At 36.1% G+C, this 288,358-nt stretch overlaps 1 protein-coding gene and 1 non-coding gene across 6 annotated transcripts; one reads left to right on the top strand and one right to left on the bottom strand.

The window, feature by feature from the left end:
* Positions 1-62,491: 62,491 nt before the first annotated feature.
* Positions 62,492-280,750, bottom strand: BRWD3 (bromodomain and WD repeat domain containing 3). 5 transcript variants are annotated; one of them, XM_027608730.2, is made up of 41 exons: positions 280,481-280,750; positions 280,299-280,357; positions 280,077-280,106; positions 279,611-279,670; positions 267,973-268,123; positions 266,330-266,428; positions 221,255-221,415; positions 217,448-217,669; positions 213,280-213,380; positions 212,665-212,735; positions 211,441-211,541; positions 178,763-178,803; positions 176,027-176,131; positions 174,856-175,009; positions 170,819-170,953; positions 169,658-169,786; positions 168,523-168,748; positions 158,774-158,941; positions 156,349-156,532; positions 154,773-154,866; positions 140,833-140,982; positions 139,240-139,319; positions 138,486-138,654; positions 136,922-137,035; positions 119,653-119,760; positions 117,877-118,001; positions 116,470-116,552; positions 115,246-115,357; positions 114,203-114,264; positions 113,945-114,100; positions 113,163-113,283; positions 111,815-111,940; positions 111,647-111,725; positions 106,171-106,227; positions 104,864-105,004; positions 103,861-103,932; positions 102,093-102,245; positions 100,946-101,109; positions 100,481-100,578; positions 99,542-99,700; positions 62,492-62,600 (listed from the first exon to the last, which is right to left on the bottom strand). In XM_027608730.2, the coding sequence occupies exons 1-41, from the start codon at positions 280,509-280,511 to the stop codon at positions 62,572-62,574; spliced, it is 4,680 nt and encodes a 1,559-aa protein (XP_027464531.1). In that variant the 5' UTR covers positions 280,512-280,750; the 3' UTR covers positions 62,492-62,571. The 5 variants fall into 5 exon arrangements, with proteins under 5 accessions (XP_027464531.1, XP_027464527.1, XP_027464528.1 ...); XM_027608726.2 differs by lacking the exon at positions 62,492-62,600 and adding an exon at positions 76,472-82,160; XM_027608727.2 differs by lacking the exon at positions 62,492-62,600 and adding an exon at positions 76,472-82,160 and having other exon boundaries at positions 139,243-139,319.
* LOC113931640 lies at positions 157,631-157,732 on the top strand. Its single transcript, XR_003522802.1, has one exon. It is a non-coding gene; the product is annotated as a U6 spliceosomal RNA (small nuclear RNA).
* Positions 280,751-288,358: the final 7,608 nt, after the last annotated feature.

Here is a 288,358-nt window from a genome sequence, read left to right as displayed (position 1 = left end):
TGCAATGACATGGATGGAGCTAGAAAATATTATGCTAATGAAAATAAGTCTGTCAAAGAAAGACAAATACCATATTATTTCACTCATATGTGGAATTTAAGACACAACACAAATGAGCATAAGGGGGAAAGAGAGGGAGGAAAAGCATAAAAGACTCTTAACTATGGAAAAGAAACTGAGGGTTGCTGGAGGTGATGTGGGTGAGGGGATGGGCTAAATGGATGAATGGTATTAAGGAGGGCATTTGTTGTGATGAGCACTGTGTGTTATATATACGTGAAAATCACTAAATTCCACTCCTGTACCTAATATTACACTATATGTTATTAAGTCTTTAGTATTTAAATAAAAACTTATTTTAAAAATCCACTTCATTGAGAGTTTTTTTTTCAGAAACAGATGTTGAATTCTGTCAAACCCCTTTTCTATATCTACTGAGATGATTATATGATTTTTATTTTTTATTTTGTTGATGTGGTATATCACATTGATTGAGCTGCAGATAGTAAACCATCCTTGCATTCTCAGAATAAATCTCACTTTATTGTGATGAATGATCTTTTAATATATTGATGAATATGTTTTGCTAATATTTTGTTGATGATTTTTGCATGTATGTTCACCAGGGTTATTGGCCTGAAGTTTTCTTTTTTTGGTATATTTGTCTCATTTTGGTATCATGATAATGCTGACCTCATACATTAATTTGGACATTTTCTTTCCTCTTCTATTTTTTAAAACTGTTTGAGAAAAATAGGTAATAACCCTTCTTCAAATGTTTGGTAGTGTTCATCTGTGAAACCATCTGGTCATGGACTCTTTTTTTGTAGTTTTTAAATTACTGATTCAATTTTGTTACTAGTAATCAGTCTGTTCCAATTTTCTATTTCTTCCTGATTAGGTTCAGAAGATTATATTCTTCTAAGAATTTATCCATTTCTCCTAGGTTGTCCAATTTGTTGACATATAATTTATTACAGTATTATTTTGTAATCCTTTGTATTTCTGTGGTGTCATTTGTTCTATTTCATTTCTGATTTTATTTGAGCCCTTTTTCTTTTCCTTTTTTATTAGTTTTGTTAAAAGTTTATCAATTTTTTTATCTTTTCAAAAAACAAGCTCTTAGTTTCATTGATTTTTTTCTATTTCTTTATTAGTCTCTATGTCATTTATTTCTGCCCTGATAGTTATTAATTCCTTGCTTCTACTTAACTTTGGCTTTGTTTGTTCTACTTTTCCTACCTCCTTTTGGTGTAAGCTTAGGATGTTTATTTAAGCTTCTTTCTTTAATTTTTTTATTTATTTATCTTTTGGGGGGTCTTTATTTATTTTTTTAATTTTATTTTATTATGTTATGTTAGTCACCATACAATACATCATTAGTTTTTGATGTGGTGATCCATGATCCATTGTTTTCGTATAACACCCAATGCTCCATGCAGTACGTGCCCTCCTTAATACCCATCACCGGGCTAACCTACCCCCCCCAAAACCCTCAGTTGGTTTCTCAGAGTCCATAGTCTCCCATGGTTCATCTCTCCCTCCAATTTCCCACCCTTCATTTTTCCCTTCCTTCTCCTAATGTTCTCCATGCTATTCCTTATGTTCCACAAGTAAGTGAAACCATATGATAATTTACTTTCCCTGCTTGACTTAGTTCACTTAGCATAATCTCCTCCAGTCCCATCCATGTTGATGTAAAAGTTGGGTATTCATCCTTTCTGATGGCTGAGTCATATTCCATTGTATATATGGACCACATCGTCTTTATCCATTCATCTGTTGAAGGGCATCTCGGCTCTTTCCACAGTTTGGCTATTGCGGACATTGCTGCTATGAACGTTGGGGTCCATATGGCCTTTCTTTTCACTACATCTGTGTCTTTGGGGTAAATACTCTGAAGTGCAATTGCTGGGTCATAGGGTAACTCTATATTTAATTTTTTGAGGCACCTCCACACTGTTTTCCAAAGTGGCTGTACCAACTTACATTCCCATCAACAGTGTAAGAGGGTTCCCCTTTTTCCACAACCTCTCCAACATTTGTTGTTTCTTGCCTTGTCAATTTTTGCCATTCTAACTGGTGTAAGGTGGTATCTCAATGTGATTTTGATTTGAATTTCCCTGATGGCTAATGATGATGAACATTTTTTCATGTGTCTGTTTTGGAGAAGTATCTGTTCATGCCTTCTGCCCATTTTTGGGCTTATTTTTTTTTGGGTGTTGAGTTTGAGAAGTTCTTTATAAATCTTGGATACCAGCCCTTTATCTGTAGTGTCATTTGCAAATATCTTCTCCCATTCTGTGGGTTGCCTCTTTGTTTTCTTGACTGTCTCCTTTACTGTGCAGAAGCTTTTTATCTTGATGAAGTCCCAAAAGTTCATTTTTGCTTTTGTTTCACTAGTTTTTAGAGATATATCTTGAAAGAAGTTGCTGTGGCGGATGTCAAAGAGGTTATTGCCTATGTTCTCCTCTAGGATTTTGGTGGATTCATGTGTCACATTGAGCTTCTTTTTTTTTTTTTAATTTCTTGAGTTAGGCCTGTATTGCTATATGTTTTCCTCTTAGAGATAATTTTGCTGAGCATCAAAATTTGTGGACCATTATGTTTTCATTTCCACTTGTCTCCATGTATTATTTTATTTCTTCTTTTATTTCCTCATTGACTCATTGGTTGTTTAGACTTTCTCTGCTTTTTTTGTTGTTGTTTGCTTTCCAGATCTTTTTTAATTTGTGATTGATTTATAATTTCATAGCTTTGTGGTTGGAAAAGATATCTGATATTATTTCAATCTTCATAAATATATTGAGATTTGTTTCATGGCCTGTGATCTATCCTGGAGGATGTTCCATGTGGACTTTAAAAGAAAGTGTATTCTGTTGTTTTGGGGTGGCATATATGCTATAAATATCTGTGATGTCCATCTGGTCTAATGTGGCATTCAAGAACACTGTTTCCTTATTGATTTTCTGCCTGGATGATCTATCTGTTGTTGTAAGTGGGGGTATTAGTCCCCTAGTATTATTGTATTACCATCAATTTCTCCTTTTATGTCCATTAATATTTGCTTTATATATTTAGGAGCTCAAATATTTGGGGCATAGACATTTGCAATTATTATATTCTCTTGTTGGATTGATTCTTTATCATTATTTATTGCCCTTATCTCTTGCTACAGTCTTTCTTTTAAAGTATATTTCTTCTGTTCTATTGCTGCCCCTGCCTTTTTTTTTTATTGCTTCCATTTGCATGGTTAGTACTTTTCCATCCTTTCATTTTCAGTCTGTATGTGTCATTATGTCTGAGATGAGACTCCTGTAGGCAGCATATAGATGGGTGCTGTTTTTTTAATCCATTCCTCCACTCTATATCTTTTGATTCAAACATTAAACCATGGACATTTAAAGTAATTTTTAATATGTATGTCTTTTTGTTAATTGCCTTCCCTCCCATAGTTCTTTTTTATTCTTTTCTTCTTTTCTTGCTTTATTTCACTGTGATTGATCAGTTTCTGTAGTGTTATGTTTGGCTTTCGTCTCTTAATTTTTTCTGTATCTATTATAGTTTTGTGGCTTGTTACCATGAGGTTTATATATAACATCCTATGTATATAGCTTGCTATAATAAGTTGATGATTATACAAATTCAAACATATTCTAAAAAATATTTTTAAACACCCTCCAACACACTTTATGTGCGTGTTTTCATATTTTATATCTTTTTATTCATGATTTTCTTATGTCTAATTTTGACCTTTCCTTTTCTACTTAAGGAAGTCCCATTAACATTACTTTTCAAATGGTTTTGTGGTGATAAAATCCTTTTTTTTTTTTGTATAGGAAAATATTTATCTGTACTTCAATTCTAAGTGATAATCTTGCTAAATAGAATAATCTTTCCTTTCAGTATGTTATAAATATGTCACTCTCATCTGACATGTGAAGTTTCTGTGGAATAATTAGTTGATAGCCTTATAAGTTTCCCTTGTAGGTGATATTTTGCTTCTGTGTTGCTGTTTTAAAACTATTTCTCTTTAACTTTGACATTTTAATTATTATGTGTTGTGGTGAGGAACTTATTGGGCTTATCTTGTTGAAACTCTGTGTTTCCTAAACTTGGACATCTATTTCCTTCCCAAATTAAGGAAGTTTTCACGTATTATTTCTTCAAATAAGTTTTCTGCTCTTTTCTCAATGTTCTTCTTCTAAGATCACTATAATGCAAATGTTTGTTTGCTTGATATTGTCTAAGAGTTCCCTTAAACTATCCTCATTTAAAAAAAAGTTATTTTCTTTTTCTAGCTCTGATTGGTTGCTTTGCATTATCTTGTCTTCCTGATCAGTATGTTTTTCTACATCCTCTAATCTGTTGATTCCCTCGAGTGTTTTCTGTCATTTAATTTATTGAATTCTTCTGTTCTGATTTTTAAAATATCTTCTATATCTTTATAAAACTGTAACCGAGTTCTTCCACTCTCCCCTCCAGACCAGTGAGCATCTTCACAATCATTACTTTAAACTCTTTATTAGAACTATTGCTTATCATTGTTTTATTTAGTTCTTTTTCTGAGGTATGGTCTTATATTTTTATTTAGAGTATATAATTTTCTCTCCTCATCTTGCTTGAATTTTTGTGTTCATTTCTTTTGTTTCTTTTTTCAAGTTTTTATTTAAATTCCAGTTACTTAGTATACAGTGTAATATTGGTTATAGGTGTAGAAATTAGTGATTCATCAGTTACATACAACACCCAGTGCTCATCACAACAAGTGTCCTCCTTAATACCCATCACCCATTTAACCAATACCCACACCCACTTCCCCCTAGCAACCCTCTGTTATCTATAGTTAAGAGTCTTTTTTCTGCATTACCTCTTTCCCCCAATCTTCAGCTGTTTTGTTTCTTAAATTCCATATATGAATGAAATAATATGGTATTTCTCTTTCCCTGACTGACTGACTTATTTTGCTTAGCATCATACTCTCTAGTTCAATCCATTGTTGCAAATGGCAAGGTTTCATTAATTTTATGGCTAAGTAACATTCCATTGTGTGTATATATATGTATCCATTCATCAGTGAAAAGACATTTGGGCCGTCTTCCATGATATGGTTATTGTTGGTAATGCTGCTATAAACATCAGGGTGCATGTAGCCTTTTGAATCAGTACTTTTGTATCCTTTGGGTAAATACCTAGAAGTGCAAATGTTGGATCATAGGGTAGTTCTGTTTTTAACTTTTTTAGGAACCTCCATGCTGTTTTCCAGAATGGCTGCAACAGTTTGCATTCCCACCAACACTGTAAGTGTGTTCCCCTTTCTCTTCATCCTTCCAACATTTGTTGTTTCCTGTATCATTAATCTTAACCATTCTGATAGGTGTGAGGTGATATCTCATTGTAATTTTGATTTGTATTTTCCTGAGGATGAGTGAGGTTGAGCATCTTTACATGTGTCTGTTGGTCGTCTGTATGTTTTCTTTGGAAAAATGTCTATTCATGTTTTCTGCCCATGTCTTAACTGGATTATTTGTCTTTTGGGTGTTGAGTTTGATAAATCCTTTATAGATTTTGGATACTTACCCTTTATCAGCTCTGTCATTTGCAAATATCTTCTCCCATTCCAAAGGTTGCCATTTAGTTTTATTGATTGTTTCCTTCACTGTGCAGAAGATTTCTATCTTGATGAAGTCTGAATAGTTCATTGTTGCTTTTGTATCCCTTGCCTCAGGAGATATATCTACTAAGAAGTTGCTAGGGCCATTGTCAGAGAGGTTACCACCTGTGTTTTCCTCTAGAATTTTGATGGCTTCCTGTCTTCCATTTAGGTCTTTCATCCATTTTGAATTTATTTTGTTTGGTGTAAGAAAGTGGTCTAGTTTCATTCTTTTGTACATTGCTGTCCAACACCATTTATCGAAGAGACTCTCTTTTTTCCATTAGATATTCTTTCCTGCTTTGTCAGAGATTAATTGACCATGTAGTTGTGGGCTCATTTCTGGGTTTTCTATGCTCTTTCTTTGATCAATGTGCCTGCTTCTGTGCCAGTACCACACTATTTTGATGACTGAAGCTTTGTAATATGACTTGGAGTCCAAAATTGTTGTGCCTCCAGCTTTGCTTTTCTCTTTCAGGATTTTTTTTTTGCATTTCAAGGTCTTTTGTGGTTCCATACAAGTTTTAAGATTGTTTGTTCTAGCTCTGTGAAAAACACTGGTGGTGTTTTGATGTTTGAATTAAATATGTATATTGCTTTAAATACTATACTCCATGTATTTTAACAATATATGTTCTTCCAGTCCCTGTGCATGGAATAGTTTTCCAATGTTTTATGTCATTTTCAATTTCTTTCATCAGTGTTTTATACTTTTCAGAGTACAGATCTTCTAGCTCTTAGATTAGGTTTATTCCTAGGTATCCTATAGTTTTTGTGCAGTTGTAAATGGGGATGATTCCTTGATTTCTCTTTTTTGATGTTTCATTATAGTGTATAGAAATGCAGCAGAGTTCTGTACATTCATTTTCTATCCTACAATATTACTGAATTCGTGTAGCTGTTCTAACAATTTTGGGGTTGTGTCTTTCAAGTTTTCTATATAGAGTATCATGTCATCTCTAAATAGTGGAAGTTTTACTTCTTCCTTGCTAATTTGAGAATATTGAACCACACTTGGAACCCAGAAATAAATCCCACTTGATTGTGGTGAATGCCTCTTTTAATGTCCTGTTGGATTTGATTTGCTAGTATTTTGTTAAGAATTTTTGCATCCATGTTCATCAGGGATATTGACCTATCACTTTTTTTTTTTTTTTTTAGTAGGGTCTTTGCCTGGTTTTGGAATCAGGGTAATGTTGGCCTCATAGAATGAGTTTGGAAGTATTCCTTCCATTTCTATTTTTTGGAAGATTTTGGGAGGAATAGGCACTAACTCTTCTTCAAATGTTCAGTAGAATTCCCCTGTGAAGTCATCTGGCCCAGGACGTTTATTTGTTGGGAGATTTTTAATTACTGATTCAATTCCTTTGCTGGTTATCAGCCTGTTCAAGTTTCCTATTTCTTCTTGTTTCAATTTCAGTTCAATTCACACATATAATATGTTTCCAAGAATTTATCCATTTCTTCCAGAATGTCCAATTTGATGATATATATTTTTTCATAATATTCTCTTAAATTGTTTGTGTTTCTGTGGTGTAGATTTTTATTTCTCCTCTCTCATTTGTGATTTTATTTGGGGTCTTTCTCTTTTCATTTTGATAAATCTGGCTAGCCGTTCATCAATTTTATTAATTTTTTTAGAAACCCAGCTCCTGGTTTCATTTATCTGTTCTACTCTACTGTTTTTTTAGTTTCTACACCATTTATTTCTACTCTAATCTTTATTATTTCCCTTCTTCTGCTGGCTTAGGCTTCATTTGTTGTTCTTTTTCTAGCTCCTTTTGGTGTAAGGTCAGGTTGATTATTTGAGGTTTTTCTTGCCTCTTGAGTTAGGCCTGTATTGCTATATATTTCCCTTTTAGGCCCACTTTTGCTGCATCCCAAAGATTTTGGACCATTGTGTTTTCAGGTTTGTTTGTTTCTGTGTATTTTTTTATTACTTCTTTAATTTCTTGCTTGGCCCATTCATTTCTTAGCAGAATGTTCTTTACCCTCCATGTGTTTGTGGTCTTTCCATTTTTTTTTTTCTTGTGGTTGACTTGAAGTCTTATAGCATTGTGTTCAGAAAAGGTGCATTGTATGATCTCAACTTTTTGTACTTGTTGAGGCCTGATTTGTGACCTATGATGTTATATATTCTGGAGAATGTCTCATGTGCACTCAAAAAGAATGTGTATTCTGCTGTTTTAGGATGAAATATTCTGAATATATGTTAAGTCCATTTGGTCCAGTTTGTCATTCAAAGCCACTGTTTCCTTTTTATTTTCTGTTTAGGTGATCTATTGGTGTAAATGGGGTGATAAAGTCCCCTAATATTATTGTATTATAATCAGTGAGTTCTTTTGTGAGTGTTATTAATTGTTTTATATATTTGCTCACAATTTGGGGGCATAAATATTTACAATTGTTAGATCTTGATGAATAGTCCACTTTATTATGACATAGTGCCTTTCTTCATCTCTTCTTACAATTTTTGGTTTAAAATCTAGGTTGTCTGATATAAGGATGGCTACTCCTGCTTTCTTTTGACATCTATTTGCATAATAAATATTTCTACATCCTCTCACTATCAATCTGCTCATGTTTTAAAGTGTAAAATGAGTCTCTTGTAGGCAACATACGGATAGGTGTTTTTTTTTTTTTTAATCCATTCTGATACCCTATGTCTTGATTGGAAAATTTAGTCCATTTACATTCAGATTAATTATTGATAGATATGTATTTGTTGCCATTTAATTACTTGTTTTGTCATTGATTCTGGAAATTTTTCCTGATCCTTTGTTATTTTTGTTGCCTTTGATCTTTTGTTTTTTCCCACTCAATGAGTCCCCTTTAATACTTCTTGCAGGACTTGTTTAGTACTCATGAACTCCTTTAGTTTTCGTCTTGGAATCTTTTTATCTCTTGTCTTCTGAGTGATAGCCTTGCTGAATAGAGTATTCTTGGCTGCATAGTTTTACCATTCAGCATGTTGAATATATCATGCCACCCTCTTCTGGCTTGCCACCTTTCTCTGGAGAAATCTGCTGCTAAACATTTTGTTCTTCCCTTGTAAGTTAGGGACTTCTTTTGTCTTGTTGTTTTTAGGAATTTTTTCTCTATCAGTAAATTTTGCAGATTTAACTACAATATGTCCTGGTGTTGGCCTCCTTTTGTTGATTTTGTTGGGTGTTCTCTGTGTGTCATGGATTTGTATATCTGTTTCCTTCCCTAGATTAGGGAAGTTTTTAGCCATAATTTCCTAAAAAAAACCTTATGCTGCCTTTTCTCTCTCTTCTTTTTCTGGGACACCTATGATACCAGTGTTATTAGGTTTGATGGAGTCACTGAATTCTCTGACTCTACTCTCCTGATCCAAAATTTTGCTTTCTTTTTTTGTTCAGGTTCATTATTTTCCATAATTCTATCTTTTATGTCACTTATTTTTTCCTTTGCTTTTTCCATCCTTGTGCTCATTATATCCAGTTAGTTTTTCGTTTTGGCCTGATTGCTTTTTTAGCTCTTTTATCTCTATGGAAGTGGTCCCCTTGATGTCTTCCATCCTTTTCTCATGTCTACATAGTTTCATTATGATTGTTACTTTAAATTCTCCATCAGGCATATTGCTTATAACTGTTTTAATTAGATCTCTGCCTGTGACCTTTTCTTGTTTGTTCTTTTGGGATGAATTCTTCCATCTTCACATTTTGTGTAGGTCTTTATCTTCTTATGTGTGTTGTGAAAGTGTCTTATGTTTCCTGCTCTTGGTGGCATAATGAAAAAAAGGTCATATAATGTCCAAGGACTGTCACTTCAGGTAGTGTCTCTGGTGTGTGATATGTGCACTCTGCTGCTGTGTTTTGGCTGCTCTATCCCTCAGGTCAGTCATCTGCAGAGGCTCTCCTTGTCTGCAGTGGGAATTGTTTGGACCTTCGCCAGAGTGTGTTTATTTTAATTAGATGTACTCTGATCTGCTTGTCTAAAGAGACCTAATGGTATTTCCATTAGAACTGATGTTTTGCAGAACTTTATGATCAGTAGACATGGTGCATGTGGGGGTTTGTGCTTGTCTTCTGGGGCAGGGGCCCCCTGTGCTGGTCCTAAGGCACACTTGCCTGAGAAAAGCAGTACCAATAGAGAGTAGGGGGGTGGGACTTGTTATAAGCAATTAGGTAGCCAGTTTTGGTGCTGTTCTGTTTACTGAATTGGGTTTATGCTGAGGGGTGGGGAGGGATATGGTGCCAGTCTGCTCCTTTGTCCCCAAAGAAGGGAGTCTGTGCCTGCTGTTCTCAGAGAAGCACTTTCAGAAGAGCAAATAATTTCCCCTTGTGTGTCACAGGCATCTCTCAGATTGCTGATTTCTCATTGTCTCTGGGTCACTTCACAGCCTGGAGAAGTGCAACACACCTTGAGTTCTACCCTAGTCAGGTCTTGCTGACTTTTAAAATTCCAAATTTCAGAGTCACTTGGGTGGCTCAGTCAGTTAAGTGTCTGCTTTCAGCTCAGGTCATAATCCTAGGGCCTTGGGATGGAGCCCTGCCTCAGGTTCCCTGCTTATCGAGGAGTCTGCTTCTCCCTCTGCCCTTCCTCCTCTTTATGCTCTCTCTATCTCTCTCAAATAAATAAATAAAATCTTTTAAAAAATTCCAAACTTCAGGAAATTGGTGTGGCTGGGATATACCCTGGTCTTCTGGGAAAGGATGTCACCGAGCTGGGACTGATGCAGTTTTGACCCAGAAGGGCAGTCATGCCAGAGCACAGGAACATGGGGTTTGGAGAAAGCAGACTTAACAGCCAGTGTCTGGATTAGCCACCCTCAGCAGGCATCTGTGCACCTATGCTGAGGGGTAGGGGAGCTGGTTCTTTTGTCCCTAGAGAGGCAATGCCACCTTTCACAGATGTGCTCCAAAATGTACAAAATGCCTCTCCCCATGCCCCTTAGGGAATCCCCAGATCTCACAGTCTACCCCAGGGTTTCTTGTCTGCCTATGCTCTAAGAGTAGGGCAGCAGCCTCAAGTGTCTATCCGTCAAGTCTGAACCTCTAAAAGTCCAGTCTGAGTCCTGCTGGATGCAAAAACTCAGGAAATTAAATCCCTCTCATTTTCTTAGCTAATGGCTTTGGGGAATTATTCTTTTTGTGTGTATCCCTGTGCACTCCACTCTCTCTCACTTCTTTCCACAACGAGGGCTCCCTTCCCTCCACAGCACCTGTGATCTGTTTCTCCCCAAAACCATGTCTCTACATTTCCTACCTTCCTTGAAGTAGCCTCTTTTCTCCCTCTAGTTGTGCAGTTTGTTCTGTCAATCCTCAGGTCGATTTCTTGAGTATTCAGAATGATTTGATAGTTATCTAGCTGTGTTTAAGGGATGATGCAAGCCTAGAAGCCTCCTACTGTGGCACCATCTTAGCTACCCCCCTTTCCCTTTATTTTTGATCATTTTTACTATAATGTGTCTAGTGTGGCATTCTTTGAATTTAATCTGCTTCGTGTTTTTATTTATTTTTTTATTTAAATTCGATTAACATACTGTATTGTTAGTTTCAGAGGTATAATCTAGTTATTCATCAGTTGCATACAACACCCAGTGCTCATTACTTCAAGTGCTCTCCTCAATGCTCATCATCCAATTACCCCATCCCCCCACCCACCACCCCTCCAGCAACCCTCAGTTCATTTTCTATAGTTAAGAGTCTTTTTTGGGCACCTGGGTGGCTCAGATGGTTAAGCGTCTGCCTTCAGCTCAGGTCATGATCCCAGGGTCCTGTGATCGAGTCCCGCATTGGGCTCCCTCCTCCCTGGGAGCCTGCTTCTCTCTCTCTCTCTCTCCCTCTCTCTCTACCTCTGTCTCTCATGAATAAATAAATAAAGTCTTTAAAAAAATTGTCTCTTTTGATTTGCCTCCTTCTCTGCTTTCATCTTATTTTCTTTTTCTTTCCCTTCCCCTATGTTCATCTTATGTTTTGCTTGATGTTTTTAGACTATCATGATTCTAGAGCTTCCTGACATTCATCAGTTCTGTTAAATTTTTGCCAGATCTCTTCGAATATATTCTCGTTCCCTGTTTTTTCCCTCTCTTTACAGGATTCCAATTGCATATGCTAGATCTTTTTCATATGTACCCTATGTCTTATGCTCTTTTTCTTATTTTCATCCTCTTTTCCCTTATGCCATCCATTCATATGACCTATTTTCCAATCTACTAATCCTTTTTGTTGTTTCTAATGTATTGTTAAAACTGTATATTAAGATATTGATTTCAAATATTTTATTGTTTGGTTCTATAATATTCATTATATTATTTATATATATTCCAATTTTCTTTTTTGTGTGTATGAGTAAAACAGTAGAAGTTTATTAAGTGAAGATATAGAAAAAGTTCTCAAGAGTGAGAGGGGTCCCAACAGGTTGCCCATAGATTCCAATTTTCTATTGAGATTTTACATATTAGGCATTGCATATAAAAACCTGTTGGGGATCTGGATATTATCTTATTATAGACAGGATTTAAGTTTCTTCTGGACTGTACTAATGGTAGGGACAGAACACCTTGATTCAATAAGAAACTGAGATAGTTCTAGGTTTGTTTTCAGTCATTTTGAATGCTGGTCTATTTCTGTTTTGCCCTTACTCATATAGTGCAGTTCTTCAAGAATTTTAACTACAATTCAAGGAGTTTTTCAGGGCCCCTCAACTTGGAAAGCCCTGAATTTTAATTTTTATTTCTCTTGTTTTGTCAATAGTCTGAAAGTTATGCTTAATTTTTTAGCATATGTTTTTCACTTGATTTCTTGGGCATGTGTCATTTTCCATTCCCATCTCACTGGCTGCACAGCTTAGGTCTCTGCAGTTCATTCTTCTCAAATATTTAACTCTGATTTTTGTCTTTCCATAGTCTCCTTATGGGACCATGGAAAACCTTATGTTACCAATTTCTGTTCAACTTCCATGCACCACACCAGGTAAAAGCAAATTGTTAAAAAAAAAAAAAAAGATCAGATCTGGTTTGCTTCACTTAAATACGTTTCCCTCTCTCTAGGATTTTGGCTTCTCAAGTCCTAAATGCCTCTATTGTTATATGACACTTTCAAATAAGCAAGGGTTTTAAAAATTTTATCAAGTCTTTATAAGTGTTCCTACAGGGAGGTTTAATCTGATACAAATTATATCATCATAGCCAGAAGTGGAAGTCCTTGGCTATTTTTTCTTCTGCCATCTTAATTTGACTTTTCTTCCATGTTTATTTAATTATCCATGTGATGACAAAGTTCAAGATGTGACCATGGCAATGAATAAAATCAGGAGGTCTAATCTGGACATGTAACATTAACAAAAACCATTGCACTTTTTCATTTTGCATTCTAGAGTCCTGGCTCCATGCAAGGGTATGAGTAAAATCATTTGCCCATTATTTGGACTAACTAGTAGTTGGTTCGGAATTTTTTAAGTGTATTTACCCAAAGGATTTCATTGTTTTTTCTTCCCCAGTTTCACAAGCATTGCTGAAGAAGATGTTAAAAGAGGTTCTTAATAGGAAAAGTGGGACTCTGGTTTCTCACATCATATTGTAGTACTTGAGAATATGGGTTCTGGAGTCAGACTGCCTAATTTAGAATCTAAGTTTTTGGTTTTTGGTTTTTGTTTTGTTTGTTTGTTTTAAATCTAAGAATTTCAACGTGCTGGTTGTATGACCTTGGCAAAGTTACTTAGCCCTGTGTCTCATTTTCCTTACTCCTCATCTATAAAATGGGGATAATAATCATACCAACCTCTTTGAGGATTACATGAGTAAGTGTATTTAAATTACTTGGAACTGTACCCAGCTCATTGAAAAAGGTGAACAAATATTAATTATTATCATTTTGTATTCTGCAGTCCCAATGGAATGGAATAATGTATATACTGCTTATCTGTTCCGTTTTTATTCTTCAACTTGTTTTTCCTTCTCAATTTCTGACATCTTATGCTTATTTCCATTCTTTTACTCAAATAGAGTTTTCTTCCTTTTCTGGAACAATTTTTGACATAATTTATTTTTATATATTCTTTCACCATCTTACTCATATACACAGACGTTCAAGCTGTGACTAATTTGTGCTCACAGGTCCTGCAACAGCAACAAAAAATACTACCATAATATTAAAAAAAAATTGTAGACAGAGATACTCCAAGTAATTTTTCAGATCAATAGGTCACATATTCTTTTTCTCTGTAAAATTTGTGTTTTGTGGTGCCTGGCTGGCTCAGTCAGTGGAGTGTGACTCTTGATCTCAGGGTTGTGAGTTCAAACTCCACACTGGGTGTAGAAATTACTTAAAAATAAAATCTTTAAAAATTTTTATTTTGATAAAATCATGCACATTCATTTTTTTCTATAAATGCAGAAAATTCATGGACACGTCCCCTTCCCTCTATGCTTACAGTGTAATTAAATAAAAATAAATTACAAATAAAACTGACTCTGGCCCCAAAATGTCAATCCCAAAGGAAAACTATCGTTATTTTATCCATACCAAGCCACTAATCTCCCATTCGGCATGAGGGTTGGATAGGTATCAGTCAGATCCTTCAGAAATAAGACAAATGAACTAGTGTACTCCAATGCCCTGGGTTGAATTTGTTCGTGGACTCACAGCAGGGGGCATAGAAAAGTGTTAATGACACAAAGACAATTTTGGAGTTCCTTTTGTGTTAGTGAGCACAAAATGAAAGGCATGCCATATTTGCAATCTGCTTCTGCTTAACCTCCAAACGGGCACTGGCCATGACTAGATAAACCAATCTGTTCAAAAGCTCTTTTAGTCTGTTAGTGGTAGGTATGACATGCTTTTCAAATGGTGCATGACAATGATCACTTCTGTTATTTGGGAATAGGTTTACCTTTTACATTTTCTTTTAGGTCCACACTTTAGCATAAATGTTTCAACCATGACTTTCACCCTGAAGTCAGCCTCAGAAGGACTCTAACTTTCCATGCTTTCTTTTCCCTTTTGTGACCTAACTTTGGGCAGACTCTTGTTAAGCCTCCAAGAAATCTAGGAAGGTTAGAGAAAGTAGGTCAAACACCAAGCAAGGCACTTGCTTATTTTAGCCATTTTGGAACAAAAGCTCAACTGGGGAAAAGTTCTGGATTAACTATACCTTACATGTAGCCATATTTGCTTTGTTCCTTGTTACTGTGATAATTTAAAGTTAGTGGTTAAGTACCACTAACTGTAGGCACTGTATGCTAAGCAAAATAAGTCAGTCAGAGAAAGACAAATACCATATGATTTCACTCATATGTGGAATTTAAGACACAAAACAAATGAGCATAGGGGGAATAAAAGAGAGAATGAGGCAAACCAAGAAAAAGACTCAACTATAGAGAACAAACTGATTGTTACCAGAAGGGAGGTGAGTGAGGGCTTGGGTTAAATTGGTGATGGAGATTAAGGAGAGCATTTGTGATGAGCACCGGGTGCTTTATGTAAGTGGTGAATCACTAAATTATACACCTGAAACTAATATTACACTGTATGTTAACTGGAATTTAAATAAAAACTTAAAAAGCAGTTAGTGGTACTTCACTTTTTTTTAAAATTCCATTTTGAGTTTTAAAGAAAACATCAAATACAACTAAGTGGTAATTAGAAGAAAACTTTATGAGAAAATTTTGAAATTTTTGAAGGTTATAAGTTCACATATCAAGTTTTGTCTCAGGCAAGCAATGCAAAATCATCAACACTACATAAAGATTAAGAAGGAGATAAAATGATGATCCTTGACTATTATACAAGAGATTTAAGTCTTCAAGATAAATATAGCTTAAGTGGGGAACACAACTGAATGTTTTTTCACCATGTCCTAACTTTGCCTAATACCCATCTTATATTTCTTATATCAATTGAAAACATGTTAGTACATTTTTATTAATTATGGGAAGGTGTACGTTTTTGCTTTGGCATCTAGTAAAAAAGGAGAGGCTTCCATAGAAACAAATCTTTTAAAAATTTAATTTAATTTTATTATGTTATGTTAGTTACCATATATAACATCATTAGTTTTTGATGTGGTGATCCACGATCCACTGTTTTCATATAACACCCAGTGCTCCATGCAGGACGTGCCCTCCTTAATACCCATCACCAGGCTAACCAATCCCCCATCCCCCCTCACCTCTAAAACCCTGTTTGTTTCTCAGAGTCCATAGTCTCCCATGATTCATCTCGCCCTCCGATTTCTCCACCCTTCATTTTTCCCTTCCTTCCCCTAATGTCTTCCATGCTATTCTTTATTTTCCACAAATAAGTGAAACCATATGATAATTGACTTTCTCTGCTTGACTATTTCACTTAGCATAATCTCCTCCAGTCCCATTCATGTTGATGTAAAAGTTGGGCATTCATCCTTTCTGATGGCTGAGTCATATTCCATTGTATATATGGACCACATCTTCTTTATCCATTCATCTGTTGAAGGGCATCTCGGCTCTTTCCACAGTTTGGCTATTGCAGACATTGCGGCTATGAACATTGGGGTGCATATGACCCTTTTTTCACTACATCTGTGTCTTTGGGGTAAATACCCGGGAATGCAATTGCCGGATCATAGGGTATCTCGATTTTTAATTATTTGAGGAACTTCCACACTGTTTTCCAAAGTGGCTGTAACAACTTGCATTCCCATCAACAGTGTAAGAGAGTTCCCCTTTATCCACAACCTCTCCAAAATTTGTTGTTTCTTACCTTGTCAATTTTTGCCATTCTAACTGGTGTAAGGTGCTATCTCAATATGGTCTTGATTTGAATTTCCCTGATGGTTAAAGATGATGAGCATTTTTTCATGTGTCTGTTAGCCATTTGTATGTCTTCTTAAGAGAAGTGTCTGTTCATATCTAATGCCCATTTTTGGACTTGATTGTTTGTTTTTTGGGTGTTGAGTTTGGAAAGTTCTTTATAGATCTTGGATACCAGCCCTTTATCTGTAGTGTCATTTGAAAAGATCTTCTCCCATTCTGTGGGTTGCCTCTTTGTTTTGTTGACTGTTTCCTAGGCTGTGCAGAAGGTTTTATCTTGATGAAGTCTCAGAAGTTCATTTTTGCTTTTGTTTCACTAGCTTTTGGAGATGTATCTTGAAAGAAGTTGCTGTGGCCGATGCCAAAGTGATTACTGTCTATGTTCTCCTCTAAGATTTTGATGGATTCCTGCCCTCATATTGAGGTATTTCATCCATTTTGAGTTTATCTTTGTGTATGGTGTTAGAGAACGGTCGAGTTTCATTCTTCTGCATGTGGCTGTCCAATGTTCCCAGCACTATTTTTTGAAGAGACTGTCTTTTTTCCATTGCATATTACTTCCTGCTTTGTCGAAGATTATTTGACTATAGAGTTGAGGGTCCATATCTGGGATCTCTGTTCTGTTCCATTGGTCTATATGTCTGTTTTTGTACCAGTAACCATACTGTCTTGGTGATCACTGCTCTGTAATATAGCTTGAAATCGGGCAATGTGATGCCCCCAGCTTTGTTTTTCTTTTTCAACATTTCCTTGGCTATTCAAGGTCTTTCCTGATTCCATACAAATTTTAGGATTGTTTGTCCCAGCACTTTGAAAAGTGTCTTTGGAATTTTGATCGGGATGACATTGAAGATATAGATTGCTCTGTGTAGCATAGACATTTTAACAATGTTTATTCTTCCGATCCATGAACATGAAATGTTTTTCCATCTTTTTGGGTCTTCCTCAATTTCTTTCATGAGTGTTTTGTAGTTCCTAGAGTATAGATCCTTTACCTCTTTGGTTAGGTTTATTCTGAGGTATCTTATGGTTTTTGGTGATATTGTAAATGGAATCATTTCTCTAATTTCTCTATCTACAGTTGCATTGTTAGTGTATAAGAAAGCAAATGATTTCTGTGCATTGATTTTGTATCCTGCCACATTACTGAATTGCTGTATGAGTTCTAGTAATTTGGGGGTGGAGTCTTTTGGGTTTTCCACATAAAATATGTCATCTGTGAAAAGAGAGAGTTTGACTTCTTCTTTGCCAATTTGAGTACCTTTCATTTCTTTTTGTTGTCTGATTGCTGTTTCTAGGACTTCTAGTACTATGTGAACAACAGTGGTGAGAGTGGGCATCCTTGACATGTTCCTGATCTTAAGGGAAATGCTCTCAGTTTTTCCCCATTGAGGATGATATTTGCTGTGAGTTTTTCATAGATGGATTTTAGGAACTTGAGGAATGTTCCCTCTATCCCTATATTCTGAAGAGTTTTAATCAGGAAAGGATGCTGGATTTTCTCAAATGCTTTTTCTGCATCAAATTAGAGGACCATATGATTCTTCTCTCTCCTCTTATTAATGGGTTATATCACATTGATTGATTTGCGAATGTTGAACCACCCTTGCATCTCAGTGATAAATCCCACTTGGTCGTGGTAGATGATCCTTTTAATGTATTGTTGGATCCTATTAGCTAGGATTTTGTTGAGGATTTTGGAATCCATATTCATCAGGGATATCGGTCTGAAATTCTCCTTTTTGATGGGGTCTTTGTCTGGTTTGGGGATTAAGATAATCCTGGCCTCATAGAATGAGTCTGGAAGCTTTCCCTCTGTTTCTATTTTTTGAAACAGCTTCAGGGGAATAGGTATTATTTCTTCCTTGAATGTTTGGTAGAATTCCTCAGGGAATCCATCAGGCCCTGGACTCTTGTTTTTTGGGAGGATTTGATCACTGCTTCAATCTCATTACTGGTTATTGGCCTATTCAGGTTGTCAAGTTCTTCCTGTTTTAGTCTTTGCAGCTTATAGGTTTCCAGGAAGGCCTCCATTTCATCCAGATTGCTCAGTTTATTGGCATATAGTTATTGATAATAATTGCTTCTATTTCCTTGGTGTTAGTCGTGATCTCTCCCCTTTCATTCATAATTTAATTAATTTGGGTCCTTTCTCTTTTCTTTTGGATAAGTCTCGCCAGTGGTTTATCGATCTTATTAATTTTTTCAAAGAACCAGCTTCTAGGTTCGTTGATCTAATCTGTGTTTTTGGTTTCTACTTAATTGACCTCTGCTCTAATATTAATTATTTCTCTTCTAATGAGTGGCTTAGACATCATTTGTTGCTTTTTCTCTAGTTCTTTAAGGTGCAGAGTTAGTTGGTGAATTCAGGATTTTTCTTTTTTTCTTTTTTTTTTTTTTTTGAGTGAGGCTTGGATGGCTATGTATTTCCCCCTTAGGACCGCCTTTGCCATATCCCATAGGCTTTGGATCCATGTGTTTTCATTCTCATTGGTTTGCATTAATTGTTTAAGGTCTTCTTTGATTTCGTGGTTGACAAAAACATTCTTGAGCAGAGTGGTCTTTAGCTTCCAAGTGTTTGAATTTCTTCCAAATTTTTTCTTGTGATTGAGTTCCAGTTTTAAAACATTATGGTCTGAGAAGATGCAGAGAATAATCTCAATCTTTTGTTATTGGTTGAGTCCTAATTTATGACCCAGTATGTGGTCTATTCTGGAGAAAGTTCCATGTGCGCTTGAGAAGAATGAGTATTCTGTTCTTTTAGGTTGTAATGTTCTGTATATATCTATGAGGTCCATCTGGTCCAGTGTGTCATTCAAGGCTCTTGTTTCTTTTTTGATTTTTCTGCTTAGATGATCTGTCTATTGCTGAGAGTGGATTATTGAGGTCTCCTACAATTAACGTATTGTTATCAATATGCCTCTTTATTTTGGTTAACAGTTGGCTTATGTAGATGGCTGCTCCCATGTTGGGGGCATAGATATTTACAATTGTTAGATCTTCTTATTGGATAGACCCTTTAAGAATGATATAGTGTCCTTCTGTGTCTCTAACTACAGTCTTTAGTTTAAAATCTAATTTGTCTGATATATGAATTGCTATCCCAGCTTTCTTTTGAGGTCCGCTGGCATGGAAGATGGATCTCCATCCCTTCATTTTCAGTCTGGATATATCTTTAGGTTCAAAATGAGTCTCTTGTAGACAGCATATGGATGGGTCCTGCCTTTTTATCCAATCCAGAACCCTGTGCCACTTTATGGGAGCATTTAAGTCATTCACGTTGAGAGTGATTATTGAAAGATATGAACTATTTGTCATCATATTGCCTGTGAAGGCCTTGTTTTTATAGATTGTCCTTGTAAATTTATGTTGTATATCACTCTTGGGGACTTTCTCCTTTTATAGAACCCCCTTAATATTTCTTGCAGGGCCAGCTTAGTGGTTACATATTCATTTAGTTTTTGCCAGTTGTGGAAGCTCTGCATCTCTCCATCCATTCTAAATGACAGCCTTGCTGGGTAAAGTATTCTTGGCTGCATGTTCTCCTTGTTTAGTACCCTGAATATGTCTTGGCAGCGCTTTCTGGCTTGCCAGGTCTCTGTGGATAGGTGTGACGTTATTCTGATGTTCCTCTCTATACGGAAGTAATCCCTTCCCCTTAACTGCCCTTAAAATGGTTTCCTTTGTTCTAAGATTTGCGAGTTTTACTATTACATGCTGTGGTGTTGGCCTGTTTTCCTTGTTCTTGGGATGGGTCCTCTCTGCCTCTAGGACACGGATGTTTGTTTCATTCCCCAGATTAGGGAAGTTCTCAGCTACAATTTGCTCAAATATATCTTCTAGTCCTCTCTCGCTCTCCACCCCCTCCGGGATTCCAATAATTCTGACATTGGAACACTTCATGGTGTCACTTATTTCTCTGATTCTATTTTCATGGATTCTGAGTTGTTTTTCCCTGGCCTCCTCTTTTCCCTTTTTATCTATTAAATTGTCTTCCAGGTCACTAATTCATTCTTCTGTTTCACTTACCCTAGCTGTTTGATTATCTAGATTGGATTGGATCTCATTGATAGCATTTTTAAGTTCTGCTAATTCAGCTTTCATTTCTGCCTTAGAGACTCTATGTTGTCATTAATTGATTTCTCCATTCTAGCTATTGTCTTCACAATTGCTAGCCTGAATTCCATCTCCGACATCTTGGTTATATCTGCATTCATTTGTAAATCTGTAGTGTAAGTCATAATCTCTGAGTCTTTCCTATTTTGGGGTTTTCTCCTCCTAGTCATTTTGTAGAGAGGTGTTTGAGGGAATATATAGAGTCCAAATTATTGACTAGAACCCAAGCAAGATGCATCTGTTTTCTAGGGACCTTAGGGTTGCTGGCCTCTTGTTTTCCCATTCTGTCTTCTGGGGGAGGGGTCTGCTGTGATGTTACTCAGGCCACCCTGTTTGGGCAGAGTTGCCCTGCTGCCCTGTGGTGGGGGATGGGCTCAGTGAGAACTGTTTTTTTGGAGCTTTGTTCTCTGGTGGCTTTCTCTGTCAGCTTTCTGCGTCTTTTCCGAGAGTCAGAGCAGAAGTGACCGTTTCCAACCCTCTCCCTCGGAGCAGAGAAATTGCAGTCTGTTCTTCAGTGAGCTCTCCAGGCCACACTGTCTCCATTTCTGTCTGTGCTGGTATAAACTGCAGCCTCCTGGGTTGTATGCCCCTCCACAGCGCTCCCAGTCCTTGCCTCCAGGTCAGAGCACGTCTCTGCCCTTTGTGCTTCTAAACCCACTAACCACCCCCAGTTCGCATGCATGACCCCACAGCTCCAGGTTTCCATTCAAGGGGCTGCCTTAAAGTCCTTTCCCTGCTGCTACTGGTCTTTGAGCCTGTGCCCGTCCCCAACGGGAGGCTATTGCTCACCAGTGGTATAGGATCCCCTTGGCCAGGCTCCCTCACACTGCTGTTTATCCTCTGATATCTGCCTGCAGATTCATGGCTCCCTGCTTCATACCTGGAAACCAACCACCTGCAATCTTTTGTTTGTACAGATCCAGATCTTCTTACATCTCAGGCTAATTTCGTGGGTGCTCTTAGTGGTCTGGTAGATATCCAGCTCAATTCCAGAGACCAGTTGGAATAGGGTCCCCTACTCCTCCATCACCTTTTCCCAATCCCCTAGAAAAAAATTGTTAAAATATTTTCCCTTCAGCCTAAGAACAATATATTTCTTCTCATTGTTCATTAAATTATTCTCAGAAAACAAGTAAGGAGTTAAAGTTATTTCTCTACCCCTAAAAATATATATGGATTCAGCAGCAGAGAGCATGAACACTTGCTGGAACACCTTTGCTCTTGTAGGAACCATCAGAAAAGATTTACTATCTTTTACTTTCCTTTCATCTTCCCTGTCTAGCCCATTCCATTCTCTGGAATAAATGCAATTTCTACTCCCATGTGAAGAAGATTATATTCACAGGTCAAATTATACATATACAGAAACTGTAACTAACTTCAGGTAAGTTTGGAGCTCTCATATGAATTTTGTACCAAATATCTCATTTGCACCCTCCGATATAATGCTTGGAGTTACTTCTTTCCATATTCATTCCTTTGCGTTTATATTCTCCATTATTGGAATGCTCCTGTTAAACTACAACTCCCTTTTTCTCTCTTCTCCCTCTAGAGAACACACTAAGCTATCTTTAGTCACTAACACTCTTGTCATGACTCAGTACTTAAGATTAGTCAGTTATTTGCTGGAATTGAGATAATGGACTACAAAAGGATAGGCTTTGAGGGGAGAGTGACAGGTTCAGAAATATGAAGCTTTGGAAACAAGGCTGGCCTGGGTGGATAATGGATACTTAGATCCTGACAAAAGGGATGGAAGGTGATATAGGCAATTTCAAAATATTTTCAAAGGCTGGGACTGGGGATATGCAACCTATTCTTGATCAATCACAAAATTCTAATTTAACTGGTCTGGAGAAGGGCTTGGCCACTTGTAGATTTTAACACTCTCCAGGTGATTCAAAGTGCAGTCAGGTTTAAGAATCATTGATCTAAATAGGACTGCAGAGGAAGCAGAGGTGAATCTCAGGATACTAGAGTGCAAGCATCTCTTTTTCTTTTTTAGAGCATTAATGAATTAATGTGAAGGTAGTCTGTAGAACTCTGCAGTTATGTTCCACATACAGCTTAATTTTGCAGGATACTATTCTTATTCACCCAGGTCTAAGAGGTTATATAAAACCAGCATCAGGGAATTGATGGTTATCTAGACATTCCAAAACAGCATCACCCCTAGAACTGAAGTTAGATTTTTTTCTTTTTCTTTTAGGTCTACAGCATTAGTGCATTACTTAAATCTATTATATCTATTGAAGAATCAAAAAAGATCCAATGGCACTTTATTATTTGTAAACTAGAAAGTCTTAGTGACAGCTACATTGACCTGGAAGTGTTCACAAATGTTCAGGGTTCTAAGTTTCTGGAGTCCAATAACTTACTTTTCTGTCACTTACTTTAAAATATATAAACTCTATTTTTATTATATACCCTTGAAATTTTACTATGTGTACATAATTTTAAATACCTAAAAATAATATCTTAACCTACTTCTCAAAAAAGTTAAACATTTTTACTTAAAACACCTTTACTTCAATTGCACAACTTCTAAATTATTGATTTTCTGTCATTTAAAATCCCATAGACGTTGTTTTTAATTTTTAAAAAATGGTCACTTAGATTTATCTACATATTTGCCAAATTCTTTGGTCCTCATTCTTTCTATCATTACCGACCCACCTTCTGGTATTACCTTTTTTCCTACCTGTATTATACTTTAGAAGTTATTTTAGTGAAGGTCCATTAGGATATATTATCCAGAGATCTTTATTTTACACTTGTCCTTAAAGGATAAATTTGTTGGCTACACAATCCTATGTTAAAAATTATCTTCTGTCAACACTTTGAACATATAACTTATCTTCTATCTTCCCTGTTGCTCTAAGATGTTGGTTATTAGTTTAGTTGCTTTCTATTGTATATGACCTATCTTTCCTCTCTGATTTCTTTTAGAAATTTACCCTTGTTTTGAGAATGTCATTAGATGTCTGGATATACATTTTCTCGATTGACATATAATATTATATTAGTTTCAGGTGTAAAACATAATTCAGTATTTGTATGTATTGCAAGATAAACACCATTGTAAGTCTAGTTAACATATCACCACATATAGTTACAAAATATATTTTCTTATGATGAGAACTTCTAACTTATCAGCTCATATTAACTTTGAAATATGCAATACAGTATTATTAACTACAGTCACTAGACTGTATATTATATCCTAATGACTTATTTTATAACTGGAAATTTGTAAATTTTGAGCCTATTCACCCATTTCATACATCATCTACCCCACATCTCTGGTAACCGTGATTTTTTTCTCTGAATTTTTGAGCTCACCTGTGTTTTTTCCTCTTAAATTCCACATATAAGTGATATCATATGGCACCTGTCTTTCTCTATTTCACTTAGCATAATACCCTCAAGGAGGTCCATCTGTATCACAAATGGCAAGATTTCATTCTTTTTAATGGCAGAATAATATTACACTGTTATGTAGAGATCTATCTACCAGCTATCTATCATCTATCTACCTATTTTTTCTTCCAAGTATTTATTTAAATTCCAGTTATTAAGGGTGGTTGAGTGGCTCAGTCTGTTGAGCGTCTGCCTTTGGCTCAGGTCATGATCTTAGGGTCCAGGGATGGAGTCCTGCATTGGGGAACCTGCTCAGCAAGGAGTCTGCTTGTCCCTCTCCCTCTGCCACTCTCCCCTGCTCAAGCCTCTCTCTCACTCTCTTTTTTCCAAATACATAAATAAAATATTTTTTAAAAATCCAGTTAGTTAAGAGTGTAATATTAGTTTCAGGTGTAGAATTCAGTGATTCAAACCTTCCATAGAACACCTGGTGCTCATCACAAGTACCCTCCTTAATCCCCATCACCTATTTAACCCATCCCCCCACCAACCTCCCCTCTGGTAACCATCAGTTTGTTCTCTATAGGTAAGAGTCTATTTCTTGGGGGCACCTGAGTGGTTCAGTCTGTTAAGCGCCCAACTCTTGGTTTTGGCTCAGGCCATGATCTCTCTGTCCTGGGATGGAGCCACACATCAAGCTCTGCCCTCAGTGCAGAGTCTGCTTCAGATTCTCGCTTCCTGTCCCTCCTGTTTGTGTACTCTCTCTCTCTCAAATAAATAAATAAAATCTAAAAAAAGAGAGTATATTTCTTGGTTTTCCTCTCTTTTTCCCCTGTTATGTTCATTTGTTTTGTTTCTTAAATTCCACATATGAGTGAAATGATTTGGCATGTGTCTTTCTCTAACTGACTTATTTCACCTAGCATAATAGCATAATATTCTGTAGCTCCATTTACATCATTGTATATATATATTCACTCATCAGCATATACTTGGCTGTTTCCATGTCATGGCTATTGTAAAAAATGCTGCAATAAACATGATGGTGTATATATCTTTGTGGATTAATTTTTTTGTTTGTTTGTTTTCCTTGGATAAAAACCCAAAAGTGGAACTGCTGGATCATATGTTTATCGTATTTTTAGTTTTCCATAAAGGTTGCACCAATTTACATTTCCACCAACAGTGCACAAAGGTTCCCTTTTCTCCACATCCTTGCCAACATCTGTAATTTTGACTTTTGGATAACAGCTATTTTAACAGGTGTGAGGTGATATCCCATTGTGGTTTTGATTTGCAGTTTCCTGATAATTAGTAATGTTGAGCATCTTTCTACATGCCATCTTTATGGCCATCTTTATGTCTTCTTTGGAACAATATACATTCATATCCTTTGCTTATGTTTTAATCAGTTTTGTTTTTGCTATTGAATTGTATGAATTCTTTGCATATTTTGAATATTAACCCTCTATCAGATATATGATTCATAAATATTTTCTCCATTTCTGCAGGTTGCCTTTTTACATTGTTGCTGATTTCCTTTCCTGTGCCAAAGCTTTTTAGTTTTATGTAATCCTACTAGTTTATTTTGACTTTTGGTGCCTTTACTTTTGGTGTCAAATCCAAATAATCATTACTAAGAACAGTGTCAAGACACTTAGCAGCTATGTTTTCTTCTAGGAGTCTTATGGTTTTAGGCCTTACATTCAAGACTTAATTCATTTTGAGTGAATTTTCTGTGTGATGTAAAATAGTGGTCTAATTTCATTATTTTGCATGTGGCTGCCCCATTTTCCCAACATATCATTTATTGAAGCGACTATCTTTTCCCCACTGATATTCTCAGCTCCTTTTTTGGAAATTAATTGACCATATATGTGTGAGTTTATTTCTGGACTCTCAATTCTATTCCACTGATCTATGTGCCTGTTTTTTATGCCAATATCATACTGTTCTAATTATTCTAGTTTGTAATATAGTTTGAATAATCAGGAAATATGGTGCCTCCAGCTTTGTTCTTTTTTCTCAAGATTACTTTGGTTTTTCATGGTTATTTGTGGTGCCATACAAATTGTAGGATTTTTTGTTCAATTTCTGTAAAAAATACTATTGGAATTTTGATAGATCTTGCATTAAATCTGTAGATTGCTTTGCATAGCATGGAAACTTTAAAAATATTAATTCTTCTAATCCATTCGCATGAAATATCTTTCCATTTATTTGTCTTTTCAAACTTGTTTCACCAGTGTCTTATAGATTAGTTTATGGATCATTTACCCTCCTGTTTAAATTTATTCATCAGTATTTTTTTTCCTTTTGATGCACTTATAAATGGAATTGTTTTCTAAATTTCTTTTTCTGATAGCTTGTTATTAGTGTATATAAATGAAACAGATTTTTGTATATATTAATTTTATATCCTGCAACTCTACTGAATTGTTTATTAGTTCTCATGGGGTTTCTGTGGTGGCCTCTTTAGGGTTTTCTAATATAATATATCATCTATAAATAGTGACAGCTTTATGTCTTCCTTTCCAACTCCAATACCTTCTACTTATTTTTCTTGCCTAATTGCTCTGACTAGGACCCCCAATACCATATTGAATACAAGTAGTGAGAATTTCCTTTCCTTATTCCTGATCTTACAGGAAAATCTTTCAGCTTTTTACCATTCAGTATAATGTTAGCTGTGGGCTTGTCATATTTAGGTTTTATTGTGTTAAGTTACATTTCCTCCATACCCAGTTTGCTCAGTTTTTATCAACTAGATGTTCAATTTTGTCAAATGATTTTACTGCATCTATTGAGATGATCATATAATTTTTATTCTTCATTTTGTTAATATGGTGCATCACATCGATTGATTTGTAGATGTTGAATCATCTTTGCATCTATGGACTAAATCACATTTGATCATGATGTATGGACTTTTTAATGTATTGTTGAATTCAGTTTGTTAATATTTTGCTGAGGATTTCTGCATCTATTTTCATCAGGGACATTGGCTTGTAGTTTTTTTTTTTTTTTTTTGTGGCATCATTGCCTGATTTTGGTGTTAGGGTAATTTTGCTCTCATGAAATGAATTTGAAAGTGTTTCCTACTCTTTTATTTGTTGGAAGAATTGAGAAGGATTAGATTAATTCTTGTTTGAATGTTTGGTTGAATTCCAAGAGAAGCCATCTGATAATGAACTTTTGTTTGTTAGGGTGTTTTTTATTACTGGTTCAATCTCCTTATTAGTAATTGATTTGTTCAGATTTTCTATTTCTTTTTTTAAAGAGTTATTTATTTGAGAAAGAAAGAGAGAGAGAGAGAGCACAGTGGGAGGGTCAGAGGGAGAGAGAATCTCAAGCAGACTCCACACCGAGTGTGGGGCCCAATGTAGGGCTCTGTGTCACAACCCTGAGATCATGACATGAGCCAAAAACCAAGAGTTGGACGTTCAACAGACTGTGTCATCCAGGTGCCCCCAGATTTTCTATTTCTTTATGATTCACTCTTGGCAGATTATATGTTTCTATGAACTTATCCATTTCTTCTAGTTTGTCCGATTTGTTGGCATTTAATTGTTCACAGTGTTCTCTTATGATCCTTTATATTCTAAGGTGTCAGATGTAACACTCCTTCTTTAATTTCTGATTTTGAGTCAGCTTTTTTTCTTGGTGAGTCTAGCTAAGGATTTCTCAATTTTGGTTATATTTTGAAGAATCAGCTCTTGGTTTCAATGATTTTTTTCTATTGTTTTTTTTTTTTTTTAGTCTCTAATTTATTTCCACTGTGATCTTTTTTCTTTCTTTTTTCTTTCCTTTTTTTCTCTCTTTCTTTCTTCTTTTTTCTATTAACTTTGGGCTTTGTTTGTTCTTCTAGTTATAATAGGAGTAAAGTTGTTTATTTTAGATTTTTTTCTTCATGTAGGCATTTATTGCTATGAATTTCCCTCAAACTTCTTGGAACTGCTACTACTGCATCCTGTAAGTTTTGATATGTTATATTTCCATTTTATTTTGTCAGGTATTTTTATTTCTTCTTTGATTTCTTCTCTGAACCATCAGTTACTCAGTAGTATGTTGTTTAATCTCCATATACTGGATAATTTTCCAGGTTTTTTGGATTTTTTTTTTTTTTTTTGGTAATTGAGCTATAGTTTAATGCCATTATGGTTGGAAAAATGCTTAATAAGATTTCAGTTTTTTTAAATTATTAAAGCTTGTTTTGTGTCCAAGTACATGATTTATCCTGGAGAATGTTCCATGGGAACTTGAGAAGAATGTGTATTCTACTGCTTTTGGTTGGAGTGTTTTGTATATATCTAAGTCTGTCTGGTCTAACGTGTAGTTTAAGGCTGATCTTCCCTATTGATTTTCTTTCTGGATGACGTATCTATTGGTGTAAGATTTAAAACTTTCTACTATTATTGTATGGCTGTTTACTTTTCCCTTTAGGCTTATTAATATTTGTTTTATATATTGGTGCTCCTATATTGAGTGTATAAATACTTACAAATGCTATATCCATTTTTTGGACTCAGCCTTTTATCATTATGTAATGACCTTCTCTGTCACTTATTACAGTCTATGTTTTAAAGTCTACTTTAGCTGATATGAGTATAATTACCTCTGATTTCTTTTATTGTCTGTTTGCATGGAATATCTCTTTCTATATCTTCACTTTAAGTATGTGGGTCCTTTCATCTGAGATGAGTCTCTTGTAGGCATATAGTTTGGTCTTGTGGTTTTTTTTTAAATCTATTCAGTCACTGTATTACTTTAGATTGAAGGTATTAGTCCAGTTAGTCCATATACATGTATTAAAACATTTATTTCGATTGTAGTCAGTTCTAACCATTGAAAAAAAATTTTTTTCCAAAGGTTCTTTTTTCACAAACTTTCTACAACTTTCTTTTTCATTTAGATTTTTGTCCTGTTTTCCTTCTCTATAAATGAGTCTCGTTTTAGGACAAAATTATTTTATTTTTCCTCAACAAAAATGTATTCCCATTCCTCATACCTTTCTTACCAAAAATACCCACCTTACTTTCCTTTCATATAGAGTTATTTCCTTTATTATTTCCAGTAGTCTTAATTACATTTTGGAATTCTCATTGCTTAGAAACCTTAATTTCTAGTAAAAACTAAGTAGAAAGCAATTGTGAATAATATATCAGCATTTTTAATTGCAAATTTGTGAATATATTTAAACATTTTTTAAAAATGTGTTTTTTCATACTATATTCTTTCAATAAAGCATAAAACATGTTGTTTACTAACAGATCCACAGTTATCTTTAGTTTGTCTGTAAGACAAAAGTAGATAAACCTACGTTTAGTAATCAAAATTTCAGTATTCTTATTAGGAAAAGAATTAGATATACAATAAATTCAACCCAATTTATCATTTAACCTAGGAAAACTTCAAAGTTTTAGATTACCAAAGACTTTGAAAGCTATTTAATAGCTTACCTACAAATGTTTTTTTTTATCTATTCAACCTACTTGTTCTTAGTAATTATCCATGAAAACTTCACGAGACAGACAAAATCAGCTATCATTTTAAGTCATGTTTTCTGACAAATTGCAAAAGATACAAGAGTTTAATAAACTCAGGTAGAATAAAAGTTGATTATTTGTATTATATTTGGTGTTGGTAACTCCAAAAGACATGTTTATTTTAATGAAACTATCAATTTCTTTTTTTTTTAGATTTATTTATTTATTTTGAGAGAGTGAGAATGAGAGAGAGAGAGAGAGTACATGAGAGGGGGAGGGTTAGAGGGAGAAGCAGACTCCTCACTGAGCAGGGAGCCCAATGCGGGACTTGATCCCAGGACTCCAGGATCATGACCTGAGCCGAAGGCAGTCGCTTAACCAACTGAGCCACCCAGGTGCCCAGAAACTATCAATTTCAAAGTAGCTTTTGTATCAAATATTTTTTAAGACCATGTAAACTTGAAAAGCTTCTGGGTTGGTTTTTCTCTCTTTGAGTTTTAGAATGCCCAATCCTTACAAGTACTTGCCTTTAAACCAACTTAAAAAAGCTCTTTTATAAATCAGTTTTAGCAGTGTCATCCAGAGGTAAAAACACATTTACAACACATATATAAACACACATGTCAACATACAGATACATGCAGACCTTATACCTTCCATTTTAATATTACTGCCATGAAATGCATACAAAATTTACTAGTTATAAAAACTGGATATGATTTTTTTTTCTGGTAGATGCAATAAATTAAGGTTATTGGTCTAGATGACCAAAGCTTTCTTTTAATATTTGTGGAGAGCACACTTAAGAATTATTTTTGTCCTTGACAAGTCAAGTTTTATATATCTTTCCCCCATTGTTTTTACTTGATAAGAATTATATCACTGGAAGTTGCATTTTAAAAAGATGGGCTAGGGGCAAAAAAAAAATAGGCTAGGGGCATCTGGCCCCTATTTTAGGTTAAATTCAGTAGTTAAGCATCTGACTCTTGTTTTAGGCTCAGGTCATGATCTCTGGGTTACGAGATCAAGCCCTGTATCTGACTCTGTGTTGGGTGTGGAGTCTGCTTAAGATTCTGGAGAGGAGAAAGGTGGGGGGATGGGGTAACTGGGTGATGGACCTTAAGGAGGGCACGTGATGTAATGAGCACTGGGTATTATATAAGACTGATGAATCACTGACCTCTACCTCTGAAACCAATAATACATTATATGTTAATTGAATTTAAATTAAAATAAATTAATTAAAAAAAGATTCTCCCTCTCCATCTGCCTCTGGCCCTCCCCCTCTCTGTCTAAAAAGAAATAATTTAAAAATTTAAAAAAATAAAAAAGATGGGCTAGATGAAGAATTCCTGGAGAACACCAGACAGAACACAGTATGTTTACATTGTAAAGGCACAGGTGAAAAATGCAAACACTTTCTAGAAGGACTTTTGTTCTCTAAAGGCTATAATTTTTACAGTACTTATAAACCTTTTGAGATAGATAAGGGGAGTTTTGGAACTGGCAAAAACAATTGGTCTTTGAATTGTTTTTGGAAACACACCTCTGGTCCTTTAAAGATTAGATTTATAAAATAAGGACAACAGTTTTTAATTTCTCAAAGAATGGGTTGCTGCCTAGATAACATCAAAGGACTGACACATCCATCCACCTATGAGAAAGTCTTCTTTTCCTCTGGGTATATTTAACTTGGAGGAAAAGACCTAAACAAATTTTATCAGGATTTGAATATCAGCTTTTAATTTGGCCAAATGGTCAATTTCTGATTGCTGAGGTGTTAAATCTTCTAAAAATATCTTGCTAGATTTTAGCCAAGTAAAACACTAAAGATTTCTGTCAGTATTAAACAGCCTCATGTACCCAAGAGGCATCCTCAAAATAGGTGTAAAAGATGCTATTTTTACAGAATTTAAGAGCCACTCCCAAAGACAGTCAAAAAAAGAACTAACAATATGCATGTCATAGGCAGGCAGAAAGCCAAGCCATGTTCTTAGGATTTAAAATAAAATACACAAGAAAAAAATAGTTATTCCCAGGAGAAAAAAGATTAACAACCAATGGGCCTGGATTTGGAAAGGAAGTGATAACATGAATTTTTATTTCCCTCTCTTAACTAGCTCAGGAGGTATTCTATTTTTTTTAATAACATACAATGTATTATTTGTTTCAGGAGTAGAGGTCTGTGATTCATCAGTCTTACACAATTCACAGTGCTCACCATAACATATACCCTCCCCAATGTCCATCACCCAGCCACCCCATCCCTCCCACCCCCACCACTCCAACAACCCTGTTTGTTCTCTGAGATAAAAGTCTCTTATGCTTTGTCTCCCTCTCTGCTATGGTCCTGTTTCATTTTTTCCTCTCTTCTCCCATGATCCTCTGACTTTATTCTCAAATTCCACATATCAGAGAGATCATATGATAATTGTCTTTCTCTGCTTGACTTATTTCACTTAGCATAATCTCCTCCAGTTCCATACATGTTGATGCAAATGGTGGGTATTCATCATTTCTGAGGGCTGAGTAATATTCCATTTTATACATGGACCACATCTTCTTTATCCATTCATCTATTGAAGGGCATTTTGGCTCCTTCCACAGTTTGGCTATTGTGGAAAGTGCTGCTATGAACATTGGGGGTGCATGTGCCCCTTCTTTTCACTATATCTGTATTTTGGGGGTAAATACCCAGTAGTGCAATTCCTGGGTCATAAGGTGGCTCTATTTTTAACTTTTGGAGGAACCTCCATACTGTTTTCCAGAGTGGCTGCTCCAGCTTACATTCCCACCAACACTGTAGGAGGGTTCGCCTTTCTCCACATCCTGACCAACATTTGTCGTTTCCTGACTTGTTAATTGTAGCCATTCTGACTGGTGTGAGATGATATCTCTTGGTGGTTTTGATTTGTATTTCCCTGATGCCAAGTGATGTTGAGCACTTTTTCAAGTGTCTGTTGGCCATTTGGATGTCTTCTTTGCAGAAATATCTGTTCATGTCTTCTGCTCATTTCTTGATTGCATTATTTGTTTTTGGGTGCTGAGTTTCATAAGTTCTTTATAGATTTTGGATACTAGCCCTTTATCTGATATTTCATTTGCAAATATCTTCTCCAATTCTATCAGTTGTCTTTTGGTTTTATTGAATGTTTCCTTTGCTGTGTAAAATCTTTTTATTTTGATGAAGTCCCAAAAGTTCATTTTTGCTGATGCCTCCCTTGATTTTGGTGATGTGTCTAGGAAGAAGTTGCTGTGGCTGAGGTAGAAGAGGTTGCTGCTTGTGTTCTCCTTAGGATTTTGATGGATTCCTGTCTCACATTTAGGTCGTTCATCCATTTTGAGTTTACTTTTGTGTATAGTGTAAGGAAATGGTCCAGTTTCATTCTTCTGCATGTGGCTGTCCAATTTTCCCAACATCCTTTGTTGAAGTTGAAGACTAGTTGGCCATAGAGTTGAGGGTCCATTTCTGGGCCCTCTATTCTGTTCCATTGATCTCTGTGTCTGTTTTTGTGCCAGTACCATACTGTCTTGATGATTATAGCTTTGTAATAGAGCTTGAAGTCTGGAATTGTGATGCCACCAGCTTTGTTTTTCTTTTTCAACATTCCTTTGGCTATTTGGGGTCTTTTCTGGTTCCATACAAATTTTAGGATTATTTGTTCCAGTTCTGTAAAAAATGTTGATGGTATTTTGATAAGAATTGCATTAAATATGTAGATTGCTCTAGGTAGCATAAACATTTTAACAATATTCTTCCAATTCATGAGCATGGAACTTTTTCCATTTCTTTGTCTTCCTCAGTTTTTTTCATGAGTGTTCTACAGTTTTCCGAGTACTAGTCCTTTGCCTCTTGGGCTAAGTTTATTCCTTGGTATCTTATGGTTTTGGGTGCAGTTGTAAATGGAATCAATTCCTTAATTTATCTTTCTTCTGTCTCATTGTTAGGGTATAGAAATGGAACTGATTTCTACGCATTGATTTTATATTCTGCCACATTGCTGAATTCCTGTATGAGTTCTAGCAATTTTGGGGTGGAGTCTTTTGGGTTTTCCATATAGAGTATAAAGTCATTTGCAAAGAGTGAGTTTGACTTTTTCTTTGCTAATTTCGGTGCCTTTTATTTCTTGTTGTTGTCTGATTGCTGAGGCTAGGATCTCTAGTACTATGTTGAACAGCAGTGGTGATAGAGGACATCCCTGCCGTGTTCCTGAACTTAGGGGAAAAGCTCTCAGTTCTTCCCCGATTGAGAGTGATATTCGCTGTGTGCTTTTCACATATGCCTTTTATGATATTGAAGTGTGTACCTTCTATCCCTACACTGTGAAGGGTTTTACTCAAGAAAGCATGCTGTACTTTGTCAATTGATTTTTCTGCAACTATTGAGAAGATCATATGGTTTATGTCCTTTCTTTTATTAATTTGATGTATCACATTGATTGATTTGTGGATGTTGAGCCACCCTTGCAGCCCAGGAATAAATCCCACATGGTTGTGGTGAATAGTCCTTTTAATGTACTGTTGGATCCTATTGGCTAGTATCTTGGTGAGAATTTTGGCATCCATATTCATCAGGGATGTTGGTCTATAAATACTGCATTTTGGCGGGGCCTTTGGTTTTGGGATCAAGGTAATGCTGACCTCATAGAAAGGTTGAAAGTTTTCCTTCCATTTTGATTTTTTGAAACAGCTTCAGAGGGATAGGTATTAGTTCTTCTTTAAATGTTTGGTAGAATTCCCCTGGGAAGTCATCCGGCCTGGACTCTTGTTTTGGGGGAGAATTTTTATTATTTCTTCAATTTCCTTGCTGGTTATGGGTCTGTTTGCGTTTTCTATTTCTTCCTGGTTCAGTTTTGGTAGGTTATACGTTTCTAGGAATGCATCCATTTCTTTCTGATTGCCTAATTTGTTGGCATATAGTTGCTCATAATATGTTCTGAAAATTGTTTGTATTTCTTTGGTGTTGTGATCTCTCCTCCCTGATTCATGATTTTATTTATTTGGGTCCTTTCTTTTTTCTTTTTGATAAGTCTGGCCAGGGGTTTATCAATCTTATTAATTCTTTCAAAGAACCAGCTCCTAGTTTCATTGATCTGTTCTACTGTTCTTTTGGTTTCTATTTCATTGATTTCTGCTCTGATCTTCATCATTTCTCTTCTCCTGCTGGGTTTAGGCTTTACTTGATGTTCTTCCTCCAGCTCCTTAAGTGTAGGGTTAGATTGTGTATTTGAGACCTTTCTTGTTTCTTGAGAAAGGCTTGCATTGTTATATACATTCCTTTTAGGACCACCTTTGCTGCATCCCACAGATGTTGAAGAGTTGTGTTTTCATTTTCATTTGTTTCCATGAAAATTTTTAAATTCTTCTTTAATTTCCTGGTTGACTCATTCATTCTTTAGTAGGATGCTTTTTAGCCTCCATGTATTTGAGTTCTTTCCAAATTTTTCTTTTGTGATTGAGTTCCAGTTTAAAGCATTGTGGTCTGAAAAGATGCAGGGAATGATCCCAAACTTTTGGTACCAGTTGAGATCTGATTTGTGACCTAGGATGTGATCTATTCTGGATAATGTTTCATGGGAGCTAGAGAAGAATGTGTATTCTGTTGCTTTGGGATGGAATGTTCTGAATATATTTGTGAAGTCCATTTGGTCCAGTGTGTCATTTAAAGCCCTTATTTCCTTTTTGATCTTTTGCTTAGATGATCTGTCCATTGTGTTGAGGGGCGTGTTAAAGTCCCCTACTATTACTGTATTATAGTTTATGTGTTTCTTTGATTTTGTTATTACTTGGCTTATATAATTGGCTGTTCCTATGTTGGGGGCAAAAATATTTACAATTGTTTGTTAGACTCTGTAAGTATGATATACTGTCCTTCTTCAACTCTTATATAATCTTTGGTTTAAAATTTAATTTGTCTGATATAAGGATTGCCACCCCAGCTTTCTTTTGATGTCCATTATCATGGTAAATCATTTCCCACCCCTTCACTTTAAATCTGGAGGTGTCTTTGGGTCTAAAATGAATCTCTTGCAGATAGCATATCGGTGGGTCTTGCTTTTTTATCCAGTCTGATATCCTGTGTCTTTGATTGGGGCATTTAGCCCATTTACATTCACAGTAACTGTTGAAAATATGAATTTAGTTCCATTGTATTGCTTGTAAGGTGACTGTTACTGTATATTGTCTCCGTTCCTTTCTGGTTTATGTTACTTTTAGTCTCTCTCTTTGCTTAGAGGACCCTTTTCAATATTTCTTGTAGGGCTGGTTTGGTGATTGCAAATTCTTTTAGTTTCTGTTGGTCCTGGAAGTTTTTTATCTCTCTTTCTATTTTCAGTGACAGCTTAGCTGGATATAGTACTCTTGGCTGCATATTTTTCTCTCATTTAGTACCCTGAGATAATCTATGTTTTTAAAAAATTTTGAGGATTCCCCCTCGATTTGAGAATTTTCTTTTACTGTGGACCATAATCTTTAACCTAGGAGTAAAAATACCTGAGGAAGATCACCTATAATCTCAGTCAGTTTTATTTAACTGTCTTTTCACTATGGAAATTCAATTTAGACATAAAATCAGTAGACTGTGAGTACTCAGATAAAGAAAGTTAAGGGGAGCAGTGGGATTCGCATCAGTCTTATAGTCTTCTTTCTCAGGCACCTCTTGTATTTTTAATTAGCCTTGCAACAAATCTCTCAATGAGAATATTTTGGAAACTTGAAGCTTTTTGGAAACTTCTGCATTCCAGTTAATATAGGCATTCAATTCTGTTTAGTTAATTTGGGAACTCTTACTTTCAAGTGAATTTCTTAAGCGAAAAATATTGTCTAATTGGAGCATTCCCATACCGACCACAATTTTAGGTTATTTAAAAAAATTATCCAGATATCTGTGACTTCATGGACTATTGTTGTTAGACATAAAATAAGCATGTGTGCCAAAAGATAGTCTACTTGACTCTTTAGAATTTAAGGATCTCATTAGCTAAAACTCTGGGTTTCTGGGAACCAAACTAATACCTAAAAGGGATGTTTGGAAATGTTAGGAATTGTGCATGTTTTACAGTGTACCTCATTAAACAGAAATCTTCTTGAGGTTGGTGGGTGACCTAAGATCAAAACCTGTTCTGTGACCAACTTATCCTATTATTAGAGTCTTCCTGAGGTGTTGAGTCCTTCAACAGTCTTTAAATAATTGACCCACACTTATCTGAGATCCCCACCACCAATAGCCTTTATTTATACAAAACAAGACAAACTTTTAATTTAATATATCAGCAGTACTGCATGCTGGCCATAAGACCATTTGTGTCCCACTACTAATTCCTGTGAAACTTTACCTGGGGACTGTGGTCTGAAAGGTTTGAGCAGATTTTTCTGCCAGCTCAGTTGGGCTCCAAGCAAAACTTCCAGCTTAACTGGGCTCCAGGAAGAACAACCCACCAGCTCAGGCAGGTTCTGGACAAAATGCCAGTTCAATTGGGCTTTGGGCAAACATAGGAGCACAACGGGGTTCTGGACATAACAATCTACCAAATCAAGCCAACATGCCCTGTAAAAGAAAACTAATTAAATTGGGACCTCAATCATATTGTGCCTCTTTTCCAACAACAACAGTATAAAACTAGAAGTTAGTCACAAGAAAAAAATCAGGAAAGAACACAAATACATGGAGGCTAAGCAGCATGCTACTACTAAACAATGAACGGTCCGACCAAGAAAACAAAGAAGAAATTTAAAAATACATTTGGACAAATTAAAATAAAAAAAATAATAGTCCAAAATCTTTGGGAGGCAGCAAAAGCTGTTCTAAAAGGAAAGTTTGTAGCAATACAGGCTTGCCTCAAGAAACAAGAAAAATCTCAATCTAAAATTACATGTAAAGGAACTAGAAAAAGAAGAACAAAGCCCAAAGTCAGCAGAAGGAAGGAAATAGTAAAGATTAGAGCAGAAAAAAATGAAATATATACGTATATATATTCCAATCTAATATAGATATCCCATTATATATATACATTTACATATATATATGTATATATATATAAGATGAATAAAATCAGGAGCTATTTTATTTCAAAAGATTGATAAAATTGATAAACCTTTAGCAAGACCAAAAAAAATAAAAAGAGAAAGAGAGAAAGGAAAGAAAGAAAGAAAGAAAGAAAGAGAAAAAAAGAAAGAAGACTAAAATAAAATCAGAAGTGAAGGAGGAGAATAACAACTGATGCCACAGAAATACATGAGTTTAGAAGATAATATTATGAAAAAGTATATGCCAACAAATTGGACAACTTGGAAGAAATGGATAAATCCCTAGAAACATAGCCTTCCAAAGCTGAAGCAGGAAGAAATAGAAAATTTGAATAGACCAATTACTAACAATGAAATGAATCAGTAGTCAAAAAACTCCCAACAAGCAAAAGTCCAGGATCAGATGGTTTCACAGTTGAATTTTACATACACCTGAAGAAGAGTATATACCAAACCTCCTCAAATAATTCCAAAAAATAGAAGAGGAAGAAAAGCTTCCAAATTCATCCTACGAGGCCAGCATTACCCTAATACCAAAACCAGACAAAAACACTTCTAAAAGAGAGAACTATGAGCAAATATTTCTGATGAACATAGATCAGAAATCCTCAACAAAATACTAGGAAAACTAATTCAATATTAGAAAAAAAGTCATTCACTACACGGAAGTTGAGTTTATTCCAGGAATGCAAGGGTAGTTCAATAATCACAAATCAATCAACATGATATATCACATAAACAAGAGAAAGGATAAAAACAATATGACTTTCTCAATAAATTCTCAGCAAAGTAAAACCTGCATTAATGATAAAGTCTCAACAAATTAAGCTAGAGGGAACATACCTCAACATAATAAAGGCCATATAAAAAATAAGCAGAGCTAATATACCTGACACTGAAAGACAGAGCTTATTCTCTAAATCAGGAACAAGACAAGGATGTCCACTCTCACCACTTTTATTCAACATAGTACTGGAAGTCCTAGCTGTAGCAATCAGAAAGGAAAAGGAAATAAAAAGCATTCATATTGATAAGGAAGAAGTAAAACTGTCACTATTTGCAGAAGGCATACTACATATATAAAAAAAAATCCAAATATTCCACTGAGAAACTACTAGAACTGATAAATGAATTCAGTAAAATCACAGGATACAAAATTAATATGCAGAAATTGATTGCATTACTATACACTAAGAAAGAAGTAGCAAAAAGAAAAACTAAGAAAGCAACCTCAGTTAGAATTGCACCAAAAATAATAAAATACCTAGGAATAAATTTAACAAAGGTGGTGGAAAATCTGTACTCTGAAAACAATAAAACATTGATAAAAGAAATTGAAGATGACACAAATAAATGGAAAGATATCCCATGCTCATAAATTGAGAGAACAAATACTTTTAAAATGTCCATACTACTTAAAGCAATCTACACATTTAATGCAATACCTATGAAAATACCAACAGCATGTTTTCACAAAATTAGAATAAATAATCCTAAAATTTGCATGGAATCACAAAAGACCCTAAATAGCCAAAGCAATCTTGAGAAAGAACAACAAATATGGAGGTATCACAATCCCAGATTTCAAGATATACTACAAAGCTGTAGTCATCAAAATAGAATGGTACTGGCACAAAAGTAGATACATAGATAAATAGAACAACATAGAGAGCCCAGAAATAAACTCACACTTATGTGGTCAATTAATCTATGACAAAGGAGGCAAGAATATACAGTGGAAAAAAGACAGTCTCTTCAACCAATGGTGCTAGGAAAACTGGACAGCTACAAGCAAATGAATGAAACCAGACCACTTTCTTATACCATACACAAAAATAAGCTCAAAATGGATTAAAGACTTAATGTGAGACCTGAAACCATAAAACTCCCAGAAAAAAAAAAAAAAACATAGGCAGTAATTTCTTTGACATTAGCTTTAGAAATAACTTTCTAGATATGTTTCCTCAGGCAAGGAAAAGCAGAGCAAAAGTAAACTATTGGGACTGCACTTAAATAAAAATCTTTTGCACAGTGAAAGAAATCAGCAACAAAATGGAAAGGCAACCTAGTAAATGAGAGAAGATATTTGCAAATGATATATCCAAAAAGGAGTTAATATCCAAAATGTATATAGAATGTATGCAACTTAACAAAAAAAAATATCTGATTTAAAAAATGGGCAGAAACTTCGACAAAGCAGGAAAAAACATGCAATGGAAAAAGACAGTCTCTTCAATAAATGGTGCTGGGAAAATTAGACAGCCACATGCAGAAGAATGAAACCTGACCATTCTATAACACCATACACAAAGATAAACTCAAAATGGATGAAAGACCTCAATGGGAGACAGGAATCCATCAAAATCTTAGAGGAGAACATAGGCAGTAACCTCTTTGACATCGGCCACAGCAACTTCTTTCAAGATACATCTCCAAAAGCTAGTGAAACAAAAGCAAAAATGAACTTCTGAGACTTCATCAAGATAAAAAGCTTCTGCACAGCAAAGGAAACAGTTAACAAAACAAAGAGGCAACCCACAGAATGGGAGAAGATCTTTGCAAATGACACTACAGATAAAGGGCTGGTATCCAAGATCTATAAAGAACTTTCCAAACTCAACACCCAAAAAACAAATAATCAAGTCCAAAAATGGGCAGAAAATATGAAAAGACACTTCTCTGAAGAAGACATACAAATGGCTAACAGACGCATGAAAAAATGTTCATCATCATTAGCCGTCAGGTAAATTCAAATCAAAACCACATTGAGATACCACCTTACACCAGTTAGAACGGCAAAAATTGACAGGGCAAGAAAAAACAAATGTTGGAGAGGTTGTGGAGAAAGGCGAACCCTCTTACACTGTTGGTGGGAATGCAAGCTGGTACAGCCACTTTGGAAAACAGTGTGGAGGTGCCCCAAAAAATTAAAAATAGAGTTACCCTAAGACCCAGCAATTGCATTCCTGAGTATTTACCCCAAAGACACAGATGTAGTGAAAAGAAGGGCCATATGCACCCCAATGTTCATAGCAGCAATGTCTGCAATAGCCAAACTGTGAAAAGAGCTGAGATGCCCTTCAACAGACGAATGGATAAAGAAGATGTGGTCCAACTATACAATGAAATATGACTCAGCCATCAGAAAGGATGAATACCCAACTTTTACATCCACATGGATGGGACTGGAGGAGATTATGCTAAATGAAATAAGTCAAGCAGAGAAAGTCAATTATCATGTGGTTTCAATTATTTGTGGAACATAAGGAATAGCATGGAGGACATCAGGAGAAGGAAGGGAAAAATGAAGAGGGAGAAATTGGAGGGAGAGATAAGAAACAAACGGTTTTAGAGGGGAAGGGGGAGATGGGTTAGCCTGGTGGTGGGTATTAAGGAGGCACGTACTTCATGGAGCACTGGGTGTTATATGAAAACAATGGATCGTGGATCACCACATCAAAAACTAATGATGTATTATATGGGAACTAACATAACATAATAAAATTAAAAAGTGTAAAAAAAATAAAAAATAAATAAAAAATGGGCAGAGACCTGAATAGATATTTTTCCAAAGAAGACATATAAATGGTCAACAGACATACGAAAATGCTCTACATGACTAATCATCAGGGAAATATAAATCAAAACCACAATGAGATATCACCTCATACCCGATGTCTAGAATCACAAAGACAAGAAATAACAAGTGTTGGCAAGGATGTGGAGAAACAGAAACCCTGGCACACTGTTGGTGGGAATGCAAACTGATGGAGCCACTGAGGATATGAGCATAGAGTTTCCTCAAAATATTAAAAATATAACTACCATATGATCCAGTAATTCCACTACTGGGTATTTACCCAAAGAAAGTGAAAACACTAATTTGAAAAGATATATATAGGAAACAAACTGAAGGTTGCTGGAGGGGAGGTAGGTGGGTGATGGGGTAACTGGGTGAAGGGCATTAAGGAGGGCAGGTGATGTGATGAGCACTGGGTGTTATATGCAAGTGATGAATTATTGAACACTGTATCTGAAACTTATGATGTACTATATGTTGGTTAATGGAATCTAAATCTTAAAAAGAGAAAGAAAAAATGAAAAGATATATGTATCCCTATATTTATTGCATCATTATTTACAATAGCCAAGATATGGAAGAAACTGAAGTATCCATCCATAGATGAATGGATTAAAAAAGTGGTGTATATATACTAAGGAATATTACCCAGCTATAAAAAAGAATGAGATCTTGCTATTTGCCAGTACATGGATGGACATAGATTGTATGTAAGTGAAGTAAATGAGATAGACAAAGACAAATATTATATTATTGTACTCATATGTTGAACTTAAGAACCAAACAAATGAATAAACAAGGGAAAAAAGGGACAAACAAACAAACAAACAAAAAACAGACTCTTATATAGAGAACAAACTGGTGGTTGCCAGAGGGAAGATAGTTAGGAGGATGGGTGAAATTGATAAAAGGGGATTAAGACTCCACTTGGGATGAGCACTGTATAATGTATAGAATTGTTGAATCATTATATTGTGCACTAGAGACTAATATAGCAATGTATATACTTCAATTATTAAAAAAAAACAACCCTCCTCTCTGGGAGTTACTGGCTGTCTGGAGCATGACAGAGAAGGAGCACAAAGATGGCTTCCACTGGATGGAGCAAGGAGGGGGAAAAATATAGAGATGGTGTCCACTGGGAAAGAAAAAGAAATAAAAGCATTTTTTTTTTTTTAAAGAAAGCTAATGCTTTCCAGCTGGAGCAAAAAAAGTGAGAGTGCAAAAATGGTGCCCAACAGTCACCATCCTGGAGAGAATACTAGCAGGTCCTTAAAATGGTGTCAAATATCTATTCTTTAGAGTCATGCTCAAAAGTAAACAAATGACCCTCTCCCACACAAAGTCCAGGAGTCCCTTGATCAGCCACTGCAGCACTGGGTCCTGGGGTGGGTGAGTATGAGAGTACAAAGCCTTTATTTTATTTTATTTTTTTTAAAGATTTTATTTATTTATTTGAGAGAGAGAATGAGATAGAGTATGAGAGGGGAGAGGGTCAGAGGGAGAAGCAGACTACCCGCTGAGCGGGGAGCCCGATGTGGGACTCGATCCCGGGACTCCAGGATCATGACCTGAGCCGAAGGCAGTCGCTTAACCAACTGAGCCACCCAGGCGCCCTTTTTTTTTTTTTTTTTTTTTTTTTTTTTTTAAAGATTTGAGTACAAAGCCTTTAATAGCCCTTTCTCAGATCACTATAGTCTTGTGGATATCATGCATATGAGCCCCACTTTTTAAAATTTCATTATGTTAATCACCATATATTACATCATTAGTTTTTGATGTAGTGTTCCATGATTCATTGCTTGCATATAACACCCAGTTCTCCATGCAGTACATGCCCTCTTTAATACCCATCACCAGGCTAACCCATCTCCCCAACCCCCTCCCTCTAGAACCCTCAGTTTGTTTCTCAGAGTCCATAGTCTCTCATGGTTCGTCCCCGCCTCCGATTTCTCCCACTCCATTCTTCCCTTCCTGCTATTTTCTTCTTTTTTTTTTTTTTTAACATATAATGTATTATTTGTTTCAGAGGTACAGGTCTGTGATTCAACAGTCTTACACAATTCACAGTGCTCACCATAGCACATAACCTCCCCAGTGTCTCTCACCCAGCCACCCCATCCCTCCCAACCCCCACCACACCAGCAACCCTCAATTTGTTTCCTGAGATTAAGAATTCCTCATATCAGTGAGGTCATATGATACATGTTTTTATCTGATTGACTTATTTCCTCAGCATAATACCCTCCAGTTCCATCCAAGTCGTTGCAAATGGCAAGATTTCATTCCTTTTGATGGCTGCATAATATTCCATTGTATATATAAACCACATCTTCTTTATCCATTCATCTATCAAAGGACATCTTGGCTCTTTCCATAGTTTAGCTATTGTGGACATTTCTGCTATAAACATCAGGGTGCACATACCCCTTCGGATCCCTACATTTGAATTTTTTGGGGAAATAACCAGTAGTGCAATAACTGGATCCTTTGGTAGCTCTATTTTCAACTTTTTGAGGAACCTCCATACTGTTTTCCAGAGTGGCTACACCAGCTTGCATTCCCACCAACAGCGTAGGAGGATTCACCTTTCTCCGCATCCCCGCCAACATCTGTCATTTCCTGACTTGTTAATTGTAGCCATTCTGACTGGTGTGAGGTGGTATCTCATTGAGGTTTTGATTTGAATTTCCCTGATGCCGAGTGATGTTGAGCACTTTTTCATGTGTCTGTTGGCCATTTGGATGTCTTTGCAGAAATGTCTGTTCATGTCTTCTGCCCATTTCTTGATTGGATCATTTGTTCTTTGGGTGTTGAGTTTAATAAGTTCTTTATAGATTTTGGATACTAGCCCTTTATCTGATATGTCTTTTGCAAATATTTTCTCCCATTCTGTCGGTTGTCTTTTGGTTTTGTTGACTGTTTCCTTTGCTGTGCAAAAGCTTTTTATCTTGATGAAGTCCCAATAGTTCATTTTTGCCCTTGCTTCCCTTGCCTTTGGTGATGTTTCTAGGAAGAAGTTGCTGCGGTTGAGTTCGAAGACGTTGCTGCCTGTGTTCTCCTTTAGGATTTTGATAGACTCCTGTTTCACATTTAGGTCTTTCAACCATTTGGAGTCTATTTTTGTGTGTGGTGTAAGGAAATGGTCCAGTTTCATTCTTCTGCATGTGGCTGTCCAATTTTCCCAACACCATTTGTTGAAGACTGTCTTTTTTCCATTGGACATTCTTTCCTGCTTTGTCAAAGATTAGTTGACTATAGAGTTCAGGGTCCATTTCTGGGCACTCTATTCTCGTCCATTGATCTTTGTGTCTGTTTTTGTGCCAGTACCATACTGTCTTGATGATGACAGCTTTGTAATAGAGATTGAAGTCCAGAATTGTGACGCCGCCAGCTCTGCTTTTCTTTTTCAACATTCCTCTGGCTATTCAGGGACTCTTCTGGTTCCATACAAATTTTAGGATTCTTTGTTCCATTTCTTTGAAAAAAGTGGATGGTATTTTGACAGGGATTGCTTTGAATGTGTAGATTGCTCTAGGCAGCATTGACATCTTCACAATATTTGTTCTTCCAATCCATGAGCAGGGAATGTTTTTCCATTTCTTTGTGTCTTCTCAATTTCTTTCATGAGTATTTTATAGTTTTCTGAGTACAGATTCTTTGCCTCTTTGGTTAGATTCATTCCTAGCTATCTTATGGTTTTGGGTGCAACTGTAAATGGGATCAACTCCTTAATTTCTCTTTCTTCTGTCTTGCTGTTGGTGTATAGGAATGCCACTGATTTCTGTGCATTGATTTTATGTACTGCCACTTTACTAAATTCCTGTATGAGTTCTAGCAGTTTTGGGGTGGAGTCTTTTGGGTTTTCCACATAAAGTATCCTATCATCTGCAAAGAGTGAGAGTTTGACTTCTTCTTTGCTGATTTGGATGCCTTTTACTTCTTTGTGTTGTCTTATTGCTGTGGCTAAGACTTCTAATACTATGTTGAATAGCAGTGGTGAGAGTGGACATCCCTGCCATGTTCCTGACCTTAGGGGAAAAACTCTAAGGTTTTTCCCCATTGAGAATAATATTCACTGTAAGTTTTTCATAGATGGCTTTTATGATATTGAGGTAGGTACCCTCTATCCCTATACTCTGAAGAGTTTTGATCAAGAAAGGATGCTGTACTTTGTCAAATGCTATTTCTGCATAGATTGAGAGGATCATATGTTTCTTGTTCTTTCTTTTATTAATGTATTGTATCATGTGGATTGATTTGCGAATGTTGAACCAACCTTGCAGCCCAGGGATAAATCCCACTTGGTCGTGGTGAATAATCCTTTTAATGTACTGTTGGATCCTATTGGCTAGTATTTTGGTGAGAATTTATGCATCCATATTCATCAAGGTTATGGGTCTGTAATTCTCCTTTTTGATGGGGTTTTTGTCTCATTTAGGGATCAAGGTAATGGTGGCCTCATAAAACGAGTTTGGAAGTTTTCTTTCATTCTATTTTTTGGAACAGTTTCAGAAGAATAGGTATTAATTATTTAAATGTTTGTTCGAATTCCCCTGGGAAGCCATCTGGCCCTGGGCTTTTGTTTGTTTGGAGATTTTTGATACTGCTTCAATTTCCTTAGTGGTTATAGGTCTGTTCAGGTTTTCTATTTCTTCCTGGTTCAGTTTTGGTAGTTGATACATCTCTAGGAATGCATCCATTTCTTCCAGGTTAACTAATTTGCTGGCATATAGTTGCTTATAATATGTTCTTATAGTTGTTTGTATTTCTTTGGTGTTGGTTGTGATCTCTCCTCTTTCATTCATGATTTTAGTTCTTTGGGTCATTTCTCTTTTCTTTTTGATAAGTCTGGCCCAGGGGTTTATCAATCTTGTTAATTCTTTCAAAGAACCAGCTCCTAGTTCCATTGATTTGTTCTACTGTTCTTTTGGCTTCTATTTCATTGACTTCTTTTAGGTATAGGGTTAGGTTGTGTATTTGAGACCTTTCTTGCTTCTTGAGAAAGGCTTGTATTGCTATATACATTCCTCTTAGGACCACCTTTGCTGCCTCCCAAAGATTTTGAACAGTGTGTTTTCATTTTCATTGGTTTCCATGAATTTTTTTAATTCTTCTTTAATTTCCTGGTTGATCCATTCATTCTTTAGTAAGATGCTCTTTAGCCTCCATGTATTTGAGTTCTTTCTGACTTTCCTCTTGTGATTGAGTTCCAGCTTCAAAGCATTGTTGTCTGAAAATATGCAGGGAATGATCCTAATCTTTTGGTACCGGTTGAGACCTGACTTGTGACCTAGGATGTGATCTATTCTGGAGAATGTTCCATGAGCACTAGAGAAGAATGTGTATTCTGTTGCTTTGGGATGGAATGTTCTGAATATATCTGTGAAGTCCATTTGGTCCGGTGTGTCATTGAAAGTCTTTATTTCCTTGATCTTTTGTTTAGATGATCTGTCCATTTCAGTGAGGGGGTGTTAAAGTCCCCCACTATTATTGTATTGTTGAGGTGTTTCTTTGCTTTTGTTATTAATTTGCTTATATAAGTGGCTACTCCTATGTTAGGGGCATAGATATTTACAACTGTTAGATCTTCTTGTTGGATAGACCCTTTAAGTATGACAGAGTGTCCTTTCTCATCTCTTATTCCACTCTTTGGTTTAAAATCTAATTTGTTTGATATAAGGATTGCCACCCCAGCTTTCTTTTGGTGTCCATTAGCATGATCAATAGTTTTCCACACCCTCACTTTCCATCTGGTTGTGTCTTTGGTTCTAAAATGAGTCTCTTGCAGACAGCATATCGATGAGTCTTGTGTTTTTTTTTTTTTTTTATCCAATCTGATAGCTTGTGTCTTTTGATTGTGGCATTTAGTCCATTTACATTCAGGGTAAGTATTGAAAGGTATGAATTTAGTGCCATTGTATTACCTGTAAAGTGATTGTTAATGTATATTGTCTGTGTTCCTTTCTGGTCTATGCTACTTTTAGGTTCTCTCTTTGCTTAGAGGACCCCTTTCAGTATTTCTTGTAGGGCTGTTTTCGTGTTTGCAAATTCCTTTAGTTTTTGTCCTGGAAGCTTTTTATCTCTCCTTCTATTTTTAATGATAGCCTAGCTGGATAGAGTATTCTTGGCTGCATATTTTTCTCATTTAGTGCTCTGAATCTATCATGCCAGTCCTTTCTGGCCTGCCAGGTCTCTGTGGATAAAACTGTTGCCAATCTTATGTTTCTACCATTACAGGTTACAGATCTCTTGTCCTGAGCTGCTTTCAGGATTTTCTCTTTGTCTCTGAGACTCATAAGTTTTACTATTAGATGTCCGGGTGTTGACCTATTTTTATTGATTTTGAGAGGGGTTCTCTGTGCCTCTTGGAATTTGATACCTGTTTCCTTCCCTAAATCAGGGAAGTTCTCTGCTATAATTAGCTCCAATATACCTTCTGCCCCTCTCTCTCTTTCTTCTTCTGGGATGCCAATTATTCTAATATTGTTTTGTCTTATGGTATCACTTATCTCTCGAATTCTGCCCTTGTGATCCAGTACTTGTTTATCTCTCTTTTTCTCAGCTTCTTTATTTTCCATCATTTGGTCTTCTATTTCACTAATTCTCTCTTCTGCTTCATTTATCCTAGCAGTTAGAGCCTCCATTTTTTATTTCTCCTCATTAATAGCCTTTTTGATTTCGACTTGCTTAGATTTTAGTTCTTTTTTTCTCCAGAAAGGGTTTCTCTAATATCTTCCATGCTTTTTTCAAGTCCAGCTAGAATCTTTAAAATCATTCTGAACTCTAGTTCCGACATCTTACTAATGTCCGTATTGATTAGGTCCCTGGCAGTTGGTACTGCCTCTTGTTCTTTTTTTGAGGTGATTTTTTCTGTCTTGTCATTTTGTCCAGAGGAGAATAGATGAATGAGAGAACAAAATACTAACGGGATAACAACGTCCCCAGAAAATATACACTAAACAAATCAGAAGAGACCTGAAACCGGGGAAAAAGAAAGGGAAAGAAAGAAAAAGGAAAAAAAAAAAAGAAAAAGATAAAGATAAAAACAAACAAAAACAAAACAAAACAAAAATACTAAATATGATCAAATATGATCAGGCTGGTACATAGATCAGTGCCACACACTAGATTTTGGGCATATTTTGGTCTGTTAGAGAAAATGCCTCCCAAAACTTTAAAGAACGAAAAACTTATATATGTACAAAAATAAGGGTTAATACGATGAAGGGATGGAATATGACTGTAAATATGAAAATTATGAAAGATTTTATAAAAGGAATTGATTATATAAGAAGTTGGTTGAAAAAAGAAGGAAGAGAAATTTAAAAAAAAAGGGGAGAGAATGTGATCAGGCAGGAGACTAGAACAAAGCCATACACTAGAGATTTAGGGTATATTTTTGTCTGTTAGAAGAAAGTGTATCCTGAAATTTTAAAGAGAGCACAACATATATATATATGCCAAAAATAAGGTTAACTACTATGAAGGCATAGAATATGACTTTAAAAATGAAAAATAAAAAAGATTTTTAAAAAAAGGGATTGATAAGATGGTTGAAAAAGGGAAAATGAAAAATTTAAAAAAAAAAAGAAAAAGAAAAAGAAAGTTAAAAAAATTAACTTTGAAAGACTAAAGAATCATGGGGAAAAAGCCATGAATTCTATGTGCAGTATTCCCCTAGCACTGGAGTTCTGCCATTCTCATTGATCGGTAAACTTGGTCTTGGCTGGCTGTTCTTGCTGATCTTCTGGGGAAGGGGCCTGTTGCAGTGGTTCTCAGATGTCTTTGATGGAGGCAGAATTGCCCCACCCTTGCCAGGGCCAGTCTAAGTAATCTGCTCGGGTTTGCTCTCGGTAGATTTTGTTCCCTGCAAGCTTTCCATATAGCTTTGGAAGACGAGAGTGAAATGGCAGCCTACCAATCTCCACCCTAGAGGACCTGAGAACTCGGTGCCCCACTCCTCAGTGAGCCCCCAGAGAAAAGCAGTCATTCACTCCCGTCTCCCTGGTCTCTGGTCGCACTCTGTGCTCACCCAGCCTGTGACCCAGCGTTTCTATCTCTGGCACCCAAACCTGTATGGAGTCTCCAATCCCAGCAGATCCCTGCAGTGCGCTCCCACACCACTCCTCTTGGGGGAGGAAGGGGAGTCTCCCTGGATCTGCCATTTGTTGGGTCCCTGCTGGAATAGCAGTGGCCTGACTGTGCTGCGGATCATGGTTTATGGCAACTCTGACCTGAGACCCCGCTCCTCAGCTCCATCTCTGCAGCCAGCTTCCCTGCTCTGATTCCTGGGAGCTCTGCCACACTCAGGCACCCCCTGACCCCGAGGGTCCCGAGACCACACTGTCCCAGCCAGGGTTCCACCCCCCGCTTAGTCACTGGAGCGACATCCCTCAGCTGAGCAGACTTCTAAAAGTTCCAATTTTGTGCTCTGTTGCTCTATCACTTGCCAGTAGTGGCTGACGGAGGCCCCCTCCCCCTCTGTCTATCTTCCCAAATATTGCCTCGGATTCACTTCTCCCCACCTCCTACCTTCCAGAAAGTGGTCACTTTTCTGTTCAGAGAGTTGCTGCAATTCTTTTCTTCCATCTCCTGTTGAGTTTGTAGGTGTTCAGAATGGTTTGATCCCTATCTAGCTGAATTCCTGGGACCAGACAAAATTTAGGTCTCCTACTTCTCCACCATCTTGCTCCTCCCCCACTTGTTTTTAAAGTTAGATGTTTTGGGTGTTCATCTCTCAGGCACAGGTCTTCAAAGTTGTGGTGTTCAATGTGTGATTCAAACTCTTTACTCCTTGGGGAGAAGGTCTAGGTTTTTGAGTGCCTTCTGACTGTGGATCACCATGCTGGGGGGGTGGTTTATGGCAAAATTGTGTCCGTCTCCTAAGTGCTTCATTGTGGGCCTTTTCTCATTTGCCCAATATGTAGGGGTCACTCAGCCAGTTTCTAAGGTGTTTTTCAGAGGAAGCCATTCTCTATATATCTGTAGATTTGGTATGTTCATGGGAGGAGATGAGTTCTGAATCCCCTTCACCATCTTGAACTGGAACAGCATTTCTTTCTTTTTTTTTTTTAATCTTGCTTTGTGTACTTTTCCCTTCTAATATCTGTAGACACAGATATTAGATACAGATATCTGTAGATACATTTCTCTCATGATGTTTGGAAAATTCTTATTCATTATCTATTCAAGTATTACCATTCTATTTTTGTTATTCTCTTCTGAGATATATACTAAAACTTCTCATTCATAATCAATAATTATAAACTTCCCCTTCATATTTTTCACTTTTCTTTCTCTATTGCATTATGTATAATTTCATTAGATTGAACTTCTAGTTTGCTAATATTTTAACTCTATCTTATCTGTTTTTCAGTACATACATTGTTTTCTTTAACATTTATTGTTTTTTAAAGATTTTTAAAATTTATTTGACAGAGAGATAGAGCACACAAGCAGGGGGAGGGGCAGGCAGAGGGAGAAGCAGACTCCCTGAGGAGATGGGAGCCTGATGTGGGATTCGATCCCAGGACCCTGAGATCATGACCTGAGCTGAAGGTAGATGCTTAACTGAGTTAGCCACCCAGGTGCCCCAACAATTTTTTTTTCAATGTTATAAGTTCTATTTAGTTGTTTTTCAAAGAATCTATGTATGTATGTATGTATGTATCTATCTATCTTGACATTTGGTATCAGCACATATATACATAATTTATATAGATATTTATATATTAGATATATAAATTATATTATATAATATATAATATATAGATTATATTATAATATATAAATATGTAGATATATAAATATATTTCTATAATTTTAAAATGTATATGTGTAATTTTGTTGCTTTCTCATTTTTGGATTTTATCTTGCATTTCATGAAACAGTCCATACACAGGTATTTTATAATTTATATCTGACTATTCTAATAACTAAAGGAAGTCTTTGGGAGTCTAAATCTGCTGTTTGCTTTTTTTCTGTTGACACGCATAATGGTTTTGTTCTTGTGTGTTTGTGACCTTCTGTTGTATGCTCATATTTTATTGGTCTTCATCTGTGGATCTCCAAGGAGTTTAAATTAAAGGCACTTTCCCTCAGAGAATATTTGCCTTTGTCTTTGTGTGTGCCAGAGTATACTACTAACCTGGAACAACTTTAGCTCCTTTTTGGGTAGGGGTCTTGGCTTAATGTCCACAGCCTCAAATTCAGCTTTCCTGCTTGATGCTGACCCAAAGTTAGTCTTCTGATCCATTTTAGTGATAATGACATTTGCCCTCGTATCTAAGCCATTTTCCTGCTTGCCTGTTGTTATCTGCTCGGTTTCAGGTTACCTTCATTCTAGTTAGCAGGGAGGGTGCCTCAAATTTATCTCTTATTTTCTAAGTCCAGCAGTACATTAAATATCTGTTCTATTCAGGATCTAGTGGACGCATTGTAAGAAAGCTTCTCAATGTACGTAGTCCACTATACTACTGGAAATTCTCTTTCCATTCTTTCTTTAACTCACTGGAATCTGGCTCTCTACATTTACCTTTTATCTGAAATTGCCACCACCAAGATTATCTAAAAGCTTCATAGAGCCAAATCTAACATGTTTATGTCCTTGTTAGCACTTTACTTTCTATCTACCTTTGACTCTCTATGAGTTTCCTTTTAAGTTTTTATATCACCCATTCCTTAAATGTGATGTTCCTTGGGGGTTTAACCTTAATCTCTTCCTTTTAAACCCACACACTTTCTATGATCAATCTAATCCATTCTTGCAATTTCAGCTATCACCTATATATTGATGACCCCCAACGCTGTGTCCCCATCACAGACAAAATCTGTTTAATCAACTACCTGCTCTACTTTTGTGTAGCTCTCTATTCTGTAGTTACCTTATATTTAACATTAAAAACTGAACTTATTATCCTCCTTTTATGTTCACAGTTACTTTTCTCTCTTGTATTCTCTATCCAAGCTTCACAAGTCAGAAACCAGGCCATCATTCACAATGCCTCTCTCTCAAAGCTTCCACATTCCATAAGTCACCAAGTCTGACTCTTTCTACATCTCTGAATCTATTTTTTCTCTAGCTTCAATGACACTGCTTTTATACAAACAAGTCCCTTTCATCTCTTGCTTGGAGTATAGTTACAGCCTCCTAACTTCTCTGCTTGTCCTCTTGAATCCTTGCCTCCCTACTGTAGTGAGTAATCTTTCTAAAATCTTACCATGTCATTATTTTGCTTAAGCAGTGACTAGCCATTGATTAGAAGATCAAGTTCAAAATCTTCCTCTGTCCTTCAACATATGGCCCTGCCTACTGTCCAGTCTCATCTCTCTGTCATATTACCTTCTCCTTCCCTGGCTGCCACGATTTTTGGGGAATATTGAATTACTTGCATTTTGTAAAACATGATCTCTTAACAGAAGTGTCTTTGTCCTCACTCTGCCTCTCCATATATAATTCCTTTACTTGCTGTTTCCCATTGCTTAGGTAAGGTGCTCCTATAACATTCTGTATTTACTCTTGGTAGTGTATATAGTATTGCACTGTACATACATTCTGTCCTTTTCATTAAAGTGTGAGCTCCTTGAGGATGTCTTTTTTATCACAGCACCTAAACATACTAGGCATTTAACAAATGTTTGCAGGAAGAAAGTGGAACAAGGCTAATCTGCAGACTTAGCTTTATTTGTCACATACTATTGCACACTATACTGAGAAAGGGGAAGAAAAAGGAATTTAGAAGCATTTCAGAGCCCCCTGGTCAATTATCAATTCTACTTCCAACCTAAATGCATATATGAGTGTGGTATATTAATCTCAGTCCATTGCTTCTCTCCAACTAGCTATAGAGAGTTCAATGAACATCATGCTGGGTTGTCAAGAATACTAAAGATATGGTGCTATAGACCTTATCCAGGTTTTATCATTACTGGAAAGTAGTAGCATTATGGCAACAGTTTACTTCAGGGGTTCTGGTCTTATCTTTTAGTTTTTGCTTTAAATTGTTTCTTTTGATTATAAAATGGAGAGGAGTTATTAGATTAAACTTGCTTAGATATGAACATTTTTAGATATAAAATTAATCTAATGAATTTTCTAATAATGAATTTTATTACAAAAGCAAGGTGAGAATTTATATCACAAGGAAAGGAATGGGTCAGAAGAGGCATTTACCCTTCTTTTTTCTGCATTTCAATCTTTCTACTGCTGCTATCTAGTGTTCTATCTGTACTGTGTTTTTTTAGCATTCATTGGTAACCCTCTATATTCCTCAATGCCACTATAGGAAGGGGTCTGGATATTCTGACTTCCCTATCCAATGTTGTTGTTGTTGTTTTTTTTTTTTCATTTCACCACATACAGGATCAAGTAGGACATAATCATAACAACTGTAGCTCCCATTTGTGATGGTCTTTGTGATTTACGAGGTGTTTCACACACTTTTCATCAAGGTTGCTCCTAATAGCATTTTAATGATCCAGACAGTACAAATTCTCTAAGACAAATAATCATAGAATGTCAGAGCTGGCAAGGCAATTAAAACAGCTATCCAAGGAATTTTCAAGCCATGTTATTCTCTGTTTTATGGTTCCAGGTAAGTGACTTGGAGGTAGGGGTAGGGGTAATAGAACATCTTCCTCCCAGCCCCACAAAATGTACTTACCTCCTTTATATATATCACTGCTTCACTGTTTCTATATGTTTTATTTATTTGGGTTCTAGGCAATATATTTTTCTGTCCACAGCAAACATTTTACTCGTTAAAAGTAAGAGTTGAATATACACTTTACAGATGAGAAAACTGAAGCTCAGAGAGGTTCAGTCATGAGCCAAGGATGACACAGCTAGTAAGTAGCAGAGCAAAGTCTGCCTGATTCCAAGGCCCAGGATGGCTTCTCAGGCTATGGAGTTGCTTATAATGAAATAGGTTAAATTCAAATACTTAAAACAAATGAATTATCAGGCAAGAAAACAGAGAGTTTTTAAAACTTTGTGGTAAAACATAAACAACATAAAATTTTCCATTTTAAGTGAAAAAAAATAGTGTCATTAAGTGCATTTGCAAAATGTATCCACATTGTATCCACCACTATTTCCAGAAATTATTCATTATCCCAAAGACAAATTTTGTATTCATTAAACAATAACTCCCCATTCTTCCCTCTATCCAGTCCTTTGGAAACCAATATTTATTCTGTGTCTATGAATTTGCACTACATACCTCATATAAGTGAAGTAATACAATGTCCTTTTGTGAATACTTTATTTCACTTAGCATAACGTCTTCATAGTTCAGTCATGTGGCATGTGTCAGAATTTTCTTCCTTTTTAAGGGTGAATAATATTACACTGCATATGTATATGTGTATATATACATGTATATATACACATATGTATATACAACACATACCACATTTTGTTTATCCACTCATCCAACAGTACACATTGGGTTGCTCCCACCTTTTGACTATGGTCAATAATGCTGCTATGAATATTGGTGTACAAATATCTGTGATTCTCTGCCTTCAATTCTTTTGGGTACAGACCTCAGAATGGAATTGTTGAATCATATGGTATTTCTATATTTAACATTTTGAGAAATCATCCAACTGATTTCCACATTGAAGTCTCTTTATTTTGATTTGTGTGTGTGTGTTTCTGCATTTAACTTTAATGCTGCTTACACCTTAATGAAACAAAGATGTTACCTGAAGGACAAATTCTACACAGTGAACTTTTTTTTAAAAAGATTTTATGTATTGATTTGAGAGAGAGAGAGAGCATGAGAGGGAAGGAGAAGTGGAGGGAGAGGGAGAAGTGGCCCTCAACAGGGAGCCTATCAGGACCCTGGGATCATGACTTGAGCCAAAGGCAGATGCTTAACTGATTGAGCCACCCAGGTGCCCCCACAGTGAAATTTTAAGACATTAAGCACATGGCTATTCTCATATTTTCCCACATATACCACCAAACCACTTAACATCATTTAAAACAATATTTTAATAGCAGTTTATTTTTATTTTTATTCAAGTTAGTTAACATGCAGTGTTATATTAGTTTCAGGTGTGCAATATAGGAATTCAGCATTTCCATGCATCACCCTGTGCTCATCATGACAAGTGCACTCCTTAAAACCCATCAACAATTTAACTCATCCCCCCAAACACCTACCCTCTGGTAACCATTAGTTTGTTCTCCGTAAGTAAGAGTCTGATTCTTGCTTTCTCTCTCTCACATATTTTCCTTTTGCTTGTTTGTCTTGTTTCTTTTATTCCAATGAGTGAAATCACATATTATTTGTCTTTCTCTGACTCATTTTGCTTAGCATTATACTTTCTAGTTCCATCCACGTCATTGCCAAGAGCAAGATTTCATTTTTTGTGGCTGAGTAATATTCCTCTGTGTGTGTGTGTGTGTGTGTGTGTGTGTGTGTATACATATATACACCCCTTCTTCATCCATTCATCAGTTGATGGATATTTGGGCTGTTTCAATAATTTGGCTATTGTAGATAATGCTGCTGGAAAGATAGGGGTGTGTATTCCTTTGAATTATTGTCCTTATATTCTTCCAGTAAATACCCCGTAGTCCAATCCTGTATCACAGGGTAGTTCTATTCTTAACCTTTTGAGGAACCTCCGTGATGTTTTCAACAGTGGCTGCTGCACCATTTCCCATTCCAACCAATGGTGCACAAGTGTTCCTTTTTCTACACATACTCACCAACACCCATTGTTTCTTGTGCTGTTGATTTTAGCCATTCTGACAGGTGTGAGGTGATACCTCACTGTAGTTTTGAACTGCATTTCCCTGATGATAAGATATGAGCATCTTTTCATGTGTCTGTTGGCCATCTGTGTATCTTCTTTGGAGAAATGTCTGTTCATGTCTTCTACCCATTATTTAATTGGATTATTCATTTTTGGTTGTTGAGTTGTGTAAGTTCTTTGTATATTTTGGATATGAACCCTTTATCAGATATGTCATTTGCAAATATCTCCTCCTATTCCATAGGTTGCCTTTTAGTTTTGTTGATTGTTTCCTTTGCTGTCCAAAAGCTTTTTATTCTGATGAAGTCCCAATAGTTTATTTTTGCTTTTGTTTCCCTTGCTTCAGGAGACATATATAGTAAGAAGTTGCTATGGCCAATGTCAAAGACGTTGCTGCTGTGTTCTCTTCTAGGATTATTATGGTTTCATCTCTCACATTATGTCTTTAATATATTTTTAATTTATTTTTGTGCATAAAGGAAAGTGGAAAGTGGCCCAGTTTCATTTTTTTGCATGTTGCTGTCCAGTTTTCCCAACACCATTTGTTGAAGAAACTGTCTTTTTTTCATTGGCTATTTTTTCCTGCTTTGTCAAATGTTAATTGACCATATAGTTGTGGGTTCATTTCTGGGTTTTTTGTTGTGTTCTGTTGACCTAAGTGTCTGTTTTTGTGCCAGACCATCTTGTCCTGACAACTACAACGTTAAAATGTAACTTGAAATCCAGAATTTTGATGCCTCCAGCTTTGCTTTTCTTTTCCAAGATTGCTTTGGCCATTCAGGGTCTTTTGTGCTTCTATACAAATTTTAGGTTTGTTTGTTCTAGCTCGGTGAAAAATGCTATTGGTATTTTGATAGGGATTACATTAAATCTGCAGATTACTTTGGGTAATATAGACATTTTAACAATAATTTGTTTTCCATTTCATGAGCATGGGATGTTTTTCCATTTCTTTGTGTCATCTTCAATTTCTTTCATCAGTGTTTTATAGTTTTCAGAGAACAGGTATTTCACCTCTCTGGGTAGGTTTATTCCTAGGTATCTTATAGTTTTGTTGCAATTGTAAATGGGATTGATTCCTTGATTTCTCATTCTGCTGTTTCATTATTGGTGCATAGAAATGCAACAGATTTCTGTACATTGATTTTGTACCCTGTGACTACTAATTCATGTATCAGTTCTAGCAATTTTTTGGTGGTGACTTTTGGGTTTTCTGTATCATGTCATCTGCAAATAGTGAAAGTTTCACTTCTTCCTTGTTGATTTGGATGCCTTTTATTTCTTTTTGTTTGTTTGTTTGTTTGTTTGCTATGGCTAGGAATTCCAGTATTATGTTAAATAAAAGCGGTGAGAGTGTCTTGTTCCTGTCCCTGTCTTGTTCCTGACCATAGAGGTAAAGCTCCGTTTTTCCCCATTGAGGATGATACTGCTGTGGGTTTTTTTGTATATGGCCTTTACGATGTTGAGTTATATTCCTTCTAACCCTACTTTGTTGAGCGTTTTTATCATTAATGGATGGTGTACTTTGTCAAATGCATTTTCTCCATCTATTGAAAGGATCATATGATTCTTATCCTTTCTTTTATTAATGTGGTGTTATCACATTGATTGATTTGTGAATATTGTACCACCCTTGCAGCCCAGGAATAAGTCTCATTTGATGATGTTGAACAATTCTTTTAATGTACAGTTAGATTTAATTTGCTATGTACAATTAGATTTAATTTGCTATTAAGAATTTTCACATCCATGTTCATTAGGAATGTTGGCTTATAATTCTTTTTTACTGAGGTCTTTGGTTTTGGAATCAGAGTATTTCTGGCCTCATAGAATAAATTTGGAAGTTTTCCTTACACTTCTATTTTGTGGAATAGTTTGAGATGAATGGGTATTAACTCTTCTTTAAATGTTTGATAGAATTCATCTGTGAAACCATCTGGCCCTGGACCCTTGTTTGTTGGGAAATTTTTGATTACTGACTCAGTTTGGTTGCTTGTTTGTTTGCTGCTTTTTGGTCTGTTAAAGTTTTGTATTTTTTACTGTTTCAGTTTTGGTAGTTTATATGTTTCTAGAAATGTATCCATTTCTTCCCCAGGTTGTCCAGTTTGTTGGCATACACTTTTTCATAGTATTCTCATAATTGTATTTCTGTGGTGTAATTGTTATTTCTACTCACTCATTTGTGATTTTATTTATTTGGGTCCTTTCTCCTTTCTTTTTGATATGTCTGGCTAGGGGGTTTATCAACTTTATTAATTTTTCAAAGAACCTACTCCTCGTTTCATTGATCTGTTTTACTGGTGTTCTTTTGTTTGTTTCTATATCATTTATTTCTGCTCTAATCTTTATTATTTCCATTCTCCTGTTGACTATAGGTTTTGTTTGTTCTTCTTTTTCTTACTCCTTATAGGTTTAAGGTTAGGTTGTTTGAGACTTTTCTTGCTCCTTGAGGTAGGCCTATAGTGCTTTATACTTGCCTCTTATGACCACATTTGCTGCATCCCAAAGGTTTTGAACCATTACATGTTCATTTTCATTTGCTTCCATGTATGTTTTAATTTCTTTGATTTCCTGGTTGACCCATTCATTGTTTAGTGGTATATTGTTTAACCTCCATGGGTCTGTGGTCTTTCCAAATTTTTTCTTCTGTGTGACTTCATGTCTCATTATGTTGTGGTTGGAAAAGATGCATAGTATGATCTCAGTCTTTTTGTACTTGTTGAGGCCTGATTTGTGACCCAGTATGTGATCTCTTCTGGAGAATGTCCCATGTGCCCTTTGAAAACAATGTGTATTTTGCTGCTTTAGGATGAAATGTTCTGAATATATCTGTGAAGTCCATCTGGTCTGGTATGTCATTGAAAGCCATTGTTTCCTTATTGATTTTCTGCTTAGATGATTTTTCCATTGATGTAAATGGGGTGTTAAATTCCCCAACTGTTGCTGTATTATTATTGATTAGTTCCTTTATGTTTGTTATTAATAGCTTTGTGTATTTGGGTGCTACTATGTTGAGTGCATAAATATTTACAATTGTATCTTCTTGTTGGATAGTCCCCCTTTTTATTTTTTTAAAGATTTTATTTATTCATTTGAGACACAGAGATACAGAGAGAGAGAGAGAGAGAGCACGAGCAGGGGAGAGGCAGGCAGAGGGAGAGGGAGAAGCAGGCTCCCTGCTGAGCCAGGAGCCCGATGTGGGGCTCAATCCCAGGACCCTGGGATCATGACCTGAGCCGAAGGCAGATGCTTTTTTTTTTAAGATTTTATTTCTTTTTATTTGACACAGAGACAGAGATAGTGAGAGAGAAGCACAAGCAGGGGGAGCAGCAGGCAGAGGGATAGGGAGAAGCAGACTTCCCACTGAGCAGGGAGCCCGATGCAGGGCTCGATCCCAGGACCCTGAGATCATGGCCTGAGCCAAAGGCAGCCGCTTAACCAACTGAGCCACCCAGGTGCTCCTGGATAGTACCCTTTTTAATAATATAATGCCCTTCTTTAACTCTTGTTATAGTCTTTGTTTTAAAGTATTTTGTCTGATTTAAAAATTGCTAGTCTGTCTTTCTTTTGACATCCATTTGCATGATAGATCACTGACCAGCCTCTGTCCTCTGTCCATCTGCAGTTATATTTAGGTCTAAAATGGGTCTCTTGTAGGAAGCATGTAGATGGTCTTTTTTTTTTTTTTTTTTAATCCATTCTGTTACCCTATGTCCTTAGATTGGAGTGTTTAGCCCATTTACTTTCTAAATAATTATTGATATATATGCATTTATTGTCATTTTATTACTTGTTTTGTTGTTGTTTCTGAAGATTTTCTCTGATTATTTTTAAGATTTATTTATTTATTTGAGAGAGAGAGAGAGCATGAGCAGGAGGGGCAGATGAGAGGGAGAGAGAATCTCAAGCAGACTCTACACTGGGCTCAGAGCCCAACATGGGGCTCAGCCCCACAATTCCGAGATCATGACCTGTGCCAAAACCAAGAGCGGGATGCTTAACTAACTGAGCCACCCAGATGCACATTCTTTGAACTTTTCTCATATTTCTCTCTTTCATGTTTTGGCTATTTTCTTTAGGGATATATTTGGATTTCTTTATCTATATTTTTTTCATATTTGTTATTGGTTTTTGATATATGGTTACCACTAGATTTGATTATAACATCTTCGCCATATAGCAGTCTATATTAAGTTGATGTTTGTTACATTAGCACCTATTTTTTTATATTTTCCCTCTCATGTTTTAGATATATGTTATTATATTTTATATCATTTTGGTGAGTTCCTTGACTGAATTTTTACAGAAATATTAATTTTTATTGCTTTTTTGTTACCTATATCTTCTGTTACTATTCTCTCCTTTCCACTCAGAGATTTCCCCCTTAGTATTTTTCACAGGACTGGTTTAGTGGTCATGAATTCCTTTAGTTTTATTTGGGAAACTCTTTATCTATCCTTCTATTCTGAATGATAGCCTTGCTGGTTAGAGGATTCTTGGCTGCAGATTTTTGCCATTTAATATGTTGAAGATATGCTACTTCCTTCTGGTTTGCAGTTTTTTTTTTTTTTTAAGATTTTATTTGTCAGAGAGACAGAGAGAGAGCACAAGCAGGGGGAACAGCAGGCAGAGGGAGAAGCAGGCTCCCTACTGAGCAAGGAGCCTGATTCAGGACTCAATCCCAGGACCCTGGGATCATGACCCAAGCCAAAGGCAGACTGAACCACCCAAGCGACCCTGGCTTGCAGTTTCTGTTGAGAAATCTCCTGCTACTCTTATGTGTTTTCTCTTAGAATTTAATGACTTCTTTTGTCTTGCTTTTAAAATTTTTTCTTTATCACTATATTTTACAAATTTAATTACAATATCTTGGTATGGATCTGCTTTTGTTGATTGTGTTGGGGGCTCTTGGTGTCTCTTGGATCTGGATATCTGCTTCCTTCCCCAGATTAGGGAAGTTTTCTGCTATTATTTCTTCAAATAAATTTTCTTTTTTTTTTTAAGATTTTATTTATTTGACAGAGAGAGACACATCGAGAGAGGGAACACAAGCAGGGGGATTGGGAGAGGGAGAAGCAAGCTTCCTGCGGAGCAGGGAGCCCAATGCAATGCAGGGCTTGATCTCAGGACCTGGGGATCATGACCTGGGCCGAAGGCAGACACTTAACGACTGAGCAACCCAGGCGCCCCTCACATACATTTTCTGCCCTCTTTTCTCTCTCTTCTTCTTCTGAGGCTTTTATAATACTTTGTAATACTAATATTAATAATGGAGTCAGTGAGTTCCTTAAGTCTATTCTCATTTTGCATAATTCTTTTTTCTGCTTTAATACTTTATATTACTCTGTCTTCTAGTTTACTAATTTGTTCCTCTTCTTCCATTGTTCTCTTCATTCCATCAAGAATGTTTCTCATTTTGTTTATTGTGCCCTTTCTCTCTACTACGTTCTTCCTTATCTCTGTGTGAAGGTTCTCATTCATGTATTCCACTTGTTTCTCAAGTCCAGTGAGTATCCTTATGATCATTGCTTTAAATTCTCTATCAGGCATATTATTTATATCTGTTTGGCTTAGGTTTCTGGCTGTGGCCTTGTCCTGTTCTTTTATTTGGGATAAATTCTTCTGCCTTCTCATTTGTCTACATTTCTGTGCCTGCTTCTCTGTGTTAGAAATGTGAGCTACATCTCATGGTCTTAAAGGTAAGGGCCTTTAAGAGACATCCTGGTGTACCCTGTAGTGCAGTGTCCCTTGTTCACCAGAACCTGACACTTCATGAGAGTATTCTTTGTGTGTTTATGCCCTGCTGTTGTGTTTGAGTCACTTTTCCTTTCAGTGTAGTCTTCACACTGACTCTCTGCCTGTTGTGGGCTGTGCTTGCTCTCTGTGGTGTTAATGGGATCCAGTCAGGCCAGCTCTGAAGGGGTGTGCCCACTGTGGAACTTGGGAGTAGGGCAGCAGTGTGAGCAAAATTTGCACTGGGCTACTAGTCCAATGCCAGATCCCTTGAAGCAATGCTTTGACTTAGAGCTGTGGACTAGTGTGGCCTAGGGTGCAGTATGGGGCAGGGTGCACAAGGATGGCTGGGTGTGTCTGGGTGTGGTGCACAGATGTGCATGGTGCATGCTGGTAACCCTGCACCCAGTAGCTGGGCAGGGCACATACATGGCTTTAACAAAATTTGCCCTGAGCCCAAGGCCCAGACTAGCAGGCTTGGAGTGGGCAATTCCTCAGGAGAACTTGGAGTGGGAAATTCCTCAGGAGAACATGGTGCACTGCTAGGAGGTTAGGTAGCAAGTGTCTGTGCAGCTCTGCCTCCTGCTTCTGTCTCTGTTTATGCTGGGAGGCAGAGGAGGAAAATGGCACCTATCAGATCCCTCATTTTTGGAGAAGTCCCTCAAAGGCTCAGAAATCGGTAGGAACAGATCTGCCACCCATTTGTCCCCAGCATTGTATAAACTACTGTTTTTATCCTGCCTCTCCACATAGGCTGCTGTCTCTTTAAGGGCAGCTACTCAGCTCTCACTGTCCTCACAGCTTGCCCAGTGCTGAGTCAAATGACTTTTAAAGCTTCAGGTTCCAAGTCCTTGGTTTTACAAACTCATGGAATTCAAACCCTCTGGTTTTTAAAGCCAAACATTATGGGGATTAGTCTTCCCCATCTGAGCTCCTTGGTGTGAGGGCCCATTTCTCTGCCCTCTCTTCACACATATCTCTGTCCTTCCTGTGGGCAGCCTCCCTCTGCCTTTCTGATCTTCCTAACTTTTCAGATGCAGCTTCTTTATATTTAGTTGTGGAGTTTGTTCTTCCAGTCTTTGGATCACTCTCATATATTGACTTGGATGTGGATGATATCTAGTTGAAAACATAGGACAGGGTGAGCTCAGGGTCCTCTTACTCCACCATCTTCCCAAGCTCCCCCGGAGTCCCTTTAAAAGCATTGGATTATAATTTCAGATATGTTTTCCAAACTATTTACCACTACCAAAAAAGATTTTCCTTCTAGTTAAAAATGTATTTTCATAGAACATTGTTGTTTATACTCAAGAACACCTTATGACATTTTATCATTGCTTATATTGAAGATTCTCTTGAGATATATATATATATATTTCAATGAAGTTTTTTTTTAAAGGTTTTATTTATTTGAGAGAGAGAAAATGAGAGAGAGAGAGCACATGAGAGGGGGGATGGTCAGAGGGCGAAGCAGACTCCCTGCCAAGCAGGGAGCCCAATGCAGGACTTGAATCAGAGACTCCAGGATCATGACCTGAGCTGAAGGCAGTCACTTAACCAACTGAGCCACCCAGGTGCCCTGAATTGAAATTATTTTTGACAGTTAATGCTAAGACTTAGATATTTTGTGTTATCTATAAGAGCACATTTCTTTGGAATCTCTTCCTTTTTGTCTACCTTCCCTAACTTATTTTGATGAGGCCCTAATCTAATAGCAATTCTGACATTTGTTTAGGCACTTCTATCTTAAAAAGTTGAAAGAATAAGGCTAATTTATCATGCTATTTTTTCGGGGGGGGGTGGGAACTACTCCTGATCAATTACATGCCCTCTTTTCAGTGTTAAGTCTTTCAGTTTCCTAAGGCATAATTTTCCACATCTGTATTTTTTCTTAATCAATTATTAAATTTGCTGAATGACCAACTTATAGCATCATGTCACAATTTCTCTCTCTTTTACTTGAAGTGACTTTGTGGTACAGATAAAATGTCCTGTTTATTTTTACCTCTGGTACAGAATGTGAAAAAGAACCAATAGATGCATAAAATGACATCAGAGTGACTAGGATTGTTCTATTATTATTGCTAAATATTGGTGAATGTGACAAAAATAAATGTGCTGGAAGGAAGTATCCTTAGATGTACTGGTTTCTAAAAGATAATGCTACCAACATATTGCCAGGTTCAAGAATTGAACCAAATATTTATCTGCAAACCTATGATATGCCAACTAATCTAGATTAACAGGAGAGAGAAGGTCCTTGTTTTCATGGAGCTTCCAGTCTTGTGCCATGAGACAAAACACAAGTAAACAAAAATAATTCCAAATAGTGATGATTACTAGATGGAAAAAGGCTATTCTTTAGATAGGATGGCTAGGGAAGACTTTTCTTGAAGAGATATTTGAGCTGACACCTGAATGACAAGTAGGAGGCAGCTTTGCAAAATATGATCCAGACAGAGGAAATAGAAAGTACAAAGGCCATGAGTTAAGAGAAAAGGTACACATATGCCAGATCATGTAGGGTCTTGTAAGTCACAGTAAGGCATGTAGATTTTATCCTGAGCTCAATTTATTTCAGTATAGTTAAAGTACCATGTATAATCTACCATGAAAAATTCTAAATCTTGATTCAGAATTTTACAGAATTAAGTGACAATTCCCTAACTCCTGTTATGGAGGACAAGTCATTGGAAGTAAATTCTATTACAAGTCCAATAAATGATCACATCACTGTATTTTTTTTTTTTTACTAGAAATTTATGTTTGGAATAATAACCTCAGACACTACTGATGAAAAGTCGGGAAATGCCTTAGTGATATAATTGCATTTTTGGAATGATTCATGTGAATTATGTTGTAATAGGAGAAAACTGGGAATTTGATTTTTATGTTTAAAAACCATATGGTTTTAGGGGTCAAGCCTGAGGTACTTTGGGCCAGGGGGAGGTAGTAAACCATTTATTAATTGCAATACAGACTTAAAGGCCTCATCATGTTCCAGCTTATCCCTATTCTTTAGAACAAATAAGTTTTGGAGTTAGAGAAAGGGAATTTGGACAGTCATTGGAGTTTTATGGTCACTTCCTTACCCTTCCATCCAATTCTGTTTCCTGTCCTGTTTCAGGAGAAAGAAAGGAACAGTGAGTTTTGGTAGGTTAAAATGTGACCTTAGTAAAGGACTAGATTTCTTAATAACCAGAGGGATGATGAAGTGTGTGGGCCTTTGAGAAATACCACTTCATCTGTTTGATGAGGCTCATTAGCAATCTCACATCACCACATTACATGATGGATGAGAACCCTCCCCCCAATATTTCCAAAGGGTGGGATATAGGAGCAACCTATCTAAGAAGGTCTTGACATTGCTGCAGGTGATGATCCTGCTGTATTTCCCAGGAAACTAGAAATGGAAATGGCTCTTGTCACAACTCAGGATAGCTTCCTAATTATGGGAATAAGCCTCATTCCTGCAAATAAATGATCATGATATCCTTAGGTTAATATCCCACTAATCAAGTCATTTTGGCTTGGATCTGAACATGCAGAGCAAATATCCTTCAGTAAACTTATTTGCATTAGCCAGGAACCCATTACTATTTTCCAGGTGGAAGATATGGGATTGGGATGATGGTGGTCAACTATTAGCAGGAAAGGGCATTCTTCTAATTTGTCACTTTTGTTTTGAAGTTTTTGATTGTGAGTAGAAGAAAAATATTAAGAAAAGGTTAGAAACATGATTTAAACCTATTAAATAAAAAACTTTGAATTTTCTAAAGTTTTTATTTAAATTGCAGTTAACATACAGCATAATATTAGTTTCAGGTGTACAATTTAGTGATTCAACACTTAACACACAACACCTGATGCTCATCACAAGTGCACTCTTTAATGCCTATCACCTATTTAACCCATCCCCCCAATGGCCTCCCCTCTGGTAACCATTAATTTGTTCTCTATAATTGGGAATCTGTTTCTTGGTATGACTTTCTCTTTTTCCCCCATGCTCATTTGTTGTTTCTTAAATTCCACATATGAGTGAAATCATTAGGTATTTGTCTAACTCTGGCTGACTTATTTTGCTTATCATAATACTCTTTAGCTCATCCACATTGTTGTAAATGGCAAGATTTCATTCTTTTTTATGGCTGAGTAATATTCTGTTGTATATATATACCACAACTTCTATATCCATTACTCAGTCAATGGACATTTGGGCTATTTCCATAATTTGGGTATTGTAGATAATGCTGCTATAAATATTGGTGTGCATGTATCCCTTCAAATTAGTAATTTTGTATTCTTTAGGTAAACACCTAGCAGTGCAATTGCTGGATCATAGGATAGTTCTATTTTTAATTTTTTGAGGAATCTCCATACTGTTTTCCACAGTGGCTGCACCAGTTTGAATTCCCACCAACAGTGTAAGAGGATTCCCCTTTCTCCACATCCTCACCTGACACCTATTTATTCTAGTGTTGATTTTAGCCATTCTGACAAGTGTGAAGTGGTATCTCATTGTAGTTATTTGTATTTCCTTGATGATGAGTAATGATGAGTATCTTTTTATGTGTCTGTTGGCCATCTGTATGTCTTCTTTAGAAAAGTGTTTATTCATGTCTTCTGTCCATTCTTAAATTGATTCATTCATGTTTTGGGTGTTGAGTTTTATAAGTACTTTATGTATTTCAGATACTAACCCTTTATCAGATATGTCATTTGCAAATATCTTCTTCCATTTCATAGGCTGCCTTTCAGTTTTTTTTTGATTGTTTCCTTTGCTGTGCAGAAGCTCTTTATTTTGATGAAGTCCCAATAGTTTATTTTTGCTTTTGTTTCCCTTGCCTCAGGAGATATAATTAGAAAGAAGTTGCTATGGCTGATGTCAAAGAGGTTCCTGCCTGTGTTCTCCTCTAGAATTTTAGTGGTTTTCTGTCTCATGTAGGTCTTTAATCCATTTTGATTATTTTTTTTGTATGGTGTAAGAAAGTGGTCCAGTTTCATTCTGGTTTCATTTTCTTCAGGAGACATCTACTAAGAAGTTCCTACAACCAATGTCAAAGAGGTTAATGGCTGTGTAACACTCTAGGATTTTTATGGCTTCAGGTCTTGCATTTAGGTCTTTAATCCATTTTGTATTTATTTTTGTGCATGCTGTAGGAAAGAGGTCCAGTTGCATTCTTTTGCATGTTGCTGTCCAGGTTTCCCAACACCATTTGTTGAAGAGACTATCTTTTTCCCATTGGATATTCTTCCCTGCTTTGTCAAAAATTAATTCACCATATATCTGTGGGTTCATTTCTGGGTTATCTCTTCTGTTCCATTGATCTATGTGTCTTTTTTGGTGCCAGTACCATACTGTCTTGATGACTACAGCTTTGTAATATAGCTTGAAGTCCGGAACTGTGATGCTTCCAAATTTGCTTTTCTTTTTCAAGATTACTTTCACTATTCAGAGTCTTTGTGGTTCCATACAAATTTTAGGATTTTTGTTCATTAGCTCTGTGAAAAAGGCTGTTGGTATTTTTATAGGGATGCACTAAAAATGTAGATTGCTTTGGATAGTATGACATTTTAACCATATTTGTTCTTCTGACCCATGAGCATAGAATGTCTTTCCATTTCTATGTGTCCTCAATTTCTTTCAGTGGTGTTTTATAGTTTTCAGAGTACGGGTCTTTCACCTGTTTGGTTAGATTTATTCCTAGGTATCTTACTGTTTTGGATACAATGGTAAATGGGGTTGATTCCTTATTTTCTTTTTCTGCTGCTTTATTATTGGTGTATAGAAATGCAACAGATTTCTGTATATTGAGTTTTTATCCTGCGACTTTACTGAATTTGTTTATTAGTTCTAGCAATATCTTGGTGGAGTTTTTGAGTTAATAGCTATTTTCAAACTATTCCAAAAATAGGAAAGGAAGGAAAACTTCCAAATTCATTCTATGAGGCCAGTATTATCCTGATACCAAAACCAGATAAAGATGTCACTAAAAAAGAGAACTATAGGTCAGTATCCCTGAAGAACATGGACACAGAAATTCTCAACCAAATATTGGCAAAGCAGATCCAACAATATATTAAAATAATCATTCATCCGAATCAAGTGAGATTTATTCTGGGGTTGCAAGGGTGGTTGAGTATTCACAAATCAATCAATGTGGTACACCACATTAATAAAAGAAAGGATAAGAACCATATAATACTGTTAACATGCAGAAAAGGCATTTAACAAAGTACAGTATCCATTCATGATAAAAACCCTCAAAAAAGTGGGGTTAGAGGGACTATACCTCAACATAATAAAGGCCATATATGAAAAACCCACAGCTAATATCATCCTCAAGGGAGAAAGACTGAGAGGTTGTCCTCTATGGTCAGGAACAAGACAGGGATATCCACTCTTCCATTATTTAACATAGTACTGGACCTCCTAGCCATAGTAATTGGACAACAAAAAGAAATAAAAGACATCCAAATCAGCAAGGAAGGAATAAAACTTTCACTATTTGCAGATGTCATGATACTCTATATAGAAAACCCAGAAGACTCCACCAAAAAAACCCTTTTATTTATTAGGTTATGGACCTCTTATCCTGAGCTGCTTTCAGGATTTTCTGTCTCTGAAATTTGCAAGGTTCACTATTACAGTTGGGGTATTGACCTATTTTTATTGATTTTGAGGGGGGTTCTCTGTGCCTCCTGGACTTGAATGCCCATTTCCTTCCCCAGATTAGGGAAGTTCTCCATTTTAATTTGCTCCAATATACCTTCCGCCCCCCCTTCTTCTGGGATCCCAATTATTCTAATGTTGTTTCTCCTTATGGTATCACTTATCTCTTGAATTCTCCCCTCATGATCCAGTAGTTGTTTATCTTCCTCTCAGCTTCTTTATTCTGCACTGTTTGGTCTCTATATCACTAATTCTCTCTTCTGCCTTATTTATCCTAATAGTTAGAGCCTCCATTTTTTATTGCATCTCATTAATAGCCTTTTTTATTTTGACCTGATTAGATTTTAGTTCTTTCATTTCTTCAGAAAAGGATTCTCTTGTGTCTTCTATGCTTTTCTTCAAGCACAGGGAGTATCTTTATAATCGTTATTCTGAACTCTACGTCTAACATCATACTTATATCCATACTGATTAGGTCTATGGCAGTCATTACTACCTCTTGTTCTCTCTTTGTTTAAGATTTTATTTATTTATTTGACAGAGAGAGGAAACACAAGCAGGGGGAATGGGAGAGGGAGAAGCAAGCCTCCCCCGGAGCAGGGAGCCTGACGTGGGACTTGATCCCAGGAGCCTAGGATCGTGACCTGAGCTGAAGGCAGATTCTTAATGACTGAGCCACCCAGCGCCCCAATCTTGTTCTCTTTTTTGAGGTGAGTTTTTCTGTGTTGTCATTCTGTCCAGAGGAGAATAGATGGATGAGAGAACAAAATACTAAAATACCAATGACCCTAGAGAAATATACACTAAACAAATCAGAAGAGATCTGAAACAGAAAATAAAAAAAAAAAAGAGAGAATATAATCATACAGGTGAACAGAAAAGAGAAATACCCTAGATTCTGGGTGTATTTTGGTTTGTTAGAAGAAACTACATCCCAAAATTGTAAAGAAAGAAAACAACATATATATACAAAAATAAAATTAAATACAATGAAAGGATAGAATGTAACTGTAAAAATGAGAATTAAAGACTTTAAAAAATAGTTGATAAAAATAAGAAATTGGTTGAAAAGGAAAAGGAAAAAAAATAAAATCAAGACTAAAGAATCCTGGGGTGGGGGGAACATGAATTGTATATACTATTTTCCCCTAGCATTGGAGTTTTGCAGTTCTGTGTGATCAGTAAACTTGGTATTAGCCAAATGTTCTTGCTGATCTTCTGGGGGATGGGCATGTTGCACTGATTCTCAGGTGTCTCTGCCTTGAGGAATTGCACCATCCTTGCCAGGGAAGCCAGGCTCAGTTAAGTGGTTCCAGATTGTTCTGTGTGGCTTTTGTTCCCTGAAGGAAATCCGTGTCACTTTAGAGGATGAGAATGAAAATGGTGGCCTCCCAGTCTCCAGCCCCAGAGCTGAAGGATTGGGCAACCACTCTTCAGTGGGCCCTCAGGTAAAAACAATCACTCTTGTCTCCCTTGTTTGTCTGCACTCTGCGTTTACCCAGGCTGTGACCAGCATTTTCATCTCAGGCATGCAATCCCGGTTTGAGTCTCCAAACTTAGCAGACTCCTGTGGCGAGAACCCGTGCCACTCCTCCCAGGGGAGGGAGGAGGGTCTCAGTGCTGTTCTGCCACTTGCTGGGCCCCTGTTTGAAGAGCAGTCACCAGACCATGCCGAGGTTCTAGGTTTATGGCAACACTGAGCTGAAAGCCCACTCCTGGGGTCACTAATTGCAGCCAGCTTCCCCAGTCTGACACCTGGGAACTCTGCCACACTCAGGCAGTGCCATTCGTTCTGACTCTGGGGATCCTGAGACGAGGCTGATCCACCTAGAATTCTGCCTGGCTTTACTACATGAGTGCCTTTCAGGCAGGGGCATCCCTCACTGGAGCAGACTTTTAAAAGTTCTGATTTTGCTCTCCACGATTATATCACTTCCTGGTAGCTGGCTTAAGGCTACTCCCTCTCCCTGCAGTATACCTTCTGATATATCACCTCGGATTCACTTCTTTTTGCAGAAAGTGGTTGCTTTTCTATTTGTAGAATTGCAGCAATTCTTTTACAGAATTCTGGTTGAGTTCACAGGTGTTCAGAATGATTTGATAGCTATCTAGCTGAATTCCAGGTACCAGACAAAACTAAGGACTACCACTCCTCCACCATCTTCCTCCCCCCCATAAGCCAAGACCCACTGATACGCTGTCTGCAAGAGACTCATTTTAGACAGAAAAACACCTCCTGATTGAAACTGAGGGGGTAGAAAACAATTTATCATGCTAATGGACATCAAAAGAAAGCTGGGGTAGCCATCTTTATATCAGAAAAATTAGGTTTTAAACCAAAGACTGTAATAAGAGAAAGAACACTATATCATAATTAAAGGGCCCATTCAACCAGAAGATCTAGCAATAGTAAATATTTATGCCCCCAACTTGGGAGCCACCAATTATATAAGCCAAATAATAACAAAATCAAAGAAACACATGGATAATACAATAATAGAAGGGGACTTTAACACCCCACTGACTGCAATGGACAGATCATCTAAGCAGAAGATCAACAAGGAAACAAGGGCTTTGAATGACACCCTGGACCAAATGGAATTCACAGATATATTCAGAACATTCCATCCTAAAGTAACAGAACACATATTTTTCTCTAGTGCCCATGGAACATTCTCCAGAATAGATCATATCCTGGGTCACAAATCAGGTCTCAACTGGTACCAAAAGACTGGGATCATTCCCTGCATATTTTCAGTCCACAATGTTTTGAAACTGGAACTCAATCACAAGAGGAAATTTGGAAAGAACTCAAATACATGGAGGCTAAAGGGCATCCTACTAAAGAATGAATGGGTAACCAGGAAATTAAAGAATTAAAAAAAATTCATGGAAACAAATGAAAATGAAAACACAACTCTTCAGAGTCTGTGGGATGCAGCAAAGGTGGTCCTAAGAGGAAAGTATATAGCAATACAAGCTTTTCTCAAGAAACAAGAATGGTCTCAAATACACAACCTAACCCTACACCTAAAGGAGCTAGAGAAAAAACATCAAGTAAAGCCTAAACCCAGCAGGAGAAGAGAAATCATAAAGATCAGAGCAGAAATCAATGAAATAGAAACCAAAAGAACAGTAGAACAGACCATGAAACTAAGAGCTGGTTCTTTGAAAGAATTAATAAATTGATAAACCCCTGGTCAGACTTACCAAAAAGAAAAAAGAAAGTACCCAAATAAATAAAATCATGAATCAGAGAGGAGAGATCACAACTAACACCGGAGAAATATAAACAATTTTCAAACATATTATGAGCAACTATATGCCAACAAATTAGGCAATCAGGAAGAAGTGGATGCATTCCTAGAAACATATAACCTACCAAAACTGAACCAGGAAGAAATAGAAAACACAAACAGACCCATAACCTGCAAGGAAATTGAAGAAGTAATCAAAAATCTCCCAACAGGGGCGCCTGGGTGGCTCAGTCGTTAAGCGTCTGCCTTCAGCTCAGGTCATGATCCCAGGGTCGTGGGATCGAGCCACGCATCGGGCTCCCTGCTCCACAGGAAGCCTGCTTCTCCCTCTCCCACTCCCCCTGCTTGTGTTCCCTCTCTTGCTGTGTCTCTCTCTGTCAAATAAATAAAATCTTTAAAAAATAATATTCCAACAAACAAGAGTCCAGGCCAGATGGCTTCACAGGGGAATTCTACCAAACATTTAAAGAACTAATACCTATCCTTCTGAAGCTGTTTCAAAAAATCGAAATGGAAGGAAAACTTTCAAATTCTTTCTATGAGGCCAGCATTACCTTGATCTCAAAACCAAAGACCCCACCAAAACGCAGAATTACAGACCAACATCCCTGATGAATATGGATGCCAAAATTCTCACCAAGATACTAGCCAATAGGATCCAACAGTACATTAAAAGGACTATTCACCACAACCATGTGGGATTTATTCCTGGGCTGCAAGGGTGGCTCAACATCCACAAATCAATCAATGTGATACAACAAATTAATAAAAGAAAGGACAAGAACCATATGATCTTCTCAATAGATGCAGAAAAATCAATTGACAAAGTACAGCATGCTTTCTTGAGTAAAACTCTTCACAGTGTAGGGATAGAAGGTACACATTTCAATATCATAAAAGGCATATATGAAAAGCACACAGCAAATATCACTCTCAATCGGGGAAGAACTGAGAGCTTTTCCCCTAAGGTCAGGAACACAGCAGGGATGTCCACTATCACCACTGCTGTTCAACATAGTACTAGAAATCCTAGCCTCAGCAATCAGACAACAACAACAAAAAAAATAAAAGGCATCGAAATTGGCAAAGAAAAAGTCAAACTCACTCTTTGCAGATGACATGATATTCTATGTGGAAAACCCAAAAGACTCCACCCCAAAATTGCTAGAACTCATACAGGAATTCAGCAATGTGGCAGAATATAAAATCAGTGCATAGAAATCAGTTCCATTTCTATACACTAACAATGAGACAGAAAAATGATAAATTAAAGAGTCGATCCCATTTACAATTGCACTCAAAACCATAAGATACCAAAGAATAAACTTAACCCAAGAGGCAAAGGACCAGTACTCAGAAAACTATACAACACTCATTAAAAAAAGTTGAAGAAGACACAAAGAAACATTCCACGGTTATGGATTGGAAAAACAAGTATTGTTAAAATGTCTATGCTACCTAGAGCAATCTATACATTCAATGCAATCACTATCAAAATACCACTATCAACATTTTGCAGAGAGCTGGAACAAATAATCCTAAAATTTGCATGGAACCAGAAAAGACCCCGAATAGCCAAAGGGATGTTGAAAAAGAAAAGCAAAGCTGGTGGCATCATAATTCCAGACGTCAAGCTCTATTACAAAGCTGTAATCATCAAGATACTACGGTACTGGCAGAAAAACAGACACATAGATCAGTGGAACAGAATAGAGAGCCCAGAAATGGACCCTCAACTCTATGGTCAACTAATCTTTGACAAAGCAGGAAAGAATATCCAATGGAAACAAGACAGTCTCTTCAACAAATGGTGTTCAGAAAATTGGACAGCCACATGCAGAAGAATGAAACTGGACCATTTTCTTACATCATACACAAAAATAGACTCAAAATGGATGAACGACCTAAATGTGAGACAGGAATCCATCAAAATCCTAGAGAACACAGGCAGGAACTTCTTTGACCTTGGCCACAGTAACTTCTTGGTAGACATGTCTCCAAAAGCAAGGGAAACAAAAGCAAAACTGAACTATTGGGAACTCATCAAGATAACAAGTTCTTGCACAGCAATGGAAATAATTGACAAAACCAAAAGACAACCTACAGAATGGGAGAAAATATTTGCAAATCCTCATCATGTAAAGGGCTAGTATCCCAGTCTATAAAGAACACAACAAATCAACACTCAATGAACAAATAATCCAATCAAGAAATGGGCAGAAGACATGAACAGAGATTTCTTCAAAGAAGACATACAAATGGCCATCATTTTTCATGACACATGAAAAAATGCTTCACATCACTTGGCATCAGGGAAATAGAAATCGAAACCACAATGAAATACCACCTCACAAGTCAGAATGGCTAAAATTAACAAGGCAAGAAACAACAAATGTTGGAGAGGTTGTGGAGAAAGGGGAACCTTCCTACACTGTTGGTGGGAATGCAAGCTGGTACAGCCACTCTAGAATACAGTGTGGAAGTTCCTCAAGAAAGTTGAAAATAGATCTACCCTAGGGCCCACGAATTGCACTACTAGGTATTTACTCCAAAGATACAAATGTAGTGAACCAAAGGTGCACGTGTACCCCAGTGTTTATAGCTGCAATGTCCACAATAGCCAAACTATGGAGAGAGCCCAGCTATCCATCGACAGATAAATGGATAAAGATGAAGTGGTGTGTGTGTGTGTGTGTGTGTGTGTGTGTGTGTGTGTGTGTGTATAATGGAATTTTACTCAATGACCAAAGAGAATGAAATCTTGCCATTTGCAATGACATGGATGGAACTAGAGGGTATTATGCTAAGTGATATAAATCAGTCAGACAATTTTCATGATTTCACTCATATGTGGAATTAAAGAAACAAAACAGAGGATCATAGGGGAAGAGAGGGAAAAATAAAAGAAGATGAAACTAGAGAGGGAGACAAACCATGAGACAATCGAAACAAACAGCGTTGTTGGAGGGGAGGTAGGTGGGGTTGGGGTAACTGGGTGATGGATATTAAGGACGGTATGTCATGTAATAAGCACTGGGTGTTATATAAGAGTGATGAATCACTGAACTCTACCTCTGAAACTAATAGTAAAGTATATATTAATTAATTGAATTTAAATTAAAAAAATAGTAAAAAGAAAATGACGGTTTTACTGCCTTAAATTACTTGACTACACAAAATTCCAAATATAATTAACATGTTGCTATATAAATTCTACTTAGGGTTGTATCATGATAAACCACAAAAACACCCTTAACAATAAATTCCACCAAGTAATATTAGTAACCTAAATCTAGCAATCTGAAATGTTTTGATTTCTTTATATATTTACTACAAAATGTATTCTCTGAAGAGAATCATAAAGATGCTGAGCAGGAAAGTTGACAGTTCAAAATTTATGCATTAATGAAAAGATACTAGCTTTTGAAAAATTTTTTTAAATTCTCTAATATCAAACTTTAATTTGTTAAAAATAAGTTAAAATTACTAGATGTTTATAATCTCCAGATGAAAGGTAATGTTATTAAAGCAATTGCCACAGCTGGCAAAGGAAAACATTCTAAAATTGGGAAGAAGAAGAAAAAAATTCCTCAAAACTTTGGGAAAACATTGGTATCATAAAAAGTTTCTTTTATTTAATATTTTTTGTTTGTTTTTCCAGCAATATGTAGCAGAAAATATCTTTTAAGTAGTAATATAAAAGACCCAAGATAGCAAATATAAGTGTATGCGCTTAAATATCCCATGTAAACCAACTCACAGGCTCAATATATATCGACTTCAATTTATTTTGTGTATTTTTGGCAAGTAGCTTTAAATTGTAAGGGACATATAACTGAGAAAGAAGGTAGAGAGTACTTTGTTCTTGACTTTGTCAACTAGGAAAAGATGGATCTTCTTCTGAATATTGCTATAATATTTTGTCATAAAAATTCTTTAAGAAAACTAGCAGATGAAGTCAGAAAACGTCAAAGCCCGCTAATAAAGAATTTTTAATGTACATTTTTGTATCTTTACTTTTTTTAAAGATTTATTTATTTAAAAGAGAGAGACTGAGGGAGAGAGAAAAAGAGAGAGCATGAGCAAGGGGATGGGGAGGGGCAGGAGGGAGAATCAGACTCTCTGATGAGCAAGGAGCCTGACACAGGGCTCGATCCCAGGACTCTGGGATCATGACCTGAGCCAAAGGCAGCCACTTAACCAATTGAGCTACCCAGGCACCCCAATTTTTGTATCTTTAATAGTGCTATCTTTAACCAATCAAGCAACTAAACACAAATATCAAACAATATATCTTTGCTTCACTCTCCAAATGTGAAAATTTGGGCTCCTTTCATACCCATAGGATACCATGTAAGAAGTCAAGGATGGTATTTTTTTTCTAAATACCTTATTTCTTGATTCGAATACATAAAACAGACAAAATATATATAAAACATGCAGTCCAGTCTTTTGCCAGCTTACTTACCTTGAACCAAATGAAGTTCTTGCCACTGGGAAGGAAATTACCAGTGCATAAGTTGAATAATGTTCCTGTTAGGGCTTTCAATTCCTGTATCAAAAGTTACCTTTCAGTTGACTTCTCTCCTTCCTTCATGTACATTTATAATATAGTTAAGCCTCTGTGGGCAATATTACTATAAATAAAGATGCTATGCATTCACTGCACAGTTGCTAAAACTTATAAGCCATAGAGACATTAGAAATCTATTCACTTCAAAACAAAATGTTGACTAAAGCTTTTCAGGCTATTTAATGCACCAAGCAGCCCACATTTAAAATGTTAAAACATTTATTACCTAAAAGTGACCCAAAGAATATCTGCAATGACTAAGACAAAAAAAGCCTTATTAATTTTCTTTGATAAGCACTCTAGTTTTTCAAATAAAAAAACAGTAATAAAATATTATATGACAAATAAACAAAAAAGGAAAGACCCAGGAGTTACATATTAAAACCTCTGAAGCTGAATAATGGAAAGGAAACTCCTTATTTCTTTCTTCTTGTTAATTTATCTCCAGTACCTGAGTTAAAGCATAAAGCAGCAAGAGTGCAAGTGATTCCAAACAACTTGGAATTTTATTGTAAACATCCCATAAAGAATGGCAACAAATTAATCCAGTTTTTTGTCTTTGAAGATAATTGCTTAAATGACTGGTAACTGCCAAACAAAACATCTTTTATAAACCGAGCCAGTTAGTTTACCTTTCTTTACTGAATTTTAGTTTAATGGACATTTTGTCCATATATAACATCACAGCAACTATTAACTCAATGACTTTCCATCTTAAAATTTTATGGATACTAAGAACAAACATAAGGTACAGTTTTGTTAATACTTTGTAAGGGATTACAAAAGACAAAGATGGTAAGTTACAGGACAAAGAAATAAATTACTGATTGCCATCACCACAGTATTGTTTAAAGAATTAACATTTCTAGTACTGCCTAATGTGCATCTGGTGACATATGTAAAAACACATTTCCCAACTGGGTTTCTAAATATTTTTGCATGTGATTTTAAAAGTCAATTACCAATGGTGATTATATGTATCAATAGTTTTATTTTTTAGAAAATACTTATCATGCTTTTATATGTCAAAGTCTCATATTATAGATTTAATTAAGATAGGTATAAGAATAACAAATGGGCATACATATAAATAAACACACCTTAACTCTAAACTGCAGGGCCTTTCTACTGTACTTCTCCCATCAGTGACTCATAAATTGCCAGTCTTGTTGAAGTGTGCTAAATTAGATGCAGTCTTCATTGCAGTAAGAGAAGTGAGGATAAAAGTAAGCAGGAATGATTGAAAGGAAAATAATCAAGAATAAGGCTATATAAGAAATAAATGTCTAGGAACTTGAGGGCAATTCATATTTCATAAAATACAGCACCGTGAAAAGAATTAACTTTATATTAGAATTTAAACAAAACTTGGTAAACTTAATTAAAACTTAGTAAAGAAACTTTACTAAGAGATAAAAATAAAAAAAGCATGAAAATATTTTCACACTAATTTTTAAAACAAGCCTTTAAAGTGATCATACTCTATTTTCAATAAAACTTTTGTAAAGCCTCATGTACCACAAAAATGTTGGGGATGGGGTTAACATTTAAAACAGTGAATTTTAAATGTCAAAAGTTCCATTCCCTCCCCCAGAACTGAACTATATTCATTTTGGAACTCAAAATGTTAGTAATTGTTTAAAAGGCTGGATATCAAAGTAAACTGAAAATTATACAGGATGTAAGTTTCCCTTTTGTGGATGTGAAAATTCCAACGTTAAAGATAAGTACCAGTTGGTAAATGTGCATAAAATAATTCCCAAGATACATAAGCAAGTAATAAAGGTGTTTATCACTACCACAAATATACAAATTTTGAAAAATGCTCAAAAAGTTTTTATCAAAAACTAAGAAGTGGCATTCACATTTTTCTTTTCAATCACTCTGTTATTGTCTGATGACAACCTATAGGATTACAACAAAAACAACAAAATAACAAATCACTCAAATTTACTTCAAAGTATTACAAGGCTGAGTTAGATATTTGAGCACACAGTTGTGCATTATGAGATTTATGAATTTTACTCAATTTCTTAGCCTCTGGGTGAAACAAAGTGCTGTATGAAGAATTCTAGCACAAGCCTGATTTCTGGGAAGGGAAAGAGAAAAAGAAACAAGTGAAGGAAAGATAAATTAAAAAAAATAGAGGGACACATGTACATGATAAAAACCTAGTTTATCTAGAAGGCATAATGAGATGGATGATCAAGCAGTATATATACAGGCTAAGTGCTTTAAACAGAGGCAAAGAATTGGTAGGCTGTGAATACAGCTGTCTTCCATACAAAATATTCTTATTTTAATGTCCAAGACAAAGTCTGTCAAGTTGGAAAAAAATCTACACACACACACACACACACACACACACACACACACACACACACACTTAGTAATTAGGCTGATAGGCTAGTGAATGTTTTGGAAAGCATCCTATTGCTGGAAGAGTTACACACAGCAAGACATAGAACACACAATTCTGTTTTCATAAACAGATACACATGCTAAGATCTTAAAGCTGGGAATTAAAAGATTATTAGCATTTATGAGAAATATTATAGTTCAGTGACTATTAATATCCAGCATAGGATTAGGTTTATACATGTGTATGTTCTCATGGACCTAAATATAAGTTTATTTCTTAGCAATTCACTTAAGATTTAGACTTTTCTTCAAAATTTTCACCTCATTTCCTACTTGCTTTGCTATGCCTGAACCTGATATTATTTAGGTTTAAAGATACTCTAAAAATTAAAGTGTACAGTATTCAATGTGATACAAATTACAACACATTCACAGGAGGCGGCATTACAAACAAGCAAAGTATAAACTGGGGGGAAAGTGTTCAGATATAAAAGTAAAAATACTATCTTCCAAACTTTTATTTTCACACGTATTAAAATAATTTGCATGCAAACAGAAAATAATCTGTTTGTTTTGTAATAAATGGTAAATATGCTCATCTAACATACCCTGGTGACTTTTAAATCCTAATAACTGAAATCAATATTATAGCAAAATGCTGTTCACTAGTATTTTCACAGTATTTCACTACATATAAAATGTGCTTAAAAATGTCTTCAGCCTTATTATTCTAATCATCTAAACCTAGAAAATCTTGACATATGGGAAATAAATGTGGCATTTTTATTTTTCAAAATAAATTATAAATAAAGCTTGAGATAGCTAAAATCACACAAATGGCAATTCTTCTACATTTGAAAGGGTCAGCTCTTCATAGAAGAATGTCAACAAAAAATTTCACACTAAAATGATACACGTAATACATGTTTGGGTATATCCATGAATTTAAGTAACTATGTTACTTTGATTAGGGTAAGTCAAAGTGTTACTGATTCTAGGAAAACACAGACACAAATTTAGTCTAAATGCCCATGAGATGAATAATTAAAATAGTACATTAGCAAAAATCAAATGCAGAGTTTCAAATGTGAATGTTTTTGAATGTATAGTATGGTTAAAAGTGTCAGCTGAGTTTAACCAGCAGTAGTTTTGGTTTAGTGAAAAACAACAACAACAACACTACAACAACAACAAAAAAATCAGCTTGATCTACTGTTCAGTAACAGAAGTTAGTGCCATTAACAATTCACAACAATACTTTCTTAAAGCCTGAACATCATTTCTACTGCAAGTGAAAATTGCTTAAAGTTAGTACAGGACCAACCCCCACCTGATCCAAACAAAATAGCAAAGTTATGTGTGTACTCCTTCCTTTGCACTTAAGGATTTTCAGATGCACAAATGATTGGAAACATGAAACAAACACATTAGCTTAAGAAATATCCTGGGATTACTAGGCATACATGAAGAAGTTTTTTTTTTTTAATCTCCAAAGTCTGATCTAAGTGCAACAAATCTGCTGTTACAGTAACAGATTAATATTATCCCACTCACCTTAACAAATTAGTGAATTTGCAATTTCTCAAATTTGAGGATTAAAATTCATCTTGGAATTCAAGCTCATTTATGGAATCATGTGCACTCTACTGCTGTAAACAAGACCATAAGCATTTTAAAGATTTTTTTTAATCTATAAAATAATGACTTGAATATCAATGTGCAGTGAAATGAGGTTCTTTTCTAAAAGATTATAACAGAAGAACCTTTGGAATGGTATGAGCAAAACCTATTAAAGTTGCCTCAAAATATTTGCTAGCCAAAACATTCCAATTCAAACTAGCTGCTTTGTTACATTTTAAAATTCAAATGAAAACCAATCACTCACAGCTGTAAATAGCAAGTGGTAGCAGAGATACATAAGCAGTAGACCAAGTCTACTTACACAAGAATGTACTAAGAAAAGCCTAAGGTACAGCACACTACACTTATGAAAGTTTGTTAATTACAACTATTAATTTGAGAGCCAATACAATTATTAACAACCTCTCAGCTTATAACATATGAGTAATCATTCCTACCAAGCTTGTTCTATTTTTTTTAGTCAGTAATGAATAACAGCATCTATTTTCCTTAACGTTTCCAGTAGTTGTAGTTAATAGAGGTAGCTGAGCTACTATTCAAAGAAATTATTCTTTGTGGATGAGGATTTTTCAAATGTTTAAGTTATTCTTTAAACTACACAAGTTCTATTAATGCAATAAAATATAATAGGAAAAAGAAAATGGATGCAAGAAACTTTTGCATTTGGCACCTTGTCTAGATTGATACCTCAAATATTCTTTTTTAATAAAGTTAATGCAAACATCAGGACACACCACAAAGATTTGCTACATATTTACAAGGCACCAACCCTTTCTCACCTTTAACATGAGTTAAGCAAATCAATGAAAAGCATATCAAGATCCCCCCACCCCCAAAAAACTGTAGTATAAATATATACTTCAGTTCAGTACAATTCATGAAAGTTTGGCCTGGGAAGAGTAAAATAATCCAGATCGTTCTTACAATATAGAAACTGTAAACATTTAATAGCTGCCTATAGGATTGGTGTATTGTGCAAAAGTTATTATTACTGGGTACAAGAATTAAAATGGCAAAAACAAACTATATAAAACTCTGTAAGAAGGTGCTATACTTCTGTGATACAAAAGCAAAAGAGGGATATTCAATTGAGATAAAAATGTCATGCTACTCTTAAGAAGCTGAATGCTCCTTTAATGTAGTAAATCTGTAGTGTGTTTGTGATGTGTTGTGTGTGTGTGTCTATATGTGGGCAGATTTTTTTTTTTTTAATTTAAGGCCTAATGAGTAAGGCTTGTTTGAACAAATGAAGTGTGGAGATCAAAAGTCTTGAAACAAATGTATACTGGCATAATGGAAAAGCACCAATGTGAAAGGAAGCAGAAGTCCCCACACAACTTGCTTTGTAGATTTCCTAGTAAATTCCCTGCAGTAGAAGGCCATTGAATTTTTTTTAAATTACTCTAAATTTATTAACTGTTAATAATTCCATCCCATGAGATGGCTAACCCTGGCTTTTTCTGTCATTTTACGCACTCTGCCTGATCTGGATGTACCAAGATTCAGAGGATCTTCAGTGGACACAAAATTGTCATTATCAGAATCATCATTATATAAAACAGTCCTCCTGCCTTGGTTTCTTGTTTTAATTCGAGGCAGTCTACTGAAACGTCCTGAAAACATGGTATCAAATTCATCATCTGCAATACGTGCACGTTTGGCTCTGGTGGCTCCTCTAGAAGCACCTCTTCCTCCTCTCCCTCTCCCTCTCCCTCTAGTGGCACCTGCACCTCTTCCTCGACCTCCTCGTCCCCTGCCTCCTCTTCCTCGGCCTCCTCTACTCCATCTACCCCATCTGCCCCATCTGCCCCTTCCTCCTGTGCCTCTTGTCTTCCAGTTTCTTTTTCCATTGGCATATTGCTTTCTGAGTTTTCTTTTAGGCCTGGTTTGTATGAATTTGCTATAGTCATGGTCTCCATCTACGTAATCTTGATCTGTTCTGGAAGTTGATTCAGAATCAGAATCAGAACCACAGGTACTTTCAGAACTTAAACTGGATCCTAACTCTCCACTCTCTGAGGAGGACAAATGAGATTTCTCTTTTGTTTCTTTTTTCTCTTTCTCTTCTCTTCCCATGCTTTCATCTTCTTCTGATGCACTAAGTAGTTTTCTTTTGATTCCTGTCCGAGGCTCTCTGCCATCACCATTTGTAAGGGGTCCATCAAGGGAGTGATCTAAATCAAGATGAATAATTTTTTTTAAAGTTAAGCTTTGACACTGAAGATGGTTATTTAAGTTCAAAAGTAAAATAAAATTTCTATCAAAAAATACTTAGCACCCAAAGATAGGGTAAAATAATGGAGAGTATTGGAATATAAATTTAAATCTGTTAGAAATGGAAGATACTAATGTTCTGAGTTTTGTCTGATTGTGTTTTTTGGGGGGGCAGGGAAGAGAGTATAGAGGGATGATGGGTGGTAAGGAAGTTGGGCAGAAATTTCAAGGGCTTGAGCTCTATAAAGAATTATGTAAGAACATGTATCAGAATAATTTCATTCATTCAATGAACAAATATTTACTGATTACCTACTATATTGCTGGAAGTTTGAAATATGGCAATAATGAGACAAAGTCCTTGCTCTTTGAATTTATATTTTAGTGGGGAAAGCTTGATAGACAATGAAATAAATAAAAAAAATTAATACAATTTCAAGTAATGAGACATGATATAAAGAAAAAAGAGAGTAATACAAAATCTCAAGTATATACATGGTGGGTATTTTAGATAAGAAAGACTTTCATGTAGAGGTAGTATCTGAGAAAAGAACTGAATGAAATGAGATCTGGGCAAAGAACATTCCATTGGAGGAAACAGAAAGCCAGTGTAATTGGAGTGGAAGAAAAAACAGAGTAGTGGGAGATAACTGCCAGTGGTAAAGGGTTTTAGAACAAGAGAATGATAGGATCTGATTTTTATTTTTAAAAGAGCACTATGGTTCTTTTAAATAGAATGAATTATGGAAAGGATTAGAAGCAGAGACCAGTTGAGACACCATTGCAGTAGTCTAGGTAAGACATGATAAGGGATGTACCAATAGAGATGATGAGAAGTGATTAGATTTGGAATGTTTCCTTCTAGAGGAGCCATCAGAGCCAACGTTTTATTTTTCAAGTTTGAACTGACAGGAATTGCTGATGGATTGGATGTCAAGTGTTAAGCACAGAATGAAGGTCAACTCCAGGGTTTTATGGCCCGAGAAACTGGTTGAATGGTAGAGATATTATGCTGAGTTGGAGAACACTGAAAGAGGAACAGGTTTAGGCAGTATGGTAGGAAAAAAAATCAAGATTCCAGTTTTAAATACTACTAGAGTTCCAAGTAAAGACAATTAAAAAAAAAGAAAAAGAAAAAAAGCAGGTAGATACACCTGTCTAGAGATCAGAAGAGACTCATTAGAGGTAGAGATATAATTTTGGAAAACTTCAGTAAGAGATAACATTTAAGGTCAAGAGAACTTATGGTGCTTATTAAGAGAGCAAACAAAGAAAGAGAATGTAGCTGATGACTAAGACTTGGGATATTCCAACATCTAAAGATAAAGAACAACTGGCAAAGATAATTGAGAAGGAACAGCTAGTGAGGTAGGAGGAAAACAGGAGAGTGGACTGAAAAGCTTGGAAGGAGCAAAGATTAGGGTTATACAGTAACCATAGTGACAAGATTAGTTTAATAGTCTAGGTGTTATAGACTGGATTGTGTTCCCCTCTCAAAAAATACATATATTGGTTTTCTGGGGGAAGATGGAGGTGGAATAGGAGGACCCTAGACTCACCTTGTCTCACAAACACAACTAGATAACAATCAAATCATCCTAAATACCCCAGAAATCAACATGAAGACTGACAGAACAAACTCCACAACTGAAGGGAGAGAAGAGGCCATATTAAATTAGGTAGGAAGTACGCAGATGTGGTTTAGGGGAGAAACGGATCATGGGTACTGCAGAGGGGAGGGAGCTGTGGTCACAGAGAAGGGTGAGAGGGAGTAGAGCACACAGCAGAATGCACAAGAAGAACATTTACCCAAAGCCATTGGCTTGGAAAATGAGAGGGGCCGATTTTCATGAGTTCTTAAAACCAGTGAGGCTTAAAGCCCAGAATTTTAAACGTTGGCAGGCTTGACTGGGACAAAGCCCTGAGGGCACTGCTCTGCTCCTGGAGAGAGAAGGCATGCAAACAACCTGGGGACAGAGCATGGAAGGAGGGAGATTATTCACTCTCCTTCGAGGGCTTCCCTGAGAGGCAGCTTTCATAGAGACGCCTCTCTAGAAACAAAGGAGCTGTCCAGAGGCATTTCCCTCCAGTACCCCTCAGCATAAACACAGAGCTACCAGTAGGAAGCAGTGTAGCCCTGACACTGGCTAATTAACTTGCTTACACCAAGCCTCACACCCCTGCACTCTAGTGGGATTGCCCTTCTCAGTCAAGCTTGCCTAAGTCCCAGCATGGTGGGCTCATCCCCCAGAGGACCAGCACAAGCCCCTACCACACCATGTCTCTAAAGCCTGCTGCAGTTTTAAAGGTCACCAGGATTATCTGGGATAGAGCCTGGAGGGCACTGCGCTGCTCCTGGAGAGAAGGTAGGCAAAAAAAACCTGGAGGCAGACAGCTTCAAAATAGCAAACTAGAAAATGCTTGGGGCACACAGGTGGGAGATTTTCTGCTCTTCTCAGAGTGCTTCCCTGAGAGGCAGCATTCATGGAGACTCCTTTCAGGGAACAAGAGCTGACTGGTGCCATTTTTCTCCCTTGCCCCTCAGCATAAACACAGTGCCAACTGCAGGAAGCACTGCAGCACCTATACTGGCTGCCTAACATGGTTACACCAGGTCCCATACCCCAGCTTTCTGACAAGACTGCCCTTCTCAGTCAAGCTTGCCCCAGTACCAGCGTGGTGGGCTCCTCCCCCAGAAGATCAGCAGAAACCTCTGTCCAAACCACGTTTCCCTACAAGAGTTCTACAGGGCTTCAGTTCGAGTGGAAATAGTATCAGGTCTCATTTAATAAGCAGACCAGAGCACTAGTTAAAACTTGCCACATTTATGGGGTGCCTGGGTGGCTCAGATGGTTAAGCATCTGTCTTCAACTCAGGTCATGATCCCAGGGTCCTGGGATCAAGCCCCACATTGGGCTCCCTGCTTGGCGGGGAGCCTGCTTCTCCCTCTCCCTCTGCCTACACCTTCCCCTACTTTTGCTCTCTCTCTCTGTGTGTCAAAAAAAACCCACAAAAACTCACCAAATTTTGGCCAAGGAACAAATACTGTACACTGCAGGCAGGGAGAGCCTCTGCAGGTGACTGGCCTGAAGGACAGAGCAGCCAAAACACAACAGCAGAGCATACATAGCACAACCAGAGAGAAATCTCTGAAGTGACAAGTACTGGAAACTATATGACTGCTTCTTCATAAAGCCATTAATTTCAGGAGCAGGAAACACAACTAGTTTCCTAACACACAGAAAAAGGCAGAGACCTAGACAAAATGCCAAGATGGAGGAATTCACCCCAAATGAAACAACAAGAAAAGGTCACAGCCAGGGATCTAATTGAAGCAGATATAAGTAATATGCTTGGTCCAGAATTTAAACAACAATCATATGGATACTTACTGGGCTTCAGAAAAGAATGGAAGACATCAAGGAGACACCACAGAGATAAAAGAGCTAGAAAACAGTCAGAAATGAAGAATGCTATAAATGAGATTGGAACAAGCTTGATGCAATGAAAAGCAGGCTGAAAGAAGCAGAGGAATGATTTGGTGATATAGAAGACGAAATAATGGAAAATAATGAAGCTGAACAAAAGAGAGAGAGAAGAATTATGTAATACGAGAATAAACTTAAGGGACTTAGTGATTCCATCAAATGTAAAATCATTCTTATTACATGAGTCCCAGAAGAAGAGAGAAAAAGAGGCAGAAAATTTATTTCAAGAAATAATAGCAGAAAACTTTCCTAATCTGGGAAAGGAAACAGACATCCAGGCCCAGGAGGCACAGAGAACTCCCATCAAAACAAAAGCATGCCAACAACAAGACATATTGTAATTAAACTGGCAAAATCTAGTAATAAATAAAAAAACCTTAAAAGCAGTAAGATAAAAGAAATCCTTAACTTACAAGGGAAGACCCATAAAGCTGGATGGAGATTTCTCAACAGGATCTTGACAAGGCAACAGGGAGTGATATGACATATTCAACTTGCTGAATGGGAAAAATCTGCAGCAATGAACACTATCCAGTAAGGCTGTCATTCAGAATAGAGGAGAAATAAAGAGTTTCCCAGATAAACAAAAACTAAAGGAATACATGACCACGAAACCAGCTTTGCAAGAAATATTAAAGGGGAATTTTTGCATGGAAAGGAAGGACCAAAAGTGACAAAGACTAGAGAGGAACAGAGAAAAATCTCCAGATACATTGACAAAACAAGTAATAAAATGGCACTGAATACATATATATCCATAATTACTCTGAATGTAAATGGACTAAACACTCCAATCAAAAGACATAGGCTGTCAGGATGCAAAAACAACAATAAAACCCAAAAAACCCAAACAGACAAGAACCATGTATATGCTGCCTATAAGAAACTGATATTTAGACATAAAACACCTGCAAATTGAAAGTGAGTGGATGGGGAAACATTTATCACACAAATGCATGTCCACAGTAAGCCGGAGTAGCAATACTCATATCAGATAAACTAGACTTTAAAACAAAGGCTGTAACAAGAAATGAAGAAATTAATGAAGCAACAGAAAGAAAAATTAAGAAAACGATCCCTTTTATAATTGCACCAAACTATGATACTTGGTATAAACCTAACCAAAGAGTTGAAAGACTTGTCATCTGAAAACTATACATCACTGATGAAAGAAATTAAAGATGACACAAAGAAATGGAAAGATATTCCATTCTCATGGAACAGAAGAACCAATATTATTAAAAAGTCTATATTACCCAAAGCAATCTACACATTTAATGTAATCCCCATCAACATATCAACAGCATTTTTCACATTTTCACAGAGCTAGAATAAACAACACTAAAATTTCTACTGGACCTCAAAAGACCTGGACAGGCAAAGCAATACTGAAAAACAAAAGCAAAGCTGGAGGCATCACAGTTCTGGAATTCAAATTACATTACAAAGCTGTAGTGATGAAAACAGTATGGTACTGGTACAAAATTAGACACATAGATCAATGGAACAGAATAGAGAACCAGGAAATGAACCCACAATTATATGGTCAATTAATCTTCAACAAGGGAGGAAAGAATATCCAATGGGTAAAAGATAGTCTCTTCAAAAATGGTGTTGGGAAAACTGGACAACAACATGAAAAAGAATGAAACCAGACCATTTTCTTACACCATACACAAAAGTAAATTCAAAACGGATGAAAGACCTAAACGAGACACAGGAAACCATTAACATCCTAGAGGAGAACACAGGCAGTAACCTCTTTGACATCAGCCATAGCAACTTCTTTCTGGCTATACCTCCTGAGGCAAGGGAAATAAAAGCAAAAATAAACTACTGGGACTTCATCAAAATTAAAAGCTTCTGGGGGGGGTGCCTGGGTGGCTCAGTCAGTTAAGTGTCTGCCTTTCGCTCAGGTCATGATGCCAGGGTCCTGGGATTGGGCCCCACATTGGGCTCTGCTCAGCTGGGAGCCTGCTTCTCCTTCTCTCTCTGCTGCTCCTCCTGCTTATGTGCACTCTCTCTCTCTCTCAAATGAATAAATAAATACAATTAAAAAAATAAAAATGAAAAACTTTTGCACAGTGAAGGAAACAATAAAACTAAAAGGCAACCTATGGAATGGGATAAGATATTTGCAAATGACATATCTGATAAAGATTTGGTATCCAAAATATATAAAGAAGTTATAAAACTCAACACCCAAAAAAACAAATAATCCAAATTAAAACTGGACAGAAGACATGAATAAGTATTTTCCAAAGAAGACATACAGATGGCCAACAGACACATGAAAAGATGTTCAACATCTTTAACAGGGGAATACAATTCAAAACTGCAATGAGATATTACCACACACCTGTTAGAATGGCTAAAGTTAACCAGAGAGGAAATAACACATGTTTGAGGATGTGGAGAAAGGGGAATCCTCTTACACTACTGGTGGGAATGCAAACTGATGCAGCCACTGTGGAAAAGAGTATGTAGGTTCCTCAAAAAGTTAAAAAATAGAACTACCCTATGATCCAGCAATTGCACTACTAGGTATTTACCCAAAGAATACCAAAATACTAATTCAAAAGGATACACGCCCCCCCCCCCATGTTTATAGCAGTATTATCTACAACAGTCCTGGACTTTTATTTGTTGGGAGATTTTTGATTACTGATTCAGTTTCTTTGCTGGTTATTTTCGTTGAGGTTTTCTATTTCTTATTTTTTTCAGTTTGGTAGTTTAAATGTTTCTAGGAATTATTCCATTTCTTTCAGGTTGTCCAATTTGTTGAACTATTGTTTTTTATAATATTCTTTTTTAAAAATTTTTAATTTAATTAATTATCTACAATAGCCAAATTATGGAAAGAGCCCAGATGTCCACTGAAAGATGAATGAATAAAGAAGATGTGGTATACATAAACAATGGAATATTACTCATGCAATGATATAAATGGAGCTAGAGAGTATTATGCTAAGCAAAATAAGTCAGAGAAAGACAAATACCATATGATTTCACTCATATGTAGACCTGAAGAAACCAAACAAATAAGTACAGGGAAAGAAAGAAAGAGAGGCAAACCAAGAAACAGATTCTTAACTGTTCAGAACAAACTGATGGTTATCAGAGGAGAGTTTGGTGGGGGGATAGGTTAGGTGATGGGGATTAAGGAGTGCAGCAGTTGTGATGAGCACCAGGTGTTGTATGGAAGTACTGAATTGCTATACTGTATACTGAAACTAATATAACACTGTACATTAAGTAACTGGAATTTAAATAAAAACTTTAAAAAGTTACATATGGTAAAGCCCTACCCCCCAATGTATCTGTATTTGGAGACAGATCCTATAAGGAACTCATTAAAATTAAATGAAGTCATAAGTGTAGGCGCTAAAGTACTAGAATTGGTATCCTTAAAAGAAGAGGAAGAGACAGCAGTGCTCACTCTCTCTTCCTTTCTGTGGATATACAATGAAAAACCCATGCAATGACACATCAAGAAGGCAGCCATCAGCAAGCTAGGAAGAGAGTCCTGACCAGATGTCCTGCTGGCACCTTGATCTTGGATTTTGAGCCTCCAAAACTGTGAGGAAAAAAATGTTTATTGTATATATATGAAAAAGTGCTCAACATCTCAAATCATCAGAGAAATGCAAATCAAAACTTCAATGAGTTATCACTTCTCACCTATCAGAATGGCTAAAATCAACAACACAAGAAACAACGGGTGTTGGCAAGGATGTGGATAAAAAGGAACACTCTTGCACTGTTTTTGGGAATGCAAACTGATGCAGCCACTCTGAAAATCAGCATGGAGTTTCCTCAAGAAGTTAAAAATAGAACTACCCTATTATCCAGCCATTGCACTACTAGGTATTTATCCAAAGAATACCAAAATATTAATTCAAAGGTATATATGCACCCTTACACTTATTGCAGCACTATTTACAATAGCCAAATTATGAAAGGAGCCCAGTTGTCCATTGGTAGATGAATGGATAAAGAAAGTGTGGTATATATATATAATGGAATATTCATCAGCCATAAAAAATGAAATCTGGCATTTACAATGACATGGATAGAGCTAGAGAGTATAAGGATACACAAAATAAGTCAGTCAGAGATAACCAAATACCATATAATTTCACTCATATATGGGATGTAAGAAACAAAACAAATGAGCAAAGGAAAAGAGAGAGAGAGACAAAACAGGAGACATTTAACTATGGAGAACAAACTTCAAATGTATAGAATTCTTGAATCACTATATTGTATACCAAAAACTAATGTAACACTGTATGTTAACTATACTGGAATTAAAACAAAACTTCATATAAAAAAAAGACAGAAAAAAAAAAGACAAGAGGAGAGAGGAGTTTGGGAAGATTGTGGAGTGGGAGAACCCTAAGCTCACTCTGTTCCATGTTTTCAGTAGATGTCATCCCCATCTAAGTCGATAAACAGGAGAGTGATCCAAAGACTGGAAGAACAAACTCCACAACTAAATATAGAGAAGAAGCTGCATCCAAAAGGTAAGGAATGTCATAAATATGGAGGGAGGCTGCTGCCTGGAGGAAGGTAGCTATGTGAGTGGAGATGGCAGAGAAATGGGCCCTTGCCCCAAGGAGCTCACATAGGGAAGACTAATCCCCATAATGTTTGGCCTTGAAAACCAGAGGGGCTGAATTCCTGTGTTTGTTTAACCACTAGGACCTAGAGCCTGGAGCTTTAAAAGTCAGTTGACTCAACACTGGGCAACTCTGGAGGGTGAGTGATACCTGGGTAGCCACACTTAAAGAGATAGCAGCCTGCGCCAGGAGGCAACAGAAAAACAGGTTTATACAATGTCAGGGGCAAAAAGGAGACATGTTCATACTGATTTTGGAGCATGTTGGGGGACTTCTCCAAAAATGAGGGAGCTGGCAGGTGGCATTTTCCTCCCCTGCCCCCTAGCATAAACGATGGGCCACGTGCAGGAGGCAGGACTGCACAGATACTTGCTACCTAACCCACTAGCAGTGCACCACACCCACAAGTTCTCCTGAGGACTTACCCACTCCAAGCCTGCTGGCCTGGACCCTTGACTAAGGGCAAATTTTATTAACATTGCGGGGACTCACCCAGCCACCAGGTGCACAGCTGCCAAAGCACACCATGTTCAGCTGCTGAGCCCTGCCCTGTTGCCTGGGCACACTGAGCCACAGACATCATGATACACCCAGCTACCCTGGTGCACGGACCCAGCTGCTGTAGTACCTCAGGATTCCAACTTAAAACTAGTAGCCCAGCACAAATTTTGCTAACACCCCTGTCATGTCCCTAGTTCCCTGGAGGGTACACCCCCTCAGAGCTGGCCTGCCTGGGTCCCACTAATACCACAGAGAGCAGGCACAGCCCAGAAAAGGCAGAAAGTCAGTTCAGATGACTGTACTGAAAGGAAAAGTGACTGAGACACAACAGCAGGGCATAAACAACACACAAAGGATCCTCTCATGAAGGGCCAGGTTCTGGTGAACAGGGGACTCTGCACTGCAGGGCATTGCAGAGGCTCTTCTTCATAAAGTCACTACTTTCAAGAGCAAAAGACATAGGCGACTTTCCTAACACATAGAAACAGACACAGAGAGGCAGACAAAATGAGGAGAAAGAGAAATTTATCCCAAATGAAAGTAAAGGACCAGGCCATGGCCAGAGATTGAAGCGAAACAGATATAAGTAACATGCCTGATAGAGAATTTAAAGCAATCATCATAAGGATCCTCAATGGACTTGAGAAAAAAGTGAAAGACATAAATGAGAAACTTAACACAGAAATAAAGAAGAACATAGCAGAGATGAAGGGTACAATAAATGAAATGAGAAACACTCTTGATAGTAGTGTGATAAAGAGAAAATTTTTAAATCATCAAGACAAAAATAGTAACATAGAAGGAAAAATGCCTTAGCAGGAGATTTTTCAAAAGACACTTTCCTAGCCAGAAGGGAATGGAATGGGAAAAATCTGCAGCCAAGAATACTCTATTAGCAAGGCTATCATTCAGAAGAGAAGAAGAGGTAGAATTTCCCTTTCAAGAACTAAAGGAGTTTCATAAGCATTAAACCAGCCATACAAGAAATATTTAAGGGGACTCTGAGTAGAAGGGAGAGACCAAAAGCTACAATATAAAGGTAGGAAACATAAAAGCAGTAAACATGAATATTTCTGTGAAAAAATCAGGGAAGGAACTCACAAGATAAAAGGATATAAAATATAACAGCATATATTTAAAGCATGGGGAGAGGGGGTAAAGAATGTGTCCAATCTTAAGGATTATCAACTTAATATGTACTCGTATACACAGAAGAGGTTATATACAAATGTACTGGTAACCATATATTAAAAACCTCTAATAAATATGCAAAGAATAAAGAGAAATATATCACTTAAAAGTCAGCAAAACACGAAAGAGAGAAAGACAAGAAAGGATCAGAGAAAATCTTCAGAAACAACAATAAAATGGCTAAATATATAAGTACTTTGAATGTAAATGGCCTAAATGCTAAAATCAAAACACACATGGTGACAGAATGGATTAAAAAAAAAAAAAACATGATCCATCTACAAGCTGCCTACAATGAGATTCATTTTATTTATTTATTTATTTATTATTTATTTATGGTTATTTCATATTTTATTGGACTGATGTACATTTCACCATTTCTGAGACATGAAGCTAACACAGGACTAAGAATGTAGAATGGGAAAGGGGGAGAAGCCGTCCACAAATTTGACTAAACTAGAAAGGCACATAATTCCTTGGGTTAGAATCGAGGGAAAAACCTGCTCAGAGCTAAAGGGAGGTCCTTGATTTCTACCAAAAAATCTCCTAAAGGCTCTATTAATACAAGGGTCAACTTATGGAAAAGCACCCGAATTGCACAAAACCCCATTAGGCAGGAGAAATGGGCAGGATAGAAGGACGTGGGCTGTGGGGGCAGCTGGTCTGCAGCAGGGACAGAGGGCTGGTCTGGAGGCCACGGCTTGGGCCCAGGACCTGGAGGTAGGAGCAGGCTGGGAAGAAGTCTAGAGGCAGAGGTTAGTGCATTCACCCAAAGCCCGGGCTTCCCAGATGGTCTCTAGGATGCGGATGCTTTCCTCAGACAAAGGAGATTCATTTTAGACCTAAAGGTACATGCAAATTGAAATTAAATGGATGGAGAAACATCTATCACACAAATGTATGTCAAAAGAAGGCTGAAGTAGTGATACTTACAAAGGACAAACTAGTTTTAAAACAAAGACTGTAAGAAGAGACAAAGGACACTACACAATAAGGAATTCAACAAGAATATAAAACAATTGTTAAATATTTATACACCTAACATAGGAACCCAAATACATACAACAATTAATAACAAGCATAAAGGAACTAATTGATAATAATACAACAATAGTAGGGGACTTTAACAGCGCACTTACGTGAATGGACAGATCACCTAAACAAAAAATCAATGAGGAAATAATGGCTTTGAATGACATACTGAAACAGATGGATTTAACACACATATTCAGAACATTCTATCCTAAAACAGCAGAATACACATTTTTTTCAGGTGCACATGGAACTGTCTCCAGAACAGATCATGCATTAGGCCACAAAACAAGCCTCAACAAATTCAAGAAGTTCAAAGTCATACCATGCAACTTTTCTAACCACAATGCTATGAAACTAGAAGTCAACCACAAGAAAAAATGAGGAAAGACCACAAATATATGGAGGTTAAATAACATGGTATTAAACAATGAATGGTCAACTAGGAAATAAAGAAGAAATAAAAAATACATGGAAACAAATGAAAATGAAAACAGAATGGTCCAAAACCTTTGGGATGCAGCAAAAGTGGTCCTAAGAGGGAAGTTTATAATAATATATACCTACCTAAAGGTGAAAGAAAAATCTTAAATAAACAACCTAACCTTATACCTAAAGGAGCTAGAAAAAGAAAAATAAACCTATAGCCAGCAGAAAGAAAGAAATAATAAAGATTAGAGGAAAAATAAATGATAAAGAAACTAAAACAATAATAGAACAGATCAATGAAACCAGGAGCTGGTTGTTTGGAAAATAAATCAATAAAATTGATAAATCTCTAGTCAGAAGTATGATGAAAAAAAGAGAAAGGACTCAGATAAGTAAAATCACAGAGAGGGGAAATAACATCAACTACCACAGAAATACAAACAACCATAAGAGAACATTATGAAAAACTATATATACCAACAAACTGGACAACCCTGGAAGAAATGGATACATGCCTATAAACATATAAACTACCACAAGTGAAACAGGAAGATATAGAAAATCTGGAGATACTGAAACCAGCAAAGAAATTGATTCAGTAATCAAAAACTCCCAACAAACAAAAGTCTAGAGCCAGATGGCTTCACAGGGGAATTCTACCAAATAGTTAAAGAAGAGTAAACACTCATTCTCTTCCAACTACTCCAAAAAATAGAAAAGGAAGGAAAACTTCCAACTTCATTCTATGCGGCCAGCTTTACTGTGATACCAAAACTAGATAAAGACACCACTAAAAAATAGAACTACAAGCCAATATAATACCTTTGATGAACATAGATGCAAAAATCCTCAATAAAATAGTAGCAAACTGAATCCAACAATACATTAGAAGAATCATTCACCATTATCAGGTGGGTTTTATTTATGGATTGCAAAGGTAGTTCAACATTCACAAATCAATCAATGTGATACATGACATCAGTAAGAGAAAGGATAAGAACCATCTGATTATTTCCATAGACACAGAAAAAACATTTGACAAAGTACAACATCTATTCATTATAAAAGCCCTCAACAAAGTAGGTTTTGAGGGAACATACGTCAACATCATAAAGGCCATATATGAAAAACCCACAGCTAACATCCTTAATATGGCAAAACTGAGCTTTTTCCCTAAGGTCAGGAACAAGACAAGGATTGTCCACTCTCACAACTTTTATTCAACATAGTGGAAGTCCCAGACAAAGCAATCAGAAAACAAAATGAAATAAATTCATCCAAATAGGGAAGGAAGAAATAAAACTTTCACTATTTGCTGATGACATGATACTGTATAGAGAAAACCTGAAAGACTCCACACACATACACAAAACTACTAGAACTGATAAACAAATTTATTAAAGTTGCAGGATAAAAACACTGAAGTACAGAAATCTGCTTCATTTCTATATAAGAAAACAATCACATTTATAATTACACCAAAAATAGTAAGATACCTAGAATAAACCTAACCAAAGAGGTGAAAGACCTGGACTCTGAAAACTACAAAACACTGATGAAAGTAATTGAAGATGACACAAAGAAATGGAAAGACATTCCATGCTCATAGATTGGAAGAACAAATATTGTCAAAATGTCTATAGTACCCAAAGCAATCTACACATTTAATGCAATCCTGATCAAAATACCAACAGCCTTTTTTACAGAACTAGAACAATCCTAAAATTTGTATGGAACCACAAAGACCCCAAAGAGCCAAAGCAATCTTGAAAAAGAAAAGCAAAACTGGAGGCATCAGTTTTAGACTTCAACTATATTACAAAGCTGTAGTGTTGAAAACAGTATGGTACTGGTACAAAAATCGAAACACAGATCAATGGAACAGAATAGAAACCAAGAAATGAACCTACAACTATATGGTCAATTAATCTTTAATAAAGTAGGAAGAAATATCCAATGGGGAAAAGACAGTTTCTTCAACAACTGGTGTTGGGAAAACTGGATAGCAACATGCAAAAGACAGAAAGTGGACCACTTTCTGAAAACATACATAAAAACAAATTCAAAATGGATCAAAGACCTAAATGTGAGACCTGAAACCATGAAAGTCCTAGAAGAGAACACAGGCACTAACCTTTTTGACATTGGTTGTAGCAACTTCTTACTACATATGTCTCCAGAGTCAAGGGAAACAAAAGCAAAAATAAATTACTGGGACTACATCAAAATAAAAAGCTTCTGCACAGTGAAGGACATAATCAAGAAAACTATATGGCAACCTCCTGAATGGGTGAAGGTATTTGCAAGTGATATTTGATAAAGGGTTAGTATCCAAAATATATAAAGAACTTACAAAACTCAACACCCCAAAACAAATAATCTAATTAAAAATGGGCAGAAGACATGAACAGACATTTCTTCAAGGAAGACATCAAGACATCCAGATGGAAAACAGACACATGAAAAGATGGTCATAATCACTTCCTGTGAGAGAAATGCAAATCAAAACTATGAGATACCACATCACACCTGTCAGAATGTCTAAAATCACCAACACAAGAAACACAGGTGTTGGTGAAGTTGTGGAGAAAATGGAACCCTCTTGCACTGCTGATGGGAATGCAATCTGGTATAGTCACTGTGCAAAACATTATGGTTCCTCAAAAAGCTACAAATAGAACTACCTTATGATCCAGCAATCACACTACTGCATATTTACCCAAAGAATACAAAAACATTATTACAAAGGCATACATGCATCCTGTGTTTATAGCAGCATTATCAGCAATAGCCAAGGTATGGAAGGAGCCCAAGTATCCATTGAATAATGAATGGATCAAGAAGATGTGGTACATGTACACACACACAGACACACACACAGAGACACAGACACACACACACAGTGGAATATTATTCAGCCATAAAAAAGAATGAAATCTTGCCATTTGCAATGACATGGATGGAGCTGGAGAGTAATAAATACACTAAGTGAAATATGTCAGTCAGAGAAAGACAAATACCATAGGATTTCACTCATATGTTGAATTTAAGAAACAAAACAAATGAGCAAAGAGAAGAAAAGAGAGAGAGACAAATCAAGAAACAGACTCTTAATTATAGAGAACAAACTGATGGTTACCAGAGGGGAGGCGGGTGGGGGGATGGGTTAAATAGGTGATGAGGACTAAGGAGTGCACTTGTTGTGATGAGTACCAGGTGATGTATGTAACTGTTAAATCACATATTGTATATCTGAAACTAATATAACAGTGTATGGTAACTAACTGGATTTAAAATACTTTTTTAAAAAATTCTGTTGGCTCTACTACTTTTTTTAAAGATTTATTTATTTACTTGACAGAGAGAGAGAGAGAGCGCACAAGTAGGCAGAGCAGCGGGCAGAGGGAGAGGGAGAAGCAGGCTCTCCACTGAGCAGGGAGCCTGACATGGGGCTCGATCCCAGGACCCCAGGATCATGACCCAAGTGGAAGGCAGCCGCTTAACCGAGCCACCCAGGCACCCCCAAAATACTTTTTAAGAAAGGACAGCATCCAATGTGGCTGTGGGCATGACACCACATGTCTATGTCCTGTTTTTGCCATCCTCCATCGGCACCCTGCACCAGCACCCCTCATCCTTCCCAGGTCTCATGCACAGTGCTCCTGAGGGAGGAAATGCAGAGCATGGGAAATGTCTGATGCACATGGTCCTGTGGTGGTCTTTTTGTACAGTCACATTGTTCTACAGAAATAAATATTACTGGCCAAGTTCTCTTTCTTTGAAAAAAAAAAAAAGACAAGAGATAACAGTTGTTGGCAAGGATGTGGAGAAAAGGGAAAATTAGTATAGCCATTATGGAAATATTTATGGGGGTTCCTCAAAAAATTAAAAATACAACTATCATTTGATCTAGTAACCCCACTTCTGGATATATATCCAAAGGAATGGAAATCAGGATCTTCAAGAGATATTTGTACTCCCATGTTCACAGTAGCATTATTCACAATAGCCAAGATATGGAAATAATCTATATGTCTTTCCAGAGATGAATGTAAAAAAATGTAATACACACACATACACACACACACACACACACACACACACACACTCACACCCCACAGTGGAATATTACTGAGACTTTAGAAAGAAGGAAATTTTGCCATTTGTGATAATGTGTTCAGAGCTGGGAAGACATTATGCTAAGCAAAATGAGGAAGACAGGGCAAGAGAAATTCTGCATGTCACTTATATATAATTGTAAACAGTCATACTCATAGAAACAGAGAGTAGGATGGTGGTTGCTAGGGGCTGGAGGAAGAGGAATTGGGGAGACACTGGTCAAAGGGTATAAAGATTCAGTTATTCAGAATGAGTAAGTTCTGGGTATCTAAGGTACAGCACGGTGATTATAGATAACAATACTGTATTGTACACTTGAAATTTGCTAAAAGGAGAGATCTTAACTTTTAACACACACACAGGGTAACTATGTAGAGTGATGGATATGTTATAATTAGTTTGATTGTGGTGACCATTTCACAACGTATATATATGTCAAGACATCAAGTTGCACATTTTAAATATATACAGTATTTTATATGTCAGTGATATCTCAATAAAGTTGTTAAAAATAAATATCTGCTTTTAAGCCCCCCAGTCTGCAGTATTATATTGTAACAGCCTAAGCTGACTAATATAGTAGGCTAGAGACTAAGGTGATAGCAATAGAAACTGTAGACAAAGGATTTAAGTTGTATAAAAGAGCTTTAGAATTCACAAAACTTAGCAACTGACTAGATATGAGGGGTAAAAGAAGTGTCTAAGTACACTGCAAGATTTTAAGTTGGGTGACTAGGAAGATGGTGGTGGCATTAACTAAAATAGTGAGTGCAGAAATAGAAGTAAGCTTGAGACAGAAAGATGGATAATAAGCACCCAAGGAAATTATCTTAGGAAGCACTTGGAAATGAGACTGGTAGAATAAAGAGATGTTAGGGCTAGATATGTGAATTTGGAGAGTCATCAACATAAAGATGAATGATATATTTATTAGATTATTTGTAGACGACCAAAATAAAAAAAAAAGCCTAAAACAAACAAACAAATCAAGAAACCTGTGGGAAACTCTGCAAATAGGAGGTAAGTACAGCCAAAGAAAAGAAACAGAAAATATAGAAATATGAGAAAAACAGAGATGTAGGATAATCAGGAAGGAAGCCTGGCAGTAGAGTTCCTAGAGGGGGTATTTAATAGTATGTAAAGATAGAGAAAATCAAGGAGATAAGGACTAAGGAAAGAACACTGATTGGTTACTAAAGAGAACAAGTGATTCTGGGGAGAACAGTTGGAGAATGCTGGGATCAGAAGCCAGACAATAAAGGATAAAAGAAGTTTTAGTTGGAAAGAAAATAAAAGTAAGAAATATAAGCTATTCTAATTGCTTGACAGTGAAGGGGAGGAAAAAAGAGAAGAAAGTGGCATGAGTCAGCAATGTGCAGCACAATCAGAGAAGAGAATAAAGATACAAATTAGGAAAAATAAAGGTATTAATATTTTAAAGTAATCAAATGTTTCAATATTTTTCATGTAACCAATTAAAATATATCTTTAGAAAGTCCATTTTTAAGTCATTTGATAGTTCAACAAAAATGGATATGCTACTTAATCTTTCATTAAAATTTATAAAAAATAAAAACATATTTCACATATTAAACTGTATTAATAACAAAGGAAAAACATTCCAAAATCACCTTTAGGTAGGTCTTATATTTTTAAGGGCTATCTCAATTTTAAAAAAAGGGTTTGGTTTGAAATATCTCTTTTCCTCCCTATTCATTTCATATTTTATTTTAAAAGACTAAAATATGTTTTGAGATAGTTATTGGAATCTGCTAATGGCCTGTTCCTGATTGTGGATATGAAACCCTATCTTATTCAAGTTTATTTGACAACATTAAAATTGTCATTAACTATAAGTGCCTGCTAATTTTTACTACATAAATACATCAGCTTTTAAATGATTCATCTGCCAACATAAGAGAACAAAGAATAAATGCCCAGTCCATATTTATTTCCTACCTTGTTTAATTGGTAAAACTCTATTCCGAAATGATTTGGCTTTCCCTGGGTCATGGCTATTTCCACTTCGGCTATATCCACTGAAGCTCGATGAAGAAAATGGCCCATCCAGTTCATCATCAAGTAAATATAATGAAAGGCCTTCAGCAGCATCTGAAACTTATATTTAAAAAGACTGTAATATTAACATAATTATCATGTTTTCAGAAAAATTAAACAGGCTGTATTTTAAAACTATATCTCACTCAGTTATTGTACTCCAACACCCAAAATACAAGTTGTTTGAAGAGGGAACTATGAATATATTGAGAACAAATGTTTCATCACATCATTAGGCTTTTAAGCACAGGTCAGAAAAACTTGTCCAAGAAAACCACCTCCCCAGACAACGAATCCTCAATTTTTGTGTTTGCAAATATGTTATAAATGAGTGCTCTGAGATATTCCAGAGTTAAAAATTATAGTTACAGAATTTTAAAAATAAGAGACTTTATTTTTTAAATTTTATTATTTTTTAATTTTTTTAAAAATTTTATTTATTTGTCAGAGAGAGAGAGAGCACAAACAGGGGGAGCAGCAGGCAGAGGGAGAAACAGGCTCCCCACCAAGCAAGGAGCCAGATATGGGACTCAATCCCAGCACTCCGGGGTCATGACGCGAGCCAAAGGCAGATGTTTAACTGACGGAGCCACTCAGGACTCCCAAAAGTAAGAGACTTTAAAATTCATCTAGTCTCAACACTTCCATTTTAAAAATGAAGAAACTGAATTCTATGGCCTAATGTCTTACCCAGGGCCACACAGAAGAACTGGGAATAAAATACAACTTTTCTACATCCAAATCCATTGCTCTTTGTACTATAAATCATGCTGCCTCTTCTACATCTTTAATATCAGTATTAAACTGAAATATAGAACATTAAAAACAAAAGACATTTACCGGGAGACGAGAAAGGAGAGCTAGTCCTTGCATAAGACACTGAGGTATTCTGGTCAATTTTAGGCTGCAATTTCATTTGTTTCTGCTTCCCTTTGGGACTACAATTTAAAATATATAACAATGAACATTTGTTTTTCTATTAGCAACATATTATGATAGACAGTATGATACAAAATGCTTAAGTTGACCAAAGAAATGCCTTATAATTTAAGTGAAATGCTTCAAATTGGTAATATGACAAAGTTAAATTTCAATCGTTAAAACTAAAAAAAAATAGTTTTTGGCATAATAAAATCCACATAAATAAAGCTTTGGGTTACCAACTCCATCTTTACACAAGTACAAGAGTTCTTTAAAAATCTTTTTGATCTTTGGATCTTCTCAAACTATTCAATAAATTTTAAGAAATGAGGTAATATATATAAAATGCCTTAAAACATAAAATTCTACATCAGTGTAACATACCTAGGAGCTCTGCTACTAGATAATGAACTGCTGCTGCTTCTTAGACGTTTTCTGTACCGTGGCCTTCTCCTCTTCTGACTCTGCATTCCTGACTTATATTCAGAGATTATATTTTTAATATGATTTTCAAATAAGGCAGATAATCGCAGTGTCATGCTATAGATCTGAAAAGGTAAAAAGCAACTACTTTAATTATATGAAAATAAAAAGTATGAACATGCCTGGACTAGTATCAGCATTATCCTTTCAGACAAAATATAAGTGCAATTTCATACACTTGAAAAACTCTTCCTAAATAAGTAAAATATCATTTTAACCTAGAAATTAACAAAGATTTTTAAAAGATCATATCCAATGTTGGGAAGGGTAGGAAAAAGATTCTTATATATTGCCAGTGAGTATTTTAACTGGAACAAGATTCTAAAACAACAATTTGCATTATGTACCAAAAATATTAAAAATATATCTATCCTTTCAGTAATAATTTTGCTTCTGGGAATTTATTGTAGGTATATATCAGAGAATTGCACACACAAAATAATTATGTTCAAAGATGTTAAAGATGAAAGCCACAGCATTATTCATGTAATGTTAAAAATTAGAAACCACCTAAATCTCAAGCACCAGGGCACTGGTTAAATAATATAAAACAACCATACAATAGAATACTATGGAGACATTAAAACTGTTTTCAAAGAGTCATAATGACATGGGAAAATGTTCATAATATATAAGCTGAAAAAAGTCTTCAAAATATGAAACTTACAGTTTCAAATAGTATATAAACATATGTAGCTGTATATGCAGGAAGTAAACCAAAAGTGAAAACTTTTATGCCTGCAGAAATTAGCGAAAATTCACTTATATGTGGTGAAAGTGGGCAAGTATATATTTAGTGCACAACTGATTTAAAAGTTAATCAGATACCAGTGATTACAAAAACCCAAAAATATTATTACTAATTTTTTGTTCTTAAGATATTTAAGTTCTGACAAAACATAAGGAAAATATCAAACATCAGTAACCATGTCAGAACTGTATATATACCTTTTTACTAGTTTTAAAACTGATGAAAGAAAACTACCTGATATACATATATATGTAAATGCTTAAGTAATTAATCCACCTAATATTGTTTTTTTCATACCCTTGACTTTTTATTAGAGGTATAAGCTTTGGAGTTGCTGAATATTTGGCGAACGTCCTTATAAAATTCCAGAGGACTACCGTAATTTCCTGCTTCCAAAGTTTCTTTCACAGTGCTGAAGTCCATAGGAGTGTCTATAACATCTGGATAATCCTACAAAGAAGAATGTGTTATTAAACACACAGGCTGGGTAACAATACTACATAATACAATGGTACTGAGATTTGCATCACCAATCCACCATGAAATAAACACACTGCTTCTCAATCTGCCAACTATCTACCCCAAACAAAACCATTCATTTAAACAGAGTTCCTTTGGTAGCTCAGAAAAACAGCAGGGGTCTTTGGGAGAGTCAGCCTTCACCCTGAAATCGATAACCATATGATTCTCTCAAAAGACAGAATAGAAAATGCACAGCCACTGGCTTTATCCCTACATAATTCCATTTTTTGCTTAAAGGCTGAAGCAGCCTCCAATTCCCGGGCAAAGTGCTCAATGAAGGTAGAAGATGGAATTATTCACATATAATTAAATAGTTCCATGACACAAATTAGCTACATATATCCAAGATATTCCCAGCTAGGAGGGCATTCTACCTAAAACGTCATTAGTTGAATGTCAAAGTCAAACTGGCCATGTCTGTGCCTAGCTTCTATAGTTTTGCTTTTTAATGAATATGACACTTGTGCTTCATTGGAGGTCTGTAGTCTCATAAATTCTGAATTAGTTTGATTTTGATTAGGGAAGGGAGAAGATTCTCTCTATTCTAACCTAGATCTGTCAAGTCTAGTTAAGATATGCCTACATTTATCATACAGAATGAAATCTAAAATTTATACTTATATATACCATAACCATCAATAAATAAACATTTTGGACTGAAAACCATAGTCAGTGTTAGATCCCTCATCCCATTTAAAATCATTCAGTAACAATCACCATATTTCTTTCAAAGAAGAAGCCAAAGAGCCAGAAGAATGGGCAGAGGGCAAGTATTATAAAAAAAGAGAAAATATTTTTTCAAGTGTAAGAGACCATGATTGCTCTTTATCTATCTTTAAAAATATTTTTTGTCTTAAATCATAACAACCAAAAGTATATTCCAACATAGCATAGCTTGTGAAGCAAAGATTTTCTTAGAGGAAATATGTTGGAACTTGTGTAATGTGACCAAAACTCAAAAGATCCAGTAAGGTTGCTGAATGAAGTCCCAGTGGGTACAATCAGCTGCAATACAGACATACTGTGTAATTAATGTTTTCTACTCCACTTCAGTAACTTTAGATCTATAGAAACAAATAAACATGTATGCAGATGCCACAAAGAACACACCTGGAAACACGTGTTGATTTAAAAAACAAAAACATAGGGGCACCTGGGTGACTCAGTCGGTTAAGTGTTCAATTCTTGGTTTTGGCTCAGGTCATGATCTCAAGGTCTTCAGATCAAGCCCTGTGTCAGGCTCCCTACTCAGTGAGGAGTCTGCTTCTCTCCCTCTCCCTTTGTCCCTCCCCCCGCTTATGGTCTCTCTCACTCTAAACAAAATAAATAAATCTTAAAAAAAAAACCTTTAAAAAACAAAAAAACCCACAAAAAACAAAACAAAAACATAAACAACCAAAAAAATCAAAGATAAAAAGAGAGAGAAGAGTTGGAAAACAGCTTTATAAATTATAAAAGTTTCATTTATAGTATGGAAATTTTTAAAAAGTAAAACACTGCAAAAACAACCAGTGTATGTCTTTTAAGAGAATACTAGGTCTACCTCAGAAAGAGATGGATCTTGTCTTTCTGGGACAACTGACTCTGAGGATTCTCCCTCTTGCTCTTGGTGGCCCTATTAGGGTAAAGAGGATATATTGTATTTCCAGACTACTACAACAAAATATCAAGATTTGCAATGCAATTATGATTTTAAAAGCTTTAAGTTCCATAAATAGGAATTAGGTTTTTACTGACTGTACTTTAAGATGAAGGAATTCTACATTCACCATTGTTCTCTACTATGAGAAACACAAGACTAATTTATTCTACTCAAACTCCCTACAAACAAAATGAGCTTTGTTGAACATAATTCTGTTTTTTATTTCAATATTTTTCCCAACTAAAACCTGTGTATTTAGAAAATATTTATGTTTACTAATTTCAGAGGATGGTCTGATGCATTTCTGAAATACTGCTGTAACTTTTCTCTGAAAAAGTTAAGACAGATTTGCTATCTACACTAAATGGTTATTCAACACACAAATAGATACACTCCTAAAAAAAGAATCCTATAATCTAAGTTCTCATGTTTTTATCTTTTATGAAAAGTAATATGGCATACATTGATTACTCTAAGTGATCATATTGGATAACACATTTAGTATAAATTAAACAGGGCTGACATATGTTACCAGGGGTCTCCAGTGAGTAAAAATGTATTAGAAGTTAGCAAAACTTATTAAACAAATATCCAAAATGAAAGCAGGAAGGAATTGCAAAGATATTTAGATTCAAATTTGGTTCACAACTATATAATTTATACACAAAGTACATGAATGGAATTTCAAAGTCATGATTAATCACTCTACCCACTTTCACAATTAAAAGATATACAAGAAAGGAAGGAAGAGGAGGGAAGGAAGGAGGGAGGGAGGGATGAAGGAAGAGAGGAAGGAAAGAAGGAAGAAAGGAAAAAAGGGGAAAAGTATCTCTTAACTAGATTTTAGCATGTACATTTGTGGGAAATTACATATTGGCAATTATTTAAACAAGTGTATGTTTACTGGATAAGAAAGATGATCAGCTGGCTGTCGAAATGGCTCTGAGTCTTCACGTTCATAAATGAGGCTCAACAGTTCTTTGCATTGTTTTCTCCAAGCATCAGGATTACACTTTAAAGACTGTCTTCTGCCTCGGCATTTGACCTGTAGATTTTAATAGAATTATACATAAAAGCTCTTTCCTTAACTATTCATTGATTTTTCTCCTGTTTTCCTATGCTAATATATCTATGTAACATAAAGGAGGTGCTATTTAAGTTTCTTAGTTTAGTCATCATTCTCCCTGACAAATTTTCATTTTAAGAAAATCTGAACCACAAATAAAACACAGAGGAACATTTTTTTTTTTCTCTACAGGTTAATAAGGTTAATAATCTTAATGCCTTAATATTTGCTGGTAGTTAAATATACTTGACAATGGCATTATAATTTTCTCAAAACTCAAATATATATTAATACATATTTATCTATATATTTATATATTATGCATTTGTGTGTATATGTGTATATATATATCTTTGTTGTGTGTGTGTATATATATATATATATCTCCTCTGTTGTGTATATATATGTATATCCTTTGTTGTCATGGTACATTCTAGCCTTTACCATTTGATGCCTTTTTATATGATTTCTTTCAGTATTTCAAAGAAAATTTTCCTTATATAAAACAAGTATTTGTCTAATTACCATGGAGGGAAAGTGTATAGAACAGAGTTAACATAACAGATCTGAGGCTGGCATCTTTACCAGGGCTTGCTTGTAAGGTTGGCCTTTGGTTGGCATTCTGGATACTTGGCACTTGAACCATTTCTTAAATACTATAGGTGGTTTGCTGTGCCTATACTGTATAAACAATGTGATCTGTACTGAACACATGTTTTCCTGTACTTTTCCTATGCTTTCTTGCTTTCTGGGAGTCTGGAATCTTGGCATGTGCTAGTCAGATGGTGTCTATATAATCAGTTCCCAATAAATTCCTTGGGGTCTGAGTCTCTAATCACATATATATTGCTAAATTTTCATTGTAGGAGAACGGTGTGCTCTGTATGGCCCCTCACAGAAGGGTGAAAGCATAAAGAAGCCTACACATGGATTCCTCCAGACTCTGCCTGTGTTTATTTCCCTGTGATCCAGCTGTATATCCTTATTATGTCACTGTAATAAACCTTAGCAATGAATCACAAGTATATATACTGAGTTCTATGAGTCTTTATAGCAATTCTCCAAACGGTGGAGTTGGTCTTGGGGATCCCTGACACAGGAAGCCTGAAATTTTTTCTTCTCAGCAGGTTATTTTATTCACTCACCCTTCTTCCAGATGAAGTACCAGGACCATCTGAATCTAAATCAACCAATTCTGTATCCTAAAATTAAAAGGGAAGAGTGATAAAAGATGTTAAGTTATATTTGAAGTCTCACAAATTTGATAAACATTTACAAAGAAATGGCAAATACAATCACAATTAACTCCCTCATTGGAGCAGGCAGCAGGCAGAACAAAGTTTGAAGGAACAATTACTCCAAACTTTGCCTATATGCTAGATACAAACTGAAAAATATATTGGGAGAGGAAGAGTAAACAAGGTTTCTCTTTAAATCAGAACAGGAAATGAAGAAAAAAGTATAGTGACTAGTATCTAAAGTTATACCTAATGTTAATATTCAAAAAAACTTATTCTATATGACATGCTACTTTAATATATTATAATCATGAATTACTCATGATTAATCTTTTACTATTTCAAGAAATACATCTATTTTCTATAGGGAAATATGAATGTGTATTAAAACTTAAGATTCAGTTAAGTATCCTTCTGAGCAATAGTTTTTTAATACAAAGAGGCAAGGCCCACACACCATTATTCAGCTGGTGGTGGTAAAGCACATAGGTAATGCCTAGGAGAAAATAAAAGCAGCTCATGAGCTACTGGTACTCCTTTCTAATAAAATAAATTTGAATTGTATTTTATTTTAATTTTCTATTTTAACACAAAGAATGCTACTCTGAGGACAGCAACACCCATTCATCATAAAAATTCTCAATAAACTAGGTGTAGAGGGAACATACTTCAACATAATAAAGGCCATAAATGACAATCCCATAATTAACATCATGATCAGTGGTGAAAAACTAAAAGCTTTTCTTCTCAGATCAGGAACAAGACAAGGATACCCACTCTAGCCATTTCTATTTGAGATAGTATTGGAAGCCCTTGCCACAGAAATCAGGCAAGAAAAAAAAAAATACATCCAAATCATAAAAGAAGTAAAACTATGTCTATTAGCAGATGACATGATACTACATATATAAAACCCTAAAGACTCCACCAAAAAACTGTTAGAACTAATAAATGAATTCAGTACAGTTGCAGGATGCTAAATAAATATACAAAAATAAGTTCCATTTCTATACACTGAGGACTATCAGAAAGCCAAATTAAGAAAACAATCTCATTTGTAATTGCATCAAAAGAGATAAAACACTGAGGTATAAATTTAACCAAGGAGATGAATGATCTGCACACTAAAAACCATAAAGCATTGATGAAAAATTGGACACAAATAAATAAAGATACTCTGTGGTAATGAATTGGAAGAAATTAATATTATTAAAATGCCCATATGGCTCAAAGCCATCTACAGATTACATGCAATCCCTATCAAAATTCCAAGAGCATTTTTCACAGAAATAGAAACAAACAATCTTAAAATTTGTATGGAACCACAAAAAAGGCTCTTAATAGACAACACAATCTTGAAAAAGAAAGACAAAGCTGGAGGCCTCACACTTCCTGATTTCAAGCTATATTACAAAGCTATAGTAACAAAAACAGGATGATATTGGCATTAAGAAAAAAAGATATACAGATCAATGGAACAGAATAGAGCCCAGAAATAAACCCACATATGCATGGTCAATTAATTTACAACAAAGGAGCCAAGAATATACAATTGGGAAAGGATAGTCTCTTCAATATGTGGTGCTGAGAGAACTGGATATTCACATGCAAAGGAATGAAACTTGACCCATATCTTATACCATATAGTAAACTCAACTCAAAATGGATTAAGGACTTGGATGTAAGTCATGAAACCATAAAACCCCTAGGGGGAAAAAAAACACAAGGATTACAAACATTGGTCTTGGCAACGAATTTTTTTGGATTTGACAAAATCCAATGGGAACAAAAAACAACAAAAGCAGAAGTAAACAACTGGACTATTTCAAACTACAAAGCTTCTGCACAGCAAAGGAAACCATCAAAAAATGAAAAGGCAACCTACAGAATGGGAGAAAGTATTTGCAAATCTTGTATCTGATAAGGGCAAAATATATAAAAATATCATACAACTCAATAATAAAAATAAGATCCAATTTAAAAATGGGCATTGGGGGCGCCTGGGTGGTTCAGTCAGTTAAGCAGCTGCCTTCGGCTCAGGTCATGATCAGGGTCCTGAGATCAAGCCCCACATCGGGCTCCCTGCTCGGTGGGAAGTCTGCTTCTCCCTCTCCCTCTGCTGCTCCCTCTGCTTGTGCTCTCTTGCTTGTGCTCTCTCTCTCTTTCAAATAAATAAATAATCTTAAAAAAATAAAAATAAAAATAAAAATGGGCATTGGAATTGAATAGACATTTTTATAAAGACTTCCAAATGGTCAAGAAGTACATGAAAAAGTATTCAATACCACTAATCATCAAGGAAATGCAAATCAAAATCACAATGAGATATCATCTCACATCTATTAGAATGAATATCATCAAGAAGACAAGGGATAATAATTGTTCATAAAGATATGGAGAAAAAGGAACCCTTGAGCACTGTTGGTGGGAATGTAAACTGGTATAGCCACTATACAAAACAGTATGGAGGTTCCTCAAAAAAGTAAAGATAGAACTATCATATGAGCCTGCAATCCTACCTCTGGATATTTATCCAAAGGCAATGAAAACAGGATATCAAAGAGAGAAAGATGCACTTACATATTCACTGCAGCATTATTCACAATAGCCAAGATATGGAAACAACCTAAGTGTCCTCAACAGATAGATGGATAAAGAAGATGTGATATATATATATATATACACACAACAGAATATTATTCAGTCTTGAGAAAAAAAAGGTAAACTTGGCATTTGTGACAATGTGGGTGGATCCTGAGGGCATTATGCTAAGTGAAATAAGCCAGAAAAAAAAAAACAACAAATACTACATGGTATCACTTATACATGGCACCTTTAGAAAAAAAATCAAACTCATAGAAACAGAATAGAAAAGTTGTTGCCAGGGCCTGGGTGATGAGAGAAATAAGGAGAGATTGGTAAAAGCAAATTTTCAGCAAAATGAATAAGGTCTGAGGATCTAAGGATCTCATGTAAAACATGGTGACCATAACTGATAACACTGTATTATATAATTCAAATTTGCTAAGAGAGTAGAACTTAAATGTTCTCACCAACAAAAAAAAATAAAGTTGTTGAATTACATTTTACTTTTAATTTTCCATTTTAACACAAGTAGTGCTATTCTGAGGAGTAATTATTGCTACATCAAATCCAGAGTCAAAATGCATTTATATGAAAGGTCAGAGAAATTATCAGAAATAAGAATGATAAATTTTTCATTAGTTTCAGGAGGATAATATCTAATTGAAATATCTGAGTTTTCCTTATTATATCAATAACATTTAACTCTGATAATACAATGTTATACAGTCAGATACATTTTCAGGAAAGAGTAAAAAACAACACTGGGACAGAGAACAAACTAATGGTTGTCAGAGGGAAGGGAATGGAGTTGATGACCAAAATGTGTGAAAGGGAGTGGGAGATACAGGCTTCCAGTTATGGAATGAATAAATCACAGGAATAAAAGGCACAGCATAGGGAATACAATCAATAATATAATAGTGTTGTATAATGACAGATGGTAGCTACACTTGTGGTGAGCATTGCATAACATGTAAAGAAGCTGAATGACTATGTTGTACACCTGAAACTAATTTAACATTGTGTGTCAACTATACTCAAATAAAAGAATTAAAAAACAAATAAACAAAAACAAACAAAATGGGCAGAGAATCTAAACAGACATTTTTCCAAAGAAGATATAGACTGAACGGTACATGAAAAGGTGCTTAACATCAATAACCATCAGGGAAATGCAAATCAAAACCACAATGAGACATCACCTCAGCCACTTGTTAGAATGGCTGTTAGCAAAAAAACAAGAAATAACAAGTGTTGGTTAGGATTTGGAGAAAGGGAACATTTGTGCACTATTGGTGGAAATGTAAATTGGAGTAACCTATGGAAAATAGTATGGAGGTTCCTCAAAAAATTAAAAAAAAAAAGAACTACCTTATGATCTAGGAATTCCATTCCTGGGTTTTCCAAAGAAAATGAAAACACTACTCTAAAAGATATATGTATGTATTCCCATATTCATTGCAGGATTATTTACAATAGCCAACATATAGAAACAATGTTAAGTTTCCACTAATGGGTAAATGGATAAAGAAAAAATGGTAATATATACCTAATGGTATATTATTCAGCCATAAAAAGGAAACGTTCCATTTGGGACAAAAATAGATGGACCTTGAGAACATTATGCTTAGTGAAATATGTCAGAGAATAGCATCTATAATCTCATTTATATGTGGAATCTACAAAAAATAATTTATAGATACACAAAACAGATTGGTAGTTGCCAGAGATGCGGAGGACTAGAGTGGGGGTGCCAAAATACATGTAGTGGGTTAAAAGGTACAAGCTTCAGTTATAAAATAAATGAGTCTTGGGGATATAATGTACAACATAGTGGCTATAATTTAATACTGTCTTGAATATATTAAAGTAAATTTTAAAATTATTATCACATGAGAAAAACTGTAACTATATATGGTGACTAGTTTTATTTTGGTGATTCTTTCCTAATATATTCAAATATAGAATCATTTGTTATACCTCTGAAACTAATGTTATGTCAATTAAAGAGAAAAAAATTGGGGATTTACTGTTCTAGATATTAACAGTACAGACAATATAAACATGTAAAATATCTCTATACAATAGTCATTAAAATAGAATCTAGCATGTTTGAGTCACTCATCCTTGGGGAGAATTGTTTTCCACTAAAGATTTTTGAATTATCACATTCCATTACTGTTTCATCCTCTTCTTGGTTTTTGCTTCTATCATAGCTTTCAATAAAAAATGGTTTTATATAAAATGGGAATATGGCTAGGTGGGGCAATTAGATATGTGCAGGTCTGCTGATAATACTAATTTGATTTCATTAAGAAAAACTGGCTTATGTTTGTAAATTCCCATAAAAAGGAAATTAAATAGCAATTCCATGAAACTACTAAAAATGTACTTTGAAACCTGAAACTTTAAAATACTTTAATATTTTGCACATATTGCATAGAAAATTAATCCCTATTAAAATTTCTAAAAACTAAACATTCTTTTTAAAATATTTAGTGCTTTGTCTTGTTTTTAAGGCTGGAAAATGAAGTGTTGATTTCTCATCATTGAAACCCATTGAGTCAAACAGGATAACTGCCTACCTGTCTCTGATTAAAAATTGTAGCACCACTATATTTCTAGTATATACCATCTAAATACAGGTTAAAGAGTTTAATATAAAAAATGCAGGTGCTCAGCCAGGTTTTAGAAATCAGTTTCAATGCTTATAGCCAGTTATAATACACACAATACTTACTGTACTTCAAAAAACAGAAAAGGAATTCATGCCTATTAATCATGCTGTGATTCTCACCTCCTCTGCATCAGTACTGTTTAGTTCTTCGGCTTTAACTTTATTATAAGTATCCAGTATATCAGTACAGCTCTGATCCCTAAGAAACAAGAAAGTCAAAAAACATTTCAATATATATATTTTTTAAATCAGAAATCAGCTCTTGTGGAAGATAAAGCTGCTTCTTACCCAATAAATCGAAGTAAGACATCAGTTACAATTTTGGCTGCTTTAACTATAGGACTGTCTGGCTCATTGAAAGTCCTGGCATTATGCTCAATGTAGCGCACCTCCCACATTAATGCTGATATTCTCCTATGAAAGAAAAACATACCCTGTTACTCTTGGTTGATGATTTAAAGTATATTCTAGGAATATACAACATAGAACAACCAGGCACTCAATCATGGTATGTCAAAGGTGTTCTACTATCTGTATGTGACTTAATATATGTGTATAACAAATGTGCACTAATAAAGGTATATAGTTACAGTATTTGAAGCACAGGTAAGAATTAAGAACCATTGGACTTCATATTAAAAAGAACTGACCCAGGACATTGTGGGTAAATAGTGATTTAACCAAATAAGTATAAACATAAACAAACAGTGTTTTGATAAAGTCAAAAGAATGTTTAGTTTTCAGGGGAAGAAATGAGAAGATCAAGAAAAAAAAAGAAACCAGGTTTTAGAAAAAGACAGATTTTTATCTAGTTATTTTATGATATATATTATTAAATGAAATTACAGGTAATGTTATAAAATACCCCCAACTGGTTATATTTATAACCAGTTCATGTTGGAATAACTATAGTTAGGACACAGTAGGCTTTGGGGTGAGAGAGGTACCAAAAGCTACCCTCTACCACTCTCTCATAATTACCCTACTCCCAAATGAAACCAAGAAAAAAATAACTTGGCTCTTTATCTAAACACATTTTGGGGCTGGTAATTAAATCTAACTGCTGCCTAATTCCTCAACAGGGGATTTAATCATGCTCCAAGTTTCTATAGCACCTTAATTATGATGAATTCACAAACTATCTAATCTGCCTTTAATTAAACTAAAGTTAACTGTAGTTTTTGTGTCACATGTGATTTGTGCTACTCAAAATTTCTTCCCTGTCCTTTATTCCATACTCCTTCTTTCCCTGGAAGACTGAGAATCTATTGAAAAAAGGGAAATTAGTGTTCCAAAATTTTTTTAAAGATTTTATTTATTTATTCATGAGAGACAGGGAGAGAGAGAGAGAGAGAGACAAGCAGAGGGAGAAGCAGGCTCCCAAGGAACAGGGAGCCCGATGCGGGACTCAATCCCAGGACCCTGGGATCATGACCTGAGCCGAAGGCAGACGCTTAACCATCTGAGCCATCCAGGCACCCTAGTGTTCCAAATTTTTACAAGAAATTTTGGAGTGGGTATATTGAATGATTATTTTACACTATGAAAATACAGATCTCACTGTGTCATTATACAAAAAGGAAAACAAAAGATGTAAAGCTATGAACTTTATAGTAAATTATAAAACTAAACAGACCTGTAAAAGCGATTTTCAAGTCTCCGCCTAATGGTGTTGAGGTCAGTTGGATAAGCAACTACAGTACAATACAAGGGATAGGCACTGAGATCCACTGGAACAGCAAAAGGGCTGGCAAAATCTATAATATTACCAAAATAAAAAAAGGTAGTTATAACAGACATTAATATTTCACCTTAACAAAAACTCATATATAAATAAGAAGGGAGGGCAATATACTACATTACTAAAATGATAATGATTCAATTATGCAAATATTAGGCAAATACTGTTAAAATGTCATTCTCTTTATTTGGACATAATACCTATGAATCATGTATGACACACTGGTTCAAATCAGGTAAAATGAGAAAAATTAAAAGACAACTGGGTTTAACTTCAAACTGATGTCTTTTCTAGATAAATGCCAAACAGCTCAAGTGAAACAGCTTAGATAATATAGCTTAGGCATGTGAGTAAAATATATTACTCACCTACTGTCTACCAAAAAACTCATCCAAAGTCAGGCTCAGGAAATATCCAGAGAGCCAAAGTGACTCAAGAAAGTAAAAGACAATTATATGCCTGCTTTCACTATTGTAAGCCCCCAGAGAATAGAAAGCATTTATCTGTCATTACATTGGCCAAATGTATCAAAATATTAATGTTAAACTAGAATCATTTAATTAAAAGTGCCTCTTAAGTTAAAAGTATACAGTGAAAAAATGTATTTCCTTTTGTAGAACTTAAAATTTTGCTGGTTTTCCTTCTTCCTTCCTAATATTCCTTCACATCCACCGTACCCAGGGAAAGAAGGTGGTTGATGCCCTGAATAACCCGTTCACATTCCTCATCTCTGGAATGAGCCCCCCACTCTCCTTCCTGGGGTTTGTATAGCAAAGCAGTCAGTTCCTCTTGGGACACAGGAACACCAGCACCAACTTCATCTGGAAAGGCAGCTATGTATAAGATGAAAAATCAGAAATCATTAGTTTCCAATATTATGCTACTGACATTTTTCTTTTAGAAGAATTATAATTCATTTTTAAAAGCATATTTACTTCCTTCTGGAATTGGCTCCATATCCCAGGGGCTCATCTTTTCTCTCTCATTATTGTCCCAGCTATTAAAAAATAACAAGATACTAATCAAATTCACATGACACTTTTATATATTAGCATAATTTGCATGACTTCTTGGGGTAAAATTTGGAAACAGCAATCCAATTTTCCTTAAAGTACAATTTCACTTACATAAAGATAATAATAAACCTTTAATAGAGAAAACAAAGAAAATTAAAGAAAAATAGAGAATAGTCCACCAATATGAAATATAGAGAGCAGTAAGCTTACACTTAGTTTTACTTGGCTTTTTTTTTTTTAATTCCAATTCAGCATGTATTCAATATTAAGCCAGGATACAGAATGAATAAAGATCTCTTTGGAAAATTCTTTTCAGGTTAAAAAAGTCAGTTTGATAGATCAATTCTTTCTGTAGGATAATCTACTTTATCCTACAGTCTAAGTATTACAGCATCTCCAAAATTTTATTATTCCCTTTTCGTCAGCAATATGGAGACTAAAAGTCAATCTTCACAGAATAAACCTTTATCATTCTTGAGAAGAGAACTTCATTTATTAGGAATCTTACAATGCTGGTATTTAATGAACTAAAGTAAATGTTGTAGACAAATAGTACGTCCAAACATAATACCTCTGCCTAGAATTCATACCATTAAATAAAGGACTGGTTACTAATATTTGTTGCTATATTCCGGCTATAACAATTACTTTAAACACTGAATTAATTTCAGTATTCTTCGTGAAATAATAGTTGTAATTCTTGTTTAAAACAGAAATATTTAAAAGAAAATACAGGCATAAGGGAGGTAGAAATAAGTCTTCAGTTACTGCTTTGTTTTAGCATGCATACTGGACCCAAGAGGTTTATCATCACATTCCTTCCTTAGAGGTACTATGATTACTTCCTTACAGGTCAGATAAAGATAAGTCATTAACAAGGTATTATTCCTAATATGGTTTATAGAAAGTCCATATAGTTCTACAGTATTATGTCAGGCATAAAATACCATAACTGTACTTACTGAACACTGTAACACTGGAAAGAACTATCAGGATACTCTGGTTGAAAAGGCTGCTGACTCTCCACAGTTCCAAACCACCAGGCGTCATCTATTATACTGCGGAATCTATCACCTATAATGTTTTTAGAAATTCTTAAAAGGATGTTTTTGAGAATAATAGCTTTGTTCACATTCTAAATTGCTACTTTGTGTTGGACACAGAAGTAGCATTGTATCTATCATTATTAGAGGTTTCAATCTGAGTTTCCCAGATGAGTAAATTTTACATTTTACCTTCACTAAGGATTTTGATTTCTAAGTACTAGTAATCTTTCTGAAATAAATCAGATATGTCCATGTCTTCTTAAATAAATGCTACCACATATAATCTTTTATCAATTATTTAGGATCATCATTAGGCATACTTTTTCTTGTACTATACATGTTACTACAGTTGTTTCTTTTCCTTTTCCTTTTTGCTTTCAGCTTTTTGCCTTTAAAAATCTCTTCATACTAATTTTCTGCCTCTTAAGGGATAAGGATTATAAAACCAAACCACTGTGAACAAAAATTTTCTCCCCCATAAAAAAGGAGAATTTAAAAGTACTAATAACAAACATTTACATAGTATAAATTTTAAGTACTTAGGTACCATTTTAAGTGTTGCCTATATATAAACTCATTTATTGCTCACATCAACCTTATAGGTATGTTTTGTTATGATTCCCATTATACAGATAATGGAAGTGGGACACAGAGAGATGAAAAACTTGCCCAAGATCAAATAGCTAGTGAGGAGTTAAGGAAGGGAGAGAGGAGGGAGGTCAGAAGAGAGGAAGAGAAAAGGGGTAGAAAGAGGTAGAGGTACAGAGAGAAACAGAGACAGACAAAGAGGGAGAAAAAGAGAAAGAAAGAAAACCACAATCAGTAATGGTCTGCTTAAGAGCCCAAGTGTTAAGTATTTTATATTAGGGCAACTGACATTTGATGATTTTCTTTGTAATTCACCTTTGTATTCTAACAGCTTAGGTATTTGCAGAAAGTTTAGAGGTTATATGCCACACACGATATGCATAAAAAAATCACCCAAACACAACTGAGAAGGAAAAATTTAATTTGATCTTTCTAATTTGGCTAACAGCTTTTACCAACTACATGTTAAACTAGTTTATGTCTATTAAACTGGACTTAAAAAGTTACTCTATTTCAAACTTAATAGTTATTAAGTGAGAATTTTATACCTACCTATCTGCCAGTTCCTTTCTTTGGCTTCATTATAAAACTGATGTAGCACAAGGAAGTCAATGACATCTGGCATGTCATGATACCTGTACAAAAAATAAAGCACATATAAATCAATATACAAATATAGCAGCTTATGTTACTTACTAAATATCTTGAGATATATGATTAACGTGGAGCCATTTAAAAACCATTGCAAGTCTCAAGGTTCCTGCAAATGGCTTTAATTAAACTCCATCTGCTTTTATTTGTTTGGGAGTTCCCTGCCTACTACTATATCACTTCAAAAACATAAAGACACCAATGAAGATCCTTAAAGCTTAGTATAAGGTATTTTATATTAAGTCCTCTTTAAGAAAAGTATGAATTCATGTTCTTTCATCTCAGATTTCAAACTTTAAGAAATGAACCACTGATTAGCTATTCCTATTATTATTAACAGAAATAAAAGCAACTACCATGTTTCAACCACAGTTAGGCATTTATAAAGGTTTTTCTTTTAATTCATCACAACAATCTTGAGAAGCTATTAACATTTACATTTTGCAGGTGAAGGCATAAATTCAGAGAGGTTAAGTAACTTGCTCATGGATATATATATGTATATATGTCCAATCCACCCTTGAACAATATTGATTTTAACTGTGCGGGCCCACTTATATGCAGATTTTTTTCAATAAATATAGTACTGTAAATGTATTTTCTCTCCCTTATGATTTTCTTACCAATGTTTATTTTCTCTAGCTTACTTTATTGTAAGAATACTAAATATAACACATAAAACATACAAAATACGTATTAGTCAAAACTTTATGTTATCAGTAAGGCTTCTGCTCAACAGCAGGCTATTAGTTAAGTATGTTATCAGTAAGGCTTCTGCTCAACAGCAGGCTATTAGTTAAGTTTTTCAGGAGTCAAAAGCTATATGCAGATTTTCAACTGCGTGGGGGTCATTGCCCATAACCTCCTACATTGTTCAAGGGTCAACTGTATACATACACACACACACACACGCACACACACACACACACACACATTATATTATATTACATATATATTAGCTACACACACATGCATGCATACTCATGCAAGTTTTTATACACACACACAAACACACAAACACACACTATTATGTGGAGAAACAGACCAAAAATTAAACATTAAATCCCGGTCTTCATTTATTTTTTAATTTAAATTCAATTAGCCAACATATAGTATATCATTAGTTTTTGGTGTAGTGTTCAATGATTCATTAGTTGCATATAACACTCCGTGCTCATCAGGCCTTTAAAACTCTAAAGCCTATGGTACTATAGTATTGTCTCTCCCATTAAGCCCTGTACTCTGCAGAACACATGACAGGGATTAAAACACACAGACGCACACACACAACCAGAGATAGCTACTCACTTAATGGAAAAAGATTCTCCAGTCATTTTGCCTGAAATGGGGTCCAGAAACGCAAGCTTCAAGCAACATAGTGTAGGTGGTCCAACCTCATATTTGATTCCTACAATCTTAACAAATTCTTGTTCCTATTCATGAAAATACCAATAAATTATTACTTTCAATATAAGTAATTGCCTAACATTTGCATAGTATTTCACTATTTTTCAAACAATTAAAAATTATCTGAATATCCACCAAGTATTAAGTATTCCACTAAGTGCTAATGGCAGTAAGACATGGTTCTTGACCCTTAATAGCAGGCTGTAGTATATTGCAGGGCTCTAAACCAAGGATAAGCAACAGAAGTCCCTTGAGAACATTTTTAAAATTCATATTCTTAAACCCTACTCCTATAAAATTGAATTCAGTAGGTCTAGGATACAAGCTTAGTCATATGTATTTTGAAAGAACTCCCAAGGGGATTATGATGCTCTGCCTAGTTAAGAATCACTCTTCCAGCAGAAATACAGTATGTAAGTATGCAGGTAGACATGCATGTATATATTTGGGGAAAGGACTTACATTTTTTTTAATGCCCACATATTATTTTACAAACCACCCCTATCATTGATTATTAGTAACACAACAGATGACAAAACTGAGCCTCATGGGTATAGTGACTTGCTTAAAGTTACACACTTGGGTATGTGTATATATATTAGATCTGGATTAAAATTCAGGTCATATTCCAAAACCCAGACTCTTGCACCCACACATATGCTGCCTCTTGCAGTTTCCTAGAGCCACAGGGTTAGAATTTAAAAAATAAAAAATCATATGTTTTATTCATTCCTTGATTCTCAAAAAAAATAATAAGTAAAAAAAATAAAAAAGTAAAAAACCTTACAACTCAACTTTCACCTGATTCAGAATAGATGGTAGCATCATTATCTACCAGGAGATGACTGTGTAAAGCTCGCCAGATAAGATACTTTGGTACCTTACAACCTTAATATAATATTTTACAAGTGTCTAAATCTTTATTTCAATACATATACATGCTTTCATGTATCCTTCCTGCTAAACATCAACATACAACAATCCTTCGTTTACCTGTAAACCATTGTAAAATTCTCTTTAGTCTCTTGTTCTCCAACTTGGAAAAATAAAAGAAGAAAACACCCATAAACCTAACTAGAAATGATGGTGTATGTATCCTTATATCTGTTTGTTTGTATGTATCTATGTATGTATAAATGAATGAATGAATATGTATTTACAGTCAGAAAAAAACTCCTCTAAGAAATAAACATATCTATTTTACTTAATACCATGTAGCTATAAGGTAATATATCAAAATAGGTAATCCATAAAGCACCGCAAAGTTCTGAGTTTCTTGGGATTTATGATATCTACTGTATCTTAAAGTCACCAGAACCTCAAGGGTGTCTGTACACACACGCAATTTATAGAGCTTCCAGAATGTACAAAACTGCTGAGGGAAATGTCCACACCAGGGAACTACCATTTTGCTCCAAATATAGAAAGGTATATACACTAGACGACTTGAAGCTTGAAGGAAATTAAGTCAAATAATCAAGACAACAGGAAGTGTACAAATTTCAGGAAACATAAAATATGACCCATAACACTCAATTGTACAAGAGTATGGTGCATCATCTTATCTTAGATACACAATCAACAGTGAAATATGTATGAAGCAGAAAAAAACATAAAAGCAAATAACTTAATTCCAAAGCTATTTCAATTGCACACTTATGAAAATGTCAAATTTACCCTGAGATCCATTTTATTCCATGGCTGTTTTTGTAAATTAAGGCTGTATATTTTTGACTTTCTTACAGCCCGCACATAAGCTTCATGTCCTTGCCTGAAATAGATAAGCTAAAACAAAAAACATAAGGTATTAAACAGCAGCACCCTATTTAACAATTCTACATATCCCAATATATTCTCCTACAAATGTCTTCTTCTGTTTAAAACAAACATAATTATAATTTAAAAAAATGTATAATAAAGGTATTTGTCACCATCAAATAATGTTCATTCAGTACTCACAACTGTGTTGCCCCACACTAGATACTGTATAATATAAACACATACTGTACAATCCTTTTCCCTGTAGCTGCTTCATAAATTTCTGAAGAAACAGGGATCAATGACAAATGTACACAAAACTGGTCATATTTTAAAGTACTATATTTCAAACTGTAATTAACATTCTAAATATCAAATTCTGATAGCCTACACATTTTGTGTGTGTATATGTGTATGTGTATATATATATATATATATATATATATATATATATAATATGTAATTACAACCACAGGTTACTAAATAGAGTAATTTCCAAATGGATTAGAAATTTTATTTTGCAAGAATTAACATCAGAACTGGCATAGTATGGAAAGAAAATGAATTCAAGTGCTTAGTTAACACCTTCACCTTCTTAGGACAGCATTCACCACCATATTCTGATTCATTAAAAAAAAAGTTTCTTGTTCTCAATAATTTTAAAGTGGTAGTAGAGATAATAAAATTCTCAAAAAGTAACATTAAAAAAAAACATACTGAGATTTAAAAAATACACTGACATACTCTACCAATCAACAGTTTCTAAGTCAGAATTTTTAATACCTAAAAATAACAAGTAGAACAGTAAAAAGATTTAAATACTAGTATAGAAACATAATTATAAGGGTAAAAATATCAATAATAAAGATGTTATTCAGATATCATTTATTATATATTTATTCCTGTACTCAACAAATACTGATTGAACATGTGTGTACAAGGCACTAGGTGCCATGGTTAACATATCAAAATAAAATCCTTTCCCTCAAGGATATGGGCAGACACGTGAGTACAACATAAGGCAGAATATACTAAGTACCATAAGAGATAAATAATTTAGGTGTGAAAGCTCAGGAGGGAAGAATGGCAGGCAAATGGACAGCAGGAATAGCATCCAGGAGAAGTTGCCATTTAAGTTAGACTTTGGCAAATGAGCATTTTTCAAAGGCAGTGATCTGTGGGTATGGCCATTCCAGGCAAAATACTGAGGGCTTAACATTTAAAGTAAAAAGTAATACTGTCATTAAGAGCTGATTTTATAAAAAATTATGAGTTTTATGAGTTCTTTAAAAACATTATTTTTGTATTTCACTGACTAATTCACTTATATACCTTCTCCATTACCTGAACAACTGTCATTACCTACTACAAACCAGTCTTGAAGCAATATAAGCATATGCTAAGTTTAGTGATTCCACCAAGACAAATATGGTCTTATACAGAGGCATCTCATCAGATCAAAGAATATACAGATCCTTGTATTGTTTTGTAAAGTGTTCTTTTTTGTAAAGATTTATTTATTTAAGAGAGAGAGAGAGCAGGGGGAGTGGGCAGAGGGAGAGAGAATCTCAAAGCAGAGTCCTCACTGAGTGTAGAGCCCAACACGGGGTTCAAGCTCACAACATTGAGATCATGACCTGAGCCAAATTCAAGAGTCAAATGCTTAACCGACTGAACCATCCAGGTACCCCACATCTTATAAAGTCTTCTAAGATTAATTAAAAATTACTCCCCTTAGAGGAAAATGGCAGCAAAGTAGGATGACCCTAGGCTTTCATGGTCCCAAAAACACAACTAGATAACTATCAAATCATCCTAAATATCCCAGAAATAGATCTGAAGACTGACAGAACAAACTCCAAAACTAAAGGTACAGAAGAGGCCTCATTGAAGAAGGTAGGAAATATGGAGATCTGGTTTGGGGAGAAATGGACTGCAGGTGCTGGAGAGGGGAGGGAGCCATGGTCATGGAGAGGGGAGAGAGAGAGAGAGGTGCTCAAAGGGGGAACACACAATGAGAATGTTTCCCAAAAACCACTGGCTTGGAAAATAAGACAGGATGAATTTTGTGAGTTCTTGCAACCAGAGAGGCTTAAAACCTAGACCTCTAAAGAACAGCTTGCTTGACTGGGATAGAGGCAGGAGGGCACTGCCCTGTTCCTTGAGAGAAGACAGGCAAACAACCCCGGTGCAGACAGTATGGACACAGCTATCTGAACAGCGTATGGGACATGCAATGTGGAGATTATTTGCTCTTCTTGGAGTACATCCCGGAAACAGCATTCACACACCTCTCTGAGAACAAAGGAGCTGATTGGTATAATTTCCCTCTCCCACCCCTCAGTATAAATACAGAGCTACCTGCAAGAAGTAACATAGTGCTGACACTGCTGCCTAACCTGCATACACCAAGCCCTGTACCCCTGTGCTCTGGTGCAACTGCCCTTTTCAGTCAAGCTTGCCTCACTCCCAGCACAGTGGGGCCCTCCCATAGAAAACCAGCAGAAGCACCTGCCCACACCACGAATTCTGCCAAGAGAGCTCTGCACGGCCTCAGTTCTCATGGAGTTGGTGACAGGAATCATTTCACAAGCAGACCAGAGTACATCTAGTTAAAACTCAGGCCATGGACCAAACACAGCCCAGAGCAGGAAAGGAGAACCTCTGCATATGAATGGCCTGAAGGATAAAACAGCCAAAACCCAACAGCAGAGTGGAAGCAGCTTATACCCGAGATACTCCCTGAAAAGTCAGGCCCTGGGCACTATATAATCTCTTCTTCAGAAGGCCAATACTTACAGGAAACATAACTGGCATTTGTAACACAGAGAAGGCAGAGACTTAGACAAAATGCAAAGATGGAGGAATTCATCTCAAATGAAAGAAAAAGGACACAACCAGAGATCTAAGCAAAACAAATATAAGTAACATGCCTGATGGAGAATTTAAAGCAACAATCATAACGAAACTCACTGGGCTTGAGAAAAGAATAGAAGACATCAGGGAGACCCTTACCACAGAGACAAAGGAGTTAAAAAATGATCAATCAGATAGGAAGAGAGCCTTAAACGATATTAGAAAACATACTTGATTCAATGAACAGCAGTTTGGAAGAACAAATGCATTAGTGACCTAGTAGACAAAGTAATGGTAAGTAGTGAAGCTGAACAAAAGAGAGAAAGAAGAATTATGTAACACAAGAATAGATTTAGGGATTTCAGTGAGTCCATTAAACCTAATAACATGTGTATTATAGGAGTTCCAGAAGAAGAAAAAGAGAAAGAGAAAAGGGTACAGAAAATTTATTTGAAGAAACAAAAGCTGAAACCTTTCCTAATCTAGGGAAGGAAACAGACATCCAGATCTAGGAGGCAAAGAGAACTCCATTCAAAATAAAAAAAAGCAGACAAATATCAAGACATGTTGTAATTGGGTCAACAAATTTTTGAAAAAGCAGGTAAGAATATCCAATGGAAAAAAGACAGTCTCTTCAATAAATGGTGCTGGGAAAATTGCACAGACACATGAAGAATGAAACTGGACTATTTTCTTACACCATACACAAAACATAAACTCAAAAATGGATGAATGACCTAAATGTGAGACAGGAATCCATCAAAATCCTAGAGGAGAACAGAAGCAGAAACCTCTTTGACCTCAGCCACAGCAACTTCTTGCTAGACACGTCTCCAAAGGCAAGGGAAACAAAAGCAAAAATGAACTATTGGGACATAATCAAGATAAAAAGCTTTTTTACAGCAAAGGAAAAAGTCAACAAAACCAAAAGACAACCTACAGAATGGGAGAAGATATTGGCAAATGTCTTATCAGATAAAGGGCTGGTATCCAAAATCTATAAAGAACTTATCAACTCAACAACCAAAGAACAAATAATTGAATCAAGAAACGGGCAGAAGACATGGACAGACATTTATCCAAAGAAGACATACAAATCACCAACAGACACATGAAAAAATGCTCCATGTCACTGAGCATGAAGGAAATATAAACCAAAACCACAATAAGGGCGCCTGGGTGGCTCAGTTGGTTAAGCGACTGCCTTCGGCTCAGGTCATGGTCCTGGAGTCCTGGGATCGAGTCCCGTGTCGGGCTCCCTGCTCAGCAAGGGAGTCTGCTTCTCCCTCTGACCCTCTTCCCTCTCGTGCTGTCTCTCATTCTCTCTCTCTCAAATAAATAAATAAAATCTTTAAAAAAAAAAAACCACAATAAGATGCCACTTTATAAAACTCAGAATGGCTAAAATTAACAGGTCAGGAAACAACGATGTTGGCAAGGATGTGGAGAAAGGGGAACCCTCTTACACTGTTGGTGGGAATGCAAACTGGTAGTCACTCTGGAAAAGAGTATGGAGGTTCCTCAAAAAGTTAAAAATATAGCTACCCTAGGAACCAGCAATTGCACTACTAGGTATTTACCCAAAGGATACAAACATAGTGATCCAAAGGGGTACTTGCACCCCTATGTTTACAGGAGCAATGTCCACAATAGCCAAACTATGGAAAAAGCCCAGATGTCCATTGGCAGATGAATGGATAAAGAAGATGTAGTATATATATACAAAAGAATATTACTCAGCCATTAAAAATTCTGAAATCTTACCATTTGCAATGATATGGATGGAACTAGAGGGTATTATGCTAAGCAAAGTAAGTCAATCAGAGAAAGACAATTATCATATGATTTCACTCATATGTGGAACTTAAGAAACAAGACAGAGGATCATAGGAGAATGTGGGGGAAAATGAAATAAGATGAAAACAGAGAGGGAGCCAAACCATAAGAGACTCTTAACTATAGGAAACAAACTGAGGGTTGCTAAAGGGGAGGTGAGTGGAGGGATGGGGTAACTGCATGATGGGCATTAAGGAGGGCACTTGAAGTAATAAGCATTGGGTGTTATATGCAACTGATGAATCACTAAACTCTACCTCTGAAACTGATAATACACTATATGTTAATTCATTGAATTTAAATGTAAAAAAAATTGTAATTAAATGTGCAAAATTTAGTGATAAAATAAAGTCTGAAAAACAGAAAGAGAAAAGAAGTCCTTAACATACAAGAGAAAACACATAAGGCAGCTGCAGATTTCTCAAAAGAAACTTGGCCAGCCAGAAGGGAGTGTCATGATTATTCAAAGTGCTAAATGGGGAAAAGGAGCAGTCAAGAATACCCTATCCAGAAAGGCTATCATTCATAATTTGAAGGAAAGATGAAGAGTTTCCCAGACAAACAAAAACTGAAGGAGTCATGACCCAAAACCAGCAAAACCAGCCCTGCCAAGAAATATTAACAGGTCCCTTTGGGGGGGAAAAGAGAGACCAAAAGTGACAAAGATTAGAAAGGATCAGAGAAAATCTCCAGAAACAAGGACAAAACAAGTAATAAAATGGCAATAAATACATATCTATCTATGATTACTCTGAAAGTAAATGGACAAAATGCTCCAATCAAAATACATAGGGTGTCAGAATGGATAAAAACACAAGGCCTATCTATGTGCTGCCTACAAAAGATGCATTTGAGACTAAAGACACCTGAAGATTGAAAGCAAGGGGCTGGAGAAACATTTATCATTCAAATACAGGTCAAAAGAAAGCCACAGCAGCTATAATAATATCAGAAAAACTACATTAAAAGAAAGACTAACAAGAGATGGAAAGGGCACAATAGCATAACAAAGGAGAGAATCAAACAAGAAGATTTAAAAATTGTAAATAGGTATGCACCCAACATATGAACACTCAAATATATAATGCAGTTTTAACAAACATAAATGAACTAATTGGTAAAAACATAATAATAATAGGGGACTTTAACACCACATTTACGTGAATGGGTAGATCAACTAAACAGAAAATCAACAAGGAAACAATGGCTTTGAATGACACACTGGACCAGATGGACTTAACAGATATATTCAGAACATTCCATCCTACAACAGCAGAATACACATTGTTTTGAAGTGCACATGGAACATTCTCCAAAATAGATCACATATTAGGTCACAAAACAGGCCTCAAAAATACAAAAAGACTGAAGTCATGCCATGCACCTTTTCTGACTACAATACTATGAAAGTAGAAGTCAACCACAAGAAAAAATCTAGAAAGACAACAAATGTATGGAGGTTAAACAACATGCTACTAAACAATGAATGGGACAACCAGGAAATGAAAGAAAAAATTAAAGAATATATGGTAAAAAATGGAAATGAAAACATAACAGTCCAAAACATTTGGGATATAGCAAAAGTGGTCCTAAGAGCAAAGCATATAAGCCATACAGGCCTACCTCAAGAAACAAGAAAAATCTCAAAGAAACAACCTAACCTTCCAACTAAAGGAACACGGAAAACAACAACTGAAGCTTAAAGCCATTCCAGAAGGAAGGAAGTAATAAGGATTACAGAAGAAATAAATGATATAGAAACTAAAAAAATACAAGTGATGAACAAAACCAGGAACTGTTTCTTTGAAAAAAAAATTAACAAAATTTATATAACTCTATCCAGACATAACAAAAACAAACGTGAAAAGACTCAAATAAATAAAATCACCAATGAAAGTGGAGAAATAACAATCAACATCAAAGAGATGCAAACATTATAAGAGAACATTATGAAAAACTATATGCCAATAAATCGGACAACCTAGAAGAAATGGATAAATTCCTAGAAACATAACCTACCAAAAACTGAATCAGGAAGAAATAGAAAACTTTAACACAAAAATAACCAGCAAAGAAATTACATCATTCATGAAAAATCTCCCAACATACAAAAGTCTAGGACCAGAAGGCTTCACAGGCGAATTCTACCATTTAAGGAAGAGTAAATACATATACTTCCTAAAACTATTCCAAAAAACAGAAAAGGAAGGGAAACATTAAAATTCATACTATGAGGCCTGCATAAACATGATACCAAAACCAGATAAAGACACCACTAAAAAAGAGAACTACAAGCCAATATCCCTGACGAACATGGATGCAAAAATAATCATTAAAATACTTCCAAACCAAGTCCAACAATACATTAAAAAAATATATTCATGATGGTCGAGTGGGACTTATTCCTGGGTTGCAAGGGTGGTTCAATATTTGCACATCACTTCATCAATCTTATTAATATGATGTATCACATTAATAAGAGAAAGGATAAAAAACATATGATCATTTCATTTTTGGCTTTTTTCAAGGTTTCATTTAAATTCCAGTTAGTTAATTTATACTGTAATATTGGTTTGATGAGTAGCATTTAGTGATTCATCACTTACATATAACACCCAGTGCGTTCATCACAAGTGCCCTCCTTAATACCCATTACCCATTTAGCCCATTTGCTGCCCCCCTCCCCTCTAGCAACCCACAATTTGTTCTCTATACTTAATACTCTTTTATGGTTTGCTTCTGTCTCTCATTTTTTGTCTTCCTTCTCATATGTTCATTTGTTTTGTTTCTTAAATTCCAAATGAGTGAAATCATATGGTATTTGTATTTATCTGACTTACTTCACTTAGCATAATACACTCTAGCTCCATCCACATTGTTGCAAATGGCCAGATATCATTCTTTTTGATGGCTGAGTAATACTACATTGTATACATATGCCATTTCTTCTTTTTAAAGATTTTATTTATTTGACAGAGGGAGACACAGCAAGAAGGAACAGAAGCAGGGGGAGTGGAAGAGGGAGAATTAGGCTTCCCGCTGAGCAGGGAGCCTGATGTGGGGTTTGATCCCAGGACCCTGGGATCATGACCTGAGCTGAAGGCAGATGCTTAATGACTGAGCCACCCAGGCGCCCCGCCATTTCTTCTTTATCCATTCATCAAAGGCCATTTGGTCTCTTTACATAATCTGGCTATTGTTGATAACCCTGCTATAAACATTGGGGTACAAGTGCTTTTCTGAATCAGTAATTCTGTATCTTTTGGATAAATACATAGTAGTTAAATGCTCAGTCTTAGGGTAGTTCTAGTTTTAACTTTTTGAGAAAGCTCCATACTGTTTTCCAGAGTGGCTATACCAATTTGCATTCCCACCAACAGTGCAAGAGGGTTCCCCTTTCTCCACATCCTCTCCAACATCTGTTGTTTTTGTGTTGTTAATTTTAGCCACTCTGACAGGTATTAGGTGGTATCATTGTGGTTTTGATGTGTACTTCCCTGATCATGAGTGATGTTGAACATTTTATCATGTGTCTGTTAGACATTTGAAGATCTTGTTTGGAAAAATGTCTATTCATGGGTTCTGCCCATTTCTTAACTGGATTATTTGTTTTTTTGGGTGTTGAATTTTACTAGTTCTTTATATATTATGGATACTAACCCTTTATCAGATATGTCATTTGCAAATATCTTCTCTCATTCCCAAGGTTGTCTTTTAGTTTTGTTGACTGTTTCCTTTGCTATACAGAAGCTTTTTATCTTGATGAAGTCCTAATAGTTCATTTTTGCTTTTCTTTCCTTTGCCTCCTGAAATGCATCTAGTAAGAAGTTGCTATAGCTTATGACAAAGAGGATTCTCCCTTGTTCTCCTCTAGGATTTTGATGCATTCCTGTCTCACATTTAGGTCTTTAATCCATTTTGAATTTAGTTTTGTACCTTGTGTACAAAAGTGGTCCAGTTTCATTCTTTTGCTTGTTGCTGTCCAGTTTTCCCAACACCATGAGTTGAAGAGATTGGCCTTTTTTTCCACCCATTGGATGTTCTTTCCTGCTTTGTCAAAGATTAGTTGACCATCTAGTTGTGGGTGCATTTCTGGGTTCTCTGCTATGTTCCATTGATCTATGTGTCTGTTTTTGTGCCAGTCACATACTGTCTTGATTGCTATAGCTTTGTAATATAGCTTGAAGTCTGGAATTGTGATGCCTCCAGCTTTTCTTTTCTTTTTCAATATTGCTTCGGCTAATCAGGGTCTTTTGTGGTTCCATTTTAGTTTTAGGACTGTTCATTCTAGCTCAGTTAAAAGTTGCTTGTGATATTTTGATAGGGATTGCATTAAATGTGTAGATTGCTTTGGGTAGTACAGACATTTTAACAATACTAACTTTTCCAACCCATGAGCATGGAATATTTTTCAATTTCTTTGTGTCCTCTTCAATTTCTTTCGTAATTATTTCAGTTTTCAGAATACAGATCTTTTACTTCTGTGGTTAGGTTTATTCATAGGTATCTTTTTGTTTTTGGTACAATTGTAAATGGGATGGATTCCTTGATTTTTTTCTGTTGCCTCATTACTGGTGTATAGAAATGCAAAAGATTTCTGTACATTGATTTTGTATCCTTCAACTTTACTGAATTCGTGTATCAGTTCGAGGAATTTTTAGTAGGGTGCTTTGGGTTTTCTACACAGTATCATGACATTTGCGAATAAAGTTAATTCTTCCTCATTGAGTTGGATGCTTTTTATTAATTTTTTTGTCTCTTTCTTGTGGCTAGGAATTCCAGGTATTTTAAATAACAGTGATGAGACTGGACATCCCTGTCTTCTTCCTGACAGTAAAGGAAAAGCTCTGTTTTCCCCCATTAATTATATTAGCTGTGTGTCTTTCACATATGGCCTTTATGATGTTGAGGTATGTTCCCTCTATACCTACTTTGTTGAAGGTTTTTTCAAGAATGGATGCTGTATTTTGTCATATGCTTTTTCTGCATTTATTGAGAGGATCATATGGTTCTTATTATTTCTTTTATTACTGTGGTGTTATAATGTTGATTGATTTACAAATATTGAATTACCCTTGCAGCCCAGGAATAATTGTGGTGAATAATTCTTTTAATGTACTGTTGGATTCAATTTGCTAGCATCTTCTTGAGAATTCTTGCATCCACGTTCATCAGGGATATAGGCTTATAATTCTCCTTTTTAGTGGGGTCTTTTTTTGTTTGTTCGTTTTTAGAAAGAGCAGGGGGAGGAGCAGAGGGAGAAGGACAAGTGGACTTTGCACTTAGTGTGGGGCCCAAAGTGGGGATCAATCCCACAACCCTGAGATTATGACCTCAACCGAAACTAAGAGTTGATGCTTAACCAACTTAGCCACCCAGGAACCCCCATAGTGGGGTCTTTGTCTCATTTTGGAATCAAGGTAAGCCTGGCCTCATAGAATGAGTCTGGAAGTTTTCCTTCCATTTCTATTTTTTGCAAGAGTTTGAGGAAAATGGGAATTAACTCTTTAAATGTTTGGTAGAATTCCCATGTGAAGCCATCTGGCCCTGGACTTTTTTTTGTTAGATTTGTGATTACTGATTAATTTTTTCGTGGTTTTTGTTCTCTTCAAGCTTTCTATTCCTTCCTGTTTCAGCTTTGGCAGTTTATGTGTTTCTAGGCATTTATCCATTTCTTCTATATTGCCCAAATTTTGGCATATAAATTTTCATATTATTCTCATAATTTTTTAATATCTTTGTGGTGTTAATTGTGATCTCTCATCTTTCATTCATAATTTTATTTATTTGGGTCCTTTCTCTTTTCTTTTTGATAAATCTGGCTAGGGGTTTATAAATTTTATTAATTCTTTTAAAGAACCTGCTCCTAGTTGCACTGATCTGTTCTACTGGTTTTTCTTTGTTTCTGTCTCATTTATTTGTGCTCTAATCTTTATTATTTCTCTTCTTGTGCTGGCTTTAGGCTTTATTTGCTGTACCTCTTCTAGCTCCTTTAGGTGTAAGGTTAGGTTGGGTATTTGAAACTTTTCTTGCTTCTTGAGGTAGAACTGTTGTGTATATACTTTCCTCTTATGACTGCTTTTGCTGCATCCCAAAAGTTTTGGACAATTGTGTTTTCATCTTCATTTGTTTCCATGTATTTTTATTTCTTCTTTAATTTCATGGTTAACCCATTAATTTTTTTAGTAGGATATTCTTTAACCTCCATGTATATGTGGTCTTTCCAAATTTTTTATTGTGGTTGACTTCATGTTTCATAGCATTGTGGTCAGAAAATATGCATGGTATGATCTCAATCTTTTTGTATTTGTTGAGGCCTGATTTGTAACCCAGTATGTGATGTATTCTGGAGAATATACCATGTGCATGCAAAAAGAATGTGTATTCTGCTGCTGTAGGATGAAATGTTCTGAATATATCTGTTAAGTTCATCTCATCCAGCCTGTTATTCAAAACCATTGTTTCCTTGTTGATTTTCTGCTTAGATAATTTGTCCATTGCTTGTTAAGTGGGGTGTTTAAGTCCCATAATATACTTGTATATCACTGAGTTTTTTATGTTTGTTATTTGGGTGCTCCAACGTTGGCAGCATAAATATTTACATGTGTTCAGTCTTTTTGTTGGATAGACCCCTTTATTATGATATAGTGCCCTTCTTCATCTCTCGTTATAGTCTTTGGTTTAAAATCTAGTTTGTCTGATATAAGTATGGTTACTCCAGCTTTTTTTTTTTTACATCCATTAGCATGATAAATGGTTCTCCAACCCTTCACTTTCAGTCTGTATTTGTCTTTAGGTCTAAAGTGAGCCTATTGTAGGCAGCACATAGATGGGTCTTGTTTTTTGATTCACTCTGATACCCTATGTCTTTTAATTGGAGCATTTAGTCCATTTACATTCAGACTGATTATTGATAGATATAAATTTAGTGCCATTGTGTGTCACGTGTATTACCTTGTTGTTTCTGGAGATTTTCTCTGTTCCTGTCTAGTCTTTGTTGCCTTTGGACTTACTTTCCCACTCAAAAAGTCCCTTTTAATATTTCTTGTAGGACTAACATAGTGTTCATGAACTCCTTTAGTTTTTGTCGGGGAAACTTTATTTCTCCTTCTGTTCTGAATGAAGGCCTTATTGGATCAAGTATTCTTGGCTGCATATTTTTACCATTCAGCACATTGAATATATCATGGCATTTTCTTCTGGCCTCCTATGTTTCTGTTGATAAGTCTGCTGCTAACCTGATTTGTCTGCCTTTGTTAAGTTAAGGATATCCTTTCCCTGGCTGATCTCAGGATATTTTCCTTATCTCTATATTTTACAAATTTTACTATAATATGTCTTCGTTTTGGCCTGCTTTTGTTGATTTTGATGGGAGTTCTCTGTGCCTATTAGATTTGGATGTTTGTTTCCTTTCCCAGATTAGGGAAATGTTCGGCTATAATTTGCTCAAATAAACCTTCTGCCCCTTTTTCCCTCTCTTATTCTTCTGTGACTCCTATGATATGAATGTTATTATGCTTTATGGAGTCACTGAGTTCCCTAAGTCTACATCCATGATCCAATATTTTCCTTTCACTGTTATTTTCAGCTTGATTACTTTCCATAATTTTATCTTCTATATCACTTATTCATTCCATCCATGTCATTACATCCAATCTGTTTCATATCTCATTTGTAGCATTTTTTATTTCAGCCTGACTAGTTTTTAAGTCTTTTATCTCTGCAGTAAGGGACTCCCCAGTATCTTGTATGGTTTTCTCAAGCCCAGCTACTATCCTTATGATTGTTGTTTCAAATTCTGTTTCAGGCATATTATACCTATATTGATTAGATCCCTGACCATGACCTTGTTATTTCTTTGGGGATGTATTCCTCCAATGTGGCATTTTGCCTAGGTCTCTTGTCTTCTGTCTGTTAGGAAAGCCTGTTATATTTCCTGTTCCTGAGAGTAATGGCTATATGAAGAAGATGTCATATAGTGATCAGGGCCTGATACTTCAGGAAATGTTTCTGGTGTATGCTGTGTGTACTCTGCTGCTGTGTTTTGGCTGCTCTTTCCCTCATGTCAGTCCTCTGCAGAGTTTCTTCTTCCCTGCAGTAGGGAGTGCTTGGACCTTGTCCAGTGCATGGCGAGTTTTAGCTAGGTGTGCTCTGGTCAGCTTGTTAAAAGAAGCTAGATCCAGCTTCCACTAGATCTGAAGTTTTGCCACACTCCATGGTCAGTAGACTTGATGAGAGTGGGGTGGTTTGTGTTGGTTTTCTGGGGAAGGTGCCTGTTGTTCTGGCTCTCAGGCAACCTTGCCTTAGGAAAAAAGCACCTACAGAGCTCAGGGGGGCAGGGTTTAGTGTATGCAGCTCAAGCCTCCACTGTGGGCACTGTGTTTCTCACTGAAGTCTGTCTGTGTTTCCCTAATGTGGCCTCTTTTTTCCCTCTAGTTGTTCAATTTGTTATCTCAGTCCTCAGACTGATTTTGTGAGTGTTCAGAATGACCCGATATTTATCTGTGTTTGAGGGCCAAGGCAAATGTAGCGTACCCCCACTATTCCATTCTCTTAACTCTTTATAAACCTGATCATTTCAGTAGATACAGAAAAAGCATTTAACAAAGTACAGCCTCCATTCATGATAAAAACCTCCAACAAAGTAGGTTTAGAGGAAACATACTACAACATAATGAAGGCCATATACCAAAAAACCCACTGTTAATATTGTCTTTATAGGGGAAAAACTGCGAGTTTTTCCTTCATGGTCAGGAAAAAGACAGGGATGGCCACTCTCACCACTCTTATTTAACATAGTACTGGAAGTCATAGCCTCAGCAATCAGACAACAAAAGGAAATAAACAGCATCCAAATTGGCAAGGAAGAAATAAAACTTCCACTATTTGCAGTTGATATGATACTCTATATAGAAAACCCCAAAGATTGCACTAAAAGAGTATTAGGATTGATACACGAATTCAGTAAAGTTGCAGGATACAAAATGAATGTACAGAAATCTGTTACATTTCTATACACCAAAAATGAATTAGTAGAAAGACAAATTAAGGACTCAATTCCATTTACAACTGCCGCAAAACTATTAAGATACCTTGGAATAAATCTAACCAAAGAGGTTAAAGACCTGTATTCTAAAACTGTAAAACGCTGATGAAAGAAATTGAAGATAAGACAAAGAAATGGAAAGACGCTCTATGCTCAGGGATTGAAAGAACAAATATTGTTAAAATGTCTATACTACCCAACATAGCCTACATATTTCATGCAATCCCTATCAAAATACCACCAGCATTTTTCACAGAACTGTAACAAACAATCCTAAAATTTGTATGAAACCACAAAAAAACCGAAATAGCCAAAGCTACCTTGAAAGAGAATAGCAAAGCTGGATGCATCACAATTCCAGACTTCAATTTTTATTATAAAGCTGTAGTAATCAAAACAGTATGGTATTCACACAAAATCAGATACATAGGTCAATAGAACACAACTACATGATCAATTATCTTTGATAAAGGAGGAAAGAATATTCATTGGGAAAAAGAGTCTCTTCAACCAATGGTGTTGGGAAAATTGAGCAGCAACATACAAAATAATGAAACTGGACCATTTTCATATACCCAAAACCAAAAGTAAATTCCAAATGTATTAAAGACCTAAATGAAAGACCTCAAACCACAAAAATACTAGAAGAGAACACAGGCACTAACTTCTTTGACATTGGCATTGGTGTAGCAACTTCTTTCTACATATGTCTGGGAAACAAAAGCAAAGATAAACTATGAGGACCACATCAAAATAAAATGTTTCTGCACAGCAAAGGAAACAATCTACAAAACTAAAAGGTAACCTACAGAATGGGAAAAGATATTTGCAAATGACATATCTGATAAAGGGTTAATATCCAAAACATATGAAGAAGTTATAAAACTCAACACCCAAAAAACAAATAATCCAATTAAAAAATGGGCAGAACACATGAATAGACATTTTTTCAAAGAAGACACTCAGATGTCCAACACACAGGTGAAAAAATACTCAACATTACTCATCATCAGGGAAATACTAATTAAAATTACAATGAGATACGACCTCATACCAGTCAGAATGGCTACAATCAACTACACAAGAAACAAGAAGTCTTGACGAGGGTGTGGAGAAAAGGTGCAATGTTGGTGGGAATGCAAAGTGGCGCAGCCACTGTGGAACACAGTATGGAGGTTCCTCAAAAAGTTAAAAATAAAACTACCCTAGGATCCAGAATTTACCCTACTAGTTATTTACCTAAAGAATAGAAAAATAGTAATTCAAGTGGATACATGCACCCCAGTGTTTATTACAGTATTATGTACAATAGCCAAATTATGGAAACAGCCCATGTGTCCATCGACTTATGTATGGATACAGTAGATGTTTTATCTGTACACAATGGAATATTACTCATCCATTGAAAAGAATGAAATTTTGCCATTTGCAAGAACATGGATTTAGCTAGAAAATATCATGTTAAGTGAAATAAGGCAGTCAGAGAAATACAAATACCATACGATTTCACTCATATATGGAATTTAAAAAACAAAACAAAGTAGCAAAGGGAAAAAAAGAGAGAGCAAGGGAAATTGGGAAAGAAACTTAACTAGGGAGAATAAACTGATGGTTACCAGAAGGGAGGTAGGTAAGGGGATGCGTTACATAGGTGCTAGAGATTAGGGAGTACACTTGTGATGAGCACCAGGTGTTGCATGGAAGTGTTGAATCAGCATATTGCATACCTGAAACAAACTAATATAAAACTGTATGTTAAGTAACTGGAATTTAAATAAAATCTTAAAAAAATTATCCCCCTTAAGCCTCCATAAGAACAGGAAATAAGTACAACAAATCATGATTTTGAATATGCCCCTGAAAAAGTTCTTTAGGTTTTTTTTTTTAATATAGCATTCATCAGAGCATGTTCTACTAAAATAACCACACAAACAAGCATTGCTCCAAATTCCAATACTTATTTGAAGACACAATCATGAAAGGAAACATTTTAGTAATATGAAAAGATAATGAGCAAGTAATTCTTTATAAGACTACTTGATCACTATGTCTGGTATAAGATATCTATAAGTCAATTAGAGAAACATTTGGTGAAATTTTTATTGGTCCCATGACTTTTAGACCCATTTGCAAAGTTCTGCCCCTTCTTTTATTATGATGGCAATATTACATTCCTATTATTAGTCTTAAATTAAAAACTGCAAACATTTAATCACTCAGAAATGATTACTCAATATATCAGAGAATATACAAGCCAATTTTAGTTAAAATATTATGTTACCATAAAATACTATAAAATAATGTTACCATAATTTTCATAAGAAAATGAAAACTTTCTCATAAGAGAGAATTTAAATCAATTTTTGATGGACCAGTGATAAACATGGCTATGTTATTCAATCATAGGCTCAGTAGGAAGGACTTGCTCATGAAATGACATTCTTCTAATCACTGAAATGGGTAACTGTCCTCTTGTATATTTTCTATCAGGTTGAGCATAGGCTTTTTTATTTATTTTTTTAAAGATTTTATTTATTTATTTGACACAGAGAGAGACATCAAGAGAGGGAACACAAGCAAGGGGAGTGGAAGAGGGAGAAGCAGGCTTCCCACCGAGCAGAGAGCCCAATGTGGGGTTTGATCCCAGGACCCTGGGATCATGATTTGAGCTGAAGGCAGATGCTTAACGACTGAGCCACCCAGGCGCCCCGAGCTTGGGCTTTTAAAAAAAAAAGAATACTAGAATTGAGTTAGGACTCAAAATACCACTTTAATTCCACTAAGTGGCAATTAAGCTAAAAATAAAGACAATTATTTTCATGAGTTCATAAGCCAATCAATTTATTTAAATATTCTCTGAGCATCTAATATATTGAAGATTCTGTGCTAAGTTGAACAGAAATCAAGATGGCTACAGTAATGCTTCAGTGAAGCTAGATTTTAAAGTAACCTTTTACCTCTCTTCTGCAAACCTCCCCTCCTCCCTTCTTAGCCTTTTGTTTCAGGAACCTGTTACCACCCCAAAGACATGACAAAAGAGCTAGTAGAAAGTACATAATGCCTATCAAAACCAGCTTGATTCTGTATTTCCCTATAACACCCCCTATCCCCTTCCTCCAGTGGACTAGCAGTTTTTGAAGGCCATAGCCTGCTGTAGCCTCTTTTGCCTGGGAAGGCAATAAAGCTACTGTTCCTCTTTTTCTCTTTACTCAAACTCTGTCTTCGAGTTATATTTTGTCCCTGAAGCATAGGGTTAGGTTATCGACAACACCAAGGATACAAAAACTAGTAAGATTCTGTCACTATCCACAAGAATATATAATGGAGGAGAGCAGTTAAGACAGTGTACATATAACTATAACAGAATTGAGAATATAAATGTCCTAAGACTGATTAAAGTGAGTGCTCTTGAGGTTCCAAGAGAAAAAGATTATAACAGGTAACAATTACCTCATCTCCCATCTGTGGGACAAATGGGGAACGTCGTGGTATGGTATCCAAAATCCACTGAGGGGCAAACCATTCTTCATTGGGTTCACCTGCCATAGAAAGCAGTCCTCCTTTCTAAAATATAGTTCACAAATATATAAACCATAAATATATGAATAGTAGTATGAAAAATAACAGAGAATGTTAAAAAAATCAGGTTATAATAAAACCTAAAATATACAAATTTTAAACATTTTAATTCACCAATTAATTATGTACAATCTTGTATCAATAAAATAATGAAGTTAATTCTTTAATATGTTGCTCAATTTTGGCTGACAGATAATAATATAACATTATATACTACGTAAGAACCACAAACTTTCAAGTCCTCAGAATACCATATGAATTTGAGTACAAGTAACAGGGGATCTTTTTGCCAATAAAATGGTGACAATCAAGAAGATAATTCTGTCTACTAAAGCAACAGGATACAGAATATGTACATAATAAATTTTTAAATTAATATTCAAATAAGTATTTGGACTAAGTCTTTACCTGAAATTCTCTGAGGAAGAGAAACCACCATTGGGATGAAATAAAAACATATAAAGAAATGGAAGAACACCTACATGATTTATTATACCCTTCCATTTTACAAGTCAAAATGTACAGAAATTTATGACCAGAAACATGACAAGAATAACATTTTCATACTATGGTAGCTTAATATTTAAAACTTTACTAAATTTTCCTACGACCCAGCAATTGCACTACTAGGTATTTATCCCAAAGATACAGATGTAATGAAAAGAAGGAGCATATGCACCCCAATGTTCATAGCTGCAATGTCCACAATAGCCAAACTGTGGAAGGAACCAAGATGCCCTTCAACAGATGAATGGATAAAGAAGATGTGGTTCATATATTCAATGGACTATTACTCCGTCATCAGAAAGGATGAATACCCACCATTTGCATCGACATGGATGTAAATGGACAGGATTATGCTAAGTGAAATAAGTGAAGCAGAGAAAGACAATTATCATATGGTTTCATTCATATGTGGAACATAAGGAATAGCACAGAGGACCATAGGGGAAGGAAGGGAAATCTGAAGGGAGGGAAATCAGAGATGGAGACAAACCATCAGAGACTCTGGACTCCGGGAAACAAACTGAGGGTTTCAGAGGGGAGGGGGTTGGGGGATGGGGTAGCCAGGTGATGGGTACTAAGGAGGGCATGTGTGGTGATGAGCACTGGGTGTTATACGCAACTAATGAATCACTGAACACTACATTAAAAACTAATGATGTACTGTATGGTGGCTAACTTAACATAATAAAAAATAAAATAAACTCTACTATATTTTAAAAGTGATTATCAATGTTTTAATTTAATAATAACTAAATAATGAAGATATTCTAGCCTCTACTTTTGAAAAAAAATTAAAACTTTTTATTTTAAAGTCATTTTAAACAATTTTACTTAGTTTCTCAGATGGAATGTTATTTTTAGAGAAAAGTCAAGTGTTACTATTATTCAACTGTCAAAGGCAAAAACAAAAACTAGTAAATTTACAAACCTTCTTTCTAGTTTGTTTAGTTTTCTTTTGCCTTTCTTCTAGTGACTTCAAATTCTCCTCCTCAGAGCTGCTGCATATTTTCCGTGTTGCCTGTCTGGTTTGTCTTTTTGGAGGTTGCAAATTTATTCCAGCATCTGCTGTCCAATCAGAATATTCACTTGATGAATCACTATAAATATATCAAAATTATGAATATATAAGTTTAGAAAAGGAATAGTTTTGCCCCCTAAATGAAAGATGGTCATTTTGTAATAAAATAGCATTATAAATGACATGGCTTGATATTGTTCTAACTGAACAGAAAAAATATCAATATAGATTTTTGATCATTATCTAAGTGATTTCAGTGAAATCCTTCTTGTATAAAATATAATGGTTAGTTTCCCATAACAGAATTTAAAATTCAAAATCCTGTTCAAGTCACAAAAGCTTCTTTAAATAAAGGTGCCCCTAATCCCTGTAAATGGTTAAATGTAGCTGTTTTAAAACTCAACTAAATAAACATAGCCTGCTAAGATGCAGAATCTTAGATTTACAAAGCATCTTATTTTACAAATGAGGAAACTAAAGCCCATAGTGACATGCCCAAAAAGATACTGGCAGAACCAGGATAAAGCAAGTTTCTGGATTTCCAACCTAGTACTCTTTCTACTATAAAATACTATTTTAACTCTGGATTTACCAAATTCCTACAAGAAGATAATTTCACATTAAAATGGTAAAATAATTTTGATGAAATCAAAACGATTACAACTACCTGGAAGAACTTTCACTTTGCCATTCAATAACAGGATCCTCTACAGAAGCATCACTTGTGCCAATTGTTTCATCTTCCTGCAATAAGGAGCCAGCAATTGAGATATATGGTGATTAACTAGCATATTATTAATTATCACACAGTACCTGTTTTATAACACTTTCTGTATTTTCTCCAACCAAAACAACATTCCAATTAAGTACATAATTAGGGGCTTCTGGGTGGCTCAGTAGGTTGAAAGTCTGATTCAATTTTGGCTCAGGTCATGATCTCATGGCAGTGGGATTGAGCTACCTGTCAGGCTCTGCACTCAGTGGTGAGTCTACTTGAGATTCTCTCTCCTCTCCCTATCCCTCTGCCCCTTCCCCCACTCACGCACTCTTTCTCGCTAAAACAAATAAATATTTAAAAAATGCACATAATCATTTTTCTACATATATCTGTAACTCACAACTAAGCTTACCAGGTATTTAAAACTCTTTTTAATATCTACTATCTTACTGATATGGGACATCTTTTATTATTTCAAAGACTGAAGAGACTCCTTAAGGTTCCCAAATATAATCCTCTTAAATGCTAAAACCATTGCTTAAAAAATATCTATATGCCTCTGCCAAGTTAATATAATTACTCTCCATTAAAATTAATTTTTATTATGCAAAATTTCAAACATAGCAAAGTAGAGGGAATAAATTACTCTTGTGTACACAATATCCAGTTTATACAATAACTCACTGCCAATCTTGTTTTATCTGTATCATCACCAATTGCCTTATACCCACATGATTATTTCAATGCCATTTTATAAAAAAAGAACTTTAACTGTAAAAATTTAGTAAGATTAAGATTCTTTTTTAAAACAAAACCACACTACCATTATGCCATTAGAAATGTAATGTCATTCCTCAATATCTGACCATTCATTTTAGTTCAAGATTTCCATAGGTGAGGGAGAAAAGGAAGGATATCATTGATAAGAATTAAAAAATTGAATGCTGGAAGAATAATGGGAGTGCCATATAATGTCAATGAATAATTAAACCCACATTAGCCACTTAACAACTAAAGTTGTTAAGAGAACAAAAGGAAAGGACTGAAGAAGAGAGGAAGAAAAGAATTGGTATACTCTTATTCTATTACCATGAAAAAAGTAGGTCTGAAAAAAGCCATCACTTCATAATTTCCATGAATGATGAAGTCAAGAATAAATGAAAATGTGCCTTTCTGCTGATTACACAGTAAACGAGTTCTGGGACTGTAAACTAGTCATTACTGTTTATATTCCACTTTTTATTTATGGGCAGAATTCCTCTCACTCTTTTCTCATTTGTCCCAAAGTCAAACTTTTACTGGCATATTTGATACACTCAAACAAAATACTTTCTTTGGTATAAATCATAGAACATATCTAAAGAAATTCAATATAATGCTCAAAGTTGCTCATTAAATGCCTTATTAATGAACACTCTTCTTAAAAGGAAATACATTAAAATTAGTTTCTATTAAAATGACTATTAAAAGTAAACCCAAGGTGATGACACTAACTGGTAAACAAAAATTACACTAAGTAAATAATAGCAGATATCTAACCTCTGAAGAGCTGTCTGAGTCTTCCTGTACACCTGAATTTTGACACGATGCTTGTGAATTATGCTCTATGGTGGACCGTGTTTGGTAAGTATGCTGACGCTTGCGCTGTGTCCTTCGTAAAGACCGCCCACAACTAGGCTGATAATCATTCTGTAAAACAGAAAGAAAACAGGTTTAAAAAAATGAAAAGCTCAGGGGGAGGAAAAGATGGTGGAGGAGTAGGGGACACTATTCCAACCGGACCCTGGAATTGAGCTGGATATCCAGCAGACCACTCTGAACAACCACGAGATCAGCCTGAGATGTTAGAAGATAGATAAGGATCTCTACAAACAGAATATCACAGGCGGTTGGTTTTGAGGTACAAAATGGGGAGTCATGATTCCGCAGGCAGATATTGGAAGGTAAACGGAAGGGGGAGGGAGCTGCCATAAGCGCTGGCACCAGGAAGGTGAAATAACACAGGAACACAAAGGCCTCCTGCGCTGGGAAATGGGTGCAGACTCACAGACTGGTAGCGATGGGGAAAGGAATTTAGGGAAGCACCCCGAACTGAAACCTGGAGTGGTGGGGCCACGTGTTCGAACTTGGGGTGGCTGGCAGTTTTAGAAGCACAAAGGGCAGAGATGTGCCCCAACCTGGTGCAAGGACTGGGAGCCTTACTGAGGGGTGCAGAACCCAGGATGCTGCAGATTATAGCAGCACAGACAGAAACGGAGATAGTGTGGTCTGGAGAGCTCACTGAAAAACAGACTGCAATCTCTCTGCTCTGAGGCACAGGGTTGGAAACGACTTCTTCTGCTCTGACTCATGGAAGAGACACGGAAAGCCACAAGGGAAGCCGCCAGAGAACAAAATCCCCAAAAAACTGGTTTTCACTAAGCCAATCCCCCCCCCAAAGGGTAGGGCAACTCTACCCAAACAGGGTTACCTAAGTAGCAGTGCGGCAGGCCCCTCCCCAGAAGACAGGCTGGGAGAACAAGAGACTGACAACCCTAAGGTCCCTATAAAACAGGTGCATTTTGCTTGGGTTGTAGTCAATAATTTGGACTCTGTACATTCCCTCAACCCCCCTCAACAGAATGACCAGGAAGAGGAAACCCTAAAACAGAAAAGACTCAGAAACTGAATTCTAGGGGCGCCTGGGTGGCTCAGTTGGTTAAGCGACTGCCTTCGGCTCAGGTCATGATCCTGGAGTCCCGGGATCGAGTCCCACATCGGGCTCCCTGCTCAGCGGGGAGTCTGCTTCTCCCTCTGACCCTCTTCCCTCTCGTGCTCTCTGGCTCTCATTCTCTCTCTCTCAAATAAATAAATAAAATCTTTAAAAAAAAAAAAAAGAAACTGAATTCTGCCACAGATTTGAAAATGGATACAGATATAACCAAGATGTTGGAAATGAAATTCAGGGTAGCAATCATGAAGACCAATAGCTAGAATGGAGAAATCGATTAATGGCAACATAGAATCTCTAAAGGCAGAAATGAAAGCTGAACTGGCAGAACTTCAAAATGCTATCAATGAGATCCAATCTAATCTAGATAATCTAAAAGCTAGGGTAAGCGAGGTAGAAGAACGAATTAGCGACCTAGAAGACCAATTGATAGAAAAGAAGGAAAAAGAGGAGGCCAGGGAAAAACAAATCAAATCAAATCAAAATCCATGAAAATAGAATCAGAGAAATAAGCTACACCATGAAACATTCTAATGTCAGAATTATTGGGATCCCTGAGCGGGTAGAGATAGAGGACTAGAAGGTACATTTAAACAAATCATAGTTGAGAACGTCCCTAATCTGGGGAATGAAACAAACATTTCTGTCCTAGAGGCAGAGAGGACCCCTCCCAAGATCAAGGAAAACAGGCCAACACCCCGGCATGTAATAGTAAAACTTGCAAATCTTACAACCAAGGAAACCATCTTAAGGGCAGTTAGGGGGAAGGGATTCCTTCGTACAGAGGGAGAAACATCAGAATAAAGTCAGACCTATCCACAGAGACCTGGCAAGCTAGAAAGGCCTGGAAAGACATATTCAGGGTACTAAACGAGAAGAACATGCAGCCAAGAATACTTCATCTGGCAAGGCTGTCATTTAGAATGGATGGAGTGATGCAGAGCTTCCAAGACCGGCAGAAACTGAAAGAATATGTGACCACGAAGCTGGCCCTGCAAGAAATATTAAGGGGGGTTCTATAAAAGGAGAAAGATAACAAGAGTGATATAGAACAGAAATTTACAGGGATAATTTATAAAAACAAAGTCTTCACAGGCAACATGATGACAATAAATTCATATCTTTATAATCACTCTCAATGTGAATGGCCTAAATGTACCCATAAAACGGCACAGGGTTGCAGATTGGATAAAAAGACAGGACCCATCAATATGCTGTCCAAAAGAGACTCATTTTGAACCTAAACATACATCCAGACTGAAAGTGAAGGGATGGAGCTCCATCTTCCATGCCAGCAAACCTCAAAAGAAAGCTGGGGTAGCAACTCTTATATCAGAAAAAATAGACTTTAAACTAAAGACTGTAGAGACACAGAGGTACACTATATCATTCCTAAAGGGTCTATCCAACAAGAAGAACTAACAATTGTAAATATCTACACCCCCAACATGGGAGCAGCCGTCTACATAAGCCAACTGTTAACCAAAATAGTCATATCGATAACAATACGTTAATTGTAGGAGACCTCAATACTCCCCTCTCAGCAATAGACAGATCATGTAGGCAGAAAATCAACAAAGAAACAAGAGCTTTGAATGACACAGTGGACCAGATGGACTTCATTGATATATACAGAACACTTCACCCTAAAACAAAAGAATATTCATGCTTCTCGAGCGCACACAGAACTTTCTCCAGAATAGACCACAAACTGGGTCACAAATCTGGTCTCAACCGATTACAAAGGACTGAAGTTATTGCCAGCATCTTCTCAACCCATAATGCTTTAAAACTGGAACTCAATCACAATAAAAAAATTGGCAGAAATTCAAACACATGGAAGCTAAAGACCACTCTGCTCAAGAATGTTTGGGTCAACTAAGAAATCAAAGAACTTAAACAATTCATGGAAACCGATGAGAACAAAAACACATAGGTCCAAAACCTATGAGATTCTGCAAAGGCGGTCTTAAGGAGGAGATACATAGTCATCCAAGCCTCACTCAAAAAAACCAGAAAAATCCCGAATTCACCAACTAACCCTACACCTTAAAGAACTAGAGAAAAAGCAAAATATGATGCCTTAAGCACACATTAGAAGAGAAATAATTAAGATTAGAGCAGTGATCAATGAATTAGAAACCAGAAACACAGATCAGATCAACGAAACTAGAAGCTGGTTTTTTGAAAGAATTAATAAGATTGATTAACCATAGGCCAGACTTATCCAAAAGAAAAGAGAAAGGACCCAAATTAATAAAATTATGAATGAAAGGGAGGAGATTATGACTAACACCAAGGAAATAGAAACAGTTATTAGAAATTATTATAAACAGGGAAGGAAAGATGGTGGAGGAGTAGGGGACCCTATTTCAACTGGTCCCTGGAATTGAGCTGGATATCTACCAGACCACCCTGAGAACCCACGAAATCAGCCTTATATGTAAGAAGATCTGGATCTCTACAAAGAGACTATTGCAGGAGGTTGGTTTTGAGGTACGAAGCGGGGAACCCTGATTTCGTGGGCAGATATCGGAGGATAAACGGCAGCGGGAGGGTGCCTGGCCATGGAGATCCTACACCACTGGTGAGGGACAGCCTCATGCGCTGGGGACAGGCCACAGACTCGCAGACCAGTAGCAGCGGGGAAAGGGCTTTAGGGCAGCCCTCGGGGCAGAAACCCGGAGGGCCTCGGTCAAGCGTGCAACCTGGGAGTGGCTGGCAGTATTAGAAGCACAAAGGGCAGAGACTGCCTGGACCTGGAGGCAGGACTGGGGGCGCTGTGGAGGGGCACAAAACTCAGGATGCTGCATTTTATAGCAGCACGGACAGAAAGGGAGAAAGTGTGGCCAGGAGAGCTCACTGAAGAACAGACTGCAATCTCTCTGCTCTGAGGCAGAGGGTTGGAAACGGTCTCTTCTGCTCTGACTCGTGGAAGAGACGCAGAAAGCTGCCAGGGAAAGCTGCCAGAGAACAAAAGCCCCCAAAACTGATTCCCGCTGAGCCCATTCCCTGCCACAGGGGGGCAGGGCAACTCTGCCCAAACAGGGTTGCCCAAGTAAAAGCGCTGTAGGCACCTCCCCCAGAAGACAGGCTGGGAGAACAAGAGGCCAGCAACCCTAAGGTCTCAAGAAAACAGGTGCATCTTGCTTGGGTTCTGGTCAATAATTTGGACTCTATACATTCCCTCAAACACCCATCAACAGAATGACTAGGAGGAGCAGCCCCCAAAATAGAAGAGACTCAGAGATTATGGCTTATGCTGATTTACAAATGGATGCAGATATAACCAAGATGTCTGAGATGGAATTCAGGCTAGCAATTGTGAAGACAATGGCTAGAATGGAGAAATCAATTAATGGCAACATAGAGTCTCTAAGGGCAGAAATGAAAGCTGAATTGGCAGAACTGAAAAATGATATCAATGAGATCCAATCCAATCTAGATAATCAAAAGCTAGGGTAACTGAGGCAGGAGAACGAATAAGCGACCTGGAAGACAATATAATAGATAGAAAGGGAAAAGAGGAGGCCAGGGAAAAACAACTCAGAATCCGTGAAACTAGAATCAGAGAAATAAGTGACACCATGAAGCATTCCAATGTCAGAATAATTGCAATCCCGAAGGGAGTGGAGAGAAAGAGAGGACTAGAAGACGTATTTGAGCAAATCATAGCTGAGAACTTCCCTAATCTGGGGAATGAAACAAACATTCACATCCTAGAGGCAGAGTGGACCCCTCCCAAGATCAAGGAAAACAGGTCAAAACCCCGGCATGTAATAGTAAAACGTGCAAATCTTAGAACAAAGGAAACCATCGTAAGGGCAGTTAAGGGGAAGAGATTCCTTACGTAAAGAGGGAGGAACATCAGAATAACGTCAGACCTATCCACAGAGACCTGGGAAGACATATTCAGGGTACTAAATGAGAAGAACATGCAGCCAAGAACACTTTATCCAGAAAGGCTGACATTTAGAATGGATGGAGTGATGCAGAGCTTCCAAGACCGGCAGAAACTGAAGGAATATGTGACCACTAAGCCGGCCCTGTAAGAAATATTAAGGGGGGTTCTATAAAAAGGGAAACACCCCAAGAGTGATATACAACAGAAATTTACAGGGACAATCTAAAAAACACAGTCTTCAAAGGCAACATGATGACAATTAATTCATATCTTTCAATAATCACTCTCAACGTGAATGGCATAAATGCTCCCATAAAATGGCACAGGCTTGCAGATTGGATAAAAAGACAGGACCCATCTATATGCTGCCTACAAGAGACTCATTTTGAACCTAAAGATACATCCAGACTGAAAGTGAAGGGATGGAGATCCACCTTCCATGCATGCAGACCTCAAAAGAAAGCTGGGGTAGCAATTCTTATATCAGACAAATTAGATTTTAAACCAATGTCTGTAATTAGAGACACAGAAGGACACTATATCATTCTTAAAGGGTCTATCCAACAAGAAGATCTAACAATTGTAAATCTATGCCCCCAACATGGGAGCAGCCATCTACATAAGCCAAGTGTTAACCAAAATAAAGAGTCATATTGATAACAATACGTTAATTGTAGGAGACCTCAATACTTCACTCTCAGCAATAGACACATCATCTAAGCAGAAAATCAACAAGGAAACAAGAGCTTTGAATGATACACTGGACCAGATGGACCTCATAGATATATACAGAACATTCCACCCTAAAACAGAATACTCATTCTTCTCGAGCGCACATGTAACTTTCTCCAGAGTAGACCACATACTGGGTCACAAATCAGGTCTCAACCAATACCAGAAGTTTGAGATTATTTCCTGCATATTCTCAGACCACAAAGCTTTAAAACTGGAACTCAATCACAAGAAAAAATTTGGAAGAAATTCAAAGACTTCGAAGCTAAAGACCACTCTGCTCAAGAATGTTTGGGTCAACCAGGAAATCAAAGAAGAACTTAATTCATGGAAATCAATGAGAATGAAAACACATTGGTTCAAAACCTATGGGATACTGCAAAGGGGGGAAATACATAGCCATCCAAGCCTCACTCAAAAAATTAGAAAAACCTCGAATTCACCAACTAACTCTACACCTTAAAGAACTAGAGAAAAAGCAACAATCGACACCTAAGCCACACATTAGACGAGAAATAATTAAAATTGAAGAAGAGATCAATGAATGAGAAACCAGAAACACAGAAGATCAGATCAATGAACCTAGAAGTTGGTTCTTTGAAAGAATTAATAAGATCGATAAACCACTGGCCAGAGTTATGCAAAAGAAAAGAGAAATCTGGACCCAAATTAATAAAATTATGAATGAAAGGGAAGAGATCATGACCAACACCAAGGAAATAGAAACAATTATTAGAAATTATTATCAACAACTATATGCCAATAAATCAAGCGACCTGGATGAAATGGAGGCCTTCCTGGAAACCTATAAGCTGCCAAGACTGAAACAGGAAGAAATTGACCACCTGAATAGGCCAATAACCAGGAACAAGATTAAAGCAGTGATCAAAAACCTCTTAAAAAACGAGTCCAGGGCCCGATGGATCCCCTGCGGAATTCTTCCAAACATCCAACAAGAAATAATACCTATTCTACTGAAGCTGTTTCAAAAAATAGAAACAGAAGAAAACTTCCAAACTCATTCTATGAGGCTAGCATTACCTGAATCCCCAAACCAGGCAAAGACTCCATCGAAAAGGACAATTTCAGAACGAAATTCCTGATGAATATGGATTCCAAAATCCTCAACAAAATCCTAGCTAATAGAATCCAACAATACATTTAAAGGATCATCCAACACAAACAAGTGGGATTTATCCCCAGGATGTAAGAGTGGTTCAACATTCACAAATTGATCAATGTGATAGAACACATTAATAAGAGGAGGGAGAAGAACCATATGGTCCTCTCAATTGATGCAGAAAAAGCATTTGACAAAATACAACATCCTTTCCTGATTAAAACTCTTCACAGTATAGGGATAGAGGGAACATTCCTCAAGTTCATAAAATCCATCTATGAAAAACCCACAGCGAATATCATCCTCAATGGGGAAAAGCTGAGAGCCTTTCCCTTAAGATCAGGAACACGTCAAGGATGCCCACTCTCGCCACTATTGTTCAACATAGGACTAGAAGTCCTAGGAACAGCAATCAGACAACAAAAAGAAATAAAAGGTATTCAAATTGGCAAAGAAGAAGTCAAACTCTCTCTTTTTGCAGACGACATGACACTTTATGTGGAAAACCTGAAAGACTCTACCCCCAAATTACTACGGTTCATACAGCACTTCAATCATGTGGCAGGATACAAAACCAATGCACAGAAATTAGTTGCTTTCTTATACACTAACAACACAATTGTAGAAAGAGAAATTAGAGAAATGATTGCATTTACAATAGCACCAAAAACCATAAGATACCTCGGAATTACCTAAGCAAAGATGTAAAGGATCTATACTCTAGGAACTACAGAACACTCATTAAACAAATTGAAGAAGACACAAAAAGATGGAAAAATATTCCATGTTCATGGATTGGAAGAATAAACATTGTTCAGAAGTCTATGCTACCCAGAGCAATCCATATTTCAATGCCATTCTGATCAAAATTCCAATGCCATTTTTCAAAGTGCTGGAACAAACAATCCTAAAATTTGTATGGAATCAGAAAAGACCCCGAATCGCCAAGGATATGTTGAAAAAGAAAAACAAAGCTGGGGGCATCACATTGCCCGATTCCAAGTTATACTAGAAAGCATTGATCACCAGGACAGCATGGTACTGGCACAAAAACAGACATATAGATCAATAGAACAGAATAGAGAACCCAGATATGGACCCTCAACTGTATGGTCAAACAATCTTTGACAAAGCAGGAGAAAACATGCAATGGAAATAAGACAGTCTCTTCAATAAATGGTCCTGGGAATATTGGACAGCCACATGCAGAAGAATGAAACTCAACCATTCTCTAACACCATTCACAAAGATAAACTCAACGTGGATGAAAGACCTCAATGTGAGACAGGATTCCATCAAAATCCTAGAGGGGAACATAGGCAGTAACCTCTTTGACATCACCCACAGCAACTTCTTTCAAGATACATCTCCAAAAGCTAGTGAAACAAAAGCAAAAATGAACTTTTGGGACTTCATCAAGATAAAAAGCTTCTGCACAGCAAAGGAAACAGTCAACAAAACAAAGAGGCAACCCACAGAATGGGAGAAGATATTTCCAAACGACACTACAGACAAAGGGCTGGTATCCAAGATCTATAAAGAACTTCTCAAACTCAACACCCAAAAAACAAATAATCAAGTCAAAAAATGGGCAGAAGACATGAAAAGAGACTTCTCCGAAGAAGACATACAAATGGCTAACAGACACATGAAAAAATGTTCATCATCATTAGCCATCAGGGAAATTCAAATGAAAATCACATTGAGATACCACCTTACACCAGTTAGAATGGCAAAAATGGACAGGGAAAGAAACAACAAATGTTGGAGTGGTTGTGGAGAAAGGGGAACCCTCTTACACAGTTGGTGGGAATGCAAGTTGGTACAGCCACTTTGGAAAATAGTGTGGAGGTTCCTCAAAAATTTAAAAATACTGCTACCCTATGACCCAGCAATTGCACTCCTGGGTATTTTTCCCAAAGACACAGATATAGTGAAAAGAAGGGCCATATGCATCCCAATGTTCACAGCAGCAATGTCCGCAATAGCCAAACTGTGGAAAGAACCGAGATGCCCTTCAACAGATGAATGGATAAAGAAGATGTGGTCTATATATACAATGGAATATGACTCAGCCATCAGAAAGGATGAATACCCAACTTTTACATCAACATGGATGGGACTGGAGGAGATTATGCTAAATGAAATAAGTCAAGCAGAGAAAGTCAATTATCATATGGTTTCACTTATTTGTGGAACATAAGGAATAGCATGGAGGACACTAGGAGAAGGAAGGGAAAAATGAGGGGGGGTAATTGGAGGGAGAGATGAACCATGAGAGACTATGGACTCTGAGAGACAAACAGGGTTTTAGAGGGGACAGGGGAAGGGGGATTGGCTAGTCCAATGATGGGTATTAAGGAGGGCATGTACTGCATGGAGCATTGGGTGTTATATGAAAACAATGGATCGTGGATCACCACATCAAAAGTAATGATGGATTGTATGGTGACTAACATAACATAATAAAATGAAAAAAAAAGAAATTATTATCAACATCTATACACCAATGAATCAAGCAACTTGGAAGAAATGGACGCCTTCTTGGAAACCTATAAACTGCCAAGACTGAAATAGGAAGAAACTGAGAACCTGAATAGGCCAATGACCAGTAACGAGATTGAAGGAGTGATTAAAACCTCCCAAAAAACAAGAGACCAAGCCCTGATGGATTCCCTGGGGAATTCTACCACACATTCAAAGAATAAATAATACCTATTCTCCTAAACCTGTTCCAAAAAACAGAAAAAAAAGGAAGGCTTCCAGACTCATTCTACGAGGCCAGCATTACCTTGATCCCCAAAGAAAGCAAAGACCCCATCAAAAAGGAGAAGTTCAGACTGATATACCTCATGGATATGGATTCCAAAATTTTCAACAAAATCCTAGCTAATAGGATCCAACAATACATTAAAAGGATCATACACCACAACCAAGTGGGATTTATCCCTGCGATGCAAGGGTGGTTCAACATTCGCAAATCAATCAATATGGTAGAACATATTAATAAGAGGAGAAAGAACCATATGGTCCTCTGAATTGATGCAGAAAAGCATTTGACAAAATATAGCATCCTTTCCTAATTAAAATCTTCAGAGTATAGGGATTAGAGGGAACAATCCTCAAGTTCATAAAATCCATGTATGAAAAACCCACAGCAAATATCATCCTCAATGGGAAAAAGATGAGAGCCTTTCCCTTAAGATCAGGAACACATCAAGGATGCCCACTCACGCCACTATTGTTCAACATAGTACCAGAAGTCCTGGCAACACCAATCAGACAACATAAAGAAAAAAACGTATTCAAATTAGCAAAGAAGAAGTCAAACTCTCTTTGCAGATGACATGATGCTTTATGTGGAAAACCCAATGGACTCCACCCCCAAATTACTAGAACTCATACAGCAATTTAGTAATGTGGCGGGGTAGAAAAATCAATGCACAGAAATCAGTTGCTTTCTTATACACTAATAATGGAACTATAGAAAGAGAAATTAGAGAAACATTTCCATTTACAATAGCACCAAAAAATAAGATACCTACGAATAAACATAACCAAAGAGTTAAAGGATCTGTACTCTAGGAACTATAGAACACTCCTGAAAGAAATTGGAGAAGACACAAAAAGATGGAAAAACATTCCATGCTCATGGATTGGAAGAATAAACATTGTTACAATATCTATGCTGCCCAGAGCAATCTATACCTTCAATGCCATCCTGTTCAAAATTCCAAAACTTTTTTCAAAGTGCTGGAACAAACAATCCTAAAATTTGTATGGAATCAGAAAAGACCCCGAATCGCCAAGGAAATGTTGAAAAAGAAAAACAAAGCTGGGGGCATCACATTGCCGGATTTCAAGCTATATTACAAAGCTGTGATCACCAAGACAGCATGGTACTGGCATCAAAACAGACATATACACTAATGGAACAGAACAGAGAGCCCAGATATGGACCCTGAACTCTATGGTCAAATAAACTTTGACAAAGCAGGAAAAAATGTGCAATGGAAAAAGACAGTCTCTTCAATAAATGGTGCTGGGAAATTGGACAGCTATATACAGAAGAATGGAACTCGACCATTCTCTAACACTATACACAAAGATAAACTCAAAATGGACAAAAGACCTCAATGGTAAGACAGAAATTCATCAAAATCCTAGAGAAGAACATAGGCAGTAACCTCTTTGACATTGGCCACAGCAACTTCTTTCAAGATATATCTCCAAAGGCTAGTGAAACAAAAGCGACAATGAACTTTTGGGACTTCATCAAGATAAAAAGCTTCTGCACAGCAAAGGAAACAGTCAACAAAACAGAGGCAACCCACAGAATGGGAGAAGATATTTGCAAATGACAGTACAGACAAAGCGCTGATTTCTAAGATCTATAAAGAACTTCTCAAACTCAACACCCAAAAATCAAATAATCAAGTCAGGAAATGGGCAGAAGAAATGAACAGTCACTTCTCCGAAGAAGACATACAAATGGCTAACAGGCACATGAAAAAATGTTCATCATCATTAGCCATCAGGGAAATTCCAATCAAAACCACATTGAGATACCACCTTACCCCAGTCAGAATTGAGAAAATTGACAAGGCAAGAAATAAATGTTGGAGAGGTTATGGAGAAAAGGGAACCCTCTTACACTGTTGGTGGGAATGCAAGTTGGTATAGCCACTTTGGAAAACAGTGTGGAGTTTCCTCAGAAAATTAAAAATAGAGGTACCCTATGACCGAGCAATTGCACTCCTGGGTATTTACCCCAAAGACACAGATGTAGTGAAAAGAAGGGCCATATGCACCCCAATGGTAATAGCAGCATTGTCCACAAAAGCCAAACTGTGGAACGAGCTGAGATACCCTTCAACAGATGAATGGATAAAGAAGATGTGGTCCATACATACAATGCAATATTACTCAGCCATCAGAAAGGATGAATACCCAACTTTTACATCAACATGGATGGGACTGGAGGAGATTATGCTAAGTGAAATAAGTCAAGCAGTGAAAGTCAAGTATCATATGGTTTCACTTATTTGTGGAACATAAGGACTAGCATGGAGGACATTAGGAGAAGGAAGGGAAAAATGAAGGCAGGAAATCGGAGGGGGAGATGAACCATGAATGACTATGGATTCTGAGAAACAAACTGAGGGTTTTAGCGGGGCGGGGGGTGGGGGGATGGGTTAGCCTGGTGATGGGTATTAGGGAGGACACATATTACATGGAGCACTGGGTGTTATACAAAATCAATGAATCGTGGATCACTACATCAAAAACTAATGATGTATTGTATGGTGACTAACATAACATAATAAAAAAAATGAAGGGCTCAGTGAACAAACAAAAACATATATAAAGCAAATCAACTGGTTGGGGGAGGGGGATGGATGGATGTAATAATTAGGAATAAATCCCCAAAAAGAAAATACAAGATATATCTATATATATTTAAGCCATTTTAAATTAATATTCATCACTTTCCTATTTTGGAAATTTTGTGATCAAATTAAAGATTATGCTGAAAGTTTGGGTTGCAAGAATGGGCCCACTCAGAATTTACAATTTTACTCACAGTTACTCACAATTATTACTCACAATTTATTACAAGATATCTGTATCATACCTATGTATATATAATTCTTAATATAATATACACTTCTTCAGTTCTTTAAAAAACTACATTTAATAAACAAGAAAAATATTTAATTCTTAACAACTAAAATTAAAGTGAAAACTATTTTATTCTAACCTTTACAAGTTTAAAATATTAATGATACATCCTTATGTAAAAGTTATAACCATAGCATGTTATCAGGAGTAAACAAGTTTAAAATTCTTACAAATAAATCATTATCAAAGGCCAGTTTCTTATCCTACATGTAAATATTTCTCATTTTTGATATAAATAAAAATTTCTATTGACCCAATGACCCTGTTTATTAGTCTCAGAGAAGTCTGATATTTTAAAAATCAGCTTAGGAGGAAAAATAATATAAATCATGGATCTGAGTCATTCAAAATCTCTAAGAAAATAACCTTATCAGAGAACATCAAATAAGCTAACAAAACCTCAACAGAAATTAAGAAAGTGGGCAACAAAATGATCTAAGGATATTTGAATATATTCCTACACTTACTTAAAATTGTGTTTATCAATACTGAAAAGAAAATTTAAAATTCAGTGCCCATTGCCTAGATTTCTTTAATAAAATTAAAATCATCCTAGACTCTCCAAGTCACCATACTTATCAGGAGTTATGGTTAGATCTGGGAATAAGAACAGATATCGTTCTGCCACTAGTTCGTTCAATCTCAGAATACCAGTAAGGGGCTTACTTATGTACCTAATGAAGTATAGGAATCTGACTCCCTGCTTAGCAGTTTCTACTGGGAATATGAAACTTCCCAATGTATAGATCAGATTTTGCTCCTATATGATTAGGTAGGCTAAAAGTGGGCCTTTTCTCTAAAGGGCCAGAATGTAAATATTTTTGGCTTTGCAGGTCATGTGATCTCTGTTATAACTAGTCAACTCTACAGTGTGAAAGCAGCCATAGACAGTATATTAATTAATAAGTGTGGTTGTGTTCCAATATAACTTTTATTAAGAAGAATAGGCTGTGGACCAGATTTAGACCATGGGTAGTAGTTTGTCAACCTCTTACCTAGGATATCCAAACATTTATTTTACACTGTGATTAGTGATCAGCCAATAATTTTAAGGTTTTACTCTAACCATATGAAAATGGTATTTTAATACAAATATTTTATACCTACAATGACCACATGTCCTAAATTTGGGGGGACAGTCCTGACTTTGTGTAATTTTATCTTTATTAATAATTGCCATATATTTCAATTTCAGGTTTAAAAACTAGGTTACCTATATGTAGTCAACTAGCAAAATAACCCCTTAACATATAACTGCTACCTTTGAAAAACCCAGTATCTGCAAATACTTGCAAGTAGTGTAACCCAAAGGACTATAAAACTAAACTTACCCTTTGGGTAGGATAAGATGGCTTTTTCTTCTTTTCGACTGTATAAAGACTGATTTCTATGTCACCTTTTGCAGTTCGACATTCTTCCTGAACCCTGATAATAAAGGTCAAAGTGACAGGAAATCATCAAAAATCAAACCAACAGTCTAAGGAGGGCATGTGTTGTGATGAGCACTGGATATTATATGAAACTAATGAATCATTGAACACTACATCAAAAACTAATAATGTACTTATACAGTGGCTAACTGAACATAATAAAAAAATAACTATTAAAAAAATCAAACCAACAGTCTAAAAGCCAGACAACAAAAATTAACTATTTTTAGGTGTACGATAATGACATTTACAATGTTGTATAACAACCATCAACACTATTTGCAAAACTTTTTCATCACTCCAAACAAACTTTGTAACCATTAAGTAGTAACTCTCTATTTCTCCTTCTACCAGTCCTTGTTAACCTCTAATCAACTTTATGTCTCTTTGAATTTGCTTTCTCTATATATTTCATATAAGTGGAATCATATGCTATTTGTCCTTTTGTGTTGGTATTTCACTTAGCATGTTTTTAATGTTTATCCATGTGGTAGCAGGTATCAGAACTTCATTCTTTTTTTTTTATGACTGAGCAATATTCCATTGTATGTATATATCACATTTTGTTTATCCATTCATTTGTGGACAGACACTGGCATTATTTCTACTGTTCTGGTATTGTGAATAATATAGCAATGAACATTGGCATACAAGTATCTCTTTGACTTCCTTCTTTCAATTGTACTTTAACGTTTTGAGCAAAGAATTACTTCAAATTCCTCTACTGCCAAGAGTTCATAAATTAGCTATATCTCCCTTTTTCTTATTACTGTCATAGAAAGAAAAAAAAACTAAATTATGTTTGCTACTTGTTGGATGAGCTGGTAAAAAGGCTTGGTAGAGGAGTTAGCATGATTAAGAGATTTTGTATGTTCTCTGTCAAATGTCTTTTTTCTTTCCTAAATCTACTTACAGCCTATGTGGATTATCTGGAGTTGATACTAAAGCAAATGTTAGGATTTCTAAATAAGAATAGGTATTCTAAATTTGAAATTCATCCTAATAAAATCCTTTCATACAAGGAAGTATACTTAGAGGGCATTTCAAAATACACCCTAAGTACTGGGGTCTACAACACATCTATATTGCATTCCCAAACCATTCCAATATCAAATTGAGGGCCTTTTCCTCAGAACCACTGTTGAATTTGGGTCTATATACCACTGACATATTTAATAACAAATGGTCTCAAATTCTTACTTAATAGTATTTGTATTCTTTATCTTCTAACCTAGACTATAAACTCATGGAAAACAAACTATGTTCTTCATTTTTCAGTATTTCCCAAGCCATTTAGCACAAAGCCAAGCAAATTAAAGATAATCATTAAATAGCTGTTATGGAATGAACTAACTGGAATAATGTAGAAAAACTAATACAAAACTCAGCTTCATTAAAAAATACCTTAGTTATTAAAATTTACTAACTAAACAATAAAATTCTCAATTTTCTTATCAATGTTACCTTATTGACTCACCTACTAACTCCATTATTTAGTTCATTGACCACCACTCTTCTGCTCCATGCCATGAGATCTCGTTCAGTGGCCATCTGGCTCCGGGGAGCATTGTTATGCATTTGTCGGACACCTTCAATTTGACCACTACGTCGAAGCCCAATATTTGGGGATGAAGATATGTCCATATTTGGACTTCTCAGAGCTAAAATAAAAAGAAAGGTACCACTTTCTCCCAGTAAAGGCACCAAAATTTTAGATATCAGTACTCTAAAATAGGAGAGTCTAAGATGGTACTTCTAGACAATATTGCCATCCTTTTGTTCTACATTTTCTGTACCACCTTTATGGTTTTTAAACTGTGTTGAATAAAGCAAAGCACTCAATAAATGTTTAAAGTTTCTATCACTCTTTTAAATTTTTTCAAAGTACGTTCACATCTGTCATCTACTAAATGCTTAGGAAATACAAAAAGTATATTTAACAGATTTGGTAGATTCACAAATGCTTAATAGTACTACTTCAGAAAGCAGCTTTTAATCTAAATCTTATATTTAGCCCACTAAAAGGACTATGAATAAAGTTTCAATAGGCTTTCAAAAGTAGTAATGAGAGAAAAAGTATAAGGAAAAATATTAACTATCAAAATTTCATTTTCAAAGCTGATAAGCAATGAAAGAAAGGGGAAATAAAGTAATGAAACCATTTTTAAGCCCCTAGACATTCCCTGTTAATTTATTTTTGTTGTATTTGCAAATAAAATAAAAATGGAAATTGAATGATTCATTCAACTGTTAAAATAAGCACCCAGGAAAGACAAAAATGAAACAAACAAACAAAAATCATTGGAAACAGAAGTCAGTGGGGTCACTCTGACTAATGGCATTTCAAATATATCCACAGAAATCTAGTATGGAGGGTAGAGTTGAACGCCGATTTCATTAATGAATCTCTAAATCAGGGTTCTAAGAATGTTTAACAAAAAGGGCCTGGTTATGTAGGATTATCAGCCCACTTCTTATCCTGTTCCAGATTAAGGAAAGCTTAGTTAGGTGCTCCTTAGGTGAACAAAAAATATTTTTATTTTAATTTTAGAGGATACTTAAGAATCAGGAAATGAGTATAATACTCTGTGAATCACCTCAAATTTAAATCACTTTATTCAATTCCTGGACTCCCAAAGCTATAATACCCAAATAAACCCCAATTACATAAATGTAAAAAGAAACACATTTGCCAAAATCCCATAAGAAGACTGCATTTTGAAGTACTACTAATAGTTCTTGAAAAAGGCAAAACTGATGATGCACACTTTGGCAGCACTTATATTGAAATGATACAGAGAAGATTATCATGGCCCCCGAGTGAGGATGACACACAAATTCATGAAGTATTACATCATTAAAAAAAATATAAAACTGACAGAAGCTAAGATTTATATAAAATTCAGATATATATGGCACCTGGGTGCCTCAGTCAGTTGGGCATCTGCCTTCGGCTTGGGTCATGATCCAAGTCCCAGGATCAAGTCCCTCATGGGCTCCCTGATTGGCAAGGGAGTATGCTTCTCCCTCTGGCTCTCCCTCCTCGTGTGTTTCTCTCTCTCACTCTCTCTCTCTCTCAAATAAATAAAATCTTTTAAAAAATTCAGATGTATAGCCACATTTCATGTAAAGTGAAGAAAAGATATAATAAATTAGAATACTGCCAGTATTCAAACTGTTATGAAAATCAATTCATAAGTTGCATCTGTATTTCCTAAGAATAGGGCTTATCTTCCAGTGTATTTTTTTTAAAAGATTTTATTTATTTGACAGAGAGAGACACAGCGAGAGAGGGAACACAAGCAGGGGGAGCGGGAGAGGGAGAAGCAGGCTTCCCGCTGAGCAGGGAGCCCAATGCGGGGCTCGATCCCAAGAACCCTGGGATCATGACCTGAGCCGAAGGCAGACGCTTAATGACTGAGCCACCCAGGTGCCCCCCTTTTTTTTTTAAAGATTTTATTTCCAGTGTATTTTTGTAAATTCAAGAAACGAAGGGGATAACGTTGCTTTTTTTTTTTTTTCCAACAAAGGAGGGTAAATTTTTTGTTAGTAATTTTTACATTCACATGGTTTAATTTCGAAAACATTATAGGTTGGTTCTCCTTTTACAAAAAGGCTGTACTTACTGCAGCACCTCATATATTATAACAAAAGGAAAGACTGCAAATACATTCTTGAGTTAGGAGAAAACAGTATATTAAATATCACCTGTATTTCTTAAGAAACGCTAAGAACTCTTAGCCACAAACGAAAATGAGATTATGGCACTTTGGTGTATTTGATATCACAATTGTAAATTAATAAAAATGTTCTTATTTAAAAACCTAAAATGTTCCTTACATGTAATTACTTAGTGCAATTAAAATAAAGTAACTCCATCATATAAATATATACATACTTACCACCATTAGCAGAATATGATCTATTAATTGGAAAATGTGGAATATCTCCTTCGTTAATTAGTCTAAGATCTTGTTCTCTCTGTAGCTCCCTGATTATTCCATCAAGAATGCTTTCATCTTGGTCATTGGTTTGTTGCCCAATTACTTGTTCTACCACCTCACCATCACCTTAATGACACCAAGATATAAAACCACAAAATTACATACATTTTAATATACCTTAAATACAGTAAAAATAACCTTCATCTATAAATCTCTAGATAAATAATAAAAAACAAGATTAAAATGAAAATAAAACATATATCAAAAAGTATTTATAAAGAACTTTTAAATTGTTTGATATGTCAGCTTGTGTGTTCACATGACTTAACAAATGTCCCCAAATTAGCCATTATTAGGAGGGTCTTCTCATTTTAAAGAATAATCATTAAATTATGAATTTCCAAATGTACTTTCTTGATGAAATATTCCAAGCAAAAAGTCCAGAGTAGAGATCTGAGTAAAGTTTAAAGTGCAACCACAGATACAGAAAATGTTTTGCATCTTTCTTTCATGAGAATTTCCTTTCTGAAATAAATCAAAATAATGGTCTTTCAAATACTGTCTCTTTCAAAAACATCTCAGTATATTGATAAGTACAGAAATTATTTCTACTGACACACTGAAATACAATGGTTATATCTGAATACTTTATTTACTTCTATATTCTTTTTCTTTCCTTCTTTTTAAAGATTTATTTATTTATTCCAGAGATGGGAGGGAGGGGCACAGAGATAGGGAGAGAATCCTCAAGCAGACTCTATGCTGAGTACAGAGCCACACGGGGCTGGATCCCAGGTCCCTGAGATCATGACTTGAGCCAAAATCAAGAGTCAGACACTCAACCAACTGAGCCACCCAGGTGCCTCTATATTCTTTTTCTTAAATACATCTTAGACATGTTTTTCATCTTGTCCTCTAGTCGGACTAAAAGGTATCCAAAAGAGCAGCGAAGTAGCCAGACATCAGGTCTTATAGGAAATGAAGTATGATGAATTAGAGACTTTTTTTACTCAAATGTGTTGAGTTTTATCTATTTAATATTCATGCTTTTCCCCTTGTTTACATATATGACATTATAAAAGTCAATATTAGCAAACATATAACACCATTTCATTGCTCTACAGATCTTTATGAGAGAATACATAAAAGGATATGCAACATTTCACTCTATAAAAAACAAATCAAATATTAAATCTCTAGTAAGGAAATAAAATTCCATTTACAATTCAATATCTACACCATACCTGGAAGAAAACCTACAAAAAACAAACTAAGATCTGAAGGCATTCTGGTGTGGTGGATGGGGTATGAGAGGCAGAAAATGCAAGAGAAATACATAAACAAGATTTGCTATGGAGGGGAAGATAGCTGTGGAGTAGTAGGAGACTAGGCTTGCCTCCTCCCATGAATACAAGTAGATAAATACCAATTCACCCTAAATACTCCAGAAATTGATCTGAAGACTAGGAGAACAAACTCTACAACTAAAGGTAGAGAAGAGGCCACATCAGAGAAGGTAGGAAGTGCAGAGACATGGCTTGGGATAGAAACAGATCATGGCTTCCATAGTGGGGAGGGAGCCAAGGTCGTAGAGAAGGGCAAGAGACAGACTAGCACAAAGGGGAGCTCACATGGGAAAGATGAATCCTCACAGCAACTGGCTTGGTAAGCCAGAGGGGCTGAATTTCACGAGCTCTTGAAAACAGTGGGGCTTAAAGCCTGGAGTTTTATAGGTCAATGGGTTTGGCTCTGGGAGAGCATGCAAAGCATTGGGGCTGCTCTTGGAAAGAATTCAGGGCAAACAGCCCATAAACTTGTGGCATGGAAACTGATCTCAAGAGCGCCTGAGGCACACAGTGGGGAGCTTATTTGCCCATCTCAGAGTGTGTCCCAGAGAGGCAGGATTCATGAAAAGACCCGTCTGTGAACAAAGTAACTAGCAGCCGCCGTTTTCCTCCCATCTGCATAAGCACAGGGTCACCTATGGGAAACAGCACAGCACCAGAACTTACTACCTAAATTGCTTATGCCAAGTCCCGCCCCATTGTGCTCAGATGGAACTGACCTTCCAAGTCACACTTAACCTCAGTCCTAACACAGCAGTTCTCTTCCCTCAGACTGGCCGAAACTCCTGCCAACACTGCATCTCCTGATCCAGGAGTTTTGCAGGACCTGGGTTCCAGTGGCAGTGGCAACATGTCTCATTTCACAAGCAGACCAGAGCACACCAGTTAAAGCTCACCACAAAAGGCCAAGGACCAAACAATGCTGACAACAGGCAAAGACAGCATCTACAGAAGATGGGCCTAAAGAATAAAGTGGCCAGCACAGAAGAGCAGAGAGCATGCACCACACATTAGAAAAATTCACTGAAGTGTCGGATCCTGGGGAAAAGGGGACACTGCACTCCAGGGTATTACAAGGACTTCTTCTTCAGAAGGTCATTACCCCCAAGAAGAGGAGACATAGCTGACTTATCTAACACACAGAAACAGATACACGAGAAGCAAACAAAGTGAGAAGACAGAGGAATTTCCCCCAAATGAAAAAAGAGGACAAAGCCACAGCCAGAGATCTAAAAGCAAAATAGATATAAGTAACATGCTTGATAGAGAATTTAAAGTAATGATCATAAAGCTATGCACTGGACTTGACAAAAGAGTGGAAGACATTAGTGAGACACTTAAAAAAGAGATAAGGAATAATATAGCAGAGATAAAGGATTTACTAAACAAAATGAATAACATGGTTGACAGAATAAACAGCAGTCTGGAAGAAGCAGAGGAACAAATTAATGACCTAGATGACAGTAATGGAAAGTAGTCAAGCTAAACAAAAGAGAGAAAGAAGAATTATGTGAAAGAATTAGAGAACTCAGTGACTCCATCAAACATAATAACATTCATATTATGGGAGTCCCAGAAGAAAGAAAAAGAGAAAAGAGGGCAGAGAATATATTTTAAGAAATAATAGCTTAAAACTTCCCTAATCTGGGGAAGGAAACAGATACCCAGATCCAGGAGGCACAGAGAACCCCCAACAAAATCAACAAAAGCAGATCCACACAAAGACATATTATAATTAAAATGGCAAAATATACTTATAAATAAAAAAAATTTTAAGTCAGCAAGACAAAAGAACACAGTTACACATAACGGAAATCCCATAAGGCTATCAGCAGCTTTTTCAGCAGAAATGTTATAACAAAAAGGGAGTGGCACGATATGCTCATAGTGCTGAATGGGAAAAATCTGCAGGCAAGAATACTCTATCCAGCAAGGTTATCTTTCAGAATAGGAAAGCTAAAGAGTTTCCCAGACAAACAAAAACTAATGGAGTTAATGACCAATAAACCAGCTCTATAAAAAATATTAAAAATAATTCTTTGAGTGGAAAGGAAAGACCAAAAGTGACAGTATCAAGTAGGAAACATAAAGCAGTGAAAATGAGTATTTCTGTAAGAAATCAGTCAAGAGACACACACACACACACACACACACACACACACAAAGAATGTAAAATATGACACCATATACCTAAAATGTGGGGAGGAGAGGAGTAAAGAATGGGTTGAATATTTTTTTTAAATTTTTTATTGTGATGTTAATCACCATACATTACATCATTAGTTTTTGATGTAGTGTTCCATGGTTCATTGTTTGTGGATAACACCCAGTGCTCCATGCAAAACGTGCCCTCTTTAATACCCATCACCAGGCTAACCCATCCTTCCACCCCCCTCCCCTCTAGAACCCTCAGTTTGTTTTTCAGAGTCCATCATCTCTCATGGTTCGTCTCCTGCTCTGATTTCCCCCCCTTCATTCTTCCCCTCCTGCTATCTTCTTTTTTTTTTCTTAACATATATTGCATTATTTGTTTCAGAGATCTGTGATTCAACAGTCTTGCACAATTCACAGCGCTCACCATAGCACATACCCTCCCCAGTGTCTATCACCTGGCCACCCCATCCCTTCCACCGCCCCACTCCAGCTACCCTCAGTTTGTTTCCTGAGATTAAGAATTCCTCATATCAGTGAGCTCATATGATACATGTCTTTCTCTGACTGACATTTCGCTCAGCATAACACCCTCCAGTTCCATCCAAGTCATTGCAAATGGCAAGATCTCATTCCTTTTGGTGGCTGAATAATATTCCATTGTATATATATACCACATCTTTATCCATTCATCTGTCGATGGACATCTTGGCTCTTTCCACAGTTTGGCTATCATGGACATTGCTGCTATAAACATTGGGGTGCACATACAAGAATGGGTTGAATCTTAAATGACCATCAACTTAATATAGACAGCTAGAAGATGGTGGTGTAGTAGGAGGACCCTAGGTTCATCTCATCCCTCAAACACAACTAGATAACTATCAAATCATTCTGAATACCCAAGAAATAAACCCAAGGACTGACAGAACAAACTCTACAATTAGAGGGAGAGAAGATGCACATCAAGAAAGATAGGAAGTGTGGAGACATGGTTTGGAGGAGAAACAGCATGGGTGCTGTGGAGGGAAGGGAGCCCTGATCACAGAGAAATGCAAGAGAGTGAGGAGCACACAAGGGAATGCACAAGGAGAACACTTCCCTAGTCATTGGCTGGGAAAATGAGAAGGGCTGATTTTTGTGAGTTTTTGCAACCAGCGGGGTTTAAAGACAGGAGTTTCAAAGGTAAGGTCAGTACGCATGGCTGGGATAGAGCCCTGAGGCCACTGTGCTGCTCTAGGAGAGAAGGCAGATGAACAACCATGGGACAAACAGCAAGAAAACAGCAACTGAAAAACACCCGGATACACTGGGAGAGATTATTCGCTCTTTTCAGAGTGCTTCTTTGAGAGCAGCAAGCACAGAGACCCCTCTCCTGGGACAAAAGAGCTGGCTGGTGCCATTGTCTTCCCCTGACCATCACATAAACAGAGAGCCACCTTCAGTAAACAGCACAGCGCCAACGCTGGCTGCCTAACTTGCTTACATCAGGACCCACACCCCTGCACTCTGCCCTTACTGCCCTTCTAGGTAAAGTTTGCCTCAGTTCCAGTACAGTGGGCCTCTTCCCCAGAAGACCAGCAGAAACCCCTGCACACACCACAACTCCTGACCAGAGAGGTCTGCAAGGCATCAGTTCTAGTGGAAGTACCATCAAGTCTCATTTAACAAGCAGAACAGAGCACACATAGTGAAAACATGCCACACTCTGGCCAAGGTCCAAACACTGCCCACTGCAGGCAAGGAGAGCCTCTGAAGAGGAATGGTCTGAAGGACAGAGCAGTTGAAACAAAGCAGCAGAGTGTACTCAGCACACACCAGAGACACTCCTTGAAGCACCAGACCCTGGACACTTTATGACTTCTTCTTCATAAAGCCATAATTCTCAGGAGCAGGAAACATAACAGGTTTTTCTAACACAGAGAAGTAGACAGAGACTTAGAAAAAATGCCGAGATGGAGGAATTCAAACACAAAATAAGGTCACGGCCAGAGATCTAAGCAAAACAGATATAAGTAATATGTCTGATGGAGAATTTGAAGCAACAGTCATAAGGATACTCACTGGGCTTGAGAAAAGCATGGAAGGCTTCAGGAGGCCCTTAACCCAGGGATAAAAGGGTTGAAAAACTGTCAGAAATGAAGAATGCAATAATTGAGATTCAAAATAGGCTGGATGCAATGAAGTTAATATAGACAGCTATATGCACAAGAGGTTCTACGTAAAACTAATGATAACCACAAATCAAAAAACACTAATAGATAGGTAAAGAATAAAGAGAATGGAATCCAAATATATCACTAAAGCAAATCAGCAAAACTTAAAAGAGAGAAAGATAAGTAAGGATCAGAGAAAAAACTTCAGAAATAACCACAGTACAAGTAGCAATAAATACATATCTATCAATAATTACTTTGATGTAAATAAACTAAATGCTCCAGTCAAAAGACATAGGGTGACAGAATGAATTAAAAAAAAACAAAAACAAACAAGACCCATCTATATACTACCTATAGGAGACTCATTTTAGACCTAAAGACACATGCAGGGTGAAAGTGAGGGAACTGAAAAACATTTATCATGCAAATGCATGTGAAAAGAAAGCTGGAGTATCAATACCTATATCAGAAAATACACATTTTAAAATATACATTTTAAAACAAAGACTATAACAAGAGATGAAGAAGGACTCTATATAATAACAAAGGGGACAATCTACCAAAAAGGTAACAATTATAAATATTTACGCACCCAACATGGGAGTACTAAATACATAAAACAGTTAATAACAAACATAAAGGAACCAATCAATAATACAATAATAGTAGGGGACTTTAATACACTACTTACATCTAAAGATTTTATTTATTTATTTATTTGACAAAGAGACACAGTGAGAGAGGGAACACAAGCAGGGGGAGTGGGAGAGGGAGAAGCAGGCTTCCCGCAGAGCCGGGAGCCTGATGCGGGGCTCAATACCAGGACCCTGGGATCATGACCTGAGCCGAAGGCAGACATTTAACGACTGAGTCACCCAGGCACCCCTTTCTACCAAACATTTAAAGAAGAGTTAACACCTATTCTTCTCAAAGTATTCCATAAAATGTAAGAGGAAGGAAAATTTCCGGAATCATTCTATGAGCCCAGCAATACCCTGATAACCAAAATCACATAGACACCACTAAAAAAGAATACAGGTCAATCTCTTTGAAGAACATAGATGCAAAAATCCTCAACAAAATACTAGCAAACAGAATCCAACAATCAAGTAGGATTTATTCCTTGACTGCAAGGGTGGCTCAGTATTCACAAATCAATCAATTTGATATACCACATTAATAAATGAAAGGATGAGAACCATATGATCCTTTCAATAGATGTAGAGAATGCATTTGATATAGTATAACATCCATTCATGATAAAAACCCTCAACAAAGTAGGGATAGAGGGAACATACCTGAACATCATGAAGGCTGTATACAAAAAAATCCCCAACTAATATAATCCTTGATGGGGAAAAACTGAGAGGTTTCCCCTTAGGGTAAGGAACTATAAAAGAATGTCTACTCTCACCACTTTTATTCCAGATGGTACTGGAATCCTAGCCATAGCCATCAGATCACACACAAAAAAATATAGGGCAGGCAAATTGGTAAGGAAAAAGTTAAATGTTCACTACCTGCAGATGACATGAGACTATATAGAAAACCCTAAAAACTCTACCAATAAACTACTAGAACTGACATATGAATTCAGGAGTCACGGGATATAAAATCAATGTGCAGAAATCTATTGCATTTCTATATACTTATAATGAAGCAGCAGAAAGAGAATTTAAGAAAACAATCACATTTGAAATTATATAAAAAATAATATTACCTAGGAATAAACCTATAACCAAAGAGGTGAAAGACCTATCTTCTGGAAACTATAAAATACTGATGACAGAAATTGAAGATGACACCAAGAAATGGAAAGACATCCATGCTTATGGATTGAAGAACAAATATTTAAAAATGTCTATGCTGGGGCACCTGGGTGGCTCAGTCCATTAAGCAGCTGACTCTTGATTTTGGCTCAGGTCACGATCTCAGGGTCCTAGGATTGAGCCCCGAGTCGGGTTCCATGCTCAGTGGAGAGTCTGCTTGAGAATTCTCTCTCTCCCTCTGCCCCTCTCGCCACTCTCTCTCTCTCATAAATAAATAAATCTTTAAAAAATTTTTTAAAAGACCTAAATGTGAGTTCTGAAACCATAAAAATCCTAGAGGAGAGTATAGGCAATAATTTCTCTGATATCAAGCATAGCAACATTTTTGTAGATATGTCTCCTGTGGCAAGGGAAATAAAAGCCAAATAAACTATTGGTACTACATCAAAATAAAAAGCTTCTGCACAGCAAAGGAAGCAGTCAACAAAACTAAATGTTATCCTACTGAATGATAGAAGATATTTGCCAAGGACATATCCAATAAAGGGTTAGTATCTAAAATATATAAAGAACTTACATAAATCAACACCCAAAAACCAAATAATCCAATTAAAAGATGGGCTGAAGAAATAAACATTTCTCCAAATAAGACATCCAAATAGCCAACAGACACATGAAAAGATGCTCAACATCACTGATCATCAGGGAAATGCAAATCCAAACTACGATGAGATACCACCTCACACTTGTCTAAAATAAAAAACACAAGAAACTTTAAGTGTTGGCAAGGATGTGGAGAAAAAGGATCCCTTTTGCAATGTTTGTGGGAATGCAAACTGTGCAGCTACTGTGGAAACAGTATGGAGGTTCCTCAAAAAGTTAAAAATAGTGGGGCACCTGAGTGACACAGTCAGTTAAGTGTCTGACTCTTGATTTCAGCTCAGGTCATGATCTCAGGATCGTGAGGTAAGAGGCTGGTGTTGGGCTCTGTTCTCAGAGGGCAGTCTGCCTGAGATTCCCTCTCTCTCTCCCTCTGCCCCTCCCTGCACTTGCTCTCTCTCAAATAAATAAATCTTTAAAAAAAAGTTAAAAATAGAGGTACCCTAAGATCCAATAACTGCACTACTGGGTATTCACCCAAAAAACACAAAACGTCAATTCAAAAGGATAAATGTACCCCTAAGTTTATAGCAGCATTATTTACAATAGCCAAAATATAGAAGCAGCCCAAGTGTCCATCAATAGATTAATGAATGAAGAAGATATAGTATGTATACACACACACACACACAAATGCACAATGGAATATTATTCAGCCATAAAAAAGGATGAAATCTTGCCATTTGTGATGACAGGGATAGAGCTAGAGAGTGTAATGTTAATTGAAATAAGTCAGTCAGAGAAAGATAAATATTGTATTACTTCATTCATATGTGGAATTTAAGAAACAAAACAAATGAGCAGAGGAAAATAAAAGAGAGAGAGACAAGCCAGGAAATAGTCTCTTAACTATAGAGAACAAACTGATGATTAGTAGAGGGGAGGTAGGTGGGGCTTGGGTCAAATAGGTGATAGGGATTAAAGTGTGCATTTGTCGTGATGAGCACTTGTGATGAGAACAGGGTGATACATGGAATTCTTGAATCACTATATAGTATATAGTATGCCTGAAACAGATATAACACTGCATGTTAACCATACTGGAATTAAAATTTGAAAAAGAAGAGTTGCTTTGACAGGGAATAGCATTTTTCAGTGTCTTATTCTAGTATCCTTACATCATGCATCATGCTCATCACTGCTTCCTTTATATCCTCCAGGATTGACTATCATTTAAACACTAAATAATTCTTTGCATTTCACACAAGAGAATGGGTAAATGGCCATTTCCCAGTTTTTGATTTTTGAAATTTCCTCATCTTTGGTCCATTAATTATGGACTGTCAAATCAAAAAACCAGTAATAAGAGCAGTGGAATTTCACCAATGAGAAAAGCTTGACACACTAAAGTTAGTACATTTAATGTTCAGGGTTCTAAGAAAGCAGGTCAATACATTCTCTGCTTGAGTATATGCTTGTTGTCCTAATCCATTTATCTGTGTTTAAGTGATATAAAAATGTAAAACTACCCTGGTAAGTACTAGGCAACTGAAAATTAATAGAAGTATTAGGTAAAATATGGTATAACCTACTACAGAGTTTAGCAAGGGACATATAAAGAGAACAGCAGCAAGTATAACATTTTGCAAAATGTTTTAAATTTAATTTTAGAGATAACATACCATTAGCCACATATCCCAGCTGTGGTATAAGTTGTTCATCTTTACAATTTTCCCGTCCTGGTACTAGTCTTTGGAATTTTGTAGGATGAGGATTGCCATCAACATCCACCAAGAATGGGGGAGGCATGAGGTGAGGAGCTTGTTGGGTTTGTTCATCCAGTACATAGTTGTTGGCATCACGGATAAGAGGTCGATAATCCGTGTGGAAGAACATCTGATCTGGAATCTTTATGACAGGTTTTAAGTATTTAACATGCATAGGGAATTAATTTTTATTCCTAGAGAGAATGCATTTTTCAAATCAGACACTTTTTACATACTCTTATAGCCCTCTACTGTTTTATGTTCCCTCTAGGTAGAAATGAATCACCTAAACAGTAATCTTATCTCTTCTCCACAAAATCCTATAATCTGTATTACTTTCTGGCCCTATATCATATTTCTCCAATTAGCATATGAAGGAGAGCAATACCATAGTAGATAAAGTTAGGTATTTTTACTTAAGTTGTAAACATACAAACATTTATAGCTATTTTTATTGTTTATTTCTATTCAAATAAGGATAGATGGGAGTATAATATAAATAGCAAAGCAAGTAAATACCAAATACATAAAAAATACTCAAAGATGATAGGTATTGAGCTAAACTCAATGATTCTGAGTTCTCTTCCAATTCTAAGAATCCATAATCTATTTCAAATTCAGAGCTAATAAAATACAAAGAACCATTTAAGCTAGCTTCCAAAGTATTTTAACAAGATGGATAATAGGTAAAGTGGCCAAGCAAGAAAATTAACATTTGGTCACCAGCTGTTTATTTCTAATTTATGATAAGTTAGAGGATGCAATCTGGTAAAGTTGTTCCCATTATACCTGAAGGGCAGTACAGAGAATATGTTCTAAGCGAAAGGATTTCCTAATGAATTTTTTATCTACATCACCCTATATCTTAATAGCGATTCAAACTGCCAAGCCTATGTTCTGGCAGTGATGAAAACTTTTGTCAAGAAAGGTGACTTTGTTATTTTATATCTATTGACACACAATGACCCTTATTAACTGGAAGACTTCAAATAAGATTTATGAATGATACAATCCAAAATTATAGTCTATAACAAAAATCAAACAGACTAACCTTTTCATAGTATTTACTGCATCCAAAACCAAAAAGCAGCAAATGCCCATGAGAGTCTGTGCAGGCAAAATGGTTTCCATCTGGTGAAAATTTACAATCAAACACTGCACCATGGCCTTGGCCTTCAATCTGAAATTTAGAGGAGTCACTTTAAGTCATCTTTAAGAGGTAATTTTCAAATAAGTAGGCAATAGATTCTGCTTCCTAATATCTTGGATTCTGTGATGCATCTACATTCCAATGTACTCTCTGGCTTCTGTTGCCAGAACCCTACTGAAACAGTAAAGCTCTGAAAGAAATTAGGAAGAATCAAAATGCAATAGATGGATGGTATCACACATTACTAGCAATGTCGTATCTCAAGAAATACTAAATGAGTGACTGAGAATAAAAAAAGACCTAAACACGACCAAAATGACAAAACTGCTATCTCAGCAAAATCAAGATAATATCTTCACACCTTAAATTATAATGCAAGCAACCCTTAAAATAACCTTCCTAAAATTAAAGCACATAAATCAATTTTACTAACAAAAGACAGAGGGTATTAACACTCTCAAACTGTACAAAGCCTATAAAAGGGAGCTCAAAGGTTGACAATTTAGAAATGTTTCCTCAGAACTAACACTAAATATGGAGGATGTGAGTATTCCCATTACCATAGGAGGGTGTTCTACTGGAAAAAGAGGTAGCTCACCAGATTTTCCCATGGTTTGTATGAAATATATCTTAAGAGTATCTATACCTCCAATTCCATGTTTACCAAACAACTTCCTGATTACTAACTAAGCCATATGGAGTTTACCAGAAGCAGATACAATACAGTCACTGTTATGATTCATACATTACGATTATTGTTTAAACATTAACCTTTTTGTGAGTTTGGTTACTGTTACCTCCAAAAGCTTATTAAATTTGAGTTTCTAGAATTTAGAGCTGGGGACAAGAATTTGGAAAATGCTAATGCCATGATAACAGAGTCACTCTGAAAGGTGTAATTCTTGATTGGCCTTACTCTCAGGTCTTGAGATATTCTCTAAGTTATTGTATGGATTTAAACACAGATGACAAAGGTTCCTTGGCACTAAGTATACTTTAATTACCAAGTTGTCATATAAGAGATGTCTGTTTTAATATGAACTAAACACAGATTTTTCTTACCATGTTAAAATAATTCCGAATTTTGGTTCCCCGGTCAAGGTCCCAAATAAAAATGTTCCCATCATGACCCGCTGAAAGTATGATCCTTTGATCAAATGGATGTGCTTCCAAAACAAATACTTCATCATCATGTCCCTGTGATAAAAATCAATATTAAAAATGAAAAGCAACACCAAGTATTTGGTTTATTTGGCCAGAAGATCTCAGGAATGTGCTACTAATCCCACGCAGATGAATTTATGTACACCACAGCATTTACTACATGGACACTAAAAGAAACAGTTCAGAGTTCCTTATATGTTTAGGTGCTGATTTCAAAAAGTATTCAATACAGAAGACCCAGGAAGGTGTTTAAAGTGTAGTCCAAAACAGTTACACCTCATTAACCAGGCCCCTGAAATAGAATTTGTATTTCTATGACTCTGCTATTTAAGACCCACAGAAAATGGGACAAACAGGATCTTTCATTAACACCCAATTCTGCCACAGAGATAACACACAAACCTTCATTGTTCTTTATCCAGCACTCTTTATCCCTAGTATTCAAATTAGATTTTGGAAGGCCCCATGGTACATTCAAACAAAAAAGCATAGTGGCTCTGCCCTTTATCTACTTTACAGTTGAAGGTTTCATTTAATATGCTATCTGAAAAATGGGTTTGTTGCTAAAAAAAAGTTTGAAAACCAATGCTCTCTATATATGTTTCCCTTACTGATGAGTATCAGTATATAGAGACCTTATATCAGGAGTCTGCAACTATATAGCCTTCAGGCCAAATCTAGCTCCCAGACATTTTTGTACACACAGCCTGTGAACTAAGAATGGTTTTTACATTAAAAGTCTTCAGAAAAACAAAGAATATACAACAGAGACTATATGTGGCCTGCAAAGCCTAAAATACTTATTATCTGGCCTCTTAAAGAAGTAGTTTGCCAACACTTGGTTCAGATCATTGTTAAGGAGAATACATGATTAACAATAGGCTCCAAGTCTTAGAAAAGCATGCATTATACTGAAGTTGCATTTCACTTAGGAACACATCAGCATATTACACATCAGTAGTTTTTAGAAATCATCATATCTTATGACCCTAGAAAGTGCATTTTATCCTAAATCATTGTATAAAAAATGGAATAGAGCACCCTACCATGTTACCTTTAGGTACAAAAACATAACTTATTAAAAAATAACTGCAGACTGCCTCAAAATGTGTAGGTAAAATCCCATTGCAATAAATACTCATACAACTGAAAGTTTACCAAGACTCTTCCCAGTGACCACTAAAAAATTACTTGTTATATGCTAAATATAGCATATAACAAATACTTTCTCAGGTTCCTAATGAGTAAACAATAAAACTACTTTGTTAAACTCAAATGATAATGATACAACTGTTTCAGTGAACATTGGAAAAGAGGCTTTTAAATAGAGGATTTTATTTGTTGGTCACATGTCATAGGATAGGACACAGTCACTGTATCATAGGGAACAGAACCTAACCAAATTTAGTAATGTCTTAAGATATATCATCTGCCTTATTTTTATTTATTAAGCACACCTCTATCTTCAACACTGCCACACAAATCCAAATTATCATCATGGCCCATCCTACCACAGACTCCTACATTATACCAGAGCCACTCTTATCTTCATTCCAATTCTCTCTATTCTGTTGCCAGAATTATATGGTATTCTTCAAAAGCAAAATTCACATGTCATTCCTTAGCATTTAAATCTTTTAATGGTTTACTGTTGGTCTAGGATAGATCCTATAAGACCCTGAATGGTCTGGCGTCTCTCCATTTCTCCAGGTCTATCTGGTGACACTCTTTCTCTGTGCTCTAGCCAAAAATTGTCTTTCTTTCAACTCCCTTCTACCTGAAGACCTTTGATGTGCTTTTCCCTCTTCCTGTAAGGAACTCCCAACTCTCTCACATATGTAATTTATCAAATATTTATCGATATCCTACCATATTGAGACAGAAAATAAACAAACAAGAAAATACCAGGTAGTGATAAACACTATGATGAAAAGAAAGCAAGGTGATAGAATAAGACAAAGACTGGAAGGCTACTCTAGATTGTTTGATCAGGGAAGGCCTTGTCAAGGAGGTGACATTTAGGCTGAGACGTATTTCTACCTATCTTTCAAATCTTAACCCAAATTTAACTTCCTTAGGAATCCTCTCTGACCCTATTTTGACCAGGGTCAAATAGGTTTAGATCAGGTTTGGTCACCCTATTAGAAACTTGCATTGTATTTTGCACTTCTTTCTTCTGACCATTGATTTAATTATTTTGTGTGTGTGTTTGTTTGTTTGTTTTAATGTTTTTCTTAATAGGCTGTAAATCCCAGTATGATGGGGACTCTCTAATTTACTATTTATTCCTAACATCTAACTCAGCTGCTGGCACACAGTAGATGCTCAGTAAGTATTTGCTGAGTGGAAGAACTTTACACCACACTAAGACCCCAATAAACAAATTGTTAACACAGAAAAGATAAATAGCAAAACTAAGTAGATTTGACTGTTAACAAGGTCTAAAAATAAAAATAGTCTGTTCTAAAAATTTTTCAGTAAAATTCACTGAAAACAGATGACCCATTAATCAATCCATGGGAAGAGTACCACTAAACAGAATTCTAAACTAAGGTACTTGTTAAGACAGAATTTTACACAGATCTATAAAACCAGTGGCTATGACATGAACTTTGAAACTGTGATTTTTAGAGATATAGACTTGTGCTGTCTAATACTGTAGTTAATAGCTACATATGGCTATTAAGCATTTGAAATGTGGCTAGTCCAAATTGAGATGTTGTGTAAGTGTAAAATACACACTAGATTTCAAAGATTTAGTATTTTAAAAATATGAAATAGTTAAAATTAATAATTTTCATATTAGTTACATGTTGAAATGCTACTATTTTGGATATACTGGGTTAAATGAAATATATTATTAAAATTAATTTCACCTGTTGTGCTTTACTTTTTCTGTTGTGGCTACTAGAAAAATTAATATTACATATGTGACTCATATTATATTTCTCTTGGAGCATGCTGCATAGACAAACACTTCCTAATAAAGAATCAAGCAAATAGTATGGATTTTTCTATACATATTAACAGAAACTTATATTGGGGAATAGGGAAAGGCAGAAGGGGATAAAGAATTGGCTAAGCAGATAAAAAAAAAGAATCTAAAACTCCACTAACACAGTGTCAGGGTTTTATTTAGGAACAAGAATTGGGAGGTATATGGAATTCCTTCCAAAATTAAACAAATCTTTAGAAATCTCAGAGGTTATAAATAAGATTATCTCACAAAGGAGTCAAATAAGGATGGATACTATGGTATACTACAAAGTAAATTGAGTCATGAGAACTGGATTCTAGTCCTTATCACTTACTACTTTGTAAACCATATGGCAATCACTTGGCCCTGTCCTTAAAGTATTTATGAACTGATAACTGAAGCAGATAGGAAATAAGGCTTTTAAGTGGCATTTAACCTGAAGTGTACAAGCTAAACCAACAAACAACCCCACCTATGTGACTTCTGCTGTTAATCCCGTCAGTTTTTCATGCCACAAATATTATAACTTTTACTACAACAAAAAAGAGGAAAAGCCACCTTTTTCTCCTACTTTTTCCTTTTACCTCTACTTCTTGCATAAATGAATCCCTGAAAGTAGAATATAAAGGATACCCTTGTCAAAATAAAGTTAGCTCTACCCCTAAAACAATAATAACAAAAATCCCAACTCATGCTAAAAACAAAATAACTTATATATCCTTGACTGCATTTAACAAAATAAGTAATTATCAGACCTCAAAAGGACCTTGAAATGTATTCATACCTGCTTTTAGCAGCTATACCATGTGCCATCCTTATTTTGCAGATATGTCAACAAAGGTAACTGAAATATTTACTTCTCCGATAGTAAGTCACAGAAAGTAAACTAAAATTTAAATTTCCTGTCTTCTGGAATAATGTCCTTTTTGATCATTTTAATTATTCCAAAAATACTTACAGATAAAGTATGAAGAAGTTGCCCTGTGAGAGAATTCCATACTTTCAAAAGAAAATTGTTCACTGCAGTAATAACTGTGGTGTCATAGCGATCCCAGGCCACCATAGTCACCTTAAGTTTAGTGACCTTGTCTTCTCCAGATGGCAAATTATTCCTAAATAAAATAATTTGCAGTATTCATACATTGTAAATTATTAGCAAAGGTACATGTAAAACAGAAAATTATGAAAAAAAATCCAGTAGCTTATAAATTTTTAGATAAAAAAATCCTAAACTATACTTTTAAGTAACTCACAAAATAAAATACTAAAAGTACCTAAGTAGGGCAAGACCCATAAGCTTATTTTAGGAAGACAAAAGGCACAAAATGACAAAAAAATCTGTAGTTAGTTACACAATAACAAAAAAAAGGTGTAACTAGAAAAAAAATCTATGAATCCCTTGAAAAATAAAATACAAGGTCATGTTGGCTACCAGAAAATATGAAGAAAACATATAATGGACACTTTACTCCCTTAAATAATAAATTTTGAAACTAATAGGTCTTAAAAAAGAGCAGCAAGAAATGCATTAACTTTTAGTTGAATATAATATGAATAGCTGGCTAGGACTACAATGTCAGTTCTATATTGTCATTAGGAAGATAATTAGTTTCAGGGCCTTACCCTATAGAAACTGTAATGTCCTAAAGATGTAATTATATATCTTCCAATCAACAGGGAAGACGATGAAACAGAATGCTGATTAAGTGTACTTATAATGTTGAGTAGGAATGCTAACAATATGAAACATTATAAAGGCAACCTCAGTAAGACAGAGAAATAGTTAAACTTATGATGACATTTAATAGGGACAACCCTCAAAATAGAAAGTAGTATAGATAGATATTAAAAATGACCTATAGAAAACTAAGGCAGAAAATAACTCCATGGGCATTAGCAGAGTAAAGATCTTTGGGTCACAAGAGACGAGAATTTTGAAGGACTCAGCAATATTTCTATCGTCCAGTCTGTCAATCAACAGCAAAAGGCAATTTACTTAGAGACTAAATACAGACACAAACTTCAGGTCTACCAATGAACTCCAAACTATTTACTAATCTAAAAAGATATTTTCATTATGAACTATAATTCAGTAAATCAAAAGATACTATACTAACATCCAATCTTACCCAGTCATTTTAGTAGCCATATCTAGCACTATACTCTTCCATTCTTGTTGCTGATATTGCCAAATTCTTGCTGTTCCATCTCTACTTCCACTAACAAATCTTAAACTGCAAAGAAACAGTTAAAATAACCTTATTACTTTTTTCCAAAATATAAATCACTTTTTTTCTAATTATGAAAGTAATATGTTCATCCCCATATACTACTGGGGGTAATGAAAATTATACATTTTGGAACACAGTTTGGCAGTGCCTCAAAATGATAAACAGTCACCATATAACTCAACAATTCTACTCCCAGGTATAAATCCAAGAGAAATGAAACATTAAGTCCACATAAAAACTTATACATGAATATCCATGGCATTATTCCTCACAAGCCAAAAAGTGGTAACAATCCAAAGTCCATCAACTAATAAAGGGATAAACAAATTATGGTATCCATACAATCAAATATTATTCAGCAATAAAAAGAAATAATGATACATGCTGCAACATGACTGAATTTCGAAAACATTACACTTAGTGAAAGAAGTAGGTCACAAAAAAACCACATTTTGTATAATTCAATTTATATAAAATTTCCAGAACAGGCAAATCTATAAAGATAAAAACTAGATTAAAGATTGCCCAGAGTTAAGGGTAAAGATATTGGGGAGTAATAGCTAAAGGGTATGGAAATTCTTTTTGTGGTGCTAAAAATGTTCTAAAATTATGGTAAAGGTTGCACAACCCCATGAATACACTAAAAAACAGAGAAGTTATGTTATGTGCATTATATCTCAATAAAACTTTCAAAAGTACATTCATTCACCCATAATTCTATCACTGTTCATACTTCCATTTCTATTCCACCAGACTTTATTAAAGACATACATATACACTTATATATTTCCCCCTATAGGAAACAGAATTGTACTACATATAATGTTTTGTGTTGTCCCCTAAGGATTATTTCATAGATATATCTCTAGGTTTATAAATAAAACTACTGTCACTTTTAGTAAGTATTCAACTATTTGGATGAATCAAAGTTTATTTAATCAGCTCCCTAATGATAAATATTTATACTATTTCCATTCTTCACCATTATTAATAATGTTGTGATGACTATCTCTATACATATCTTTGTATAACCTTATATATAACTTTGCTGAGTCAAATGGTCAGCACATTTTTAATGTTTTTGATGAATAATTTCCCTGAAAAGTTTTTTAACACTTTACAGTCTCTTCAAAAGTTGTGGGAGAGTGAGTGCCCGTTTTCCCTAAACCCTTAGCAATACTGGGTGCTAACATTCTTCATTTTCTTGTCATTCTGAAAGGAAAAAAAATGTTACTTTTATTCTAAACTGCATCTTTAACTATTAGTAAAATTGGACATCCTTTGTTTATTGTCCACATAACTAATGAAGATAAAATAATGTTTCTCCTTTAGGGAAAAGGCAAGGAATTAAAAACTTCAGATTCCTCTAGCATGAAAGAATCATAGCTGTACAAACCTTCAAGTGTATAACTCAGTATAGTGCAATAAATCAACCTCAAAAAATTATCTGAAGGTTTCCTCACTCCTAATATAAACTTCACTCTATGTGGACCATCATTATTTACTCTTGCATTTAATAAAGATGAACAAATTCATCATAGCAATCACCCACTGTCTGAAAAATATTTAAAAATAAAACATGGTCAAAAAAATTAAATTAAAATAAAACATGGTCACCCACATAAAGTCCTTATAGAAATATATGGATACACATTTATGTTAAGTGGTTACATTTTTAAATCTATTTTTAGGTCAATTTTTAGACCAGGGCAAAAGATTATCATCCTTTTGGGATCAAACATTTGGGAGGGTGCACAAATACCTATATGTAATTTCTGAGTTTACAGACACAGGAAATATGTATCATATGAATAGGAGAGACAATAAGTAATACAGATGTTCAGAGGAAGACAATATGGCTAAAATCTGGAGCAGTCAGAAAAGGCTTCAGGTAGAACATGGGAAGACAGGACTTAGAAAATGAGAGAAAAGGACTGGAGGAAAAAGAAAAATAGAGCGAAGGAGAGCGAAAGGGAGAGGGAAGCTGTAGGAGGGAAAGAGGAGTGAGGGGGGAGTAGGGGTGATATTTTTGGGTAAGAATGGTGTAAGGTGAAGTATAAGCAAAGCAATGAATGAGAGAAAAAAATATAGATATATGGATGCAACAGGAGCAATGATTAAGTCAATTAGGCTAAATATAATGATTTATATGGGGAATAGTAAATGAGAAAAGAATGTAGATCTAAGTTAAATTACAGAAAGTTCTGATTTCAAGGCTAAGACATTTGAATTCTATTCTACAGACAAAGAGGAAACACTAAAGATTTCTGAACAGAGCAATGTGGATCTGGCAGAAATGGACAGGATATATTTAGAGAGGAGAAGAAAATTGAAGGTAATGGGTCAAAAAATAGAATCCTTGGCTAAAGTGAGTTATAATACAAATGGAAAAACAAAATAAACAAAAAAGAAATCACTCAGAAAGGAAGAACTGATAAAGTATGGCTACTACTTGGAGTAGTAGAGATGGAGTTTAAAAGAGGTGGGGTAAGGATATCATCAGAAATAGACAAGGGCTTTCAGCTTAAGAAACTGAACAGAAATAAAGTACTACAGTAGAAGGAGCTACTTCTGAAGGAATAGAAGTAATATATGTCAAACATCTGTTTACACAGATATGTACTACATAGTTACCTGTCTCCATTGTTACAGAACTGAACAGCAACAACTTTGTCCTAAGACATAAAACAACAGATTTTTGGTTAGAGTTAATTTATTTGTAAAACGAATAAAGTACTCTTCCCTTCAAATTCACATGCAAAAGTATCATGGAGTAGACTTTTTAATGCTATAATTTTCTTGGCAAAAACTCCAATTTTCTTTAAAAAATTAATGAAGGCTGAAACAATGCATTAACTGAGGAAGAATACTTATTAGCAGTAATTTGAAACAAACCAGACATAGCACATCTGTTTCTAAATCATAATCTCAAGAGACAGTTTTCAATAGATACTAGTTTTATGTCCCCCATGATAGGACAGCACACTAACCTAAAATTTAACTCTAAAGTAACAGATTTAATAGCAGTTGAACTAAATTTCCCAATTAATTTTCTTTAAATTTCAGAAAATCAATCATTTCCAGCCTCTCACATGGATTATTTATTTTACAAAGGATTCATCTGTCTTTAGGTACAATAGTTTAGATACTTCCTTTGAATCTTCTTTTATTATGATTAAACTATACTTTTACAAATATAAGGTATATTATAGTGATGAGAAGATTAAAGTGTAAGCCAGAATATGCATTTTCTTTCTCTTTATTCCTTGATAATAAAGATAAAATGTACCCTCAAATGTTGTACATATTTTCACAAAACAGTTACTGAACTGCATTTGAATTTTTAATAAAAAGCTCAAATACTAAATATCTTTATATTTATTTTTCATTTTTAAAAATTATTAAACTGTCTTCATATGTTCAGAGTTATATTCATACTGCTCTGTGATTTCACTATAGTATTTATCGGACAGATTCTGGATTCTCACTGCCAGTTGCAAAATAACTGGTTTTAGATGTTCTGAAAGTACATCTTATTTTCGATAACTAACAGTAGTCACTGACTTCAACAGGGAATAATTAGGTTTTTTGACTTTCTCTTAGCTGGACCCCCAGCAAAAAAACGCACAAAACTCTACTAATCAATTTTTCTTCATCTTTCCCCCATTCAATTCTTGCCCGTTGTTTCTACTACCTCCTTCTCACTCAGCTCTCAATAAACTTGACTGCACTTGTATACATACCCTGCTTGGGTGGTAATTGTAAAGATGCCTCCTTTGCATACTCTAGTACAAATGGATTTCTCCCACTGGATAGTCTCAGACTGAGATCTTTATATATTTCCTAAGTTTTTCTCTTTCACAATTTAAATAATATTCCAGGATTTTAGTATCTAGGAATAAGTAACAGCAAGGTGAGAGCTCAGCTTGGTTCAGTAATGATTCATAAGTAACTGTTCAATTATGCTTATGGGACGGAACAAAATCAGGAGGCTATTTCCAAAAGCTCAAGGAGAAGGTTTCTAACAGGTCTCTTTTAGTACAAATTTCAGGAACATGATTAATTGTGTAACTCACCAAGTATCTTTTTCTAATAGTCATGATTCAGGGAAACTGTGTGTATTTTATGTACTAAAAACAGTAATCTTAAGACTTGCAAAGCTGAGTGTTTTCAATTGCTGACTATACAGCTTTGACAATAAGGTATGTGAGATGTATAGTGAGATGAAAAACAAGTACTCCCATACACCATAGCAAATAATTATCTAGAGAAAAAGGTAAGGAAAGGAAGAGGAGAAAGAGATGAAACGTTCACAGGGATATGAAAAAGAAAATTACTGGCTCCACGCTTCCTAAAAAAAGAAAGTAGAAATAGCTTTGAAGAAAAGGTCCAGTCACCAATGGCCAGCCACCAATGGCTGTCACCTAGGTATAAAGCTGTTCCCTGTTGTTATTGATAACTGAGTAGGATTAGATTTTAGGAGTCCATGATGGCATTCTGAAAATAATCAAACTAAAATCAACAAGCTAAATTAGCAAATTATTTTTTCTCAAGATATACTTAATATGTCTTTTATTATTTATTGAGGTAAAATGGGCATATAGCATTATATAAGTTTCAGCTGTACAATATTATAATTGGATATTTGTATGTACTATAAAGTGATAACCACTGCAAGTCTAATTACCATCCATCACCATACAAATAAGCCCTCTCACCCATCCCCCAACACCCTTTCCCCTCTGGTAATCATGGATCTGTGTATCTATGAGTTTGTTTTTGTTTGGTTTGGTTTGTTCATTTGTTTTGTTATTTTAGAATCCATACATAGTGAAATCATGTTATTTGCCTTTATCCATCAGATTTTTCACTTAGCACAATACCCTCAAGATCCATCTGTATTGTCACAAATAGCAAGATTTCCCTATGTGGGGCTGAGTAGTATTCCAGTGTGTGTGTGTGTGTGTGTGTGTGTGTGTGTGTGTGTGTGTGTGTACAACATTTTTATCCATTCATCCATGGATAGACACTTAGGTTGTTTCCATATTCTGGCTATTATAAATACTGCTGCAATGAACATAGGGGTGCATATATCTACTTGAACTAGTGTTTTTGTATTCATCAATAAATACTCAGAAGTGGAATATCTGGATCCTATGATCGTTCTATTTTTAATTTTTTGACAAATCTCCATACTGCTTTCCATAGTGGCCATACCAATTTACATTTACATTCCCACCAATAGTGTACAAGAGTATCCTTTTCTCCACATCTTCTCCAACACTTGTTATTTCTTGCCTTTTTGATAATAGCCATTCTAATAGGTATGAGGTGATATCACATTGTGGTTTTCATTTGCATTTCCCTGATAATTAGTGATGTTGAACATGTTTTCATGTGCCTATTGGCCATCAGTATATCTTCTTTAGGGAAAAAAATGTCTATTTAGTTCCTCTACCCATTTTAATTGGGCTGTTATATGAATCCTTTATATATTTCGGATATTAACCCCTTAATGGATATATTACTTACAAATATCCTTTCCCATTTACTAGGTTGCTTTTTTGTTTTATTGATGTTTTCCTTCACTGTGCAGTAGCCTTTTACTAAGAAGTAGTCCCATTTGTTCATTTTTGCTTTTGTCTCCCTTGCATTTAGAGTCAGATTTAAAAAAAAAAAATCACTAAGACCAATGTCAAGGACCTTACCACTGCTGGGGAAAGTCATGAAAAAGATGTGACTGCCAGGTGACCTGTGAGCTGGACCCCAGGCAATCAGAGCCTCCTTACCCTCTTCCCTATCCTTGGTATATGGGTTCCACCTGCCTTTCCCGCTCCCAGAGGCTGCTCTAAGGACATAGCCTTGAGACAATGATGTGGTATTGAGAACACCTGCACAGTATACTTGAATGAGCTCAGTTAAGGCTTCTTTATAAAATTTTAAGATTTGGTGGGCAGGCACAAAGATCCATTCATCTTGCTGCCACCCAAAACAAACTTCATGTGTAAATTCCCTTTGCTTATTAAAACTGCCACCTACCAACCCAGAATGGCCTACCTCTTTCTTTGGTCTTTCCTTGCCCTCTGGGTACATGGGCCAGTTTCAGATTATATCCAAGAAGATCCCAAGAGGGCTGTAAACTGACAATTTGGTGAGCCAGCCCAGAGACCAAAGAAATGGGCCTTGGGAATGCGGCATCCACAGGAGAAATCCCAAATTAGCCATCAACTTCTGGGTAAGGAGGGTGGCAGGTATGTTAGATGCTTATGGGCTACTACATGAATATGGGGACACCCAGAAAATGCCAGCCAATCTAATGTACTTGTTGGAGGAAAGGCACATACCACACTGAGGCAGAGAAGGGAAACATGGTTGCCATAGTGGGCTTCTACTGTGGGTAGTTCAGCTGGCCACTGATGCCCAACTAGAAGCTAAAGCTCAAGTTATAAAGAGCTGAGTTTAGAAAAGGATATGTGAGTGTCCACTACTCTGCTAGCTCTGGGGCTGGCAGACAAGATGGAAGAGTAAATTAATAAATTGGAGACCTTAGTGTCCTGTTTTGCAAAGCAAGGAGGATGCAAGCTGTCATGTATTAAGATATGAGAACTTATGAGAAAGCCCGATTAGGATGCTAAGAGGTGGAATCTTGGAGAAAATGATGAAAATCAAGAGGGGGATGCTGTGGTAACTGATGAGGAAACAGACAAAATGTCCCATACCTTCTGACCTCTAATTTTAAATAGCAATTACCCCAAAACTCCTAGGAGAAAACACATCTTTCTCTGTCCCCTGAAGTTTATAAATCTTATCATATCTTTGAAATATAAAGACCCCTGGAGATAACCAAAACATTGCCAGAAAAAGGCAGCGGATCTTTTAAGAATACAGCTATAGTTCTCTTGTCCACCGCATTATAATGAACTCTCATCAAATCAAATGACCATTTTTAAGTCTTCTGTCATTTGTAGTTATTGTCTTGCTCTGATGCTTTGCAAAGTGTCCCTACAACAGTGCTTCATCTTTAAGAACACTCATGGAAAAGACTTTGACAAGTTTCTGATAACTAAGATTAAATTGCTTTCTTGTTGGAGAGATAATAATGAACCTTTCAAGTGGTCCCCCTATGCTACGTGCATAGCCCCACAATAGGTCATACAATGGTAGCTGGGGACCTATCCCTGTTCTCCTTCCCCACATCAGCAAAATGGGCCCATTACACATTGATAATACAATGTTAACATGTAAAGATTTACCTCTGCTGCAGGACACCTGCAGGCTTTGGTCAGGAACATCTGTGAGGAAGAAGATGGGCAATGAACCCAAAGAAAATTCAAGGCCTAGACACTGCTATAAGGCTTTAGGTGTCATCTGGTCAGCTAAGACTCATAAAGCTGTAACTGAAAAGGTACAAGCCTATCCAACCTCTTAAGAACGGGAAAGAGGTGCAGTCCTTTACAGGGATTTTGGGGTTATGGAAGACTTTTAATCTCCACCTGGCACAGTACTCCCATTCCTTATGCTCCCTGGTAAAGAGACTGGGGACAATAGCAGCATGCTGCCTTTGAGAAGGCAAAAATACTAATAAAAAAGATTAAAGCTCTGAGCATCTCCTAAGTAGGGCTACCATTTGAGTTTGATGTGTCTATGACTCCAAAAGATATGGGTCAGACAGTACGGCAGAGATAACAAAAGGGGAGAATGCCCCTGGGATTTTGGTTCCAGCTCTGAAGGGGGCAAAACCCCAATATACCCAAATAGAGCAAGAGCTCCTAGCAATGTACACAGTGCTACTCCAGGTAAAACTTGTCACACAGCAGCCAGTACAGCAACTAGAGTACTGAGCTCATAGTGGTCTGGCTGCTGATCACTCAAGGGCCATTAACCCTTTGTACTGATAATTAGACTATTCTAAGGGACTAAATTTATGGCTTGAATAATGGGAAGCTGATCATTAAACAGTCCTTGTGGGGTCAAGATATATATAATATGACATTTGGGTCCACCTGCAAGAGCCTGAAGTGATTCTCACTGTTTTTCATGCCCCAGTTCTTAAGACACTGACACACCCCGGGCGCCTGGGTGGCTCAGTTGGTTAAGTGACTGCCTTCGGCTCAGGTCATGATCCTGGAGTCCCGGGATCGAGTCCCACATCGGGCTCCCTGCTCAGCAGGGAGTCTGCTTCTCCCTCTGACCCTCTTCCCTCTCATGCTCTCTATCTCTCATTCTCTCTCTCTCAAATAATAAATAAATAAAAAACCTTAAAAAAAAAAAAAAAGACACTGACACACCCCTAGCAATCAGGAAGCTGGTGCCCTACTTGGGAATGATCCCTAGCTACTGACCTGTCAGTAGTTTAGGCAGATTGGGTGCATATAAAGAGTGGCCCCCAAAATGCCCAAGTAGGATGGCATATTGTCAAGGATGCTGGACTGCCCTCAGAATACACTGACTTGGTTAAAGTAATAACAGCATGTTGTGTGTCCTAAACACCACCAAAGGCAACTGCCAAAAGAATAAGGCCATCCACTGGAGTTCCCAACCTATGAGAAATTGGCAAATTGATTATACTGGCCTCCTCTAAGTGAGTGTTCTAAATATGCCTTGGTTTATGTAGACATTGCATCTGGTCTAACCCACACTTTTCCCTGCCACCCTGCAAACCAGGCTGCCATCATTAGGGGATTAAGAAACTGAGTACCATGTATGAATACCCTCATCAAAAACATAATTATCAGAGGTCACATTTCAAAGGCCATGATGTACAAGACTGAACAATAAAATGTGACATTAAGGGCACCTGGGTGGCTCAGTCGTTAAGTGTCTGCCTTCGACTCAGGTCATGATCCCAGGGTCCTGGAATCAAGCCCCGCATCTGGCTCCCTGCTCAGCGGGAGGCCTGCTTCTCCCTCTCCCACTCCTCCCTGCTTGTGTTCCCTCTCTTGCTGTGTCTGTCTCTGTCAAATAAATAAATGAAATCTTTAAAAAAAATGTGACATTAAATAAAGGTTCCATCTCTCCTATAACCCACAAGCAGCAGGATTGGTAGAAAGGAAAATGGATATTAAAACAGCCTATTAAATACTTAACAGGCAAAACCACCTTGGCCAACTGGACAAAAGTACTGTCCTAGGCTTTAATACATTTAAATGACCGAAGAGTAGGGCCTATTGCCCCATATGCCAGACTAGGGAATCCCTGCCCAGGCATCCAATACTGTAAAGATATAGAAGTTTCTGGAAACAACCATTGTCCAAAATCTCACAGTGGATCAACACACTATGCTGTGGAAAACACCAAGCCCCATCATTCTTTAAAAATGAATTATCTACTAGAATTTACAATGCAATATCCCACTGAGACAGGTGAATTCCTTCACACCCCTGGGTGAAGAACTACTCAATCTTCACTAATATCCTCTTGTCCTGCTGCACACTGGGACTGTTAAAATGCACTATAACTGAAATGAAGCATGCACCACTGAAAGAATGGAGAAAGTGGGGGTCCTGGTAATGACATATCCTGTCCCCAGTTCATCTTTTTATACCTGACAGTGCTGCCCCCCCAACCAACATGTATGGTATGTATAACCAGGTCAAGTTTCTAAAGTTGCTAACCTCCCTCTCCTCAAAGTCAGGGGAAATGTTTGGTTTTTCCACTGATAAGACCATTTTACCACTGTCTTTGTTCCCTCCATTGGCTTAGATTTAGAAGACATTATTAGCAAGTGTGAAGCCCTTAATAAATTCACTCAGCAAGCATTGAATGATAGCAATAAAACCTGTCCTTACTGAACACTGAAATGTCTCTGGTAAGCTGTGCTCATTACTTATAAAGCTGTATTCCAAAATAAAATGGCCTTAGACACTATTACTGCCTCATAAGGCGGTACCTTTGCCATTATCCAAACACAATGTTGTGTGATCACCCCCAATGAATCTGCTAATGTGTCATCTTTATTAAATCACATGAAATACAATTGAATGCCCTGAGTAATCCAATCCCCAGCTTAGGAGACTTAATAAATCAGTGGCTCAGATCAAGGGATCATATAAAAAAAAGTTGTCATTGATTTTGTAATCCTTGTCTTATTTAATCTGTTTCCTTTTACATGCACCTGTATTGCTGCTGTGGCATTAGACTCCAGTGCAGCCAGACAGTCACCAAAGGAGCCACCTCCATGCTAATAAAACCCCTTGCTGAACACTTAGGGCCCATTTCAGAAGAAGGGCACACATGAGATTATAAAAGCCAGTCATGAGGGGTGGAATGTTGGGGAAGGTCACTGAGAAGATGTGACCACCAGTTGACCTGTGAGCTTGACCCAGGCAATCAAAAGCTTGTTACCTCCTCCCTTGGAATGTGGGTTCCTCTTGCCTTTCCTGCTCCCAGAGGCTGCTCCAAAGGCAAAGCCTTGAGATAATGATGTAGTGCTAAGAACACCTGCACAGTATACTTGACTGGACCCAGTTAAGTCCTCTTGTTAAACTTTTAAGATTTGGTGGGTGGCCATGGGTATCCATTTGTCTTGCTGCCACCTAAGACATGCCTTATATGTAAGTTCCTTTTAGTTGTTAAAACTGTCACCTACCAACCTGGAGTGGCCTGCATCTTACTTGTCATCTGAGTACAGTGGCGAGTTTCAGATTATACTCAGTAAGCTCCTGAGAGGGTTACAAACTGATAACTGCCTGTTTTCTTCTAGAATTTTGATTTCAGGTCCTATACTCAGGTCTTACTTTTGAGTTAATTTTGGTCTATTGTGTAAAATAGTGGTCCAGAGTTTTATTCTTTTGCATGTGGCTGTCCAGTTTTCCCAACACTACTTATTGAAGAAACTACCATTTCCCTATTGTATATTCTTGGCCCCTTCACTGTAAATTAATTGACCATGTATGTGCGGGTTTATTTCTGGGTTCTTTATTCTGTTCCATTAATCTATTTGTCTGTTTTACTGCCAATATCATATTGTTTTGATTATTAGAACTTTGTAGCATAGTTTAAAATCAGGCAGGGTGATGCCTCGAGCTTTGTCCTCCTTTCCAAGTTTGCTTTAGCTATTTGTGATCTTTTGTGATTTTTACAAATTTTAGACATATCTGTTCCAGTTCTAAAAATTGCCACTGGGACTTTGATGGAGAGTGCATGTAATCTCTAGATTACTTTGGGCAGCCAGCCTGGACATATTAATTCTTCCAATTCAGGAGCATGGAATATCTTTCCATTTATTTGTCTTCTTCAATTTCTTTCATCAGTTCTGGTTTTCAGTGTGCAGATCTACATTTCCTTGGTTAAATTTATTCCTAGGTATGTCATTCTTTAGAAGCAATTATAAATGGAACTGTTTTCTTAGTATATTTTTTTTCTGATAGTCTGTTCTCAGTGTATAGAAACACAAAAGATTTCTGTATATTGATTTTCTATCCTGCAACTTTACTGAATACATTTATGAGTTCTAACAATTTTTTTTAGTGGAATCTTTAGGGTTTTCTATATATAGAATTATGTTATCTCAAATAGTTACAGTTTTACTTCTTCCTTTCCAAACTGGATGTCCTTTATTTCTTTTACATGGCTAACTATTGTGGCTAGGAGTTCCAATACTATGTTGAATAAAGTGGCAAAAATGGACATCTTTCTCTTGTTCCTGATCTTAGAGAAAAGCTTTCACCTTTTCACCACTGAGTATGATGTTAGCCATGGATTTGTCATAAATGACCTTTGTTATATTCAGATACATTCCTTCTATAACACTTTATTGAGATTTTATCATAAATGAATATGGAATATTGTCAAATACTTATTCTGCATCTATTGAGATGATAATATGATTTTTATCCTTCATTTTGCTAATGTGGTGCATCATGTTGATTTAATTGCAGATGTTGAATCATTCTTGCCTCTAGTAATCCCCACCTGATCATGGAGTATGATCTTTTGAATGCATTGCTGAATTCAATTCGCTAATATTTTGTTGAAGATTTTTGCATCTTTACATATTAGGGATATTGGCCTGTAATTTCCTCATTTTTAGTGTCCTTATCTGGTTTTTATATCAGACATTGACCTAGCAAAATGAGTTTGGAAGCATTCCCTTAATTTTTAGAATGAGTCTGGGGACAGTGATTAAATCTTTCAATGTTTAGCACTATTCAGTGAAGCCATCTGGTTCTGAACTTTTGCATGTTGGAGGGTTTTTGATTACTGATTCAGTCTCCTTTCTAGGGATCCATCAATACAGATATTTTTTTATTTCTTTATCATTCAGTCTTAGAAAACTTTATGTTTTAAGAACTTATCCATTTCTGAGTCCAAGATGGCGGAGGAGTAGGAGACTGAAATTTAGTCTGGTCCCAGGAATTCAGCTAGATAGCTATCAAATCATTCTGAACACCTGTGAACTCAACCAGAGATCTAAGAAAAGAATAGCTGCAACTCTACAAATAGAAAAGCAACCACTTTCTGCCAGGTAGAAGATGTGGAGAAGTGAATCTGAGGTGATATATGGGAAGACAGACCATGGGGGGAGGGAACTTCCATCAGCCAGCTACCAGCAAGTGTTATAGCAGTAGAGCAAAAATCAGAACTTTTAGGTCTGCTCTGGTGAGGGACATCGCTCAGACTGCTAAGTGGGGGTTGATCCCTAGATGGGACAGTGTGGTCTCAGGATCTTCAGGTTCACAGGAAGACCAGGGGTGCCTGAGTGTGGGAGAGCTCCCAGGCATCGGAGCAAAGAAGCCGGCTGCAAAGAGTGAGCCCAGGAGTGGACTCCCAACTCAGGATAGCCATAAACCTCAAAATATAGCAGTCAGGAGATTGCTCTCTGAGCAGGGGCCCCACATGTGGCAGAACCAGTGAGACACCCCTTCTTCTCCCAGGAGGAGCAGTGTGGGAGCATGCGGCAGGAATCTGCAGGGTTTGGAGACTCCAAACGGGGTGGCTTGCCTGAGATAGAAATGCTTAGTCACAGCCTGGGTGAACACGGAGTGTGGACAGAGACCTGGGAAACAGGAGTGATTGCTTTTCCCTGAGGGTGCACTGAGGAGTAGGGCTCCAAGCATTAGGTTCTGGAGCTAGAGAATGGGAGGCCACCATTTTCATTCTCATCCTCTTGAGCTGCAGGGGAAAGCCTTCAAGGAACAAAAGCCACTTAGAGCAAACCAGAGCGCTTAGCCTGGCCCCCTGGCAAGGACAGTACAATTTCACCTGGAGCAAATACATATGACAATCAATGCAAAAGGCCCCTCCCCCAGGAAATCAGCAAGAACATCCAGCCAAGACCAAGTTTACCAATCAATGAGAACTGCAAAACAAAACTCCAGCGCTAGAGGAATACAGGACATAGAATTCATGGCTATTTTTCCCATGATTCTTTAGTTTTTCAACTTTAATTTTTTAACTGTTTTTCTTTTGTTTGTCAACCAATTCCTTATTTTAGCAACTCCTTTTTAAAATCTTTTTTTAATTATAATTTTTACAGTTATATCCTATCCCTTCACTGGATTTAATCTTATTTTTGTATATACATAAGTTTTTCTATCCTTACAATTTTGGAATGCAGTTTCTTCTAACAGACCAAAATACACACAAAATCTAGTGTTTGGCTCTGTTTTATTCATCTATCTGATCATTTTCTCTTTTTTGTTTTTTTGTTTTTGTATTTTTCATCTTTTTCTTTTTTTGCTTTGTTAAAGTGTTTTTTAATTTTCATCTCTACAGTTACATTCCATCCTTTCAATGTATTTAATTTTATTTTTGTATACATAAGTTTTTCTTTCTTTACAATTTCGAGATGTAGTTTCTCCTAACAAATTGACCAAAACACACTCAGGAGATACTGTATTACTTTTTTCTGTTCACCTGTCTATCGCCCTTCTATTTTTTTTTTCTGTTATTGTTCTCTTTTTCCTCTTTTGTTTTTTTCTTGTCTTTTAATTTCCATATTTCTAGTTACATTCTATCTTTTCATTGGATTTAATTTTATTTTTGTGCATATATAAGTTTTCTTTCTTGACAATTTTGGGATCTAGTTTTCTAAATAAAAGACCAAAATATACAAAAGAATCCAGTGTATTGCTCTATTCTACTCACCTGTCTGATTTTATTCTCTTTTTATTCTTCTTTTTTTTTTTCTTTTTTTTTTTTTTTTTCTCCTGGTTTCAGGTCTCTTCTGATTTGTTTAGTGCATGTTTTTCTGGGGTTGTTGTTACCATTTCAGTATTTTGTTCTCTCGTTCATCTATTCTCCTCTGGACAGAATGAATGACAAAACGAAAAAACTAACCTCAAAAAAGAAAACAGGCAGTACTGACTGCCAGGGACCTAGTCAGGATGGACATAAGTAAGATGTTGGAACTAGAGTTCAGAATAATGATTATAAAGATAGTAGCTGGGCTTGAAAAAAAGCATAAAACACACTACAGAATCCCTTTCCGGAGAAATAAAAGAACTAAAATCTAACCATGTCAAAATAAAAAAGGCTATTAATGAGATGCAATAAAAAATGGAGGCTCTAACTTCTAGGATAAATGAGGCAAAAGAGAATTAGTGATATAGAAGACAAAATGATGGAGAATAAAGAAGCTGAGAAAAAGAGATAAACAACTACTGGATTACAAGTGGAGAATTCGAGCCATAAGTGATACCATAAGGAGGGGTGCCTGGGTGGCTCAGTTGGTTTGGAGACTGCTTCGGCTCAGCTCAGGTCATGATCTCAGGGTCCTGGGATCAAGCCCCGATTGGGTTCCCTGCTCAGTGGCGAGTCTGTTTCTCTCTCACTCTGTGATCTCTCTCCATTTCACTCTCTTTCAAATAAATAAATAAAGTCTTTAAAAAAATAAATGATACCATAAGGTGAAAAAATATTAGAATAATTGGGATCCCAGAAGAAGAGGAAACAGAAAGGGGGGTAGAAGGTATATTAGAGGACATAAGAACAGAGAACTTCCCTAATCTGGGGAAGAAACAGGCATCTAACTCCAAGAGGCATAGAAAACCTCCCTCAAAATCAATAAAAATAGGTCAACACCCCGACATATAATAGTGAAACTTAAAAATCTCAGAGACAATGGGAAAATCCTAAAAGCAGCCAGGGACAAAAGGTCTGTAACCCACAAGGGTACAAACATTACAGTGGCAGCAGACCTACCCACAGAGACCTAGCAGGCCAGAAAGGACTGGTGTGATATATTCAGGGTGCTAAATGAGAAAAATATGCAGCCAAAAATACTTAATCCAGCTAGGATATCATTCAAAATAGGAGTGACAAAAAGCTTCCAGAACAAACAGGAACTAAAAAAATTTGCAAACACAAAACCAGCCCCACAAGAAGTATTGAAAGGGATCCTCTAAGCAAAGAGAAAGCGCAAAACTAACATGGACCAGAAAGAAACAGACAATAAACAGTAATAGTCACTTTATAGGTAATACAATGCCACTAAATTCATATCTTTCAGTAGTTACTCTGAATGTAAATGGGCTAAATGCCCCATTCAAAAGACACAGGGTTTCAGACTGGATAAAAAAGCAAGACCCATCGATATGCTGTCTGTAAGAGAGTCATTTCAGACCAAAAGATACCTTCAGATTTAAAGTGAGAGGGTGGAAAAACATTTATCATGCTAATGGACACCAAAAGAAAGCTGGGGTGGCAATCCTTATACCAAATTAGATTTTAAACCAAAGATTGTAATAAGAGATGAGGAAGGACACTATATCATAATTAAAGGGTCTATTCAACAAGAAGATCTAATAATTGTAAATATTTATGTGCCTAACATGGGAGGAGCCAATTATATAACCCAATTAATAATAAAATCAAAGAAACACATCAATAATAATACAGTAATAGTAGGGGATTTTAACAACCCCTCACTGCAATGGACAGATCATCTAAGCAGAAGATCAACAAGGAAATAAGGGCTTTCTTTGACACACAGGACCAGATGGACTTCACAGATATATTCAGAACATTCCATCCCAAAGCAACAGAATACATATTCTTCTCTAGTGCACATGGAACATTCTCCAGAATAAATCACATACTGGGTCACAAATCAGGTCTCAACTGGTACCAAAAGATTGGGATCATTCCCTGCATATTTTCAGACCACAGTGCTTTGAAACTGGAACACAATCACAAGAGGGAATTTGGAAAGAACTCAAATACATGGAGGCTAAAGAGCATCCTATTAAAGAATGAATGGGTCAACCAGGAAATTAAAGAAGAATTAAAAAAATTAATGGAAACAAATGAAAATAAAAACACAACTCTTCAAAACCTTTGGGATGCAGCAAAAGTGGTCTTAAGAGGGAAGTATATAGCAATACAAGACTGTCTCAAGAAACAGGAAAGGTCTCAAATGCACAACCTTCCCTGACCCCTAAAGGAGCTGGAGAAAGAACAGCAAATAAAGCTTAAACCCAGGAGAAGAGAATTAATAAAGATTAGAGCAGAAATCAATGAAATAGAAACCAAAAGAACAGTAGAACAGATCAACAAAACTAGGAGCTGGTTCTTTGAAAGAATCAATAAGATTGATAAACCCCTGGCCAGACTTATCAAAAAGAAAAGAGAAAGGACCCAAATGAATAAAATCATGAATGAAAGAGAGATCACAACCAAAACCAAATAAACACAATCATAAGAACATATTATGAGGAACTATATGCCAACAAATTAGGCAATCTGGAAGAAACAGATGCATTCCTAGAGACATATAAATTAACAAAACTGAACCAGGAAGAAATAGAAAACATGAACAGACCCACAGACAGCAAGGAAATTGAAGCAGTGATCAAAAATCTCCCAACAAACAAGAGCCCAGGGCCAGATGGCTTCCCAGGGGAATTCTATGAAACATTTAAAGAACAAGTGATACCTATTCTTCTGAAGATGTTTCCAAAAACAGAAATGGAAGGAACACTTCCAAACTATGAGGTGAGCATTACCTTGATCCCAAAACCAGACAACAACTCCACTGAAAAGGAGAATTACAGACCAATATCCCTGATGAACATGGACGTAAAAATTCTCACTGAAATACTAGCCAAGAGGATCCAAAAGTATACTAAAAGGATTATTCACCATGACCAAGTGGGATTTATTCCTGGGCTGCAAGGGTGGTTCAACATTTACAGATCAATCAATGTTATACACTACATAAATAAAAGAAAGAAGAACCATATGATCTTCTTAATTGATGCAGAAAAAGCATCTGACAAAGCACAGCATCCTTTCTTGATTAAAACACTTCACAATGTAGGGATAGAGGGAGCATACCTCAATATCATCAAAGGCATATATGAAAAGCATACAGCGAGTATCATTCTCAGTGGGGGAAAAACTGAGAGCTTTTCCCCTAAGGTCAGGAACACAGCAGGAATGTCCACTATCACCACTGCTGTTCAACATAGTACTAGTAATCCTAGCATAAGTAATCAGACAACAAACAGAAATAAAAGGCATCGAAATTGGCAAAGAAAAAGTCAAACTCTCACTCTTGCAGGTGACAGAATATGTGGAAAACACAAAGACGCCAACGCAGAATGGCCAGAACTCATACAGGAATTCAGCAATGTGGAAGGATATAAAATCAATGCACAAAAATCAGTTGCATTTCCATAAACAAGCAATGAGACAGAAGAGATATTAAGTAGTCTATCCTGTTTACAAGTGTACTGAAAACCATAAGATACCTAGGAATAAACCTAACCAAAGAGGAAAGGATCTGTACTCATGAAAGAAATTGAGGAAAACACAAAGAAATGGAAAAACATTCTATGATCATGGATTGGAAGAACAAATATTTTCAAAATGTCTATACTACCTAGAGCAATCTACACATTCAATGCAATCCTTATCAAAATACCATCAACTTTTTTCACAAAACTGGAACAAATAATCCTAAAATTTGTTTGGAACCAGAAAAGACCCCAAATAGTCAAAGGATTGTTGAAAAAGAAAACCAAGGCTGGCGGCATGACAATTCTGGACTTCAAGTTCTATTCCAAAGCTGTAATCATCAAGACAATATGGTATTGGCACAAAATCAGACACACAGATTAACGGAACAGAATAGAGAACCCAGAAATGAACCCTCAACTCTATGGTTAACCAATATTCGACAAAGCAGGAAAGAATATGCAATGGAAAAAAGACGGTCTCTTCAACAAATGGTATTTGGAAAATTGGACAGTTACTTGCAGAAGAATGAAACTGGTCCATTTCCTTACACCATAACAAAAACAGACTCAAAATGGATGAAAGACCTAAATGTGAGACAGGAATCCATCAAAATCCTTGAGGAGAACACAGGTGGCAACCTTTTTGACCTCGGCTACAGCAACTTTTTGCTCGACACGTCTCCAAAGGCAAGGGAAACAAAGGCAAAAATGAAAGACCGGGACTCCATCAAGATAAAAAGCTTTTGCACAGCAAAGGAAACAGTTGACAAAACCAAAAGAGAACTGACAGAATGGGAGAAGATATCTGCAAATGACATATCAGATAAAGTGTTGGTATCCAAAATGTATAAAGAACTTATCAAACTCAGCACCCAAAGAACAGATAATCCATTCAGGAAATGGGCAGAAGATATGAACAGACATGTCTCCAACAAAGACATCCAGATGGACAAGAGACACGTGAAAAAATGCTCCACATCACTCGGCATCAGGGAAACAAATCAAAACCACAATGAGATACCACCTCACACCAATCAGAATGGCTAAAATTAACATGTCAGGAAATAACATATGTTGGTGAGGATGTGCAGAAAGGGGAACTCTCTTACACTGTTGGTGGGAATGCAAGCTCATGCAGTCACTCTGGAAAACAGTATGGAGGTTCCTCAAAAAGTTGAAAATAGAGCTACCCTATGACCCAGCAACTATACTACTGGGTATTTACCTCAATGATACAAATTAGTGATATGAAGGTGCACCTGTACCCCAATGTTTATAGCAGCAATATCCATAATAGCCAAACTATGGAAAGAGCCCAGATGCCCAACAAAAGAAGAATGGATAAAGAAGATGGTGTGTGTGTGTGTGTGTGTGTGTGTGTGTGTGTGTGTGTGTGTGTGTGTGTAATGGAATAGTAATAGCTAACAAAAAAAAAAGAAATCTTGTCATTTGCAAGGACATGGATGGAATTAGAGGGTATTATGCTAAGCGAAATAAGTCAATCAGAGAAAGATAATTATTATATGATCTCACTGATATGTGGAATTTGAGAAACAAAACAGAGGATCATAGGGGAAGAGAGGAAAAAATAAAACAAGAGGAAACCAGAGAGGGAGACAAACCATAAAAGAGTCTTAATCACAGGAAACAAACTGAGGGTTGCTGGAGGGGACGGGGGTAGAGGGATGGGGTAACTGGGTGATGGACATTATGGAGGGCATGTAATGTAATGAACACTCCGTATTATATAAGACTGATAAATCACAGACCTGTAACTCTGAAACCAGTAACACATTATATGTTAATTAATTGGATTAAAATAAAAATTAAAAGAAATTATCCATTTCTTCTAGGTTATCCAATTTGTAGACATATAATGGTTTATATACTCTTTTATGATCCCTTGTGTTTTTGTGGTATCAACTGGAACTTCTTTTTCTGATTATCAATTTGGGTCCATTCTTATTTTTTTCTTGATGAATATAGCTAAACATCTGTCAACTTTATTATTTCAAAGAACCAGCTCTTATTTTCATTGATATTTTCTACTGTCATTTAGTTTCTATTTCATTTATTTCTTCTCTGATCTTTATTTCCTTCCTTCTAGTATCTTTGGTCTTTGTTTTTCTTTTTTTAGTGCCTTTATGTGTAGAGTAAGATTATTTATTTCTGATTTCTCTTGTTTTTTATATATGCCTGTATTGCTGTTAAATTTAACTCTTAAAACTGCTTTTGCTGTATCATACATGTTTTGGACTGTTATATTTCCATTTTTATTTGTCTTCAGGCACACATTGTCTTCTCCTTTGATCTCTTAATCAATCCATTGGTTGTTCAGTATTATCTTGTTTAATCTGCACATATATGTGATTTCCCACCAGTTTTCCTTCTATAACTGATTTCTATTTTTATAGCATTGTGATCAGAAAAGATGGTTGATATGATTTCAGTCTTTCTAAATTACTGACACTTGTTTTTTGGTCTAAATATGATCTATCCTAGACAATGTTTCATGTGTATTCTGGTACTTTTAAATGGAACATTTTTAATGTATCTATTAAGTCCATCTGGTCTAATGTGTCCTTTAAGGCCAATCTTTCCTTATTTTTTTTTTTTTGTCCTGGAAAATATATCCAATGATGTCAGTTGGATATTAAAGTGCCCTACTATTATTTTATTGCTTTCAAATTCTCCCTTAAAGTCTGTTAATTTTTGCTTTGTATATTTAGGTGCTCCTATGCTGAGTGTTTAAATATTTACAAATACTATATGCTCATGTTGCAATGATGTCTTTATCATTTGGTAATAACCTACTATACCTTTCATAACCATCTTTCTTTGAGAGTTTATTTTGTCTGGTATATGCACAGTTTCACAAGTGTTCCTTATTTTTTTTTTCTCCTTAAAAGCTTTCATTTTTTAAACTTTTTGTTTAAATCCAGTTAGTTAACATTCAGGGTTATACTGGTATCAGGTGTGCAATACGATGATCAGCACATCCATACAACACTCTGTGCTCATCACAAGTACACTTCATAATCCCCATCAAGTTAACCCATCCCACACCCACTACCCCTCTGATAACCATCAGTTTGTTCTCTATTGTTAAGAGTCTGTTTCTACATTTGCCTCTCTCTCTTTCTCTTTTTTCCCTTTGCTGGTTTGTTTTGCTTCTTAAATTCCACATGTGAGTGAAGTCATAAGGTATTTGTCATTTTCTGACTTTCTTCACTTAGCATAATACTATGCAGTTCCAGCCTCATCATTGCAAATGGCAAGATTTCAATATTTTTTATGACTAATACTCCAGAATGTGTGTGTGTGTATGTTCTTTATCCATTCATCCATCCATGAGCACATCTTTATCCATTCATCAGTCAATGGACATCTAATTTACCCATTCATCAGTCGATGGACACTTGGGCTGTTCTCATAGTTTGGCTATTATAGATAATGCTGCTATAAACACTGGAATGTATGTATCCCTTTAAATTCGTATTTTTGTATTTTTTGGGTAAATACCAAGCGGTGCAATTGCCGGATCATGGGGTAGTTCAATTTTTAACTTTTTGAGGATCCTCCATACAGTTTTCCAGAGTAGCTGCACCAGTTTCCATTCCCACCATCAGGGCAAGAGGGCTCCCCTTTCTTCACATCCTCACTAACACCTGTTGTTTCTTGTGTTGCTGATTTTAGCCATTCTGTCAGGTGTGAGGTGATATCTCATTGTAGTTTAATTTTGTATTTCCTTGATGATCAGTGATGTTGAGCATCTTTTCATATGTCTGTAGGCCATTTGCATGTCTATTTGGAAAAATGTCTATTCATGTTTTCTGTCCATTTTTTAATTGCATTATTTGTCTTCTGGGGGTTGAGTTTTTTTTTTTTAAGATTTTATTTAAGGGGTGTCTGGGTGGCTCAGTCAGTTAAGCATCTGCCCTCAGCTCAGGTCATGATCCCTGGGTCCTGGGATCAAGCCCAGCGTCAGGCTCCCTGCTCAGAGGGAGCCTCCTTCTCCCTCTTCCTCTGCCCTTCCCCCCCAACTCATGGTCTCTTTTTTTTTTTTTTTGAGAGAGAGAGAGAGGGAGAGAGTGCGAGTGGGGGGAGGGGCAGAGGGAGAGAGAGAATCTCAAGCAGTCTCCATAGTGAGCAGAGTCTGATGCGGGGTTTGATCCAATACCCTGAGACCATGACCTGAGCCGAAATCAAGAGTTGGACATATAACCGACTGAGCCACCCAGGTGGCCCTGGGGTTTGAGTTTTATAATTTCTTTATATATTTTGGACACTGAACCCTTAATAGATGTATCATTTGCATATATCTTCTCCCATTCCATAGGTTGCTTTTTAGTTTGTTGACTGTTTCCTTCTATATACAGTAGCTTTTAATATTGATGAAGTCCCAAAAGGCTATTTTTGCTTTGGTTTCATTTGCCTCAGGACATATCTACTAAGAAGTTGCTACAACCAGTGTCAAAGAGGTTAATGCCCATGTAATACTCTAGGATTTTTATGGTTTCAGGTCTTGCATTTGGGTCTTTAATCCATTTTGAATTTATTTTTGTGTGTGGTTTAAGAAAGTGGTTCAACTGCATTCTTTTGCAGGTTGCTGTCCAGTTTTCCCAACACCATTTGTTGAACAGACTGTCTTTTTCCCATTGAATATTCTTCCCTGCTTTGTTAAAGAGTAATTCACCATATATCTGTGGTTCATTTCTGGGTTATGTATTCTGTTCCACTGATCTATGTGTCTATTTTTGTACCAGTACCATACTGTCTTATGACTACAGCTTTGTAATATAGCTTGAAGTCCGGAACTGTGATACTTCCAGATTTGCTTTTCTTTTTCAAGATTGCTTGCACTATTCAGGATCTTTGCAGTTCCATACAAATTTTAGGACTGTTTGTTGTAGTTCTGTGAAAAAGACTGTTGGTATTTTGATAGGTATCATATGAAATGTGTACATTGCTTTGGGTAGTATGGACATTTTTTTAAAGATTTTATTTATTTGAGAGAGAGAATGAGAGAGAGAGAGAGAGAGAGTACATGAGAGGGGGGAGGGTCAGAGGGAGAAGCAGACTCCCTGCTGAGCAGGGAACCTGATGCAGGACTTGATCCCAGGACTCCAGGATCATGACCTGAGCCGAAGGCAGTCGCTTAACCAACTGAGCCACCCAGGCACCCTGGGTAGTATAGACATTTTAACAGTATTTGTTCTACTGATCCATGAGCATGGGATGTCTTTCTATTTCTTTGTGTCATCTTCAATATCTGTCATCGGTGTTTTATAGTTAAGAGAGTAAAGCCTTCCACCTATTTAGTCAGGATTATTCCTAGGTATATTATTTCTGATGCAATTGAAAATGGAACTGATTTCTTAATTTTTCTTTCTGCTGCTTCAGTATTGGTGTATAGAAATGGAACAGATTTCTGTACATTGATTTTGGATCTTACAACTTCACTGAATTTATCAGTTTTATCAGTATTTTGGTAGAGTCTACTGGGTTTTCTATATAGAATATCACATCATCTAGAAATAGTGAAAGTTTGACTTTTTCCTTGCCGATCTGGATGCCTTTTATTTCTTCTTGTTATCTGATTTCTGTGGTTAGGACTTGCAGTACTATGTTAAATAACAGTGGTGAGAGTGGACATTCCTATCTTATTGCTGAGTGTAGAGGAAAAGCTCTCTGTTGTTCCCCATTAAAGATGATGTTAGCTGTGGGTTTTTCAGATAAAGCCTTTATGATGTTGAAGTATGTTCCCTCTAAACCTACTTAGTTGAGGGTTTTTATCATGAATGGATGCTATACTTTGTCAAATGCTTTTCCTGCATCTATTGAAAGGATCATATGTTTCTTATCCTTTCCTTTATATGGTATATCACATTGATTGATTTATGAATATTGAACCACCCTTATAACCCAGTAATAAATCCCATTTGATCATGGTGAATGATTTTCTCAATATACTGTTGGATTTGGATTACTAATATTTTATTAAGAATGTTTACATCCATAATCATCAGAGATATTGGCCTACAGTTCTCCTTTTTAGTGGAGTCTTTATCAGATTTTGGTTCAGGGTAATGCTGGCCTCACAATGAATTTGAAAGTATTCTGTCCTTTTCTACCTTTTGGAATAGTTTGAGAAGAATAGATATTAATTCTTCTTTACATGTATGTTAGAATTTGCCTGTGAAGCCATCTAGTTCTGGACTTTTGTTTATTGGGAGTTTTGTGGATGCAATAAAAGTGGTCATAAGAGGGAAGTTTACACCAATAAAGGCCTACCTCAAGAAGCAAGAAAAATCTCAAATAAACAACCTAAACTTAAACCTGAAGGAGTTAGGGAAAGAACAACAAACAAAGCCTAAAGCCAGCGGAAAGAAACAAATAATAAAGATTAGAACATAAAACAATGAGACAGAAACGAAAAAAACAATAGAACAGATCAATGAAACCAGGAGCTGCTTCTTTGAAAAAATTAAATTGATAAATCTCTATTCAGATTTATCAAAAAGAGAAAGAACCCAAATAAATAAAATCACAAATGAAAAAGGGTAAATAACAACCAACACCACAGAAATACAAACAATTATAGGAGTATCTCAGGAAAAACTATGTGACAACACATTGGACAATCTGGAAGAAATGAATTAATTCCTACAAACATAAACTACCAAAAACTGAAACAGAAATAAATAGAAAATTTGAAGATACCAATAACCAGCAAAGAAATTAGTAATCACAAACTCCCAACATGCAAAAGACCAGTGTTCTTTTCATTTCCATTTGCACTGAATGTCTTTTCCTATAGTTTCACTTTGTTTCTTTGTGTTCTTAGATCTGAAATGAGCATGCAGGCAACATATTAATGAGTCTTGCTTTCTTTTTTTTAAATCCATTCATCTACTCTGTCTTTGATTGGAGAATTTAGTTCCTTTAACTTTATACTAATTATAGATAGGAATGTACTTATCGACAATTATTGAGTATTTTCTGGCTGTTTTTTTAGTTCCTCTATGTTCATTTCCTTTTTTTTTATTTTTTGCACTCTTACTTGTGGTTTGGTTATTTTCTTTAGTATTATATTTAATTCATTTCTCATTTTGTGTTCTACTATAGATTTCTGCTTTGTATTAAATGAGTTTCACTTTTAACATTCTATATATATCACTCTATTTTAAAGTGATAGCAACTGATGTATGAATGCATTCTAAAACTATACATCTTTATCACCCCTAATGTGTTATTTTTATGTTGATTTTATTTTACTTACTTACTTATTTTTATTTTGTATTGATGTTGATTTTAACTCTGTTCATTTTCATGCCTGCCAGGGAAGATGGCAGAGTAAGAGGACCTGAGCTCACCCTATACCACTAGATATCATCTATATCCAAACCAATAAACTGGAGAGTAATCTGAACACTGTCAGAACAAACTCAACAACTAAATATAGAGAAAAAGCTGCATCTGAAAGTTAGGAAAGTCAGAAAGGCAGAAGGAGGCTGCTGGCAGAAGGGAGGGAGCTGTGTGCATGGAGAGGGCAGAGAAACAGGCCTTCACATCAAGGAACTCACACTGAGAAGACTAATCCCCATAACGTTGGACATTGAAAACCAGAGGGACTGAATTCTGTGAGTCTGTATAATCAGTGGGACTTGGAGCCTGAAGCTTTAAAAGTCAGCTGACTCAGCACTGGACCAGCCATGAGGGTGAGTGATAGCTGGGCCACAGCCCTTAAAGAGACAACAGCCCGCATGAAGAGGCAACATAAAAACAGTAGTTTACACAATGCTGGAGAGCAAACAGAAGACAGATCTGTTCCTATTGATTTCAGAGCATGTTGGGGGACTTCAAAAATGAAGGACCTGGCAGGCAAGATTTTCATCCCCACCCCTCAGCATAAATACATAGTTATCTGCAGCTGCACAGACACTTGCTATCTAACCTACTGGCAGTAGGCCGCCTCCACGAGTTCTCCTGAGCACTCAACCACTCCAAGTCTGCTGTCCTGTGACCATGGGCTCAGGGCAAATTTTGTTAAAGCCATGCACTCCTCCCACTCACCAGTGCATAGGTACCCCCATGCACTGAGCCCAGCCACCTCACAGCACACAGCTACCTTGCCACACTGAGCCATTATGACCGTGCGATGACCAGCTGCTGGGTGCACAGCTGCTGCTGCAGGCCACGCCTTGCCACATGCCCCAAGCCACTATCGTGCACCAGGCCCAACCATACCTAGGCATTATGATGTATAGCACCCAGCCTCCCACCCCAGGCCAACCCAGCAAACAGTCTTCAGCCAATGCAGTGCTTTTGTGGATGCAGCATAGGACTAGTGGCCCAGTATAAATGTTGCTAATACTGCTACCCTACTCCCAAGTATCTGGGTGGGCATGACCCTTAGAGCTAGCCTGCCTGGATCCCACTAACAATACAGAGAGCAAGTACAGCCCACAACAGGCAGAGAGTCAGTGCAGACAACTGCATTGGAAGGAAAAGTGACTCAGACACAACAGTAGAGCACAAGCAAAACATACACACACACACACACACACACACACACACACACACACACACACACACACACACAGGATACGCTCCCAAAGTGCAAGATTCAGGCAAACATGAGATAGTGCACTGAAGGGCACTCCAGGACCTCTTGTTTATAAAGGTACTGCTTTGAAGAGCAGAAGACACAGCTGACTATATTAACACACAAGAGGGAGGCAAAATGGGAGAAATTTATCCCAAACAATAGAAAAAGGCCATGGCTAGAGATCTAAGTGAAACTGATATAAGTAACATGCCTAATAGAGAATTTAAAGCATTGATCATAAGAACACTCACTGAACTTAAGAAAGGAGTGGAAGACATGAGTGAGACCTTAACACACAGATAAAGAATAACATAGCAAAGATAAAGGGGTCAATAAACGAAATGAGAAATATGTTTTATGGAATGAAGAGAACAATGGCAGAAGCAGAGGAACAAATTAGTGATCTAGAAGACAGAGTAATGAAAAGTACTCAAGTTGAACAAAAAAAGAGATGAAAGAATTATGCCAAATGAGAATAGACTTTGGGAACTCAGTGACTCCATCAAATTTAATAACATTCGGGGCGCCTGGGTGGCTCAGTTGGTTAAGCGACTGCCTTCGGCTCAGGTCATGATCCTGGAGTCCCAGGATCGAGTCTCCCATCAGGCTCCCTGCTCAGCAGGGAGTCTGCTTCTCCCTCTGACCCTCTTCCCTCTCGTGCTCTCTATTTCTCATTCTCTCTCTCTCAAATAAATAAATAAAATCTTAAAAAAACACAAATTTAATAACATTCGTATTATAGAAGTCCCAGAAGAACAAGAGAGAGAAAAGGAGGCAGAGAATTTATGTGAAGAAATAATATCTGAAAACTTCCTTAATCTCGAAAAAGAAACAGATATACAGATCCAGGAAGCACAGAAAATCCCATAAAATCAACAAAAACAGGCCAACACCAACACATATTGTAATTAAATATGCAAAATATAGTGATATAGACAAAATCTTAAAAGCAGCAAGACAAAAGAAGACAGTAACTTAAAATGGAAAATCAATTAGCAGGAGACTTTTAAATGGAAACTTTGCAAGCCAGAAGGGAGTGAGATAATATATCAAAGTGCTGAATGGGAAAAATCTGCAGCCCAGAATAGTTTATCCAACAAGGCTATGATTCAGAATAGAAGGAGACATAAAGAGTTTCCAGACAAACAAAAAACCTAAAGGAATTCATGACAACTAAACCAGCCCTGCTACAAATATTTAAGGGGATTCTTTTGAGTGGAAAGGAAAAACAAAAAGTGACAGTAGAAGGTAGGAAACACAAAAGCAGTAAAAATGAATATTTCTGTAAAAAAATTGGTCAATGATCTCACAAAACAGAAGGAGATAAATTATAACAACATATACAATAAGCATGGGGATTACAGCAGTAAGGAATGGATTCAAACTTAACCATCAACTTAATATAGACTCCTATATACAGAAGACATTATATCTAAAACTAATGGTAACCATATACCAAGAACCACCAATAAATATGCAAAAAATAAAGGGAATGAAATCCAAACACATCAGTAATGAAAATCAGGAAAACATGAAAGAGAGAAAAACAAGAAAGGATTAGAGAAAATCTTCAGAAACAACTACAAAACAAATAACAAAATGACAATAAACACAAATCTATCAATATTACATTGAATGTAAATGGCCTAAAAGCTCTATTCAAATATAAAGGGTGATGCAATGGGTACAAAACAAGGCCCATATATATGCTATCTACAGGAGAATGATTTTAGACCTAAAGAAACCTGCAGATTGAAAGTGAGGGGATAGAGAAACATCAGGCAAGTGGTAGCCAAAAGAAAGCTGCACTAGCAATGCTTATATCCGAAAAAATAGACATTAAAAAAAGACTAACAGGGGCGCCTGGGGGGGCGGTTCAGTTGGTTAAGCAACTGCCTGTGGCTCAGGTCATGATCTCAGGGTCCTGGGATCGAGCCCTGTGTCAGGCTCCCTGCTAAGCAGGGAGCCTGCTTCTCCCTCTCCCTCTGCAGCTCCCCCTGCTTGTGCTCTCTTGCTCTCTGTCAAATAAATAAAAATAAAATCTTAAAATTAATAAATAAATAAAGAGTAACAAGAGATAAAGAAGGACACTATATAATAATAAAGGGGAATATCCAACAAGAAGATATAACAACTGTAAATATTTATGCACCTAACATAGCTGCACACAAATATATAAAACAGTTAATAACAAACATGAAGGAACTAATTGACAATAATACAATTACAGTACAGGATTTTATCACCCTACTTATATGAATGGACAGATTATCTGAAGAGAAAAGCAACAAGGAAACAATGGCTTTGACTGACACACTAGAACACATGAATTTAACAGATATATTCAGAACATTCTATCCTAAAACAGCAAAATACACATGCTTTTCAAGTGTACATGGAACATTATCCAGAATAGATCATGTATTACCCCATAAAACATCCTCAACAAAATAAAGAATATTGAAGTCATACCATGCATCTTTTCTGACCAGAACACTATGAAACTAGAAGTCAACCACAAGAAAAAATCTGGAAAGAGCACAATAAATGGAGATTAAATAACATGTTACTCAACAATGATAGGTCAACCAGGCAACAAAAGAAGAGATTAAAAAATACATGGGAGCAAATAAAAATGAAAACACAACAGTCCAAAACCCTTGATGCAGCACAGGTGGTTGTAAAAGGGAAGTTTATGGTGACACAGGCCTTCTTGAAGAAGCAAGAGAAACCCCAAATAAACAACCTAACATTACACCTAAAGGAGCTAGAAAAAGAAGGACAAACTATATGTAAAGCCAGCAGAAGGAAGAAAATAAAAAGATAGAGCAGAAATAAATGATATAGAAACTTAAAAAAAAAACAAATCAATGAAACCAGGAGTTTGGTTCCTTGAAAAAATTAATAAAACTGATAAACTTCTAGCCAGACTTGTCAAGAAAAAAAGAGAAAGGACTCAAATAAATAAAATCCCACATGAGAGAGGAGAAATAACCAATACCACAGAAATACAAACAATTATAAGAGAATATAATGAAAAATTATATGCCACCATATTGGACAACATGTAAGAAATGGATAAATTCTATAAAATATTAACTATCAAAACTGAAACAGGCAGAAACATAAAATTTGAACAGACTCATAACCAGCAAAGAAAATGAATCAGTAATCAAAAAACTCATAACCACAAAAGTCTAGGACCAGAGGGCTTCAAAGGTGAATTCTACCAAATATTTAAAGAAGAGTTAATACCTTTTCTTCTCAAACAATTCCAAAAAATAGAAAAGGAAGGAAAACTTCCAAATTCATTCTATGAAGCCATCATTACCCTGATAACAAAACCAGATAAAAGACACCACTAAAAACAAACAACAGGCTAATATCCCTGATGAACAGAGATGCAGAAATATTTACCAAAATACTAGTAAACGAAATTCGACAATACATTAAGAAAATCATTTGACAAGATCAAGTGGGATTTATTCTTGGGTTGGAAGGGTGGTTCAATATTTGCAAATCAATCAACGCGATACATCACATCAATAAAAGAAAAAATAATAAACATATGATCCATTCAATAGATGCAGAAAAAGCATTTGACAAAGTACAGCATCCATTCATGATAAAAACCCTCAACTAAGTAGGTTTAGAGGGACCGTACCTCAACATGATAAAGATCATATATGAAAAACCCACAGCTAACAACATCTTCAATGGGGAACAATGGAGAGCTTTTCCTCCACACCCAGGAACAAGATAGGGATGTCCATTCTCACCATTTTTATTTAACATAGTACTGGAAAGTCCTAACCATAGCAATCAGACAACACAAAGAAATAAAAGGCATCCAAATCGGCAAGAAGAAAACAAATTTTCACTACTTCCAGATGTCATGATACTCTATATAGAAATCCAAAAGATACCACCAAAACACTGCTAAAACTGATAAATAAATTTAGTTAAGCCGCAGGGTACAAAATCAACATACAGAAATCTGTTGCATTTCTATACAGTAATGATAAAGCAGTGGAAAGAGAAATTAAGGAATCAATCCAACTTATAATTGCACAAAAAATAATAAGATACATAGGAATAAACCTAACCAAAGAACTAAATGACCTGGACTCTGAAAACTATAAAACACTGATGAAAGAAACTCGGGGTCATAGAAATGGAATGATATTCCATGTTCATGGATCAGAAAAACAAATATTGTTAAAATGTCTATTCTACCCAAAGTAATCTACACATTTAATGCAATCCCTAACAAAATACCACAAGAATTTTTCACAGAGCTAGAACAAACAATCCAAAAATTTGTAGGACACCACAAAAAACCTCAAATAACTAATGCAATCCTGAAAAAGAAAAGCAAAGCTGGAGGCATCACAATTCTGGACTTCACATTATACTACAAAGCTATAGTGAGCAGAACAGTATGGTACTAGTACAAAAATGGAAACATAGATCAATGGAAAAGAATAGGAAACCCAGAAATAAACCCATAAATATATGGTCAATTAATCTTTAAAAAGCAGGAAAGAATATCTAACAGAAAAAAGACAAGTCTCTTCAACAAATGCTGTTGGGAAAACTGGACAGCAACACGCAAAAGAATGCAACTGGACTACTTTCTTACACCACACACAAATAAATTCAAAATGGATTAAAGACCTAAATGTGAGACAGGAAACCATCAAAATCCTAGAAAAGAACACAGGTAGTAACCTCTTTGACATCAGTCATAGCAACTTCTTTCTAGATATATCTCCTGAGGCAGGGGAAACAAAAGCAAAAATAAACTATTGAGACTACATCAAATAAAAAGTGTCTGCACAATGAAGGAAACAATCAACAAAACTAAAAGGCAACCTAAGCAATGGGAGAAGATATTTGCAAAGGACATATCTGATAAAAGGTTAGTATCCAAAATACATTAGGAACTTATAAAACTCAACACCCAGAAACCAAATAATCCAGTTAAAAAATGGAGAGAAGACATAAACAGTTTTCCAAAAAAGACATACCGATGGCCCACAGACACGTGAAAAGATGTTCATCATCACTTACTATCTGGGAAATTCACATCAAAACTATGATGAGATATCACCTTATACCTGCTAGAATGGCTAAAATCAACAACACAAGAAACAACAGGTGTTGGTGAAGATGTGAAGGAAGGGGAACCCTCTTGCAATGTTGGTAGGAATGCAAACTGGGTGCAGCCACTCTGGAAAACAGTATGGTGGTTCCTCAAAAAGTTAAAAATTGAACTACCCTATGATCCAGCAATTGCACTACTGGGTAATTACCCAAAGAATACAAAAACACTAATCAGAGGGATACAGCAATCCCATTTTTATAGCAGCATTTTTTACAATAGCCAAGATATGGTAGCAACCCACGGGTTCCTTAATTGATGAATGGATAAAGAATACGTACAATGGAATATTATTTAGTTTTTATAAAAAATGAAATCTTGCCATTTGCAATGACATGGATGGAGCTACAGAGTATAATGCTAAGTGAAATGTCAGTCAGAGAAAGACAAATGCCATATGATTTCATGCACCTGTGGAATTTAAGAAGCAAAAGAAAGGAGCAAAGGGAAAGAGAGAGACAAATTAAGAAACAGACTCTTACTTATAGAGAAGAAATTGATGGTTACCAGAGGAGTTTTGGGGGAATGGGTTAAATAGGTGATTGGGATTAAAGAGTATACTTTTCGTGATAAGCACCAGGTTATGTATGGAATTGTTAAATCACTATATTGTACAGCTGAAACTAATATAACACTGTTAAGTAACTGAAATTTAAAGCTAAAAAAAAGAATTAAAAAATATATCTTTTCATTTTGTGTATACCTGTACTAATTATTATACAATTTTATCAATTTTTTTGTTTTAAACTTTATATTAGCTTTATATGTGTTTAATCCCCTATCTTTAATATATGTTTTTTCTTTTTCAGTGAGATATTTTACTTTCATACAATTTCTTATTACTAGTTAATCCCTTTTCTTTTCAGCTGAAATTTATCTCTAACATTTCTTATAAGACAGTTTTAATGGTGACAAATTCACTTAGTTTTTGCTTGTCTGGAAAACTAACTCTCCTTAAATTCTGAATGATATTACCAGGTAGAATTCTTGGTTGATGTTTTCTTTTTTTTTCCCCTTTCAGCACCTTCAATATACCATGCCATACCATGCCACTCCCTTCTGGCCTACAAAATGTCGATTGAAAAATCAGCTGATGGGCTTATGGGGGTCCCATTTAATGCAAGAAGTTGTTTTTCTCTGGCTGCTTTTAAGATTCTCTTTAATTTTTAAAATTTTAATTTGAATATTCTTTGATGTGGATCTCTGTTTTTTCTTATTTGGAACTCTGTGAGCTTCCTAGAACTGATTATCTGTTTCCTTCCATAGGTTAGGGAAATTTTCAGCCATTATTTCTTGAAATAAGTTTTTTACTTTTATTTCCTCTGTCTTCATTTGGTACTCCTATAATGCAGATGTTATTCTGCTAGACGTTGTCCCATATGTCCCTTAAACTATCTTAATTTTTCTATTTTTTTCCCTTTTCCTATTCTCAGTTACTTCTGGTGTCTTGTCTCCCAGGTTGCTCATCTGTTCATTTTGTCTGGTCTGCCCCTGAACCCCACTAGGTATATTTACCACTTCACCTATTGTATTCTTCAGCTTTGTGACTTCTCTTTGTTGAAGTTTTCATTGTGTTCATCCATTCTTCTCCTGAGTTTGGTGAGCATATTTATGACCATTACTTTGAATTCTTTATCAGGTAGATTACTTATCTCCATTTCATTAAGGTCTTTTTCTGAAGTTTTTCTCTTATTCTTTTATCAGGAACATTACATGTCTCCTCATTTTGCTTGACTCCATGTTTGTTTCTATGTGTTAGGTAAAATAGCTACCTCTCCTCTTTAAAAAGTTTTTAAATTATAGTTGACAATGTTATATTAATTTCAGGTATACAACATAGTGATTTGACAAGTTTATACATTGTACTATGTTCACCACAAGTGTAGCTACCATCTGTCACCATACAACGCTATTACAGTATGATTGACTATATTCCCTATTCTGTACTTTTTACCCCTATGACTTATTCATTCCATAACTGGAAACCTGTATCTCTCATTTCCCTTCACCCATTTTGCCAATTCCCCTACTTCCCTCCCCTCTGGCAATCACAAGTTTTTTCTCTGCCTTCATGGGTCTGCTTCCGTTTTTTGTTTGTTTTAACTTTTTAGATTCCATATATAAATCTGGCCTTGCATTGGAGATAAACCTTATCAATTCAACCACGCCCTAGCTTTTGGTTGTTTCTCAGACCTCTGTGATTGTCTATAAGTAGCACAATTTGTTCTTGATAGGTCTCAGTTGTTGAGCGTATGCCAAGACCTGTCACTGTTCCGAAAGGAGGGATCTGACAGTGACTAGTTTCAGCCTAATTGTAAGACAGATTATCAGGCAGTATCTTCTTAAGATATGCAAATATATAGTCTTTGGGTCCACAATCGTAAACCCTGCTGACTTCCAGACCAGTTCCAGAGGTGTCCCCTGGACAATAGTTGCAAAAACCGTAGCTTTAGACGTGTGTATAACCTTTCTGTGAGGTATCAGCAAACTATGATGGGGTCAAATGAGGGCGCTAATATGGTGAATCCCTGCCCATGTTCCTTGAGAGCCCTTCTGTAGCCTCTGGATGTGTGACCTGTCCCCATGACAAAAAAATAGGACTTTTTCACATCAAGAATGGGGGTGTGTTTTAGTCTTCTGTTTGTGCAGTGCCCTGGGTATGGTAGCCTGCCAAAAACTGTCTCTCTAACTGCTTCAAACCCACTGGGTCCAGAAACACAATACCCCAGGCCACTAGAGCCAGGTGTTCAAGGGCTGTCCCATATGGGCTATGCATGCCCACCAGCTATGGCAGGAGAGCTGTGAATGTGGTATGGGGGTGTGGTACTCAGTCCACCTGGCTGTGGTGGGATAAGCCACAGCTGCAGTGTGCATGGGCAGGGTGCTACCACTGAAGCTAGCAGACGTAAAGACTTAAAGGAGGGGTTCCATAATAGCACCCATCTACACCAGGACCAACAAGGCAGGAGAATGCAAAAATGGTGCCCACCTCTGTCCCTGGAGAGAGTCCCAACAGGTTCTTGCCTCTCCAGCAGATGCTTTAAGATTAGCAAATGAGTCTCCTTCACATAGAGTCTAAGTGCCTTGCAAACTGTTGCTTTTGAGCTGGGTCCCATGGCGAGGGAGTTTGTGTAGGACCCTTTTAAGAGTGTATTTTTCATTCCCTACAGTTCTCCTAGAAGTAAGCCCCACTGGTTCTCATAGCCAGATGCTTTGGGGGCTCATTTCTTCAGTGTAGGTCCCAAGGACTGGGGTGCCTGATGTGGGCCATAGACACCTTGCTCCTCAAGAACAAGTTCCATATTATGAGATCACTCCCAACTGTAGGTCGCTGCTCCTGGGGTGGAGTTTTTTGAAGACTACGTCTCTACCTCTCCTACCCATCTCAATGTGGCCCTTTTATCCTTTGTTGTAGAGGCACTGGTTTAGCTAGCTTTCAGGTCCTTTTCAGAGGGAACACTCCCATATATAGCTGTAGATTTGTTGTGTTCACAGGAGGAGGTGATTTCAGGAACCTTCTATGCCACCATTTTTCAATGTGTCTTTTAAAAAGTATGTAGATTTTAAAGTAACAAACAGCTCCTATAATTAATTGAATACAGCAGGCTAAAAGAGGATTTTTATTAACTATTACTATGTTTTTTCTTTTTCTATGTAAACAGAACTTTTTTTTAAATACTACAGCCATACTAAGTCCAGAATTTCACACTGATCTTCATTACTACCGAGATACCTTACCATATAGATTTCAGCACCAATATATATTAAATTAAGGTACAGATTAGAAAAGAAATAAAACCAACTTTCCAGAGATATTAAAAAAGAAAACAACATAAGTTTCTCATTTTGCTCTTACCGTATGTGATTCTAATTCAGCAATTTTCTCAGGGATCTCAGAACCCAAATAATATATTCTAATCACATGGTCAGTGCTACCTGTTGTAATGAACATACCACCTGGAAGATTAAAAAACAAACAAGTAAACATTGTACCAAGGAATTTAAAAACACTTTGATTGCCTTCTTAGTTATATGCTACCTTATATTAATAAGAGGGCTTCCAGAAACACAGGTTATCTTCTAATCTTTAATGACATAAAATTTCAGAGAAAAATAGGTAAAATTCAAGAGAAATATTTAAAGGACAACTATACCATTCACCCAACAAAAATCCAACAACTATACACTAAATATAGGCCTTTGAATAATAAACATTAAAGGTCAGAGCCTTGAGGAATTCTTTATATTTTATGCAAAATCATAGTGCTCCAAAATTATTTATAAAATGACCTATAGCTACAAGTCTCTTTTCAGTGGCTATAATGGTGCAATGTAAAAACTCAACCACTTTTGGGATTATGAAAAAATTCTAGAGATGGATGGTGGTAATATATCTAAAACAATGTGAATATACTTAATGTCACAAAACTCACCTAAAAATGGTTATTAAAATAGTAAATTTTAGGGGCACATGGGTGGCTCAGTCAGTTGAATGTCCGACTTTTGGGTTCAGCTCAGGTCATGATCTGTGCGTCCTGAGATTGAGCCCTGTATCAGACACCATGCTCAGGAGAGAGTTTGCCTGATTCTCTCCCTCTGTCCCTTCCCCAACTCATGTGCGCGGGTACACGCTCTGTTTCAAATAAATCTTTTTTAAAAAATAGTAAATTTTATGTTATATTTTACCACAATAAAAGAAAAGGTCAACTAGCATGTGATTCTTAGCAGTAGAAAAGCACAATTTACACACTGTAAAAGTGTCTTCTATATGGAACCACAGTACATATTTTCTGAAATGTCAGGGCAGGATTTTAATGATGAACTGTGTGTGTATGGTGGGAGAGCTTTTCTTTTTACCAACCAAATTCTGATTTATATAAAAACATACTAGAAAATAAGAAGCTATTATATGTTAATTAAAGTCCACAAAGGTCCATCTATTATAGCATATGGTTCACATTTTTGGTATGTTTCTATTAACAAATATACACTGTTTTTCTCCACAAAATTATACATATCTCTTCTACAACCGGATCATTTAATATTTTGGGTACTTGAAACTTTCAATTATTACACATACCAGAACTGAAAGATGAACAAGATATCTGAACTCCAGGTCTGGATCTCTCAGTAAATTTCACTGGGCGATCTCTAAGGGAAAAGTAAGATATTTTTATTTTCCATCATGTTCATTTAACATGCAAGAATCTTTGTACACTGCTGGATATTGACAGATTTAATATCAGTACTATAAAAAACACACAACTGAAGTAGTTAAGTACTATTCCCATCATTCAGGTTAAAAATGCATTAAACCTTGCAAATATACTTTAAGATACCAGTATCATTATTATAACTTTACAAATTACCACATAACTTACTACCATTAAGAGAAGTTCAAAGTCTTCTTACCAGAATAATAAATGAAACAAATACTCTTTACAAAATTTTGTGTATAAGTTAAATAGTCTCTTCAACATTGGTTTCATAAAAATTTGATTCTAAAATCTCTAACATCTAATTGAAGTAGGTATAGATGTGTGTGTGTATATATATATATATATATATATATACACACACACACACATATATTTATATACTTAAATATGTGGACTATTAAGAATTTCTCAAGGTAATAAAGAAAAATAAACATGCTTGATTTTGCACAAAATTTCTAACCCAATTCTAAACTTACCTAAACTTCATTGTTTTTACATGCCATTGCCAGAAACAGATTGTTCCATCAGCACCAGTAGAAGTGAGGTATCTGGTTGTGCCTTTAGTTGATGGACAAAACTAAAAAAAAAATTCTAATTCAAATAGAAAGCTTTCATGTTCAAACTTATTTTAAACACAGCATGTTCTAAAATTATAATCATTTTAAAAAATAAATAAATTCAATTAAGAATTTCACTTTCAAGAAATCAGTTATTTAAATTTCCTAGATTAATGAATACCTTACAAAAATTTAAAATATCAAGATATTGTAGAAAAAAAGTCAGTCATCAAATTTAGGATAAAATGTATTAGTCTTAAAAATAACTATTTTTAGGGGTGCCTGGGTGGCTCAGTCAGTAGAGCATGCAACTCCTAATCTCAGGGTTATGAGTGTAGAGATTACTTAAAAATAAAATCTTAAAAAATAAAAAAAAAATATCTTTAAATTACTGAATATCACATATTATTATTTCATTACTTTTAATGGAGGAAAAAAATCACAAGGTGGTTACTAGTTAAACCATTAGAAATCTGCTAAATGTATGCTTATACAGCAATAATTGTGGAATTTTTATAGTTCATATGAACAGAGCATCAGAAACCAATCTAAAATCAATGCTTAGGAAATTAATATCTAAATATTTTGGCCTTAATATTTTACTTTAAATTCCAGCTTCAATGACGTATGATACAAATTTTGTTCTTTTAAAATTTAAATAATTTTCATTTGTTTTAATAGAATAAGTAAAATAGGTCAAATCTCTATATCATTGTAGAAAAAAACAGATTAAAAAATATACTTAAGTTGCCAATTTAAAGGATAACTAATACCCTGGGTGAACCATGGACAGCCTTTATCCTGTAGGATTCTCAGGCTCTGACTCAGTATTTTATACATCTCCAGAAAAGAATCAGATAAGGGAAGAGCCATTGGGCTCCTGAGGCCTGAGATACAGGAACAAGTTGAAAATCAAACGAGGGTTTCTGTATGCCATGAGTTTTAAAAATCCCAAATAGAGATAATCAACACCACTAAGATGAGTATTAAGGATCAAGATGCATAGGGTTTGAACAAATTTTGACCTCATATCTAAAGAAAGTGATCATTACAAATATTAGAAGTCATTTATCTAGTTTTCTTGATTAGAAACATATAACTTCTACAAAGACTACAGAGTTTAAATAAAAAATTATCAATTAATGTTATCCATTAATAGTTGATATATATAGTAAAGAAACCAGTACTCAGGTAGCATGCCTATATTTTCCTTTCTGAGATAGAGAAGCTTACATTGGAAACCTTAATCCACAATTTATAGGAGGAGTCTGCAACATGCCAAATCCAGCTTGCTGCCTGTTTCTGTAAATAAAGTTTTATTGGAACAAATTCACCTTACACTGCCTATGGCTGCTTTTGCACTGGAATGCAGAGTCAAGTAGGTATGACAGAGACCATACGGCCTGCAAATCCTAAAATATTTACTATCTGATCTGTAAATTTGCTGATCTTTGATTTATACAAATGAGATATATATATAAAATAGTATAATTTTATTAAGTTTGAAGAAACACTAGAACCTTTATTATCACCATTATAAACAAATTCATCAGTCACAAAGGGGGATCTGGCCTATTAATGTAGTCTAATTGAATTGTTTTTAAATAATAAATCATGTTAGAGATTATAAAAATAAAAACACTTATATGTGCATTTCTTAATATAAATTAATATATAATTATTGAAGGAAATTTAGTAAATATAGAAAAACAATAAAAGTTACTTATAATCCCACCACCCAGAGGCAACTACTATAAAATCATATCATTTTATCTCAATTTTGCTTACAAAAAAGAAGAATCTGAAAAGATAATACACCATGATGTTAAGAGAGACAATTAACAAAGAATAAGTAATGTATATAGAATGCATGCTAAATAAAATTAAGAGGAGATAAAGAGTGCTGGTGCAGGGAACAACTTAAAATTTTAGAATGGTAGGGCGCCTGGGTGGCTCAGTTGGTTAAGCGACTGCCTTCGGCTCAGGTCATGATCCTGGAGACCCAGGATCGAGTCCCGCATCCGGCTCCCTGCTCGGCGGGGAGTCTGCTTCTCTCTCTGACCCTCTTCCCTCTCATGTGCTCTCTATCTCTCACTCTCTCTCTCTCAAATAAATAAATAAAATCTTAAAAAAAATAAAAATAATAAAATTTTAGAATGGTAAAGTGGTCAGAGAAAGACTCCCTGAGAAAGACACATTTGCACAAGGTACTTAGAAAGGGAAGGAATAAGCCATGTGACTATCCAAGGAAGACCATTCCAGAGACATGAAACAGAAAGAGCAAAGGCAGGAGTGTAGCTAGAGTCGTCTAAAAAAGCAGAGAGGGTAGCAGCTAAAGAAGAATGAAAACAGGAAACAAGTAGTAGAAGATGAGGTCAAAGAGAGCAAGGGGCTGAGAATATAGGCCTTACAATGTGGGTCATTTAGACTTCAACATTAACTGTGAATTTGGAAGCTACTGAAGGTTTTGAGTACTAGTGACATGATTTAACTTCCACTTAAAAATCACTCAGCCTGCTATGCAGAGGTTAGACTGGGGCAAGAAAGAGGGAAAGGAAGAAGCAGGAAGATCAGTTAGAATCCTGTTTCAATAATCCAGGTTATAGATGATAATGGTTTGAAATGGAATAGTAATGATTAAGGTCATGATAATTTGTCAGATTCTGGATTTATTCTGAGGGTAGAGCCAACATGATATGCTAACAAGTTAGATATGAGATATAAGAGAAAGAAAAAAAGTCAGGAATGACTACTCTGTGCAACTGAAAGGATAAAACTGCCATTTGTTTAGTTGAAGAACACTCTAAGAAAAGGAGATTTGAAGAAGGAAGACAGAAGTTCAATTTTGAATATGCTGAGTTTGAGATTCATGACATTCATGTGATGATACCAAGTGGGTCCTTGAATATACAAGTATGGAACTAAAAGAAAGGTCCCACGATGAAAACATAAGTTTGAAAATCATCAGCCTACAGATAAATCCAAAGCCATGAGATTTAATGAGATCACTAAAGGAAAGAATGTGATAGAGATCATGGATCTTTAGGGAGCTCCCAAATATAAACAAAATGAGATAGAAATTAGAAAATGAAACTTATGAAGGAGCCAAACAGTATCATAAATATTCTTTCAATGTAAGTAGTTATTTTTTTATGTTATATGAGAGTTATTTCCAAATTCCAGAACTAATCTGTCAGATAGGATTGTGGGAATACAAATAACTAATAATCTCCTAAAACAAAATCCATGAAATAATTTCAACAGATCAAAAATTTGATACAGAATTTTTAAAATCCAATATATACTAAACCTAATTCTTGCTAGCTCCTCATAAACAGGTGATATTATATTAAATAACACACAAAAATTGACTGACATACTTTTTAGTGACTAAAGAACAAAGAAAAGTAAATGGAAGTAATTATCTCATCCACAAAAGTGGTCTCCTTGACCAAAGTGTAAAACACACTTTCAGGATTCCTATTTTGCTCTCAACACAAAGAAGAGGACAAGTTCAGCTTAGTTTTCTTAAATAAAAGGTTTTTTGGGGGTATCCAGGATTTTCACTATCAACATTTGTAAAAATACTCTATGAACAAGAATTTAAAAGAAGTCAATGTATGTCAAACATCAAGTTGAAATAGGAAATCACTGAAACTAATAAAATTTTCTTTAACATTAAACCACACACACACACAATCAGACTGACAAACATCTTGCATTAAATATTAACACAAAGTATGCCAATATTCAAGTTAGAACCTGTTTACAACCTGACTAACAGGTATTAGTGTTGCTTCCTTACAGCATTTATAAGTCTTCTCCTTTCTTCACAAATACTAGTGAGATAAATGTCTTACACTGTATTTGAAAAAGTTTTTCAATGATTTTTAAATTATCTCTAAAACAATAAATTTATATGAAAAAGGAATTAAAAAAAATACCAGAGCAGGGTACGGACAAAGCCCTTAGAGATCAACATTTTTCTGTTGCCATTCTTTATAATAATATCCACACAAAATAATAAAAACTGAAAGAATTCTCAACCTCATTACATATGTTAGTGATATCTTTTCATTCTTCTTACCTGTATGGAAGTAATAGAAGCTGAATGTCCCTGAAGGACTGCAACTGGTGCACAAGTTCGAAGACACCACACTCTTACAACCTTATCACAGCTGCCTGCAGCAATAAGAGTATTTTCATAGTTAACAGCCATGTCAGAAATTTCAGCAGAGTGCCCTCGAAGTGTAGCAAGGAGACGTCCATCATCTGTTGCCCAGATTTTCACCAAACAGTCATCTGAACCCTATAGTAACACAAAAGGACATATTCCCAATGAAGCAAAAATCTGCACCATTACCACCACCCCCAGAAAAAAAAAAGCCAAAATGACAAAGGGAAGATTTTCATTAAGTTACTTCTGAGCCTTTACTTTCTAATCTCCTCTGTCCATATAATATGGATCCAGGAAGAAATATAAATGATCTCCAAATGACAGCACTGACAAAGCATTATCTAAACTAACATTTGTGAAGAACTCCCCAAAACTGCCAATCTGACAACTCAAAATATTTATAACTCACTTTTAAGTGATTTGGCATTAAATATATCTGCCATTATTTCTTTCCTTATGCCTGACAGCCTTTTATCACAATTGCTTGAATACTTTTTCTATTTCACTTATTTGTGGAACATAAGGAATAGCATGGAGGACATTAGGAAAAGGAAAGGAAAAATGAAGGGGGGAAATCAGAGGGGGAGATGAACCATGAGAGACTATGGACTCTGAGAAACTGAGGGTTTTAGAGGGGAGGGAGGTAGGGGGGTGGGTTAGGCAGGTGATGGTTATTAAGGAGGGCATGTATTGCATGGAGCACTGGGTGTTATATGCAAACAATGAATCATGGAACACTACATCAAAAACTAATGATGTACTGTATGGTGACTAACATAGCATAATAAAAAAAAGAATACTTTTTCTACAAATATTTAAAAATTTTTTTAAGATTTTATTTATTTATTTGAGAGAGAGAGAATGAGAGAGAGCACGAGAGGGAAGAGGGTCAGAGGGAGAAGCAGACTCCCCACCGAGCAGGGAGCCCAATGCGGGACTCGATCCCAGGACTCCAGGATTATGACCTGAGCCAAAGGCAGTCGCTTAACCAACTGAGCCACCCAGGCGCCCAAATATTTAAAAATTTAACCTAAAGTCTACATGCATTTCTCAGTAAACATGAGTCTTTGTTAATAAACTGCTGAAAATATTAAGTTGAACTTCCTATTGAGAATTTCAAAAGAGCTTTAAAAATAGTAAAAAGCAATTCTATTCTAATGTAGTAAATAAGTTAGTTAGTAATTATTTGTTTATAAAAAGATGGCAGGATGCCTGGGTAGCTCAGTCAGTTAAGTATCTGCCTTCAGCTCAGGTCATGATCCCAGGGCTCTGGGATCTAGCCCAGAGCCCCAAGCCAGAGCCCCAGGTCAGGTTCCCTGCTCAGTGGGAAGTCTGCTTCTCCCTCTCCCTCTGCCCCCAACCCCGCTCGTGCTCTCTCTCCCTCTCTCTTTCAAATAAATAAATGAAATCTTTTAAAAAAATAAAAAATAAGATGGCAATTGTCATTTTCATCATGATCATTAACATCCAAATACTTAGGTGATACATTTGGAGTTATGAAAATGTCAATGGAAGAGTCTTTAATGAACTCCAAGGAGTCATAATTTCCCAAAATGCAAACTACTTCATTTATTATAGCATAGAAAGTTAAAAAGAAAATTATGACACTATATACACTTCTATGTTAACTTAGTACTAAAGTAGTGAGACTAAACCCTTTCTTAGAAATATTAGCATGCTACAATTTTGTACTCAAAAGCACACGATATGATCTGGTTAATAAAATGCTAAGCGAAATAAGTCAGTTAGAGAAAGACAAATACCATATGATTTCACTCATATGTGGTATTTAAGAAAACAAATGAGCAAAGGGGAAAAAAAAAGGAGAGAGGGAGGCAAACCAAGAAATAGACTCTTAACTACAAAGAACAAACTGACGTTTATTGGGGGGGAGGTGGGTGGGGGGATGGGTAAAATAGGTGATGGGGATTAAGTAATGCACTTGCTGAGATGAGCACCAGGTTTTGTATGGAAATGTTGACTCACTATATTGTACACCTGAAACTAATATTACACTGTATGGTAACTAACTGGAATTTAAATAAAAACTTAAAAAACCCAGATTTAAGGGCACCTAGGTGGTTCAGTCGGTTGAGTGTCCAACTATTGATCTCAGCTCAGGTCTTAATCTCAGGGTCATGAGTTCAAATGCTTCATGGAAAAAAAAAGCAAAAACAAAAACAAACAAACAAAAAAAACAATTTAAAAGATAATTAGTATTGAAACACCTGGGTGGCTCAGTCAGTTAAGCATCTGCCTTTGGCTCAGGTCACGATCTCAGGGTCCTGGGATTGAGCCCCAAGATGGGCTCCCTGCTCAGTGGGGGGAGTCTGCGTCTCCCTCTGCCCCTCCCCCCTTGCCCTCCCCCCTTGCTCGCTCTCTTTCTCTCTCTCTCTCTCTCTCAAAAAAATAAAATAAATGGAGTGGTTGGGGGTGGGAGGGATGGGGTGGCTGGGTGATAGACATTGGGGAGGGTATGTGCTACGGTGAGCGCTGTGAATTGTGCAAGACTGTTGAATCACAGTTCTGTACTTCTGAAACAAATAACGCAACATATTTTAAGAAAAAAGAAAAAGAAGAAGATAACAGGAGAGGAAGAAAAGGGGAGTATGTCAGAGGGGGAGACGAACCATGAGAGATGATGGACTCTGAAAAACAAACTGAGGGTTCTAGAGGGGAGGGGGGTAGGGGGATGGGTTAGCCTGGTGATGGGTATTGAGGAGGGCACGTTCTGCATGGAGCACTGGGTGTTATGAACAAACAATGAATCATGGAACACTGCACCAAAAACTAATGATGTAATATATGGTGATTAACATAACAATAAAAAAACTAAAAAAATAAAATAAAATAAAATAAATGTAATCTTAAAAAAGTAATAATTAGTACTGAAATAAAAGAAAGATATACACAACTATAAATTGGTTACTAACTGTATAATATAATTATTCAACCATAAGAATGTTTTAATCTTTTTAATTAAGCAGAATGGGCACCAATTACACTAAGTGACAAATGGAAAATGCATTTTAAAATGAAATGAAATGGAACAGATAAACTTGTTTCACATAAGTTAACCACCTCTAGAATATGAGGCCTTAAGATTTAATTTTTTTAAATTAGATTTCCCAAAACATAGAGGACATTATAGTTCACCCATTCACTTACATAGAATGAGAAAATTTCAATTTCTTTTTTTAAGTTACATAACTTTTATTTTTTCCTTTTTCCTTTTTTTTAGATTTTATTTAAATTCAAATTAGTTAACATAATGTATTATTAGTTTCAGTGGTAGAACTTAGTGATTTATCAGTTGCATATAACACCCAGTGCTCATTACATCAAGTGCCTTCCTTAATGCCCCTCACCCAATTATCCATCCCCCCAGCCACCTCCCCTCCAGCCACTCTGTTTATAAAGTCATCTTTTTACTCATCTTTGTACTCATCTTTTCGTGCATTAATGTGTCTAAGAAGGATGCCTGGGTAGCTCAGTCAGTTAAGTATCTGCCTTCAGCTCAGGTCATGATCCCAGGGCTCTGGGATCTAGCCCAGAGCCCCAAGCCAGAGCCCCAGGTCAGGTTCCCTGCTCAGTGGGAAGTCTGCTTCTCCCTCTCCCTCTGCCTATACTATATAAAGTATAATCCAATGCCATGAAGCCTACCTTCAATTGTAGTAAATCTCAAATATGCTACAGTATCATTAATTTTAAACTCACTGTAAAAATTCTTCTCCCACTTCGGTCAAATGCTACACAGTAGACAGATGACAAGTGCCCCAGAATTCTCTTATGCATCTTAATGTGCTGGTAAGCAGATGAAGGGAAAATATGGCTGAAGCGACTGCATCCAGTTAATTGCCTGGCAGAGGTGATATTCACTGAAAAACATAAAATAGAAGATTCCTTCTTAAGACCTAAAAGCAAAACCTACTTCATGAAGTTAATTCATAAATATTAAGATGAGATAAAATAGGGTACACACACCATAGCAATTTTACCCTGTGAAAAGTCTAAATTCCATTACACATTTCATGATTTTATGAATTCATGTTTACTACCACAAAGCACTAAGAATACTCTTCTTTTAAAACCCACAAGTCTGATTTTCTGTTTGCCTTACTATGGTTTCTCAGGTTCATTCTTTTTTACCTTTCTTTGGTAAACTATAGTCAAAGATACTGTCACTTTAAATATATAGTTAAATCTTACCATAACATGAAGGAATTTTAGAATAGAGACTACATTTGATTAAATATAATACATTTTAAAAATTACATAGGGAATTTTATGAACTGTCCTACCTCGTCAAACCTATCCACTCCATATGCAGCTATCTCTAAACTTCCAAGAGTAATAGACTTATACAGTGAAAAAACAAAGGAAGCTATAATACATTAAGTTTTCAGTAACAAACAATCCTTTATAGGTTTGTCTACAGGTTCTCCGCTTTTTGGTTTCTGAAACTATAGACTCTCCCACTAGTTATCAATGAATTTTTGAAACTGCATATCCTATATAAAGTCATTATAGTTCTTTTTGTTTGTTTTGCCTTATTTAAAAAAAGAAACAAACAGAAAAAAGCATAAGTCTGTCCAGTTCTCTTCCACATGCCACTTGAATTCTTCTCACTTACCTAAAATGGAGATCTTAGTCCCCATGTAAGGATTTACAAGCACCCACTTGCTCTGTGAAATTCCTCCAGTCTTTCCTTATACACTGAAAATATTTAACATCCCATACATTATATTTTAATCAAACCATAGGATCCTTCTAAGTGCAAAGTCACCTTGAGGCAAGGTGACATTTTACCATAGTGCATAAATAATATAGTACAAATGATAACAGCTTTATGTTGAAGTAAGGCAAAATTAAGGCAAGAATGGGTTTGTAGCTAGATTAACACAATTAGAACCATGCCACAATAAAAAATATGAAATCTTTCCATATCTCAATCTTAAAAGCAATGGAGTACTTTTTTTTTCTTCAGGTGAAGGTAGATCCACTGGCCATTTTAAACTGACAAAATGACAAAAAATGAATGATGAATAGTAAAACCAATGAGACTTTGAATGCAAATCATAAGAACACAACAGAGACTGAGTATTTATATAACACTGTGAAATGCTGAGTAAATAATGGTAGAAAACTCACAAGCATCACTACCAGCTCAGAGGATTTCTTTTTGGCACCTGCTCCCCATCCCAACCTCTAGAAATTTTCACAATTCTAAGATGGAAAAAGCAGACACCATAACTTTGAGACTTAGCAATTTTCCTTCTCCAGTCAAACATTTCTTACTGCTCTTGGTTCCTTAAAACAATCAACCATCACTTCTTTGCTTTTTTCTATCCATACTTTTCAAGTAGATAGAAGAAAAGGTGTGTTACTTTAGCGCAGGGTTTTTCAGCCTCAAGAAATACTGGCACTTTGGGCCTGATGAACCTTCACTGTGCAGAGCTGTCTGTCTACTGAAAAGTATTTAGCAGTTTCCCTGGCCTCTACCCACTAGATTTTAGTAGAACCCTACCACCATGAAGCTGTGACAAAGAAAAATATCTCTAGACATTGCCAAATGTCTACTGGTGGTAATAAACAAAAACAAAAAAATATTAACAACTGCCCACAGTTAAAAACCACTGCTTAAAAGTATAAAAACAAAAAACAGCATCAATAGGAAGAAAAATAATCAGAAAAGCAACTCTAAGAAGAAAAGCAGAGACATAAAGAAAAAGAAGTAGTGAAAGACACAGGGGAGAGATAAAGAACTACCAGAAATCCAGTCATTCCTCTAACAAATATCTGTGTTTTTTGAAGGCCAAAGGAATACAACTAAGCATATAAACAAAATATTCTTAACCCCCCTAAGAGATCCCATTAGTATCTCAGGCCAAAACTGTTAAATCAGGAACAATGACTGAAAACTTTTTTTTTTTTAAAGATTTTTATTTATTTGAGAGAGAGAGAATGAGAGATAGAGAGCACGAGAGGGAAGAGGGTCAGAGGGAGAAGCAGACTCCCTGCTGAGCAGGAAGCCTGATGTGGGACTCGATCCCGGGACTCCAGGATCATGACCTGAGCCAGAGGCAGTCGCTTAACCAACTGAGCCACCCAGGCGCCCAATGACTGAAAACTTTATGCATCTTTATAGTCTATACAAATTAGCTTTTACTTTTTAAGACTCCTTTACAAAGAAAACTATTAATTGAAAAATGAAAAATATGTGGAACAAATATGAAAAGAATCTTAATATTTTAAAACACATATAAAACTAACCATCTATAAGAGTACCAAGGGGGCACCTGGGTGGCTCAGTCGGTTAAGCATCTGCCTTTGGCTCAGGTCATGATACCAGGGTCCTGGAAACAAGTCCCACACCAGGCTCCCAGCTCAGCGGGGAGCCTGCTTCTCCCTCTCCCTCTGACCCCCTCCCCTGCTCATGCTCTCTTTCTCGTTCTGCTCTCTCTCTCTAATAAATAAATAAAATCTTTAAAAAAATACCACTAAGATCTAATAGATGAATGGATAAAGGAAATTAACAGATAAGTCACAATATAGGAAATACAAATAAACTGAATCACAGAATACACAACTATTTTGCCAACTATCAAAAGAAATTTAAATGAAAATAATGAAATACAATACTATACTTAATAAATTAGCATTTTAAAAATTCTAAAAACCTAAGGCCAGCAATTACTACTTGAAACTGGTATACACCTTCATTTCTACATACACCATAAAGTGACATGATCCATTTTGAAAATAATTTTGGCAATACACTTCGAGTCATGAAAATATACACACCCATTGCCCAACCATTGTGAATCTATTCTAGTGACACAACTTATTAGCAAAAATGAGTTACATGTACAAATGTTTAATGAAGTACTATTTACAGTACCAAAGAATGATAAATAACCTAAGTCCAACAGCAGGGAAATGGTTGATTAAATTACAGACTATGTGATGGACTATTCTACAGGAATTAATAATTAAAATACCAAACTACAGCACTGTGTAAAAATTTAGAAACTACAAAGCAAAAAATACAAAATGCAACCTTACAAGTATACTATGATTTAAATTATGAAAAAATATGCATACATATATAATAAAGGCCAAAAAGAAACAAGACAAATGAAACCAACTGCTTTGTGATCAAAGTATAGGTAAATTTTTAAAATTTCACCTAACACACTTAACAATATATTTTTATCTTCAACACAACTTTTCTATTGGGTTCTTCCTAGTTATTGCTAATAGCTATTCAAAAAAATTCTACTGTAAGGCACATTGTATATTTGACAGCAGCAGCATCAAATATTCCTTCTTTCCAATCTCAGTGATTTTTTTGTTTATTCATCTAGCACCTGAGATGATAACATTTACATATTTTTCTCAGTCATTTGATATCAACAGGCCTTAGGCTCTATATACATTAAGGAGTTCTGTCAACACTCTTTTTTGCATGCATTGTCCATTTAACCAGTATTTTTCAATATTGCATGTCAACATGCCAACTTTGTCTTGAAATATTTTAAGAACTTTCATTTTCAGACAAACATCCTTGATATCACAATACATTTCTTTGTACTTAGCAATGTTGACAAATTCAACTAGTAGATAAATTAGTCAAATGTATATATGTATAAAATATATTTAAATACAAAATGTTCTATTCAGAATCCATTATGTCTAATTTTTTTCTTTAAAATTTTGTAAGATAGGCATCTAAATGTTCTCTAACAAGAGGTAAGATATATGAACTAACTCAGTGATAGACCAAAATGCTTAAAGATTCAAGTAAGAACAGGATAAGACTTACTGTATGTCTTAAATTTATTAAGTCACAGAGAGCACTGAACGGCTATCAATGGAATACTTTCTCTTTAAAACCTATGTTTGTTGACCACCTGATATGAGCTAAGCACTTGACAGATACTGGAAATACAGCTTATAAACAAATCAAACTAGATCCCCATCCTCATAGAATTTACATTCCACTGAACAAAGCTTTCATCATTTACCCAATTTCATGAATAAGATACCTTAATGAGGAAAGTGATCTATACAGCTCTTGAAATGTATTTTTCTAATAAGCTTTACAGGTGATGTTGATACTCTGCCAAGTTTGGGAACCACTAATTCTAGTCCAACCTCCCTCTTCCCAAAATTATCCTTTCCATAATATATCTGGCAGATAGCCATTTAGCCTCTGCTTAAACACTTTTGGTAAAGAGAAGATTATTATTTCTTTAAAAAATGGCCAATTCATATGAGCTGCTCTAATTTTGGGGAGACTCTACCTTTAATTGAACTCAAACTCTTTCCCTGTAACTTTGGGAATCATACAGGCTTTGCTGGAATGTGAGAGCTGGAGATAACACACACACAACAAAAAATAGTCAAATCCCTTTGTTACATGGTAACCCGTGAAATATTTAAAGATAGCTATCACTTGTGCCTTCCATCTTCTCTCAATACATGAGGTCCCCTCTACATTATTCACAGCCATAGTTCACACATACCTCTCTTCCCTATCATCGCCTATAGAAAAACACTCTTTCACCCTAAACACTAATGTGGTTGCTTTTTTTTTTTTTTTTTTTTGAGAAGTTTCTAGTTCATCAATGTCTCAGACTCTTAAAATAACAAGAACTGAGCAAAATATTCCAGTGGTCTAATGAGCACAGAGTATTTTCAACCACACTTCTATGAATGCAATTTAGGACTGCAAATACTACATTAGTTTTCTAAAACAGCTGCCTTATACTATCTATTGGTTAAAGAGGAAATAAAGTTAGTTTGATATGCTTTCTTAGTAAACATATGTTCCTAGTGCTCACCTCTTTCTTTTCTAAGAGTTCACAAACCACCTGTTCAATAAACCTGTCTAAAATTCTGCCTGGGGTTAAAGCTAAATTCACCAATCTATAATTCCTAGAATCTACTATTTGTTTCCTTTCATATAACTTGTCTATTGAGTCATTTCCATTTCTCCTGTCCACTCTGATTTCACAAAGAATACCTGCCAGTGAAAACTGTTTCAGTATACTAGGATTTAAATCATTTGGGCTTCTTAAAGCAGGTAGGCACACATGTATCTTGGTTTTTCTTTTCTTTAATCATGCTTGATCTACCCTTTACAGTTTAGAGAGCACTCTCTTTGACATAGAAAACTAATAGAAAAGATTGTTATCTCCAGCTCTCACATTTAAGCTATGAATTTATACCATCTATTCCTTTTTGATAAATCTATAGGTTCTTCCCCTATATGCTAATTGGGATTTAAAGGTGTTTTGGGGTAATCCTATATGGGGTGAACTGAATGAAATTGTTGGTATTTAACTATTTTCTATATAAAAAAATAGTGATTTTAGATGGCTCAGCATAATACCTATAATTGGAGTGGGGGGATGAGCAGACAGCAAGCATTAGTCTGACGTAGATATCCTGCTATCTTTACTTCTCCATTAGGAAACCATCATCCACACTGTCAGGTCTACAGTATCATCCCATATAGATTTCTTACTCCTTTTACCTCTACCCATTGTTTTTCATAGTGTAGTCACATTTATACCATTTCAAGTTTGTAACTCCTTATGTAAAATTTTCTAGTTCACTTTGTTGCATTATACCTAGTATTTATAAATATTCTGCCCAACCTAATGTTTTCTCTTGTGAATTATTGGTCACTTCCATCTTTGTGGATCTTTTCCCTATATTATAGCCACTATATTTCATCATACTATTTTCTTAAAAACTGGGTAATTTTATGAGTATCCCTAATAAGCAGTAAAATTAACTTATTTCATTTTAATTTTCTATGCCTTCTCAATATCACTTAGAAGTGAAAGGGGTGCCTGGGTGGCTCAGTTGTTAAGCGTCTGCCTCCAGCTCAGGTCATGATCCCAGGGTCCTCAGATAGAGCCCTGCATCAGGCTCCCTGCTCAGCAGGAAGCCTGCTTCTCCCTCTCCCACTCCCCCTGCTTGTGTTCCCTCTCTCGCTGTGTCTCTCTGTCAAATAAATAAAATCTTTAAAAAAAAAAGTGCTAGTGCACAGTAAAAAGGAGAGAATATGAGATCACAGTTATCCCATAAGAAGACTCAAATTTTATCAAGAATATTTTAAAGAATTAATTAAAACTGAATAAAATTCATGTAAAGGTTCTCCTGAAATTTATTATTTTTTCTATTAATATTTTAAACACTATTGAAATACCCTTAGAAATTAAGAATATTGAATGATCTTTGAAAAAATGCACAGAAAAATGTTATAATTTGAAGTGTATGATATTCCAGTACATCCTAGATATTAATACAGCATTTCACATACTCAAATTCTATCTGTTTTGTAATTATAATATGTAATGCTGTAACCCAAATTAATAAAGTTCAAACCAGACTGATTTTTTTCAGGTAGAGTTCAACAACAGCTTTGCCTTGCCCACTCTGTGGCATCCTGAATTTATTATAAGGATGTGCTTCTTATGTTAATCCTTTCTTCACTGTTCTCTCCATTAGTGATCCATTCCGTCATTTAAATAAATAAAATCTTTAAAAAAATAAATAAAAAATAAAAAAATAAAAAATAAAGATACTAACAACCTGTTAAAATCCTGGTGTTTGAAAAAGTGTGTTCATTTTAGAATATTTGCTCCATGCAGCACAAGATGTACTACTTATTATCTTGACTTAAAAGCTTAGCACTAGAATTTCAAATATTAAACAGTAATAAAAAAACCCTGAAAAATAGTACAGGACCCAATATCAAGAACACTTAATAACAATAAACCAAATCAAAGATTTATTACAGGGTTGTTATACTAAGAAAACTTTATTACTGCATCAGCTTTTTCCTACAACAGTCAAGACACACAGTCTGTTCTCCTAAATTCAGTCAATCATATCAAAACACCTAGGTCAGTAAGCAAGAAGAAATAGAAGGATCACTGCAAATGCATAACTTCTGTGAAAAACACCTCAAAGCATATTCTCTTCTATCAACTCTATACATGAAAGACAGAACATTATTAGACCAAAAAGATAAGGAAGCCTATGCTGAAACATACTGAAACAACTGTATAACAAGTAGGACAAAAATTGTAAAGTAATAAATAATTTAAAAATTGGAAAAAGTACAAAAGTAGTAATAAAATATAAAATAAATATTTTATACTAAACTTAAGGTTTTATATTTTATATACTTAGTGAAGAAAAATTTGACTTAGATTTCTAAAGTATTTTAAGAGTCCAAGTTTATTATATAATATATTCAAAAATGATTCCATTTTAGAAATAAAATGAGTATTTCTTATAGAATCTCATATTACACATGCTTTATTCCTAGGATACAACGATCAATAGCAAAACCCAAATTTAAAGTTCACTAAGGGAATGATGTCATCATGACAGATTAATTGTTCCACTTTTCTCTCCACTTTGATTAACAACTAATTAGACATTCATAGCAGAACAAAAGTGCTTCTGCACATCATACCAGAATACCCCGGAGGTTTCTACCTACCTGTGCATCTATGGGTAGACAGGGCTTCGGTGGGGGCTGCAACCCAAGGGACTGGGTAAGCATGCCCCACCCCAACTCACGGTGATCATGGGATAAAGGGAACCTGGACAGTGCAAAAGTGAGTGGATACACACAGGCAATAAAGACTTTGTAGAGGGCCAGCCTGCCTGAAGGGAGAATCTGGCATGCTATCAGAGTGGAATAGAGACGAACTTGGACACAGAGATGAAGGAACTTGCCAAGGAAACACTGCTTCCCAAGATGACAATGCAAGGGTCTGAGATTTTGGCAGCTGCAGCAGCACCTTCTCCAGTAAAGGTGGAAAGCTGCAACCACTCCCACAGAGAAGGAAGAAATCAAAAGTGGTAAGTGACTGCCCAGCTGCTGCAAATGTGCAGGTTACAACTGAAGAGACCTGTTTCTCTCAGGCAGCGCCAGAATTTTGGAGGAGGGACCTCCTTGATTGGGGGGAGGGAGAAGAATAGGGGAAAAGCAGATGAGAATATCAAAGGGCACTGAAGGCACAAGTTTCATGTTGTCTGCTTCAGATCAACAGGTCTACCCCACTGATCTCTGGGAGTGCTCCACTTTGAGGATCCACCCACTGGCTAGTGGGCACCCTGAAAGCCCCAGGTGCTAAGCCCATGCCACTCCCATTCCACTGCCAGGTCCTCGCGCATGCTCCTAGTGCATCTGAGGGAACTAACTCCAGATGGAAAGGCCACATGCATGAGTTACTGTGCCAAATTCTGGAATACAAAAGGATTCTAATAGCCAACCTATTTAATTAAAAGAATCAAAGAAGACATAAGAAAAATCAAGGAAACAAAACTGAAAAATACTTTAGACCAAATAGATTTAACAGACATATATAGAACGTTCTATCCATCATCACGAGAATACATTCTTCCCAAGTGCACACATAATACGCTACAAAGATAGATCATATGATAGGACACAAAAGAAGTCATAGCAAATTTAAGAAGACTGAAATCATACCACCTATCTTTTCAGACCACAATCATATGAAACTAGAAGTCAACAAGAGGAAAGCTGAAAATTCTACAAATGTGAAAAATAAACACACTTCTGAACAATCAATGGGTCAAACAAAAAAAAATCAAAAGGGAAATACAAAATACCTTGGAAAAAATGAAAATGGAAACACAACATATCAATTCCTATGGGATGCTGAGAAAGGAGTTCTGAGAGGAAGGATATAGAGATAAATGCATACATTAAGGAAATATAAAAATCTCAAACATAATTTTATACCTCAAAGAACTAGAAAGAAAAAGAACATATTAGGCACTAAGTTAGCAAAAGGAAAGATAATAAAGATTAGAGCAGAAATAAATGAAATAGAGGCCTAAAGAAAAAAATAAAAAGATCAACAAAACTGAGAGCTGGTTTTTCTAAAAGATAAAATTGCTGCACTAACTAAAAAAAAAGAGAGAGAGAGAAGACTCAAATAATATTATAAATGAAAGAGGACATATTACAACAGAAATACATAGGAACATAAGAGACTACAATCAATAATTATATGCCAACAAATTGGATAACCTAGAAAAAAATGAATAAATTCTTACAAATACACAACCTAACAAGACTGAATCAAGAAGAAATAGAAAATCTAAACAGATCAGTAACTAGTAAAGAGATTGAATCAGTAGTCAAAACCCTCCCAACACAGAAAACCTCAGGACAGGCAGCATCACAGGCAAATTCTACCAAAACTTAAAGAATTAATGCCAATCCTTCTCAAACTTTTTCAAAAAATTGAAGAGGAAGGGACATTTCCAAAATCATTCAACAAGGCCAACATTACTCTGATACCAAAGTCAGATAAGAACACTACATGAAAAGAAAGCTATTATAATAGACCAATATCCCTGATAAACATAGAAACAAAAATTCACAACAAAATATTAGCAAACAAAATTCAAGCACACTTAAAAGAATTATACAACATGACCAACTGTGATTTAACCCTGGGATTCAAAGAGAGATCAACACACTCAAATCAATAAATGTAATACATCACGGAAATAGAAAGATAAAAATCACATGATTATACCAATAGATGCTGCAAAATATGTATTTACAAAATATGACAACCTTTCATGATAAAAATCTTCAAAAGGATTGGTATAGCAGGAGCATACTCCAATATAATAAAGGTCATGTACAACAAATCCATAGCTAACATTATACTCAATTGTGAAAAATTGAAATCTTTTCTTCTATAATCATGAACAAGACAAGGATGCCCACTCTCATCACTCTTTCCAATATAGTACTGGGAGTCCTAGCTATTGCAATTAGGTAAGACAAAGAAATAAAAGGCGTCTGAATCAGAAAAGAAGAAATATAATTGTTATTTGTACATAATATAATTTTAGAAAATTCCAGCTTCAAACAAAAAACTGGAAAAAATCAACATACTCAGTAAAATTGAAGGATATAAGATCAACATGCAATTATCAGTTACATTTCATTTTTTTTATTTTTAAAGTTTTTATTTAAATTCCAGTTAGTTAAATACAGTGCACTATTAGTTCGAAATGTACAACATAGTGATTCAACGCTTTCATTAAATACCCTGTGCTCATCACAACAGGTGCACTCCTTAATACCCATCACTTATTTTACCAACACCCCCACCAATCTACCCTTCTGTAACCATCAGGTTGTTCCCTATACCTGAGGGACTGTTTCTTGGTTTGCCTCTCTCTCTGTTTTTTCCCCTTTCTTTGATTGTTGTGTTTCTTAAATTTCACATATGAGTAAAATCATATGGTATTTGTCTTCATCTGATTGCCTTGTTTTGCTTAGCATAATACACTCTAGCTGCATCCCCATTGTTGCAAATGGCAAAATTTTATTTTTTTATGGCTGAAAATATTCCATTGTGTGTGTGTATACACATACACACACACACACACACACACACACACACACACACACCACTTCTTTATCCATCCCTTAGTTGATGGACACTTTGGCTTTTTCCATAAGGTGGCTATTGTAGATAATGTTGCCATAAAAATAAGGGTGTGTATAACCCTTTGAATTAATATTTTTCTATTCTTTGAGTAAACACTTACTAGTGTGATTGCTGGATCATAGGGTAGGGTAGTTACCTATTTAACTTTTCCAGGAACCTCCATCCTGTTTTCCAATGTGGCTGCACCAGTTTGCATTCCCATCAACAATGCAAGAGTGTTACCCTTTTTCCACATCCTTGCCAACACCTGTTGTTTCTTGTGTTGTTAATTTTAGCCATTCTGACTGGTGTGAGGTGATATCTTACTGTACTTTTGATTTGTATTTCCCTGATGATCAGTGATGTTAAGTATCTTTAATGTGTCTATTAACCATCTGTATGTGCCCTATAGAAAAATGCCTATTCATGCCTTCTGCCCATTTATTAATTGCATTATTCATTTTTCAGGTGTTCAGTTTTCTAAGTTCTTTAAATATTTTGGATACTAACCCATTATCAGATATGTCATTTGCAAATATTTTCTCCCATTCCACAGGTTGTCTTTCAGTATAGCTGATTGTTTCCCTCACTGTACACAAGCTTTTTATTTTGATTAAGTCCCAATACTTTATTTCTGCTTTTATTTCCCTTGTCTCAGGAGACATACCTAGAAAGAAGCCGCTATGACCAATGTCAAGAGGTTACTCCCTGTGTTCTTCTCTAGGATTTTTATGGTTTCAGGTCTCATTTCTTTCATCCATTTTTAATTTATTTGTGTGTGTGGTGTAAGAAAGTGGTCCATTTGCATTCTTTGCATGTTCCTGTCCAGTTTCCCCAACAGCATTTGTCAAACAGACTGTCCTTTTCCCATTGGATATTCTTTCCTGCTTTGTCAAAGATTAATTGACCATATAGTTGTGGATTCATTTCTGGGTTTTCTATTTTATTCCATTCATCTATTTTTGTACCAGTTCCATACTGTTTTGATCACTACAGCTTTTAATATAACCTAAAGTCCAGAATTGTGATGCCTCCAGGTTTCCTTTTCTTTTTCAAGGTAACTTTGGCTAATTGGGGTCTTTTGTGGTTCCATACAAATTTTAGGATTGTTTGTTCTAGCTCTGTGAAAAATGCTGGTGGTATTTTGATAGGGATTGCATTAAACATGAAGATTTCTTTGGTAGTATGGACATTTTAACAATATTTGTTCTTCCAATCCATGAGCATGGAATGTCTTTCCATTTCTTTGTGTTGTCTTCAATCTCTTTCATCAGTGTTTTGTAGTTTTCAGAGTTTGGGTCTTTTCACTTATTTTGTTAGGTTCATTCCTAGGTATCTTACTGCTTTTGGTGCAACTGTAAATGGGACTGATTCATTGCTTTCTTTTTCTGCTACTTCATTGTTGGAGTATAGAAATGCAACAGATCTCTGTATATTGATTTTCTATCCTGTGACTCTACTGAATTTGTTTATCAACTATAGTAGTTTTTTGGTAGAGTCTTTCAGGTTTTCCATATACAGTATCATGTCATATGCAAATAGTGAAACGTTGACTTCTTCCTTGCCTATTTGGGTGCCTTTTATTTCTTTGTGTTGTCTCATTGCTGTGGCTAGGACTTTCAGTACTATGTTAAATAACAGTGGTGAGAGTGGACATCCCTGTCTTGCTCCTGACTATAGAGGAAAAGGTCTCATTTTTTTCCCCATTGAGAATGATATTAACTGTGGGTTTTTCATATATGGCCTTTATGATGTTGAGGTATATTCCATCTAAACCTATTTTGTTGAGGGCTTTTATCATGAATGGATGTTGTACTTTGTCAAAGGCTTTTTCTCCATCTATTGAAATGATCACATGGTTCTTATCCTTTCTTTTATTAATGTGGTGTCTCACATGAATTGATTTGCAAACACTGAAGCAGCCTTGCACTCCAGGAATAAATCCCACTGGATAGTGGTGAATGATTTTTTTAATGTATTGTTGGATTGGGTTTGCTAGTATTTTATTGAGAATTTTTGATTCCATATTCATCAGGGATATTGGCCTGTAGTTCTTTTCCTTAGTGGTGTTTTTTTGTTTTGTTTTAAGATTTTATTTATTTATTTGAGAGAGAGAGAGAGAGCAATAGAGAGAGAGCATGAGCAGGGTGGAGAGGGAAAAGCAGGCTCCCTGCTTAGCAGGGAGCCTGATGTGGGGCTTGATCCCATCACTCTGGGATCATGACCTGAGCCAAAGGCAGATGCTTAACTGACTGAGCCACCCAGGTATCCCCTCAAGGGTCTTTCTTGCTGATATCACAATGATCTCTGCATAGCTATCTAAACATATTTATATCCCCATTTGCTTGGGTTTTCCCACCTATGTGACTACTAGTAACACTTAAACTCATGACCTGAGCCGAAGGCAGATGCTTAATGACTGAGCCACCCAGGCGCCCCTAGCAAGGCATTCCTCACTTTCAATCTGCAGGTGTCTTTAGTTCTAAAATGAGTCTCTTAGAGGCAGCATATAGTTGCGTCTTATATTTTTATCCATTCTGACATCCTGTCTTTTGATTGAAGCATTTAGTCCATTTACATTCAAAGTAAGTATTGATAAATATGTATTTATTGCCATTTTATTGCTTGTCCTATTGTTGTATGTGGAGATTTTCTGTGATCCTTTCTTGTCTTTGTCACTTTCTGGCTGTTCTTTGCACTCAGAATCCCTTTTAATATTTCTTACATGGTGGTTTAGCAGTCAGGAACTCCTTCAGGTTTTGTTTGTCTGGGAAACTCTTTTATCTCTCCTTCTATTCTGAAAGATAGCCTTGATGAATAGAGCATTTTTGGCTGCAGATTTTCCCATTTGGCACTTTGAATATATCATGCCACTCCCTTTTGGCTTGCCAAGTTTCTGTTGAGAAATCTCCAGCTAGCCTTATGGGTTTTCCCCTGAAAGTTAAGGATTTCTTTTGTCTTGCTTCTTTTAAGATTTTTTATTTATCACTATATTTTGCAAATTTAATTACAATATATCTTGGTGTTGGCGTGCTTTGATTGAATTTGATGGGAGTTCTCTGTGCCTCCTGGATCTGGATGTCTGTTTCCTTCCCCTGGCCTATGGAAAGTTTCTGCTATTATTTCTTGAAATAAATTTTCCCTCCCTTCTCCTATTAAACAAATGTTATTATGTTTGGTGGAGTCACTGAGCCCTCTAAGTCTATTCTTATGTTGCATAATTCTCTGTTTTGTTCATCCTCATTATTTTCCATTATTTTGTCTTCTCAATCACTAATTCATTCCTCTGCTTCTTATAACCTGCTGTTCATTGCATCCAGCCTGTTTCAAATCTCGTTTATTGCATTCTGCATCTCTAACACTTTTTTATTTCCTTTATCTCTGTGGTAAGGGTCTCACTCTGTTTGCTGGCCACTTTGTTTGCCTGCCTTCTCTCCAGTAGCAGCACAGTGTCCTCCAGGCTCTATTCCAGCAAAGCCCACTAGCCTTTAAAATTCCAGGCATTGGGGGCTCCTGGGTGGCTCAGTCGGTTTACTGTCTGCCTTTGGCTCAGGTCGTGATCCCAGGATCCTGGGATCGAGCCCCACATCGGGCTCCCTGCTCAGTGGAAGCCTGCTTCTCCCTCTGCCTGCTGCTCCCCCTGCTTGTGCTCTCTCTCTCTCTCTCTCTGTCTCTATCAAATAAATAAAATGTAAAATAAACAAATAAATAAATAAATAAATAAATAAATAAATAAATAAAACTCCAGGCTTTAAGCCTCACTGTTTGCAAGAACTCATGAAATTCATCCCCTCTCATTTTCCAAGCCAATAGCTTTGGGGGAACATTCTCTTTGTGCATTACCCTGTGTCCTCCTCTCTCTTGCCCTTTTATGTGACCACAGCTCTCTCCCCTCCACAGCACCCAGGTTCTGTTTCTCCCCTAAACAACATCTCCGCACTCCCTACCTTCTTGATGTGGCCTCTTCTCTCCCTTTAGTTGTGGAGTACTTTTCTGTCAGTCTTCTGGTCGATTTTCTGGGGTATTTAGGATGACTTGGTAATTATCTAGTTGTGTTTGTGGGATGAGACAAGTCTAGGGTCCTCCTACTCTGCCCCCATCTTCCTCTCCATCAGTTACATCTCCATATACTAATAATGAAACACTGGAAAACAAACCTATCCTATTCACAGAAGCATCAAAAAATGAAATACTTAGGAATACATTTAACCAAGGAAGTAAAAGATCTGTACAACAAAAACTACAAGGCTCTGTTGAAAGAAATCAAAGACACAAATAAATGATAAGACATCTCATTTTCATGTGTCAGCATTATGAATAACATTAAAATGTCCATACTACCCTAAGCCATAGATTCAGTGCAATGTCTATCAATTTAATGGCAGGGGCACCTGGGTGGCTCAGTTGGTTAAGCATCTGACTCTTGGTTTTGGCTCAGGTCATGGACTCAGGGTGTCAGGTTCTGCCCTCTGAGCAGAGTCTATTTGAGATTCGCTCTCCCTCTCCTTCCCCCTCTGCTTCTCTCCTCGCTCACATGTATATTTTCTCTCTATCTCTCTAAAATAAGTAAATAAATAAAATCTTTAAATAAATTTTTAATGGCATAATTCACAGAAACAGAAGAAAAATACTCCTAAAATTTGTATGGAATTATGTAAGACCCCAAGTAGTCAAAGAAATCCTGAGAAAGAGCAAATTCAGAAGTATCACCCCTCCTAATTTCAAACTATACAATAAAACTATGGTAATAACAACAGTATTAAACTGGCATAGAAAAAGACACACAGACCAGTGGAACAGAATATAGACTCCAGAATGAATCCTCTCATATGCAGTCAACTAATATTCAATAAGGGGGCCACGAACACCCAATGGGAAAAAGATATTCTCTTCAATAAATGGTACCGTATACCAATGGACCACATGCTAAACAATGAAATTGGATCCGTAGCTTATACCACTCACAAAAATTAACTCAAAATGGACTTAAACATAAGATCTGATGCCATAAAACTCATAGAAAGAAACAAGAAGTTCTTCAACATTGAATGTGGTAATAATATTTGAACATGACACAAAATGTACAAACAACAAAAGCAAAGATAAACAAGTGGGACTACATCAAATTTAAAAAACTTATGCACACTAAAAAAACAATCAGCAAAATGAAAAGGCAACCTACATAATGGGAAAAAATGTTTCCAAACAATATTTTGGACAAAGGGTTAATATCCAGAATATATAAAGAACTTTACAACTCAATCACAACAACAAAACAAATTATTTCATTAAAAATGGGCAGAGGAACTGAAAAGACATTTGTTTTCCAAAAAACAACATCTAAAGCCCACCAGGTACATGGAAAAAAATGGTCAACATCACTAATCATCAGGAAAATGCAAATCAAAACCACTCTGGGATTATCACTTCATACCTACTTCAATGGCTACAATCAAGAATACAAGAGACTGGGGCGCCTGGGTGGCTCAGTCGTTAAGCGTCTGCCTTCCGCTCAGGTCGTGATCCCAGAGTCCTGGGATTGAGCCCCGCATCAGGCTCCCCGCCCTGCGGGAAGCCTGCTTCTCCCTCTCTCACTCCCTCTGCTTGTATTCCTCTCTCGTTTTGTCTCTCTCTCTCTCAAATAAATAAAATCTTTAAAAAAAAAAAGAATACAAGAGACTAATAAGTGTTAGCGCAGATGTGAAGAAAAGGGGAAACTTGGCCACAGTTGGTGGGAATGTACATTGGTTCAAGCACTATGGAAAACAATATGGATCTTCCTCAATAAATTAAAAAGAGAACTACCATATGATCCAGCAATTCCACTTCTAACTATATACACAAAGGAAATGAAAACAGGATATTGAAAAGATATATGCACTTCCATATTTATTGCAGTACTTTTCACAATGTGGGAAACAACCCACATTCCCATCAGTGGATGAATGAATTAAAAAGATGTGGTATATATGTAAATGGAATATTCAGCCATGAGAAAGAAGGCATCCTGCCATTTGTGACAACATGAATGGACTTTGATCACATTATGATCAAAGTGAGAGAACTCAACCAGGGAATCACTTATATGTGTAATCTAAAAAACTCAAACTTGTAAAACCAGAGAAGCAAATGGTAGTTACCAGGGGCTGGTGGCTGGGGGATAGGACAGATGTTATATGGGTACAAACTTGCAACAAGTAGTAAATAAATCCAAATGCATAGTATAGTGACTATAAACAAATATACTGTATTATAGTCAACAAAACTACTAAGAGACTAGAATTTAATTATTGCAATAAAAGGAAATGATAATTATACAATGTGAGAGAGGTACTAATTATTGCCACAATGGCAATCATATTAAAATATATAAATGTATCAAATTAACATATTGTAGAACTTAAATCTATACAATGTTTTACATCAAATATATTTCAATTTGAAAAGTACATTAAGAAGGCCCTTTTTCTAGAAAGCATAGGTTCAAATAAGCATTTGAATCAACTGCATGAAGAGACACTTGTCCACAAGTATAATTCGAAATTTAGTATTTCTATTCATTTTCTATGACCTTAGGAAATTTTCATTGTGATTAACATTTAAATTTAACTGAGCTTTGTGCTCTTTAATTCTAAACATAGAAAATGCAGGAGACAAAAAACAACCAGCTGCCTTTGGCAATAAGTAAATGAAATCCTGCCATCCACAACAACACAGATGAACTTGGTGGACAGTATGCTAAGTGAAATAAGCCAGACAAAGACAAAAATCACATGATCTCACTGATACATGGAATCCAAGAAAAGAAAGTTCAATTCATATTAACAATAATTGGAATGGTGGTTACCAGAGGCTGGAAGGGTACGGGAAAAGGGGAGACACTGATCAAAAGGTACAAACATTTAATTACCTCATATACAGCATGGTGACTATAGCTAATAATGTACTGTATACCTGAAATTTGTTGAGAGTAGATCTCACGTGTTCTCATAAAAGAAATTATTACTATAGTAGTTGATGAACGTGTTAATTTTTTATTGTAATAATCACTTCAGAACATAGACATATATCAAAACATCATGTTGCATACCTTCACTATACACAATTTTCATTGGTGAAAGTAAACAAATAAGAAAAAATGCAAACCATCAACAGGGAAATACAGATCAAAACAAAAATGAGATACCACCTCACACCTGTCAGAATGGCTAAAATTGATAACACAGGAAACAAACAGATGTTGGCGAGGATCTGGAGAAAGGGGAACCCTCTTACACTATTAGTGGGAAAGCAAACTGGTGCAGCCACTCTGGAAAACAGTATGGAGATTCTTCAAAAAGTTAAAAATAGAACTATCCAACAATCCAGCAATCACACTAGATATTTACCCAGAAGATAAAAAATACAGAATCAAAGGGATACATGCACCCCTATGTGTATAGCAGCATTATCAGTAATACCCAAACTATGGAAAGAGCCCAAATGTCCATGGACTGATGAATGGATAAAGAAGAGGTGGTATACACACACACACACACACACACACACACACACACACACACACACACACACACACACAGGAATATTACTCAGCCATCAAAAAGAATGAAATCTTGCCATTTGCAATGATGTAGATGGAGCTAGTATGTATAATGTTAAGTGAAATAAGTCAGAGAAAGACAAATACCATATGATTTCACTCATATGTGATAGTTAAGAAAGAAAACAGATGAACATAGGGGAAGAGGCAAAAAGAAAAAAAAGAAGAGAGGGAAACAAGCCAAAAGTGACTCACTGATAGAGAACAAACAGGGTTGATGGAGGGATGTGGGAAGGGGATGGGCTAGATGGGTGATAGGTATTAAAGAGGGCACCAGCTGTGATGAGGACTGGGTGTTGTATGTTACTGATGAATCACTGGATTCTACTCCAAAAACCAATATTGCACTGTATGTTAACTAACAAAATTTAAATTAAAGAAAAAATATTACCCATACTTTACTGACCAGAATTGACAAAAAAATCCTTTGTTATGTATAATAAAACCTAACATTTAACACTTCTCATGTGCCAGGCATTGTGCTAAGAACTTTGTATGTTTAACTTATTTAATCCTATAAATTATTATTAATATCCCCTTTTTAAAGATGTGGAAACTGAAGCATAGAGGGGTAATCTCTCCAAGATCCCAATCTAGTAAATGGTAGAGCAAGGATTCAAACCCAGGCAATCTGGCTTCAGAGGTTGATCTCTTAACCAATATTTTATAATACCTTTTCTGAAAATGAGAAAAAAAAATTAAATTTGCATTTGCCCCAAAGCAATCCTATGTTCCAATGACTATAACAGGTTTCACCCAAAACTTCACATTCTAGCTCAAACCAACCCAGAACATAATTAAATCTGTCAAATCATCTAATCTCCAAATTGTAATATAAAAATAGCAGGATAGAATATGTTTAAAAAGAGTTTGAAAACTTCTAGAAATAATAGGTGAACTCAACAAAGTAGGAGGAAATAAGATCAACAAACACAAATTAATTGCATTTCTACACACTAACAATGAACATGCAGAAATCAAACTTAAGAACACAATATCATTTACAATCATTCAAAAATTAAATACTTAGATATACATTTTAAAAAGCATGTACAATATCTGTATGCTGCAACTGCAAAATGTTGATGAAAGAAATCAAAGACCTCAATAAATGGAAAGACATACTATGGTCATGGATTGGAAGTCTCCACACAGTAAACAAATCAGTTCTCCCAAACTGATTTATAGGCTTAATGCAATTCCTTTCAAAAGGCTTTTCAGACACTAACAAGTTTATTCTAAAATGTATATGGAAGGATTGCCTGGGTGGCTCAGAAGGTTAACCGTCCGACTTGATTTCAGATCAGGTCATGATCTCAGAGTTGTGAGATAGAGCCCCACATCAAGCTCCATGCTGGGCATGGAGCCTGCTTAAGATTCTTTCTCCCTCTCCCTCTTCCCCTCCTCCCTCCCTCTCAAAAAATAAAATAAAATAAAAAATAAGATAAAATAAAATAAAAATGGAAAAGCGTTGACACTAGAATATTGAAAACAATCCTGACAAAGAAAAAGTGAGAGGGATTACTCTTTGCAATGTTAAGGCTTACTATGCAACTATAGTAATCAAAACAATGTGGTACTGGTGAGGAGATAAACATATAGATCAGTGGAATAAAACAGAGGACCAAAACATAGATTCTTGACAATGAAATATTCTTGACTGATATTTGAAAAAAGAGCAAGTCAAATCCCATGGAAGAATAGCCTTTTTAACAAATGGTGCTAGAGCAATTAGACATTCATAGGTAAAAAACAATGAACCTCTACCTAAAACTCATACATTACACAGTTTAACTCAAAATGGATCATAGAATTAAATGTAAAAATGTTCGAAAAAAAGATACAGTAAAAAATTTTCAGAATTCTGAGGCAAAGAATTCTTAGGCTTGACAATAAAAGCATGATCCAAAAAGAGAAAATTTGATGTATTGGATGTCATCAAATTTTAAAACTTTTGGTCTGTGAAATCCTAGGTAAAGAAGATGAAAAAAACAAGCTATAGACAGGAAGAAAATATTTGCAAATGACATATCTAACAAAGGACTGGTATCTAGAATATATAAAGAACTCTTAAAGCTCAATAACAGAATGAAAATAATCCAATTAGAAAATGGGTGAAAGACTCGGACAAACATTTCATCAGAGGATATACATACAGTAAAAAGCACTAAGAAAGATGTTCAACATCAGTAGCCATCAGGGAAATGCAAATTAAAGCCACAATGATACAGCACACTGCATAGACATGAGAAAATCTAAAAATATTGTGACAATACCAAATGCTGGCAAAGATGTGGAAAAATTGGATAGATTGCTGGTGGGAATGTAAAATGCTATACCCACTCTGGAAAACAGTGAGGCAGTTTCTTAAAAAACTCAACATGCAATTACCATATGACCCACAATTGTACTCTTGGGATTTTATACCAGTGAAATGAAAGCTTACCAGAGAAAAGAAAGCTTATGTTCACACACACACCAAAGCAAAATTTAAAACACCTATGCACAGATGTTTATAGCAGTTTTATTTGTAACTGCTAAAAGCTAGAAATCAACCTAGATATCCTTCAACTGGTGAACAAATAAACTGTGGTATACCCATACTATGGAATATCACTCAGCAATAAAAAGGAAGGAATATTAACACAACTTGGACGAATGTCCAGATAATTATGCTGAGTGAAATAAAGTTATATACTGTATGATTCCATTTACATAACATTCTTAAAATGACAAAACTATACAAATGGAGTACAGATTAGTGGTTGACAAGACAGAGGCAGTGGGAAGAGACAGGCAGAAGATAGGTAAGTGTGGTTATAAAAGGTAATATCAGGGATCCTTGTGGTGATAAAACTCTATCTTAACTGTGGAGGTGAATACACAAGTGATAAAACTGTACAGACTTAACTATGCATATACAATCAAATGAGTACCAGCAAAACTGGTAATTTCTGATTAAGACCACAGGAATTCAAGTCTCACACATAAACTAAACTTCTCACATTTTACCACCCTGGCACCTTTGCTTATGCTATTCCTTTAGCCTTATGCCTATGTCTGCTATTTTACTCTGTCACTATCCCCCTTAACCTTGGAAACATAGCCTAAAACCGCCTCCTATTTTTTTAAAGAAATCTTTCTCAATCACTTCAGCCAAAAGAGAGCTCTCCTACTTCACTCCTGGACCTTATCATGGTACTTGTATTAGTTACTTCTGCATATCTCTGATCTAATAAGATTATAAGTATTTTAAAGACACAGATTAATGTTTAATGAATCATGGAGTGACCTAGCTCAATCCTTTGGAAGTAAGACACTCAAGTATTTGTTTAATTAATCTGGTCCCAACTTTCTCAAAATATCTAACCATAATTCCTACTCCTCTTAGGCATAAATTTTCCACTTGAAATCAGACAAACCTTGTCTGTCCTATGTAGTTATCTTCTTACCTGGAATGTTCCACCTCTCAGCCTACAAAGTTCACCTCAAAGGCCACTTATTCCTTAAAATTGTTCCTTATTTCTCTTAATCAGTTTCTTCTCTCCTTCCTGAATGCCCATTACACTTTGTATTTCCCTTAAATCACTTAGTCTATATGTCTGCTATAGACTGTTTGTGGTCTTACCCACAAATTCATGTTGAACACCTAAAGTCCAATATGATGGTATTGGGATGTGGGTCCTCTGGGGAGGTGATTACATCATGGGGGCAGAGTGCTCATGAATGGAATCAGTACCCTTTAAAGAGGACTGAGAAATCTCCCTTGCCCCTTCTTCCCTGTGAAGTTACAGTGAGAAGGTACCATCTATGCACCAGAAAGTGGGCCCTCACCAGACACTGAATCTGCTGCTGCCATGATCTTAGACTTCTCAGACTCCAGAACGGTGAGAAATAAATGTTTGTTGTTTATAAGCCACCTAGTCTATGCCAGTTTGTTGCAGGAGCCTAAAAGGACTGAGACAATGCCCTATACCATAATCATATTCTGGCATCTTGTCCAAACATCCCCAAAGAGTAAAATCCTTGATAGCAAGGACTTCCTTGAACATTTGGAAAAGGCTCTGCATATATTTGATGTTCAAATATTTGCTAAATTGAATTAAAAAATATTTCTAGAATGTTAAGTAATTTTGATTATCCTTCAACCTTCCAAAGCCATTCAGAATTTAAATTCCATAGTCAATAAGTTTTATAGGGCATTTTGATCAAGTCTATAATCCTCTTCTTATGACTTACAAGATCTTATTTCTGATTCTCTCCCTGCCTCTCTAAACCTTGCCTTCTTAGTTCCTTGTATTGTTTTTTTAACCTGACTCACTCTTGATGAAAGGCTGATAGTTCATTCAAATGCTATCCAGGATTCTCTTCTGTCTTCATGCTGCCCTGGCAATCTCACCTACCCACATACTAATTAGTGCCAAATTTTTATCTCTAACCGTTGTACTTCACCTTAGCTCCTGGACCGCATTTTCAACAACCTCATGGACATCCATCCCCTCTACCTGGATATACCACAGATGGAGATTTCACATATCAAGTTAATTATCCTTCCATCACAAGTTTCTTATATTCTCCCACTCCTCAATTTTGTCACTAACAGATTACTTCTTACACTTCCTCTTTTATTCACCACATCCAACCAAACTGTATTATTAATCCTACCTCCAAAATTTTGCTTGACTCAATCCAGTTATCTCCATTTCTATTGCCACTGATGCCATACTTATCATTTTCTGTCTACATTTACAGTAATAGCCTTCCCTCTGATTTCTCTGTCTGCCTCTTCCAGTCTCTCTTCTCTCCAATTTATCCTACTCTCTGCCACTTGAGTTATCTCTTCAAAATAAAAATCTGATCATATAATTTTCCTATTCAAAACTATCCAGTGGCACATTAATATCTACAAGATAAAATCTAAACTCATTAGTATAGCATAGAACAGAGGTTGACAAACTATGGTCCATGGTCCAATTTCAGCCCACCATCTGTTTATGTAAAGACAGTTTTATTAGAAAACAACCATTCTCATTCATTTACATATTATCAATGGCTGCTTTCACATTACCACACAGTTGAGTAGTAGCAACAGAGATCAAATGACGCACAAGACCAAAAACTTTTACTATCTAGCCCTTTATCCAAAAGTTCTGTAGACTCCTAGCATGGACAGTTCAGAATAATTGGGCCCCAACCTGCATTTCTAGTCACGTCTCCCACTGCAAATTCCAGGCTCTTATTTTATCAAACAGGCAATTCTCTTCTGAGTACCACTACTCATTTTACAAGGCTGTAAGTTGATACAGTTGGACCTCAAAGCATATTGAATAAAATAGTGTTTACCAATTCCCATATTATCTCATGTCTTATTTATAAAACACATATAACAATGTCAAAACTATGATTCTAAACATAAATCAGAGGTTGGTAACTATTTGGAAAAGTGATAGAAAATGAGGATTATAAATATCTCAGAGTACCTACAATGGTTGACAAGAGGTTCTACTATGGCAACCAGGAAATATATATTATTTACTTTGCTAAGAATTTTGTGGGAAGACTACTAGATTTATAGTCAAAGGACAGGTCTAACAAGTTTACATACTAAAGTAGCACCTCACTATACTTGAGTGTCAGTTAGACAATATTTTCACAAAGATAACTAAAATACATCTTTAATCTATAAGTCATTATTATTATTCACATTATTATTGGCACTTATGACCCAATATCATAATTATAAATTACATCTACATGACATTTTAAAGCTTATGAATTCCATAGACATCTCATTTGAGATCACGGTCATTCTGTGAGATCTGAAGGAAAGCATTTTCTTCAATCTGTAAAGGAGGAAATTAAGGCCCAAAGAAGCTAAGTGATTTGTCTAACATCACAGAGCCAATTAACAGCCAGGGCTAGGCTCAATCCACGTCTCCTAATTCTAGTTCAGTATTCTTCACACTTTTCAATGCTATCTACTTTAATGAAATTATACAAAATTCAATCTGCTATGAGCCTGAAAAAGTAACTTTAACAGCAAAAATTCTACAGTATGTACTTCCTTCATACTCCAAAAGTCAGTGAACAGTATCAACAGGAAATGTGGCTCTATTAAAATTGGGTTTTACTGGAAAGTTTACCAGATTTGAAGACTATTCTAAAATGGCAACATCAGAGTTCTTAGGCCACAAGTTTATTCAATTCATTCTCTATTTACAGTGGAGAAAAATCTGTTTGTTTTAAAATTATTTTACAGTGACGTGGAAAATTTAACTGGTGTCAAAAATATTTCTAGGGTGAAACAAATGTTTTTCAACTCCACAGACTAAGAACATACAGAAAAGCCCTTAAGTACAATTCTTGTTTGCTGACTATGTGCTTTTAAAAGATTTATAATAGTGAATAATTAGGCACCCAACATGAGAGCACCAAATATATAAAACAATAAATAACAAAACAAATTCTTTTGAATTAACAGTAACACAATAAGTGGAAAGGACTTTAACATCCCAATTACACCAATAGATCATCTAAACAAAAAATAACCAAGGAAATAATGGCTTTGCATGACACACTGAACCAGAGGGACTTAACAGATATATTCAGGACATTCCATCCTAAAGCAGCAAAGTACACATTCTTTTCAAGTACAAATGGAAAATTCTCCAGAACAGATCACATATTAGCCCTCAAAACAGGCCTCAACAAATACAAAAGATGGAAATCATACCATGAAACTTTTCTGACACACTATGTAACCAGAAGTCAACCAGAAGAAAAAAATGGAGGTTCAATAACATGGTACAATAAATGGGTCAACCAGGAAATCAATGAAGAAATTTAAAAATACATGGTAACAAGTGAAAATGAAATACAACACAACAGTCTGAACCTATGGGATGCAGCAAAAGCAGTTCTAAGAGAGAAGTATATAGAAATACATATAGCCTACCTCAATACATGTAGCCTACCTCAAGAAGCAGGAAAAATCTCAGAGAAACAATCTAACCTTACACCTAAGGGAGCTAGAAAAAGAACACATGAAGCCTAAAGACAGCAGGAGGAAGGAAATAATAGTGATTAGAGCAGAAACAAATGATATAGAAACTAAAAAAAAAACAAAAAACAAAAAACAGTAGAACAGGTCAATGAAACCAGGAGCTGGGTCCTTGAAAAATAAAATAAAATTAATAAACCCATAGCCAGACTTCTAAAAAGAAAAGAGAAAGAACCCCAAAAAATAAAATGACAAATGAGAGGAGAAATAACAACTAACACCACAGAAATACAAACAATTGTAAGAAATTATGGAAAAACCATATGCCAACAAATTGAACAACCTGGAAGAAATGCATAAATTCCTAGAAACATAAATTGCCAAAACAGAAACAGGAAGAAATAGAAAATTTGAACAGACAAATCAAAAGCAAAGAAATTGAATGAGTAATCAAAAAAGTTCCAACAAAGAAAAGCCCAGAACCATTTGACTTCACAGGTGAATTCTAGCAAACCTTTAAAGAAGAGTTAATGCCTATTCTTCTCAAACTATTCCAAAAAGCAAAAAAAAAAAAAAAAAAAAAGTAAGGAAAAATCCCAAATTCATTATACGAGGAAAGCATTACCTGATACCAAAACCATATAAACACCCCCATTAAAAAAGACAACTACAGGCCAATATCCCTAATGAACAATCCCTATCAAAATACCACCAGCATTTTTCACAGAGCTAGAATAAATAATACTAAAATTTGTATGGAACCAGAGAAGACCCCAAATAACCAAAGCTACCTTGAAAAAGAAAAGGAAACCTGGAGGCATCACAGTTCTGAACTTCAAGTTATATTAAAAGCTGTAGTGATCAAAACAGTATGGAACTGCCACAAAAATAGATGAATGGAATAGAATAGAAATGTACCCACAACTACATGGTCAATTAATCTTTGACAAAGTAGGAAAGAATATCCAATGGGAAAAGGACAGTCTGTTCAACAAATGGTGGGAAAACTGGACAGCAACATGCAAAAGAATGCAACTGGACCACTTCTTACACCACACACAAAAATAAATTAAAAATGGATGAAAGACCTAAAAATGAGACCTGAAACCATAAAAATCCTAGAGGAGAACACAGGGAGTAACCTCTTGACATTGGTCATAGCAAATTCTTTCTAGAGGTCTAGACAAGGGAAATAAAAGCAGAAGTAAAATACGGGGACTTAAAATAAAAAATTTGTGCACAGTGAAGGAAACAATCAATAAAACTAAAGGCAGCCTATGGAATGGGAGAAGATATCTGCAAATGACATATCTGAGAAAGGGTTAGTATATAAAATATTTAAATAACTTGTAAAACTCAGTACCCAAAAAAGAATAATCTAATTAGCAAATGAGCAGAAGACATGAATAGGAATTTTTCCAAAGAAGACATGTCGATGGCCAACAGACACATAAAAAGATGCTCAACATCATTCATCATCAGGGAAATACCAATCAAAACTACACCTGTCAGAATGGCTAAAATCAACAACACAAGAAGAAACACGTGTTGGTGAGGATGTAGAAAAAGGGTAACCCTCTTGCACTGATGGTGGGAATGCAAACTGGTGCAGCCACTCTGGAAAACAGTATGGAGATTCCTCTTAACTTAAATATGGAACTACCCTACAATCCAGCAATCACACTATTAGGTATTTATGCAAAGAACACAAAAATATTAATTCAAAGGGATACATGCACTCCTGTGTTTATAGCAGCATTATGTACAACAGCGAAACTATGGAAACAACCCAAGTGTCCATCAACTGATGAATGAACAAAGAAGTTGTGATGTGTATACATATATACGTGTGTGTGTGTGTGTGTGTGTGTGTGTGTGTGTGTGTGTGTGTATAAAATAGAATATTCTTCAGCCATAGAGAGGAATGAAATCTTGCCATTTGCAATGACATGGATGGAGGTATGCTAAGTGAAATAAGTCACTCAGAGAAAGACAAATACCATATGATTTCAGTGCTATGTGGAATTTAAGAAACAAAACAAACAAGCAAATGGGAAAAAGAGAGAGAGAGGCAAACCAAGAAACAGACCTTAACTAAGGAGAACAAACAGATGGCTAGCTACCACAGGGGAGGTGGGTGGGAGAATGGGTTAAATAGGTGATGAACATTAAGGAGTGCACTTGTTGTGATAAAGACCGGTGATGTATGGAAGTGTTGAATCATTACATTGTACACCCGAAACAAATATTACACTGTATGCTAACTGGCATTTAAATTAAAACTTTTAAAAAAGATTTATAAGACCACATGTTGAAAGAATCAAAACCTATCTGGGACTGAAAGAGTGAATATCAGCTAAGAATAAAAAAAAGAAAAAGCAGCCCTGCAATTAATCAGGCTAGGAGGATAGACACAGATAAAGCCAACTGCAAAGTTAACAGAAAACACTGTTTTTCCCAAGGTCATGCACCAGTTGTAAAATATCATAATGACCCCTTCTTTGAGTGATTATTGCTTCTTACCATGATGCCTCCAGACTTGCTTTGCTATTTTCATTTATTACCAGAGGGAGATACCAAATTCCTAAACCACCCTGCTTCAAGACAGCACCCAATCCCTAGTTAATCCCTACTTCTTTCAAACTGCTTCAGAAGCAGCCACCAATCTAGAACTAATCCTGGCTGACTTCAGACCCTTCTCAGAATTCTTCAGCAGCAATCCAAAATTTACTAAAGACATTTCCCTTCTCCCTCTTATCCAGAGGCCTTGTATCGTTCTTCTGGAGTATACTTCCTCACTATTAAGTCAATAAATGTGATTTTGTCAGACTACAGGCTTGTTCCTCCTGGTCTTTTGCTGGTGAGGCTTTAACAAGGTAAATTTTTTTAAAGATTTATTTTTTTATTGAGAGAAAGAGTGGGGGGGGTGTCCAGGGGGGCAGAGAGATAGGGGAGGAGGGAGGGAGGGAGGGAAGGAGGGAGGGAGGAAGGAAGGAAGGAAAAGGAAAGAAAGAGAAAGAGAGAGAAAGAAAAAGAAATGAAAGAAAGAAAGAAAGGGAAGGAAGGAAGGAAGGAAGGAAGGAAGAAAGAAGAAAGAAAGAAAGAAGAAAGACGAAAGAAAGAAAGAAAGAAAGAAAGAAAGAAAGAAAGAAAGAAAGAAAGAAAGAAAGAAAGAAAGAAAAGAAAAGAAAAGAAAGAAAGAAAAAGAAAGAAAGAAAGAAAGAAAGAAAGAAAGAAAGAAAGAAAGAAAGAAAGAAAGAAAGAAAGAAAGAAAGAAAGAAAGAAAGAAAGAAAGAAAGAAAGAAAGAAAGAAAGAAGAAAGAAAGAAAGAATCTCAAGTGGACTCTAGCTGACTGTGGAGCCCTCAGGGCTCCATCTCAAGATCCTGAAATCATGACCTGAACCAAAATCAAGAGTTGAACTTGACTGAGCCACCCAGGTGCCCCACAAGGTAAATTATTTTTAATTACCCTAGAGATTCAGCAGTTTAGTACTGACAAAAAGCACCACCCTCCCTCTCCTCCCAAAACAGAAAAAAAAACAACACTTCTGTACTTAAACTAGAAAATCATTAGCCATAGGCAACTTTCACTACCAAGATGAACTCACTGAATTCTACTGCTTATATCACAGGAAATATCTGATCAATGATGCTAAGAGATATAATACTTAACCAAAGCCAGGTAACTACCATACCTGCTGGGAGAAACAGTATATTATTAACTTGGCATCAAGCTCCAGATAAAACAAAAATATACAAATTGGTGATATTATCTGATTTTTAATATACATCAGTCACATAACACGAGGAATTTTACCTGTCACCCACAATCTACTAATGTGCTATACCTAGTGTTCATGAAATCCTTGTATAATTTCTAACTTTTCATTTTTAAATTTTAAGACAGATTATATTAAAAAAACAGAATATTTCCCATTCTTCTGTAAATGGCATTGGAAGATAAAATGAACTAGTTTTTTTTTAACCATAGGTCAAGCTAACTTCATATACAAAGAAGCCATAAACAACCCAGAGAGTTTAAATATGACTCATTACCAGTAACACTGGAAAGTAGTGGGTCTAGCTATTTTAAAGAATAATCTCAACCCAATTTTGGTAGGCCAGCCTTATGAAGGAAATGAAGAACAAAGGATATTACCAAAATCATATTCTAATAGAATACTTGTTGGATCAAGAAATGTTTTAAAATCCACTAAAACAACTTCAAAACAATAAAGCAAAGTTTTGAACTTCTAAGAAATAGTAGCTACACACCTACCTCAACGATAAATCTCAGAAATGTGGGGGTTGGGTGGAGGATGAAGTAGAGAGTGCTTTCAGCAAAAGCTTAAGACTGAATCAAAAACAGTACCAGAGGCTCAGCCAATAACTGCTAACCAAAAAACAGTCCTAAGGCTTTATTCACACAAAGCAAAAAGGACTATTGTTCACAAATCAGACTTCTTTTTTTTAAGATTTTATTTTATTTATTTGAAAGAGAGATAGTGACAGAGATAGCGAGAGAGAGCACAAGTGGGGAGGAGAGGGAGAAGCAGACTCCCCGCTGGGCAGGGAGCCTGACATGGGGCTCCAATCCTAGGACTCTGGGATCATGACCTGAGCCAAAAGCAGACACTTAACTGACTGAGCCACCCAGGCGCGCGCACAAATCAGGCTTCTAATACCACACCCATCACCATCAATATCATCTTCAAATACAAAATTTTTCGGAAAACAAGATATATTTAAAAGCTAAAATAATTTTGGATTAGTCTTTTCTCTTTTACAAAAAAGTCACCTGATCAACATTTACAGTTTTATTTTTTTTAATTTTAATCAGAAAATAGAATCATAGCAAATATGCAAACTTCTGATTGTTTAAAATGAACTTGAACTGGGGAGCTTGGTTGGTTCAGTCGGTTAAGGGTCTGCCTTCGGCTCAAGTCCTTATCCCAGGGTCCTGGGATGGAGCCCTGGGTCAGGCTCCAGGGAGCCTGCTTCTCCCTCTCCCTTGCTTATGCTCTCTCTCTCAGATAAATAAATCTTTATAAATTAATTAATTTAAAAATGCACTTGAACATAATGGCTTCTATAAGTAGAGAGGATAATAAACTAAGAAAATACTCTTAAGAACAGTGGAAAGTGACTCATGAAATTTAGTGTCAACTCTAGATTTACAAAGACTAATAATATTTTCTGTGTGAAGCTTGGTTTGAGGGTTCCCAAAAAAAGCTCTAACAACTAAACAAAAAAAAAAGTGTTATAAAAGAAGCCAGAAAAAGAGCAGAAACAAATTTTAATAAAACCTGAAACCTACAGTAAAAGCACAAGACAACAGAATTCTTTCATGGATTTGATGCTATTATGGATCAAATTATGTCTCTGAAACCTTAACCACACAGAACAGCTTTACAGTCTTTAAGGTTGATGGCATTCCTACCCTACAACACCCATCCACACTATAATTTAAATTACACCAGTAAGTCCCACAGAGTATTGACATTCATGATCACTGAACGTCTTATTCCTAGGATAATATTGAGATATAGTAAATAAACAGTATTTCTAATTCCATTCAACCTTTCTGCAAAGTTCACTTAATATAATTTGGGAATAAATATCCTAAATCTTTATTTCACTATCTTCTAAACCATTTAACTGCATTTGGTTTTTATACACAGATGTCTTATTAGGCTGCCTTTTCCTCTAACTAAACAAATCTGAAACTGTTTTATAGCTTACCTTTATGAACTATAAATATGAAGTTCTATTTCTGTAAGGTACTGCATAAAATGTATAAAACAAATACTAAAAGATTCTTTTAGAATGCTTTGGTGTATGTTGAAAGAAAAAGCTAAAGGAATGACAAAGAATAATGATGAAGGGAAAGAATGTTCAAAATAGGAATAGAGAAATTATTTTTTATGATACTATACATGACGATACTAAGACTTATATAATAAAAGCTGTTTTTCTTTCAGATAAAGAAACAAATTATTAATACTGATATTAACACAATATTGATTCCAGAAATGGGCACAAATGAGAAATTCATGAGCTGTATAAAACCATTTCAAGGCCTTTAAAAGGGATGCTTAAGTTTCCATGTGGCAGCAATTATACTACTTCTATTCATGTAATATTTAGTGAGTACTCACAATGTGGCACTTAAAAAAAGATTGTTTATTTTCCAGTCTAATTACTTGCAGGTGTGACAAGAAACCCCTGCTCCTCTCCAGATACATAAAAGTAATGACTTCAGAATCAACTAGTTTCATGCACAATTATGTGAGTACAAATAGGAGGAACATGGTGAGTGGAGAGAAGGAGTCAAGAAAAAGCAAGGCCTGGCAAAAGTGTTATCCATGGGCAAGAGATAAGAAATACACAGAATTAGAGAGGGAGGATGACACATATTCCTGGCAGAAACCCAGTCACCTCAGCCAAACAAAAAATTTAAATTAGACTTTCTTTCAATTTACATTTTAATATTAACAAGAGGCCAGTTTCCCACCTCCAAGTGAATTATGGGTTTAAGTGTGACATATAACCATACAATGGCCAATAAGTCAAGAGCCAATCAATGCTAAATGGAAGCTTATGGTAATATATAAATATTAATTTGGCTTTAGAGTTAATGCAAGCCTCCTGAGCTATATACAGTATAAATTACAGGCCTACTATGTAAATTATAGGACAATGCTATATATCAATTTTACTAAAGATAAAAGAGAAAGAAAAAAGGTTTAAAAATAGTCCTGTCATATCATGCCCTTAATTCAGTTTAGAGACCTTAGTATGCACATTTGTTCCTCGGGTAATAATGTCAGTCTCAAACTAGAATAAACAAGCCATCCTGCCATCATTTCTACAGATAATTTTATAGAAATTGTTTAGAATATAATAATTAGGAAAAATTCTGAAATGGTTATCATGATAGAAAATAACTGTAAGACTAGTTCTTTCAAATAATCATTTCAAAGGAACATGAAACAGACTTTTGAAATTACTCTGAGAAACAAACTGAAGGTTCTAGAAGGGATGGGGTTGGGGGGATGGGTTAGCCTGGTGATGGGTATTAAAAAGGGCATGTATTGAATGGAGCACTGGGTGTTATATGCAAACAATGAATCATGGAACACTACATCAAAAACTAATGATGTGGAGGCGGAGCAAGATGGCGGAGGAGTAGGAGACCTAGATTTCGTCTGGTCTCAGGAATTCAGCTGAATAGGGATCAAACCATTCTGAACACCTACGAACTCAACAGGAGATCGAACAGGAGAGTAGCAACAACTCTCTGAACAGAGAAGCGACCACTTACTGGAAGGTAGGGCGTGCGGAGAAGTGAATCCGAGGCAATATTCGGGAGGATAGATGGCGGGGGAGGGGCCTCCGCCGGCCGCTTCTGGCAAGTGATAGAGCCACGGAGCACAAAATCGGACCTTTTAGAAGTTGGCTCAGCAGAGGGACGTCGCTGCAGTGGCTAAGCGGGGGGTGGAATCCTCCCAGGACAGTGTGGTCTCAGGACCCTTGGGGTCACAGAGAGACCGGGGGTGCCTGAGTGCGCCAGAGCTCCCAGGTATCAGAGCAGGGAAGCCGGCTGCAGAGACGGAGCAGAGTCGCGGGCTCTCAGCTCGGGGTTGCCATAAACTGTGATCTGCGGCCCAGTCGGGGCACGGCTCCCCCAGCAGGGACCCAACAAGCAGCAGATCCGGGGAGACTCCCCTTCCTTCCCGGGGAGGAGCGGTGCGGGAACGCACTGCAGGGATCTGCTGGGTTTGGAGACTCCACGCGGGGTCGGGTGCCAGAGATAGCAACGCTCGATCACAGGCCGGGTGAGCACGGAGTGCGGCCAGAGACCGGGGACACGGAAGTGACTGCTTTTCTCTGGGGGCACACTGAGGAGCGGGGCCCCGAGTTCTCAGCTCCTCCGAGTGGAGATTGGGAGGCCACCATTTCTGCCCTGGTCCTCCAAAGCTGTACCGAGAGCTTGCAGGGAACAAAAGCTCCTGAGAGCAAACCGGAGCAGCTTCCTTAGCCCGGACCGACAAGGGCGGGGCAATTCCGCCTCCGCCAAAGACATTTGGAAACCACAGCAACAGGCCCCTCCCCCAGAAGATCAGCACAAACAGCCAGCAAGCCAAGACCAAGTTGATCGATCAAGGAGAATAGGAGAACTCCAGCGCTAGGGGAATACTGCACATAGATTCATGGCTTTTTTTTTTTTTACCATGATTCATTATTTCATCAAAGTTAATTTTTGTTGACTGTTTTTTTTTATTTTTCTTTTTCCCTTTTTCAACCAACATCTTATAAATCCTTTTTAAAAAAAAACATTTTTTATTTTTCATTTTTAGAGTCATATTTTATCCCTTCATAGTAGTTACCCTTATTTTTGGCATATATATATAAGTTGTTCTCTCTTTAAAATTTTGAGGTACAGTTTCTTCTAACAGATCAAAATATACCCTAAATCACTAGTGTATGGCTTTGTTCTAGTCTCCTGCCTGATCACATTCTCTCCCTTTTTCCTTTTTTTTTTCTTAAATCTTCTTTCTTTTTTCAAACAACTTATCTTACCAAGTCCTTTTATAAAATCTTTTATAATTTTCATCTTTACAGTCATCTTCCATCCCTTCATTGTATCAACCCTTATTTTGTACATATATGTCTTTCTTCCTTTAAAATTTTAGGAGGCACTTTTTTCTAACAGACCAAAATACGCCCAAAATCTAGTGTGTGGCACTGATCTATGCACTAGCCTGATCATATTTGATCATATTCTGCCTTTTTTGTATTGTTTTGTTTTTGTTTTTATCTTTTTTTTTCTTTTTTTTTTTTCTTTTTCTCTTCCTTTTTTCTTTCTTTCCCTTTCTTTTCCCCTGGTTTCAGGTCTTTTCTGATTTGTATACAGTATATTTGCTGGGGACGTTGTAAACCTGTTAGCATTTTGTTCTCTCATTCATCTATTCTCCTCTGGACAAAATGAGAAGACGAAAGAAATCACCTCAGCAAAAAGAACAAGAGGTAGTACCGTCAGCCAGGGACCTACTCAATACGGACATAAGTACGATGTCGGACCTAGAGTTCAGAATCATGACTTTAAAGATACTAGCTGGGCTTGAAAAAAGCGTGGAAGTTATTAGAGAAACCCTTTCTGGAGAAATAAAAGAACTAAAATCTAACCAAATCGAAATCAAAAAGGCTATTGATGAGGTGCAATCGAAAATGGGGGCACTAAATGCTAGGATAAATGAGGCAGAAGAGAGAATCAGCGATATAGAAGACCAAATGATGGAAAATAAAGAGGCTGAGAAAAAGAGAGAGAAACAACTACAGGATCACGAGGGCAGAATTCGAGAGATAAGTGATACGATAAGACGAAACAACATTAGAATAATTGGGATCCCAGAAGAAGAAGAGAGAGAGAGAGGGGCAGAAGGTATATTGGAGCAAATTATAGCAGAGAACTTCCCTAATGTGAGGAAGGAAACAGGCATTAAAATCCAGGAGGCACAGAGAACCCCTCTCAAAATCAATAATAATAGGTCAACACCCCGACATCTAATAGTAAAACTTACGAGTCTCAGAGACAAAGAGAAAATCCTGAAAGCAGCTCGGGAGAAGAGATATGTAACCTACAATGGTAGAAACATTAGATTGGCAACAGACCTATCCACAGAGACCTGGAAGGCCAGAAAGGACTGGCAAGATATCTTCAGAGCACTAAACGAGAAAAATATGCAGCCAAGAATACTATATCCAGCTAGGCTATCACAGAAAATAGAAGGAGAGATAAAAAGCTTCCAGAACAAACAAAAACTAAAGGAATTTGCAAACACGAAACCAGCCCTCCAAGAAATATTGAGAGGGGTCCTCTAAGCAAAGAGAGAACCTAAAAGCAGCAAAGAGCAGAAACGAACACAGACAACAGACAGTTAACAGTCACCCTACAGGTAATACAATGGCACTAAATTCATACCTTTCAATAGTTACCCTGAATGTAAATGGGCTAAATGCCCCAATCAAAAGACACAGGCTATCAGATTGGATTAAAAAACAAGACCCATCAATATGCTGTGTGCAAGAGACTCATTTTAGACCCAAAGACACCCCCAGATTGAAAGTGAGGGGGTGGAAAACCATTTACCATGCTAATGGACACCAAAAGAAAGCTGGGGTGGCAATCCTTATATCAGACAAACTAGATTTTAAAACAAAGACTGTAATAAGAGATGAGGAAGGACACTATATCCTACTTAAAGGGTCTATCCAACAAGAAGATCTAACAATTGTAAATATCTATGCCCCGAACATGGGAGCAGCCAATTATATAAGGCAATTAATAACAAAAGCAAAGAAACACATTGACAACAATACAATAATAGTGGGGGACTTTAACATCCCCCTGACTGAAATGGACAGATCATCTAAGCAAAAGATCAACAAGGAAATAAAGACTTTAAATGACACACTGGACCAAATGGACTTCACAGACATATTCAGAACATTCCATCCCAAAGCAACGGAATACACATTCTTCTCTAGTGCCCATGGAACATTCTCCAGAATTGATCACATCCTAGGTCACAAATCAGGTCTCAATCGGTACCAAAAGATTGGGATCATTCCCTGCATATGTTCAGACCACAATGCTTTGAAACTAGAACTCAACCACAAAAGGAAAGTCGGAAAGAACTCAAATACATGGAGGCTAAAGAGCATCCTACTAAAGAATGAATGGGTCAACCAAGAAATTAAAGAAGAATTAAAAAAAATCATGGAAACCAATGAAAATGAAAACACAACTGTTCCAAATCTTTGGGATACAGCAAAGGCAGTCCTGAGAGGAAAGTATATAGCAATACAAGCCTTTCTCAAGAAACAAGAAAGGTCTCAAATACACAACCTAACCCTACACCTAAAGGAGCTGGAGAAAGAACAGCAAATAAAGCCTAAACCCAACAGGAGAAGAGAAATCATAAAGATCAGAGCAGAAATCAATGAACTAGAAACCAAAAGAACAGTAGAACAGATCAACGAAACTAGGAGCTGGTTCTTTGAAAGAATTAACAAGATTGATAAACCCCTGGCCAGACTGATCAAAAAGAAAAGAGAAATGACCCAAATCAACAAAATCATGAATGAAAGAGGAGAGATCACAACCAACACCAAAGAAATACAAACAATTATAAGAACATATTATGAGCAACTCTATGCCAGCAAATTAGATAACCTGGAAGAAATGGGTGCATTCCTAGAGATGTATCAACTACCAAAATTGAACCAGGAAGAAATAGAAAACCTGAACAGACCTATAACCACTAAGGAAATTGAAACAGTCATCAAAAATCTCCCAAGAAACAAAAGCCCAGGGCCAGATGGCTTCCCAGGGGAATTCTATCAGACATTTCAAGAAGAATTAATACCTATTCTCCTGAAACTGTTCCAAAAAATAGAAATGGAAGGGAAACTTCCAAACTCATTTTATGAGGCCAGCATTACCTTGATCCCAAAACCAGACAAAGACCCCATCAAAAAAGAGAATTACAGACCAATATCCTTGATGAACATGGATGCAAAAATTCTCACCAAAATACTAGCCAATAGGATCCAACAGTACATTAAAAGGATTATTCACCACGACCAAGTGGGATTTATTCCTGGGCTGCAAGGCTGGTTCAACATCCGCAAATCAATCAACGTGATACAATACATTAACAAAAGAAAGAACAAGAATCATATGATCCTCTCAATAGATGCAGAAAAAGCATTTGACAAAGTACAACATCCTTTCTTGATCAAAACTCTTCAGAGTATAGGGATAGAGGGTACATACCTCAATATCATAAAAGCCATCTACGAAAAACCTACAGCGAATATCATTCTCAATGGGGAAAGGCTGAGAGCTTTTCCCCTAAGGTCAGGAACGCGGCAGGGATGTCCACTATCACCACTGCTATTCAACGTAGTATTAGAAGTCTTAGCCACAGTAATCAGACAACAAAAAGAAATCAAAGGCATCCAAATCGGCAAAGAGGAAGTCAAACTCTCACTCTTTGCAGATGATATGATACTGTATGTGGAAAACCCAAAAGACTCCACCCCAAAACTGCTAGAACTCCTACAGGAATTCAGTAAAGTAGCAGGATATAAAATCAATGCACAGAAATCAGTGGCATTCCTATACACCAACAACAAGACAGAAGAGAGACAAATCAAGGAGTCAATCCCATTTACAATTGCACCCAAAACCATTAGATACCTAGGAATAAATCTAACCAAAGAGGCAAAGGATCTGTACTCAGAAAACTATAAAATACTCATGAAAGAAATTGAAGAAGACACAAAGAAATGGAAAAACGTTCCATGCTCATGGATTGGGAGAATCAACATTGTGAAGATGTCAATGCTACCTAGAGCAATCTACACATTCAATGCAATCCCCATCAAAATACCATCCACTTTTTTCAAAGAAATGGAACAAATAATCCTAAAATTTGTATGGAACCAGAAGAGACCCAGAATAGCCAGAGGAATACTGAAAAAGAAAAGCAAAGCTGGCGGCATCACAATTCCGGACTTCCAGCTCTATTACAAAGCTGTCATCATCAAGACAGTATGGTACTGGCACAAAAACAGACACATAGATCAATGGAATGGAATCGAGAGCCCAGAAATGGACCCTCAACTCTATGGTCAACTTATCTTTGACAAAGCAGGAAAGAATGTCCAATGGCAAAAAGACAGTCTCTTCAACAAATGGTGTTGGGAAAATTGGACAGCCACATGCAGAAGAATGAAACTGGACCATTTCCTTACACCACACACAAAAATAGACTCCAAATGGTTGAAAGACCTAAACGTGAGACAGGAGTCCATCCAAATCCTAAAGGAGAACACAGGTAGCAACCTTTTCGACCTTAGCCGCAGCAACTTCTTCCTAGAAACATCGCCAAAGGCACGGGAAGCCAGGGCAAAAATGAACTATTGGGATTTCATCAAGATAAAAAGCTTTTGCACAGCAAAAGAAACAGTCCACAAAACCAAAAGACAACCGACAGAATGGGAGAAAATATTTGCAAATGACATATCAGATAAAGGGCTAGTATCCAAAATCTATAAAGAACTTATCCAACTCAACACCCAAAGAACAAATAATCCAATCAAGAAATGGGCAGAAGACATGAACAGACATTTTTCCAAAGAAGACATCCAAATGGCCAACAGGCACATGAAAAAGTGCTCAACATCGCTTGGCATCAGGGAAATCCAAATCAAAACCTCAATGAGATACCACCTCACACCCGTCAGAATGGCTAAAATTAACAAGTCAGGGAACGACAGATGTTGGCGGGGATGTGGAGAAAGGGGAACCCTCCTACACTGTTGGTGGGAATGCAAGCTGGTGCAACCCCTCTGGAAAACAGTATGGAGGTTCCTCAAACAGTTGAAATTAGAGCTACCGTTCGATCCAGCAATTGCACTACTGGGTATTTACCACAAAGATACAAATGTAGGGACCCGAAGGGGTACGTGTACCCCAATGTTTATAGCAGCAATGTCCACCATAGCCAAACTGTGGAAAGAGCCAAGATGCCCATCGACAGATGAATGGATAAAGAAGATGTGGTATATATATACACAATGGAATATTATGCAGCCATCAAAAGGAATGAGATCTTGCCATTTGCAACAACGTGGATGGAACTGGAGGGTGTTATGCTGAGTGAAATAAGTCAATCAGAGAAAGACATGTATCACATGACCTCACTGATATGAGGAATTCTTAATCTCAGGAAAGAAACTGAGTGTTACTGGAGTGGTTGGGGGTGGGAGGGATGGGGTGGCTGGGTGATAGACATTGGGGAGGGTATGTGCTACGGTGAGCGCTGTGAATTGTGCAAGACTATTGAATCACAGATCTGTACTTCTGAAACAAATAACGCAACATATTTTAAGAAAAAAGAAAAAGAAGAAGATAACAGGAGAGGAAGAAAAGGGGAGTATGTCAGAGGGGGAGACGAACCATGAGAGATGATGGACTCTGAAAAACAAATTGAGGGTTCTAGAGGGGAGGGGGGTAGGGGGATGGGTTAGCCTGGTGATGGGTATTGAGGAGGGCACGTTCTGCATGGAGCACTGGGTGTTATGAACAAACAATGAATCATGGAACACTGCACCAAAAACTAATGATGTAATATATGGTGATGAACATAACAATAAAAAATTTAAAAAAAACTAATGATATAATGTATAGTGATTAACATAATAAAATAAAATAAAAACTAAAAAAAAAAGAAATTACTTCTGTACTGAAAAACTAGCTCAGTAGAAGAGTTGTGTTTGTGTGAAATTTTATTTTCAAATTTTAGTGCAACTACTTACAAAGTTTCCAAAACAAATACTGATCTTTAAGGGAATGAAGAAACAATATTTTGTGATTATAATACAAGATCTCAAATGATATTACAAATATTAATTACATATGCTCCAGGATTTTTTTGAGTGGCATTAAGTATTAATACTGTTTTGAATTTAGTTCAATTTTCTTCCTTTGATTTAATTTTGGCATAATGCAAACCCAATTTGATTAGTCAAGCATACAGGTAATGAAATGGCATGACTGGAGCTTAGACTTGTAATAACATAAATATCATAGGCACCTTTGCTCTTTCCCTATAGGGATTTGGAAAATCACCCTTGGTAAACTTGAGTACACATATATGTAAAGTATTACGTAGTTAGTCTATGCTATGCCATGCTACCTCACCTCCATTTCATTAAATTACTAAATAACATTGTTGATTAACTGCACAAAGGATGGGAACATTTGAATAAATAATCCCATATTGTGGAAAGTCCAGATAAGGTCAGAATTTTATTGTTTTTGGCCAAAGACAACTGTGAAATTCATTAGAAAGTGGCACAATATTATCTTTGAAGTGAGTTACTAAAATCAAAAACGGAAAAGCTAAAGGTAGTTTCTAAGTACAAAAGTAGAAAACATTCCATAGGTTAAATCTGTAAAATGAATCATTAGTCAATACATTATTACTAAATTATGTACCTATCCAGGAAGCTGCTTACTGGTTTTCATATTGTTCTAGATCTTCACTGTCCATTATAGTAGTCATTAGCCATATGTGGTTATAGACTTTAAAACTGGTAAAAATTCTGTAAAATTAAAAAATTGAGTTCCTTGGATACTACAGCCATATGTACCTACTGTTTTGGATGGCATCAAATAGAACATCTCCATTATTACAGAAAGTTCTATTGGGTAGCACTATTCTACATAAAATACCAGTTAAAATGAGCCCCAAAAAATAACTGGTATAAGTCTAACTATACTGGATAAAATTAAAAAGTGGGACATATCTATTTATGATAAAAGTTCTATGCAAAGTAGGAACAGAAAGGAATATTCTCAAGCTGATAAAGGCATCTACAACCATACTTAACAGTGAAAGACAGCCTGCTCTCCCCCTAAAATCAGGAACTAGGGAAGGATGTCCAGTCTCATCACTTCAATTCACCATTATACCTGAAGCACTAGCAGTTCACTAGTGCATGACAAAGAACCATAAGGCAGACAAGATTAGAAAGGAATATTAAACCTGTCTTTATTTGTAGACAATGTGATCATCTATGTAGAGAATTCCGAAGAATCTAAAAAAAAAATGCTATTAGATCTAGTCAATGAATTTAGCAAGATCAATGTACAAAAACAAAAACAAAAACCATTTCTATTTACTATCAAAAAAACAACTATAAATTTGAAAATTTAAAATAGCACCAAAAAAACATGAAACCCTTAGGAAAAAAATTCACAATAGATTTGCAAAACCTGTACAATGAAAGCTACAAAATACTGCTGTGAGAAATTATAGAAGACCTAAATAAATGGGAAATTATACCATGTTCCTGGATTGTAAGGTTCAATGTTGTTAAGATGTTACTTTTCCCCAAAATTATCTACAGATTCAATGTAATCCCAAACAAAATCCTAGTTGTTTTTTTGGTAGAAATTGAGAAGCTAATTCTAAAATTATACATTTCTGGTGGGAATACAAAATGGGATAGCCACTTTCAAAATATTTTGGCAGTTTCTTAAAAAGTTAAATCCATACTTACCACATGATCCAACAATCCCATTAATTAGATATTTACCCAAGAGAAATGAAAATCAATGTTCATGCAGATATATATAAGAAAGTTTATAGCAGCTTTATTTATAATAGCCAAAATCTGAAACACCTCAAATGCCCATCAGTTGATGAATTAACAAACATATCATGGTATATCCATCCATACAATGAAATACTGCTTGGTAATAAAAAGGAATAAATTACTGATACATGAAATGACATGCATAAATCAAAAAAGTACTAGGTTCTAAGCAAAATCAGATATAAACAAAAGGCTACATGCTTATTATTTCATTTAGATGAAATTGTAAATGAGGCAAAAGTAGAGTGGACAGAGAGGTTCCTGGTTTCCAGGAATACAGGGAGGGGCAGAGGATTAACTGCAATGAGACATGAGGAAATTCAGAAGGTGACAGAATGTTCTACATTTTTATTGTGCTGTTAGTTATACAAATGTATATGTTTGTCAAAACTCGTTGGACTATATACTTAAAAAGAAAAAATTTACTTTATATGAATTATACCATAATATATTTGACTTAAAAAATAAAAGTAATAAGGGTGCCTAGGTGGCTCAGTCACTTAAGCATCCAACTCTTAATTTTGGCTCAAGTCATGATCTCAGGGTCCTGAGATCCAACCCCACGTCAGGGTCCCCACTTAGCGAGGAGTTTCCTTCCTCCTTCTCCCTCTGCCCCTCCCCCTCCACCCACACGCACACACACACACTCTCTCTAAAAATAAATAAATAAATCAAAATAAAGAAATAAATGTAACATGGCTAATCTTCTATCTTTGATGCTCTATAAGTACAGATCTGTTATACCAAGGAAATGTGGTGTAGAAATAGACTGTTTGGAAGGCAAGCAGTATAACTTAATGCCAGTCCCATACTTCTCTGGACTTTAGCATTTTCTGGTGTAAATAGGGGCTTATAACCCAGTTTCTCAAGTCTGTTTCCAGGAAATTTTTAGAATGTTGCAGGTATTTTGGGTAAAGGGTTTCTACTGTCAAATTATTTAGGAAATATTCCCCATAAGGTGATTCACAATGCATTTAGCATATGAAAGGCTCTGAGCAGTCCTAGATGCATTCATTTTTTTCTATAATTTTTTAAACTCAGTTACCCACATTTACTTGACCAAGGAAAACTTCTATCAAAAAATGGTGTTGGGGCACCTGGGTGGCTCAGTCGTTAAGTGTCTGCCTTTGGCTCAGGTCATGATCCCAGGGTCCTGGGATCGAGCCCCGCATCGGGCTCCCTGTTTGGCTGGAAGCCTGCTTCTCCCTCTCCCACTCCCCCTACTTGTGTTCCCTCTCTTGCTGTGTCTCTCTCTGTCAAATAAATGAATAAAATCTTAAAAAAAAATGGTGTTGCTGGGGCACCCAGGTGGCTTAGTCAGTTAAGCATACAACTCTTGATTTTGGCTCAGGTCATGATCCCAGGGTAGTGAGATGGAGCCTGCTTAAAATTCTCTTTCCCTCTCTCTCTGCCCCTCCAACCTCCTCCCCCTGCTCTCTCTCTCTCCAAAAATAAATAAAAAAATAATTTTTAAAAACAGTATTGCTAAAGTTCTAAGATTAATTGATTAAACTTTTAAGATTACCTTCTTGATTAAGTTTAAGACTTATTTCTTTATTAGAGACAGAACACACACACACACACACACACACACACACACACACACACACACACACACACACGAGTGAGTTGGGGGAGGGGCAAATGGAGAGACTCTTTCAAGCAGACCCCTTGATGAGCACAGGGCCCAACAGGAGACTCAATCTCAGGACCCATGACCATGACCCATGAGATCACAACCTGAGCTGAAACCAAGAGTCAGATGCTTAAGGGACTGAGACACGCAGGTGCCCACCTTCTGGATTAAGTTTTATTTATACTGGGAAACTATAAAACTGATTGATTTTAAAGTAGCTATGCAGAACTATACCCCTTAATGAGAAAACTTAAGTCACAAATTTTAAGACTTCTTATTCATCTTGCTACTTTCCTAGTCAACTCCTCTGAGTTTTTACCAGGTTCTGAATTCTAAATATCCTAAATATTTTTGACTAGTATATACTACATGAAAATACATCATAGTTGAATTATCTCTATTGTAATAACTCTTCAAATAACAGGGCAGAATTAAGAATGTGAAAGCATCGATGCCAGGAACACTAAAATTCCTGAGCAATTACTATAAAAATAACAAAGTGATCCAAGTCAGAATGTAAGTGTTCACTGTACAAAACTGGTAGAAGTTTGAATGTATATAGTTAAAATAGTTTTTAAAAAGGGAAGGGAAGAAAGGCTAAAGAAAGATGGAAAACCTAATACTCTGAATCCTGCTCTTCAGCACTTTACATGTGACCACTGAAAGAAGTATAAAGCATTACAAATAATGTTGACAATGTGGTTAAAAATATTGTAGCTTTTGAACATAAATGCATGAATAATAAGAGCCATCTTAATTCAAGTCAATAAGTTAATTATGAATAAAGCTTTAGGGGAAAAGCGAACACTGTAAAATTCTAAAGGGTAAACAAACCACCCCTGAAAATGGAAAAAAAATGTTAGAAATGCCATATCCAATTAGACCCAAATCAGTAGTCTTCTTCACCCAGTAACATCCAGGCTATGGAAGAGTACTGTTAGTAATGTATACTGAAGTATCTAATTTACTTCAATAACCCTTATGAATCTTTATCAATAATTTTGTCAAAAAGCTTTTGAAATTATTTCCAGCCTAAATTTATTTAACCTCTTGGGGTAAATAACTTCTATAAGCTTATTATATAAAATAGTATTCCTTTTAAAAAGTACTTCTATTTTTCGATTTGAATTTAAGGAATATTCTCTAGGCCCTAGGCACTATATAAAATAATTTTTTAGAAGAGTAAGAAAATAGGGAAGCAGAGTGTCAATTACTCATCTAGCTGTTTATACATTCTTTTTAAGAGTTAAATTTTAGTACAAATAGTTTTGTAGCTAGGTCTCCTTGGAAACCACTAGTAGTATTTCACCATAATGGTCTGGCCAGAGATGCCCCAGGAATAATCTGAATGGAACATGGAAATTTCAGTAAACTTTAAAAAGGGGAAGGGTGATTTTTTTTGTTTTAATAAATACATATAAAATTTATCACATCAGTATGTTTAGCAAACAGATATAAGCAGAATATATTTTGTTTTGTTCTGAAAGTTATCCTTACATAGTTCCCTGTAAAATCTTTAAGTTCAGCACATAGATATGTAAACAGACATCCATATGGTTAAAAACACATATATATAAAAAAGGAAATTCTTCTGCTAAGAAAGAAAGAAAACAAGATCACAAAACCATAACTACATTAAATAAAAATGCTTTAAAAAAGTTAGACCAACCATGAAACTCCTCAAGAATGCAAGCAGCTTGTTTATACTTCAAATTTAATTCTGGTACCTATTTTTGGCTGTATAATGAATTCAGGAAGAAACAAATCAAGAATATGTTCATAGTTCATATGGACATTACTCACCCACATTTGGAGGTTTCACATAATTTACAGGTAGTTCTGGAGGTCTGCCTCTATGTAGAGCTGCAAAAGCAGACCCATTCCATAGTGTACTCTTACAGTCTATTCAAAAAGAATCAAAAGTTAGTCAAGAAATAGAACAGTGTTTTTTTAAGTTGTACCTCAGAGGTAAATGTCTGTTTTCAATTTCATTTGTTGGAGTATATTTTTAACTATTAATACCACAATAAAAAATAACATGCATATTTTTAAACATGTTACAAACTATATTATGACTGTTAAACAACAACACTTTAATATAACACCAGGATATTTTATTTCTGTGATCTAGAACTAAAGCTTTTATTATTCATGTATTTGAATCTTAAGTAAATATGTCATGGATTAATAAGGTTTTAATTTTATATTGGTCCTTCTTGATCTTGATCTCTACTTACATAAAACTATATAAGCAAGGTTACAACTACGGCACAAGTATGCCAGGTAAAAATCAGAAACATGTATACTTGGTGCATACTCACATTACAGAGTGCCTGACAATTATGCCATAACAGGTAACAATATTGCATGTCAGATGACAAATGACTATAAATAGTTGTGTTTTTTGTTTTTATGTTTATGTCAAGAAACTCAAGCAAATATGAAATATTCCTAATAATTTAACTGTGATACAAAAATATTGCACTACTCTTTTTTTGGGAGGGGGGGGTAAGGGCAGAGAGAAAGGGAGAGAGAGAATCCCAAGCAGGCTCCATGCTGAGGATAGAGCCTGACACCAGGCTCAGTTTCACAACCCTGAGATCATGCCCTGAGCTGAAATCAAGAGCTGGACACTTAACCAACTGAGATACCCAGACACCCCTCTATTGCTCTCTTGAAAACTTCCAAATTAACTGATTTGAAGAGTTTCCTTATATTATAAAATGAGATGCTTAAAATTGATATTTTTGAAACTATTTACCTTTGTGAATTAAATTTTTAAAAAACATGATGCTAATACAACAAAACAAATGAGTTGCTAGACCTGAAGTATTTATTACATTAACAGGCATCCTTAATGTCTAATTTCACATTTTTATATTCATAAAATACTACTTTATATATTTTACATATTGGGGTTCCATGAAAAACTTTGGGGAAAATCTTTAAAAGACTGAAAAACAGTGGAGTACAAAAACTGTTACTGAACAGTCACTAATAGGGTTGATATTTGTTTTAATATTTTCAATTATAAAATTTTTTTACATATCATATATCACATATAAATTTTTACATATCATTTTTCATTTACATATTATAAAATATATGTGATTAAGATGATATAAAGACTCATAATACTTAAAAATATTAAAACATAATGAAAGACTTTTAAGCATACTATACTAATTAGAGCAGTGATTTTTAAGATCTCTATTCCACAGGATTACAAAAAGATTTGAATATTCTTTACCTCTACTGTATTCACTGTTTTACAGCAGAGGGCTTCTTTTAGGCCTTTAAAAATGTACTTGTACACTAAGAAAATAAGATTGGCAAAATAAGAAAAACTAGAAGAAAATTAGTATTTAGGAAAGCATGTTAACATTTACGTAACATGAAAATATGCTGTTCTCCACTCCTTCCTCTGAAAACTGTGAAAATCTTACCTTTGGCATCCCGTAACAGAGACTGCCGACCAACACCTAGTAATGTCTGTACCCCAGGAACACTCTGAGGGATCTCCTTATCTAGTAAGGGACCAATCCGCTCACAAATTTTAAGGAGGTAGTCTGGAGGAATGTGTGCATTGGCTGCCACCTAAAAAGCATAAATAAAACAGGAAAACCAATTTGGTTTAAAAATATAATTTAGTCCATTACCAAACTATTCCATCATGGAACAAAGTGCAACTTTTATATACAGGATCAGGAAAATAACATTTTAAATATTTAATACTTTAACCAAATTAAAGAAATGGCTACAAAATTTAAGCACATCTAAATGATAAGATTTAAATGACATGGCACTCAAACTTACTTTTACATGCCTTGATTAAATCATTTGCTTAGCTGTTAATCTTATGAAATAAGTGTTGCAAAACAGCAAAAGTGCGCATGCCTAAAATTAAAGTACAAAGACAACAGGTAAACTCTACTAGTACTTGATTTATTCAGTAGTGATGAACTGATCAAAAATCAGAGACTCTAGATTCCATATAAATGATAAAAATACAAACAAAAGGTATTACTTGCACCAAATTCTCACCTAAATCCCTTTAGGATTAACAGGACAAATTTGCTTAATAAAGCAGAACTGGTTTTCCTGAAAAAAGTTAACTGGTTTCCAAAACAGTATCAAAGTAATATTTTTATATATACTATGCTCTAAATAAGCTATGTACTCAAAATTCATCACAACATTAACTCATTTTTAAAACACACAAGCAAATTTCTGAAGATGGTAAACATATGCAGACCGGGATGAGAAAATTAAACAACAAAACTGTTCATTTTTTGTCTAAGCTAATGTTCAAGTCCCTGATGTGTTTCATAAATACCTAATTATTAAAGGAGGAAACAGAAAACTAGACCATTAAATCCTTAGATAAAAAAATCTACATCTCATCTTGACATAAAGGGAGAAAGAATGAAAAATAAATATAAATAAAAATGTAAACACATACATATACCATCACAGAGGACCTCACATCAATATATTATCACCAGGTCAAGAACCCAATACAATATAAAAGAATAATTTTGTAAATCATCCCTAATGATCACCATGAGAAAAGAAATTATGCGTGTTCTTGGTATTTGTTCAATGAATCAATGAACATTAAAAAACCAAAGTAAAGTCCATCTATAAGAAATATCACAAGAATTCATAGAAGAAAAATCTTAGATTCTCCTATCAAGGTACCTTGTTTGTTTTCTTAGAAAACATACGTTGCAGAACTATAATAAAACGTGTATTCAGAATTCTGTGAATAAGGGATTCTGCTGTGATTTTTAAAAATTATTTCCTGCCAATTATCTTTTTTAAGTCCAAGCAAAAATTAATTTTAATCTACCAAAATAAATGTGGCTTGGGAACTGTCATGATGCTCAGAAAGAACGGCAACCAAGTCTGATTATTTTATATTTGCATCAACACAGTTTAGCTTCTGGATTGGGACAAAAGATCAAGCAAATTCTTTCAGTTATTTCTCATATCTATAGTTTGTTTTCCAACCAAATAACTACATAGAACCACCTCTTAGTAAAACATACAGGTAACATTAAAGTCAAAGCAGCTGATGATTCAATTTAATCTAAGTATTATCTACAGACAATGACATCCTAAAATCCTAGTTTATAATTCACTCCCTCCACTTTAAAACATTTCCTAAATATGCCTACAGGCAAGTATACTTAGTACCCCAGAAAAATATGTGACTCAAAGAGAAAAGCTTTAAAATACTGCATATGAACATCTATAATAGTTTATGCCTTTTTTCCCACCAACACTCCACTTCCATTATCAGCCATTACTTTTTCATCAAGTAAACACTATATGAAAGCTTTACATAGGATAATAGTTCTTGTCTTTACTGGAATTTTCTTTTTTGTTTGGGTTTTCGAGAGGTTTGGTTTTTTTTTATTATTATTATGTTATGTTAATCACCATACATTACATTATTAGTTTTTGATGTAGTGTTCCATGATTCATTGTTTGCATATAACACCCAGTGCTCCATGCAGTATGTGCCCTCTTTAATACCCATCAGTAGGCTAACCCATCCCCCCACCCCCCTCCCCTCTAGATCCCTCATTCCAGGACAAACAAAAACTAAAGGAATTTGTAAACATGAAACCAGCCCTACAAGAAATATTGAAAGGGGTCCTCTAAGCAAACAGAGAGCCTAAAAGTAACATAGACCAGAAAGGAACACAAACCATATAATAACAGTCACCTTACAGGTAATACAATGGCACTAAATTCAGATCTTTCGATAGTTACCCTGAATGTAAATGGGCTAAATGCCCCAATCAAAAGACACAGGGTATCAGATTGTTGTTTTTTTTTTAAGATTTTATTTATTTGACAGAGAGAACACAAGCAGAGGGAGAGAGAGGGAGAAGCAGGCTCCCTGCTGAGCAAGGAGCCCAATGTGGGACTCGATCCCAGGACCCTGGGATCATGACCCGGGCCAAAGGCAGCCGCTTAACCTACTGAGCCACCCAGGCGTCCCAGATTGTTTTTTTTTTTTAATTTAAATTTAAGTTAGTTAACATATAGTGTATTATTAGTTTCAGGGTAGAATTTAGTGATTCATCAGTTGCATATCACACCTAGTGTTCATTACAAGTGCCCTCCTTAACTGGCATTTTCTTTTTGATCAATCTTCTTTTTTTCATCCTGTTACCATCTCAAGAGTTATTCTCCTGCCTAGAAACTGCAATATATCTAACCATATATAATCCAGAAAATAATTCTCTAATATGAATTTTTAGAATCACCCCCTTACAGAAAATCTGTCAGAACTATATCCTAAACTGACATCTTAAGTCTCCTGGCTATTTCATTTTATGGAAACAATGATGTTTGATTTTCAGTCAATTACATAAATCTTTCTATCAATTCCTCAGTAATAATTTTAAAATACAGAATCATTAACTAAGCAACCAAAACAAGACTTATCTACACCCAAATTCTGTCCCTTGAAGATTTTTATTATAAGCTATTAAATAAATTTTACAAATTTGAATTCTACCCTATACAACTGGAAATTGCTTAATTTCTAAGTGGTCCCATTCAACAAGTCTGTTCCTCTAAAATCAATAAAAATTTGATTATGAAACAGTAGTAGATAAACATATTCTATCAACACAATAGCAATAACAATACATTTAAGCTGAACATGCTAGCGTCTCCTTTAAATAATATCAACAGGCTTCCAGATTATATCAGCTCAGTTCTTGCAATGCAGTTTTTTCTAAATCAAATTTCAGGACTTAAAAGTGGTAGTCAACATTTATTTCAATCCATCTGCTTTGATTAAAATTGAAATTTTTTAAAGGATCTTTTTTGGCATAAGAACGCTTATCTATCCTCAGTAATGACTTTTTTAAGTCTTTTAAAAATTCTATATTAGAATTATGTATGAATAAAATGTAATATGTAATAAAATATAATATTAAAAGTATGTATTAAAATATTCTATAAAATTTGTAACATATTATAAGCCACTCTTTTCAACTAAAGCTCAAATATTCTAATTTCAGTTATTTAACCACATTTTTCTCTCTGAAATATAATGGCCAACAAGTAACACAACAAGTGCTTTGATGTCTGCAGAAGAAAAGCATTCTCTAAAAACAAAGTTCAAGAGTATATACAAACTTTTATATTATTCTGTAAAACAGCTCCAAGGAGTTAAATTATAGAATGTTTGATTTAGAAAGGTCCTTATACATAATTAACCTAACTTCACATCTTATAGTAGGAAAAACATCCAGAAGTGAAGTCCAATGGTCACAGTGAATGTACAGAAATCTGGGTTTCCCTGTCCACTGCTCTTCCTATTACTGTCTTATTAAGGCAATTGAAAAATTATGAAGGTAATTAACACAAAGACTGCAAAAAAATAAAACTACAAATTCAAATAAACTGAAAGAAATTAAATGAAGCCTAGATTATAAACCTTCTAGATAGGAAGACTGGCTGACCTAAAGAGCAAACCTAACAATTGAATTACTAAGCTTCAGAATTATAATGACAAGTGAGAAGACCAGAGAGTTCACAGAAATGATCCTACTCATCATAATTAGTTAAAAGGAATCCAGCTGAGAATTGAATAAAATGCAAAAGGTACCTAACTTCAGGGTGCCAGGCCCATACCAAACACTACATTTGAAATACTAATCTTCAGAGAGCAATAATGATATTTTTACCTTGGCTTTTAGAAATTATAGGATAAGTAACTCCAAGAAACAAATAAAAGAGATAATTGTTTCTGTGTTTTGTTTTCTAAGATCATCACTAGACAGGTAAATGAAGAATCAAACTGGGCCCATACGTTGAAGAAGTGAAATACATTTTATCTGAGATTTTAATTTTTTTGGTGTGGGCAGGGTGGGAGGAGAAGTACATATAAAAAATTAGTCACATGATTTTTTTTTATATTTAGGGACAAAAAACAAAATAGATTTTAAAAAATACAGCAAGGCTTTAAATACATCAATATAAGTATAACATAGAGATACGCATGGTACTTTGAAGTCTGGAAGCCTGGATTATTCAGGTTCTAAAATTTACTAGCTGTTACTCCTTCTGGCAGTGTGATACAGTAGAAAGGACTTAGATTTTAATTTTTCCACCATTCTCAGTTCCTACTTCTATGACCTGCAAAGTTACTCAGTCTGAGAGCCTGAGCTGCTGCATCTGAAAACAGGGAGTAATAATAACTACCTCATATGATTTGTGAAAAAAAAAAACAAAATCATTCACTCATGCATTCATTCATTCAGACATTTAACATATAGAGATGAGATGGGAAGACAATTAAACTGCTGTCCTAAAGGAACCCACAGTCCCAGTGGGGGAAACAAACTAGTAAATAAAACAAACTTGTAAATAAAACAAATCAAAGTACAAGTACCCAGAGGTAGTACAAAGAGCTAAGAGAAGCAAAGAGATACAGTACCTACTTCAGCCCAGGGGTAGGGTTCATGTCTAATTTCACAGTTGAAGGCTAAGTGAAAATTCACATGACACAAAAGGAAGGGAAGGCATTCCAGGCAAATAGAAAGGTTCCCCCACCCAGTAAATGTACTTTGCACAGTGACTAACACATAATGTCCCTCAATGTTTAAGATTCTCCTCCAGAACATTAAGTTAAAAAAAAGTAATAAAAAACTCACAGAGTATCATCTGATTTTGATGGGAAAAAATACATGTACAAAAAAATAAGACTAGAAGAAAACACAAAAAACTAATAGTTTATTTTCTTCTTGATACTTTTCAGTAAAATATAAATGTCTGCAATAATCCAATATTATATCATAAAGTGTTGAGTTATAATGTTTGCTGAATTTGAAGGAGGAAAGGGAAAAAACTGGACAGAAAGGGAAATAAAACAGGTAGACTTTTCTACTATAATAATACACTGGTTTGTACAACAGGTTACAAAGTGTTAAGACTTCCTATCACTTTTCTTTGAAAATGTTTATCATTGTTCATAGCATTTCTTTTTCTATCAGTTTTAAGATTTTCCCAGGAATGAGACAGCCAAGAGCAACCCACCTAGGTTCAAATATTCTCTGGGTTACAATACCATAAGAAAGTACCAAAAGTACTATAACCTTGAGGGCAGATAATATCAAGACAAGGACAAGGGACCTACCCACATTCTGGAAGTTTCTCAGTAGAGAAAGGTCCGATAAACGAACTTAGTTCCAGCTAGCATATTAAATAAGCCTAAGAAATACATATCATGAAATGCTCCTGACAAAAGTTAAGAAAATTACACAAACAATAACTGAGGGCCAGATTATTATAAAGTACTATAGTAGATATTAAAGGGCATGAGAAAACATCTTCAACAAGGTAATTTAAAATACAAGAAAATATTTATCAATAATGTATAGAAAATCAGTTCAGGATTAGAAAAGATCAATCAGAAGCGTTGAGGATCCCGGCAACAAGACATCAGAAAGACATATCTCCCACTTCTTAAAAAACAGTGAATACTACACCAGTATCATACTAAGTTACTTCTCTCTAATTAATAAAAATGCAAATAACACTAAACATCTTTTAACATAACAATCATTTCTTGTTTGAGTTAATACAGATGCAATTCAAAGCACTCATTTTGGTTCAATTCTAACATTTACTTTTTAAATACTTTTTCCCCAATGGTACTGTTTTAAATGCCCCTCACCTTATAAAAATATTAGGAAAATGAGGTGGTGACATAGCTAGTTAAGAACATATAAATTCTGGGGTCATAGTTCTTTAGATATCCATTTTCCATTCAACCTCTATGTCCTATTTTTAAAATGCAGTAACCAATTTATTTGCACAGCATTTTCAATTAACAAAATGCATTCTATTTAACTCATTTGGTTCGCACAACAACCTTGTAAAATAGATAGGGGGTTTTATTTTATAAATGAGGAAACTGAATCTCTGAGAGGTTAAGTAACTTGCCCAGGGTCACTCAGCAAGACTATCTTCCCAACTAAATCTTATGGTACTTTCCACTACTCACAAAATCCTTTATGAAAAATGTCAAACAAGGGCATCTCTGAGATTTGACCCAAACACTAAATTGACTTAAAATTACTTTTTTGCTCTCTACCAAAAAACTGTTTATTAATCAATCAGTAATCAACATCAGTAAACCAAGAACAAAAACAAACTAATATTCAAATTGACAAAGGTGCCTTCAGGACAAAAGTTTATAAGGAACATTCACCCAACCCAAATTCTTACTCCCTAATCGCAGCTCTCTTCACTTTCTTAACGCCATCTCATTTGTACTAAGATACCAGTTTCCTAGAACTAATGATAAATCTCCCAAAGGATTTTTTTTTAAGATTTTATTTATTTGACAGAGAGAGAGAGACAGTGAGAGGGAATACAAGCAGGGAGAGTGGGAGAGGGAGAAGCAGGCCTCCCATGGAGCAGGGAGCCAGATGCGGGGCTCGATCCCAGGACCCTAGGATTATGACCTGAGCCGAAGGCAGACGCTTAACCCTCTGAGCCACCCAGGTGCCCCCTCCCAAAGGATTTTAATCATTGAAAGTATGTTCTTAGAGCCAAAGTGTGAAAAAAAAGACAATGATCAATCCAGACAAATAGCTAAAACCAACATATTATAGAACGCAAAAGTATACATGTGGCTCAAACAAATCAAAAGTGAGGAATACTAGTTTCCAGACATTAATTGCTCTCTACCATAGGACCTATCAGTTTAGCATTATATCCACACTGGGGTTGAGCAGCACATGCCTTTTGGTTTCCCATGATGCATTCTGTTCTTCCTAACTATGGCTGTGTACCCACATAGCAGTTAATAAATCACACACACTTAAATTACTTCCACACTTAGAGATGCAATAACTATGCCTCCAGCACTCAAAAATCATTCTAATGTTCTAATAGACAATTTAAGCTATTACTAGTAATTAGAGAACAAGAGCTGGGTAAGGTAAGAAAAAAATATAGGTATGTCTGGAATTCAAATAGAGTATTTTAAAGTACTTGGCGAGCATCAAATGAGATGTGAAAGCACTTTTAAACTTGCATATATTATATGCAGATGCAAGTTCTTATAACGACATATATCATCATAGATGTATACATTTTTTAAAGATAGTAATGAAAATACAATCTTGATAAACTTTTCAATAGCATAAAATTGCTTCAAGTCTTTTGAATATAAAATGAAGGTAATACAATCTATGTCACTCTAAATGAAAGCACTAATTAGGGCTTTCAATTCTATACATGAAAAATGCTGAATAAATTTAAAAATATATACCATACCTAAAGATAATTATGCCTTTGGTTCAGTCTCATGATACAAGTCCCCTTAAAATGATTAAAAAATATTAAAACATGCCTTTAAAAAAAGCTTCCAAGTCACAATTTCAATATATAAAATGTGTTTGTTAACAAAAACTTTATTTAAACACACACATACACACATACCCCTCATTACTATGTTTGTAGTCCCCAATAAAGCTCCAAGGAGGAAGCAATAAAACAGGCAACAATTCAACAGGGTCACCACAAATGAACAGACATCTGTAATTATTTAAATTATCTACCATAAGATGAATTGTAAGAAGCAAATCTAATTCTATTACATTGTAAATAAGAGTCAAGCAGAAATGAAAAATGTCCAGATTAAACTTCAAAAAAACTCACCATTACTTCAAATTTCTCCCTGTATCATTACTTAAAATTCTGAAAGTTAATTTAGAATGTTTTATTTTAAATGCCATATTCAAAAACCTTACAGTTCAACATAAACTGACAAACATTTCATGTACAGGCTCATATTTTAAAAGGTACTTCAGATCTGAATATGTCAGTACTAGCCTGCTAGTAGCTTTAACAAAATACCACCTTTCCTTTTGTTTCAAATTATAAGTAAAACACTAAATCAGATTTAAGAAAGAAAAAAGACGGATTTCTAGAATGCATAATAGTAACAGTAATGAAGTGTTGAAGAAATCCAACTTATTATCTTAATATTCTTCTGGATAAATCAAGTTAAGCAGCACATACAATTTAAGTGAAAGTACACATACAGACAGAAAGGCAGGAGTCTTGTTTCATAGTATACATGGCTATGCAATCTTAATTCAGTATTTTGATATCCTTGTTTATAATCCTTTAGCTCTTCATCATGCATTTGTATTCTTTCCTTCTTATACTAGTTTACCTTCAGTTCGAAGTATTGCTATATAATTTAACATACAGAATTATACTATTTATAAATACTATGTACATATAACGTTTTACTAATTACTAATACTTATCCTAAACTTCAACCTGAAACATGTAGCTAAATCAAAGATCACATTGTATAAATCCATTGTTCTAACAGCATTTTAAAAAATACCTACACTAAGAAAAAAAAAATATCTCTCACAATGAAGCCACACAAAATCAAAGGTCAAATGTGAAATAATTTTAAGCAACTATACAACTGATGCATCTAGTGATCAATCTAACACAGCACATTCAGTTCTAAGCCACTATACTTCTTTTCCTTCTGTTCAAATTCTCACTCAGCCCTACCCCATCTTCCCTTACAAAGAAATTTATAGTAGAGAACAGATATTTGATTTAAAATAGGGCCATATTAACAAAATATAATATTCCTAGAAACACTGGATCCCAGAAAAATAAAAACCTCTGTACAATATGAAAATTAAATTAAAAACAAAAGATGTACTATCTAAATTATAGACAATGTTCAAACAATAGATGAAAGTCTGTGTATATAAAAATAAAAATGTATAAGGAAATATAAAAAACAATAAATTCAAAAGATAAATGTGAAAATCAGGTATACATAGGGATATACAAAAGGATTAACAATTAAAAAAATAACTGGTTAAAATTTAAGCTTCACTAATCATGAAAAAAAGAGCTAATTAAATCAACTAGGGGCTATTTCACCTATTAAAAGCCACCAAAAGATTTTATAAGTATTTAAAAACTCACTCTAAGTACCTAGATGGTAACATCATAAATTAGTACTATCTTCTGGAGAGCAATTTTGTACTATATAAGAGAAGCTAAAAAACCGATGAGACCCTTTGACCTGATAACTCCACTTTAGAAATACAGTACAGGAAAATAAATCCAAGAAAAGAAAGGAAAAAAGAAAGACTATTTAACTATGCAAAGATATTAATGAAAAACTGGAAGTAATCTAAATGTTCAACTGAATGTTGAGTTCAAATCATAGCCAACTTAAATGTAACTGAATCTTTTCTTATTGAAATGACAATGTCTATTCAAAAAAGAAAATTATATGTGAAAGTGTTAAAATATAGAGCTTAAAATGGACATTGATTACCACTATGTAAAAATATGCCTTTATAATAAAAGGAAAGGAAGTCTAGTAAACTGGATTTTGTGGGATTTTTTTGTTTTTATGTGGGTGTGTGGTTAGTAGACTGTTTTTAATTATTTTGATGTCCATTTGCTTTTTATCACTGTCAAGTAATTTTTAAAAAGCTTTATCTTTTTTAAAAAAAGCTTTTTTTTTTAAGTTTCTTTTTGCTATTTGCTTAAAATGGTCTGTTTAGAGACAAATGTAAATGAAAACATCTTCAATACATCTCAGTATAAAACTATCTTCAAAACCACATTAGTTATAAAGTATTTAAATAGATATTGGTAGGCATTGTTTTGCCCCTTTTTTGGCAGGACTTCAGTCCAACAAAAAGTCTGACTACAAATTAAATACAGTGATAATACATGCAGTTTTTCCAAAATAGTTTTTATCCAACTGAGAATTCTTTACCATTAATAGTATAGATGGTGGAGTTTATCCATATTACAATTATTACACCATTTTGTGATTTGCAAAAAATATTTAGTCAGAAAACTAAAATTATTATTTAATAATTATTAACATGGCCTCATTATTGTAATTTAATATAAAAATTGTCAAATTAACACTGTCAGTTTAAATATTGTATTATTAAATCATTTTATTTATATTTACAGTCTACCATACCCCTTCAACTCTCTTTAACTTTGATTTTCCTCCATTTGGATCTTATTTGAAGGAAAGATAGCTGAATTTAGTTTTTAGTAACATCACCCCTTTCTCCTTTCATTTCCTTCCAATTCACTGTACCAGAGGCTAACGCAAGGGGACATCTTCCGAAAAATAAAAAAACACCACCTTTTTGTGTGTGTCAATGCTGAACAGAAGTGCATGGACACTATGAATTACATTTGTAGGAGAAACAACCCAGTCAATCCAATGCCTTTGGTCCTTTACTAAAGTATATTTTAAAAATATAACCATTGTTGGCTCTTCTAAACCCCAAATCGTGTTTCATCAATTCTCAAAAAGGTCATAAATCCGTAGTTATTTAGTGAAAATGTATCTGCAGAAATGCGATATAATGATTTAATGAGCTATTTTCTAAAATGTGATACATACAATAATTATGCTTTTTTTATTCGGTAGTAGATTACCTAAAACCGGCAAATTTTGGAATTCGCTTGATGCTTCCTATTATTTTTAATTGTGTCGTTTTGCCCAATCCAGGGTCGGTTAACTCCCCTCCTGAGCCCCGTACCCCGTAAGCCCCCCCCCGCCAAAGACTAAGCCTGGCCTCAGTTCCCGTATTTCAAGCCAGGACCAACCAGAAACCAGTTTTCTTCCACTAATCCGGAACTCTGGGCTGTTACCAACGCTGTCATTGGCCAACGTCAGTCCTTGGTACGTGCCCCAAGATAACCCCCAGGTTTCTCTCCCTTTTCTCCCTACAATGGGCCTTTCTCAATGTTTGTAACATATTCATAATCCACAAAACGGCATCTCTGATAACTAACTCACATTCTTCAAAGTTTCCGAGTGGAAATAAGCGAGGCCAGGGGGAGGACAAGGTACCCTTTCTCTGACTGGCAGGGAGCGGGGGAAGGGGCAGTCGTTCTTCGGCCCAGCGCAGAGCTCTACAGCCCTGTTGGCTAAGGGGTTGGGAGCGGGTTGGGGGAACAAGGTGGAGAGAGAGTGTAGAAAGAGTTGGATTAAGTTGAAATGAAAACTTTACTCACCAGATCCTCGAAGCTTCTTCGGTGCTCTTTTCCCTCCCAGTCTAAGCGGCGCGGAATCAACTGGGGGTGAGAGAAAAGAAAGGGTGGGGGGTGGGCAAACCATATAGGCCATGCCTTGGCTCCCAATGAACCCGACCCAACCCGGGTCCTGGTCCCCGACCCTCTGGCGTCTGTATTTCCCTAGGTCCGATAGCTGTTGCCTCAAAGCTAGTCCAGTATAGGGAGGAGGCCGAGGGGGAGGAAATCCTGAAAAACCGCCCCCCTTGGTCATAAAGAGGGGGCGAGTTAAGACCCCAGCGATATCCGCCCCTTTTGAGGGAAGAAGCTGGTTCACTCCAGTGACAACAGTTATGAGTGCCCAGATCCAAGCTTCCCTCCCAGCCTCTGTCCTCCGCCCCTGACTTGCCCTCCCCTTCCTCCAGTCTCACCCCAGCCCTCCCCACGTCTTCCCGAAGGGGCTCCGTACCTGATGCTCCTCGAGCTCCTGCACTAGCACCTGAGCAAAAGGGAAACACGGATATGAGGAGCAGCTCGGGCCATCAACACATTCCTCCCTCCCCACTTCGAACCCGCCGCTGACGGCAGGACTAGTCAAGGCCGGCCTTTCCCTCACCCTCAGTGAAACCGCACACCCGATGCCTCGATTTCCCCATTGGGACCATTCCCCAGAGCTCCTTCTCCCTCTCACCTGAGCGGATTTGTTGCAGGGTCCGGACTGCAAGAATCTAGCGATCAGGTAATACAGCTCTGTGGAAGAGGGGAAAAAAGAGGTTGAGAGGGAGGTAAAGAAAAACAGAAGCTTTTTCAAAAGAAACTGACAGCCGTCGCGCTAAGCTCCCATCTCCTTAGCCCCCAGACACAGTTACCCACCGGCTTCGATCTGGGTAGGTGCCGCCGCCATCCTTTTCCCTAGGGGGTTTGGGGGCTCCGCTCCGGAGGAGCTGGCGGGGGCGGGTGGGGGCGCTGCCTCTATTGTGGTGAAGCCCCCATGCCCAGGAGTCCCACCGCTTCCGCCCCACTCCTCGCCCTAGTTTTGGTCTCTCTGGTCGCTCTCGGATTCATCGCATCACGTATCGACCCATAGATATTCTAGCCCAAGAGCAGAGGAGGCGGAGAGGAAGGAGAGAGGAGGGAGAGAGAGGGGAGACGAGAGAGAGAGAGAGAGAGAGAGAGAGCGAGAGCGAGAGCGCGAGCGAGCTAGCCAGCCTGAGAGAAGAGAGGGGAGGAGCCGAAGTGCCGGGGGGGTGGGGGGACGGGGCAAAGGGGGTGGAGAGAGGGGAGGGTAAAAACTGTGAGAGGAGCCTGCAGGTCTCGCTGTTCGCCGCTAGGGGCACTAAGGCAACCGAATGTCCTCCACTCTCCCTGAGGCCGGCGGTTGCCTAGCTACCGCTCCCGGAAACGGGGAGGTGCTAACTGACGGCCGACGCTCTGGCTGACGCCGTAGAACTCCATGGTGGTGTTCTCCTCCGAGAGCTCTTGAGTACTTTTCCTTTCCTGGGAGAGCAGTTGAGCTCTTTCCTGTTGAGGACTTTTCCCTCTGGCGTTGTCGTGAGGAACGTGTGAGGGGTTGACCTGATTCAGTGCTTTCTTCTTTTCCCTCCCGTCACCGAAGAGGCTTTGTTGTTGTTTTTTGGGGTTTTGTTTTGTTTTGTTTTATTTTGCCTCCACCGAAAAGAGGCCAGCCACTGAGGGATCTTGCGACTGAGGCAGAAAAAGGAGCCCCTATATCTACGTCACTTGTTTCGCTTTCCGATTGTTTTTGTACCAGATGAAAATGTTCTACTTACCAGTCCAGAGTACAGAGCTCATATTGTGGGGGGAATATGCCGTCAGATATGAAGCATTTTATTTCTTCCCCTTCTGAAAGTTTAACACGTGCCATATCTGTCTCATTCCTGTAGGATAATTTTCAATTGTGTCTTAAAGTACTGCCAAAGTACTTTACATTAACAATGGATTTTTATGTATTATTACATATCTGTATGCAAGGTTTTAGGTATTATTACAAATCTGTATGAAAGCTTTGGGACAGTTTTTGTTTTTTAATACATAGAATCCTAAATTTTTAGTACAATACTTACTTTCAGTATTCGGTTACTAAAAAGTGATTAAAGGATTTGCAGAATAATTGGTACATATATAATAAACTGAGTCTCCGTTTCTACTTTTCCTTAATATTTTGTTCCCACCTCAAGCCTTGACCGAAAAAAGTAATTAATAGAAGCCAAACCCGATGAGACCAGAGATGATGTTTAAGCTGCATGTACTATTTACATTCATTAAAATAATCAAATTTGAAGGTTTACCTTTTATGTTTAGGGATGGATTCTTAGAAATTTGGTTTCCTTACTGAGAGTTTAGCCATTGATCGCAGTTGGTCTAGAATTGCATTATGCTGATAATCTTAGCCTAGGTTGTTTAGCTTTCACCCTGGCCATGTTTTCCCCTTAGAAAGAACCACACAAGGTAATTGTGATATGATAGTTCTGTCTTTGGTGGTTATGCTACAGTACTTGAAAAATGTCATTAACAAAAACAAAAAAGATATTGAAGAAATATATAAGCAAGCCCTAGACAACTCATTACAAATAGTTTAGTAAAACACCAGATTAAATATTTTTTACAAGTCAAGTATAATATATATAACAGTTAACATTTATCAAGCCACTACCATGCACTAAGCACTTTATATACTTTACTTCATTTAATCTTTTTTTTCACTTCATTTAATCTTTATAAATCTTTTTAAAACCCTTGGAGGTAGGTTTTATTATCCCCATTTTACAGATAATAAAAATAACTATATGACTTTTCACAGCTTACTTGTATTCTGTGAGCCTTGTTCCTCGTCTGTTAAATGTAATAGTATTTGCTGTGCCCACTTCACAGGAATTGCTTGCTGTAAAAGTCATGTGAATATATTCATACCATATTTCAAACTTTATAGGACATTGTTATTCCAGTATCAGTCTGGGTGCAATCAGGAGGGAAAATTACTATGAATTACTAATTAATTCAAATTAACATGTGCCTTTTAAGAAAGTTTAAGATACAAAATTATTAATAATTTTATTGTTAATTATCAAGAATCATTAATTATTGTTAATAATAATTAACATTAATGGCATTTTCAAGTACTATAGCATAACCACCAAAGATAGAACTATAATATGACAATTACCTTGTGTCGTTCTTTCTTTCTAAGGGGAAAACATGGCCAGAGTGAGAGCTAAAAAACCTAGGCTAAGATTATTATTAACAATAATAGGAGATTGGAGTAATGAGGGATTACCTTGTAAGGAGTAAAGAGAACTCTAATATATAATATAATAGTAGATATATAGATATATAATATAATAGTAGATAAAATAGCCACTACTCCTAGAATTGAGGTATAGTACCCTCAACCCCTACTCCCCACTTAGGACTAAGATCCAGACTTGGTTGGAGAGAATTAAGCCAGACAAGACTTATTAAATGGCAGGAAAGATGCTGTGGTACCTTGTGGGCAGAACTTGCTGAAACTACAACCTCTGGAAGTCACTGGAACTCTGCCCTGGGGATCAGTCTTCTAGGGTGCCTGAGAAATGTGTTCATGGGGAAGTTTATCACCAGAAGGACATTACTACAAAGCCACCAGGAGAAGGGTACCAGGGGAAGCTGCTGGGAGTGCTACCAAAACAATGCACCACAGGAACAAGGCACAGGAGAAATTTTACAAGCTGGGGGAGCAGCCTACCCAGTAAAAATGCCAGAAGCAGGACACAAAACTCTTTCTTCCTGCACTGTATTTCCAGTTCCATCTACTGAAAAACCTTCAGTTTTAGCTGACAAAAGGAAAAATATTTAAATGTCCCAGATCAGGGCGCCTGGGTGGCTCAGTTGGTTAAGCAGCTAAGCATCTGCCTTTGGCTCAGGTCATGATCCTGGGGTCCTGGGATGAAGCCTGGAGTAGGGCTCCCTGCTCAGTGGGAAGCCTGCTTCTCCCTCTCCCTCTGCCTGCCACTCCCCCTGCTTGTGCTATGTCTTCCTCTCTCTCTTGTTCTCTGTCAAGTAAATAAATAAAATCTTAAAATAAATATCCCATATTCATTTTCATAGAGCAGTCAAGAAGGGAGAATTTAGAGATGATAAGCAGTAAATCAATAAACTGGCACAATTTCCTTGCTTTTCTCTTGATTGTAATGACTAGGCTGACAAAAGGAAAGTTATTAAAATGTGTATATTAACATAAAAAGTTTTCATTTGTTGTTTATGATAAGCCAAATGCTTTGAATTACTTTGTTGCAATAAAATCACCAGTATTAACCCTGTGCCCAAAAGCTTAATTGGGAGGGGAAGGAAATTTTCATAAATGAAAGCAAACATGGATTTACAAAGAAAATATCTGGAATGATTGCCTGATTGGGTGTGTTAGTTCACTAGGACTCCAATAACAAATTACTACGAGAGGGTGACTTAAAACTAGAGAAATCTGTTCTGTCACAGTTCTAGAGTCCATAAATCTAAGATCAAAGTATCACAGGGACACACTCCCTCCAAAATCTAGTAGAGAATCCTTCTTTGCCTTTTCCAACTTCTGGTGGTTCCTGGCATTCTTTGGCTTGTGGCAGCATGACTGCAGTCTCTGACTCCATCTTCATATGGTCTTTTTGTGTGTCCCTGTGTTAAAAATCCCTCTCCTCTTTCTTATAAAAACACCAGTCATTGTATTTCAGGTCCACCCTAAATCCAGAATAATATCATCTCAAGAACCTGAATGATTTACATGTGCAAAGACACTATTTTCCAATGAGGTTATATTCACACATACTGGGGATAGGGAAATGTACATATCTTTTAGAAGGGACATAATTAAACCCACAAAATTGTTTTATTCTGTCTCCTTAAAAATAATGTTAATGGAAAACCAAGGTTGAAAATTTAGCAAATATCCCTAGTATGGCAAAAAAAGAAAATTAAAATGTAGGGAATCCTGAGATGGAGGGACAGAAGTGGTAAATTAGAAGATTAATATAATAAACTGTATAAATAAATAGTTCTATTTTCTTATCTCATTTTCTTAAAAATGTATACAATGTAATAACTAAAATAATGTATTCTTAGATTCTTAAATATATCACATACATTATGATATGTTAATATATTTTAACATACTGAATAGATATAATATGCATAACAAAAATAGGAAAAAAAGAAGGAAGAGAGAATAGAACTATACAGGAGTAACATTTGTATATCTTAAAGGAACTAAATTAGTGTAAAAGTGAACCATATTCTGCTAAGAGATATGTGCAAGCCCTAGGACCACTAAGAAAATAACTTAAAAAATAGTGAAAAAAATAATTTAAAGAAGTTCCACTAGAAAATATTTACCTAATACCAAGAAGAAAGAATAGGACAAAAAAGACATGAGACATATAGAAAAAATTAAAATGATAGACATAAATCCATCTACATCAATAACAGCATTACATGTGAATGGATAGATTCTACTTCCAGGATAACAGCATGAAGAGCTTTGTGGCTAAGCTTCCCAGTGAAAGTAGTGGAAATTATAAAATATAAATAACCATTTAAAAAAATAAAAAATAAAATCTCTAGAAATGGTCTTAAAATGGCATAGCATAAATGAAAAAAGCATGTATTTAAGAAAATCTAAAACTTTAGAAACAGTGAAAGTTTATGGTATTTGAAACAAGAACCATTCCCTCCTTCCCCTGACACAAGCTTATCTAGGAAGAAACTCCACTGCAAGTGAAATAACTAAAAATATATGGCTTTCTTTCCCCCTATTTCTCAGTTGAAGGACTATCTTCTTGGGTGGCACAGGACATAAGTGTTTCTCATTCTTCCACCAACTACCTGTTCCTGAAGCTAAGTCTTGATCCAATGCAGCCAAGATATGGTGGGCATCATTCTTTCACAAAGCTCCCATTCATGGGACAAGGATAGATTTGGGACATGGTGGCACTCAGAATACTGGGGCCAGTAAAAGAATACTCACTCTTTTACTGAAATATGGCACAGGAGATGCATACTAAGACAGGCAAGGCAAAGAGACCTAAGCTTGCTACATTCCTCCTACACTATGCACTCATCTCCAAAAGCTGGAATGTCTTAGAGAAGTATGCCACTATGCTGGCCCTCAGTACCAGAACTGTACTTTGGAGATTTTGCACTAGGAAAGAAGGAGGGCTTAAAAGAGACAACTATGAAACTTTCCCCATAGGAACTAACTTTATTTACAATAGTGTATAAAGAAATTTAAGCCTGAGAGTACTCTAAAAAATAGTGAGGGTAGTGGCAAAAGGTAACTGGAAAGAAATTGATAGAACCATTTGTTTTTTTTTTATGTTTTGTTTCATTTTTTTAAATTTTATTATATTATGTTAATCACCATACATTACATCATTAGTTTTTGATGTAGTGTTCCATGATTCATTGTTTGCATATAATTCAGTGCTCCATTCAGTACGTGCCCTCTTTAATACCCATCACCAGGCTAACCCATCCCCCCACCCTCCTCCCCTCTAGAACCCTCAGTTTGTTTCTCAGAGTCCATAGTCTCTCATGGTTCGTCTCCCCCTCTGATTTCCCCCCGCTTCATTTTTCCCTTCCTGCTATCTTTTTCTTTTTCTTTTTCTTTTTTCTTTTTTTTAACATATAATGTATTATTTGTTTCAGAGGTACAGGTCTGTGATTCAACAGTCTTACACAATTCACAGCACTTACCATAGCACATACCCTCCCCAATGTCTATCACCCAGCCACCCCATCCCTCCCACCCCCCACCACTCCAGTAACCCTCAGTTTTTTTCCTGAGATTAAGAATTCCTCATATCAGTGAGGTCATATGATACATGTCTTTCTCTGATTGACTTATTTCGCTCAGCATAATACCCTCCAGTTCCATCCATGTCATTGCAAATGGCAAGATTTTATTCCTTTTGATGGCTGCATAATATTCCAGTGTGTGTGTGTGTGTGTGTGTGTGTGTGTGTGTGTGTGTGTGTGTGTGTATCACATCTTCTTTATCCATTCATCTGTCGATGGACATCTTGGTTCTTTCCATAGTTTGGCTATTGTGGACATTGCTGCTATAAACATCGGGGTGCATGTACCCCTTTGGATCCCTACATTTGTATCTTTGGGGTAAATACCCAGTAGTGCAATAGCTGGATCATATGGTAGCTCTATTTTCAACTCTTCGAGGAACCTCCATACTGTTTTCCAGAGTGGCTGCACCAGCTGGCATTCCCACCAAAAGTGTAGAACCATTTGAATTATAGGCTAAACCTTACACTGGTTATGTCTTGGAGAGAAACAGGGGGAAAGACATCTGAAAAGAGCCATCCTGAGATCAGAGCAAATCTCAAACACTGATCTAGGCAAACATCCTTTCAAAGGAGCTCAAATTTGACTGGATCAGACTGTAAGTCAATTTATGCCCTAGTGCATATGTAAAAAAAAAAAAAATACAGACTAATCAGTAGGCAATTAGTGAAACTTAAGATCTGGGAGGGATGAGAGAAAGAGACAAGGAAAGCCCTGCCAATATGAGTGTTCCCCCAGGGTGAATGTGTATGTAATCAAGGCTGCACCCTCTGAGGGGCAATGTCAGAGGCTTTACACAGTAATATAAACAAGCACATTACAGTAATAAGACCTGAGGGAAAGGTATACCAGACCCAAAGTTGGCACAATATACTATTTAAAGTGTCCAGGCTCAGAGAGTGGCTGAATAGATAAAACAAAAACAAAAACAAAAACAAAAACAAACAAAAAAACAAGATTCATCATTTCATCATTTAGACCTAAAGACACCTGCTGGTTGAAAGTGAGAGGATGGAGAAACATCTATCATGCAAATGAAAGTCAAAAGAAACCTGGAGTAACAGAGGAAGATGCCAGTGGAGGAGGACCTTAGGATCACCTTGTCCCATGAATGCGACAAGATAACCATCAAATCATTCTAAGTACTCCAGAAATTCACCTGAAGACTGACAGAACAAACTCCACAACTAAAGGTAGAGAGGAGACCACATCAAAAAACATAGGAAATGTAGAGACATGGTTTAGGGGAAAACATATCACTGGTGCTGTAGAGAGGAGGAAGCTGTGGTTGTAGAGAAGGGAGGGAGAGACAGAGAGAGGGAGAGAGAGAGGAGCATACAAGGAAATGCACAAGGAGAACATTTCCCCAAAAGCCACTGGCTTGGAAAACAAGAGGGGCTGAATTCAGGGGCTAAAAATGAGTTCTTGCAACAAACAGGGCTTAAAGTCTGGAACTTAAAAGGTCAGTGGGCTTAGCTGGGATAGAGCCTGGAGGGCGCAGCTGCTTCTGAAGAGAAGGCAGGCAAAAAAACCAAGGAACACACAGCCTGGAAAACAGCAATCTGAAGAACACCAGGAACACACAGTTGAGATCTCATTTATTCTTCTCAGAGTGCATTCCTGAGAGGCAGCCTTCACAGGGACACCTCTCTGGGAACAAAAGAGCTGCCTGGTGCCATTTCTCTCCCCTACCCTTCAGCATGAACACAGAGCCACCTGTGGGAAGCAGCACAGTGCCAACACTAGCTGCCTAACTTACTTACACCAAACCCCACCTCCCTGGACTACACTGGGATTGCCTACCTCAGGCACACTTGATACAGTCCCAGGGCAAGCAGGCTACTGAAGATCAGCACAAACCCCTGCTAACACCACTTCTCACAGAGAGTTCTGTAGAGCTTCAGTTCTGGT

Source organism: Zalophus californianus, chromosome X (assembly GCF_009762305.2).
Source record: "Zalophus californianus isolate mZalCal1 chromosome X, mZalCal1.pri.v2, whole genome shotgun sequence".
NCBI classification, from domain to species: domain Eukaryota; kingdom Metazoa; phylum Chordata; class Mammalia; order Carnivora; family Otariidae; genus Zalophus; species Zalophus californianus.
This window is presented reverse-complemented; position numbering and strand designations above follow the sequence as displayed.

Excerpts from the sequence above, each read along its gene's own strand:
- BRWD3 (XM_027608726.2), bottom strand. The coding sequence starts at position 280,511 with ATGGCGGCGGCACCTACCCAGATCGAAGCCG. Across the intron at positions 156,533-158,773 it reads ATCATATTCTGCTAATGGTG|CTCTGAGAAGTCCAAATATG; the intron begins GTAAGTATGTAT and ends TTTTTATTTTAG. Across the intron at positions 101,110-102,092 it reads CCTCTAATAAAAAGTCAAGG|ATCTATAGCATGACACTGCG; the intron begins GTATGAAAAAAA and ends TTACCTTTTCAG.